General features: G+C 44.4%; 2 protein-coding genes, 4 long non-coding RNA genes and 1 pseudogene across 7 annotated transcripts; 4 read left to right on the top strand and 3 right to left on the bottom strand.

Moving 5' to 3' along the window:
- Positions 1-42,989: 42,989 nt before the first annotated feature.
- LHX4 (LIM homeobox 4) lies at positions 42,990-124,391 on the top strand (the record flags this gene model as incomplete). The annotated part of the gene is made up of 6 exons (XM_083743959.1): positions 42,990-43,065; positions 77,036-77,207; positions 112,450-112,652; positions 115,815-115,969; positions 118,781-118,952; positions 122,748-124,391. The coding sequence occupies 6 exons, from the start codon at positions 42,990-42,992 to the stop codon at positions 123,140-123,142; spliced, it is 1,173 nt and encodes a 390-aa protein (XP_083600085.1). The 3' UTR covers positions 123,143-124,391.
- Positions 58,173-59,946, top strand: LOC310847808 (ubiquitin-related modifier 1 pseudogene; annotated as a pseudogene). The gene has a single exon. The product of its transcript is annotated as a ubiquitin-related modifier 1 pseudogene (transcript).
- On the bottom strand, positions 114,809-122,749 carry LOC310846914. The gene is made up of 2 exons (XR_014565619.1): positions 122,185-122,749; positions 114,809-115,226 (listed from the first exon to the last, which is right to left on the bottom strand). It is a non-coding gene; the product is annotated as an uncharacterized lncRNA (long non-coding RNA).
- Positions 124,392-133,445: 9,054 nt separating the features above from the next.
- ACBD6 (acyl-CoA binding domain containing 6) lies at positions 133,446-235,703 on the bottom strand. The gene is made up of 8 exons (XM_083743992.1): positions 235,393-235,703; positions 227,334-227,398; positions 225,268-225,364; positions 211,779-211,861; positions 193,493-193,598; positions 182,176-182,265; positions 141,900-141,930; positions 133,446-134,501 (listed from the first exon to the last, which is right to left on the bottom strand). Exons 1-8 carry the CDS (start codon positions 235,651-235,653, stop codon positions 134,347-134,349), a joined length of 888 nt encoding a protein of 295 aa, XP_083600118.1. The 5' UTR covers positions 235,654-235,703; the 3' UTR covers positions 133,446-134,346.
- Positions 139,365-140,638, top strand: LOC310846908. Its single transcript, XR_014565611.1, has 2 exons — positions 139,365-139,498; positions 139,600-140,638. It is a non-coding gene; the product is annotated as an uncharacterized lncRNA (long non-coding RNA).
- LOC310846916 lies at positions 144,558-148,104 on the bottom strand. The gene is made up of 3 exons (XR_014565622.1): positions 146,200-148,104; positions 145,031-145,839; positions 144,558-144,744 (listed from the first exon to the last, which is right to left on the bottom strand). It is a non-coding gene; the product is annotated as an uncharacterized lncRNA (long non-coding RNA).
- LOC310846919 lies at positions 200,505-206,707 on the top strand. Its single transcript, XR_014565625.1, has 3 exons — positions 200,505-202,372; positions 202,616-203,732; positions 205,238-206,707. It is a non-coding gene; the product is annotated as an uncharacterized lncRNA (long non-coding RNA).
- Positions 235,704-259,189: the final 23,486 nt, after the last annotated feature.

Here is a 259,189-nt window from a genome sequence, read left to right as displayed (position 1 = left end):
AATGTACAAAATCTGATGATATAAAGTGTGGGACTTGCTTCCATCTCCCACTGAACTGCTTGAAGGTGGTGGGCTGCTTCTTGTCCTTACGAGTGAAACCGGAGGCATTTTCCCTCCAGATGAGTTTGAAATCTGGTTTAATGCCACTAGAGGCCTGATAAATACTATTTCTTTTTCTATAATATTTCTTACTAATTTTAACATATAAATTATAAAATGTACCACAAAACTTATCACTTATACAATCTTTTTAGACTTCCATCAGCACCTCTGATGATCCACCGTTTTAACCACTGCTTATGCATTTCTTAACTTTATATTGCCTTTACATCTCTTAAAAAATCATCCTCCCCTTCTCCATTTTTACAATACTTCTAATAATACTCCTCACAAAACTTCTTGCAACCCTACAAACGTCATCTGTTCTTCACAATTACTTTTCAAATAATCCGTAAATTTACTCCAGTCTTCCGTGAATTTCTGGTCTCGCCGCTTTTGAATCCTTCCTGTTAGTTTATCTAATTCTGCATAGTCCATTAACTTCATCCTCCATTCTTCAATCATTGGTAACTCTTCTTGCTTCCATTTTTGGGCCAATAATATTCTTGCTGCTGTTATTGCATATAAAAAGAGCTTACATTCCTTTCTATTTATGTCACCCCCCCCCCCACAATGCCCAATAAAAATGCTTCTGGTTTCTTTATAAATGTATATTTCAACATTTCAACAATACTCTGGTTTCTCTTCAGATCGTTTAAATCTTTCGCCTGGTAAATACTGTTTCAGTGGACCTTCCAGTTGGCCATCCTTGAGGGAGGAGATTCGTGCCTTTTCGACCCCATCGCGAAGAAAAATAATTTAGTTAAGAGTAGGAACGTAGGTCCATCTCCATGCTCAATCTTCTTTTGCCATATCTGCCCAAACGACTGGCTAGTAACTCCACAATTCATTTGGGGCAAGTCTGACCCACTTCGTTACCATAATACTACATGAGAGAAACAGGCCTGTTGGTGATCTCCTTTGGACATACTGTTCATGTGCAGACTTCTAACAAAAAGTGGGGGGGGGGGGAGAAGGAGAAAACCCAGACCTATATATTTGGGCCACACTCTGAACTGGGGAAAGGGAGGGTATGAACTGGTGACTTGTAGCTAGAGCAGGTCACTGGTAAGTATGTGTTTTGTGTTTCTCAAAACCCTGTTTTTACAGCAGTTTACCTGGAAGCGATTTTGGAAAGAGACCACCCCTCCTTGTTTTACACCAGACTAATAAATGCATATGCTATTTATTCTGTACCCCCCTTCTCTCTGCACTCCCAGACCCCTGAAGCATTTTATAACGGAACAGTGAAGAACCAGCTTCTTTAAATAAATGAAAGGAAAGTTTGCTGTCACTTCTTTAGATCCAAATGAGTTTGGCACACTGCCTTTCCTCCATCTTTCTCCATTTCTGCTGCTGCACAGGAATGATCCAAGGAGCACCTGATCCCTCCTGCTGTCATTGTGTCTAACTACATTAGTGGAATAAATTTATTTTTGCTAATAAATATTGGTGTGCGTCTGACCAAAGTTTTTGTTTCTAAGTATGCATTGCAGAGGTGGCGGGGGCAGGGGGGGCAGCTCACAAAACTGTTCAAATAAATTTGGAATAGCCTTGGAATTTCTCCTAAAATGAATTTGCTCCTATGAAACCTTTGTAGGAATTTTGGGGAACACAAAGAGGATTCCAGCAAGATTGGTAAAATATATTGGTAGCGTTCTTGCGGGGGGGGGGGGCATGTCACATCCTGTTTCGAATATTTTTGCCTTTCTCATAGCAGGCTTCAACTGCCAAGTGTTGGTTTGCTTTCTGGACCCTTTTTGGGGAAATTCCTCACCACTAAAGCCATTTTTCACCTAGGGACGCAGGTGGCGCTGTGGGTTAAAGCCTCAGCGCCTAGGACTTGCCGATCGAAAGGTCGGCGGTTCAAATTCCTGTGGCGGGGTGCGCTGCCGCTGCTCGGTCCCAGCGCCTGCCAACCTAGCAGTTCGAAAGCACCTCCGGGTGCAAGTAGATAAATAGGGACCGCTTACCAGCGGGAAGGTAAACGGCGTTTCCGTGTGCGGCTCTGGCTCGCCAGAGCAGCGATGTCATGCTGGCCACGTGACCGGAAGTGTCTCCGGACAGCGCTGGCCCCTGGCCTCTTAAGTGAGATGGGCGCACAACCCCAGAGTCTGTCAAGACTGGCCCGTACGGGCAGGGGTACCTTTACCTTTACCTTTAAAGCCATTTTTCAGCCAATACTCTAGGCACTCCTGAAATATCTTTGCCATATTTCCAGCAGCAGGAGAACACTTTGCCCCCTTTTCTTGACATGTTAAGAATTGGGGTTGTTTGTTTGTTTTTGTGGTAAAACAAGTGGTGGGGGGCGGATCATTTCAGTTTGTGCCACGTGGTGCTTCTGACCACAGGATCAGTCACTGGGGATGAAGGAGGTGAGGACAGGTGACCCCACCTAGGCCCGAAGTCACCCCCCCAACCAGGCCTCAAAACTGTCCAAAATTCCTTTTGTCTTCTAAAAATCCAAAACAGCTTTTCTCTGCTCTTCTCTGCTTTTCTCACAAGATGCTGTGGCAAGGGCATACCATTACTTTTTATCAGTACAAGAAGGCTTCGAAAAGCTAATGAATAGACTCTGTCAGAGCAGGCCTGAGAACTGAATCTTATCTCATTTGGTTGCAACATTTTTTTTATTATAAATATTTATTAAACTTTTTCAAAAGAAATACATTGTAAAACAAAAAGAAAAAAACAACAAAAATACATAATACATAAAGAAAAAATAAAAACACATAAAATTTCCATTTACTTATTTTCTTTTAACTTATTTTCCAGACCTCCTCGTACCTCCCTTCCTTATATTCCAGTTCAAATTATTAACTCAGCAAATTATTAGTTCTCGCCATTAATTTTGCTTATTTCAAAATCTTATTTTTCATATCTCTTAAAACATTACAGCTGGAAACCACTTAATTTCTATCCAACATCATTCTAGCATTCCTTAATTTTGCAATATTTCTGAAGATAATCTTTAAATTTCTTCCAATCTTCTTCCGCCGACTCTCTTCCCTGGTCTCGGATTCTGCCGGTCATTTCTGCCAGTCCCATATAGTCTATCACCTTCATCTGCCATTCTTCCAAGGCGGGTAGATCTTGTGTCTTCCAATGCTTTGTGATGAGTATTCTTGCTGCTGTTGTAGCATACATAAAGAAAGTTCTATCCTTCTTTAGCACCAATTGGCCAACCATGCCCAGGAGAAAGGCCTCTGGTTTCTTCAAGAAGGTATATTTAAATACCTTTTTCAGTTCATTATAGATCATCTCCCAGAAAGCCTTAATCCTTGGGCACATCCACCAAAGGTGAAAGAATATACCCTCAGTTTCTTTACATTTCCATGGTTGCAACATCTTGGACATGCTGAACCACCAGGGATCCTTGACCCCTTGGCTCTAACCCCCCCTTCCTGGGAAGGGCGCCAAGAGTCCAAAAGAGTCCCAAGACAGGGGAGCTTTCTGTTCATGCTCAGGGGAACTCAAGGCAGGACTCCTGAGGGAGGAGAAAGGGGGAGGGAACTGGAAGGGGAATATATACTCTGCGCACATGACTGTGAACCCGTGCATGCTTTTTGTGAGTTATCACACTTGCTCCTTCTACCAGTTCATGGATGGGAGAAAAAAAAGCCTTTTCTCCGAAACTATTCCTTGAGTGTCTGTTGACTCCCACTTCCCTTTCCCGGGCGCAATATTTTTCCCACCCGAGGGCAAAGCCTCATAAGGCTACAAGGACGTTACTCCCTTGTATTTAAAAAGCTTGCCTCACCTGTTTTAAGACCAAATTTACGGTATATTCCCCCCCACACCACCACCATTAGGAAAAAACAAATTCCTAATAAGGTGAAAAATAACAGCAAGCAGTTGACATGCCTTGGAACATTTCTCCCTAATAGGATGGTTCTTTTGCTTGCCCTGCGCATTTCACTCAGAGGATTATATTCACAAATGCTGACTTCCACTACTGGTTCAGGATTGTGCCAGCTCTGTTTGCTATATTTTGTGCGCCAAACTCAAGGCACAAATGCAGGTTCTTCCACGGGCATTCAGATTCTTGGCGACAAGCAACCTTTTCTCCACCTTTCTTGTGTTCGGCCAGGCCCTTCTCCCTTCAGGCTATTGCAAAGCCAAGCATGAACCCTGTCCATTGCCCTCAAACTTCTGACAGGAATATGGCCGACTTCCAGGGGGTGCACCCATGTCCAGGTCTTTGCACCCCCTGGAAGTCGGCCATATTCCTATCAAATGGAAGGCCCAAAATAATTTTATCCATAGAGAGAACTAGAATATTAAGGAAGATCAGGGCCTGCCCAAGACATTTTGGCACCTGAGGCAGACCCCAAAATGGCACGCACACACACCCCACACTCCACCAGGAAAGAAGGGGTTAGGGACGATCTACATCAGGAACAGGGGAGAATAGTGATCTAAATCAAGATCTGCTGCCCCTGTGGATCCTGCCACCTGAGGCATTTGCCTCACTTTGCCTTTCGTGAATGGGTGGGCCGGCTGTGGGGAAGACGTAGAACTGAGCTCTTCTCCCTAACCAGTTTTGTGTGAGTGGACTTTCTCCCCAGCCCCAGCAAAGGCACTTTGGATCATAAGAACCCCACACTCTTACAAGGGGGCAGGAGTGGCATAGGTTTGATGCCAGAGTGAGAAGTAGACCAAAATCCCATTTTACAAGAACAATGCAAAGGTTAGCGCCTATGAAGCTTCCATTCTGAGTGTCAAGAGTTGCTTTTTATTTTATTTTTTTCCTTTTATTTTTTTTGAGGATATGGCAAAAGCTTGCCTCCTTTCATTCAATCCCCCACGCCCACCCCACCCCCTTAAAACAAAACCCAGAACCGCTGCTCCCATTTCTCTTGTCCTTTTATCCTTGTTACAAATCATTAAAGAAAATGGTTGTTTTCCATAGCTGGGACTTTGGCCATCTGTTCCCCTGGCACTAGCTAAATCCTCCTGTAACCAATTCATTGGGATTACATTGACCTCCCCTAATCCCAGCCCTTCCCCCGCGGCAGGGGATTTAAAGGGATTACAGACCGCTGATAATAAACTTTATTAAGGGGGGTAGTGGGTGTCAATCCGATTTGGACTCTTCCCCCCCACCCCCACCTTACATCTTCACTTTACAGGATGGAGTTGGGGAGGGGGCCATCGGGAGACCCAGATGTACCAAGACAACAAGGGAGATCTCACTGCCCCTGTTTAGAGGGATCTATTTTGATGCATTTCAGCCATCACATGCTAGAAAGAAAGAAAGAAAGAAAGAAAGAAAGAAAGAAAGAAAGAAAGAAAACAGGTGTCAATGAAAGGTTTAGACGTTTTCCCCATTCCCTTCCTTCTAAAAGCTGCCACCAAATTTCTCCTAAGGCAAATTAAATTGGTTTCAGTAAAGTTTTGGCGCATCTCAGAGGGGTGCTATTATGTAATTATGCAACTGGGTTTTTATTTCTCTTTTCCTTGTTATATTTTCCTGCATCCTCCTCATCTCCTTTATGTTCTGTCTCTGACTCGCCTTTTTTTTTTTTTTTTTTTGCCTTTCTAACTAACATCACCCATACTTAAAAATCCCACATAGCACTCTGCCACAGACTTGTTTGTTTGGAGCGGGGAGGCATGACAAATTTCAGAATATGGCCTGACATAGGATAGGATACAAAGAGGATCTTCCCATATATTTTGACCACACCCATGTACTACATCAAATCAAACGTGTGTGTGTATCAGGATTTAGTCAATTCCAGTTTATGCTATTCATAATCCTAAAAACAATTGCTTAACAGTGCTGTGGTTCAGACTCCTATCGGTAAAACCTTTCTAGGTATTAATGTAATTTCGATGTCTTCCTTTTCTCCATTTCACAGTGGAAATAGCAGCACTATGAAGTAGTTTACACTAAGGAGTAACAGGAAAAAAACCCACATTTGTGGGTGAGTAGGCATTTGACCATAGGTCTCTCAAACCATGACAGACCCCAAAGCAGCACGGAAGAGAGACATTTCATCAAGCATTATAATGGCCAACTCATCTGTTTGACAGGTGCAGTATTTTCTCCCTCTTGGTGACACTGAAAAACCATGCTGCTGTTGTGGCTTCCATTTTTATCAGCAGGATGGCAACAAGGGCACACAAGAGATAATATTGGGATGGGGGAGCAGTTATTGAAAGCCAACATGTCTAAATCCAAGCCAGATGTGTGAGGAGGAAGGGGACAGCCCTGGGCCATAGAGAAGTTCATATCAAACATCTTAACTCCCACCTACCCATAGTGGTGACGCAGGTTGCGCTGTGGGTTAAACCACAGAGCCTAGGACTTGCCGATCAGAAGGTCGGCAGTTCGAATCCCTGCGGCGGGGTGAGCTCCCGTTGCTCGGTCCCAGCTCCTGCCAACCTAGCAGTTCGAAAGCACGTCAAAGTGCAAGTAGATAAATAGGTAGCGCTCTGGTAGGAAGGTAAACGGCGTTTCCGTGCGTTGCTCTGGTTCGCCAGAAGCGACTTAGTCCTGCTGGCCACATGACCCGGAAGCTGTACGCCGGCTCCCTCGGCCAATAAAGCGAGATGAGCACCGCAACCCCAGAGTCGGCCACGACTGGACCTAATGGTCAGGGGACCCTTTACCCTTTTTACCCATAGTGGTAAGTAATAACTTAGGACTTTTGTGCATTTTGTAAGAGTTCTGTGTTCTGTAAGGTGATCTTTTATTTTTTTACAGCAATGTAAAGATTTGCACCATGGCTTTCCCCCCTAAGTCTCTGCAAAAGTAATTGCATTCTGTATCTCATTGATCACCCCTGAAACACTATGAGGTAGGTGACATATTATTCACATTTTACAGGCTCACAGAATGAGAGGTTGAGGGAGACAGCGTCAAGCCGCTCCCTGAGTCTGTGGCCAATTTGGGATTTGAGTTTGCCCAACTCCAAAATATCAAGAGGTGATGAAATCAAATCGTTAAGGGCCTTATGGCAGCCTAAAACTATAAAAATTCATTAAAGCATAGCTAAGCAGAAACCTTGAACTCTCTGTGGAGATGTGTGATTTCCTCCCCTTACAACTTTGTCCCTTGCCTTAGATCTTGAAAGAGCTTTAAGAGAGAGACGAATTCTTGTGTAGGTGGCAGAAGGAGAAGCTTTGGCCGGGCTTTTGACCTGAGTTTATCTGTGCCAAGAAGGGACTGTGTAATGATGGAAGCTTGTTGGAAGCCAACAGCTGAAATTCTGCACCAGTAGGAAGAAGCTGAGATGTACATTTTCCTTGCCCAGAACTGTTGCCACTGCCTCTTTCTCTGGAATAGATCCCTTCCATAATTTTGCCTCTTACAACCTGAAAATGTGCCTCCACCACAAACATACACCCTTTCTCATCCCCTGCTTCCTCTGTAGTGTTATGACTTGGGTTACTCATATGGGATCATTTGATCTGATATCACCCTCTGCAATACCGAGGCCTGGCTTTTATAAACTGGACAGTTAAGTCCAGTCAAAAGCAACTACAGTGGTACCTCGGGTTAAGTACTTAATTCGTTCCGGAGGTCCGTTCTTAACCTGAAACTGTTCTTAACGTGAAGCACCACTTTAGCTAATGGGGCCTCCTGCTGCTGCCGTGCCGCCGGAGCACGATTTCTGTTCTTATCCTGAAGCAGAGTTCTTAACCTGAAGCACTATTTCTGGGTTAGCAGAGTCTGTAACCTGAAGCGTATGTAACCTGAAGCGTATGTAACCCGAGGTACCACTGTACGGGGTGGTGCTGCTCTCGCTTTTCAGACCAAGGAAGCTAGTGTTTGTCCACAGACAGCTTTCCGGGTCATGTGGCCAGAATGACTAAACTGCTTCTTGCGCAACGGTACACCGTGACAGAAACCAGAGTGCACGGAAACGCCATTTACTTTCCCACCACAGCAGTACCTATTTATCTACTCACGCTGGTGTGCTTTCAAACTGCTAGGTTGGCAGAAGCTGGGACAGAGCAACAGGAGCTCACCAACCATCAAGCAGATCCGAACCGCTGACCTTCCAATCAGCAAGCCCAAGAGGCTCGGTGGTTTAAACCACAGTGCCACCTGCATCCCCCAAAAATAAACTGAAGAAGGTATAAATTGATGCTGTATGGGTCTGGGCATTTTGACAGTTGGGTTGGAAGGTTCCTCTTTGTACTTTCCACCCCTATGATTCTACAAATTATTTCTAGCATCCCTGTTATGTACTGAGTTGAATAGGATCCAAACTGCAGCAGTCTGATTGGTCCTAGAACAATAGGATCCAAAAGGCAGCAGTCTGATTGGTCCTAGAACAATAGGATTCAGAATGCAGCAGTCTGATTGGTCCTAGAACAATGCAGCAGTATGATTCGTTGGCAGGAACCACCCAATCATGCTCCAGATTGAAGTGAATCCACAACCTGATTGGCTTACAGTAGAATTCCAGAATTAGCCAATCATGTGCAGCCCATTGTGTAAATAATGTATATAAAGCAGATACTTTGAGGGGACTTTCATTCATTCCTCCTCACACTGAGCTGAATAAAGAGCATGAAATCACTTTGCGACTCTGAGTATATTTCAATCCCTTTTGTTGTTTTTTATAAAATGGGATGCATTGTGCAGACTTACCAGGAAGCCTCATCTGCTGGTTTCCAGCAAGGGGGCAATTTGCCAAGTCTGGTATTAAATGCCACAGCAGCTTTTGTTGTAGCTTGAGAATCATTGAATCATAGAGATGGAAGGGACCCCCAAAGGTCATCCAGTCTAACTCCCTGCAGTGCAGGAATCCTGCCCATGGCCTGAGCGGCCTCAAACCACCAACCTTCCAGTTAACAGCCAGAGGCACTGACCCGTTGCGCCACAGTCTAGCCAGCTCTGCATATTTTTTCTCCAAGGTTGCTTATACACACAGAGACTCTGGCTCACAAAAAATTAGCAGATGAAGGTGTCTGCTTTTTTCCCTGGCACAAAGGGTAAGTAGTGGGGAAAGCTTCACTTGCTTAATGTCTTGTGTTGACCTGACTAGTGGAAAGAAGGTACAGTGGCACCTCTAGTTACGAACTTAATTCGTTCTGGAGGTCAGTTCTTAACCTGAAACTATTCTTAACTTGTTGTTGTTGTTTAGTCATTTAGTCATGTCTGACTCTTTGTGACCCCATGGACCAGAGCATGCCAGGCACTCTTGTCTTCCACTGCCTCCCGCAGTTTGGTCAAACTCATGCTGGTAGCTTCGAGAACACTGTCCCACCATCTCGTCCTCTGTCGTCCCCTTCTCCTTGTGCCCTCCATCTTTCCCAACATCAGAGTCTTTTCCAGGGAGTCTTCTCTTCTCATGATGTGGCCAAAGTATTGGAGCCTCAGCTTCAGGATCTGTCCTTCCAGGGAGCACTCAGGGCTGATTTCCTTCAGAATGGATGTGTTTGATCTTCTTGCAGTCCATGGGAGTCTCAAGAGTCTCCTCCAGCACCATAATTCAAAAGCATCAATTCTTCGGCGATCAGCCTTCTTTATGGTCCAGCTCTCACTTCCATACATCACTACTGGGAAAACCATAGCTTTAACTATACGGACCTTTGTTGGCAAGGTTCTTAACTAGAGAGGTGCTTTCGCTAATGGGGCCTCTTGCTGCTGCTGCGCCGCCAGCACATGATTTCCGTTCTCATCCTGGGGCAAAGTTCTCAACTTGAGGTAACTCTTCCAGGTCAGTGGAGTTTGTAACCTGAAGCGTTTGTAACTTGAGGTGTTTGTAACTCGAGGTACCACTCTATTCCTTTTTAAAAAGAAAGCTGCATTTGTGGCTGGCAGGTCCTAGTGATTTTGGCACTCAGAACTGCCCTCCCTTTAGACAAGTCCCTCCCCTGCCTGAGGGTATGTGATGGGCGCCCAATATCTTAGTGACAATTCCCATTGTACAACCAGTTGTTCTGCGGACTCTGAAGTGCCCTGTCCCCTCCTCAACCCTTAGATTGATAAATGGTGTGTGTTTGTTCCTCCTTCTCATTAGCAAAGCTCCTCTGTTGCCTTTCACCTTAATTTCCCTTGGGCTCATGATAGAAATTGTAATAATGAGCCTAAGGTTTTACATGCCCACCCAACTGTCCTCCTTTCAGCAAACTGGTCTCCTCCCCTACCCGACCCAGCTCTTCATAAAAAAAATAATGGGGGGGGGGAAGAATTCTCTCAATTATAATACCCCCACTTTAGCTGTATGTGGTTTTAGTTTCCTTATGTCCTACAAACTTACATTGTCTGCCACCAGCAGTGAAGTTTACAACAACAACAACAACAACAAACCCCACCAACCCCTGGCAATGCAAAGGTGGAGAATATTTGCTAGAAAGTCTTTTTTTGCACAATCCACATCATAAAAGGGATTACACTGGCCTTTTTGACAACTGAGAGGCGTATGTATTGTTTCTAATGCTGCATTTTAAATTGTTGTGATTTGCTCTGGGACTGAAGAGTGGGTAATAAAACATTTTTTTAAAAAAACACTAAATATAATAAATAATAATCAATTTTTATTTATACCTTGCCCTTCCCGGTTTAAAAACCTGGCTCAGGGCGGCTAACATTTTAATATTTTAATGTTTCAATATTTTAATGTTGTATTTTAATTTTGTTTTTAAGTTGTAATCATTTAAATTGTTTTTATTATTGCTTGTGAGCCGCTCTGAGCCCGGCCTTGGCTGGGGAGGGCAGAGTATAAATAATAATTATTATTATTATTATTAACAGCAAATATAAAACATTGATTAAAATGCGACTTGAAAACAGCATAAAATACAACATAAAATGCAGCATCAATATCAATAAAGTTCAAAAATTCAGGGGTCATTTTTTTTTGGGGGGGGGAGAAAGAAAGGAAAAGGAAAAAAGGAAAAGGAAAAGGAAAAACCCAGTCAGTAGACATCAAATGATCACCACGGCTAACTGGCCAAGTTGGTCCTACTAGGGCCAGCAAGGAGACCAGGGAAGAATTTAAATAAAGAACGCTTGACTGCTATGGATTGAGATCCCAGAATTCCCTGGGAAGAGGAATTGGCTGTTAAACCACTCTGAGCATTGCAGCCCTGTGAAGGGAACAGGGAGTCTCCTAAAAACTCCCAGCACACTTAGGTCATGAGTTGGCAGGACATCAGAGAAGGGGAAGAGTATCGCAGCAAGGGGGTAGCCATGATTGGTACACTGGGGCAAGTTCAAGACGTGGGACTTGGGAGTTACTCAGAGGATGTTGCGGGGGCAGGGGGCAGTTCATCGGAGCCAGGGGAAGGAAACATAGCACCAGAACTAGAGGTGCCCCTGTCTCCATGGACACGGCGGGCTCTGGGGCACCAGGAAGTGCACTCCAGGATACTGAGGCAGCCCAGCTCAGTAGTGCACCAGATGAAGGCAATGAGGCTCATTAGGTCTTGGTGGAGGTCATGAGGCTCAGGGCAGGTGAGGATCCCAGGCTTCATCAAGTAGAGAGGCACAGCTGGAGCAAACTCAGGTGCATCATTCCTGGGAAGGGTAAAAGGGAAGCAAAACAGAGAGACACTCTCTCTGCTCCACTTCCTGCTTCAGGAGCTGCTCTGGACGGTGACTTTAGGACTGGCCCCCAGGTGTTCCAACCCTGGATCTTCTGACCTTACAGATTGACTTTGGAACTTGCTCTTTGGATTAGACCTGAATTTGACCATTTGGACCGCCTGACTACAGGTAAAAACCGCTTTCCGTGGGGGTTGCTTTCCTGAGCCCCACACCTGTTATCAGAGGCCATGTAAGCCTGCCCCACTTCCTTTTCCAGCCACTTATAGGGTTGGCCCAATGCACACATGTATGGTCACATGTCAACAGGACGCACCTAAAACAGTCGTTGCCTGTACCCTCTAGCGGTGCTCTTGGGACTGTGTATACCAGGCATCCCCAAACTCAGCCCTCCAGATGTTTTTTCCAGAACGCGGCAGCTAGACTGGTGGCTGAGAGTGGCCCCCGGGACCACATAACACCGGTCCTGAGAGATCTGCATTGGCTCCCACTACATTTTCGAGCATAATTCAAAGTGTTGGTGCTGACCTTTAAAGCCCTAAACAGCCTCGGTCCTGTATACCTGAAGGAGCGTCTCCACCCCCATCATCCAGCCCAGACACTGAGGTCCAGCGCCGAGGGCCTTCTGGCGGTCCCCTCATTGCGAGAAGTGAGGTTACAGGGAACCAGACAGAGGACCTTTTCGGTAGTGGTACCCACCCTGTGGAACACCCTCCCTTCAGATGTGAAGGAAATAAGCAGCTATCCTATCTTTAAAAGAAATCTGAAGGCAGCCCTGTTTAAGGAAGTTTTTAATATTTAATGCTGTATTGTTTTTAACACTCGATTGGGAGCCGCCCAGAATGGCTGGGGAAACTCAGCCAGATGGGCGGGGTATAAATAAATTATTATTATTATTATTATTATTATTATTATTATTATTATTATTAGGCTTACAACTCTCATCATCCCTAGCTAACAGGACCAGTGGTCAGGGATGATGGGAATTATAGTCCCAAAACATTTGGAGGGCTGAGTTCGGGGATGCCTGGTGTATACTAACAGGACTTACCTCTGGGTATGCTGGGATTCAGGACCCCTTCGCAGATTCCAGTTCTCAGCATTCTGTGGGGAAGCAGGATATTGCTTTAAATGTGCAGTATAAATGGGGCCTTAAGAGTATTGGTGGAGAACTTTTGGCCCTCCAGATATTGCTAGTCTGCAATTGCCATCAGCCCTGACAATTGGCTATACTGGGTGGGTCTGATGCAAGTTGGAACTCCAGCCACATCTAGAGGGCCACAGGTCAGCCACCCTTGGATTAGAGATTAAACGAGGAGAATATACCGTATTTTTCGCTCTATAGGATGTACCAGACCATAGGACGCACCTTGTTTTAGAGGGGGAGAACAAGAAAAAAGAAATCTCCCCCTCTCTGCTCAGCGCCCCTTCAGTGAAGTGGCAGGAGAAACGGAGCCCTTTCCAATAGGGAGCACTCTTCCATGTTGCCCTGAGACAGACAGACAGCAATCTACATGCAGCCAACCAGCAGCAGTGCCTTACCTGCCAAGCGAGCATTGACTCTGTTGTGTCTTGACCAAAGCCAGAGAATACTGCCATCTTTGTTCCTCACTTTGTTCATGGACTCTGCTGCCATGGCCTCGAAGTGGTCTGCGCACTGCCGACAGCCAAAGAAGTAGTGGATGTACCCTCTCATTGTAGGGAGGACTTCTGGTGGTGCTGGGGGGGAGAGAAGGGAGGGGAAGGGCAGACCCGTTAAAATGCGAGTGGGCAAAACACCCAGACCAACCGCATGCACTCTGAGCCCTCTCAAGATGAATTCAGGTGCTGTTTGCTGAAAGTATTACTGTGTGGAGTAAAGTACCGTATTTTTCGCTCTATAGGACGCACCCGACCATAGGACGCAACTGTTTTAGAGGGGGAGAACAAGGGGGGGGGAAATTCTCCCCCTCTCTGCTCAGTGCCCCTTCAGCGAAGCGGCAGGAGAAACGGAGCCCCTTCCATTTCTCCTCCCGCTTTGCTGAAGGGGTGTTGCGCAGCTCCCCCTCTCTGCTGAAGCCAGGAGAGTCTTGCTCTTCCGGCTTTAGCAAAAGGAACCCGAAGCCTGCGGAGCACAGCGGGAACTCGCGCTGCACTCTGAAGGCTTCAGGTGGCTATACCTGAAGCCTGGAGAGCGAGAGGGCCTGGAGAGCCCTCCAGGCTTCAGCGAAAGCAACGCGAAGCCTCCGGAGCGCAGAGGGAGCGCTCCCTCTGCGCTCCGGAGGCTTCACATTGCTATCGCTGAAGCCAAGGAGCCTGCATTCGCTCCATAGGACGCACACACATTTCCCCTTAATTTTTGGAGGGGGAAAAGTGCGTCCTATAGAGCGAAAAATACGGTAGATGTCAGGTGCTTTCTGTTTATAAGCATCTGGGGGGGAAAGGTGTGTGTATGTATGTGTTTCAGCTGGTGGCATCGTGTAGCAATTTTAGTTTTAGATCGGAAAAGAGTATCTATCAAGAAAGCAGAGACCATACAAGCAACTTTGCAAGTAAGAGGACTTAGTCCCTGAGGCTTGTCATAAGCCCACAATAAATAAAAAAAAGATGTCTGACAATGGTCAGAATTAATGCAAAAAGGCTTTAGCCAAAGGAAGTAATGAGCAACTGTTTTTAGTGCGGATATCTGGAGACCTTTGTAAAATAATTATAAAATATTCCTGCACACCTCCCCCCCCCCCAATTATTGTTTAAGGCATGCTTCATTCTTATATCCCAAAAGGATTATCTACCCGCAATGGGTAATAAATCTGGGTGCATCATGTGAGCAGATGGAGACAAGCCTAGAGCAGAGATTCACAAAGAGGTGCAGTGACAGCCCCTTTTGAGGGTGAGTAATTCTGCTGCAACTCTGCATTGAGAGTGATTGAATGATCTGATCATTCCCAATGGCTGATGCAGAGACTCAGCACAATTTCCCCCTTGTGCAGAATCTGATTGGAAAGAGTCAAGGCCAGACTAATAAATCTTACAGAGACACAGTGGGCAATCTCCTCCGTGGGTGGGGAATTGGGCTGACAGAAGCCTTTAATTATTTCATTCATGGACACCTTACAGCATGCAGTTCTTCTACAGCACACTAATGTTACCCTGCAGCATGTGATAATTCCGGAAATGTATTGCATATTACATATATATCTTGCCGTTCCGCCAAGGAACTCCAAACAGTGTTCATACCTCGCTCCTCCTTTCCATTTTAGCCTTGTAACAACCCTATATTGCTTTCATCGAGATACAGCAACTGGCCTAGAGTCAGCTTGTGAGCTTCATGGCTGAGTTATCTCCAGCAGTGGCCCAGTACGCCACACCAGCCCAAAATCGCTTCGCTGCCCTCTTTCCTCCAAGGCCCTGCCCATCTTAACAGTGCTGCTTCATTCTCTCTGCTCAGTTATGCACTTTTTCACTTCGGAAAACATGCTGTTTTTCCTCACCCTTGCAGAGCCCAACTTCACACCGGTTCATGCAAAAAAGAAAGAAAGAAATTGAAAACCAGCTGCTACTTTTTTCTAGAAATGGAATAGTAAAGTACAGTGGTACCTCGGGTTACAGATGCTTCAGGTTACATACGCTTCATGTTACAGAATCCGCTAACCCAGAAATAGTACCTCGGGTTAAGAACTTTGCTTCAGGATGAGAACAGAAATCGTGCTCCAGCGGCGCGGCAGCAGCAGGAGGCCCCATTAGCTAAAGTGGTGCTTCTGGTTAAGAACAGTGCCAGGTTAAGAACGGACCTCTGGAATGAATTAAGTTCTTAACCCGAGGTACCACTGTACCTCGGGTCATCATTTACATCATTGTAGGTTCACAGAATGTGGGTTTTTCTTCAACCACCTCCTTCCTCTCTCTCTCTCTCTCTCGCTCTCTCTCTCTCTCTCTCTCTCTCTCTCTCTCTCACACACACACACACACACACACACACCTTTCTGCTGCTGCCATAACTTTCTGAAGCCACAGTCCATGCCTGTCCCTGAAAAGTCTTACTGCCCTTTCGATGATGTTCTTAATTGCCTTTTATTATTCTCTCCTTGTCACATTCACAGCACAGGCCCATACACAGTACAGTGGTACCTCGGGTTACATACGCTTCAGATTACAGACTCTGCTAACCCATAAATAGTGCTTCAGGTTAAGAACTTTGCTTCAGGATGAGAACAGAAATCGTGCTCTGGCGGCGTGGCAGCAGCGGGAAGCCCCATTAGCTAAAGTGGTGCTTCAGGTTAAGAACAGTTTCAGGTTAAGTACGGACCTCCGGAACGAATTAAGTACTTAACCCAAGGTACCACTGTACCCTATCACTCCTGTCTTGATCTCTTTACCCTAACATCCAGGTCCTCCTCAAAACCTGACTACCCCCCCCTCTCTCTCACACACACACACCCTTTTGTGGGCCAAGTGCAGCACATTCCCCCTGACTGAGTCCTGTGTTTTCCCCACAGCTGTCCTGCCATTTAACCCCCATCAATCTTTGTCCAACTCTGCAACCCACCCTACCGACTGCCGCTCTTACTTTGGCCTGTCCCTCTTGGACCCTTTCACAATCGCCTGCCCTGCTCTATATTTGCATCCTGCCCCTTGCCCTGCCCTGCCCCACCCCCACCCCCCCACTGAACGGCTCTCACTTGCAGAAACCCAGAGAGGCATCTGCCCTTTTTGACCAAATATTAAAATGGATGTGCAAAGCAGAGAGGCAGGACCAGGAGGATCGCAGAAGGAAATGATGAGAGCGACTGAGTTAGCAATACGCCGATGTCTCCTGTACCTTTAACAATTATTTAGAAGAGAGCATTTTGGCAGCTACAGCTTGTCACGCAGGGATGAGAACAGCCATAGTTTCAGGAATTGCCTTTTTTGCCAAACTACTGAAAGTACAGGGTCCCTGCTCTCTTTTGCATCCTATTTCTGGTTTTTGAGGATTGAGGGAGGGAGGGAGAGAGAGAGAACACACAGCACTGAGAATCCCGGGACTCTCACATTTTGTCGATGGTGATCACCTCGTTGGATAAAACATGCAATGTATTTTCAGGTAGTAAGTAGAATTGTTGATTGGCAGGGTGTTGGCGGCTGACCTGACCTGCTCATATGCCTTCAACAGCATCTTGAAGGCAAAAAGCAGCAGATGAAGATGGTTTTGGCAAGGAGATAAAAACCACTGTCTGTTAAATGAGAGAGTGGCCTATTCAAACGTTGGCAACCCTGTTGATGGAAGTAGTAGATGAGGATCTTGTCCCTTTCATAGCTGGGTAGGAAATTTGGCAACTGCTGCTTAGGGAGAGAGAGGTTGGAAAAAACAAAACCTACACCTGCCAATATTATCTCTTCTGCACAACCATGAATTATCGATTGGGGGGTGCTATTGGTCCAAGTCAGTAAGTGTTATGTACTGAGTTGAACAGAATCCAAAATGCAGCAGTCTGATTGGCCCTAGAACAATAGGATTCAGAATGCAGCAGTCTGATTGGTCCTAGAACAATAGGATCCAGAATGTAGCAGTCTGATTGGTCCTAGAACAATAGGATCCAGAATGCAGCAGTCTGATTGGTCCACAGGAGCCACCCAATCCAACTCCAGGTGGAAGTGAATCCGCAACCTGATTGGCCTACAGGAGAATCCCAGAATTAGCCAATCACGTGGGGCCCATTGTGTAACTAATGTATATAAAGCAGACATTCTGGGGGAACTTCCATTCCTCCTCAATACTATGAGCTGAATAAAGAGCATGAAACCCACACTTGACTCCAAGTATATTTCAGTAAGATAATCCAACTCCTCACCCCCTCTATCCCCAGATTCTTAAGCCTTTGCCAAGAGTTTGGCACACAAACATTTCTTCAGGAGACGGTTAAAAGCATGGAAACATGTAACCTGCTAAATTATTGTATGTTGGGTGGTTGGAAGCACATAGGGGAGCTGGTTTTTTTAAAAAAGTTTCATAACAGTGACATCATTGTCAAAGTATTGTTTCTAAATTTTTGTGCTGGTGTGTAGGGTGGCTTGCGGGGGGGGGGAGGGAGGAGTGGGCAAGAGAGAAATAATGAATGGGCAAGTACCCCTTTTGCCCTACCCCCACCCGGCTACTTTTCTTAGGAGGTGCTGTGTGTGTGATGTGAAAAAAATGGGGTTGGGGAATGTGTATGTGTGTGGATATAATTAAGAGCTACAAAATGGTACGTAGAGTCATTTGATCCCTGGGGCCCTCTCCACCAGTTCTCTCCCCTAGAGATAGAGAGGCTTATGGTACACAATTAGCACAGTGTAACCTGACCCAAGGGACGCGGGTGGCGCTGTGGGTTAAACCACAGAGCCTAGGACTTGCCGATCAGAAGGTCGGAGGTTCGAATCCCCGCGACGGGGTGAGCTCCTGTTGCTCGGTCCCAGCTCCTGCCAACCTAGCAGTGCAAGTAGATAAAAGGTACTGCTCCGGCGGGAAGGTAAACGGCATTTCCGTGCGCTGCTCTGGTTCGGGGGAAGTGGCTTAGTCATGCTGGCCACATGACCCGGAAGCTGTACGCCGGCTCCCTTGGCCAATAAAGCGAGATGAACGCTGCAATCCCAGAGTCGGCCACAACTGGACCTAATGGTCAGGGGTCCCTTTACCTTTTTAACCTGACCCAAGTCCTCAGGATGGGACAGGCTATGTAAAAAAAAAAATGAATAAGTTAATTCTATTGTTGAAATCTGCAAGTTTTGACTTGCATTTACTTCCAGGAAGTTTAAATGTGTACTTTCTGTTCTAACTTGTGGTGAGCAATTTCCCCTCCTCTTGCATTTTAAAAACTATTTTAATTATGTCAACATATCTTCCCCATGACCTTCCTTCCTCTAGCAAAGCATATTTCTTTCAGTTCTTTTCTTTGTGCCACATCTTTTAAAAACCCCTTCTTCTTACAGCTCACATCTGAGCCTTTTTCCCAGTGTTCCTGCATCCCCCTCGAAGTATGTGGTGCCCAGAACCGGACGTCGTATCTTCAGAATGAGGGTTTTCCAATTACTGTTCTGTTACAACTAGTCTGTGCTTCTAATCACACGTATCGGGGAGTAAGCCCCGTTAAATTAAATTGCCTTACTTCTGAGTAGATATGTATAGATCTGTGCTGCGTTAGGAATGATGATAGGAGGCTGCTGCCTATTTGGGGGGTGGGGCACATCCTGTGGAGATCTGGACACTTGTCAACTAGGAAATGAGCAAATAACAAAAGACAACCTTCTTTTTTTATTATTTTCCCCATCTCCCTACCCCCAGACCATCAGACACCTGCCAAACGACAGTTTGCATTCAGTAATAACCCAGCTTGGCTCTCAGCCAGCAACCTAAAAGGTCCAGGAACTAGATCTCATTACCAAACCTCTCTGATCTATCCAGTCTATCCCCCTTTAACTCTGCCCCCCCCTCTCCAAATATTGAGCTGCTTCCCCCTTCTTTTCTTGTCACCAAAGGCGGAGGACTGCAGATCCACACATTCTAGTCAGTGCAGGAAACCACTGGTGTTTCCTGCAGCAGCAGCAGCAGCAGCAGCAGCAGCAGCAGCAGCAGTAGTAATAATAATAATAATAATAATATATTTATACCCCGCCCATCTGGCTGAGTCTCCCCAGCCACTCTGGGCAGCTCCCAATCAAGTGTTAAAAACAGTACAGCATTAAATATTAAAAACTTCTCTCAACAGGGCTGCCTTCAGATGTCTTTTAAAGATAGGATAGCTGCTTATTTCCTTCACATCTGAAGAGAGGGCGTTCCACAGGGCGGGTGCCACTACCAAGAAGGCCCTCTGTCTGGTTCCCTGTAACCTCACTTCTCGCAATGAGGGAACTGCCAGAAGGCCCTCGGTGCTGGATCTCAGTGTCCGGGATGAACGATGGGGGTGGAGACACTCCTTCAGGTATACTGGGCCAAGGCAGTAAACTTGCAAAGTTTGTTCCCCAGATGTGTGTGGATATTTATCTATATAAATTTTAAATCAAGCAAAAATTATTGGATTTAGCTGAGATGGCAAAGTTGAGGTGTACATTCAGAGAAAAACCATTGGTAATATAGTGGTACCTCAGGTTAAGAATTTAATTCGTTCCGGAGGTCCGTTCTTAACCTGAAACTGTTCTTAACCTGAGGTACCACTTTAGCTAATGGGGCCTCCCGCCGCCGCTGCCACACAATATCTGTTCTCATCCTGAAGCAAAGTTCTTAACCCGCGGTACTATTTCTGGGTTAGCGGAGTCTGCAACCTGAAGCATCTGTAACCCGAGGTACCACTGTATTTACTAAAGATTGGAAACGCCTTATAGACTTTTTGCTTAAAAAAGAAAATGAACTTAGAATGTCTGGGTTTGAGAATTGAAGCAAATACTGGTTTTATAGAAAGTGGAATTGTTGAGTGTTATTTTGGAATGGATGTTTTGAATAATTTTGTATATATAACTGACAAATGAAGAATCAGAAGTTCTGGGGAGGGTTGCTTTTTTTTCTTCCTTTTGGTTTGTGTTTTTATTTATATTAGTTTATCTTTGATTATATTTGATATTAACCTTTCCTTTCAAACTTTAATTACTTTTCCCCAATAAATTTTAAGCGCAATCGCAAGACGATTTACACGCAGGATAACTAAGAACAATTAAAAACGCAAAACCAGTACATTTAAAACATGACTTAAAACCCTAACAACAAGCTTGTAGAAAAAAACCATTTATCCAACTGGGAAAGCCTGTCGGAAAACAAAAACGTCTTCAGCTGTTTCCGGAAAGTACAGATAGTGGACGCCTGTTGTTTTTCAACAGGAATTCTATTCCACCGAACAGAGGCAGCCACACCAAAAGCCCTGCTCTGAATTCCTTTGGAGCACCCGTCCGAGATCTTTGAAACTTGAAGAACATACTGTCCTTTCAGTCCACAGTGAATTTGGGTGTATTTGTGATGAGGTGTCTCTCAAGTAACCTAGTCCTGAGCTGTATCAGGACTTATATTCTTTGGCGATCGCTCGTAGCCAAGTAAGATTGTCTTCCATGAACACGGTCTTAAAAGTGAGTCCGTAAGTGACTGTGGAGGCCAATTCTGGATCCACACGTCCTTCCATAGTGGGGACATAGGTTTCCGGGCAGGAGTTGATCATGCCATTCAGAAGGTCAGCAGTTCGAATTCTCATGATGGGGTGAGATCCTATTGTTCGGTCCCAGCTCCTGCCCACCTAGCAGTTCAAAAGCACATCAAGTGCAAGTAGATAAATAGGTACCACTCTGGCGGGAAGGTAAACGGTGTTTCCGTGTGCTGCTCTGGTTTGCCAGAAGTGGTTTAGTCATGCTGGACACATGACCTGGAAGCTGTCTGCGGACAAACGCCGGCTCCCTTGGCCTATAGAGCGAGATGAGCATGCAACTCCAGAGTCGTCCGTGACTGGACCTAATGGTCAGGGGTACCTTTATCTTTACCTTTATTCTCCAATTGGAGTGCTCGCAGGCCATTGTTTTCCAATTATCTGGGCTTATACTGCATAGATTGGCCTTGAGGGTGTCTTTAAACTGGCACTTTGCTTTCCATTCTAAAGTTGGGAGTAGAGTAGTTTCTTAGTACTAGCACCTTGAACTAGGTCCAGTAGCAATTTGGCAGCCAGCGCCAATGCTGCAAGCAAGGTGTTAAATGCTGGTGGTAGTTCTCCCCCCAACCCACCCCCAAGCAACCTAGTTTCCACGTTCTGCACCAGCTGCAGCCTCTGGATCAACCCTAAGGGCAGCGCCACATAAGATGCATTGCAGTTATCCAACCGTGCAGTTCCCACTGCATGAACCATTGCGGCCAAGCTATCCCAATCCAGATTAATAGAGGGGTGGCCCTGCTTAGCGAAAGGGGGGATGAGCCAAGCGGTGAGCAGCAGCAGGGCAAAGCAGCTAAGTTGAATCATCTGGCAAGGTGGCTTGGATTAGTATTTTACTATCAGGCAGAGTACAGAGATTTAACAGAGTGCGGGAGATGCAGCTGGCGGGAAAGGCAGGAGAAGGAGTGTCCCGTAAGTGGCCTTTCTGTAATCCTGTTTGGTACGTTCATTCCCAATCCTCTGGAACACCTGGTCTGCGTGGTAGGGGCTGGTCCAAGTGCGCTTTCAGATCCAGCCACATGCATATCTCTTCTCTTCAATGCAGATGGTGGCAGCAGGACTGCTCTCTGTGACCTGTTGCTGCCATAGCTCTATCGGTAAGGGCTGTTCCTCCCTTCCCTCCAGTTGTGAGCATTTCCTATGCCAGGCAGTATTAACAGTGCCACGTTTCAAGCTCAAGAGCTGACCAGGATGTTGTTTTCCCATTTATTTTCATTTCAAACGACTGTTGTGTCTTTTATTTCCAGCCCTCTAGGGTGGTGCTGTGGTCTAAACCACAGAACCTAGGACTTACCAATCAGAAGGTCAGCGGTTCAAATCCCCGTGACGGGGTGAGCTCCCGTTGCTCGATCCCAGCTGCTGCCAACCTAGCAGTTCGAAAGCACGTCAAGTGCAAGTAGATAAATAGGTACCACTCCGGCGGGAAGGTAAACGGCATTTCCGTGTGCTGCTCTGGTTCGCCAGAAGCTGCTTTGTCATGCTGGCCCCATGACCTGGAAAAACTGTCTGTGGACAAACGCTGGCTCCCTCAGCCTGTAAAGCGAGATGAGCACCGCAACCCCAGAGTCGTCCGCAACTGGACTTAATTGTCAGGAGTCCCTTTACCTTTTTTTATGGGCTGTTCATCTATGTCATGACAATCACTGCAGCCCGAGCTGGAATCCAGGATGTATCCCTTCGCCCCCACCCCAAAATCTGCAAAGATGCTTCTGTGCACCTCCTCAAATTGTCTCTTTCCCCAGTACATCGGCCTAGGATTTTGCAGTTCCAGGTGATGGTGCCCTTTTTTTACCTTTATATGGCTGGGTTGGCTGTTGAAAAAATATGCTTTGATGTGATGTTTTAATTTTTTTAAGAAAGTGTCAAATGTGTGCCCTGCCAACTAACACCCACCCACCATGAAGCGTATTTTCCCATGTAACATTTTGAGAAATCCTAATAATGGTGAGAATAAAAAATATCCAGTGCTGGGCAGGGGGAGCTCGTAAAAGCAGGAAGGATGCTTGCTGCTGCTTACTACAGCAGGAAAAATCAATACTATATTTAAAATAAAACAGGATGGAGTTCAAAGAAGTGGCCCCTCCCACCCAACACTCTCAGAGCTGTCATTCATTTTAATACTTCTTACATTAAAGAACAGCAAGCTCTCAGGCTCAGCATCACTGCCATGCCCATTTTGCAACTTGGGGGCATTGTATTATTATTATTATTTCTGTCAGGGTCTCTGCTCCCAGCATATTAGTGCACAAGCACTGACAGCCCCTTCTTTATTTTGCATGTTAGTATTTCAATTATTATCCATGCTGCAGGCTTGCATTGAATCAGGCTCGGATGACCACAAACCACAGCTGTTCCGACTTAATTCCACCCACTAGTGGTGCTCTTCAGCGTGTAAAGCAGTGGTTTTCTAACATTCCGCCTTCAGGGAATATTTTTCTTTGTTGAACAGTCTGCCAAGGAACCCTGGGACCTTTCGGGATTCAATTTCTCCTCTTCTGGATTCAGTCTTCACCTGTGATGGAGGATTGTAGCAGATCAGGAAGCTGTAGACAAACTTACTTCTGGAAAGCTTAACCAGAATTACTGATCTTCTCATTAAGACAAAATCTATAAGGGTAGTCGAATTCAGCAAGGACAACAAAATCTTACGGTACCTTAAAAGGTAAAGGTACCCCTGACCATTAGGTCCAGTCGCAGACGACTCTGGGGTTGCGGCGCTCATCTTGCTTTATTGGCCGAGGGAGCCGGCGTATAGCTGGTCATGTGGCCAGTATGACTAAGCCGCTTCTGGCAAAACCAGAGCAGCGCACGGAAATGCCGTTTACCTTCCTGCTGGAGTGGTACCTATTTATCTACTTGCACTTTGACATGCTTTCGAACAGGTGGGCAGGAGCTGGGATTGAACAATGGGAGCTCACCCTGTCGCGGGGATTCGAACCACCAACCTTCCAATTGGCAAGCCCTAGGCTCTGTGGTTTAGACTACAGCGCCACCCTGCGTCCCTTAAACACACACAAACACGCACACTGGGGAATATATATATACAGTGGTACCTCGGGTTACATACGCTTCAGGTTACATACGCTTCAGGTTACAGACTCTGCTAACCCAGAAATATTACCTCGGGTTAAGAACTTTGTTGGAAATGTAAAGGAAATGAAGGTACGTTCTTTCATCTTTGGTGGACGTGCCCAAAGATTAAGGCGTTCTGGGAAATGATTTATAATGAACTGAAAAAGGTATTTAAATATACCTTCTTGAAGAAACCAGAGGCCTTTCTCTTGGGTATGGTTGGCCAATTGGTGTTAAAGAAGGATAGAACATTCTTTATGTACGCCACAACAGCAGCAAGAATACTCATCGCAAAGTATTGGAAGACACAAGAACTACCCACCTTGGAAGAATGGCAGATGAAGGTGATAGACTATATGGGATTGGCAGAAATGACCGGCAGAATCCGAGACCAGGGGAGAGAGACAGCGGAAGAAGATTGGAAGAAATTTAAGGACTATCTTAAGAAACATTGCAAAATAAATGAATGTTAGAATGATGTTGGTTTAGAAATTAAGTGGTTTCTAGCTGTAATTATTATATAAATAAGAAAAGTTGAAAATCAATAGAAATTATGGGAGGGATTTGCTGAGATTAATTAATTAGAAATTGGAATACAGAAAGGGGAGGTATGAGGAGGTCGGGAAAGTAAGGTATAAGAAAATAAGGGATTGAAATTATACTTGTGGTGGTATGTGTTTTGTTTGTATTTTTGTTATTTTTTATTTTATTTTTATATAACTTTTTGGAAACTTCAATAAATATCTTTTTTTTTTAAAAAGAACTTTGCTTCAGGATGAGAACAGAAATCGTGCTCCAGTGGCGCGGTGGCAGCAGGAGGCCCCATTAGCTAAAGTGGTGCTTCAGGTTAAGAACAGTTTCAGGTTAAGAACGGACCTCCGGAACGAATTAAGTACTTAACCTGAGGTACCACTGTGTGCATACCTGTATAGCTGTAACTCAATATAATTCTTAAAGCATCTGTTGAAGGGGACTGTATTCCATAAAGCCTCATGCCGTAATAAAAGCGTTAGTCTTCGAGGTACCACAATATCCCATTGTTTTTGTTTCATACTGAAGCGTTGCTGAGACTCTTCTGAGGAACCTCAGGCCCCCATGACAGTTTGAAAGCCACTACTAGGTCAACACTGAGACATACAGAGAGAACAGTGGTCTGTTTATTATGGAGTAATAAGCAGTAGTTTATGCAATAATGAATTTGGCAATCTTCAAGGTGCTGCAAGACTCTTTGCTGTTTTCAAATATGAAATGGCAGATACCTCCGCTTTCTCAGATTGTCAGGATGCAGCTCTCCAAAGATATGTTTGCAGGATTTTTCTATTTGCAGTCAATAGCGCTTTTGGGGGCAAATAGCAGCTGGCGGGGAGAATTTTTGGCCAGGGACTGGCATAGGGACCTGATCTGGGTCAGGAGAACAGGGCCAGATCACACTCCATCGACGACAGGAAGTGGTACAGTCAGTGGCATAGCGTGGGGGGGCGGGGGGGTCCGCACCGGGCGCAACATCTGGGGGTTAGGGTTAGGGGGTGCAAATCCACGGGTTAGGGGGCGCAAATTACTTGCCTTGCCCCGGGTGCTGACAACCCACTGGGTACAGTCCAGAAATGGCAACACTTTGGTATGAACAAGGTCCTGCACTTTTGAATAGTGACACAGCAGAGGAAATATCAACCAGGATAGCTCACATGACAGGAGCCCCTTTCCCTTCTCAATAGTTCATGGGGAACTGCAGTTCAGCTTAGGGAGTAGGAAGGAAACTAAGAAAAGGACACAGTGGTTGGCAAAGCCATGGAGTCGCCAGGGCAGGCTACAGTCAAGCTTCATTTAGCACTGGAGCACCTGCTGTTTTATTACCCTGTGAGGGCTCCTGGGTCCTTAAAAACTTTGTGACTGGTAGGAATGTTACAGGTGCTGCTGCTCCCAGTACGTTTCTGAGCACAATTCAAAGTTTTGGTGCTGACCTTTCAAGCCCTAAACGGCCTCGGTCCTGTATACCTGAAGGAGCATCTCCACCCTCATCGTTCTGCCCAGACACTGAGGTCCAGCTCTGAGGGCCTTCTGGTGGTTCCCTCACTGCGAGAAGTGAGGTTACAGGGGACCAGGCAGAGGGCCTTCTCAGTGGTGGCACCCGAACCTGTGGAACGCCCTCCCACCAGATGTCAAAAAAACCAACAACTACCAGACTTTTAGAAGACATCTGAAGGCAGCCCTGTTTAGGGAAGCTTTTAATGTTTGATGTATTACAGTATTTTAATATTTTTTTTGGAAGCCACCCAGAGTGGCTGGGGAAGCCCAGCCAGATGGGAGGGGTACAAATAATAAATCATTATTATTATTATTATTATTATTATTATTATTATTTCACCATTACTGCTTCTCTGTACTGGTAGCAGAGAGAGCTGTTACTTACAGTCATAGAGTTGAAGGGGACCCCAGGCGTCATCCAGTCCAGCCCCCTGAAATGCCGGAATCTTGGCTAAAGCATCCATGACAGATGGCCATCCAACCTCTGCTTAAAAACCTCCAAGTAGGAGAGTCCACCACCTCTCATGGGATCTTGTTCCACTGCCGAACAGCTCTTACTGTCAGAAGCCTTTTCCTGACCTTTAGTCGGAATCTCCTTCCTTGTAACTTGAAGCCGTGGGTTCAAGTCCTACTCTCCAGAACAGGAAAAAAAACCAGCTTGTTCCCACTTCCATAGGACAGCCTTGAAGATATTTGAAGATGCCTGTCTTTCTTACACACCCACCAGGAGTGTCGCATTCCCCGATAATCCCTGTGGCTCAATGGGTCAGTGCGTCTGGTTGTTAACCGGAAGGTTGGTGGTTCATGCCCATCCAGGGACAGCCATAGGCAGGATTCCTGCATCGCAGGAGGTTGGACTAGATCATAGCTGTCAACCGTCCCTTATTTGGAGGGACAGTCCCTTATCCCAACGCCATGTCCCACTGCTGCCCCTTATTGATGGATGTCCCTTAAATTTCCCGGGTTTCAAAGGAAGCAGCTCCTCTCCCTCCCTCCCTGCCGGCCAGGGAGGAGGGAGGCTCCAACTGTGTTGCTTGGCTGCCCGGCCCACCCCCCTCCGGCCTCCTCTCACCAGCCTCAGCCCCTGGGAGCCCCTCCCCACCGGGACTGGCAGGAGCCTTGGGCACTTCTGCTGCCATCCTCCTCGCGGCCGCCAAACTAAGCGTCTCTGCCTGGGACCTCCCCTCTGCCCCTCACTGCCGCTTCTGCTCCTGCTAGGCCGTACTGCGGCTGTGCCGCCGAAGGACCTGGATGAGATGGGCAGCCTGACATGGCCTATGAATTGCTGAGGAGCCTTGAGAGGAGAGCGAGGGTAACCATAGAGAAAGCAGTTCAGAGAGAGGAGGAAGAGGAGGAGGAGGAGGCATGGGCAGGTGTTCCAAGGGCTACAAGGGAAGAACTGCAAGCACTTCTCTTATAGATTTGTAGTGGTAGACTAGCATAGATGGTCTGATCTGCGGGTTTACTTCGGGCGCTATTCCCCCCCCCCCTTCCTCTCGCCCCACCTGATGGAATTGAGAGCTGTAGATGGAACACGAGAGAAAAGATACAGAACTGCAGCAGCATCTTCGTAGCTTGGACTTCGTTTTGCGCAAAAAGTGGTTGCTGCTTGTAGTTATTTAATTGCAGTGTTTCATCGGCTGGTGTCTTGAGCAGCAACCTCTGGAAACGAAGGGCTAAAAACCGGCGTTGCTCTCCCAAATTATCTGGTCCCTTTTAACTTCGCATTTCAGCTGGTTGACTAAAATCCCTTATTTTGGCTGCTGGTCCCTTATTTTCAAGGCTGCTGGTCCCTTATTTTCAAATCTGTAAGTTGACAGCTATGGACTAGATCAGTGTTCCCCAACCTTGGGTCTCCAGCTGTTTTCGGACTACAATTCCCATCATCCTTGACCACTGGTCTTGCTAGCGAGGGATGGTGGGAGTTGTAGTCCAAAAACAGCTGGAGACCCAAGGTTGGGGAACACTGGACTAGATGATCCTTGGCATCCCTTCCAGCTTGACAATTCTGTGCATCTAAGCCTTTCCCATTTAATGCTGACATTGCCGCACCTGATTCCCCGAGCCAACTTTTACCTGGTGCCCTCCAGATGTTTTGGACTTCAGCTCTCAGCAGCAGCACACAAGATCTGGAGGGCAACCTGCGGGTGAAGACCGCCATAAACCAGAGCCACCTGTACCCTCCCTATGTGAGGAACCTCTGGAGGAAGCCTAGTTCTGCCGTCTGCAGTAGGAAAGGGGTTGGGTCAAAGCAGACCTGCAGGAAGTCCTGCTCCAGCATGGCAATTCCTATCCTGCAGCTTAATTACCTAAATGGACGCAGGCTGTTGAGAGACAGTTGCTATTCCCTAATAGAATTTGCCCTCAAGTGCAATTTAATTTTCTCTGAGGTTGTTTTCCACCATCACCCCCTCCTCCCCTGACCCACAGACGGAGTCACTTTCTCGGCTCCACATTGTGGAGATCGCAGTACCTTCTCTGCTCAGAGATCTGGCACCCTTAGCCTCTTCCCCTTTCACTTCTGCTCTTTTCAGTTCCTCTTCCCTTTTCCATTTGGGAATCTCCTTTATGCATTTATTTTACTTTCCATTCTTTCTCCCGTCGGACGCAGGCCCTGCCCAGGGGATGAAGGGGAATTAGATGCCAGACAAGTGGGGGCAGCTGGTTACAAATGGCTTTCATTGTTTTCAGGTCAGGTTAACTTCCACTCCATGTCTTGAAATGAGAGACCCACCTTGCTTTTGCCTCTGGTAAGTACAGCCATTCTTATTTATGTGTCAATATTTATGGACAAAATCTGCCAAGAGGTCCCTGCGTGCACAAGCCCCCTTTAAAATGAATTGAAGTTGCTATTGAGTTCAGCACAATCACGCAATCGCACTCTTACACAGCTCCTGTGCATTTTGAGGGGACTTGTGCTGCTGAACTTTCTGGTGGATTGTGTCCCGTGTTTCCATCAGCTTATAACTGCACATCTGGTATAATTCCCCCTTATGAAGAAAGACAGAGGCTGCATTAAGTTAGTGATATATAATTCCTCAATGCATTGCGAGTGTGCAACTACTGTATTGCTTCCTGTTTTGCGAAATAAAATCCCCTAATATATTATCACAAGAGCAGAATGAAAAAGGGCAAGGCTACAGATTGGGGTTCCTTGATTTTGTTGATAACTGGGCATGGAATGCACAGTCTTGGGCGGTTTTGATTTTTCCTAACAGCCGGGATTTATCATTTTCTGTTTCTCTGCACCAGAACTGCACAACTTGCATACTGTATACTCTACTTGGTTTATTTGTTTCCCCTGTTTAAGAGCAAAAAAAAAGAGAGGTCATCTCTTCAACTGAAGTGCTGGAATGATCCTACTGGCTACAAGGCCTTTGTACCAAGTCCTTCTAAATTCTCTCTTGGTGTTGGTAATCAGTGTTCTTTTGGCAGATGTCATAAAGTCAGAGGAGATTTCAAGGGGTGTAGCTTGCATGAGAAGCCACACCTGTGGGGATTCTCCCTGACTTCAGTTCAACTGTCAAAGATTGCCCAGACCCTTCCTCCACTGGGCCATCCTTGTGCCCCCAGATAAGGCAGAAGGGGCTTTCTCATTAGAACTGAAAAGGCCCTTTCTATGTCCAGTGTGGATTTGGCAAGTGAGACACAGTGCTTTTGATAATGACACAAAGTGAAAAATATTGTCAGATGTTGCTGCTTCTCCTGCCACAGGACTGCAGGAGTGGGAAAAGCATTGCCTGCCTACCTTTCCTCTTCTGTGAAGCTGTTAAAAGACCAGGAACTCCTGTCCTATAGCCAGTTCAGGACTTGCTCCCTCTGTTAGGTGTGGGAGATTCTCCCTCAACCCCAGTAGAATCTAGGTATGTGTTGGTTTGATTTCTCAGTGTGTACACATTGTTAGTTCCCATGCTTTGATTACAAGTTTTTAATTGTAATCCCAGATCCTTAGCACCCCAAGTTCTAAAAAGGCGACAGCTTCACTTTTTAACTCCTTTTTTAAATTAAAAAAAAAAATACTTTCTAGTTACGAGAGAGGGGAAAATCAAGATTGGCACCCTTAAATAAATGAACTATGGGATTTATAGTTGGCCCCAACAGGGTTTATATATGCTTTTTGAAATTTACTGATTATTTTGAACATGGGTGTATATAAATGATACAAGACTGTGGCCAGATATTGGGGGGGGGGGGATGAGCAATGATGAATAAATTAGACATTTGAACTTTAATTCCTGCTGGATCTCTAGGTAAAATAGACAAGAGTCTATCATGTCCCTGGCTCAGAATTTAGATTCTTCGGGAAGTAGTGCGTGCAAATTGTGATTGGGGAGATTCCTTTTACATCATCTAAGCAGGGCTTTTTTTAAGCTGGAACTCGCCAAAACTCAGTACTGGCCCCTCAGGTGGGGGCCATTGCAATTATAACAAGAGAGGCGTTCACAGTGAGTTCCAGCACCTCTTTTGCTAAAAAAACAGCGCTGTATTTAACCGATGCTTGCAAAAGATTCTAGTGGTTTTTAGAGTTCATGTGTGCATTCCATTCTGGCCCTCGGTCATGTGCCCCTACTCAAACTTCTGCAATTCCCATTACCTTCCTGAACAGTTAATATTTGTTTTTAGAAAGAAGCACAAATAATACAAAACAACATTGCTTACAAATACGTCATTGTCTGCATGATTTCTCCTTAGCCATGAGCTCTGATTCCTTTTAGGAACTAGAGAACAGCTTTGCTTAATCAGACACAGGGCCTGTTTACGCCAGCATTCAGTTTCCAGACAGTTGTGCAGAAGAGGAAATCCCAGCAGGTGTAACGTATTGTGTTTCCTTTTTCACCTGGCCAAATACCTCAGCTCACAAAAACAGGGCAACTGTTTTATTTTATTTTATTTTATTTTAAGCATCTGGTAAACTACCTCTGGTTATGGAGGTTTCCCTTTTCACTAACATGGCAAATAGCCAGTGACTGACTTACTATCATGGATTCCTGTTGTCTTACGTAGCTGCCATTAACATACATTGTGGAAGTGAGCTCTCCCAGTGTAACAATGGCATAGAACCTGATTTTTTCCGGGGGCAGCATCTGAGTGATTCTGTTTTGTCGTACACTCCTTATTATGTCTGTGGTTTTCCCTTTCATCCTGATTCCTGTAGCCAAATTAGAGCTTGCTTTGCCTTGGTTTATGGTGAAAGCGTTGGCAGAAAATGAGAGACATTGTTGAAAGACCAACATATTAGTATTCTTCTCTTTACCTCTGTGGGGGCAAAACCCTCCTCCAGTAAAAGTGAGAGAAGTTCTAGATTCTCCCCCAAAGTACATTTCTTACTTCTCAGCCTAAGAGTGAGAACAGAAATGCAACATGAAGACAGGATGTTGGGACGGCCTTAATAAATGCGCATTTATTGCACACACATGCAAAGTAGACTGGGAGTCCCTTATTCTCTGGGATCAGCAGAGAAACAAAGCGATCAACGTGTATGGAGAATGCCTTTCTTTTCGGTCTTTTCCCTCCATAATATAACGGGGGGCGGGGGCAGAGTGTGTGCCATGGTACGCCTTACCTGTTTATTTGGGGAATCGCTTCCTGTGGGTCTAATAAGTGCTAATAACAGGGTTTCTGGAATCTCCTGGGTAAATATTCTTTGCTCTTCTGTGGCACACGGATAAGCTGTCCTCCCAATCTCTCCACTTTCCTGCACCCTTTGCCTTTGCAACCTGTTCCCCTAATTATTCCATTCTGACGGAGAGCTGGTTCATCACTCTTCTTCCTCCCCAGCATCCTTTGATTTATCTTTCTGTCTGGAGCACAGCTCTCCCTCCCTCCCTCCCCCCCTCCTAAGGGAATTCAATTTTCATTCATTTTTCTGCCTTGCTAGATTGAGATAGACCCTCTGCCCTGGTCCATATTACTCAGTGCTGCGATGCAGCAGCAAGGAGAGCAACACAGAAGCCATCTCCGAAGGGAGCTTTATTCCATACACAAAACGAAACAGCAGGAACATTCCCTGCAGAAAGAACAGGGAAACTGCTGTGAAACCCCCCTTCCCTTCCCATTTCTGCTCTGCTTACCCAACCTGTCACCTCCTTCACAAGGTAATTTCTTGGGTCCTGTTCATAGGATTGTTTTGTTTAAAAAATGTTAAGTTTTTAAAAAGGAGACTTTGGTCTGGTAAAATAAAAAAATTAAGAATTCCAAGAACTACATTTCCCCAATTTCACTTTTAGGCCTAGGACAACACACACACACACACACACACACACACACACACGGTCCTAGCACCAAGATCTCACCTCAAGTTATGTGGGGTAAATAGGCAGAGAAGCTCAAAATGTAAACTGCATTACCTCTACATGGACTCCTTTGGATTACTGTAGTTTAAACAAAAAACTGAGGCAGGTCAAGAGTGATTATATATATTTACAAACCGCTGTGCTGCTGTGAGATTTCGTTTGTCACTCATAAAGGCTACTCTGTCTAATGGTCAGGCTAAAAACACCTAATTATTCAACAGTCGAAAGTACATTTTCCATGTTAAGAGATTGCACAGACACTAGCTAAAAAGTTTAAACACAGGTTGCTGTGACTGGCCTGTTACCTTGTCGTTCATTTGCTTCTTTTGAAGACTATATTATTATTTCAAACTGGAAATGAAAATTCTACATAATTGGATCTTCTTATAGGAATTGTAAATATACCATATTGCTTTGTTCTCTTCTGACCTGGGGTACTTGTATGTAAAGTTAGATATGCCTCTCCAAACTTCCTCTGGGGAATGCATGGAAGTTTGGAAGCTCAGTTGCCGTCCTTCACAAAGTGTTCATGGTTGTGAGCTCAGTTTGGAGGGAAACCTAGGAGCCTCGGACATATGGGGGAACCCTTTTTAAAAACAAAACAAAACCTAGAAGCCTGGAAAAAGAGGTAGCTTCCTCTTCAGTTCATTGCTCCTCCTTGCAGCTAGCAGAATAAAATAAGCTGCATAAGCACATATATGCAAATGTTCTTAATTCATATGATTTGTTTTAGTCATGGCCTTGGCTGCAGAATTTTGGTTTAACTTCTTATTTTTAAGCAATTGTATATAGTGGCTTGGCATATCCTCATATGCCAACAATGGCTCTGGAGTGGCTGTCTGATTCTCACAGCTGTTGCTTGCATTGCTTTTCGGTGATTGATTTGCAGATCTGCTGCCAAGATGCAGCTGCATTAGAAAGACCTCGTTGCAGGTAGCATGTGCATGCGAGCGAGCGAGAAAGATAAATTAAAATTATATAATATGTCTTAATGCACTTAAGGGAGGGCTGGATGCTGCTTCTTGCCAAACAGGAGAGACACTGTGGTTTTGCTTTTCCCTGGAGAGGCGACTTCTAGATCTCTCCATGCTTGGAAAGGCTGCAGGTCGATTCCCAGTGGATCAGTGTTTCAATCTCTGGGCGTTCTGCTGCCATGCTTTAACCCTCAGGCTGACTGGAGCAAAGAGTTGTGAGCTTTGACGCTCTTGTGAGCTTTGATGTTGATTGTCCTACCCACTGATGCCCAATGAGTACAGTGGTACCTTGGGTTGCAGACGCTTCAGGTTACAGACGCTTCAGGTTACAGACTCCGCTAACCCAGAAATAGTACCTCGGGTTAAGAACTTTGCTTCAGGATGAGAACAGAAATTGTGCAGCGGCGGTGTAGCAGCAGCAGTGGGAAAGCCCAATTAGCTAAAGTGGTAACTCAGTTTCAGGTTAAGAACAGACCGCCAGAACGAATGAAGTTCTTAACCCGAGGTACCACTGTTCAGTACTTTCTTTTTCATTAGGAAGCCCTTGAATGAAAGACTTGGAGAGTGAATCTTCCTAATGTTTGACTGCTGCGTTAAGTCTCCGTTCCACACAAAGCTGTTCCACGCAGTGAGCTGAGGGGGTCATCTTTTGGAAAATAATAATAATAATAATAATAATAATAATAATAATAATAATAATAATAAAAAATAAATAAATAATAAATAATTTATTATTTGTACCCCGCCCATCTGGCTGGGTTTCCCCAGCCACTCTGGGCGGCTTCCAACAAATATTAAAAATACATTAAAATGTCACACATTAAAAACTTCTCTGAACAGGGCTGCCTTCAGATGTCTTCACAATGTCAGGTAGTTGTTTATCTCTTTGACATCTGGTGAAGGGCGTTCCACAGGGCAGGTGCCACTACCGAGAAGGCCCTCTGCCTGGTTCCCTGTAGCTTTGCTTCTCACAGCAAGGAAACTGCCAGAAGGCCCTCGGCTGGACCTCAGTGTCTGGGTAGAACAATGGGGGTGGAGATGCTCCTTCAGGTATACTGGGCCGAGGCCATTTAGGTCAACACCAACACTTTGAATTGGGCTCAGAAAGAGGGAAGGTCCCCACCCCAGTAAGAAGGAGGCCCACAGCATAAAGGTGAATAAAGCACCTTCCCATGGAAATCGAAATCAATTTCAGAATAATTTGAACAGAGAGAGATAATGGCAAAGAAGCTATACAAACTTGTGCGACTCCACACCTAAACAATTTTGCATGCAATTTGACATCTGATAGGAAATATTGATTCCCGCACATCTCAGTTTTTAATGGTAATGTTTCAAGTACTGCTGCATTGTGCAGATGTATTCAAAACAATGCCTTTCTTGTGGCCTTCAGTTACGTTTCCCTGCCCATAAGCCCAGCTGCAAAAGACAGGGAAAGAGAGCTTTTATTCTTAATCCAAACAATGCATTGCCATCTAGAAACATGCATGGATGTAAATGTACAGGATACAAATAAGCACACCGTTTATCATAATAGCTGGCAGATGCTAATGCCCATAATCATCCGGACCATTAACCTTTGTAGCCCTAACAGAGGGCAAATTACTAACCAGGAAATGCACTGAGATGGTCAGGGACATGTTGTAATCAGATTAGATAATTTCAGGGTCTGCAGCCACACTGGGATTTACTAGGAGCAGATCTGAAGCCTTGTTCTTTCCCTGAAAACCATGGATCTCTGAATCTTCAGGAAACTCTACTGCACGGGGTCTAATCCTACTGTGATTTGACATTTATTTTCAACTATACTGAACACAGCCATTTGAGTGGTTACCCGTGCCAGGCAAGTAAGGTTTGCTCTATGGATGTGCAGGCGTAGAAAACGAATTTAAAAGGCTTTTACAAGGATTAGACAAATTCAGGAAGGTTCAATCTATCAGGAATTGCTAGCTGTGATACCTAAGTGGAACACCAAACAAGGTGGACATCACAATTGTGCCTTCCTTTCTAGATTCATAGGACAACTGGATTTTCCCAGTAGTGATGCATGGAAGTGAGAGCTGGACCATAAAGAAGGCTGATTGTCAACGAATTGATGCTTTTGAATTATGGTGCTGGAGGAGACTCTTGAGAGTACCATGGACTGCAAGAAGATCAAACCTCTCCATTCTGAAGGAAATCAGCCCTGAGTGCTCACTGGAAGGACAGATCCTGAAGCTGAGACTCCAATACTTTGGCCACCTCATGAGAAGAGAAGACTCCCTGGAAAAGACCCTGATGTTGGGAAAGACTGAGGGCACAAGGAGAAGGGGACGACAGAGGATGAGATGGTTGGACAGTGTTCTCGAAGCTACCAGCATGAGTTTGACCAAACTGCAGGAGGCAGTGGAGGACAGAAGTGCCTGGCGTGCTCTGGTCCATGGGGTCACGAAGAGTCAGACACGACTAAACGACTAAACAACAACAACAACAACAATGCCATCTGGAATATTCTGTTGGAGATGGAATGCTGGGTTAGATGGACTTTGGTCTTATGCTGAAAGACCAATTCTCATGCTCTGTGCAGAATATAAGAACTGTAGAATACAAAGAATATTCAGGTTGTTATATTAATAATAATACTGATAATGATGATGATGCCCCACTTCTTTCCCTGATGGGACTCAATACTCGATTGGAAGCCACCCAGAGTGGCTGGGGAAACTCAGCCAGATAGTAACCCACCTGCAATGGGCCATAGCTTGCAGCGGCTTTTTAATGTTGTTGGGACCTTAAAGCTCCTCCTGCAACACCACTTACTGTAGTTATAAAAAGGTAAAGGTAAAGGGACCCCTGACCGTTAGGTCCTGTCACGGATGTCTCTGGGATTGCAGCGCTCAACTCGCTTTACTGGCCGAGGGAGATGGCGTTTGCAGACAGCTTCTGGGTCATGTGGCCAACATGACTAAGCCACTTTCTGGAGAACCAGAGCAGCGCACGGAAACGCCGTTTACCTTCCCGCCGGAGCAGTACCTATTTATCTACTTGCACTGCATGCTTTTGAACTGCTAGGTTGGCAGGAGCTGGGACCGAGCAACGGGAGCTCACCCCATCACAGAGATTTGAACCACCTTGTAATTGGCAAGCCCTAGGCTCTGTGGTATAACCCACAGCGCCACCCGCGTCCCTTTACTGTAATTATAATCAGGCTTAATTTCTCAAGTGCAAGGGTTCTGAATAGAAGTGAAGCTTTCTGCTCTGGAAGTTCTTAATACAGTGGTACGTCGGGTTACATATGCTTCAGGTTACAGACTCTGCTAACCCAGAAATAGTACCTCAGGTTAAGAACTTTGCTTCAGGATGAGAACAGAAATTGTGCTCCAGCAGCACAGTGGCAGCGGGAGGCCCCATTAGCTAAAGTGGTGCTTCAGGTTAAGAACAGTTTCAGGTTAAGAACGGATCTCCAGAATGAATTAAGTATTTAACCCGAGGTACCACTGTACTTATTATATGCTGCCTTTACTTTGCACAGACGTGTGTGTGTGTGTGTGTGTGTGTGTGGGAGAGAACACTGTGTGACTATGCCTGGCAAGTGTGTTTTTGTGCTGTATTTGTGGTGTATGTGCACATGTGGTGAGTGTATGTAGGGTCTCTATGTGCAGGGTATATATGCATTAGCCATGCACGCTGCTGGCTTGGAGCCCTCAGAGAGGTGGCTGAGCAGCAATGCAGCCCTCAGGCTGAAAAGGCTTAGCCACTCCTAATCTGTCCCTTCATTCTCCCACATTGTTGATACAAATCTCCTACTGTGTCAAGCTTTACTGAAGGCAAGATTTATGGGCATTCCCCTTATCCACTAACTGCTTTCCCCTGACCAACCAAACCAGCTACTGCATCAAGGAAAGAAATGGAATAAGTAAGCTTGATTGCTTTTGCTTGGAAGGGGGGGCGGGTACCTGTGTTTGGTACCAGTAATATTTCCCCATTCCCCCCTCCCATGTTTACAGATGAGTTGTTTTATTACACTGATCTATCTAGCAGCATCCCAGGAATAGAAATCAGACTAGCTGGCCTATAGTTTTTAAGGTCCCCCAAATGGCAGTAAGCCATTGACTTGCCCACAGGTCGCCAGTATCCTGAAGCAGCTGGATAATTAGAAAGTTGGGTGATTGCGTAAGAGTGTGTGCAGATGGCATAAAGTTAAAGGGACTTCTGACCATTAGGTCCAGTCGTGGCCGACTCTGGGGTTGCGGCGCTCATCTCACTTTATTGGCCAAGGGAGCCGGCACACAGCTTCCGGGTCATGTGGCCAGCAGGACTAAGCCGCTTCTGGTGAACCAGAGCAGCGCACGGAAACGCCATTTACCTTCCCACCGGAGCGGTACCTATTTATTTACTTGCACTTTGACGTGCTTTTGAACTGCTAGGTTGGCAGGAGCAGGGACTGAGCAATGGAAGCTCACCTCGTCACGGAGATTTGAACCTCCGACCTTCTGATCGGCAAGTCCTAGGCTCTGTGGTTTAACCCACAGCGCCACCCGCGTCCCTTCTGCACATGGCATAGAGTTTTATTAATAGAGGAACTACATTCAAATAGCTGAATTGGGTAATGATTTTCCAAAGGAATACATAATTATTAGGAAGCTGCCTTATCCTGAGTCGGGCCATTGGTCCACCCAGCTTAGGGCCAGCTACTAACAGCTGGCACCCTTCTGTCTCAAGAGACAATGGAGTGTGCCTCTGGGAGTGAAGTCAAACTGCTGGAGAATCACAGCGCCTGCTGTGGCTGCAGTGACCAGTAACTCATAACTGCTGCCTCCAGCATTGTTGTTGTTTAGTTGTTTAGTCGTGTCCGACTCTTTGTGACCCCATGGACCAGAGCATGCCAGGCACTCCTGTCTTCCACTGCCTCCCGCTGTTTGGTCAAACTTATGCTGGTAGCTTCGAGAACACTGTCCAACCATCTCGTCCTCTGTCGTCCCCTTAGAAAAAACTTAGAAATGTAAATACTGTACTGGGTTGGGTTTTTTTAAAAAAAATATGTTTCAGAGAGCTGCAAAGCAGAGTGCTGTCCATGGTGAAATGGTGCTGAAAGCCTATGAAGTTGCAGGGTACCCGCACAATAAGTTAATGTGCATGTTAACTTATTGCCCAGCAATGAAATTTCCCCTTGTGTTCTTGTGAGCAATTTATCACCTTACTCTAACATTACTGGGTCCATTCCAGCCACAGTAAAGTATTTTAGGACAATGGTTTAAATGGAGAGATTTCATCATTTGCTTATCTCCGTACTTCTCGAACTTTGTGAATTAAAATAGGAGGTGTGCTTCACTCATGTTTTTAAGGGTTACTTTTATGGTATGTGAGAGTAGGAGTTACCACCCACTGAGGAGTTCACCCCCTCTGATTCTGCTTTAGTCATTGATCTGATTGGAAGGTCAGCGCAGAGCAGTGACTCACGCAGAGACACCACAGATATCCTCCTCTAAGAGCAGAATTCTGTTTTGCTCCATTAGGGATGTGTGAATAATTAGATCACACCTAATGCAACAATCCACTCTCTGTGATGCTGATTAGAAGAAGACCCAGAGTATTGAATCATGCAAAGCACACAGGCAGCCTGCTCTGTGACTGGTTACTTTGAGCTCACAAGATCCTTTAATAATTTAATTTCTTTCACACTTTCTAAATAGGGTTTCCCTGCACATGGTTTAGAAATAACGGGGGTAGCTCTCTCACTGAAGTTACCATATTTGCTCAAAACTAATGCACACCATTTTTTGCCAAATTACTTTGTGAAAATTAAGGTGTGCACTAGATTTGATGACACATTTACATTTGCCACCAAATAGTTTTTTGGTTTCAAGGTTCTGCAAATTGAGATTTGAATTAGACTCGGGTAAATACGGTAATAAGACTTTGATTTTTTTCCCAATACAGCAATGCAGATCATTGATGACAACAGGCCCTAAGGGGTAAAGTGGATCGGGAGTCCATCAAAATATTACAGGTTAAATACGGATTGTTATCAAAGGGGAAATAAAATTTAAATAAATAAAAGCATTACAAATAATATCATTTCATACATAAGGGGGAGCCATAAGGGGCAGAACTAGGCTTCTGCCAGACTAATCATGTAGGTTAAATAGAACATTTTGAAGAAAATGTTGTATCATTGTAAATAAATAAGATATAGCATAAATAAGACCACTTTATGTAATAAAAGAAGGTGGGGGTGGGATTATGTAAAACAGTCTGTGACACATCTGCATAAAGAAGGCATTCCAGTCTTTGCCAGAAATATATCTAGTGAAAGCAAAACAATTTTGTATACAATGAACTGTATTTTTTGTTGGATTTCTCCTTTATGCTAAGTGTCAATGAGAACATCATTGTTCATCTAAATTTCCATTAATCTGATTCATTAATCTGTGGGCAATTACAATGTGTGTCGCTATAAAGGAGGAGATTAATAAACCCTTGAAGAATATAGGTTTGTCTGCACCATCAAAAAATGGATAACAAAGCCATAGGAGGTTTAAGTGTCAGATTTTGCCTCTTAATTCTATTTCATAAAATGTTTTGTTCCAGAAGTACTGAATTATTAGGCAAACCCCCCAAATGTGGGTGAATGTCCTTAGCAATCCACACCCCTCCAGCAAGTTGTATTGTTACTTTGAGTAATTCTGCTCAGCGTGTGACTCAGTTACACACCATCTATGAGCAATCTTAAAGCAGTTATATCACTAGCTGTACTTTGACTCCACTATTTCCTTTCTTGGGGTGTGGGGCAAACATGTGAGTTATTTTTGTTGCTGTCCAGCTCTTGATCTCATAGCAAACTCCAGCCATTGCAATAAGCTTGTTCCCTGGATAACTTAGAGTCATGCCCTGTTTACAAAGGGAATAAATGGCACACATCTTTTAAAAAGAATATTTTTCATTAAATCACAGCACAGCATTTTGAATGGCCTTCTTTCAATAAAACTTAGCAAGACATTTGGTAGGCTCTTTACAATTAAATAACTTATTCCCCCCCCCCACTCCTCCACCTTCCCATTCCCTATGCTTATGTTACTGGAGCCTTTGATGGGGGTGGGGCGGAATGTACCACTATCAGGGGAGGGGAGGGGAGAGATTGAGAATCTAAAATGCACATTAAAATTTGTTTGTTTGTTTGTTATTTGGGTGCCTCTGAAACTCTCATCTCTCTTTTTTTTTTGCCTCTGGAAAAAATTGCGGCAGAAAGTTTAACTTTCTCCTCTTTAGAATTAAAAAAACTAAGTTTTTTTTCTCTTTTTAAGAAAATGTTTTTAAATCACAGCTGTAGATCCTTCAGTCCCTGTGGTGGTTTGGCTTTTCACAACCACAAATAAGATTTGCTAGACTTTCAATTCTGTTTGGTAAATTATTTTACATATTCCCTGCCTGCCCAAGGCTCTGCAAATGCCTTCAGGGTTTAACTCTTCACTATCATGGCAGATCTTAGCACTGTCCCACTTGTCTACAGCACCTAAACTTTGGAACTGCCTGCCTCTTGACATCAGACAAGTTCCCTCACTGTATTCTTCTCAGAAGCTGCTTAGAATACTTTTTCTTAGGCAAGCCTACCCAGGCAAGGAGAAGTTACTTGTCTGGAATCTCTGTTAAGCTACTGTTGCTTTTAGTTATCTTTTGAGTGCTTTTATATACCTGTTTTTCTCAAGAATTTTAATGGGGGTGTGATTACATATATATATATGCATATATATATGTGTATATATATATGTATGTGTGTATATATATATATATATATATGTATGTATATGTATATATGTATTTGTAAGCCACTTAAAATGTTGTCTTACAACGAAGCAGTATATAATTTTGTTTAATAAAGAAATCTAATGTCTGAAAAGAACAGAACAAAAGCTGAAATTGTCATTTGAGATCATAAATGCAGTCAACTCACACATGCACCAAAACTGTGTTTCCCAGTTCTGTGTTTGAGCTTCTGATTTTTATTTTATTTTTAAAGAAAAAATGTAAGCACTGGGACTCTTGAAATTCACAGCATACTGTTCTTTTCACCAGAACTCTTCTTTCAAATTGTTCACTGATCCTAATCTGAAAATTTAATGTGTTTGATCAGCTTCTGGTGCTGTTTTAATTACAGCTCTGTTTATAGTTTTTGTTTATATTCTCCCTGGCGGCTGTCAAGGAGGTTTTCATAATGGGACATTCAGGGTGCCCTCTTCTGCCCATAGGAGTCAGTCTACTGAAAAACATCAAGACATGCTTTTGAAAAACCCATGCATAGAAGGGGGCTGTAAATAAAGAATCAGAATAGTCATCAAAACCATTGCAAAGTAAGGAAATGATAAAATCCTTAAAACAGTAGCAAAGCCTCGGGCTTCTTTATTCCATCAACTTGAAAGTAAGCCCCATCCAACTATTTGGAAATTACTTCTGAGAAAACGGCCATTTAAGTTTGGGAGGGGCTGCCATTCTCCTGTAGGGAGAAATACAATTTTTAGCTGCTCATCCACGCATCACGTCATACAGGGAAGAAAAACAGTTACGTGCTCACCTGAATTTATTCAAATTCCCTGCCCGGTTCTTTTTCAACGCCTTCCCTCTTTGTTCCGATCTTGTGCAGTAAGCCCTTCTCAACAGATTTGGCATCTAAATTCCGGCTGCTACCGCTTGATCCGCGCTCCTCTCAACGTTTGACTTCGCGCATTGCCGTGGATTCACACGTGACAGGAGCGCGCAGCGCCGGGTGACTTTTCACGTGTGAAAGGGAGGTCGCGGAACAAAACCGCAGGCGGCGCTTTCTCAGTCCCCTGACTCATTCTTTACTCTGCGTGTGGAACCAGGCCTTGGGCTGATTAACATCCTATATGCTTTAAAATATGTTGCGGGGCGGGATATGGTTTGTTTTGTTCCTCCTTGTAGTTTTTATTATGTATCTTGTGTTTTTTATCTTGTATTTTTATGCCGTGAAGCACCTTGAGATCTTTGGATGAAGGTCGGTAAACAAATTTAATAAAGAAGAAGAAAGAATAGTAACAATAGTAATTTTATGTTGTGAGCCGCCTTGAGATCTTCGGGTGAAAGGCGGTATATCATTTTTTATATATATAATTTAAAAAATGATGATGATGCCGCAGCAGCTGAGATCTTTGGATGAAGGTCGGTAAACAAATTTAATAAAGCAGAAGAAGAAAGAGTAGCAACAACAGTAATTTTGTGTTGTGAACCGCCTTGAGATCTTAGGATGAAAGGCGGTATATCATTATTTTTTTATAATTTAAAAAATGATGATGCAGCAGCAGCAGCTGGGCTCTAAGGTGCAGTAGCAGCAACCTGCAAACCTAAGAAGCCGCTTAGATGGGAACTTGGCCCTCAGGGGCGGAGATGTCTCCCAGGCGCGCCTTGCCATGGGCGATGATGGAGAGGTGCGTCCGAGACGCGTCCGCCCAGCCGCGCTCCGCTCCCTGAACTTGCTGCTCCATCGCCTTCTTCCCCCGCCCCGGGCCTTTTTGAAAGGAGGCGCGCAGGGATTGGCTGGAGGGGGCGTGGCTTCCCTGGGAAAGTGACGTCACGCCCTCTCCCTGCAGTGTGAATGAATCAAAGCTGCCTCTCCTCGACCAGCGCTCCTACGACGAGGAGCACCACTGCAGCAGCACTTTTAACCCAGGATACAGTCAAACTGGGATAGCAGGAGAAGCCAAGGGGATTTGAAGCGTACCAGGGCCAGCCTCAGCCCTCCTAGAGCGCCTAGAAGGATCGGCCCCGATCATACTCCGTGGTTTTTTTGTTTTTGTTACTGATCAAGATTTTTTAAATTTTTATTTTATTAAATCTATAGACATATATTCTCCTGGGGGTTTTTTCCGTCCCCATTTTTTTTTCCTCTGCTCGATACGTTTGAAATAAAATGATGCAAACCTCAGCACTCACTACAGAAGGTTCTGTCAAGGGGCTTCCAGAAATCCTTGGTGTGCCAATGCAACGTAAGGAATTTTCTCTCTCTCTCTCCCTCTCTCGCTCCCTCTCCCACATTGATTTAATAATAAAGAAAACTGGCAGTCTTAGGAGCTCGAATGGTGCAGGGAGGATTATTATAATAACTGCGCTGCCCAGATATGAAGAAGACGACTAGCAGAGTGCGCGTGTGTGTTTATGTAGCGCTGCGCTAGCGATATTTCAAGGTTGTAAACAGGTGGGCTGGTGACTTTTCCTGTTTAAATAGCTGCATGGGGGTGCATAGGAGTCTCTTTGCTTCACGGATAATCTTAGCGTTCAAAGCACCTCGGAAGCTTAAAGAGGTTAGTGGTCAGAGAATTGGGAAGGCAGAAAGAAGAATGGCAGGTATAGGAATCGGGGAGGACATATCAGCGGCTCGCAAGAAGTTTGCCTGAAGCCTGATCCCTCCAATCCTTCCTTTTCCTGTTCCAAGGGGCAAATAATGGGGGCCACCCCTCCCTCGTGGGGCCTCCATCCGAAGGGTATGCATGAGAGGGGGGGTGCATTTGTTGCTTTTAAATAAAGTGATTGTCGCCCAGTTCCCCATGCCGAGGCACTTCCTTCTCAGGCAGTTTTGTTTTCGCTAGGCTGCGTAGAAGGGCAATTGACCCCCCCTCTCCCCCCCCCGCTGCTTACTCCAACGCTGTGGCTTTCTTGAGAGTAAGAGTAGCGGACACACGAACCGCTGCGAACTCATTGCACTGGTGATTTGTGCGTTGCTTTCCCAAATGACATCCTTTTTTTGTGTGCGCGCGTGTATATTTGTAGCCCCGGGAAGATGCGTGTACCGAGGGGAGTGTGGGGATTATCTGGTGTCTATTCTTAGACGTGCAGCATGTCTTTCGCGGTGTGCCTCTGCAGATAGATCAGGAGTGTTTACGGAAAGAGGTAGGTAGACCCAAGTATGTGCATATAAACGAGTACGAATAGGTGAGGGAGGTCTGGAGAAGTCAATCATGTATTTATTTCCCTGTGCAAAACGTATTTTCCCCAACTTTATCTTTTAATACGTATGCTGGTGAACGGTATTGTGTATATAGCGCAGCACCTGTCTGGTCGTATCCTTCCTTGTGAACCTGCCTCGATCTACCTGGCAACCCAGCCTCAAACTATATTCAGAGCGAGGTGAGAGCCACTGATTTAAAATGAGACCAGCGTCTAGATAAGCAGCAGACATGGGTCAGCTTGCCAGTTCTTCCCCTGAGTTCAGTGGGGCAGACTCCTAAGTGCATATTTCTTTCTAAGTCATGATTAGGGTTTCAGCCTCCAGTGCAATCCTAAAAGCCCCTCGCTCACTTATAAGCGAATAACTTATAAGTTAGCTTAAGTATGTTACTCACTTATAAATAACTAAATGCCTCGGGGCCGATTTCTGGGATGACAGGCATGGAATCAGTCTGTTTATAACACATGTGGCTACTCCGTTCATCTATGAAGCAGCAAAATGCACAGTTTGCGGGTTTGTAATGTGTGCGTATATATTACATATGTGTGTATTAAGTTGCCAAGCGGGAAGCCTGCCGATGAGCACACGTTTTGTGTGTGCAAATGGCAAGGGTGGTGTGTACCTTTTAAATGGGGCCACCTCTAGAGAAGTCTCCGGACACAATTCAAGGCTACGAACCTCATTACGCTTCCTTAAATTCCTCTGGCCTCCGTGGGCTCTGCAAATAAATAAATGCGTTTCAGAACGGGGTATGTGCGTGTGAGAGAAATTGGGGCACTGTCCACCCAAGAGTTAACAGCTGTTAAGCCCAGTTCATTTCAGTGGAGCTTATAATAAAACATGTGTTTTACTCTCTTTTTGAAAACTGCGGGACTTAAGAGCGTTCGACTTGGCTGGATCGTGTCCGCGCTCCTGTGTTGCCCATAAGGATGCTGAAAAGGTCCTCTCCCCCCCCCCCCCGTCAATATGACATTGCTGGCCAAGGAAACATTCAGCTTGGTTCCGGTCATATGAGCCGTTGTAGCCGCAGAGCGGCGGCTGTTTTGCCAGTATGGGCGTCCTGGCCTCCTGTGTCGCCTTCGCAGGATGCACAGACGCGTTATGGATAGATGCATGCACGCGTGCGTATGAACTGGTCACCCTCCTGTCTCTCTATCTACGTTTGTGTGCACGTGTGAAGTCCCGAGAGAGAGGGTGCTGAAACAGATGTGCTCACGCGCCCTTTCCCCCTGAACGCACAAACTTTAAATAACCCTGCGTGTGGCGGAGGGCTGCGCGTCTCTCTGTGTGCAGCGAGCAGGTGGTTGCGCATCTCCCGCTTGCTGTGCGCCCTCGCCTGCCCTTCCCGGCTGCTGCGCGCGTGGCACAAGTGCGCTACGCCGTGTTCTTCGCTGTTCCTTTCTCTTGCCCGCCGCCGGGCTCCCCACTGCCTCTTGCTGCTATCCTTTGGCTGCTTTGGCCCGGTAAATCTACCTGGCTGCCTCGGAGGCTTTCAAAAGGGAGATCTTTAGTTTCAGAATTGAGCGCGGGGCAAGCAGCCCTCGGCTTGGAGAAGGCTGCTCCCATTCGGCTGACGCCGTAGGTTTGGCATCGCCCCGAAGCTAGTCTGGACTATGGAGAACCGATGCCTGTGCATGCATAGTCGGAAGTAAGGAAGCGTCCCATGGGCCTTAGTGTTCCCCCGCTGCACGAAAATAATAATAACCCAGGGACTTAAATGCCGCCATCTCTAAATCCTGTGAAGCTGAAGGGCTGCGCTCTGCATCCGGCACAATCCTATTCAAATCGACACTCTTAAGTGTAGCCTTAAGCTGGGGGCACTTACCTGTCTGCGCAATGGACCCATCCTGAGAAAGTACACTCATTTACTTGAGGCCAAGAGAGTCTTTTTTTAAAGCCGAATGTTAATTTCCTAACAATTTCTGTCGGTAGGAACATTCCGTGGCTTCGATCCAGAAAACCTATTAACTAAGACGCGGGCATCGTGCTCTAAGCAGCGGGGATCCACGTGAGGCCCTGATCCGCGTGCCAGCCCAGCTAAGGAGGAGCAGGCTCCAGCCCACACACTTACTTGGGATCAAACCCCGTTGAAGGCGGAGGGCCTTGCTTCCGCCCAGTGGCGTAGCGTGGGTTGTCAGCACTCGGGGCAAGGCAAGTAATTTGCGCCCCTTAACCCGTGGATTTGCGCCCCCTAACCCTAACCCCAGATGTTGCGCCCGGTGCGGCCGGCCCCCCTGCACCCCCCACGCTACGCCACTGCTTCGCCTAAACTCACACGCAGAGATTAGGCTGCTTTTGATTTCCCTCTAGGATGGTTTGATCTGCAATCATTCACGGCTCAACTTGCCTGCGGATAGTAGCCACGCACGCAAACAATATAAGGCATCCCTCTTACAAAGCGGGTTCTTGCTAGGCCCAGCTTAAGGATCTGCCTTCCTAAAGGAACCAGAAAGATGCGCATTTCCTTTAAGGCGGGCTTTGAGAGGAGTACAGCCGATACGCCCAAACCACGAGCCTTTCCAGTACAGACCCGACTGGAAAAAGCGGCTAGGATCCCTCTACCGCTCCAGGACCACAATCCTCAACTCCGCTACTTGAGAGTAAAACCCATTGAACACAATAACTTGCGAGTAAACGTGCATGCGCAGCCCAGTACCCATGCCTGATTGAATACTCGGTTCCGCTGAGTGAAATGCGTAGAAAAATCCTAATGCGCATTTGGATACGCATCTTTGCTGAACTTGGCCTGCAACCCAGTTTGGAAAACTGGGGAGCTGGATGAACCCCCGACCTGTCGTGTCAACTTAACACCCCTCGGAATGGAGCTTGCCCTTCCTCCAATATTGGGGGGCGGGGCGCGACGGCGCAGCTACACGGGAATCCAACTTTAGATTTCCACCTAGAGAAGCCTACACCTTAAAAAAATGCGAATTGGGGATGCGACAGCGCGTGGATGCACACACTTGAATCCTATACTTTGCTATGTGGCTCTTCACCTTTGGCAAACTGGACTGTACCTCTTGCGGGAAAGAGCCTTAAATTTGCTCTTTCGTCTGCGCCCCATTTATCCTCTTCGAGGACTTTCTCGCCCGCCGGTGGGCCATCGAGAATTATCTTTCGGTTAGGCTCCCGTCCCGTTTTTATTTCTTTCCGGAGCTGCTCCTCCTATTTTTCTGAAAACCAAATTAAGGAAGGAAGGAAGGGCGGAAGGAAGGAAGGAAAGACGGGCTGACTGCATGCGGAAACATAGATCAGGAACTTGCTGCAAACCGTGTGCCCCAAATTTATAGCCTGGGTCACTGCTAGAGTATTTCTAATGGAGAGTCAATTGGTTTAATTCAATTAGGCCTAGAATATAACTCAGAAAGTCCGTTAAATTCCAATTATCTAACCGCTGGAGTGTGCGCGCGCGTGCGTCTGCATTCCCCCATTTCCCCCTGCCTTTCTTTCCATGTGTAGACAAACGTCAAAGTATTCATTTACATATTTATATCTCTCTGTTTTATCTCTCTCTGTCAGCAGTGGAATACGCAGAGGATTGCCCGCTCCTGGGCGGAGCTGGATGCTGTGTGCATTCAGTATTTTGGGTCGGCCCGCAAAAAAAAACAAAAAAAAACCTATCCCGCCTCTAAATGCATTAAAAATAAAAGCACCATCTCTGCATCTCTGCGCGCGAGGACTCAAAGGCCACAACCCCGCGCAGAGCAAGCCCCTGGAAATCGGTGTAGATGATGCTATCTCTTTTCCGACTAGCCTTCTCAGGTTCCCAGTTTGTTTGTTTATTCCTATAAATGTTTGGGCTGAAATCTCTATTCCATCTCGAAGTGCCCATGTTCTTCTTAATCCTTCCGATTTTTCTCTCGGGACTCTTTCCCCCACGGGTTTTCTTCCTTTCCTCGATCCCATACATCAGATCGTGTGAATGCGTTCGTTCTTCCCTCGCCTCCTTTGCAAAGTCCCACCTGCCCAAATGCCCACCGTGGAACTCTGGCCCCGGGACCCGAATACACTTTCTCCCCTCTCTCTTTCCCTGATCCTGACCCTGTCTGACAGTGGCGCGCTTTTTTTAATGGAGGGTTTTTTTTAAAGCATCTTTTAATTTTTGTTGGAGCAGTTGGGGGATTCCACCTAGGCGTTTCTGGAAAGAAGCAAAGGAAGCTATTTTCCTAATAGAGATGCGCAGGCGTTTAACCTGTTAAGGACGCCTGACTGCCGTCACCCGCCGCCACGTCTGCTTTTTCTGACTGCTCCCGTTTTGCGAGGCTCTGAGCACCCAGATGCCACTCAAAAAAAGCACACTCCATTCTTTCCACAGTATTGGGTGTGTCCCTCCACCGTCTCCTGTTTTTAAGAACAATTCTTCGCTCGGAGAATCTGTGGCAAGATGGCACTGCATCTCTTACTTTACCTTCACTAATGGTTTGCGTCGTCCTCTTTCCCTGCGCACCCCGATTTTGGCTCATTTACCGTAATTCCATAAAATGCAGGGGTTTCAACTCCATCCCTAGCAAACAGGCTAACCCGAAGGAAGGGAACGGATTTCCCTGTTAACCCAAGTTCCCAGTTACAGATAGGTAGCCGTGTTGGTCTGCCATAGTCAAAACAAACAAACAAAAAATTCCTTCCAGTAGCACCTTAAAGACCAACTAAGTTAGTTCTTGGTATGAGCTTTCGTGTGCATGCACGAAGCTCATACCAAGAACTAACTTAGTTGGTCTTTAAGGTGCTACTGGAACCAAGTTCCCAGGATAGAGGGTGGTTCGAAGTCGAAGTGTGTTGCCAATTTCAAGTCAGTTGAGGAGAGAGAGGTGTTTTCTTTTTGTTTTGTTTTAAGGCAACTCTTTTCTCTGAACGGTTGACTAACCCATCACCTTTGCCGCAGTGATCCAGTCTGGAAATCACAGCCTCGTTAAAGTGGTTGGGTTGTACCCGGATTAATAGGACGCAAATCGAATTAAATCCACGTTAGTTCGGATAACGTGGTTGTTTCGGATTCAGGCTATAAAATACACCTTCTTTTCCTGTTAGATGTCTTCCTTCCTTCCCTCCCACCCCGACTCCCAAATCAGATTTCCCCACCCAGAAAACCGAATCTGGATTTGAGTGAAATTTGAGATAAGCTGAGAGGGTTCGGTTGCCCGTGCTTTGGTTCTTCCTCTCCAATGGTTCTGCGCATTTTGGTTGTTCTTACTAGTGGAAAACGAGGGAGGATGGTAGAGGCCAGGAGCGGGAAAGATCCAAGGTGGAATAGGTACGAAGAAGGTGCGGGTCTTGCTCCGATTCTCGGCTGCGACTTGATCCGATTTCTTTGTCGAGTGAATTCATTCTCTCTCCTGGGGACGGTAAGGAGAGAGACGAAGTCACCTCTTATCGTGGTGATATACCCCTGGCCTCCTCTCTGATGTCTTTTCTCGGCCTTCTCCAATTCACTTAAGGCTGGGAAGCGTCGTTCTGTGTCAGTGTCCCTCCCTCGCTTGCACCACGACGTCCGGAGACTTCGGTTTCCTGACCGGACTGGAACCGCCTTTCCTTTGGGAGGGGCGGGCGGAGAGGACGAACTGGGCAGCCCGATTCCCCCCCCCCCCCCATCCCTCGAGACTGACTGGGCTATGATGAGGAATATCTATGTTGTTGCGTCCAGCAGAAAATCCTCTCTTTCCCACCGTGTCGAAATGTAACTTGATTATTGAACCTCGGCGCGGAGGGGAGCCCAGATCTGGACCCAAAGGGGGTTGGTTGCAAGGTGTGTGTGTTCCTTCCCCTTCCTTGTATTTGAGGAGAGGGGAACTCGCCCTCACCGCCGGTTGCCGAGCGAAAGGCGACGCTTTGGGCTAAGAACGAAAAGACAGGTTTTCTAAATTCGGAGTGGCAAGCCCCGATTTCTCTCGCCTCCTTTGTCCGCACCGCTGATGTTTTCCAAATCAAGGAGTTTTCTCTTCCCGAAATGGGGTTAGATTTTTACGCAGCCTGCCTAGGTACATAGGCACGAGAATTGCGCGACAGTGGTTATATATTATAATGCATTTTATGAATGTGGTTTTGTATAAAACCGTTTTTAGCGTGCCCTGCGCGTCACCATTCGTATACCACGTAGTGCAAACACCTAAAAGTAATTGAATGGAGCAAGTAAATAACCAAAAGTGGGGGGGGGGACAGATAAACAGGAAGGGAGAGGAGAGGGGTAAAAGTGCGGAGGGAGAAGCGGAGGATAGAAAATTAAAAGAGGATTTTGCGTGGGCCATAGAATACAAGCTTCTGGATAATATGTAAATAATTTGAATCTTAAGCTCGGATGGTAATGCGCATTTTCTGCGGCGCTCATATTATTTTCAGTGAAGCTTGCGCAGGAGAAAGGGCAGGTGCGCTGCGTCTTTCGCAGGTGTGGGAAGCGTGCTTAACCGCAGATTTAGGCAGATGAAATGGTTAAATGGCCAGTGTGGGGAAGTGTCCTGAGGTTCCTTGTTTTCAACTGTCTGTACCCAGAGGTGCACGGAGACTGTAGTCGAGAGGTGGGGGGCTGAATGTTTGCGCCCCATCGATTTGCTGTCGTGATGGGGCCAAGTACTGGCAAGCAGCGGCCTCTGGAGATGCGGGTTTTCTCGCGGTCTTGTTTGCGCGCCAGAGCGCGGGCGCCTTTTGCGACGCTCGGCTTTAATCGCTTTGCGCGCTTTCCAGAGATCTGTCGCGGATTCCCACTTTCCGCGCGCGCGTAGCTGGGGACAGACTAATAGCCCTTTCTTCCCCTTTACCCCGACTTTCGCTGCCTTCTGCATGAACATCAGCCACTCCTGTTGGAGTCTGTCAGGAAATAAGCCAAACAGGACTTCAGACCTTAAACAAAATACAAACACTCGATTTTGCATTTAAGGGCATTTTGTTATTTTGCATCTAGGGGCATTTTTAATTTCGTTTAGCTCCATCTCTTCTCCTACACTGATGAGCGAAGAAAAAACAAATTACTGACACCGACTTTAAAGGGTCTGGGTGTCTCTGTTCTGCTGTGATTTTTGATGGCCCCTTCACTCCATGTCCGGCGGGGGGCGGGGGCGGGGGAGAGAACAAAGCATTTCTGCATTTTTAAGATCTCCAGAAAATCAACAGCCTCTTGCATTTTCGAACCACTAATTTAAAGACACAAAAATGACGGTTTCCTCACTTTTCTTTACTCGTTTTTTTTAACAGTTGCTGTTTTGTGCGTGCGCGTGTGCGTGTTTTCTACAGCTCCAACAAAAATACAGCCATCATTCTTCCGCCCACTCCCTCCAGTTGAGACAAATAGAAAACCATCTATAAAGAGGAAAACAACAACTTTCATTGCATTCTGCTGCTAAAGCAAATCTCTGCTTGGCTGCTTGCCTTGTTGGAGTGGGGGAGGGGTGGGTTCTAGCAGGATCCTAGGAAAGTAAAAGGCACCGGGGAGACTCGGGTCTTTTGGGGTTTCTTTGGGGGTACCTACCTCCTTCGTTATTTTGGAAGCTCAGTGGAGAGAGAGGACGGAGAGACCCTCCAGTTTTAATCTCTCCTTCGGAATCTGCGTGGCTCCCACCCCCGTTTTCTTTCCTCTGGTGGGATCCCCTAGGGAGGGAGTGGGCTCTCCTAATTCCATTATATCAACTGGAGGAAAACTCGTTCTCCAGCGCCCTCCCTCTCTCCCCCTTCCCGTGCAATGTAATGCGCCTCAGGCAGCAGCCTCGCGTCTCCCTTCGCGGGTCTGTCTTCCCTTTCTAAATGCTGCGTCTTGTATAAATGGATCTTGCCACCGGTGGGCGAGCAAATCGCCCCAGGCGCAGACCGGATTTCAAGCCGTTTGTTCCCAACCTTTCCCTGGAAAAACTGCGAGGTAAATAACGGCAGCCTCCTCCTCCGGTTGTTCCTGGGCGATGATGAGTCCCAGCATTGGGCCAGGTGGCTGCTGCGACAACGTGGTCGCAGGAAAAGGATCCACAGTGGATCCCCAGAACCTAACCTGAGGCGTTGGATGCAAAATAACTAGGACGCTTTTGTTGGCCACAACTCCGAGAAACTTAGTGTTTGCGGAACTCCACAGCCGGCGTGGAACTGCATTAAACGGAATTAATTCGCATCACCTCCGCTCACTTAGCGTTCCATCTGGCTGTTGGGGGACTGAGTCCCTGGCCCAGCCGTCCCTAGGGTTGTTATGTATATCCAGAGCATTTTCGCTTTATTTTGTGATATTTCCCCATTAAATTTATTCTTGTTTCGGCAAAGAGAATGAGTGGGGAAAGTTGCACAGCGCCAGCTTTTGAGAAAATTAAGAAAGATCGCGCTCCCCCTCCGCGCATTTGTAGATGTGAAAAGAATAACCTATGATTTGTGGTTTAGGAGAGAGATTGCTGATGGTGGTCTTAATGTAGACACCCAGGGCAGGGTCGTCACACCAGGTGCTCAGGTTTTGAAGGCTGTATTGTGTGGTTGGTGTTCTTAAAAAGAAAAGAAAAAACGGTGTGTGTCCATAGGCCATGGAAAACAAAGACTCTCGCGAACCACTTTCAGCCCTCGTAGAAATTATCGTTTGGTGGTTTCCTTTCAAATGCGCCTCTCACCTCGAAAGGTTCTGCAACCTGAATCCGTGTAAAAAGCGGTATTTTGTGATGTTTTGGCAGAGCACAGAGCAGCTCTGTTCGTGCCTGCTCAGAAGCAAGTCTCACTGCGTTGAATGGGGCTTACTCCCAGGCAAACAGGCATAGTATTGCAGCCTTTAACTCCCCACTGCGAAGGGTAAAATCTTCGGGAAACTCCTGATCCGTTTTCCCCATGCGCTGAATTTCTATGGCAATATCGCATAGCAGAAGTTAAAACAATGCAACGTTGCTATTGCTGTTTTCCGTTGTTTTAAAAGGGCAGAAATTTAGAGCATGTCTTTTTCAGATCACTGAAGAGATCCTTTTCTATACATCTCTTGAGCCCTATTCTGGGCTTCTCTGAATTTGTGTGCTCTAGCGTCATATTCAGTGCGCGATTCAGCCAAAGTTAATGGGAATCCCACCGATTTTAACGGGAGAGAAACCACCACGTTCTTAACTTCTGGATTGAAATAAACGAAATTCACGGTTTTGTGGCTTGATCATGTATACTAATAGTTGCTATTTATTATTATTTTTGTCACATCACCACTTTACTACAATTTGCTTCAAAACAATGAAAAACAGCGTTGACACACGTTATTTAAAGCCCTTGCAAAATTTGCTGAAACGAGCGCTTTGTATGTAGGTTTGTACTGCACTTATTGCTTTCCTCCTTTTCCTTTACCCCCTTGCTTTTAAAACATCTGGTGTGTGTGTATTTGCTTTTTAAAAGCTCTCCTCTCTTGAAACACGCAGGATTCAAATCCATTATCAGACGCCCATCTCTTCTCTATTCCAGAAAAGCCTGCCCTGGTTCAAATAACCAAAATATGCAGGAGTAAAATGAAAATAAATAAATAGATACTGATGAAAGGCACATTATCAAGCTGCTGGTATGGGGATTTGTCCCTTTGTTCCCAGTACAGACAGTAGGAGAGACACTAGGCGAGAAAAGATAATTTAAATTTTTCTATGCTTTAAAGTTTAAGTGAATCATACCTTCCAGTGACACAGCCATTTAATGTACAACGATAAAAAAAATGGTGTATCTGGAAAGACTTACACATTTGCCTTAGAAGAAACCAGTCCAGTACAAGGGAACAGCTTAGCAATTTTATATACTCTCGTGTGTGTGTGTGTGTGTGTGTGTGTGTGTGAATCAAAATTCTGAGTATATATAGTATTCACTTTTGAATTCTGGAGAATGAATTTGCTTCATTACCTCTAAATGTGAATATGAAGGACAGCATTTATATGTGCCTTCTAGAGGTAATAAATAACAATATACATTTTGCTAAGTTACTGAGCTTTCAGTATTGCAGCAATTTTACAGAAGGGAACTAAGGTTAAGAGGCAGTGAATTAATCACCCAGTGGGTCTATGATGGAGATTAAATTTGGACCGGGATCCCTCTTAGCTTAGAACTCCAGGTACTGAATCACATTCTTTAACACTGCAGTTTTGAAAAATAGCGCACTTCTATCTTAGTGGACCACAACCACAGTTATATAGGAAAATCAGCTTGAAATTGTTTGACTGTTGTGACATTTCTCTCTAAGCAATATTGGGATTACTATACCTGAGCATAGGGTGGGAGGGACGTGGGTTGCCTCCCCAACACAGGACTCCCATCTCTTTTGCAAAAGTACGATTACTCAGCTCTCTTGAAGAGCAGCAATATGCAGTGAAAATATGGAGAATGTTGGACAAATGCCTCTGTTTGGGACCCTAGGGCCAAGGAACAGGGCAGCCATTCTGTTTATTGTGGATGTGGGGACATGCATGCCAAGGACAAACTTTTAGGATTAAGCCATGGAAGTGTTTACTTTATTTACCTGGTTTTGGCAAAGCGTTGCCTGTTGTGTTTAATATCTTAAAGGCTTTTCATGCTTGGCTCTGTTCTTGGACTATGTTCTGAAACATAGCTTTTATGCACACGTGTGCCTTCTTCAGAGGTGCATTGTTGTGACTTTTGAAGGGTTACCTGTTTCTCTACTGAGACTTCCATAATTTGGAGCTGATTTGTTGCGGCTGCAGGTCATGTTTGTGGTGGGACAGGGTTGCGGGAGCACAGCTTTCCACAGGGCTATTCCAGGTTTCTTCCCTAAATGTTCAGCTTCAATTAAACAAAGCTGTGGACTTAGCATTCTAGCCCAGGGCTAACCAATGCAGTGCTCTCCAGGTGGTGCTAGAATCCAGCTCCCCTCTGTCTCATCCAACATGGTCAATGGTTGGGGATGATGCGTGTTGGCATTCAGCAATCTCTGGAGGTTACCAGTTTGGCTCTCCCTATTCTAGGTCCTTCCCCCCCCCCCCCATAGATTTTTATTGAGATTTTAAAGGTTACAAAAAGAAAAAATAAAGAACAATACAAGAACAAAGAAAAAAAACACGAAAAAAGATGCAGATAATTTTTAAAAAATCAATCCTTTACATAACTTTCTTTCCTTTGCTTATTTCCTTGACCTCCTCACACCTCCCTTTTTTGTATTCTAATTCAATTAGATATGTCAGCAAATCCTTTCCATCTTTATTTTTATCCTAATGATTTATCTTAATATACTATAATTTTACATTCTGTTCTTTCACCAATTAACAATCCATTTTTACTTAATCCTTTATATCATTTCTGCTAAAACCACATTACTTCATTCCAACATCCTTCTAACATTCCTTAATTTTACAATGTTTCTGTAGATAAACTTTAAATTTCTTCCAATCTTCTTCCACCAACTCTTCTCCTTGGTCTTGGATTCTGCCAGTCATTTCCGCCAGTTCCATATAGTCCATCCCTATTCTAGGTCCTACTGCCGTTTTAAGACAATAAAAAGGGGGTGTTCTCATGTTCTGACAAATGAGCACAAAGCACTAATGAAGCAGAAACACTGTGCATTAAAAATGATTAAATTAAATGTACATTTTGTAAAAATTTAAAATTATGGGATAACTTTTAAAATGCAATGCATATCACCTTACATTTTAAAATATTTTAAATATAAGAAATAATTAAGAAACCCTGGTAGCTAACAATAAAAAAGCAATCCATATTCACCTATGTTGCACTGAAATGGGAACTAGATCTTTGGATGAATGACAGGATAAAATAAAATCCACACATAACAAATTGCCATGGGCAGTCAGAATACATGGGTCTCAAAATGAATACTGCTCAGGGATACAGACTGCTATTTTGCAAAGGAAGGAAATGAAAAAACCCCACCTCCCTAAAATACTTGATTTTCATTGTCTTGAAGTGGCGCCAGCTGATTTTTTTATTCAAAGTACTTTAAATCACACCATGTTCTAGTAACTTTACACCAAATTAAACTGCTCAATGGGACATTTAATCACTTTTGTTGCTGTAAAAAAATAATACTTAGATTTAGTTTCAGGGCTAGCCCATTTTGGTGTGGTGAAAAATCCCAACGGCATCTTTCCTGCTTCCACTAATTAGCGTGAGGCACAATCCATAGGGGATGGTCTCCTGTGCTGGCCAGATTGAAATGAACAGCAGCTGGGAAAACTGTTGCCTTACAGCATGATCCTAAATGCTTTCACCAACATGATCTTGGCCAGCCTTGGCCAACCTGGTGCCCTCCAGATGTTTTGGACTACAACTTCCTTTAGCCCCATGGATGGCAGCTGTAGTACATGACCTGTAGAGCCTACCAGGTTGGTGATGACTGATCCTAGCAAACACCGAACACTTCATGGAGGCTTGTGGAACTTTCCAGGGAATTGTGTATCAGAGGCTGATTGCCCTCTTTGCTACTCTTGATGGCCAGGGGGTAGTGTTTTGGGTTCCCATGAGGGCAGGGAAGCGGTTTCATTATGTGCAATGGGTTGTGGTGGTGGTGATGGTGGGGTGTGTGTGTGTGTGTGTGTGTGTGTGTGTGTGTGTGTGTGTGGAAAGAGTTATTGCAAGGTTTGGAAGCCTGTTAGAACTCCATTTTATACAAACACCTCCCAAAAATACTAAAGAGCGAAGTATATTATTTCTCACATTGGTAGTTCAGGCTATCTGTTGTTACTTTCTTCTAACATAAATAACTAATATAAAGATATATTTAACTGCTGCAATGTGACCTGAAGTATTGGGAAAGGAAGGGAACGATGACCCCATTGCTCCTCCCTAAGACACCCGTGTTAATGGCGCCCCAAATCTACTGTCTGATGTAGGCTCACCTCCGTTCAGTTCTATTTAGTCATGCAAGGATCTTCTGCACATGTAACACCTTCTGTGCATAGTGTTTTCAAGGAAATAAAACATGCACCAGAGAACACTTTTTGTGTATAGCTACATAACTAAAGCCGGTCCTTTATTAGCATAGCGTAAGGGCCCTTTTTCAGACTTCTAGAGTTAGGAGGGTCAGTCTTGCTTGGTACTGGGGAAAGGTAATGATGAAATTTGAAGCATGGAACAATGACTCTTGAGGTCCCTTTCGACCCTAGAATTCTATGTTTCTGTGATTAGGGACAGTTCACAAAAGGATGCGGAGAAACCTGTGGGTTTCCTGCATTTTGCCACTATTGGGATATATTAGTTGCCACTAATATTGCATTTAGCACTTTAAATCCAGGAGCAAGGGAGGCAATCTAAAAAATGAAGCACCGCTGACTGACCACTTACAAATGGCAAGCATTTCACCAATGTTCCCATGATTATTCCCTTTGACTATGGTGAGGCAGCTAAACCATCTTATTAGTGGCTTGTGAATCGGGAGTCCTGGAAATTCTGATAGAACCCCAAATGCCTCCTATGATTTGCTGGCATAATTCAGAATCGTGCTCTCTTGCTCTACCAGTACAATCAGCAAAATAAAGAGTGCTAGAACCAGCTTTCTTGTATGCCTGTCTGTCTTTAGGACCAATTCAATTTATTCCTGAGGTTTAGACATGTTAATCTGTGGCAGTGAAATCAACAAAGAGTATTGTGGCGCCATAAAGATTAGCAGAAATTGTGGCATACAATTTCATGTCCTGGAGCCTGTTTCAAAAGATTTATCAATTTGCAGGATATACATGGTCACAAAAGAGGAAACCACCCCCCAGCACACGTGTGAACACTGAGATGAAGAGACCATGAAATACAAAAGATACAGCAGGCCTGATATTTATAAGTGGATTTATGTGTGTGTGTTTGTGTGTATTTATACATAGTAAGATCAGTGAGCATCTATAACAATAGTCACTGGGAAGAACTCATTCTTTCTATATAACCTGTAGTGGAAGAAAAAAGCCCTGCTCTTGAGTAAAACCCAAATGTAGTGCTTTTTTATGGGGGTACGCAGGGGTACGCATACCTAAATATTGTGTGAATCTTTGTACTTTTCCATTTACTGTATTTATTTCCCCCTATTTGAACTATAAAATGGTGATTTTCTTGAGTCAAAATGAGAGTACCCCATAACATTTTTAAAGGAGAAAAAAAAGGCACTTCCTAGAAGATGAATAGAACCAAATTTGCTGATATTGTTGTTTCTGCCCCAGAACGTCAAAAATCCATTCTTTGTGGTTGCTGGGCAACCTCCCCCGCCCCCGGAAGCAGACGCGGCGTCGCGCTTCCGGTGCGGGCAGCGCCGTGCCCTCACCAAAGATGGCGGCGCCCTTGTCCCTGCAGCTGGAGTGCGGAGGTGGAGCAGAGCTCTTGTTTGGCGGGATCAGGAAGCACCGGGTGACTCTGCCCCGCCAGGAAAGACCTTGGGATGTCCGAAAGTTGCTGGTGTGGATGAAAGAGAACCTGCTGAAAGAGAGGCCGGAACTGTTCGTGCAGGGAGAATCTGTGCGGCCGGGAATCTTGGTGCTGATCAATGGGGCAGATTGGGAGTTGATGGGCGAGCTGGACTATCTGCTCCAAGACCAGGATAACGTCGTTTTCATCTCCACCTTGCATGGTGGATAGACTGCTGGGAGTATGAAAAAGAACATTTGTGCTGGTGGGCAGAGGGCATAAACATGCCTTGCGCTCCTGGCTGTCACCCCTGATCAGAGTCGGTTTCTCATTAACTGCTTCTCTTTAATTAAGTCTGCCCTTTCGACGCTTGGCTCCTCCCACCCAGTGGTTCAGCTCTCGCCTCTTCTGCCCCAGAAGGAGATCGAAATCTTTTCTGCACCTGGTCACCCTCTTCCCTGCTCCAAGAGGTTCATGCCATGGGACAAGTGGCTGGAAAGGAGCCGCTTTGCAGGTGGAACGGCAGAGCTCACCGTGGCTGCCGCCCTTGTTTGCTTTCTTCTCCTTGGCGGCAGCAGGGAAAGGTCTGGGATCAAAGAGGGGATCTCCCTTTCCTTCAGATCCAAGCCTTGGATCAGGTTGCAGCCATTAACAGTCATTAAGGGATATGGGGGGCATGCAAGGAAGATGGCAGATGCAATACTCCCTCAGCCTATCTGCTTTTGATTTACCACGCATGGATTTCAGTTCTGTGACTCAGCTTTAAAAAGTACCCATCTAGAGCCGGCTCACAAATGGTTACTTTGAATTTTGATGACTGAAGTACACTTTTGCCTGCCTCTTTTTTAAAGAAAAACAAAGTTGATGACCCTCAGAGTCCCTTCCAGTGCTTCAATTTTTCTGGAGGCACTGCCTGATCCTGTTCTGCCACAGCTGCTGTGCATGCATGCGATTGATTTCCCTTTTCAAATTGTCTGCTCTGTGCAATGTGTTGCAGAAGACGGAGTGCTTCATTTGAAGCTGGGTGTTCCGGACTCAGGTTCTGCCTCAGTCATGTACTTACTTCACTGGGTGGCCTTGAGCAAATTGCTCTCTCTGTTAACTTCAGTTCCACATGTGTAAAGTGAGATTTGAAATGATGTACTCTGCAGGATGGCTGTGACAATAAACAATAAAAGTTGTGAAAACAAAAACAAAACACAAAATTCATTCTTTGTCACTGGTCAATTGTAATTAATTTAATGCATGTTTTGAACATGCAATTTTGGTTATTTAACTATTTGCAAAAATCAAATAGGCTATGTTGTTTGTACCTTTTTGAATCTGTGAAGGACATACATAATAGCAAATAGGTTATGGCTTTCAGAATGAAAGCTGAGTGGGTGGTTGCTAATTTCCAAATTGTGCAAAAGTGGAAGAATGACACAACTTTAATTGAAGGCGTGGAAGATGCTAATAATGGATAAAGTATTGCACCAATGGAAGGTAGCATTTTAACCCCAGATTTAATTATTATTGGAAAAAGGATTCCTGTTTCTAACTGAGCAGCTTGGAACAATAATAGACCACCCAGACTCTCATCCATGAGGATTTACTGAATGGAATATTGCCATTGTCACTTGACCTTTTGTTCATGTACCTGAATAAATCACTAATTTTACTTCAAGTATTAGTTTACTTTATAGATCTGCAAGGGATGCTATTTAGGTGAAAAATGTAATTAAATCCCTTCAAATCAAAGAGCTAAAAAGGACAACAAATTCTAAAAAGCTAAGGCAAGGTGTTATCTTTTATATGTAACCTGAAACAGATTCACCCTGCTCAATGAAAAACGAATGCAGTTTGAACAGTCTAGAAAAACCTCCTATAAGAGTCTCAGAACTTGCTGTTTCTAGAGAAGAAACAAGTTATGAGAATGTCTTTCCAGCTGTCCTTGTTGCATGAACTTGACCACATGTCATAAAGAGAATGTTTCTCACAAAACATAATATGTAAAGGAAAGTAGGGGAGAGATGTAACCCCTAGAACAGGGCATCTGGGGTGAAAGTCACTTAGGGAATGGTAAGGAATCCCTCAACCTTTGGATCACTAACCTATAATAAAATTCATCTAAATTTGGCACCAAGAAAGCCACAATTCTGCACTTCAGACAAAAGAATGGCACCAACAAGCAGCATGCAGACACCTGATTTGTAGCTTTGTCACTGAGTTGTTGCAAGAAGGAATTGTATTGGAGGGGAGCAGGGGGAAAGGTAGAAAAATAAGGAATGGGAGGTAAAAATGATGGATGATGGATGGTATGGATGTGCTTATAGCTGAGAGCCTAGAGGAAGTTTCACATTTCAAAGCAGGGGCCAGAATCTCTGGTCCTAAGAACTGGGGCCATTTCTAGAGGCAGCTTGTATGTTTTCAAGCATAATCTCTAGTCCTCATTAGCAACGGAAACCAATCCAGAGTCCCGGGCGTTCACATTTACCACCTGTCTTCATCCTCTAAATTTAAATTTGAGGGCAGACAGCTGTGTTTTGCTTTTGTTATCCTTTAGAACACCATTTTACATGAATGGTGTTCCATAAATACATAGTGTACTGTAGGTAATAATTAATAATAATAATATAATTCCATAAACATTTGGGAAGTTTGAAAGTGAGATTAGATCCTGCAGAATCCATGGCCAATGTCAGATTCTGTCCCAGACCTCAGAAGATCTGTACATGGAAAAATCATGTGTCGTGGGCAGTGGCGTAGCGTGGGCGGCCGCACCGGACGCAACATCTGGGGGTTAGGGTTAGGGGGCGCAAATCCACGGGTTAGGGAGCGCAAATTACTTGCCTTGCCCCGGGTGCTGACAACCCACGCTATGCCACTGGTCGTGAGGGTGGGGGTGAGTGGGTTAAGCCCAGCTCCTGAAATCATAGCCCTGCAGAAAGCTCCAGATTAGGACACCACAGCAGATTGTGTTGGCATAGGATGCTCTTGACAACTGGTCCTGTTTAGCTGGCGTGTTCCACAGTGCAATGCTGGAAAGTCTCTCCTGAAAATCCACGGGTACCTGATATGATCCACGCTAAGCCTTCTTTGTGGAACCAGAGCAGTTAAGATGCGATTGATCAGCAGTTGTATTACCATCACAGCTTCTCGGCATGCCACTTCAAAGGCAAAGGCAATGTCACGAGGCGGAGGGAAGGAGGCTGCCTTGTGAATTATGGCATCATTATTATGCAAATAAACAGCACTTCTTTGGGAATTGATAGGATTTTGCACAGGATCATTATAAAATGAAGGTGACTGTGCATGGGAAACACAATGCGGAAGGTGGCAGATCTTCTATCAATTTTGAGGTGATTTGGTTTGGTTTTAGGAAGAGTTTTTGCTCATTGTGGTCCAGGCCCAAAGTCACCAGGGGGCAAGCCATGGGCCTTTCCTCCTCTCCTGTGAATTTTCAGCATAGAATAGAATCATAGAATCATAGAGTTGGAAGAGACCACAAGGGCCATCGAGTCCAACCCCCTGCCAAGCAGGAAACACCATCAGAGCACTCCTGACATATGGTTGTCAAGCCTCTGCTTAAAGACCTCCAAAGAAGGAGACTCCACCACACTCCTTGGCAGCAAATTCCACTGTCGAACAGCATAATTTAAAGTATTTTGCCCTTTTTCTTGTAGAAATAGAAGGGGAAATGTGCAGATAATATTGCTCACTTAGAAAAAACCCAGCTCCCATATGCCACTTTTTTTGTTCACCTGAACAAAATTACTGGACTGACAGGTTCTGGGACACTGGGCCCTTAACAGTTATTACCATCTTATATAAATAAAATGAATTAAAAACAAACATAGACAAATGTTCAGATCTGGGTTTCCGTTGTTGTGCATCAACTTGATGTACACATTACCTTGGCCATTGGCCCTTGTCTCCATCTCCCCCTGGCTATGGACTTTGTACCCCTTTAGAAGAAGTGGCAAATAACTGCTGCAGTATCCAGCCCATTGTGTCATAATAAGGATTTCAATCAAGCCGTTAAACTCATGACAACTGGGTTGGAGGAGTCACTTTTCCTACAATAAATCTCCTTCCCAAAAGCCAAGCATTCTGTTTCCAAGAGTAGTCAGCTGAATGACTCTGGGAGTGTTTGCAAGCCCTCACTTGTTTCTGTCCAGCATGTGGTTTTCTGTGTTTAGAGGTTGTGTAGAGCTCTCCTTGCTCATAGCTGATGATAGAGCTGCTCTGCTGTTTTTTAGGATCAGTTGCGTGACGCTAAACTAACTCTCTCTCTCTCTCTCTCTCTCTCTCTCTCTCTCTCTCTCCTCTTGCTATGTCTCCTATCAGTTTTCCCAGGTTAGTAGAGTTGTTCTTAATTCCTTCTGCTTAATGCTTCCTTCCCAGAACATCAAGAAATGATGTTTAAGGATGCAAAGTTAAGTAAATAAAAAGCAAATAGATTTTTGAGGATTATCTGAACTTGAAAAAGGGTGAGAAAAATCATAATCAATCTGATTTAAACCCAACAATCCTTTAATTGCTTCCACCCTTTGATCTCCTAGCCAGGGGTGACATTTTTAGGGTTGAATTATGAACCTCTCCATTATGGAAACACTGACAGAATCTTAACTAGAGTGACATGGGTGGAACTGTGATGATCAATGGAGGATAGAATTGTACCATGCAACTCTAGTTGAGATTCAGTTGAAGTCAGTTTGGGCATTGCATCTATGATGACTGGGAGTTGTTTAATAATCATGATGATAATCACAATGACAATCTTTTCTATATTCAGATATACTCACAGCATTGTTGCAATATGCTGACGCTTTATCTATACAAGTTTGGCAGTGGTGATGGCGGTGATGTTCAGCCTTAGGCTGGCGAGTTGCCAGTTTTGCATGCGATGGATGGCATTCTCCCCCCCCCCTCAAAAAAAGGACAACTTGCATGGCTTGTGTGTTCTCCTGGACCCTGAATTGCTGCTGGATTTTCAGGTGCTGGCAGTGCCCAGGGCTGCTTCTCTTTGATGAAGATTTGGCTGTAAGTCACCTATGCATTCGTAATATCTCATGTTGACTATTGCACGGTGAGCTGTTGCCAGATGGAGGTACTGCCTTTCAAGATGGCTCAGGAACTTCAGTTATTGCAGAATTCCATATCTCTCCTCTTGCAAGAGGAGAGCATTTCACCCACAATCTTGCTCAGCTCTGTTGACTTCCTATTAGCTTCCAGGCCCGGCTCAAAGTGCTGGTGGTGATCTTTAAAATTGGCTTGGTCTGTGGCGTCTCTATGTTTCAGAGGTGCCAATTCCTGGGGAATCCCTCAGATCTGCTGGGGAAGCTCTTTTTTTTAGAGAGAAGTGAAGCCTCTAAAGGTATAGGAAGCGATACTTTTACCCACACTCTGCCAGTGTGGTGTAGTGCTTCAGAGCGGTGGACTCGTAATCTGGTGAACCGGGTTCGCTTCCCTGCTCCTCCGCATGCAGCTGCTGGGTGACCTTGGGCTAGTCACACTTCTCTGAAGTCTCTCAGCCTCACTCACCTCACAGAGTGTTTGTTGTGGGGGAGGAAGGGAAAGGAGATTGTTGGCCGCTTTGAGACTCCTTCGGGTAGTGATAAAGCGGGATATCAAATCCAAACCCTTCTTCTTCTCTTCTTCTTCTTCTTCTTCTTCTTCTTCTTCTTCTTCTTCTTCTTCTTCTTCTTCTTCTTCTTCTTCTTCTGCAATACCTTGCCAGCAGAGGCATTTTCGCTGTCATTCCAGTGATTAAATAAAAAATGGCTTTGTGAGAAAGGCTTCTGTGGCTTTCAGTGTGAGCTGGCTTCTCCCTATACCACTGGGATTCTGTTGACCTTTCTATGGATGTTTTAGTACAAATTGTTTGACTTGCTGATTTGTGTTCTAAATTGCGTTTTAAAAATTGTTTCATTACTGTGATTTATTGTTGTTTTACTCGTATCGTACATTGCCTCAAGTGCCAAACTGTAGGCAGAGAATACACACTATCTATCTATGGCCCACTATACAATACCGTTGTACAGATTTCTCTGGTAATGTATAGAAAGGACTCTGAATTCTCAAAGCATCATATAAATGTTTAGTTGCTATTAAAATAGGCCTCTACAATAAATCAAGTTATTTTAAAAATTCTGGTGATTAAATTCTGCAGCTCTAATTTTTTTTATTTGTACATCTTTAATTTCAAGCACAAGAAGTCTGATTATGCCATTAGTATGCTTCATTGTGTGTTCTGCACACGGCAACTTCCTGCAACTGATTAGGATCAAATTCTGCAACTGTGTTACAGGAGAAGCTTCCCCTTGCTTAAGTCAGCACTTTAGGGCATCATTGAAGTTCTGCCCACTTGATTGACATCACTGTTTCCATGGCAACTAATGCACTTCAAGGAGAAAACAGAGCATGGTTTTATTTTCTTTTTTTAAAAGGGGGACTAAAATCAGTAGCATAAACAAAATCTGCAGTGTTGGGGATGCTATAAAGTTTTCATTGCCACTTATTGGGGAAAGCTGCATAACTCACTGACATTTCGGGAGCCTACGCAGTCTCAACTAGCTCAGGGCAATAAAAAATTTATAGGGCCCAAGTCTGCATTAATTATGGCTTGCACACAACACTTCTCATTGAAATGCATGGGCGGGCTGAGTAAATAAGGAAGTTTCGCATCAGGACCAGTGCAATCCATCTCTCTAGGGAAAGGAGAAGAGTTTAAATGTATGCTGGGCGGTTAAAGAGGTGGACATCTAGTGGGGAGTGCATATATATAATGTTTATAGAAGCTTCTGGAAATCAGTCAGACAGAAGTCAGTCTGCCTATGCCCAGCTCTACTTCTCTTTGACAGTCTTCTTCTTTGGCGATCACTCGTAGCTGAGTAAGATTGTTTTCCATGAACACAGCCTTAACAGTGAGTCCGTAAGTGACTGTGGAGGCCAATTCTGGATCCACACATCCTTCCACAGTGGGGACATAGGTTTCTAGGCGGGAGTTGATCATGGTGAGGGTTTGCCAAGCGTGCCTTCCTCTTAGCACGTTTCTCCCTTTCGTCCCGAGTTCAAATGCCTTCAAAGTCCACAACACCTTTGGTAAAGGCTGTTCTCCAACTGGAGCGCTCGCAGGCCAGTGTTTCCCAGTTGTCAGTGTTTATACTACTTTTTTTTTTAGGTTTGCCTTGAGAGAGCCTTTGAACCTCTTTTGTTGACCACCAGCATTACGCTTTCCATTTTTAAGTTCAGAATACAGTGGTACCTCGGGTTACATATGCTTCAAGTTACCGTTAATTCAGGTTACAGACTCTGCTAACCAAGAAATAGTACCTCAGGTTAAGAACTTTGCTTCAGGATGAGAACAGAAATCGTGTGGCGGCAGCGGAAGGCCCCATTAGCTAAAGTGGTACCTCAGGTTAAGAACAGTTTCAGGTTAAGAATGGACCTCTGGAACGAATTAAGTACTTAACCTGAGGTACCACTGTAGTTGCTTTGGACGATGATAATCAGGCATCTGAACAACATGACCAGTCCAATGAAGTTGAGTTGCTGCCTAGGGACAGGTGGAGTTTCTCAGCTTGCCTTAATGTCCTGAGGACACATGATTGCAGTTGGCCTGGTGTATAGATTCTGAAGAAGAAAGGTCCATATACGGAAACAGTTGAATCTGACTTCAGTGCTGGCAATGAGTCAACAGCCTCCATTGCTCTTGAGAGCAGTGCCTTAGTTTAGGGGCCGGTGTGCACACAGGTCTGTAGTCCAACAGAGTGGAACAGCTGAAGAGTTAATGCTGTTCCCCTCAGTCCTCCTGGGATCTGTCTCCTGAGGCAGCCGCTTCACTCTGCCAAATGGTAGAGCTGCCCCTATTTCCAAGGCAAGGGGTACAAGCATGAGTGTTGCCTCAGTAATAGTCTCCCATGAATATGTCCCCTGATGTGTGGGGTATGAGAGGAAGAGGGGCTTGGTAGGCAATGCCACCAACTGAAGAGGCTTGTTTTAAAAGGGTTGCTTCTGGTGATGTTACAAGATCGCTATTGTTACCAGGTGCACCAACTCTATGGGGCTGAGGCCTCTCCCGGTGTGACAGTTGTCACGCATGTGTGATGTGTGTGACGTCACACGCAATGCGTGCAGGACTTCAGCCCCCCACCCATCAATGTTGGGTACAACTCAGCTCCTGTGATTATCACTTTCTCAGAGTCCAGAAAAGCCTAGAGCTTACCTTCAGAAGAAGAAGAAGAATAATAATAATAATAATAATAATAATAATTTATTATTTGTACCCCGCCCATCTGGCTGGGTTTCCTCAGCCACTCTGGGCGGCTTCCAACAAAGATGAAAGATACACTAAAATGTCACATATTAAAAACTTCCCTGAACAGGGCCGCCTTCAGATGTCTTCTGAATGTCAGGTAGATGTTTATCGCTTTGACATCTGATGGGAGGACGTTCCACAGGGCGGGCGCCACTACCGAGAAGGCCCTCTGCCTGGTTCCCTGTAACTTGGCCTCTCGCAGTGAGGGAACCGCCAGAAGGCCCTCAGAGCTGGACCTCAGTTCCGGGCAGAACAATGGGGGAGGAGACGCTCCTTCAGATATACTGGACCGAGGCTGTTTAGGGCTTTAAAGGTCAGCACCAATACTTTGAATTGTGCTCGGAAACGTACTGGGAGCCAATGTAGGTCTTTCAAGACCAGTGTTATATGGTCTCGGCGGCCGCTCCCAGTCACCAGTCTAGCTGCCGCATTTTGGATTAGTTGTAGTTTCCGGGTCACCTTCAAAGGTAGCCCCATGTAGAGCGCATTGCAGTAATCCAAGCGGGAGATAACCAGAGCATGTACCACTCTGGTGAGTCTGCAGGCAGATAGGGTCTCAGCCCTCAGTCTGCAGGCAGATAGGGTTTCAGAAAAGCCTAGAGCAGCCTTTCTCAACCTGTGGGTCCCCAGATGTTGAACTACAACTCCCATCACCCCTAGCTAGCAAGGCCAGAGCTCAGGGATGATTGGAGTTGTAGTCCAACAACATCTGGGGAGCCACAAGTTGAGAACCACTGGCCTAGAGCCTAGAGCCTAGCTTTTAGATGCCGTGCTGAACTGACTGGGAATTCTGGCACCTTTCCCCACCCTCCTTTCACTCAAACAGTTGTGGGGCTCAATGAAAACGTTGTTTGAACAGGTTGTTAAAAGAGAGGACATTGTCTTGTGTCGTCTTCTGAATCATGCAAGGACCCTCCTTCCAGCACTTAGCTTCTCTGAAAGACACTGACTTAGGGTTAAAGGAGTAGGTCCATTAGCTGGTAACCTAATCAGATCTGTGGCTGCTGAAAGCAAGCTCAGCTCATGAGAGAGAGATTGAGAGGATGGAAGAGACTACCTAAGTGCTCATAAGTTGGACAAAGGAGGGAGATAACAAGGTTCATATTAGTTAAGCGAGGAAAAATGTTCCCTTGATGTAAATAAATGGCAACAGACTCCCAAATCTCAGCTTGATGTACAGCTGTTGCTGCTTCTAGGCCAGATTATCAGGTGCAATTTGTTACAGTTTGAAAAGGCGATTAATATTTGCTAGTGCAAGGTTACGCAGCTTTTGAGTTTTCTCTGAATGTGTTGTTACACTGCCTTTGGGATGCTGATGAAGAATTCTGAGAACAAGGCACATACTAAAGTTGATTCAGTAAGCCTTACTTATTTTGCATTTCATAATTTTATTCTGTGGGGCTTGTTTTGTACGTATGCAGTTCAGTGAAATTGTACTCCTACAGTGAGAGAGGTGGTTCAGGGAATTAAGGAGAGCATGACCGCTTTGAGTTAGATTGATGCAGAAGTCTTTGGTGCCTTTGGTGGTACCCATGTTTCATGAGTGGTTGATGGCAGGTTTCTGACATGTGTTTCGATGCAGAGTTAAGCACCTATTTGTGAGCAATTGAGAAGGTGGGCAGGAATGGGGGGGGGGAGTTATCTATCCAGATTCATAACTGAGCTTAACACTGTTTCACACATGCATGCTTCTCAGGCGATGACTATAACAAGTGATGAACTGCATGTGAAATAGCCACTACAGGCAGAACTTTCATATCACCTTGGAATCAGAAAAAACAGTTGGCTGGATTAAACTAACCTGGCAGGCTAGTAGGAGCCAGCACAAGGGCTCGTTTTTATGCATTTAGCACCGTCATATTTTTGGTCAGGACATCTTCTAGGAGCCATAGGGGAGAGCTAAGTAATGGATACCAACTACATATTTTTGGTCATAAAGGTCAAAGTCAAGATACCCCTGACAGTTAGGTCCACTCGCGGACGACTCTGGGGTTGCACACTCATCTCGCTCTATAGGCTGAGGGAGCCGGCGTTTATCCACAGACAGCTTCCGGGTCATGTGGCCAGCATGACTAAGCTGCTTCTGGCTAACCAGAGCAGCACACGGAAATGCCGTTTACCTTCCTGCCGGAACCGTACCTATTTATCTACTTGCACTTGACGTGCTTTTGAACTGCTAGGTGGGCAGGAGCTGGGACCAAACAACGGGAGCTCACCCCATCACGGGGATTCAAACTGCCGACCTTCTGATCTGCAAGCCCTAGGCTCTGTGGTTTAGACCACAGCACCACCCGCGTCATGTTAATTTGGGTAAATGAGTAGGGCCTCCCGCAAAGGGCTGAACACATGGCCCCGCATACAGTGGTACCTCAGGTTACAGACGTTTCAGGTTACAGACTCTTCAGGTTACAGACTCTGCTAATGCAGAAATAGTACCTTTGGTTAAGAACTTTGCTTCAGGATGAAACAGAAATCGTCCAGCGGTGGCAACGGGAGGTCCCATTAGCTAAAGTGGTGCTTCAGGTTAAGAACACTTTCAGGTTAATAACGGACCTCTGGAATTAATTAGGTTCTTAATCCGAGGTAACACTGTACCATAAACCATCCACTCGCCACCAACATGCAACAGAAACAGGCTGGCGGTTCCTGCCATAAGGTCCACGCCATTGCAATTTAAGCAATACTGAAATGGTAAATGGGGATCCCATTTTTCCAGTGCCAAATTATTGCAATTTGTGTTGCTGATGTGTGTGTGTGTGTGTGGTGATATTCTTCCAAAATAAGTGTTTCCACAAGGAAAGCATTCAGGTCTCCCTACTCTCCGTTGCTTATCAAATGCTTATTTAATGTGCTGAACCTGAAAGTTTCCAACAGTCTTAAGAAACAGTTCTAAAATGTGTTTGGAGCACCAAGCAAGTTCTCTACCCAGGCAGTTTCAGTTACTCTGAAGGACAATGAAACACTTTGAAGTTTCAGGAGCAAAGTACTCAGGATGTTCTGATATTAATGATGTGTTGAGTGCCCGATTAAGACATTTTCCAAATCCCTAGTCAGTTCCGAGAATCCTGGAGAGTCATTAATCTCTGTCATATTTAGCACTCTAACATTTTAAGGTATTGCTTCCTATTTTTTTCACAATACTGGTCAAGAGTCAGATTGAAAAGAGCCAAACACATAAAAGCTTCTAAGGCCATTCCTGGGGCCTTAAAAAAGCCCCACTTAAAAAAAAAAAATTGTGATACAGGAGGCTTATGAAATAATTATAGGCCTGTAAGGTGTGCCAAAGCCATATGAAAAAAAATCAGTAATTTTATTGAAATTCCTTCACCTCCTCCTTCCTAAATATGTTTCATCTAAGCCAGGAATGGCCAAACTTGGCACTCCGCTCCCAATGTTTTGGGACTACAACCCCCATCATCCCTAGCTAACATGACCAATGATCAGGGATGATGGGAAATGTAGTCCCAAAACATCTGGAGGGCCAAGTTTGGCCATGCCTGATCTAAGCAGAGCCTTCCAAATTCTCCTTATATTGTATTTTACCATTTTTAAAAAGCCCTTCTCAAATTACCTACAGATGTTTCATGCAATAGTTTCACATACCCTCCAACATTTCTCTGATGAAACGAGGTGTCAGAGACTAGGCTGAGGAGTACAACTCTGTTGAGGAATGGCCTGCTCATGGCTGAAACTCCACAGGAGCAGTGTTGATTTGGAACAATGGTTTGCTGAGGGGCACAGTTTGGAGCACAATAGTTGGGTATAACTGGGAGGTGAACAACAAAAAGAACGGGAAGACAGTGAGCTAGCCGACTCTCTCTCACTGGAAGATGTGCAGCCTCTCAGTCCCAAGGCTAGGAGATTAGATAAGGTAACTTCACAAAAGGTTCAATGGTTGAGAATTTTTACTATTTATACCCCTTTTATACATCTGAGTTGCCCCAGCCACTAAGGAAAAGTGGGACGGCTACTCTAAATCAAGGACGTCCCTGCAAATCAGGGATACTTGGAGGGTCTGGTTTCAGGGCCAGGGGCTCAAGGCACTATAGCACTAAATGTGCTTTATGTGGGGTTGCCCTTGAACTTGGTCTGGAAGCTTCAGCTAGTACAGAATACTGCTGCACAGTTACTTTTGGGGGGCGTCCCATCACCACTGTTAAAAGCACTGCGCTAGTTGCCAATCTGCTACTGAACTACATTCAAGGTACGGAAAGCCCTCTATTGTTCTGCAGGAGGGCATCTGAAGAGCCACCTCTTCTCCACATCCCAACTTGGTTACTTTGACCTGTGAATGAAAATCTGTTGATTGTGCCACATGCCACTTTAGATAAAGCATGCTGTGATTTGAGCATATGCTTTTAGTATTGTGGTACCAATTCATTAGGGATGCAGGTGGCGCTGTGGGTTAAACCACAGAGCCTAGGACTTGCCAATCAGAAGGTCGGAGGTTCAAATCCCCGCGACGGGGTGAGTTCCCGTTGCTCGGTCCCTGCTCCTGCCAACCTAGCGGTTCGAAAGCACGTCAAAGTGCAAGTAGATAAATAGATACCGCTCCGGCGGGAAGGCAAACGGCGTTTCCGTGCGCTGCTCTGGTTCACCAGAAGCGGCTTAGTCATGCTGGCCACATGACCCGGAAGCTGTACGCCAGCTCCCTCGGCCTATAGAGCGAGATGAGCGCCGCAACCCCAGAGTCAGTCACGACTGGACCTAATGGTCAGGGGTCGCTTTACCTTTACCAGTTCATTTGCTGAAAACTTATTTTCTCCCAAACCTTCTCAAATTAGGCCGTAAACCTAACCCCCACAGCAAGCCCCAACAAATTTAATAGGATTTACTCCTGAGTAGACACAATTAGGATCGCACTGCCAGTCTATTCTATTTCTGCAGTTTTACATTCCAGTTCGATTTTTATATTTCAGTACTGTTTTATATTCCACTTCTGTACACTGTTCATTTTCTGAATGTAGAACAGTTTTCAAACCCTTAAGGTACACAAATAATAAACAAAAAAGAAGGGAGGGTTAATTCCTGTTGCCTTTTTGTACAAGACTAGTTCAAAAGCTTATTACATCTCTACTGTGGATCCACCAACATATTCAATTGCGGGGCCCCACGTGATGAGATTCCCATATTGGAGGGGGTTGGGATCCCTCTTCAATTCTGTGATTCTATGATTCTTAGTTTCCTCCTTTTCCTGTACATTCTGTGATCTTGGCAAGTCCTGGAGGTGTGTATGGGGTGGGCGAGTGGGAAGGTGCATGAGGACGAACGAGGGAAATGAATTTGTAGCTAGTCAATTAAACAGCAACGTTAATCCAATTACGTATTGTGCTGAATGTCTACTGAGAGGCAAATGCAGAGGAAACATATTTATTTTAATAAGATGGGTGTTAGCTCAGAGGTGAATTGGAGACATTTGTTGCTTTAAAGCGCTAGACTCTAATCTGGTCACTATGCAGAATTCCATTAACATGATTCCTGTTATGTTAAATAATTTAGTTAAAATAAATTAGATAAATGAAAGCTGTTTGCCAGGCCTATGACAGCAGTGGAAGAGTTGGCTTGGCAGCCATTCACACAAAAGACAATTCTATTTAAGAAGACAAAGCGGGCGTATAGATTTTTTTATTGACTCCTGCTTATTTTAGTCTTTCACCGTTCAAGCTAGGGAGGCGTTTTGCCACATTTTGGTGGGCTTCCATTTTGTGCCATGTGGGACAACCAGGTGGGATGGATTAGGAAAGCAACAATTAATAACTCTTGGGCAGGGCCATTCCATCTAATGTGATTGATTGTTTTAATTTTAAATTTTGTTATTGTGAGCTATTGTAAGGGTAAAACAGAATCTCAGCATTGCGATAAACATACAAATAGTGGTGGAGAGGGGCTCAAGTTATTGTTTTGGAGGTCAGTGGGGAGGACACTGAAGACTTGGCTACATTAGTAAAGGAAAAGCGTTTTATAACACAGTGACACCAGATGGCGCTGTGGAGCCCTGTCTTTCGCCAACGTGATTTCCCATTATGAAGTTTACAACGCGTTTTCCTGAAACGCATTTTTGATGGGTCTAGATCCAGCCTGAGATCTAACGCAAAGCCGCAGTCTTGCCAAACAGCAGAGGCAAAGCTTTTCCTGAGCTCACCGCTCCAGTCTGCTGCTGCCCGAAATATTCCATGCTATTAACACTCTTTTGTCAAGTCAAATACTTTGATTAAAGTCGTGGCCGACTCTGGGGTTGCGCCACTCATCTTGCTTTATTGGCCAAGGGAGCCGGCGTACAGCTTCCAGGTCATGTGACCAGCTTCTGGCGAACCAGAGCAGTGCATGGAAACGCCATTTACCTTCCAGCCAGAGTGGTACCTATTTATCTACTTGCACTTTGACATGCTTTCGAACTGCTAGGTGGGCAGGAGCAGGGACCGAGCAACAGGAGCTCACCCCGTCGTGGGGATTTGAACCGCCAACCTTGTGATTGGCAAGTCCTAGGCTCTGTGGTTTAACCCACAGCGCCAATTCCCATGGTGCCTGACCATTGGCCATGCTGGCTGGAACTGACGGGAACTGGAGTGCCACAGGCTCTGGAGGCTACCACGTTGACTACCCCTGACTTAAGGAACCTCACAGAGATAGTCCTGTTTTTAGAAATCTGATAGTAAAGCCCTCCTTCAGCCCCCCATAGGTGGTGTTGGGACTGCCTTCCTAGTTGACTTTGAATAGGCTTGCATCAGCAGTCTTTATCGGTAGTCAAACAACTAAGAAGGACAGTGTACGACTTATGTACTACATCCCATTTAAAAATGCAACAATCTAATTAAAATGTTCTTGTGCAACTTGGTGGCTGACTCATTCAACGAACACTCCCTTTTCGCATTAGTTATCCCTGGACAAGGGCACGGCACTAACCCCAGCCCTCTCCACAACCATGTTTTTCTGCATATTGGATTTACTTAGCACAGCTTCCCAGCCCTATTGCTGGGACGTGTGGCTGGGGTTGCTATATTGTAGTAGCTTGGTTAAGAACAGCATGATCCCCACTGGGTCATCTGAAACCCACTGGTTTCGCTCCTTCCTAAAAAAATAAAAATAAATTGGCCTTGCTGGAGTCATCAGACAGCTTCAGAGCCGTTCAGCTGGTGGCTTGCTGAAAAGGACCATTCTGTTTGATCAAAGATTTGCAGTGTGAGCCCAGTTGAACTTGGGCAGGACATGGACAGAAGCACTCTTCTTATTTTTCACTTACCGTATTTTTTGCTCCATAAGACGTACCTGACCATAAGACGCACCTGTTTTTTAGAGGGGGAATACAAGGGGAAAAATATTCTTTAAAGGGAGCGCTGAGCAGAGCCTGTATGCATCACAGGCTCTGCTCAGCGCTCCCTTTCACAAGCCGCCTGTAGCGCGTGTGTGGCGCTTGCAGGCTTTTCCCTGAGGAGGGAGAAGGGCAGCCTGTCACTGACTGGCTGCCCTTCTCCCTCCTCGGGGAAAAGCTCCCAAGAGCCGCACACACGCTCCGCACGGTTCTTTAAAGGGAGCGTGGCTCTTGGGGGCTTTTCCGGGAGGTGAGGGAAGGGACTGAGGGGCTAAGTCAGAAGCTAGAACAGCGAGAGGGAGCACTGTTCTGGCTTCTGTGATAGCTGCGCAGCCTGCATTCGCTCCATAAGACGCACACACATTTCCCCTTATTTTTTAGGAGGGAAAAAGTGTGTCTTATAGAGCGAAAAATACAGTAAGTGCTGAGCAAATGGTATTGTGCATGCCTTTGCATGCGGGAAGGTCTCTTGGCATCTCCTGATAGGACAACTGAGGTGCTGCCAGTCAGACAATGCTGAGCTAAATGCACCACTTGTCCAACTTGGTCTAGGCAGCTTCCCATTGCTTTTCTAATGTTTTGAACCTGGAAGCAGAACAAAGCGTTTGGTGGAGGAGACAGGAGGAACAGCAGGGCAATCTAGAAGAGAATTGCATTCATCTGTGGATTCTGGAACTGAATGTGCTCTGTTAATCATGATGAGTTTAAATAGCATTTTTCACAGGTCTTTTAAAAAAGGCTCAGTTCTTGATGGTTGGTGCCTTTGTGTTTAGAGTAGGAGACAGTTGCTCTGAAAAGCTGAAGGTGGTTTGATACAAGTATACGATGGGGGAAATATATAATTTACCTTATAAAGCATTGTAAACTATTAAAACTATTGGAATAGCACTTGTAGTTCAATGCTGAATTTTGGTTATAATGGAGATTTAATAGATGTGAGTTAATAGACAAGATTAGACGTGGGTGGTGCTGTGGGTTAAACCACAGTGCCTAGGACTTGCTGATCAGAAGGTCGGCGGTTTGAATCCCCGCGACGGGGTGAGCTCCCGTTGCTCGGTCCCTGCTCCTGCCAACCTAGCAGTTCGAAAGCACGTCAATGTGCAAGTAGATAAATAGCTACCGCTCCAGTGGGAAGGTAAACGGCATTTCCGTGCGCTGCTCTGGTTCACCAGAAGCTGCGTAGTCATGCTGGCCACATGACCTGGAAGCTCCCTCAGCCAATAAAGTGAGATGAGTGCCGCAACCCCAGAGTCGGTCACGACTGGACCTAATGGTTGGGGGTCCCTTTACCTTTAATAGACAAGATGCAGGAGGAAAATGTTAATATGAGGACCCACAAAGGAGAGGAGGGAAGTCCAGGAGATTCTTCGGCATTCTCTTTTTATGTTGGTTGTTTGATAATTGTTTGTAAATTTCAAAATACGGAAAAACTAAGTATTTTTTTTTGAAAAATAGATACAGGTATACAATATAGTGTACCCATTGTTTCCTTTGTCCCATGGTCATCTCTGGAGAAAGATGTCTTGTGACTTTTTGATGGACTACAGAACCTTGCATGCTCTCTGACTCCAGAGACAGTGGTTGGTTATGTCTGTACAGCAGGGGCAGCCATGGGTCTATCATTCCACCTTCAGTTCTCTTCAAAACCAACGCCTGTCTCCAGCAATAGAAGGCTCCTCAATAAATAAGCCAATCAGCTTGGCTGTTTCATTTGGATTCCAATACAAAAGCTTCCAGCGCTCTTGCTCCTGAGAAGTCTTTCCCGGCCATCCAGAGGATTTGTAGCAGCATCAAAAGGCAACAAATCCTTGATATTTACTGTGAGCCAGTCTCCTGCCACTCCATCGCTACCCAAGAGGATAGCAGAACAGGAAGGCTCTGATGCATAAACATCTCTTGCAATATTACACTAAACCTGCTCTGCCGTTTGACTCCTCAGAAATCAATCTTCTTTCAGGCATGTATATCAGAATTTATGCGCATTGCTTTTACTGGGTAATCTCCCTTGGCAGATTTTTACAACACATTCCATTATTTCGAACTATAGGCGGATAGAAATAGAGACGAACATACAGGTATGCACATCAGTATTACCTGTTCTGCCTGCAGACAGACACTTTATATATAGGCAGAAGCCCTCTTCAGTTGTTGGGCTTAAACTGGGGAGGGGAATGGCAATCCTATCTAGATCTACTCATAACAACTGTTAATTTATACAGGGTCTTTCCACCCGGTGCCAGCCAGCCCGTGAGGCTCAGTGAGGCAGTCAACCTTGAGCAGCAGCTGGGGACATCTGGGGGGCAGGCAGCAAATCTGGGCCCCCAAAGGATTTTGCCACTCGCCACCTCCAGGGCTTGTCACCCACTGCCTTGGCCTCCCCCCTCACCTCCTGCTCTTCTTTGCTATTTGATTCAATCAGTTTATATACGGAACAAAGCTGTTAAATGGGTGCAATATTTGGACGCCCCGATTCAGACGATGACGATTTCATTGTTTACAAGTATAACAACCAATAATTTCATTGTTTACAAGTATAATAACCAATGATATGAAACTCAAAAAGCAAACATATTTTAAATGAAAATATATACACAATAAAGCAATCCTATTATATAAGCACCCGTAATTAAAATATGCCAAATATGCCATAAAACAACAAGAGCAGGAGATTTGGGCCATGAGATCCAGGGCGTGCCTGTTTTAATATTCACCACAATTCCTGCAAGTCACAGGGATGGGTTTTCACAGTAAATTCTGTGTCACAGTTCTGCACAAGAGCTCCACTATTAGCTCCTACAAGCTGGGTGGCAGCTGGCCTGAGCTCTTGTGCCGGTTTGAGGCTAGTTCATGTAGCGAACCGAGAGAAATGGCCAAATTGGTATGGATGGTAAGTCCAGACAGAAATGATGTGCGAACAGCAGTGGAATATGAGATATCCTTTTGTTAGGAGCACTGTTTGTTATACACGTTGAACCAGCAGTTCCAATACACCTTTCCCCAATTCAGTTGTTCAAGCAACAGATTAGGTTGTTGCCATTATCCCTCTAGGTCAGAAATGGTCGTGTCTTGAAGTCTTTTCTTGCTCTGCAGTGTTTTTGGGTAGGTTTTTTTTTTTTTGGCTGATGTTCTTTCTTCCTCCGCCAGAGATCCCCCAGTGTGCCGGCTGCAACCAGCACATCCTGGATAAATTCATCTTGAAAGTCCTCGACCGCCACTGGCACGGTTCTTGCCTCAAGTGCGCAGATTGCCAAATGCAGCTGGCAGACCGCTGCTTCTCCAGAGCCGGGAACGTCTATTGCAAAGAAGACTTCTTCAAGTAGGTGCAGAGAACTTTCCAGTTTCACCTCGGGGAGTTTGCTAGCCCTCTAAGTAGCTGCAGGATATGCAGTCTCATTTCCTTTCAAAAGGGGATGTTTGCTGATACTTGAACATACAATTTTCGCTTGGAATAATTGAGAGATCACATTGTGACTGAAAGGGCAAGGAGGCAAACCATTATGATAATGCAGACCTACCATACAGGATTGCTGTAAATATTACTGTTATGAAATTCTTGATAAAAGTGCTATATAAAATCTGGGGACAGTATTTTTAATTAATATCATATTCTGATTCTGTGGCAACGGTATTTATTTTATACAGATACATAGATATATATCCTGCTTGCTTCACAGAAAGGTCCAGTTTTGCTCCCTTGACATAATTATTGCCAATGTAATTGTTTTTCCGTCCAGCACATCTACTTCCTTATAGTCAGATGGGGGCAACAAGAGCAGTATGCATTTTCCGGCCAACATTTTCTTCTTGGGAGGATTGAAATAGCTATTGAGAACTTACTTCTGAGGAGACATGTTTAGCCCTATGCAAATAACTTATGCTGGGACACTTCTCCCTTTACTCCCAGTTCTAATGTTCTTTACCCTAGGTAAAGATAAAGGGACCCCTGACCATTAGGTCCAGTCGTGGCCGACTCTGGGGTTGCGGCGCTCATCTCGCTTTATTGGCCGAGGGAGCCGGCGTACGGCTTCCGGGTCATGTGGCCAGCATGACTAAGCCACTTCTGGAGAACCAGAGCAGCGCATGGAAATGCTGTTTACCTTCCTACTGGAGCGGTAGCTATTTATCTACTTGCACTTTGATGTACTTTCGAACTGCTAGGTTGGCAGGAGCTGGGACCGAGCAACGGGAGTTCACCCCGTGGCGAGGATTCGAACTGCCGACCTTCTGACTGGCAAGTCCTAGGCTCTGTGGTTTAACCCACAGCGCCACCCGGGTCCCCTAACTCAGTGCAAATCAACAGAAGCCTCAATAAATGTAGTTTAATATCTTTGCACCATTTAATCTATGAAATAAGTGTGATAAAATAAATTTTAATAGCATATGAAGGAGTACTTGTAGAACATCTTAGTGCCCTTTGTATTCAGTGCCGGATTTACGTAAAAGCTAAACAAGCTATAGCTTAGCCCGTCCCCCCAAAAAAAAATTCAAAGGGAAAAAAACCTGAGTGTACATTTCCAAAATATAAGATAAAAAACAAATAAAATAAAACCTACATACAGCAACAGTGTTTTGTGTTGTGTTGGCTCCTATGATGTAAGTAATGGGCCCCGCCTGCTAGCCTGCTCCCTAAAATATCACTGGTTTGTTCATTTCTATATATAGGGTGCCTACATTCTGCATGTGCAAATGGCTTTGAATACCTATTAGGTCCATAAATTACCATATAGCATATATTCAACACAAAAAAACCAGCAACAATTTGTTGTTGTCAAAGGACAGCTGGACATTTAAAGGCCTCATCAAACCTAAACCCAGTCCTGTTTGTATTCATTGATCAGAGCACTGGAAACCAGCAACAGAGATATGTTCTTATGGAGCAATTGGGCAGAATCCTGTTTCCATACATAAAAAGAGCTTGACTTACTTGCTGGTTTTCCAAGCTGTTTTCTGCCCTAGGCAACTACATGCGCCCCCCCCCCCAACTGCTCACTTCGTTTTTCAAAAATAGGTGTCTACATACGAATTACTCTAAAAATGATAAAATTCTTCAAAATAGAAAAGGAAAGGAAAATATTATCAGAAAATGCTAAGATACAACAAAAACCGGTCTGTATCAAAGTGTGCCCCTCTGATATCTGTGTCTGAAGCGACTGCCTCGTTGGCCTAATGATAGCGCTGGCCCTGGTTCTGGGGCATTCCTGACAGGGAAGATGCCTCCTAAACAGTGCTGGATTTACATATAATCTATACAAGCTATAGCTTAGGGCCCTGCTCTCTTGGGGCCCCCAAAAAAATTAAAGGAAAAAAACCTGGAGGTACATTTCCAAAAATAAGATAAAGAACAAATAAAATAAAACCTACATACAGTTAGAGCTTAATAATTAGTTCCCTATTAATAAAATTCTTCTTAATTCTATTTCACTATTAATATACTTCTTAATTGTATTTCAGTTCAACAATTACTTTGATAAAAGACATATTTTGTTATGTGCAAATGGCTTTAGATGCCTATTAGGTCCATAAATTACCATACAGTGGTGCCCCGCAAGACGAACGCCTCGCAAGACGGAAAACCCGCTAGACGAAAGGGTTTTCCGTTTTGGAGGCGCTTCGCAAAACAAATTTCCCTATGCGCTTGCTTCGCAAGACGAAAATGTCTTGCGAGTTCCTGCGGGTTCCCCCCCCTTTTCCTAAGCCGCTAAGCCGCTTATCAGCTGATCCGCTAAGCTGATAAGCCGCTAAAAGCCGCTAAACCCCTAATAGCGCTAATCCGCTAAGATGTCAATGGGCTTGCTTCACAAGACGAAAAAACCGCTATACGAAGAGACTCGCGGAACGGATTAATTTCGTCTTGCGAGGCACCGCTGTACAGCATATATTCAGCACAAAAAAACAGTGACAATTTGTTGTTGTCAAAGGACAGCTGGACATATAAAGGGCCCCATTGCCTTCAGTAGTTTAGGGCCTCGTCAAACCTAAATCTGACCCTGCTCCTAAAGAATTGGGCAGGGTCCTCTGAAGCCTTTTGCCTCCTCTCCAAGGAGAGGAGTCATGCCTCTCTCCAGACGAAGCCTGCTGCTGTTGGTGATCTTGGGTCTTCTTTCTCTGGAAAACAATTCTTCTCATCTATAGCCTTTCTAGTGCTTGCTGAATGCACTAGAAAGTCAGGATCAAACTGTTTTATTTAACTATTTTTTATTTACATATTGAATTTGTATACTGCCCTTCATCCTGTCTTCATCCAAAGATCTACCTGAAGGAGCGTCTCCACCCCCATCGTTCTGCCCAGACACTGAGGTCCAGCTCCGAGGGCCTTCTGGTGGTTCCCTCACTGCGAGAAGTGAGGTTACAGGGAACCAGGCAGAGGGCCTTCTCGGTGGTGGCACTCGCCCTGTGGAACGCCCTCCCATCAGATGTCGGGGAAATAAATAACTACCAAACTTTTAGAAGACATCTGAAGGCAGCCCTGTTTAGGGAAGCTTTTAATGTTTGATGCATTACTGTATTTTAATATTTTGTTGGAAGCCACTCAGAGTGGCTGGGGAAGCCCAGCCAGATGGACGGGGTATAAATAAATAAATATTATTATTTCCAAGAGCAACAACAGGGAGCATATTACTACAGTCAAATAAATGAATAAATACAAATTCCCTCTGGGCTTTCGTCATGAGCATTTTTTTCCCTTTGTTTCCTATGGGAAGGCCCTGTAATACGCATTTGTGGAAACTCTTACCAAAGCACTTGGCATCTGCAGAAGCTGCAGTTCGAAATTAAATTAATAATAGAATTACCTCACGAGTCCACAAGGCCTAGAGCTGTGGCTCCCTAAATCTACACTCCCTTCAACCACTTGAAAATTGCAAAGTGTCTCTATAGACCACTTACTGGTTGTTTAGCTGTAGTGCGCTGTGCTAGATGCTGTGTATGAAATGCAAATTTCAATGCAATTAAAGCCAATATAGATGTTTAATGTGATGGGTGTTCTTCACAAACATGCCACAGACCACCTGAAGCAAGCTCATAAACCTCTGGTGGTCTATAGATCACAGTTTGGTCTGGCGGATGTGTTTTGTGTAACCCTGGTAGACAAAGCTGAATGGTGGATTTGTCTTCTTTCATGTTTACGAGGCTTCAGCCTAATCCATTGAAAGGGCATAGTTGTCTCACTTTTGTTCGGATTCCAGTGCATTGGGTTAAGCAACTCCTGGTAGACACACCTTGAGTAGAAGATTTGTGAGTAGTTAAAGCTCAGACGCTGTTTTGTTTTTTCTCCCTACCTTTTGACAGTTTACTATTGAATGAAGCATGGCCTTTAAACATAAGATACATTTTCTTTATACTTTATCTGACAGTCTTTTTGAAGGTTCTGAAGAGGTGTGTAGTAGAATCAAGGACAAAAAAGGTGCCTTTTTCTTTACTGCCTAATTAAGATGGAAAAGAAATCCTCAGGCCTTCAAGTAGTTTATTATGTCCCAATTAAACTGCAGTTTTAAGGTGGCAATGACAAGCTCTGCACAGAGGTGTGAGAAGCTTCATCTAGATGCTTTTTTAAAAAACAGATAATTGGCTTGCAGAATTTGAGCTGGTGTTTCAGGTGACACCATCAGCTTTGTGCATCTCATATTCTGGGCCCCAGATACAGAAAATGATGGTGCATTGCCATGGCTTCCTCAAGTTGTTGTGTTTTCTCCCTCAATCCCTTCAGCAGCTTCTGTTTCCATCCCAATAACTCATCCTAGGGCTGATGAGAAGGCAGGTATAACTATTCTGGGCCCATCCAAGAGGGAGCTACAGTGCCAATAGATTCCTCCCTGGTTATAGCGAAGAATGATTCTGGAGGAGCTACAGAATTGACCTTGTCTTCTGCTGCTAGTTGGTTGGGCTGGCAAGTTCATCTCTATTCTTCTTTAGCGACCACACATGGTCGAGTATGATTGTCTTCCAGGAACACGGTCTTAACAGTGAGTCTGTAAGTGACTGTGGAGGCCAATTCTGCATCCACACATCCTTCCACAGTGGGGACATAGGTTTCTGGGCGGGAGTTGATCACGGTGTGGATTTGCCAAGCATGTCTTCCTCTTAGCACATTTCTCCCTTTCGTCCTGAGTTCGAGCGTCTTCAAAGTCCACGACACTTTTGGTAAAGGCTGTTCTCAAATTGGGGCGCTCGCAGGCCGGTGTTTCCCAGTTGTCAGTGTTTATACTACATTTTTTGAGATTTGCCTTGAGAGAGCCTTTGAACCTCTTTTGTTGACCACCAGCATTACGCTTTCCAATTTTAAGTTCAGAATACAGTGGACCCACCAGATACGAACTTAATTCATTCTGGGGGTCCGTACGTATCCCGAAAGGTCTGCATCTAGAGGCACCACTTCTGCGCACATGTGCGGTGAAACCCAGAAGTATACACTTCTGGGTTTGCTGTGTTCGCAACCCGAAAGTTACGTTACCCGAAGGTAACATAACCCGAGGGTCCACTGTAGAGTAGTTGCTTTGGAAGACGATAATCAGGCATCTGCACAACATGACCAGTCCAACGAAGTTGATGTTGAAGAATCATCGTTTCAACACTGGTAATCTTTGCTTCTTCCAGTACACTGGCATTAGTTTGCCTATCTTTGCAAGTGATGTATAATTTTTTTTGGAGACACCGTTGATGGAATCTTTCGAGGAGTTGGAGATGGCGTTTATAAGCGGTCCACGTTTCGCAAGCATACAGCAAGAAAATTATACACTTCTAGGCCACCTACCTGGGTGTGAAGTCTTTGTTTTTGGGTTCAGGACAGGTGTTTGTGAAGGCCTGCTTGAGCATCATGCTGCTCATCACTTTGGCTGGCCAGTGATAGACCTCTTTGCAAATTCAGTCACTGCACAGTAGCATCAGGAAGGGAACTTTGAAGTAATAATAATAATAATAATAATAATAATAATAATAATAATAATAATTTTTATTTATACCCCGCCCTCCCCAGCCAAGGTCGGGCTCAGGGCGGCTAACAAGCAATAATCAAAACAAGTTGAATGAATACAACTTAAAAACAAGATTAAAATACAACATTAAAATATTGAAACATTAAAATAGTAAAATGCAGCCTCACCACAGGAGGAGAAAGGAAAAAGAAAAAAGAAAGAGGGGGAGGGAATCAAATTGGCTCCAAGCCAAAGGCCAGGCGGAACAACTCTGTCTTACAGGCCCTTTGGAAAGAGATCAGATCCTGCAGGGCCCTGGTCTCATGAGGCAGAGCGTTCCACCAGGCCGAAGCCACAGTTGAAAAGGCCCTGGCTCTGGTTGAAGCTAATCTAACTTCCTTAGGGCCCGGGACCTCTAGGGCGTTGCTGTTTATGGACCTTGAGGCTCTCCGTGGGGCATAGCGGGAGAGGCGGTCCCGTAGGTACGAGGATCCTAGGCACTAGGTAGCAGTGCTTCAGTAGTTCAAGGAGTGGCAAAGGGGTTACACAAACACAGTGGCTTAACCCAAGACACCCTCCAGAATATAACAATCCCTCCAAGCTGTTTTGCATTAGAAATAAATCCCTTTTAACTTTAATATTTCTCCTAATCAAAACCTGATCTGCTCCTTGCAGCTGCTTTGCTTCAGTTGCAGGAGTGGGGAACCTAGGCATGGCATGGATTGGACGGATGGAACGAGGGCATGGCGCCTCTGGGATCAGTTCCAGGTACAGCATCTCAGGCTGCAGCCCTTTGCAAAGCTACCTGAGAGTAAGCCTCATTTAAAACAGATGGACTTTATTCTGAGTAAGCATGCACAGGATTGTAGCCTCAGTGACCCAGTTAGTTTGGTAGACAGCTGGTGCCCTGTCTGCCTGCTGTGGGGACTGACGGCAGGGGGCAGGGTGTGGGGAGGACACAGAATAGTCATGGCAATGCACATTGCACTGGACCCATTTCTGTGGGCAAAAGAGCATGCGGACTTGAATTACATTGGGAAAAGGAGGGAAACAGGTACCGTATTTTTCACCCTATAAGATGCACCAGACCATAAGACGCACCTAGTTTTTGGAGGAGGAAAACAAGAAAAAAATATTCTGAATCCAAGAGCCAGAACAGCAATAGGCATCACTGCACAGCAAAAGCAGCGATCCCTCTTGCTGTTCTGGCTTCTGGGATAGCTGTGCAGCTTGCATTCGCTCCGTAAAACGCACACACATTTCCCCTTACTTTTTAGGAGGGAAAAAGTGAGTCTTATAGAGCAAAAAATACGGTAATTCTCAGTTATGTGTAAGGAGATGCATGCATATTCTGTTGTTTAAGAAACAGATAATTGCTTAATCATGGAATGTTTAATTCTTCAAACACATCTAACATGGCTTCCAGGAAGGGGTGAAGTAAAAACTGGCAGATTTTAAGAGCTATTCTATCTGGTTCTTCACACACAGTGTGAACTCAGCACCATAGCTTGCGCTATACACTGACAAATGCTGGATGAGCTTTGTCCCTTCTGTTATGTATTGAGTGACGGTCCATATGGAAATGTTTTGCACTTATTTAGGCAGGTGATCTATCTACCCCCATATTGGCTGACAATTGGGCAGTGGGGTCCTTTCGAGTCTTGCTGTCCGAGGTCTTTTATTTGGAGATCTGAGAGACTGAACCATGGAACCTCTTCTGTTTTTTTTATATAAGCAGCTCGTATTCATTGATTTACCTAAAAGAAAACAAAATTGAAGGTTTGCTTTTCTTTTTAATGCAATCATTTAAAAGAGAACTATACCATACCTCCTCTGGGAATTGTGTTGTCGATGGCATTGGTGCTAGCCAGTAGGTGCCCTCCACAGCTGGGATTGCCCTATTAAACTAAAAGACACCGAAAAAATTGCAGAACTGGGTTTTTTCCCCTAGCACCTACTCCAGAGAAAAAGATATATTGAATTACTGTGGTGCATTGTGAAGCTGCCTCCGTTACTCTTCAAAATGTTACATCTGACTTCACACTTAATGTCAGTACAGTAGTTCTTAAATTTTGTTGTGCTAAGGATACATATTCTAGTTTTCTTCTTGCTTGAGGCCCACCAGAGATTTATTCTTACTGATATGGCTAACCTATGTGGGTCTTGAAAGGCTTCCAGACTAAAACTCAGCTTCTATATTTGTCCCCTTGTGTTTCACCAAAGATACATGCACAAACAGTCAGGAGGTTCTTTGATGTTTACAGCTATTTACATGCGGAAGAGGCAAGTTGTTTTTAATTTTACATCTTAACTAAAAAGTGGTTTGCTCTTCAGCATGTGGTGGAAAACCTTAGAGAAAGATAAATTTTTCCAACTGTTTTCTATATTAGTTTCACTGTAATCTCATGAAGCCCAAGGGGACACCAGAACCTTTGGGGCTGAGCATTAAAACAGCTCAGTTTGGGGTTTGGATAATTACTACCAGTCATCATTAATAAATAACCTTGCTATAGCTTAGAATTAATTATCGCCAGTTCAAGTGAGGGGAGAGAGTCTTTGTCCTGCCCAACAGGCAATGGCTTTTTCCACCCTTTCCTCAATTTGATCCTTTTACATGGTTTTGTATGTTCTGCAATATTTTATGCATGTCACTTGCCATTCTTTTTATTTATTAGAGCTTAGTAATTATTTATTGCAATTGTTAAGTGTAAACTGTTTATATATTATTTGCTGATTTTTAATTTTACTCTTTACCCAGCCAGATGGGTGAGGTATAAGTAATATATTATTACTATTACTATTACTATTACTATTACTATTATTATATTCTAACAGATTTTTGTATGGCTTTGTTTGATGCAAGTCGTTTATTTTAAAGTTATGCTTTTATTATGACTTTTGTGTGTATTGGATCAGATTGTTATTAGGTATGTGATCTTTGCTGCCCATTTTGTTGTTTCTTCAGCTTGTAAATCGCCTTGTTTTTAATAACATAGAAAATCGGTGTACAAATGACAAATGAAATGTGTGTAGGTAGATCTAAAGTCTGGACCCCTTCACCAACTGAAGATACTCTAATTAAAAAATGTATCACTTTCCCTCTCTCTCTCTCTGTCTCCCTCTTTTAAACCCCAGCTCATGTACTGCCAACTCTGCATGCCCTTTGGCTTCTAATATTGCATCTCTAATTTGTCTTTTATTCACTTGTGGGAGCAACTAATCTGTAAATGACTGAGCTATGTGAGTGAGGCCTAATCATGCAGGCCGGGACTATAGAATCAGCACCCCAATTCCATAGTCTCCAATTGCCACAAAAATGCTGGGACCTTCACAAAACCCCTTAACCCTTGTGTATTTGGGTGACGGGAAATCCCAGGACAGCTGGGGGAGGGGATGCCTGGTGGTGTGTGTGTGTCTGTATAGCTGATCCATCCAGAATTCACCCAAGCACCAGGATGCTGCAGTTGTTTTGTTGTTGTTGTTTAGTCGTGTCCTACTCTTTGTGACCCCACGGACCAGAGCACACCAGGCACTCCTGTCTTCCACTGCCTCCTGCAGTTTGGTCAGACTCATGCTGGTAGCTTCGCAAACACCATCCAACCATCTCATCCTCTGCCGTCCCCTTCTCCTTGTGCCCTCCATCTTTCCCAACATCAGGGTCTTTTCCAGGGAGTCTTCTCTTCTCATGAGGTGGCCAAAGTCTTGGAGCCTCAGCTTCAGGATCTGTCCTTCCAGTGAGCACTCAGGGCTGATTTCCTTCAGAATGGATAGGTTTGATCTTCTTGCAGTCCATGGGATTCTCAAGAGTCTCCACCAGCACCAGAATTCAAAAGCATCAATTCTTCGGCAATCTGCCTTCTTTATGGTCCAGCTCTCACTTCCATACATCACTACTGGGAAAACCATAGCTTTTACTATACGGACCTTTGTTGGCAAGGTGATGTCTCTGCTTTTTAAGATGCTGTCTAGGTTTGTCATTGCTTTTTAGTACAAAAATAAAAAATGGCGTCTGAGCTGCAGAGCACAGATATGCACATGAGGTCATCTTAGAAGTGAAATGAAAAAGGAGGAGGCTGTCAGGGCAGGAAGGAAGGATGTCATGTTACAATTTCCTGCTGAGGCAGGCAGAGGAAGTGATCTCACAGAGTTCTCTCTAGCAAATTTTACAGGAAAGCTCAGTGAGCCTCAGCCCCTTCATGTGTCTGTCTGGCAAAGCATGAATTGTTGGTTTGACTGTGATAATGTGCCACAGATATGTCCTTATGCTATGTGGTAGTAAAAAGGTAAAGGTACCCCTGCCCGTACGGGCCAGTCGTGACCGACTCTGGGGTTGTGCGCCCATCTCACTCAAGAGGCCGGGGGCCAGCGCTGTCCGGAGACACTTCCGGGTCACGTGGCCAGCGTGACATCGCTGCTCTGGCGAGCCAGAGCCGCACACGGAAACGCCATTTACCTTCCCGCTGGTAGTTAGATGATAGATGATAGATAGATAGATAGATAGATAGATAGATAGATAGATGATAGATAGATAGATAGATAGATAGATAGATAGATAATAGATAGATGATATAGATGATAGATAGAGATAGATAGATGATAAAGGTAAAGGTAAAGGTACCCCTGCCCGTAAGGGCCAGTCTTGCCAGACTCTGGGGTTGTGCGCCCATCTCACTCAAGAGGCCGGGGGCCAGCGCTGTCCGGAGACACTTCCGGGTCACGTGGACAGTGTGACGAAGCTGCTCTGGCGAGCCAGAGCCGCACACGGAAACGCCGTTTACCTTCCCGCTGGTAAGCGGTCCCTATTTATCTACTTGCACCCGGAGGTGCTTTCGAACTGCTAGGTTGGCAGGCGCTGGGACCGAGCAGCGGGAGCGCACCCCGCCGCAGGGATTCGAACCGCCGACCTTTCGATCGGCAAGTCCTAGGCGCTGAGGCTTTAACCCACAGCGCCACCTGCGTCCCCTCATGTGGTAGTAGAGGGGAGGACATTCAGATTTGGGGAAAATGGAATGGGGTGGGGGGAAAGGTAGATGCCATGGGAAAGAGACTCTCTTATAAGACAAGGAGGTGATGTGTGGGAAAATACTGGATCATTTTTTAAATGGAGTAAAATCTCCAAGCATGTAATAAAGGGAATTTTGTCCTGCTCTAGAGCTCTCACAGGGTGAATGCTATTTGTGGGAATTTAACCTTCTTAGAGACCCAAATCCCTCTAATACACCCTTCCCCCCCCCCACCACTGCGTTTTTAAGCCCAAATTGGACTATTGCTTTGTCTGATTTTAATCTCTCTTGCCCACATCAAGCACATCTGTTCTGTGCCAGAGGGCAGGAAGCCCCCCACAAAAATGCCCATTCCTGATTGCCCTCCTGTTTCCGCCTGATCTTTCCCAAACACATTTGTTGTACAGCACACCGAAGCAGTGAGATGTGCCTGGGAACCAGCAGAAAGTTTTAGCATGCCAACATTAAATACAGCATAGCTAGTGTTGGGTAAGCTTGTTTAAAAAACCTTGCGGGGGCATTAAACACACTGCATTATTTAAGATGTGCTCCTAAATTGTTTAAGTGCACGCTTAACAATTTAAGCATGTTTCCTGGCATGCATATCATGCTAGGTTTGTCAGGGACCAGTGGCAGGCTACAACTCCTTCTTTGTGTGTACCGTATTTTTCAGTGTATAAGACTAGGTTTTTTAACCAAAAAATTAGGTTTAAAATTGGGGCTTGTCTTATACACGGGTAGTGCTGAGGGGTGTTTTCTTAATTTAAAAGGTAAAGGTAAAGGTACCCCTGCCCGTACGGGCCAGTCTTGACAGACTCTGGGGTTGTGCGCCCATCTCACTTAAGAGGCCAGGGGCCAGCGCTGTCCGGAGACACTTCCGGGTCACGTGGCCAGCGTGACATCGCTGCTCTGGCGAGCCAGAGCCGCACACGGAAACGCCGTTTACCTTCCCGCTGGTAAGCGGTCCCTATTTATCTACTTGCACCCGGAGGTGCTTTCGAACTGCTAGGTTGGCAGGCGCTGGGACCGAGCAACGGGAGCGCACCCCGCCGCAGGGATTCGAACCGCCGACCTTTCGATCGGCAAGTCCTAGGCGCTGAGGCTTTAACCCACAGCGCCACCTGCGTCCCTTTTTCTTAATTTGGAGTCCCCCAAAATAGGAGGTGTCTTATACATGGGGGTGTCTTATACATGGAAAAATATGGTATATCTGGTGCCAAGCCCAGGCTTGTCCTGTGAAATAGTCTTTAGACCAGGGGTCAGCAACCTTTTTCAGCTATGGGCTGGTCCACCGTCCCTCAGACAATGCGGTGGGCTGGACTATATGTTTTTTTGGGGGCGGGGGAGAGAATGAATTCCTATGCCCCACCAATAAGCCAGAGATGCATTTTAAATAAAAGGACACATTCTAATCATGTAAAAACACGCTGATTCCTGGACCGTCCATGGGCCAGATTGAGAAGGCAACTGGGCCGCATCCAGCCTCCGGGCCTTAGGTTGCCTACCCCTGCTTTAGACTGATGCTGACATATGGCAGACTAATGGCACAGATCCTTCTGCAGAAAGTTGTTAGGAAAGCCTTGCTCTGCTCACAGAACTACAATTCTCAGAGTTGCTTTAACAATTAATCTCTTCACAGGCAAACTCGAGGGACGGTAGTTCTTTGGGGGGGAATAGGGTTTCCTAGCAAACTCTCTGCACCCTTAACAAACTACAGTTCCCAGAATTCTTTGGCGGAAACCATGGCCAAGTGGTATCATAAAAGGTAAAGGGACCCCTGACCATTAGGTCCAGTTGTGGCTGACTTTGGGGTTGCGACGCTTATCTCGCTTTATTGGCCGAGGGAGCCGGCATACAGCTTCCAGGACATGTGACCAGCATGACTAAGCCGCTTCTGGCGAACCAGAGCAGTGCACGGATACGCCGTTTACCTTCCCGCCAGAGTGGTACCTATTTATCTACTTGCCCTTTGACGTGCTTTCGAACTGCTAGGTTGGCAGGAGCAGGGACCAAGCAACGGAAGCTCACCCCGTCGCGGGGATTCGAACCGCCGACCTTCTGATCGGCAAGCCCTGGGCTCCATGGTTTAACCCACAGCACCACCCACGTTCCTAGTGGTATCATAAGGAGCTTCAAATGTGAGGTGTGACTGTTGTTGTCGTCTCTATCCCCACCCCCAACAAACTTCCCATTTTGATTGAGGGTTTGTTTGTGGCTCTTGGGATGAAACCTGATGCTTCTGCCTGCCCTATCTTTTTTTGCCATTAGCAGCTGAGGAACATGTAATAGGCCAGATGCTCAATTAACATGGATCATTTGAAGCCATAATGTAGAGAGTGGGGGGTTTTGTTTATGCAAGGGATTACAGCAACAGGAAGAGGACAGCTAATGGTTCCCTGGTGATGGTGTTTGCTGCATCTATTTTTTTATTTTGTAAACGGTCTTTAGAGATTATGGGTAGTGTTCAGCTAAATTTTACTCGTAGTAAACCCATTTAAATTAATGAACATGATTCAAATAGGTCTTACTAATTTTAGTGGGCCTACTCTGAGTAGAGCCTATGCTGTGTACACAATATATACCTTTGAAGGGTGCGCACACAGCCCGTCAAATAATTCAAGGAGCTGAAACAAGTGATTGCTTAGAAAGAGCCATTTCACCAAATAACTTGAAAAGTGGCCCTTTTCATGCATGATTTAGGGTGATTCACAATGATGGCAAACATGAAGAATCCCCTATTAGCATAGGAGCCAACTCCTAGGGGCCAAGGTTGTTTCGGCACCCCCAATAAATATTTGAGGGCCTCCCCCCAAGTTGATGGTGTGCATGCACTACATCTTGTGATTATGCAGGGCAGGGCTTAAAAGGTAAAGGAACCCCTGACTGTTAGGTCAAGTCGTGGCCGACTCTGGGGTTGTGGCGCTCATCTCACTTTAGTGGCCGAGGGAGCCGGCGTACAGCTTCCGGGTCATGTGGCCAGCATGACTAAGCCGCTTCTGGCGAACCAGAGCAGCGCACGGAAACGCTGTTTACCTTCCCACCAGAGCGGTACCTATTTATCTACTTGCACTTTGACATGCTTTCAAACTGCTAGGTTGGAAGGAGCAGGGACCAAACAACGGGAGCTCACCCTGTTGCGGGGATTCGAACCGCCGACCTTCTGATCGGCAAGCCCTAGGCTCTGTGCTTTAACCACAGAGGGCTTACTCCCCCCCTATTTTATTCACGTTGGCACACCTGCTTGTTTGCATTCATATCTCATTCTCTGGACACCCAAAAACCACATAATGCTTGGCTGGCTGGCTGTCCAAGACCTGTGCAGCTTTCAAAGCTCCCAGTGGCATGTCGTAAGATAATATTTTGCTCTGCGGACCTCCCTCCGGTGCTCCTTTGTTGGCATTAATGAGCTTTTTAATCCAACAGTTAATATCCCCCCTCATTTCGCCAGTTGTTTGGATCTCTCTGGAGTGGGGAAATGGCTGCTTGATGTGCCCTGCAGAAATGAGTGTTTTTGCTTTTAGTTAAAACCTCTTTAATGGCATTACATAAGCAGGTTTTAAAGGAAGTAACGGCTCTCGTGTGCGCATCACTCAGCAGTAGGATAAACCTTGGAGCCAATTCTACTGTAATATTCTGCCCCCCCCCCCAATGGAAGAACACCCTTGAAGGCATAGACATGAAATGCAGAGTCCGTGCAGAATTTACAGGGAAGATAGAAGGCAGCCGAGTCTCTAGTCTGAGGATCTTCCTTGCAAACGAGTTTGTATCCTCTTGACATTCTTGTGTCTTGGACTCCAGGGAGCCACCATAGAAAAGGCCCCTTCTCATGTTGATACCCTCCGGATCTCTGAATTGGAGATTCAGCGGTAAAGAGGGAGTTTTCCCAGGGAAACAGAAAACTGCTTGGACCTGTAGTTTCTCGGCACAGCACAAGTGGAAGTGTAGATGAGCCCTTAAGAGCAAACTCAATTGGTCAGGTGCCTTTCAGTATAGAAGTGAATCAGGAGCACATAATAGGAAGAGAGGAAGAAGAGGAAGAAGAAGAAGAAGAAGAAGAAGAAGAAGAAGAAGAATCTTGTCTTTCCCTCAGACTAGAGACTAGAGTGGGACAAAAATAGAAAAAGCTAAAAATGTAGAAAAGATAGTCATTAGAAGGTCATTAAAAACACTAATGAAGGGAGGCGGGTGGTGCTGTGGGTTAAACCACAGAGCCTAGGGCTTGCCGATCAGAAGGTCGGCGGTTCGAATCCCCGCGACGGGGTGAGCTCCCGTTGCTTGGTCCCTGCTCCTGCCAACCTAGCAGTTCCAAAGCACGTCAAAGTGCAAGTAGATAAATAGGTACTTTCTCTGGCAGGAAGGTAAACGGCATTTCCGTGTGCTGCTCTGGTTTCCCAGAAGTGGCTTAGTCATGCCCGGAAGCTGCACGCCGGCTTCCTTGGCCAATAAAGCGAGATGAGCGCTGCAGCCCCAGAGTTGGTCACGACTGGACCTAATGGTCAGGGGTCCCTTTACCTTTAAAAACACTAATAGAATTAAAACAATATTTTAAAAATCTATTAAAAATACAGATAATAACAATTTTTAAAAGTTAGTGCTTTCTATATAGGGAGACTCATTAGATGTTTCAAGTTGGCAACATATTTAAGAGGTTTTTAGAAGTCTCCAGAACGGCCCTGTGAGCTTCTGCATCCTCTGGAATGTTCAGGACACCTTGGTAAGAAAATACAAGAGTAACTGACATCATTGTCTGGGCAGGGAACTTCTGCTCTCCCCTAACATAGAAATTCCTGTCTGTGCTGCTACCGTACTTTGTGGGGTGGGGAGGTGAACTGCCACCCAATCACAGTTACCTGGTTTCATTCAACTTCTTTTCTATGAGCAGCTGCAACTGGTTTTAATTTTTAATCCCCATAAATGGCTTGGGATCAGGGTACCTGACCTCTTGTGTAAACCATAATATCCTTTTTTTGGGGGGGGGCTTCTCCTTGTGCACCCTCCAAGTGCAGTGAGACTATCAAGGAGAGGGCCTTTTTCACTGTGGCATCTTGGCAAAGGAAAACCCTCTTGAGAGAGGCTCACCTAGTGATTTCTTTGCTTCCTCGTCCCCCACAAAGTTGACTGAAGATTATTTTTAAAAATTCATTCCGGCTTTCTAAACCACTTTTTTTGGAATGGACAGATCCTTTCACCCCTGCTGTAACAGCTGAGAGGAAAGGAAAGCTGAAAGCCTGTGTCACAGAGCCCATTTACAAGCTTCTTGCTCATTCAGCTGCTGAACCCTTCTTACTCATTCCTGCAAGAAGCCTGGAACTCAAAACCAAAGACCTCTTAGGGCCAAACTACACCTGATATTAGGGACACAGGTGGCACTGTGGGTTAAACCACAGAGCCTAGGGCTTGCCAATCAGAAGGTCGGCGGTTCAAATCCCCGCGACGGGGTGAGCTCCCGTTGCTTGGTCCCTGCTCCTGCCAACCTATCAGTTCGAAAGCACGTCAAAGTGCAAGTAGATAAATAGGTAACACTCCGGCGGGAAGGTAAATGGCATTTCCATGTGCTCCTCTGGTTCACCAGAAGTGGCTTAGTCATGATGGCCACATGACCCAGAAGCTGTACGCCGGTTCCCTCGGCCAATAAAGCGAGATGAGCGCCGCAACCCCAGAGTCGGTCACAACTGGACCTAATGGTCAGCGGTTCCTTTACCTTACACCTGATATTAATCATGCACTTTGTCCTTGAGTGCATTTGTCCGTTCAGATATCACCGGCCTAGATGGGAGATTCATATCAGGATCTTGGAACTGTTCAAAGTGTTATAGGAATTCTAAGATAACCTCACAAGGTAAACACACATCCATAGGTATATAACCCACATGTCTAAAATAGTACAGGAGAGTAACCCAAAAGCCATCTTGGTTCTTCTAAAGACACTCAATATTTCCTCTGCCTCCTTAATCCTCCTTGCCTGAGAAAATGCACGCAGATAGCAGTCAGGGGGAGTTCCTGAAGGGATTATTCTCCTATATATCTATGAACCTCCTTTGTTTTTATAATGTTGCACTGTTTTAGTATTGTTAGCCGCCCTGAGCCCGCCTTCTGCTGGGGAGGGCGGGATATAAATAAAATTTTTTATTATTATTATTATTATTATTATTATTATTATTATTAATTGTCATTGTTTGCCCAGATGCTCTGCATCGAGGGATGTCTGACAGGAATCCTGATTGTCCTATCAAATGCTAATGTTTTGTGTAAACTGTGTCTGGAACTCTGTAAAACTTGCTAAATCCTCAGGAATATCACACCTCAGCCTGCCTGAGTCACAGTAACCCCACCTTATGTGTGATGTAATTTCTGACTCTTTGTAGAGGGGATGTCCTCCTTTTCCACGACAAAATGAAAACCCTTAAAAGAGAGGTTTTCATCTTGGTTCTGGGTCTCTTTTGCCTCCTTGCTAGGAGGGGAGGGAACCCCATTGCAACAGAAAAACAAAGATCTGCCTTGCTTTCACTGCATCCTGATTCCATCCATTCATCTCTGACCGATCATGGACTTAGGGGACTCAGTCCCTTGGGGAGCTGGGCAGCAAAAGCCAAACACCCCTATTTTTCTGTATCAAGAGAAAGGTGAGGAATTAACTTCACTAAGCTTCGGAGGGGGGGGAGGCACTCTCTGGAAAGATGTTGCTTCCGGCCAGCCCAAGACATTTTGCTGCCTGAGGCAAACCAGAAAATGGTGTGTGTCCCGGGCACCAAAGCTTGTTAAAGGTGCCTAGTTAGGGCATGCATAGGGAATATCAGGAGCAGGTGTTAGAATTCCTGCTCCATGATTGCAGTCATGGGATTGTTGTCTTTCACATGACGGTATATGTTTTGACTCCACAGAGTGGGAAGTGACAGAGATAGGATGTTTGTGTTCCTGTGTTCCGTGAGGTGGGACTATCGTCCTTTGTTCTTTCTCTTTGCTTTCTGATGCTAGAGAGAGAGAGGGAGCCATGTTGCAGTGCTCCGTGTGTGTTTATATGTAAATAAAGTAGATTAGCCAAAATGCTGAGTTGCTGAGGTCTGTTACGCATGATGCGCAAACTCTGCGGATCCCTAAGTGTGCTGTTGTCTGTTGGCATCGGTCGCTGTGATGTTTGGGCAGAAGAAAGCTTATGAAGCTCCCAAACGATTGACCTGGAGGGAGGGAACATGCCAGTCGGGCATGTGTCTCTGCCAGGGTCCTACTCGAGTGTCGGACAAGCTCCTGACAGCAGGGACCGAATGCAGCCTTCCAGGCCTCTCTGCTGGGGCTCAGGCTGCCCCCTCTCCTGTCCTGCTTTTTGCCTTTCTTGAGTGTTTTTTATTGGCTGAAAGGTGTCTTTGTCTTTGGATAGAGAGGAGGTACAGTGGAGGTTGTGGGGAGTGCTCACCTCTCCCTCACACCGTTTCCTCACCCGCCCAACACACCTCCTCTGGTCATTCTGACAATGGACCTCTCTCGCCTTTGCACCATGGCTTACAGAAGGTGCTTTCTTGCAGAACTAGGAGCCTACTTGTCAGGATGCACACAACGTGATACTTGAGCAGGTCTCCGAAAGGGGTACAGAAAAGAAAGAAAAGCAAGGTACCATACAATGGGGAGGAGAAGTGCAGTGGTGAAGCAAGGGGGGGAGGCAAACTGGAGAAGGACAATGGAAGGGGGGTGAGGAGAGGGAATGTGCCACTCTCTTCTCAGGTACAGTTGCTGGGAACACGACCCATTGTATAGCATCCTACCCAAGAGCTCAGATTACCCTGTTGTTGTTGTTGTTATAATATACCACCCTTCATCTGAAGATCCCAGGTCCATTCACAACAGAAAGATGCAAAATATATAGTAAAACAAAAACAAGCCAACCCCACCCCAACACATTTAAAAAGCCATAATTGAAGAGAAATGTTTTCTGAGTCTTGTTTCTCAACCATCCTTAGATCCTTTTGCTGTTTTACTATCTGTGAGTTTCAACTTCCTGGGTTCTTTTAATGTTGTTTTTAGCATGGTAACATACCTGTTATTTACATAGATATTTTAAATAATTGGACTGCTGTTATATTTACTTTGATTTTTTTGCTTATTCTATCTGGTTGACATCTCCATTGGAAGGGGAAAGCAGGAGTGATATCTTAGAAACAACAACAACAACAACAGACCCATGTGATAAAGGATGCCCTTGATCTTTTGTAAGATCCTGGAATCAAATGAAATCATATGAAGGCATACACAAGGAAATAGTGAATCTTGCCTAGTCCTGTTAAATTCCTAATTGTTTAGGACACACATAATTGCCTATTATACTTTATTTTGCTGTTTGTTTTGTGAAGACAATAAGCAACAATTTAAAAAGGATAGTCTTGAAGTAGCACCCAACCTGGTGCTCGCCAGATGTTTTAGACTACAACTCCCATCAGCCCAGCCATCACAGGAGTTGTCGTCTAGAACATCTGGAGGGTACGAGGTTGGGGAAGGCTAAGGGCACTTCCTGGCTCCCTCTTCTTCCAGTCAGGCCGCTGTCACCTTCAGCCATGAGTCATATGGATGGGATGAATCACAGAAGACGCCTGAGATATTTAGATGCAAGAGCCACAGTCCTAAAGCATGGATTTCAGCTAGGGCAGCAGGAGGGAGGCAAACACCTGGGTTGTGTCCTTCCTCCTTGCTGTTGAACAGAGATGATGCTTTTGATATCAAGAAAAACCACATTGCATTTGGTGTCATGCGTGATAAGGCCAATATCTTAAATATTAGGGTGTGGTGGGTGAACGGTAGTTGTATTGATATTTATTGTCAGCATTTACAAATTTATATTTACAAATATAAAGCTGCCATTGCACAGAGGTAGATAATTGGGCCATTATATAGCCTAACATGGGACGCCACATGTTAAACCACAGAGCCTAGGACTTGCTAATCAGAAGGTTGGCGGTTCGACGGGATGAGCTCCCGTTGCTCGGTCCCAGCTGCTGCCAACCTAGCAGTTCAAAAGCACGTCAAAGTGCAAGTAGATAAATAGGTACCACTCTGGCGGGAAGGTAAATGGAGTTTCCGTGCGCTGCTCTGGTTTGCCAGAAGCGGCTTAGTCATGCTGGCCACATGACCCGGAAGTTGTACGCCGGCTTCCTCGGCCAATAAAGCAAGATGAGCACCGCAACCCCAGAGTTGGCCACGACTGGACCTAATGGTCAGGGGTCCCTTTACCTTTACAGCCTAACATGACTATATAATCTCAGGTAGGGGTTCTCCCCCCCCCCAAAAAAAAGGTTTTGCCTCCATTGAGAATAAAATGCTGGAGAGTTACAGTCATAGAAAGTGATATTTAATATTCCATAAAATAAAATAAATTCTACAAACACGTTTATAAAGCATTCCTGCACCCTATTTATAAGATACAGTCTAATTAAATTTAGAATGGTCAGATGCATTTCAACTTTTAGTCTTCATCAGTGGCCTCCCTTTTGAGCATTTTATTCTTAACTCCATGGTCATTTTCTCTTCAGGAGAACATATCTCTCCCCCCCCCCCCCCCTCATGCTTGTCAGCCTAGCTTACCTCACAGGGTGGTTGTGAGGGTAAAATGGGGAGAGGAAGAACCTTTTGTACCACCTTGGAGGAAAGGCGAGATATAAATGTAAAAACAGCGTGAGCAACACCACAATGCCAGAGGAAAACAAACAAAACAAAGGCACTCCAAACCATGTTCAAAAGCTTTTGCTATCAAAATGAAACAGTGGTTGTGTTAGGGCTGCCTTTAGCCATTTCAGAAACTCTGAAAAGCATTTAAATTTGTGCCTCCCCGTTCTTTCCACAACACCAATAGACTTTTCACACTGGTCCAAAAAGCCCTGTGGCTTCTCCGTCCCCCGTGGGGCAACTGAAGGGGATGCCATGGAATGAATTCCTTCCGGTGCTTCAGTCTGTTAAGTTGCACGCAGCTTTTGGAAGTTGCTTGTCTGACACCCCTGGCCTCTGGAACAGAATGTACTTTCAGTGCACTAACTGGAGCTCTTACCAGCACTGCCAAGACTCTTCCTGAAGTTCTTTACAGAGCAGGCTGGTGAGCGCCAAGTCTTCACGTCAAGATTGTTGCTTTCAGTTTTATTTAGTCATCTTTTGGATTTTGGGTAGGCTGAGACTCCAAAGATCACTACTGCAAGCCAGATATGTTTCAAGCATCAACAATGCTTCTCCGGATAATAAAGGTAAAGGGACCCCTGACCCTTAGGTCCAGTTGTGGCCGACTCTGGGGTTGCGGTGCTCATCTCGCTTTATTGGCCGAGGAAGCTGGCGTACAGCTTCTGGGTCATGTGGCCAACATGACTAAGCCGCTTCTGGCGAACCAGAGCAGTGCACGGAAACGCCATTTACCTTCCCACTGGAGTGGTACCTATTTATCTACTTGCACTTTGACGTGCTTTCGAACTGCTAGGTTGGCAGGAGCTGGGACTTAGCAACGGGAGCTCACCCCGTTGCGGGGATTTGAACTGACCTTCTGATCGGCAAGCCCTAGGCTCTGTGGTTTAACCCACAGCGCCAACCGCGTCCCTTATTCTCCAGATAATACATAAATGCTAATAATGTCATGGGGTGGAGGACATTTCATAGAATTGGAAGGGAGCCTGAGGATCATCTGGTTTGTTCCACTATCGAACAGCTCTTACTGTCCGAAGCTTCTTCCTGATGTTTAGTCAGAATTAGGGGTGCCAATATGAATAAAATATTGGGGGGGGGGTAATCCCTGCCCCACATAATTGTTCACATGACACATCACTTGCACACCATTTGAATGACAGTACCGTGAGGGACATGGGCAGCGCTGTGGGTTAAACCACAGAGCCTAGGGCTTGCTGATCAGAAGGTCAGCGGTTCGAATCCCCGCGACGGGGTGAGCTCCCGTTGCTCGGTCCCTACTTCTGCCATGCCAACCTAGCAGTTCGGAAGCACAAAGTTCAAGTAGTTAAATAGGTACCGCTCGGGGGGGAAGGTAAACGGCATTTCCGTGCGCTGCTCTGGTTTGCCACATGACCCGGAAGCTGTACGCCGGCTCCTCGGACAATAAAGCGAGATGAGCGCCGCAACCCCAGAGTCGTCCGCGACTAGACCTAATGGTCAGGGGCCCCTTTACCTTTACCCATCAACTGGGGCTGGGGGGTTAGTGTAAAGTCAGTGCAGGGATTTGAGGAGGAATGCTGGACTGCAATTCTTGAAAATGTATGCTGTCTTAAAACTGGTTAGCCTCGAAAGGTGGGTTACTTGACTCAGATTTTAAGTAACCCCAGGGCTTGTTTTTGCATCCACAACGCACTTGTTTAAACACTCACTTGAAACATTTTAGGATGCACACCATACATTTAATGTGTGAAGAGGCCCTTTGACTGACATCACAGTTCTGCCATATCCCTGCAAACCCAATGGCTGCCAAATGCAGCAATATTAGCGCTGAAGCTAGCAGTTCTCTTTAGGTAGAACCTGGCTGCTCTTCTATTACTCACAGAGACATCCAACTGGGGGAGGAATTGAATGAATTCCCCATGTTAATGTGTTTATGCCGCCACGTATCCTTTTATTAATTTGCCTTTTAAAAACTGATTGATCTGATGTCCAGCAATTGCTGTTGCTGCCCTCGGTAACAAATTGCGTGTTTACTTAGCCGCATTTCCAGACTGCTGATAGTCTCTGACAGGTGCCATTAAAGAACATGTTTTTTACGAGAGCGGAACATTTTTCATGCAACGTGAATAGAGGCAAAAAGATGTATTAAAGTGTAATCATGGTGCTTGGAAGGTTCTGGCAGGAGACTGGCCACCATCTAGGGAGGACTGCATTTAATCCTATATGACTCTGAGAGGAGCAGGGGCAAAATTTTTGAGGGGTTCCCCATTCACTATACCATGTGCCAGAGGTTTTCAACCTTTTTGAGTCCAAGGCTCCCTTGACCAACTATATTCTTTCTGTGGCACCCCTGTGGGGCTCAGGAGCCCAGTTATGTCACCCCTTGCCTGCAGAGCTGGCAGCCTCTCGCCCTTTCTTGAACACCCTCCTTTGTAGAGAGCCAGTGTGGTGTAGTGGTTAAGAGTGGTGGACTCGTAATCTGGTGAACCGGGTTTGCTTCCCCGCTCCTCCACATGCAGCTGCTGGGTGACCTTGGGCCACTCACACTTCTCTGAAGTCTCTCAGCCCCACTCACCTCACAGGGTGTTTGTTGTGGGGGAGGAAGGGAAAGGAGAATATTAGCTGCTTTGAGACTCCTTCGGGTAGTGATAAAGCGGGATATCAAATCCAAACTTCTTCTTCTTCTTCTTCTTCTTCTTCTTCTTCTTCTTCTTCTTCGGTGTTCCCTCAGCCTCCTCTCCTCTCCCTTCTCCTTGGGAGTCCTCCGGGCAGCTGTTGCTTGCCCCCCCCCCGTCTCTGAGCTGCCCCTCCATCCCCCAAAGAGGTTCCTCCTCATATTGCCTGGGGAGCTTGTGGCCAGGGCTGCTGCAACGAACAGCTGTGCAAGCCTCTGGGAGGCAGAGACACATGAGGGCATCAGAGGAGGGAGGGAAGGAAAGAAGGACAGAGGCCAGTGTTGCCCATGGCACCTCTGATCATCACTGAAGGCACCCCAGGGTGCCATGGCACTCTGGTTGAAAACCTCTGCCATGTGCTAACGCCATTCTCCTCCCCACCTCCAGCTGCGAAAATCCCCCAAAGAGAGCAAATGTGCATGCAATCCATTAAAAAGAATATTGATTTGATGTCAGAAAGAGTGTGTTAAGATATGCCTCTAGAATTTGAAGACAATTTTATAAAGTTCGCTTGCAAACATGCCTTGAGTCCTTCTGCATCTGGGATCCATAAACAAATCTAAGGAATATATTTATACACAATGACAAACCACATTCAGATTACTGTAGATGTTACATTATTGTAGGAAATTTGGGTGGCGCTCAACATCGGGCACTATTAGAATTGCCCATCAGTGTAAACATTTTTGTTTGCCAGGCAGAACAATCTCCCATCTCCTCCATCCCCTTGCTGTTTTGGGGGATCTCTTGACTCTTCCAAGCAGATTTTGGGGGAGGTATTGGGCACAGAGGGAGAGGAGAGGCTCACTGTGTTACTGGGAGTCCTTGCACTGGCTTCTGCCAGCACGCAAGGTTAGCTGAATCCGGCCTTGGATAACTTATTCTTTTGAGCAGCAAAATCAGCAATGAGATTATCAGGAGACATTTCTCTCCAAGATCTTATTCTGTAGGGAGAACAGATAACGATCACAGCCTTGACTGCTGCATTGCTTACCATAATTTACTTTTCGCAAGATATGATTTAGAGAATACTCTTTCTCCTTCACCGTTTGAAATAGGCAGAGTTAGTTAAAGATTATCATCAGCTATGATACATTTTGGAAACACCTCTACCAGGTTCTTACTCTAAGTGATCTTCAAACTACTTTATGCAATAATCTCAGGTCCATTACATCCTTCTGCAGTATCCAAGAAGAAAATGAAATATTTCAGATCAGGGAACAGAGATTTGAAGATCTTTTAGGTAAGCTCTCACTAAAGCTACTGCATTCCTTTTCGAGTGTAGCATTATTTTGGGAAGAGTGATAAAGTCTTGTCATGAATTGAATTAAACCCACAATTTCTGGGGAAACCCAGGAGCTCTTGTTCAGTTCCACTTGAGAGATTGTAGTATGTTTGAACCATTCATTTGTCTCTGCCAGTTAGCTTGCCATCACCTGGGAAAACTGATTTGTGTTTCCATGCTGTTCCTCTTTCATCTGTTAGGATTTTGTTGACACAGTCAAATCTTTGAAGGACTTGATGCCCAGATTGCTGCCATGAAATGTATTTCAAATATTTTCAGGCTTGTTTGTTTTTACCAAAGAGTTTGCCTCTGATTTAAACTGCCACCTTCTCTTTCAACTCATTGACATGTTAAAATCTTCAAAATTCCCTGTCACAGAACAAAAAGAACCTGTGCGGCTGGTTCTCCAAAGGACCATCTTGTTTGCAACAGATTTTTCAAAGTGAACTTTTGGATGATTATTTTGAATCAATGATCAATGTTGCCTTCCCTCTTCTGGCAGTGTCAAGTTAGAAATGATCCTCCTCTCCTTTCCTGGCAGCAGGGGAAGTAGAGGGCCAGAAGAGTATCCTGGCACCATCTTGGATGGAAAGGGGTTGTTCATAGTTCAAGAAAACAAGGGCTTCTTGGCCCCTGAGAATTGGCCCTTGTGACCCAACCGACCTGGAAGTGGCTTCCATGGAACTGAAAGCTGCTGAATATACAGGGTGGAGCTTTGGCCTTCATGAGCCAAGCTGTCACTTCTGTTGTGGCAGATAGGCCCTATTGATACCAGCAAGATGGCACTACTGCCCCTTATGCTCACAAGGTAGGCAATACTCAAGTGAAAAGATTGGAAAATTTTCAGATGAGTTTGAGTTTGGATTTGATATCCCGCTTTATCACTACCCGAAGGAGTCTCAAAGCGGCTAACATTCTCCTCTCCCTTCCTCCCCCACAACAAACACTCTGTGAGGTGAGTGGGGCTGAGAGACTTCAGAGAAGTGTGAGTGGCCCAAGGTCACCCAGCAGCTGCATGTGGAGGAGCGGGGAAGCAAACCCGGTTCACCAGATTATGAGCCCACCACTCTTATACCACACTGGCTCTCTATGTGATTGATGGAAGTCAAAAAAATTGTATAATATATAAAAGTATGTTTAATAATTATTGAAAATGATATGTTTAAAAACTAATTACACACACACACACACACAGTAGGCAATACTCAGGAGCAGTGGGCTTATGGATGATCCACCCTAGGATGGCTTTGTACATTATGTTAGTTGTGAAGCACTCCGTTAATATTGTTATGAGTTTGTGGGTACCAGACTCTTGATCCCTGGACCCAGCAGATGTTAAAAGTTAAATAAGGCAGGCAGTTTCCTCTTGAGGTGAGCCATTTAGAGAACAAAACGAAGCTGATCAGCCATGAAGAAAGCCAAAGAGAGAGGACTCAGAGTTAGAAGGCAAAGGCAGAGTTTGTAGTAGATATTTTTAGAGCAAGCAGGAGGGGCAGAGCACGATGCCTGATGTTTGTTTGGATCCAGAGCTGTGCCTATGGGAAAAGCAAAACCCTCTCAGAGTGTTAACGCTGTGAACCCCTCCCTCATGGGCTTAGGTTGTACAGTGGTACCTCTAATTACGAACATAATTTGTTCCAGAGGTCCATTCTTAAGCTGAAACCATTCTTATCCTGAGGGGCCTTATCCCAGTGCGCACACACCCTCGGTGCACAATTTCTGTTCGCATCCTGGGGCAAAGTTTGCAGCCAGGAGCAGCTACTTCTGGGTTAGCGAAGCTCGTAACCTGAAGCATTCATAACCAGAAGTGCTCGTAACCAGAGGTACCACTGTTGTTGTTGTTTAGTCGTTTAGTCGTGTCCGACTCTTCGTGACCCCCTGGACCAGAGCACGCCAGGCACTCCTGTCTTCCACTGCCTCCCGCAGTTTGGTCAGACTCATGCTGGCAGCTTCGAGAACACTGTCCAACCATCTTGTCCTCTGTCGTCTTCTTCTCCTTGTGCCCTCTATCTTTCCCAACATCAGGGTCTTTTCCAGGGAGTCTTCTCTTCTCATGAGGTGGCCAAAGTATTGGAGCCTCAGCTTCACGATCTGTCCTTCTAGTGAGCACTCAATATATGCGTACCACTGTATATATGTGTAAATGAACCATATATCATAAAGACACCGCAGTCACACCCTGGGTGAGCATGTCTGAAACCCCTGGAATCTCGCATTGCTCCGAGATTGGGGTAGCATGCAACAACAGTTCTCTTCCACCGCCATTCCATGCTGTATACCTGCTTCTGCATTCCTGATTTGTTAGAACCAAAAAAGATTAAAATAAGAAATACAATGGGTGGGATTCAAATGGGTTGCGCTCTTCCAGTCATTCCAACTGCACAAGCATTTCAGCTGATCAACCAGAATGATCCCACGTCTCCTTTATTCTCCCTCCATACTGTTCCTTCTTTATTTTGGGGGATGCATTTTCCTTTTTGGGAGAACGCATAAGTGTCCAGGCTCCCGCTATATGCAGCTTACAAAATTTGACAAAATGCAGCAGTGCCAATGCTGATGATGCTCTCTCGTATAGGAGGCCCCTCCATGCAGAAAACGCTGTGGCAATTGCCCCCAGTACCCCTCCCTTGCAAAGCCCCCAGTTCTAAGGATTGGGTGTACAACTGGGGTGGAAGGAACCAATGTCCTGTTTCCAGTTATAAAATCAAGACCAGCATGCTGACTATAAGGCCGGTGGTGGAAGCTGTTTAAAGAAAAGGCAAAGATGGGAATAGAGGGCAGCAGGGTCAGAAGGAGAAGTAGTATGAATACAAAGAGAGCCCAAATGTCAATGAATGAGGGCTGATCTAAACACCCCAGGTCAATTGTTTTTCATTGTATTGCGAGGACATCCATTCATGCTGCAAAACAATACAATATTATTTTCTGCCAAAAAGGTGGTCATCATGGAGAAGGCCTAGATTTATTTACCTCTACTCTCCCATTTTTATGTTGTTATTGTTGTAGGACAGTAGACTGTAGGTGTGCATAAATTGCCAAAGATAGCGAGTAAATGTTTTTTGCTTTTGCTACTAACCAGAACTCACGTGTCGACGCTTAGAAAAACCGAGAGGTGAATTTCTGCAAGTAGCTTTTATGCTCTTTCCTGCATTTGCAGATTGATTAGCTGCAGTTTAGGTTTGGGAAGGTAGGCCATAAAATCAAGTGGCTGCATGGCTGAACTGTGATGCTATGACTCTGCTTTTCCGGCACTTAAAATAAATGTGGCTCCTTAATGTTGCCTTAATGTGACTTTATGGGTATATGCTGTCCCAGAATATAGGAGCACAGTCTCTTTCTCTCTGCGATGCAGAGGACATTGGAAACTGAATGCAAGCTACAAATCAGGCAGACGGGAACACCTGCATTTCTCGGGATGCTCTAACAGAGAAGGGCACTTTAAGGGTTGAACTGCACATTATGTTTTCTGTGAGTGTAGACCTGAGATCTTTTAAGTATACATCTGAAAATAACCCAAAGGAGCAGAAACCCAATAAGCAAAACCCAAAAGGGGCTGTGTGATGGGATAGTGAGCTGCTTGTGCGTAAAAGCTTGATCCCTCTGGGGTTTGGCTGGTCATCCAAACCGAGGCACTAACGGAGCCCCCAAAGCATGACTCCGTCAGTCGCTGGTAGAATCTGACAGTGGGCGTCTACGGAATTTACGCCAACATAAAAGCTGTTTGACGGACATGCGCCTTCGTGACTCTCTGCGTGACAGTTTCCGGCGAAGGGTGGGAGTTCCTAACGGGGGTCTTGTTACCTCTTCGCTATTCTCACTAGAAGTATCCCAGAGCCTCCCCTCCGCTGTGACTCCTGCACTCCCCCTGCTGGTTCCTTCCTCTGCTGCAGATTCTCTCCTATTCTCCTGGAGCCTGTCCACCACCCGTCCCTCCGATGGCAGTTCCCTGACATCCACCTCCCCCCCAGGGCCCCCTTCACCCCCTCCCGCCTCCTCTCCCACTGGCGGTGAGGGCGGAAAGCCCCTGAAGGAACTCTCCTCGTCGTCCGAGGATTCAAACACTTCTAGCCACGGCGTACCGTCTCTCTCCCCGTCTTCCTCTTCTTCGTCGGAGTCGGCTTCCTCACCCACCCCTGACTCTGGGAACCCTTCAAACTCTCCTTCCTCATCGGTGGTCCCAAAGTGTTCCCTTCTAAATCGTGCCACGGGTTGCGGTTTTCTTGGGAAACGCTGATGAAATGTTTCTATTAAGACCTCGTCATTGACTACCTCTGCTGGTACCCAAGTGTTTTCCGACTCTACTTCCCCCTCCCATTCTACCAGATATTCCACCTGATTCCCCTTCCACCTGGAATCAATGATTCCTGCCACGTTCATGTCGTGCTCTCTCTCTTCTATCACGGGCGTTTGGGTGGCCTCTCTCTCACGCTCCCCCCACTCACGTCCCTCTCGGTACGGCGACAGTAATGACCTGTGAAATACTGGGTGTAATTTCATGTGACTGGGCAGCCTGAGTTTGAATGCTACTGGGTTGACCTGCTGTATGACCTCAAAGGGTCCCAATCTTTTGGGTCTCAATTTCTTACTCCCGCCCTTGAACGGTAGTCCTTGGGTGGATAACCACACCCGGTCTCCCACCCTTATAGTTTCACCTTCCCTCCTATTTCTGTCTGCTTGCTTCTTATATTCTTCCTTGGCTTTCTCTAAGTTAAGTTGAAGCTGACGGTGGATCGCTTCCATCTCTTCAAAAAAATATTCCGCCGCCGGCACGCTCCACCTCTCCCCTCCCTCTCCTGGGAATGCCCGGGGGTGACACCCATAATTTGCCAGAAAGGGACTCATCCCTGTGGACACGTTCTCCGCGTTGTTGTAGGCAAATTCTGCTAGAGGTAACTTATCCACCCAATCATTTTCTCTGTCTTTTACATAACACCTCAGGTATTGTTGTAAAATCCCGTTTGCCCTTTCCGCTTGCCCATTTGTTTCTGGGTGCCGGGCAGTTGAGAAATTGAGTTCTACGTGCAGTAAGCTCATAAGTTTCCTCCAGAACCTGGAAGTAAATTGTTTCCCTCTGTCGCTCAAAACCCTCAAGGGGGAGCCATGCAACCTAAAAATATGTTCTACAAACAACTTGGCGGTTTCCTCCGCTGTGACCGCATGTGAACAAGCTATAAAATGACACATCTTGGTTAATAGATCTACCACCACCATGACAGCTGTTTTGCCTTTGGATTTTGGCAGGTCCGTCATAAAATCTATGGATACTGCCTCCCATGGCCTTTCTGGCGTGGGTAAGGGTTGTAATAGCCCCGCTGGCGCCACCCTCTCTCCTTTCGCTCGCTGGCACCTGTCGCAACCCCTGACATATTCCCGTACGTCCTCCCTCACCTTGGGCCACCAAAACTCCCTGGTAACCAACCACATGGTTTTGTGCTGTCCAAAATGTCCCGCTGTGGGGCTGTCATGCAACTGCTTGAGTACTCTGCCCCTCAGTTCCCCATCGGGTATGTACAGTGCCCCTTTGTAATACAACGCCCCGTTCTTTTCTTCAAACCCCCCTGTGTTCTCCTCTGTCCTCCTGAGCTCTCTGAGTTTCTCTTGGGCGTATTCATCGTTCTCAGTACCCTCTATCAGTTCCCTCTGCCCCACCAATGCCGCCCCACACACCCAGCGGTCTTCAGGGATTACATGCCTTGCCTCAGGCGCTCCCTCCCCCTCTAAGTACTCAGGTTTCCTGGAAAGAGCGTCCGCCCTCACGTTCTCGGAGCCGGGCACGTAACGAATCTCAAAGTGGAATTTGGAGAACTCCTGGGCCCATCGCACTTGTCTCTGGTTCAGCACTTGGGCTGTTCTCCAGTATTCCAGATTTTTGTGGTCAGTTCGGACTTGAACCTTGTGCTGCGCCCCAATCAGCAAGTGCCGCCATTTCCGGAATGCTTCATGAATGGCGAGCAGTTCTCGGTCGTATACTGTGTAGTTCCTCTCGGATTTGTTCAACTTCCGCGAGAAGAATGCACACGGTCTCCATTCAGACGTATCTTTTCCCGGCTGGAGAAGAACGGCCCCCACCGCTCGGTCTGACGCGTCAGTCTCCACTCTCATTGGTTGTTGTAGATCCACGTGCAAAAGTTGCTCTTCCGACGCAAACGCCTGCTTTAAACGTTCGAACGCCCGCTGCGCTTCTTCCGTCCAAACAAATTTCTTTTTGCTACTAAGACAATCCGTGATGGGCGCTGTTAAATGGGCAAAGTTTTTGATGAACTTCCTATAGAAGTTTCCGAAGCCCAGGAACCTTTGCACGTCCTTCTTGGTCTTTGGTGTTTTCCATTCCAGTACCGCTTGAACCTTGCTGGGATCCATGGCCAATCCCTTGTCAGACAACCGGTACCCCAGGAATTCCACCTCCCTGGTATGAAACTGACACTGCATTTAGGGCCCTGAAATCACATACAAGCCTGGGCTTGCCCGTGTTTTTTTTGTCCACAAAGAACACTGGGCTGCCCCCCCACCGCTCGTGACTCTCTGATGAAACCTCGCTTGAGGTTCTTGTCAATGAACTCCCTTAACTCCTGCATCTCACTGTCTGACATTGCATACAGCTTGCCCACTGGCAATTGTGCTCCTGGGAGTAAGTTAATTTGACAGTCAAAGGGTCTGTGCGGGGGCAGTTTATCTGCTTCTTTTTCGCTGAATACGTCAATCAAGTCAGCGTATTGTGGTGGCACCCTCCCCTTGTCCATCACTTCCATCCCTGCTAGAGTGGCCCTGGCCCCTGCCTGAGCCTCTCCCTCCTTGCAGTGTTCTAGGCAATGTGCTGATCCAAAGGAAACCACTCTCTGATGCCAGCCTACTAGCGGATCGTGTAGTGCCAGCCAGCTCATTCCCAAGATAATAGGAGCTCCTCCCAAGGTGGCTACGTTAAACGCTATCAGTTCTGTGTGTCTTGCCACCCTCATTATCATTGGTACAGTTTGTTGGTTCACTTCTCCTCCCAACAGCTCCCTCCCGTCAATCGTGGTAACCTGCAAAGGCTTACTTAATGGGATAGTCTGTATCTGGTGTTCAGCTGCAAACTCCTTACTCATGAAATTACATGAGCTACCTGAATCCAATAGCGCTTTTATCTTCAGTGGGTGTCCGTTTGCCAGTTCCAGCAACACCTCTATCACAAGCGCTGGTCTTGGAGGTTCCGGCGTGGGCACATTCACTACTCCCTGGCCTGGCTGCTGTGCCCTGATGTTGGCAACCAGGCGTTGGCTTTTACTTGCTCCGTGATTTCTTCTTCCTCCTTCCCCCCAACAGTTCCCGCCATCCCTTGCCATTCCTTCCTTTGCGGACAGACTCTGGCAAAGTGACCTGGCTGTTGGCAGAGATAGCATCTCTTGCCGCTCTTTCCCTCCTTCTTCCGCCCTTCACTGGTGTTTGAAACTGCGCGCGCGCGCGCTGTTCCAAGTTCCATCGGCTCTGCTGGCGGGAAAGGCTGCTCCGGAATCTCTGGAATGCGGAAGTCCTTCCAACGTTCCCCCTTTCCTTCCCGCTTTTCCATAGCTCTAGCCTCCTGGCGTGCTCCTATGGACAGCGCTGATTTAGTCAGCTGATCCATAGACTCCGCCCTAGGCGCCCGGGAAAGTTCATCTTTCACTGCCGGAGAGAGACCTTCTTCAAACAGCATTTGAATAGGTTCACTAGCAAGGTCCCACCCTAGTCTATGAATCAGCATGGTGAACTCAGTCCAGTACTCACGTACAGATCGGCTCCCCTGTTTACACGCCATTAACTGTCTGCGCACCACCCCCTGCTCGATCTCGCTGGAAAACATCAAGTCCATGGCGCGAAAAAACTTCATAGTGTCCTTTAAGATTTCATTATTGGCTGCCATCAGGGGCCGAACCCAGTCCTTCGCCCCTCCCTCTAGATGGCCAATCACGTACGCCACTCTAGAGTTCTCATCGGGGAAGTCATCAAACAGTAGATTGAGAGCATATTGCATCTCTGTCCTAAAGGCTTGATAGTTCCTGGGATCCCCCCCAAATTTCTGCACCAATCCAGGCACCCGACTGGCAAGTGGGGTGGTTTTCCCTTTATCCGCATCTTGAGCCCTCCTCTCCTCGAGCCTCGCCGTTTGCAGCGCCAGCTGGACCTCCAACGCCCTGTACCTTTCTTCCAGGCTTGGACCTGCTCCAGCTCCAGCTCCTGCTCCTCCGGTTCCGGCTGGTTCGCTCATGATGCCCTCTGTTTGCACAAGCTGCTTTCAAAGTCTGTCAGATTGCTGTGATGGGATAGTGAGCTGCTTGTGCGTAAAAGCTTGATCCCTCTGGGGTTTGGCTGGTCATCCAAACCGAGGCACTAACGGAGCCCCCAAAGCATGACTCCGTCAGTCGCTGGTAGAATCTGACAGTGGGCGTCTACGGAATTTACGCCAACATAAAAGCTGTTTGACGGACATGCGCCTTCGTGACTCTCTGCGTGACAGTTTCCGGCGAAGGGTGGGAGTTCCTAACGGGGGTCTTGTTACCTCTTCGCTATTCTCACTAGAAGTATCCCAGAGCCTCCCCTCCGCTGTGACTCCTGCACTCCCCCTGCTGGTTCCTTCCTCTGCTGCAGATTCTCTCCTATTCTCCTGGAGCCTGTCCACCACCCGTCCCTCCGATGGCAGTTCCCTGACAGGCTGTGGGAGCCTTTTTGCAGTCACCTGCTGGCAGGGCCTTCTTAAACATATTTGGTGCCGTGGTGCAAAGAAGGAAGAAGAAGAGTAGTTTGGATTTGATATCCCACTTTATCACTACCCTAAGGAGTCTCAAAGCGGCCAACATTCTCCTTTCCCTTCCTCCCCCACAACAAACACTCGTGAGGTGAGTGGGGCTGAGAGACTTCAAAGAAGTGTGACTGGCCCAAGGTCACCCAGCAGCTGCAGGTGGAGGAGCGGAGACGCGAACCCGGTTCACCAGATTACGAGTCCACCGCTCTTAACCACTACACCACACTGGCTCTCAAAGCTCCCTCTGGCACCCCCCCCCCAGAGTTTTTTAGGGAGGACAGTGCTGCCGGCGGGGCTGGAGGAGGCGGGCAGTGGCTGGAGGGCAGCTCCTCTGGCGGGGAAGAGGCGGAGGCTGGCCGCGGCACCTCCTGGCTCAGCTGGCCGCTTCGTGCCACGGTGGCCACGGCAGATGGAGGCTCCGGGTGCAGTGCTGCTTTGGCGCAGGCAGCATGGCAGAGGCGGGCAAGTGTGGTGAGCTGATGCTGGGAGACCATCCTCTGCTTCTTCCCTGGCGCCCTCCAGAACTTGGCGCCCCATGCCACTAGCCTCTAGGGGTAAGACGCCCCTGCCTGCCGGTTGGAGTACAAATCGGCTGGTGGCAAACATTGCAATGCACCGAATGTGTTGCTGTTACTTGCTAGAGCAGTTTGTGCACCCTCAACTTTCTTGCAACTTGGTGGAGCGCAGAAGAGACCCCACAATTCACAGATGGCTCCCTTGAATTCCAAGGGCATAAACATCTACTGCGCAGGATTGGGACTCTGCCGATTATGTTCACATTGTCGTGCTGGAATGCTGTGGCCGCACTCCCTCCTGAGACTGTTATCTGTCTTGGGCACTGATTCATAGCACAGCTTTTAACACTGCCTTATAGACCATTAGGGCCCCACTCACATGCAGGGGGACAGTATCTCACCCAGGATGTTTCTCCTTCCTCCCTTTCCCCTACGCAGCAGGTGTGCTGTGCTCAGTATTATTGGCGCATGCAAGACCCCATCATTCTAAATTAATTCTGTATTCATCATCCCAGCTATAATTTATTTATTTAGCCGTAATTAATTTAGACTTAATGTGGATGAAATATGTACTGTCCTAGCGGGGGCAACTGCACGGCCCACATAGGCTTTAGTTAAAAGGACCATTAAGACCAACCCTTCCTGCGATCCATTAGGCCAGTCTCTCTCCAGTGAAGAAGATTAAGCCCTGCTGTGTGAAATGTCATGCATAATTGGGTCGATTGCTGCTTTAAACTCTGCCCCTTCGTCCACATCCCTTTCTCTTCATTCTGAGTACTTCTCTTCTTCAGAAGATCTCTTGGCCTCCCTTGCTCAGAACAGTGACTCACTCCATCCTGGTTTTCTGTGGCAGGCAGAGCTGTGTACATCCCACCCTTAAAATAAAAATTGGTGCTCAGGTAATCCATACTCTGTACGACCAAGAAAGCTGCGTGCGTTGTGCCAATCTGCATTGCCTTTTTTACCTAATTTATTCTAGTTTTGCTGGTCCTTGGAAGGGGCAAATACCTATACAGGGCTCTGAAATCCTGCCTTCCACTTCTCAAAAGTGGATATAGGAATGGCTCTGGCTTCTTAGATTTCAGCAGGCATTACCCATACATTCTAGGCTAGTTCTCAAGAGCATAGCTGTCAACTTACAGATTTGAAAATAAGGGACCAGCAGCCTCGAAAATAAGGGACCAGTAGCCAAAATAAGGGATTTTCAGAGCACAGGTAGGTTCAACTTCTGAGCCCCTCCGAGCCAAAGGTAGAAAGCCCAGCCAGCAGCCAAACGAAGCCTCAAGCGGTGGTTCCCACAGTGCAGCAACCCGGCAAAGGGGATGCAGCAAGGAAAACCACAGTCACCTCTCCTCTGGGAAGCGCTGAGCAAAGGCGAGTCCCCAGGCAACGCGGCCAATTTGATCGGCACAAGGCATGCAAGCTCCACCCCCTAGTCGTTCTTAGACTCCTTATTGGGTGAGCAACGCAGCCAAGCAACACAGTTGGAGCCTCCCTCCTCCCTGGCCGGCAGGGAGGGAGGGAGAGGAGCTGCTTCCTTTGAAACCCGGGAAATTTAAGGGACATCATCAATAAGGGACAGCAGCGGGACACGGCGCTGGGATAAGGGACTTTCCCGCCAAATAAGGGACGGTTGACAGCTATGCTCAAGAGTCGTATGAGCAAAAAATTGTGTTCAGCTGAAATCTGTGCCTAATGCTACTTTCTGTGCTTTTTCCCCTGCACCAAGTACAGTATATATATTGCTCTGGTTATAGGTGTAGTCTCTTGTTCTTCTCCTCTGCAGGCGTTTTGGTACAAAATGTACAGCGTGCCAGCAGGGGATTCCACCCACGCAGGTGGTCAGGAAAGCCCAGGACTTCGTCTATCACCTGCACTGCTTTGCCTGCATCATCTGCAATCGCCAACTGGCCACAGGTGATGAGTTCTACCTCATGGAAGACGGACGCCTGGTGTGCAAGGAAGACTATGAGACGGCCAAGCAGAATGGTAGGGATTCAGCAAACAAGCCAGGCATTTCTCTGTGGCAAGATACAGCTGCTTCTGGACAAACAGACAGGACAGCTTGTGTGAATTAGGGGGGGGGGGGGAATGGTTCTTTTTCTTTCAGGTTAACATCAGTGGTGGCCAGGGCAGGGGGCAGGGGCAGGAAGGGCGAAGGATATTTCTAGGTTGGCAAGGTATGAAAGAAAATTATGTTAACGACAGGAGTCCAGCAGAGGGGGGCAAGCTCCATATTTTTTTGGGGGGGCACTTGCCCCTCTTTTCTCCTCTGCCACCACCTAGTGTTATCATTAAGCACCGTATTTTTCGCCCTATAGGACGCACTTTCCCCCCGCCAAAAATGAAGGGGAAATGTGTGTGCATCCTATGGGGCGAATGCAGGCTTTTGCTGAAGCTTGGAGAGCGAGAGGGGTCGGTGCGCACTGACCCCTCTCCTCTCCAGGCTTCAGGAAGCTATCCGCAAGCCTTGGGAGCCCGTGGGAGTTTCCGCCGGTCTCCCAAGGCTTGCGGAGAGCTGCCTGGATCCCAAAGCCCAGGGCGCACTGAGTAGTGCGCCCCAGGCTTCGGGCAGATACCAGCAAACCTGGGGAGACCAGCACAACTTCCCGCCGGGCTCCCTAGGCTTGCGGATAGCAGCCTGTTCTGGGGGCTGGGGTGGAGAGAAGCTCGGGCTTCCCCCGCCCCAGCCCAGCGCCTGGGGGGGGATATTTTTTCCCCTTTATTCCCCCCCAAAAAACTAGGTGCGCCCTATGGGGCGAAAAATACGGTACACGTGAGCAGGAAAGGTAGCAAACCTGTTTATGGGAAATGACAATTGGAATTTGTTTGCAAGGCAGGAACTGAACCCTCTGGGAACGTGGGATCCAATCCTGGCACATGGATACACATACGGGACATCAGTTCTGGCCAGCCTCATTTGCAAGTGTGCCGTGAATGGAACTGAAACCAAATGCAGATCCCTGTACCGTGGGGTGGCTTGCCTGAGCTGGGGAATGGAGAGTCGTGTCATGACCGGTGCCTTGAGGCACTTGATGTTGTTGCCCGAACGCTGCAGGCTGGCTCCTTCTGCTGTGCAAGGTCTGGAGCAAAGCGCTGCTGCGTTCCAGCTCAAAACTCCATACTCCAGACACAAAGCCTGGCCTTGTTTCTTGGGGAGATTTCTATGTCTCAGGAAAGGAGGAATGCCTTGGATGAACAGTGTTAAGACACAGCAAAGGCCAGGTGGCAGCTAAGCCTGGAAGCCGAACTTTGCAGTTTGTAGCTTTCCCATTTGAATGATGTACCTGCTTCCCTTGGATTTCAAGGGCTGTCCTACTGAAACCATGTCGTCTTCCTTTTCTCGAGATTTAATGTACCTCACCACATCTCCTTCTGAAGTTCTGGGCACACAAAACTTCTTTTTCCTTATCGCAAAAAGAGTTGCAATAGATGGGCATATTAATTACCGAGCGAACACACATCCTACTGGAATAGACAGTATTACCTGAAAAAATACAGGTGCAGGGAACTGGGAAAAGGCAGTCAGAACCTGCCCATTTCACTAGGCCTGGTTCTGTCCTGCCACCCTAGGATCTCCACCTCTTTTCCAACACATTGTTTTCTCTCTTGCTGTTAGCCTCCCTGGCCTGAATCTCTTTGCATAACATCATCCTTGGCACATCCTCAGCTTTGGCAAAATGGCTGTGCCAGGGTACATGGAAGCACAGAGCAGGGGCAGGTCTTGAGCATCTAATTGTTCAGTTCCTCCCGCAAGCTCCCGGAACTGGGCCAAATATTTGGTCCCCCCCCCCCCAAATGTATCTCCAGAAAGAATCTTATATCCCCAGGGGATTGATGAGCAACAGAGGGATGCATGCCATCTATTTTCTGTTTAAGATGCTCTGCATGAAGGAACATCAAGAGCAAAAGCAACCCCCCGGGCTCAGCTCTGCTTGAGGCAACAGAGTTGTATCTTACACAGCAGCTTAATCTGGCCCTTAACCCAAAGAGTCTCCCATTTTTCATCCCGAGGTCTAAAATGCCAATATTTACTGTAGGTGAAAAACCCAGAATTGGGGGTGGGTTGAGGCAAGCGAGACAGAAAGAGGCTATAGATCACCAAACACTAATGAATCCACAGAGACTGCCAAACAGTGCCTGACTGAAATTAAAACTGAACTGGTCTTTAATGGATTTCATGTTGACAAGCCCTGACTTCTCATTAATTAAGGACTCTATTTTGACCTAATCAATTTAGCTCGGGTGATGCAATGCCTATTTGTGCTAAGGGGATTGGTTTGGGGGGCAGGGCTGAGAGATCAGAGATTGAATATTGCTCAATTTCTATTATTGACTCAGCGTTATCGATGGCTACAGTGTCATAAAGTTTTGCAGCCCAAGGGGCTGCAAAGTAAGAGAGGAGGAATTCCAAGGCGTGGACCAAACAGGATGGCTAAACTATCTATATATGAAGGAAGGGGAGACTTGTGTTTCTATAGCAATACGTTTTGTTATCAGAGTACTTCTGTGGAGCATTTTTGGCTTTGGCAGTTATGCTTCTTCCAGAATATGCACTCTGTCCTTTAAGAAAAGAAAAAAGCTACTGTTAGAATGGCTGCTATATTGCGAGAGTTCAGAAATAAAAACAGGCACTTTTTACCCATTTCAGCCTGGCAACCTCAACCTGAGAGTATACTCACACTAGCATTTTTATTGCTGATCTGATGATAGGGGCTGTTGCTGCTCTCCTTGAAATTCATAGGCAATTATCTGAGACTAAATCAGATTTGGGAGTCTGTTTATACATTTGTTTTAACTGCAGAAAATTGCACGTGCTACTGCTTGCAGATCCAACTGACAGTGAGATCCATGATTTCCAGTTGAAGTGTTACTTATAGAATCAAAAGCACAAGACAGTTAGATGATAACAAACAAGTCTGGGTTCTCTTATTTGTGAGCTTTTGCAAGCTGTGCAATCAAATGGCTCTAAATTGCCATTCAATAGCGTCAACCTACTGTTAAAAGGACAGTGCAGGCTGGTTTTACCTTGTTCTCATTCCTGAGACAGCTTCCACTTTCAAAACTCACGGCATACATATACCTATATTCTGCCTAAGCTTCCATTTCATGCTCTGTGCGCCAAAATAAAAGGAAACTGTTCTGTTACAGACGATTCAGAAGCTGGAGCTAAGAGGCCTCGAACCACCATCACAGCCAAACAGTTGGAAACATTAAAAAATGCCTATAAAAACTCCCCCAAACCAGCAAGGCATGTGCGGGAGCAGCTGTCTTCTGAAACTGGATTGGACATGCGGGTTGTACAGGTGAGCCAAATGGCACAATGCAGATGCTGTCCTCAACTAAGTAATTGATTGATCTACAGCATTAATTAAGGTAAAGGTAAAGGTACCCCTGCCCGTACGGGCCAGTCTTGCCAGACTCTGGGGTTGTGCGCCCATCTCACTCTAGAGGCCAGGGGCCAGCGCTGTCCGGAGACACTTCTGGGTCACGTGGCCAGCGTGACATCGCTGCTCTGGCGAGCCAGAGCTGCACACGGAAACGCCGTTTACCTTCCCACTGGTAAGCGGTCCCTATTTATCTACTTGCACCCGGAGGTGCTTTCGAACTGCTAGGTTGGCAGGCGCTGGGACCGAGCAGCGGGAGCGCACCCCGCCGCAGGGATTCGAACCGCCGACCTTTCGATCGGCAAGTCCTAGGCGCTGAGGCTTTAACCCACAGCGCCACCTGCGTCCCTACAGCATTAATTACTTGCCATTAATTACTTGCCAGGTGGCATTAGCTGAGCTCATGCAGGAGAGGTTTGTGTGTGCAAGGAGGAGGCAGCGGAGGTCCCTTTACCTGGGGGTTAAAATTCCATGATCCTGCACTTCATGGGGTTGATAAAGCATATCTGGAGGCTGCTATGGACCTCAGATCCAGAAACAGAATGAAAGAAATGTATAGAATTTGAGGGCTTTTATAAAGATCTGTTGAGGAAGAAGGAGTATCAGCTGTCCGGTACCTTTTACCAACTCTCTCTTCTTTTTCACCTGGTCACGCTCAGAGAAGGCGCAGAAAGCAGCACCAGTTCAAACATTTGCAGAGGTAGCTTTGGGTGTGACATTCATTGCAAGGCCAGTGAATCCTCCGATGGTTTGACACAACAATAAACCCTCTTAGATCTTTATGGATGTCAAAAGCAGCTCCAAGGCTTTCCTCCTAGCATGTGCTCCCCTGTTAACTCTCACTCATCCTCCAAGGGAAAGATTTTCATAGTAACCGTATCAACTGAGCGTGTGTAAGGCTTGTATTGTCATGGAGCTCCTCTTCAGGTAAACTAGGAGCTGCCTCTGTTTGTGCCACACGGCACTGTGGATCGTCTGGTTTGGCAGGAATGTTATTTATCTATGAAATTTCTTTTATGCGGTTCAAGGATCACAACACAAAAGCACAAAAGTACAGAGTAATACACAGAAACAATAACCCCAGATATGAATCTGCCTTGGGATTTTTTTGGGGGGGGGAGTTGCTACAATGTCATTAATAATGGCAATAATTTACATTGGGAAACTATTTTACCTTTTTACTCTTTTTTTGCAAACCACCCAGAGGTATTATTACAAAAGAAAAACAACTGTATATAAACTTGTGAAATACCGTATTTTTTGCACCATAACACTCACTTTTTTCCTCCTAAAAAGTAAGGGGAAATGTCTGTGCGTGTTATGGAGGGAATGCCTACAGGTGGCATGCCTACGGATTTCCCTCCGCTAAAAACTACGTGCGTGTTATGGTCGGGTGCGTGTTATAGAGCGAAAAATACGGTAAATATTATCCCAATCCAGATATTATTTTTGGAATGCAGAAATTGAAGCTGAGAAAGTCACATAATCGAGGCTGTAACAGAGGGAAGAAAATAGATGCATGGCCACTTCCAGCTCTGCTGCAAGAAGCTAGGCTTCTCTCCCTCCAGCAGCCATTGCACCTGACTGCAGCATAATGGAGAGATCAGCTAACTCTTCTGAACTTTCCCACCTATTGGTCACCACACCAGACGGCCATGGAACTAAGAACTTGTGCCTGAGTTTGCTTGCTTCTTCCTCCCTTTTACACTATTTTCATTTTGTTCGTCCTGTCCGTCTTTCTGTAGTTATCTGTATGCAACTCTGGGAGCCTTTTCTTTGGCTTTAGGGTAGAAGTGCTAAAAATAACAAAAGAAATCAACATATCTGTCAGAGCCACCCGAGGTCCCAGCTCACAAGAGACCAAAATCCAGTCCAAGTTATATACAAAAGGTTTTATTGAAGAACATTGTTGTCGTTACATCCAAGCTCCGTGGCTCCGCATCTGTTACCCTTAGATGTTAGAAGTCCCCTCTGAGTCAGTCCCGCCCCTGCACCAGCTTAAGAGGCTTGTACTGCTCCACCTTTTCCTCTCCTTCCTTTTCCGCAGGGTCTTCCTGCCCCCCTGTGCTCCCTCCCTCCGGGACTCCCCCGAGGCTGAGTCTTCTGACGCCTGCTCCCCCCTCCTTCGTGCTTTGGGACCAGGCTCCTCCTCAGGGCTCTCCTCATTTCCGCGCGCCTCCACATTTGAACTTGGCGCGCGTACGTTGCCTCTGACCTTCCTTTCGACCGTTACGCTACTCTCGGTACTACACTCCTCCCCTTCCGGCAGGACGTTCTGCTCCGAACTCCTTCCCCTCTCTGCTTCCTGTTCTGCTCTTTCTGACACACTGGCAACTCCACCCCCTTCACTCCGTTCCGACGGAGAGGCCGGTCCCGATCTCCAACCCCCACTGGGGATTCCCTCTTCGTTCCCCTGCTTCTGACTGCTTCCCTCTCTACTGCCCCTTGGCCTGACCAGGGGGGCTCCCTTTTGGGAATCCTCGGATTCACTTGATGGACTCACTGACAACCTCGGGTCATCGTCGTCCTCTTCCTCGTCGCCCTGGGACCCCTCCCCCTCGCTCTCTGTCCCTGAAACCCTGACAATATCTAAGGCAGAATTAGGGCTTGAATTCAGATGCAGGAGATCAAATTGCTGCTCTCTGTCCACTGAACCACACTAGAGTTCTCTGCTTGGATGGACTTTCACCAATGCTTGTCTTTTTCCTCCTTTATCTCCTACGGCTCCAGGTCTGGTTTCAAAACAGAAGAGCCAAAGAGAAACGTCTGAAGAAAGATGCTGGGCGTCACCGCTGGGGCCAGTTCTACAAGAGCGTTAAGAGGAATCGGGGAGGCAGCAAACATGAAAAGGAGAGCTCTGCAGAGGACTGTGGGGTTAGTGATAGTGAGCTGAGCTTCAGAGGTAAGCATCGGGGAGAGCAGAGACTGGGGGAAGGCTTAGGGCTATCGTCCACAGGACAACGCAAACTTGCTCTACAAGGCAGATTGAGCCACAGGCTCATATGCTTGTGCCTGAAGTTGCCCTTGCTCAGGGATGGAGAACTTTTTTCAGACTGAGGGCAACCTTCTGCGTGCTGGTGGTGGGCAGGGCAAGAGAAAAAAGCAAGCCATAGGGCAGCGGTTCTCAACTTGTGGGTCCCCAGATGTTGTTGGACTACAACTCCCATCATCCCCGAGCTCTGGCCTTGCTAGCTAGGGGTGATGGGAGTTGTAGTTCAACAACATCTGTAGACCCACAGGTTGAGAAAGGCTGCCATACGGTTTCTCTACATATAAACACTTCCATCCATTTATGTAGGAGGCATTATCGATTTCAAGGACAGAATATACCCAGACAAAATTGCCTGGAGGGAAGCACAGAGCAGAGCCAATGCGAGGACTGGAGGACGGCAATCAGACACCAGTCCTGAGGTTCCCCACACATGTTTTAGTCTATGTTGGCTACAAAAGCAGTGGCATGAAGGAGGCTTGGGATTTCCCCTCTTCGATGTAGAATCTCCCATACAGAAGCATTGTACACTGGTCACCCAAAGGAATGGGTTGCGTGGGGGTTATGCCTATCTAGGCATATGCCCCAGTCCAAATGCAACATTCTACATGCAGCGGAGAGGGCAGCAAATCCAACCTTTGCTTTCATGCCCTCACTATGTGCAGGCTGCCCAATTCAAACGACAAATTGAACCTCTGAATAATGAAGCTCTCCGATGGAAGATGAATTTGCTGTTTGTTTTTGTGACAATTCCCCCCCCCCCCCCCAACCAAAACAACCAGTTTGCTATATGCATAGTCTTTGATTGGAGAATGGCTGGGTAAATCGTCCCATAGGTGACCACATTTCCAATTTTGGTGAGTAAACTTGGAGCCTCTGGTATCACCATTGGATTTTTAGTATCAAACAAATATAAAGTCCAGTACCCAGAGGGAATTATTAGTGGGAGTTGCAAGGCAGAGAAGGCCCTACATGTGGCAGTGGGACCTGCAAAATGGCGCTGTGTGGAGTGCTCCTGTTCAGGAATGAATGGGCGTCATGTGACCATCTCACTGCAAACATTTCTGTACTGATAATCCCATGAGATAACACTTCTCATTGGCTTTCCACGGGGATTCTTCTCGCATTAAAAGCACCTGTGCTCTTAACAGGATTCAAAATCATTAGCCAAAACAGGTTGGAAACAAAACATGCTTCCCTCTCTTAAGAATGCACAAACATTTGCTCAGAAGGCAACTGTTTGGAAAGCTAATTTACAGCCTCCTCATAAGCTAAATTCCATAGGCATTTCGATTGTACAGATTGTAAATTTATTATACATTTGAGTTTTCTTGTATGCTACTTAAGTGTCCTCCCCCTAAAATTAAGCTGTTTAGAAATGGACTTAAACAATAAAATAAGTTATTGAGTTGCTCCAGTCCACAGTTTAAAATCCTGCCAAGCAGCAGTTGGGTGGTATAGTGGAGGACTGAATCAGTGCTTCACTGCAAAACTGCAGTCTTGAAATGGCTCTGCCCATTCAAACCCAAACTATTGGATCAGTGAGGAAACTGCCGGCACAGTCCATTTAGAAACCTACTTTTGCACCTGTAGGGCCCTGAGCTAGGCCAAGGGTATGTTGAGAATTGCAGCCTGAATTACCTGCTTCAAACGTCTCATCCCCATTGTTTAAGGTATTTAAGGCTAAATATGATTTTTTTAAATATAAAAAATAACCATCAACAACAAGAAATGTAACCAATAATAAAAAGTGGAAAAAGGAAGAGCCAGACCAACGCACCAAGTAACACATATTTTTACCCTCTTATTATAAAAGCGTTTCCATACTGCCATTATCATAAAATCCGAGGGTGGTATAAACAATAATTCATAAAAGCACCATTCAAACCATACAGTTAGTAATTAAAGAGGCAGGCTAATCCTAATGATAAATAAGTAGCAGCTGCAAAGGCCTGTTGGCATTAAAAGGGCTTGAAAGTCAACAAGGAGGCTTGCTGTTTCATCTCTACTGGAAAAGTGTTCCACAGCATGAGACTGACTAAATGCCTCAGGTCTCTTAAATGTAACAAACAGTGCTTTTCCAGATGATCTCAGTGATTGAGCCAGGATATGAGAGTCCTGAAGATATCAGGGACCCAAGTTGCTTTGTGCATTGCCACGAGAATCTGGAACCTTGCCCGGTAACATTTGAAGACTGGAATCTTATACTGTTACCTGGGAGTAAACCCCAATGAATTGAATGGGACTTATTTCTTGGTACACACAAATTGAACTTTGCTGTATAAAATCTGGCAGAGTAAAGAGATATTGACAGATGTGCAACTCCATATAAACTTGATTGCCTTTACTAAAGCCAGATCCAATTTAATTAAACCTTCTCCCTGTTTTAAGGTTTGGAATTTTCCCTTCCTTTTAAATGTGTAGAAAGGTGTCTCTGTGTGTGCACGGAATGGCCTTCAGCTGGCATTAATGGGACTTCACCTTCCTCTTCCTCCCCGCAAATCTCCTCCAGAGGGTTGGGGACCCTTTGGAACAGATCTGGAAGTGTGCATTTCCCACAAGTCTGCTTGTGAAACGATAGATACCACTGAAAGTTTTGTGTGGTGTTCTGTGTGCATTTTTTATTAAAACAGTGATGCCACAAGATGGGTCTGTTCAGTTGTGGCTGATGAAAAGGTAGAATCTTAAAAACAAGCACCAGCTGAAAATCTAAGCCCCTGTAAGTCCCACTGATGACAATGGTGGGGTTTGTGTGTTTAGCCTAGGCTTAACTCTGCCACTGAAATAAACTGGACTTAAGCACTTTATGTTTGGCTGACTAATGCCCTTAAATACACAAAGATATGAGCTGAATCAGCAAGTGACCAGAAATAAGTTGATGAGAGATTAACCAAGTAGTCAAATAATAACAAGATGTGAGAAAGAAATGGTGGTTTAAAAATAAGTCAAAATAGTAAATGTATTTTTTTTAAAAAACAACAACCATTTCCCACACAGGTACAATAGGGCTTTTTTGTTACAGTTTGGCTTTTGATGCCAGTATAGACCTTTCAATGACACTGATGAATTTTGCAATGTAAATATCTCTGAGAATTTCAGAACTACTGTTTGTCAGAGCATTTAAAACATGCCAGTCTTTCATCACCTGCACTGCTTTGGTTAGTCTTTTCCAGAAGTGGGCACTGGAGCATGTATTAGGCTTCTCAGTCTTTGGATAACTGCCGCAAGAAGAAGAAAGGGAAATCAGTTAATGTAGGTCTGCAGTCAGTTGGAATGGGGTTGATCCTGTTTCAGAGATGGAAAAGATACTTAAGCCATGATGCGGCAGAAGTGTGCTTGAATAAGCCCTAAAAATAAGGTCACAAAAGTTACTAGCCTGTGGCAACATTTACTAGTCTGCTAGGTGCTGAAGAGGAGACAGTTCTGCCCTGCCAGTGGGTTTCTATGCTGTCCCAGGGAAGATCCCTCCCCTGCTAGGCTAGTAACTTTTTTACAATTCTGTCGCCTACCACCAGACAGGTGGTTAGATACAAGGCTAGCTTAAATCCATGGGCATCAATGGACTTAAGAACGGTTGGCTGTCTTGGATGGGACTGGAATTGGATAGATTACCAGTGTTCTCCTTTCTTCCTTTCATGGCAAATGTATGCAGTGACTCTTATTATTACTGCTGCACTTAAAATGCTGTTCTCCTTGCTTTGTTTACAGAAGACCAAATCCTCTCGGAGCTTGGCCACAACAACAGAATTTATAACAATGCTGGTGAGGTGGCTAGTGGACAGCTAATGAACGGTACTTTCTCAATGGATGGGACTGGACAATCGTATCAGGACTTGAGGGATGGAAGCCCCTACGGAATCCCACAGTCTCCCGCTTCTATATCATCCCTTCCATCACACACTCCATTGCTAAATGGCCTGGATTACACAATGGACAATAATTTAGGAATAATGGCACATGGAGGGCAGGGGGTGAGTCAGACACTCAGAGCGATGGCTGGAGGCCCAACCTCTGATATTTCTACTGGAAGCAGCGTTGGTTATCCAGACTTTCCAACAAGCCCTGCCTCTTGGCTTGATGAAATGGATCATCCTCCTTTTTAAAATTTTGCGATCCCTTCAATTTTGCCATACCCCCACTTGCTCTCTGGGGCCTGAAAGCATACTTAAAAATAACAAACACCCACTGAGGGACGGCAATCAGACTTCAAGGATCACAGGCGTGCCATTCCGAGAACATTTCCATTATTTTAGAATGGGAATCCACTATTTGTTTCCTGTAGAGCTGAAAGAAAACATGGTATTAAGATATATATTTGCTTTCTGTCTGAAAGAGTGGGACATAGGAGGCACTGCTCCTGAACAGAGCACATTGGTGTGTATAGTATTTGTATGACTTTAGGGGTGCCAGCTGTAGTAAATAAGAGTTTATTGACTCTTACCATAGAGCTCTGCTGTTGAGTGCAACACTAACACATGTTGAAATGACTAAACATTTTGGCCTTTGGCAGCTCCACATCAGCTCTCATGTGGCATGGCCACTGTCCTCATTTGCTCACCTCTAGTCAACTAATGGAAATGCAATATTGCTAAATCCAGACTTGACTGCTGAAGAGATGGAAAGTTATTGGGAGATTGCAATTCCCCCCTTCCCCGCCCCTTCTGTATTTTCTTCCTCCCCCAGTCCTGCAGCTTCACATTTACTTGGCTGTTTCGGTATATCTTTGCCTTATGCAGGATAAATGGTGGGGCAGCCACAGGTGGTTTTACTTCCTACCTACATTGCAGCCTTTAAGCATTTGCAGTTTGCAGCAGCACAGGGGCTGTTGCTGCCCTTTCCTCTCTTTTCCCAGCCTCTGTACCAACTGGCAAGGCAGAGTACCCAAAACAAGGCAGATACAATTTAATCTCCTACATTTCCAACCCTTCCCAGTCACCAAGCCAGGCCTGTCCTGTTTTCGGCTAGGGGAGAGGAGGTACCATTGTGATCAATTGGACAACGTGCTACAGAGGAGCTGAGAGGAAAACTGATTTTGCATAGGCTAGAAAAACCTACACCACAGGTGGGTCACGGGGCGATTACAGCAGTTATTTTCTTGACTTGCTGGGATCACTGGTTATAACCACTGCAAGAGCAGTATTTTTTACCTTGGGACACTTCCCCTCTCATGAAAAGAACAACAACAAAATATCTCTCCACAATGCACAATTTTACTGGGCTTGTAGTCCCCATCAACTATGTGAGCATGCAAGGGTCCAGCATGGGCAAAAAGTCCGCAGTAGGCCTTTAACACCGTCTCCACTACTCCAAGGCTGCAATCTGCATACAAGTCAAGCACAAGGCATATTTCGTCTGATCAGAAATGAAAAAAGGAGTCTTAGTTTATAGGAAATTGGATTACAAAGAATTTGACAATGCCTATAATCTAGTGCAAAGTCCTATGCTGTCTCATTATTTCAGTACATGGTATAATATGGCACCATGCTAAATGACACATTTTTATTGCCATTGCTATGCTGCTACCGGTTTTCGAGGAGACAAACCTTTAGAAGATTTAAAGCTGTTCAGAATTCACCCGCCAAAGAAAGCTTCATAGCAGGGGTAGGAAACCTGTGGCCCTCCACTTATGGTGTTTATCAGCCCCAGCCAGAAGAGCCAGTGGCTAGGAATGGGAGCTGTCCAACAACCATCTCTGGGGTGCATGGGATCCCCCCGTTTTCTAGGGTGGGAAGACTATGAAAAGACTGAGAAAGAAAAATAACATGACAATCATATGGTGGAAGACATTAGCCAGAAACCAGATGTGTCAAGAGGGTTTCATAGACTATCTGAGATCAGAGTTGTTTAACTTTTCAATGAAGCAGTTCTGTGAACAATTTGAACTTTCTTAGAGACTCATACACATTCCAAGCCTGCCTCACATACCTCAGTACTGCATTGCCCTTAGAACTACTATAGTCTTATAGGTAAAGGTAAAGGTACCCCTGCCCGTACGGGCCAGTCTTGACAGACTCTGGGGTTGTGCGCCCATCTCACTCAAGAGGCCAGGGGCCAGCGCTGTCCGGAGACACTTCCGGGTCACGTGGCCAGCGTGACATCGCTGCTCTGGCAAGCCAGAGCCGCACACGGAAACACCATTTACCTTCCCGCTGGTAAGCGGTCCCTATTTATCTACTTGCACCCGGAGGTGCTTTCGAACTGCTAGGTTGGCAGGCGCTGGGACCGAGCAGCGGGAGCGCACCCTGCCGCAGGGATTCGAACCGCCGACCTTTTGATCGGCAAGTCCTAGGCGCTGAGGCTTTAACCCACAGCGCCACCTGTGTCCCTACTATAGTCTTATAGCCCTTCTTAATTACAGTGGTGCCTCGCAAGACGAAATTAATCCGTTCCGCGAGTCTCTTCATCTAGCGGTTTTTTCGTCTTGCGAAGCACGGCTATTAGTGGCTTAGCGGCTCTTAGCGGCTATTAACGGCTTTAAGAAAAAGGAAAAAAACTCGCAAGACGAAGCGTCTTGCGAAGCAAGCCCATAGGGAAATTCGTCTTGTGGAATGACTCAAAAGACGGAAAACTCTTTCGTCTAGCGAGTGTTTCGTTTTGCGAGGCATTCGTCTTGCGGGGCACCACTGTATTTGAGAATCACAGAAAGCTTCTCTTAACGGTGTCTTCTATAAATTGGTTACTGTTTGCAGACATAGCTCAGGGAAGAACTATGTCTTTCCTTGCATTTCCAGACTATATTCACTGAGTAAAAGGAGCAAGGTCACATGAGTGTAACGAGAAGCTGAGAACTGGCCCATGCATAGGTGTTCAATATGTGATTACTTTTTTGTGAATGAGCAGTCACAGAGCACACAGGTAGATCAGTTTTAGCACCTCAAGCACAACGATTGCCAATGAGGTTACACACACAAGTGTACCAGTCTTACACGTGCAAACTCTCAATATTCTGTCCCTGAACCAACAGGGCGGTAGCCAACTATGTCATACCCTGAGTAGACCCACTGAAATATTAGCAATGACTACAACCCATAGAATTGTAGAGTTGGAAGAGACCACAAGTGTCATCTAGTCCGACCCACTGTAATGCAGGATTCTTTTTGGCCAACGTGGGACTCAAACCCACAACTCTGGAGATTATGAGTCTCATGCTCTACCGACTGAGCTATCACACAGTCAAAGCCTAAAAAGAAGCTTTCACTTGCTCTTGTGGGGTTTGGGGGCCTATTTTGAAATCACTGAAGAATGGGACAAGACACAGTAAAATGCTAAAGGAACATAACAGCTTCTCGACCCAAATACATGCTGCCTTTCACTGTGTGAAAGTATGTATGTTTCTCCCTTGGAGAGATTATAGCTGTTAAGGGGAAAAGTGCATATGTAAAGTTTTTAATTCCATGGCAAAAGCTTTCAACATGTTATTGCGAAAAATATAAACAGAACTGAATTAGGTAAGGGATTTCTGCTGACTTCCATAGCTGCCATTCCATAATCAAAACAATCTAATGAAAAAAGACCCTGTAATGTATCTTTTGAAGGTCTCCAGATTAATATTCACTGCTCCTTTTTTTTCCTTTAAGCATTTAATTGGAATTCTGCCTCCACTGTGAAAAATGTTGCCCCTACAAGATTTTGTGGGGGAAAGTGAAGACTGCTTTCTGTTTTATGGAGCTGGTAATAATTTGGAATTGTGTGTCTTGCTTTTTTAAAAAAACTTGTTCAGTTTTGCCAAGCAATGTACACCATGTGAAAGATCACTACTGATCTCATGTAGAATGAGCTCCACATCTCTCCTGACCAGCACTCTGTCTCATTTTCAAACAAAATTTAGAAACATTTCCCTTGAGTCGGTATTTGATTTACCCCCACTACATTTATTAGTGGTAAAAGCGGACAATAAGACCACACAACCCAATGAGGATCAGACTGAAGGTACAAATGACCAAGCCTAAGTCCACTGTGCCACAGCTAAACAATCTCAGTCACACTTCTGACAATATATGCACATTTTCAATATCTTCCTTTAAGACACTGTAACTCTGTAAACTATTTCTATGTCATTTGTTACCATGACCCTTTATAATATCAAGACTAATTCATCTTCATTACTGAATAGCTTTTCTATTTCAATTCAAGTGAGAAAGCAATTATTCCAGTATCAGCCCCACACTCTGCTGAAATCAAGCTGTTTTATCCATATTGGAGCCACAGACTGCAGAACTTAAAATAGGTACAAAAAGGGTTTTTTGCAGGGGGTTTTCATTTTAACTTTCACCCCCCCCCCACAATAATTCATCCTATTCAAGCCTCTCAATATGCAGGTATATGCTTGCACATGTTCATGTATGTGGAGCCAATTACTCTGAACACAAGAGAAATCTCTAGAAGGCATGGGATTCATGCATCAGGCTTTGTTAGAACCATGACAAAAGGAAATGTGGCAATGTTTAGATCACGTATGTGTGAATGTTGTAGGCGTTGGGGCATTCTCTCTCTCTTTTTATAAATAATGAGTAATACATGGCATGCTGATGCCAAAACATAAGTACCTTCAAGCCCTTGTGGTTTCAGTGGGAGAGATACACATGTGCTCAAGTGCCATAGTTCCCTTTAAGTGAAAAGCAAGCCTCTGACTGAAATCAATAATGTCATTTCCCCCCATCATTCTCATTGCCTATATGGCATTATTTCATGCTTTACGCCAGGCTTCCTCAACCTCGGCTCTCCAGATGTTTTGAGACTACAGTTCCCATCATCCCTGGCCACTGGTCCTGCTAGCTAGGGATCATGGGAGTTGTAGGCTAAAAACATCTGGAGGGCCGAGGTTGAGGAAGTCTGCTTTATACTGTCAAGGATTGCACCTGCCCTTCGACCATTTCACCCTCTTCAGTCTTCACAATTCCTTTAGCCCAAAAACAAAAAATAAATCCGCAATGATGGGTTGCCTTTACCCATTTGGGAACAAAAACAAACAACGAAACATACATTGAGGCAAAAATAAGCTTGGGAAGAACAGCAGAAAAACCTATATGTTGTACGAGACAAGAATTTAACTTAGGAGTTTGTTGTGGAGGATACCTTTAAATACATCATGAACTATTCACAAGTGAAAATTACAAGTGTGAGGACAGTGCTAGAAATAATTTGACAAATGTTTTGTTCAAGATGCAATGATACAGAAACAGTAGCAACTGAGAGACCACAAAGAAAACCCGGAACAAACTTTGCATCCTACTGCTGCCCAGCCAAGATCCCTTTAAAATTCTTAGCTTCCACATGGCACAGGTATACTATATTTTGGTTTACAATGTGTTACCAAATCTTTAATGCGGAATTTGGTGCAGCAAAGAATAGGCAGGCTATCAAGTTTGTGAGAATGATGAACATTAATACTGATTTGCTTCTGTGTACTTCATTTTCAATTCCTGGTTACCAACTCCAGCAAAGTCAGTAAGGAATTGTGTGCATCAAGGCTGAATTAACAAAAATCTGCATGCATGCAGATGGTGCTCTGCTCTTTGGCTGGATTCTTTATCTCCATTACATCTTTCCTTCAAGGTTCAAAAGAAATTATATATACGCCCCCACTCAATCAAAGCTCAAGTGTAATAGTCAGAGGGGTAGAATGGACTTATAAACTCTACTGGATGCAAAAGGGCATCTGTGTACATTGATGCCACACCCAGAACACCACTGCTAAGGTATCAACATAGCTACTTTTCTGCAACAATCGCATGTGTATGACAATTTATCGATCTGACAACATCAAATGGGTGAAATGTTTGCCCTTGAAACTTTTATTTAGACGATCAGTTTGCATCCCAGTTTTATTAACCTGATTAAGCATAAGTTATAAACGCTTTGCCATGAAGTGTCTAATAAAGTTTGACATTTTCTGGATGATTTAAGAACATCTGCCTGAAATTGTTCAGATGCAGAGAGAATCATGCATTACTGCATGTTCTTTGCCATCCATGTCTCCTTAATTCCTGAAGAGCTTAGCATAACATTTTACCCGCCTTTGCATAAGGTCTCAGTGTTTTTGACCAGAACTCCTCTTCTATGACTTTAGCTTTCACCTGCACTCTAACGCAGCTAAGGCTGGTATATTTGTGGGAAGGAAATCCATCTTCCTGTTTGGAGCACTGCATTTCAGGACTTGGAAACAGTGCTCAGAGGACTAATTCACAGTTTAGTGTGAACATGTTGTATGTTATGACCTGTTGCTGCAGGGCTTTGGCCATGGCTGAAGCTAAAAAAGAAAAAGCACACCACTGGCATGTTGTCTATTTCACTTGGGTTTGGTTGTTGTCTTTAAAAAGAGAAAGAAAAAAAATGAACAGGATTTGTTCCTAACCGCAACAAGGAAGCAAATAAGGCAAAAGCAGAGGTCAGGATTAGCATATTCACATTGCTTGGTAAACACAATGCTTTCCTAAAGCACATGGGTGACTTCTAGCTAGTGCTGTGGAATAAGAAGGCATTTTTTGTACCTGAAGAGCAGAACACACAGACTGTGTGCATGGTGGTGTCACGAGCTCATCAGGCATTCCATCCAATAGCTTCTCTGTGTAGACATGCAAGCACAGAACTCCTTAGAGGAGGGAAAAGACCAAGAACAAACTCAGCAACTTGGACTCGGTAAAAATGAAGCTGTCCACTTTTTGTTTCTGAATACAGTTTCAAGCAAGAAAAATGACAAGAGCAAGGCTGATGCATTCCTTACACCTCCCTCCCAGTTTGCTCTACCCCACCACGGACAGCTCCCTGCAGTTATACATTTTGTACAGTTCTAAAGCGAAGTCTAAAGAAACCTATTTATTGCCATGTGTCTCTGGAAAAAAACACAAAACAAAACCTGGCAAGTTTCTTCGTATATGCCTCATGTGTGCTGGCATGAGATGTATGTAAAAAAAGAAAGTTCTATGTAAAAATAAATATGAAAAGTTCTTTAGGATTCAAGTGCCTTTTTCTGTGTTGTATCAATAGTTTAAATTAGAGCAACTTTGCTTACAGCACCAACATACTTTCTCCAAGGATCTTTTAAATATATCACATTCACTACACAACTGAAAAGGTTTTAGACAGAGACCAGCACTTAGCACTTGGCTTAAATTGACCCACTAGCAGCTAATCTGTATCTTAGTAGAAATCTAGGACACAGTGAAGCTCTTATTTCTTTTTACAGGATGATATAGACAAATAACCAGCTTACCAACTGGTTACAAGAACTTGCGAAGTGTTTGTGTTCACCCATCCCATCATGCCCATATACAACTCAGACAGCTATGCAATGAGGGATGGATCTGCAGCCTTACATGGATGAAGGAAAAGAGTGTGAAGTTAAGCAGCCCAAGGTATTTGCATTATGACTACAAATTCCATCCTCCAAAGGACGCAGAAGTAAGAGCTGTTAGACAGTGGAATGCTTTCCCTCGAGAGGCTGTGGACTCTCCTTCCTTGGAGGTTTTTATGCAGAGGTTGGATAGCCATCTGTCATGGATGCTTTAGATGATTCCTGCATTGCACTAGATGACACTTCCAACTTTACAATTCTATGATTCTTTGAACATTTAGAGGGCCACAGATTCATCATCCCTGTTCTACAGATTATTTATTCCCCCAAACACCCACTTTCACATCCTCTACAAGGACATATATTTGGTTCCAATCTCAGAAAACACAATCTGGAGCTAGCTAGCTTAATGGGGCCGGCTGACTTTCAACAGACTAATCAACTGACTAATTAGCTTCTGTGTTTAATTTCAATCAAGACTTCCTCGTGTTGAAACACAGATAAGTGATAAAATCTATTACATTATGAGGGTTGGCAGAGATCAGATACTTATTTTCAGATGCCCAAGGTACATAGGTTTATCACCAGAGATACAGTTATCACCATGCAGCAACTGGCTGAATCATACCAGTCCATACAACCATTTTTTAAAAAGAGAAGCATGATGCTTTTCTATTCTCAGAGGCGGGCGGTTTTGTTTTGTTGTTGTTGGTGATGATCCTCATATACTGATGCACATTTTACCACAGCTGTCACTATTACTAAATTTTATTTGGGCTCTAATGTGGAATTTCTTTCCACATTTTTTGTTAATCACTTGTGCTCTTGGCAGTATGTGATCTGGCCATGGAATCTTTAGAGAATCAGAGTACAGGTTTTCTCCCACCCTGAACTCATACAAGGTGATAACCCCCCCCCCTCTCTCTCTCTCTCCTCTCTCTCTCTCTCTCTCTCTCTCTCTCTCTCACACACACACACACACACACACACGACAAAGACACATAATCCTACAGAAGCAGAAACAGAATTAAGCATCAAGTCATCAAACCTTCCCCAGTGACTCTCAAAGTGTTTGCTTCCATTCTGGTCAGAGAGCTACTTGCTAGACATCCAGTTCTGTGAGTCAAGAAAACGGACCAATTTTCTTTTCAGGGAATTCTAAACTTTATCAGCCTTTGAAGCTCAGACTTCAGAGATACTGGGCCAAGGAACACTCTGAAGCTGCGTATCTGGGCTCTTCATATACACCATGTTGGCTTTATGCATTTTAATCATTTTAACATTTAATGCTTCTCAATTAAAGTGATTTCCTGGAGTAGATGCCAGGCTTAGTTTGAATATGCATTAACCATTTTCAGTATCGGTAGTTAAAGGCACCAGAGGATTTAAACAGCAATCCAGGGGGCTGTTTGGGAAAAGGTTTGGCTGAATAAAGCAGATTATAAACAATAATATATGCCTTCTCGGTTTTTTTCTTCTTTTTTGGAAGGGCTCCAACTTCACAAACAGTCCTAAAGTGCTATAAACATATTCAGGCCTAAGCTCTGAGCTCTGCAAATGTACTTTGTGAAAGGTGTGGGCGCTGCAGCTTGCCACTTTGCATCTGGGCACGCAGCAAGCATGTGTTATTTTGGGAGAGCTTTTTAGTACACAAGATGTCCATCAGAGAGAACTTCCCTTCAAAATATTAAAATGCCAGAAAGGATAACCTTCAGTACGAAAGAATAAATAAATCCTAGCTACTGGGCAAAGTGGCTGCTACTGTGGTGCCAAGGGACCACAGAAAGGTGACTGTTATGCTCTTCAGTGTTTGCCAACTTCTCCACAGCACAATTCCAAAACTGATGACTGATTTTACGAATTTGCCAACCGTGCAGCAGTGACCATACTTTTCATGCCCTTCTCAATGCACCAAAATGTAGCTGTCACAATACCTTAGCTGAACAATGCTTCCAGCAAACATATCTTTGGATCTAGTCTCCATGAGAAGAAGAAGAACTCAAACATTTTTTTGGTGTGGGAGAAGAGATTTAACATGGGACTGCTAATTCAACTAAGAGTCTTGTCTGCCATAAAGATGGCTGTATGCAAATATAGGTGATAAACATGCCCAGTTCTGAGAAAAGGCTAGTCTGTTCTGACAGATTGTTATGTGTCCATCACTCTTATTTGTGTATGTTTTTCAGGCAACTGTACAACCTTGCAAAGAAATAATAAAAATGTGGTTTAAAATGCACATCACAGGGGTGGGTGCTGAGTGGGGAGGAAACCCCTTAGCAAACAAGATGGAAAATGAGCTTGCCCAGTCATCTTTGGACAGGCAGCAACAGGCAAAGGTAACCTGAGCAATGGCAAGAGGTAGGCACAAAGACAGAGCCACTACCATTCCATTATGAAAGATGAAACTGGGAGTAATATAGGTGTCCACCACTGCCTACATTTCATCTTCTCCGATTTATGTTCTTTAAAGCTTTGCAACCTCGTCTACACCAACCATTTCCAGTAGCATCTACACAAATACTAAAATATTTTCAGTGTAGACACAGCAGCAGTGAAGAAGTACAATGGACCTGTAACTTACTTGTACAGTGACAGAGAATGAGGGCGTAGCTGAACACTCCTATCAGTCCTAAAGGATGAAATTCTTGCAATGTTATTTATTTCTTGTGCATGTTCAGTCAGCCAGTGGACACTGGTGGATACTACAAAGTTACCAGCATACTTACTCACTTTGCATGCCAGAGAAAAGCTTTCCTCTCTTCTGATTTTCTTTCCGCAGAGAAGTTTCTACCATACCAACTCCTCAAACTGTTCTAGCAATCCAAGTACTATAAACTGTAAGCTGCAAATCAGTAATACTTTTCTTCCTCTCTTTCTGGATTCGCAGTCATTTAATATTTGATTTCATACTGCCTTTCAAAGATGCTTTAGTCTTCACAGTTTTTTAAATAGCTCCGTCGGTTCTCTTTCAGTAACTCTAGAACATGAGGTGATCATGACAGAACAATTAAAAACACCCAAAGTAACACTCCAGAATGTTCAACACAAAATCATGCTGCCGTTTGTGCAACTGATTTCACATGAAAGGAAGAAAAAGAGCAATTCAGAAACAATTATTTGTCATCTTTTATCGTGCAAGACAGTATTTTACAGAGACAGAGGGACACACACACAAAGGACACTCCCATCAGTTCTCAGTCTCAAAGCAGTAGCTCAGTCTCCATGTTTTGCCTTTTTGATCTTCAGGCGCCAGTAGGAAAACCCTCAATTCTCACATCTTAGATAACTCCATTGCTTCCATTACCCAATTCAAGGAAGTAGCAGTAGGGATACAGGACTAAAAAGTGAAATCTGTCATGGGAAGATCAGCTTTGTAAAGATGCTCATTTCTCCCCACCCCTTGCCCATCAGCTAGACTTTCCCTTCTTACTAGTAACTTGCATTTTGGAAAAGAGCAGATAAGTCTTGCAATTCAATCCTGTCCATATTTACTCGAGAAAACAAATCCCACAGAGGAGGCTTGCTCCTGAGTAGGCACATACAGGATTGCATTCATAATATAGTTGCTCCCTTAGTTAGCCTCTAGATTCATGATGAAACTCTGCTTTATGCAAACTGAGCCTCAGGCTGCACAAGGAGTGCAATGCTTGTGACCTATCAAAGAGGAAAGATCCCATCAGCCATGCTTGGCGCCCACCAGAAGCAGAGTAGAGCTGTTCCTTTTTAATTTGGGGCTACAAAAACAGGGGTCTGTCAAGCAAATGACAAGTCACAACCTATGGTTGGGGCTCTGTTGTGCCAGGCAGGCAACACAGATACGCAGGCCTGCGTTGTTCAGTGCAATATTGCAGTGCTCTGTTTTCTGCTCCCAGAAATAAGCTTCTTTGCTCTGCAGATTCCAGTCTCCATACATCATGCATATTGATTATGTGGACATAGGATGATTTTATTGCAGTTTTTCGTCCGTTTTGAGAGCCCTGGGCTGGGGCTACCTGCACTTCCTTGGCCTTTCGATCAAGCTTTGCTAGCCGTGTGCTCCTGCAGCATGGAGGTGATCACTTTACAGTCCGTTACCTCCTCAGGCAAGTAGCCCTCTGTGTCCCGAAGAGTAGGGTCAGCTCCAGACTCCAGGAGCAGTTTCACAATGTCAGAAAACTCACAGGTGGAAGCTAGAGGGGAAAGGGCAGAAAAAAACCAAAGGTTACTTTTAAGTGGCTTGCAGAACATTTGGTGAGTGGTGTGTTTCAGAATTGCAGAAGCAAAGAGTTTTAAAGCCAAATGGAAAAAGAAGTTGGCAAAGCAGAGAAAACTCTGCTGAAGATTGATATTCCACATTCTATCGACATGCCTAAGAACCACTATTTCAGTTTCTTAAAATGTATGTCAGGTCACAGTTTTGACAGTAGTTAGTAAGGAATGATTACTTGGATCTCGATTTATTACTAGAAAGGATTGGGATAAAAGTCTGAATCTTGGAACATGAAAAAAAACCAACTAACAGAGCTCAATCTTGGAGAACACTATGGCACCTCTGCTATTAACTATAGATATTACAGCAGAATTACTTCACAGGTAGCCAGGAAAACATAGCTTGCTGAAACGAAAGAGGAGGAGGATGGAAGAGATGCAGGATATTAAATTTAAATCGTAACCTTTCAGAGGAAACACGAGACCAACCTTGACTCTGACATTTCCTGACTTTTGAGCAATCTAAAAAATGGAATTATTTTACCAGACCATTAACACATTTTTTTTAAGGCTCACCCTTATAAAAAGACAAATTGCAGGTAAGACATTTCAGGGCGTGAAAAATTTTCTAGGCAAAGGGGGGACATCTTCTGCAGGCACAGTGGCAATTGTGGCGCATAATGTCTCAATGCTGCCATCACCCACAACTCATGACCTGCAGCCTTAGGAAGAAGTGGCTAAGACATCAAGGCCTTCCAAAAGAGGTAGTAAAGCAGTGTGTCCCCCCCCCCCCCAGCAGATGCCTTTTGACTCTGAATGGTTTCTGAGTTGTTTGCAAATATGCCACATAATACTTCCGGCTATAGACAAAACTGCTACTTTTTCTGGATTCATAAAGGTTCATGGAACCACCTAGCATTCATAACTCTGATGGCAAAGGCCGTGTCCCATGAGTATCCCTCCATTAGTGGCTTCATAGCTTGTGGAACAGAAGGCTGACTGTAGCAGCTGATATGATGCATCTGATAGTCTTCTTCTGCCCATTTTTTGGACATGTCTGCCTGATTTACAGGGGACACGAGGTGAATGAAGCAGGAAGGGAGACCACTTGGCCGAAACCTACCGATTGCAGCATAGATAATTTTACTCTCATGGCAACCTCCTGTTTTTCAGCATCTGCCTTTGGCTGGGGATTGAATGTGGGTGAGCAGCTTTAAAAACTAAACTGGGCAACTGAAATAATGAATGATATCGGGCAAACCGGCATGAAAAATATCTTAGAATCCAAGTCATTGTGGCTGTCAACTTAAGGAAGTTCAGATGCCCCTTCCATCCTTCCCCAAGCAGCACATTGTGCCCCCACAAAGTCTCTCTGTAGGGTTAAGGGGCGCCTTAGGAACCATGTAGAATGGCCCTGTATTGGGTTTGGATCCTAAGATCTAATTTAAGGGAGCCCACTGAAGGAAAGTTTCTGTCTCTTCTTGACAGTAGCCCCTGCACCCCACCCTAGATTGTTTGAGGCCTCTTGTCTCCTCCCTGAAAGGCTTTCGGCAGAGGATTGCAAGTGCACTCTGTATGTTAACTTATCTTGTGATCCAAGGCACTGTAAGTATCTCCCATGCAAATTTCCCTGTGCTAGCATTATTTGGAAGGACATGGGATGGGAGAGTAAAACTCCATCCAGGCTACTGCTATGTAAAAACTGGCTCTGCATTGATCTTTATTTGAATTTGAGCAGTAGATGAGCACTGATTTCTTCACAAAGAAACTGGAATGAAATTTCAACAGCACTTTTCCTGTAGAGGTGATTAATATGATTCTATTCTCTCCTTCCTTAAAATAGAGAAGTAGGAAGTAGAACACTAAAGAGGCTTCCAATTGCCAAAGAGATGAGATGCAAAAATATTACAAATCAGAATTTGCCTGTAGTCCTGGAGAAAAGACGGGAAGACTGTGATGCATTAGAGCCAGGAATATTAAGTGAAATGTTGTACAATAGGTTTGTGTATTGTAGCTCACACTGGATAGAATTATGAATTGCACACTAGACTAATGTAACACCATAGGCCCACTCTCCCTCACACTGGAGAGGAAGCCTTTGCTTAACCTGAAAGCATGATGGCTTTGGCTGGAAGATTTACCCGAAAGCAACTTTGTAACTGAAATTTCCAGTGGGAGCTAAACCTTCAAGAAGCCTCTCTGTTGAACACTAATTACTGTTTTTAATTATATTTCAAATCAGCACATTAGTGGTGTACTTCTTTTTGCAATTAGGTGTAGTAATTAGAAATGTTTGAATGTTTTGTTGCCTTCCTCAGCTGACACAGGGGGGGAGAGGAAGCAAAGGTTTAATTAAAATAGGACAGCGGCACATTTGGAGGTTATTTAAAGAACAATTTTAGCATTTTAGGAGCTTATGCTAGGCAAAAAATCATTTATCTGTCTGGGCTGGAGCTGCTAAGCACATCTGGCAAAAAGCTCTCAAACCAAATACTCCAGGATCTTGCAAGCCAAGGCTTGTGTTAGTCTCGTGCGTAGGATTGTGCCCCATTCCCCATGTGAAGACAACCCAGACGGCTTCCCGAACTACCTACCCGCCACCTTCCACCTACCCGCCACCTACCTTCCACCTACCCGCCACCTTGGGCAGCAAAACAAAATTGCCCCTGTGAGACAGGAATACACAGATGACCAACAAGAAGCTGTGCCTTTCCTCAGAGTCAGCGAGGGAGTGACAGGATGAACTGTGTAGTCCTACTGCCCTGGCAACAGGGAAGCAACCCATCTACAGGACATCTTCCGAGAAGCTAGGAAACTTCCTCATTACTTGGTGGTACAATATAAGGCAGAAAAGGGTGGGAGATCTTTGTTCCACTTCTGAAAGAAAAAGCTAACCAGGTGTAGAACTAGGCTGGTTAAGCCCCTCCCTGCCAGAGGCTGTTTTTAAGCCCACATGTTGGGCGTAGGGTTGCTTAAATGTGCTTTACCTAGTATAGATTTATCAGCTGCTTAACAGCTCAAAACCAGGGAAGGGACCAATATTATACCCCTGCCCGCAAACAGACCGTTCTGGGTCTCTCTTTTTTAGGAGATGCCGTATTACTCATCTCCAGTAGAAGCAGCTGAACGGTTAAAACAGATCAGGGCTTACTGATCCCACCACACTAAAAGAAGCCACAATGCTATTCTTCAAATTAAGGGCCAAACGCTTGGGTAGAGCCAAAGGTTTTCTGCCTGGTGCCAAAAAATAAGGCATGCTTGCCTGGGGAGAGCATTCCACAAGTGGGTTGTCAGCACCAAAAAGGCAAGGTCTTATGTTACTACCCCCCAAACCTCCCATGGAAGGGTAGCAGATGAAGAAGGGCCTCAGATGATGATCACAGGGTCCAGGTTGGTTCATGTGGGGAGAAGTAGTTCTTGGGTCTTGAGCCACATAAGGCTCTTTGAACCAACACATTGAATTGAGCCAGCAAGCAATTTGGTAGCTAGTGCAGTTGTGCCAGAATCAATGGTACATGCTAAGAATGTCCTGCGCTGGGCAACAAATTGGTGAAGTTGCTTGGAAACCAATCTCCTGGAAAGGCTGTAATGGAAGGAACCCTGAACAAGAAGAATGGTCCAGGCCCAATAGAGAGATCTGTGCAATCTGAAGTCTGACCCATGCTTTTGTGAACACCATGCTATGCTTAGCGGAATACTGACAAATTTCCATGTGCTGGGAGTTCTAGGAAGAGATGAGAACACAAGGGTCTTATTAAATGCTTGGAGGAATTCTCAGGTGGGTTCAAGAACGATCCAAGATGTCATTTCTCATAGTGAGGGGCCCTTGGAAATCTGTGCGCTTTCAAAAATGGGTTGAAAAACACGAGAACCTACTTCACATGAAAAGGCAGAGCACGCAAGGTGGCCCAATTGATAGCGCATTTTGATTTGGATTTGGATTCAATCCTCCATTCTTCCACAGGCATAACTGGCGACCTTGTGCAAATCATTCTCTAAACACTGCAGTTTTAGATTTATGAAAATGTAAGTAAAAGTGACCTACTTCATAGGATTGTGGCAAGGAGGGAAGAGATTGGAGAGACTGCACGGCGTATTAGAATTACTATATTGGCGATAAATAGATCTTGGTGGTAGTAGGAACCTTTACAGCTGACAAAATTAATTATGGTTGGGATCAGCCCATAAAAAGAGGCAGGTACAACCTTAAAGATGCACAACTCAATCCTTGACATGTTTACTTGGAATCCCCTCCCACTGTGTTCAAGGGGCCTTACTCCAAGTACAATGGCAGAAGACTGCAGCCTTCATTGATTAATCAGCAAGGGAAATTTTTAAATCAGTATGGCTACAAGTTAATAGCTCTTTTTTCAGCTCTTTTGGTTCCAGGGTTACCATAAAAGGGAAAATATTAAAAGATTGCATTTTGTTCTAACAATGAGTGGCATTTTATATAGTTTCTTTCAGCATTGTATAAAATAACCTATATTAAAATTGTGCTAACATTTCGTTTATTTTAATCAATGCCATTTTAACCAGTTGACAGCCCAAAACGAGCAAGCATTAAGTAGTGGCAGGGTAGTTATCTCAATTATATTTCCAAACAAACCAAAACAAAGAAAGCCAGACATTAATCCAGCCTCCAAATGTCACCATCTTTCAACAGGAGCCTCCATAGTAAGTAAAGTGGGGGCAGCTGCAGCACTACTTGAAAATAGCCCCCTTGCTTCTACAACAATGGCACCAGGGATCCTTTACAAACGGAGGTGCAGTGTGGACAGATATTTGGCATTTCTGAGGAGGGGCCCAAAGTGAGACAATGTGTTGCCACTGCACCGGGAAACCCAAGAGGGCCTCAAGCCCACCTCTAAAGAGTGCAAAACTTCCCCTGGAGATTAGAACAGCTGTTGGATTTACAGCACATCCTGGGAACGTCTATTTATCAAGCACCAGGGAGGCAGCCCTGACACAGGCACAGGTGAAGATGAATTTTCATTCAGCACAGTTTGCCTTCCAAGTCCATTAATCCTCAGGGTTTTCATGATGGATTTCTCCTTTTATTATTTATTTTCACTCCAGCATCCCCTCCCACTGCCCTGCACCAGCGCAAAAAGAGCAGAGCAGATGGTGTTTCAACGAGGAAGAAAGAACCCGGGAGGATACAGAGAGCCAGCCCACGCTACAGTCAGGTGACTTCAAGTCCAAGGAGAAACCTTGATTTCCTCTGGGAGACACAGAGCCAATCGTTTGAACATTCCCTGAGGGAAACAAGTGTGTGCATGGGGGGGAAGCGGCAGGGAGGGGGGGAGAGAAGGTCTTAAAGAGGGAATTTAAGGCTAGCAAGCCATTCATGGGGGAGACCACACACATCCTAGCCTTTTCAAAGACACAGTGCTAGTGCTGACTATTCAGTGACAGGGGCACCAATAACCAGAAGATATTGGACGGAAGGGGGTGGGTCCCTTTAGGCAGACCATTTGAGGGTAACATACTGGGGAGCTGTCCTTCATTTAACCTCCGAATGGCTCTGACCCGTGTTTAATCAGAACAAACCAGGATTTATAACCCATCTAAGGATGCGGCTTGACACTTTCTGTAATCACAAGAGCTGCTGAGGCAAGGACAGCTGTCAGGCCAAACATCCTCATCAAAAGATAGATAAACTCAGATTCTATTTCACCATCCTTACTGTAAAGGGATTTTGCTAACTACTTGGTTTGTTGTACAGCTGCAGCAAAGGGGGGGGGGGGATGCCCATAGACAAGAGGTTTGTGTCTACAATCAAGTCTTGGTTACAACGAATGACTTTATTATGCAGTCCAAGGAATGAATAAATAAATAAATAAGGATTTTTCAGGAGGGCGCTGGCCTGAGCAAGTCACAATGATTAATTGAACAAACAAGATATTGTCAGGCTTCAAGTAATGTTTGATTAGTGCTATTGGAGGTGGTAACAAAGAAAACAGGATACAAGGATACAGGCAGTGAACTCAAACAGTAAGAACCCAACATTGTTCCTTGCTGATAAACAACAGACACCCCTTGGGTGTTATTAGCCACATCAGATTTTATTATACCAAATGGACAATAAAAGGAAATACAAGCAATCTGTCTCAAACAACAGAAGACTCCTCTGAATTCTTGGAATACACTTTTTTTCACTATAAAATGTTTCTGAATAATAAAACTGCATAATGGAATTCAGTGAAAACAGGCCCGGTCAATCTAATGACATCCCGCTCCCTGTTACTACCTTATTTGGAGGGGAGAATATGGTTTTGTTTCCTGGCGTGGAACGTTATTACACATATATTTGCACATACCCTCATAAGTCTTCAGCTGTCTAGATTCTATTACAAAATTAAAAGCAAACTAATGAGAAGCATTAGATGAATATTCAAGTCAATAGAATGCTGTAGCTTATTTTGACCTATCTTTTCTGACAATACCTTTACTCAACTTTGTATTTAAGCACTCACAAAGGAAGCCTCCTCCTCTGGACCCAACAGAGAAACACAGTGAACTGCTGTGGAGGGATGAAGCAGTCTGCTACTCCTTTGCCAGTTCACAGCAGGCTAGTAAAACATTTTGTAGGCTAGTAATTTTGCAGACTTATTCACGAGGCTGACTTATCTGGAAAGACCAGAGGAGGGTGACCAGAATGGCAAAGGGTCTAGAAACCAAGTCCTATGACAAATCATTGGAAGAGCGATATGCTTTGCCTGGAGAAGCTTCAGGGGAGACATGGAAGCAGTCTTCATATATCTGAAAGGCTGTCATGCAGAAGATGAGGCAGGCTTTCCCTCTGTTGTCTTAGTGGGAAAGTCTAGAACAATGGGTGGAAACTGAAGGGAAGTGGATTTTGGCTAAAGATTCAGGAAAAACCTCTTAATGGTAAGAGCTGTTCAACAGGAGAACAGATTGGCTTGGGAGGTGGGCAGGCTCTCCTTAGCTGGAGGTGTTTAAACAGGCAGGACAGCCATATGACAGGGGTGCTATTGTTGCATCCTGCACTACAAATCCTGCACTGAGCAGCGGGTTAGAATAGTTGTCCTCAAAGATTCCTTCTAACTCTATGATTCTATTTTAGAGGCTGACTGAGTTTAAGTTACCAAAAGATCCATTAAAAAAACAAAACACCTATGGTATTTGAAGCCATTTCCCTCATTCATGCAATATTATTATTCACTTTGTAGCAGGCTTAAAGGAGATAAAGTTAAGAGTCTTAGCTTGGAAAGCAATGTTTCCTGGTTTGAACAACTTATTACAAGTTGTTAAGCAGGCCTTTACTTCTGTTACGTGTAGCTGTCTTGGGTATCATTTATTCACTCTACCAGATAATGTAGGTTAATAGGCAAATATGCTCACTCACTGCTTACCGTAATGCAATGCTGTTTGGCCTTCATCATCCTGGGGGGAAAAGAGAGAACTAGATTTAGTTTTATCCACACATATGCATTTTTAAAGAAAGCCATGATTTTCTCTATTTCTTGGGTAAAATCGTACAGGGAACATCGCCATGCCACATTGAGAACAGCTTCACTGGCTCCCTGTCTGTTTCTATGAGCAATTGAGAGTGCTGGTTTTAACCTTTGAAGCCCTAAACCTTTTGGGACCCAAGTCCCTTATGGATCACCTTTTCCCACAAGGGCCTCTCTGCATATTAAAGGCAATCCCCTAAGACTCAAGAGATTAGACCAGGCTTCCTCAACCTCGGCCCTCCAGATGTTTTGAGACTACAATTCCCAGCATCCCTGACCACTGGTCCTGCTAGCTAGGGATCATGGGAGTTGTAGGCTGAAAACATCTGGAGAGCCGAGGTTGAGGAAGCCAGGATTAGACTTTTTCCAATGGAGGCATCCCATCTTTGGAACTCTTCCCCCAGAGAGACTCACCTGGCACAAAGTTTGTTCTCTTTTTGACACCAACATCTTTTTATTATTGCAGGCACTTAAAATAATTTATTCATGCTGGCATGCTTTATTGTTACGGTTTATCATTTTATAGACTTTATCGCTTATAGGTTTTGACTGTCTCTGTAAACTGTCCTGTGAATTCTTTTCCTGATTGAACAACAGGGTGTAAAATATAAAAAACAAAATAAAATGCCACTTGACTTACATTCCTGTGCATAATTTGTTTAATGAGATACAAAATCTGCAGCTAAAATTTACAGTAGAGATGATTTTAGCTGAATCCTTATCTTTTCAACATGGGTGATAGTGACAAACAGATCTGCTTAAACCCAAGTGACACAAGCAACACAGGTGATGCAGTACTGTAGCTGGAGCAGCCCCAGCTTTTGTGGGGACTAGGATAACTTTTTGCTCCCCCATGTTCTTACACATTGGCTGTTAAAGAGCCCCTGCCTCCTCCTTGGCTAAAGAGTAATTGAAGCCTGTGTGGTAGAGCTGAACCCAAGGCCTCACACCAGGTTCTTGCTTCACCACCCCCCAAACAGACAGCAGGGTTCCCTGCAACTTGGCACTTGATACCCACTGACCCACCGGTGCTAAAACTCTTAACAGATCTTTGAACCACAGCCTCAAGCTCAACATTCATAGAATAGGTTGCAAGGTGCTGGGCTGTGCGACCTTACATTGACATGGGTCTTGAAACAACCTCCTCACCATCAGAACCTGGTTCACTTACAGGCCTGAATGAAGCAAAACAAGAGGCAAAGCCTCAAAGAGGAGTTGGAAGACACATTTATGAACAATAATCGTCTTAGGCTTCAATCCAATACAGGCAGTGGGCATTTTAGGTGCGTCCAATTGACAAGAGATCAATGACACACAGGTCCTTTTGGACCCAGAAGAGGGTGGAACAGGGGCACGGCAGAGCATGGTTATGCACACTCCATGGACATGCGTGGGGGCCAGGAACGAAATGGTCACCACCTGTACATACTTATCTGGAAGCAAGTCCTTTTGAACTCAAAGCACTCTGAAAGGAGATAGAACCTTAATCTTGAGCCCCAGTGGATGATTATCAATCACCAAAATATGTTGGGTATTTTGGTTTTCCTAAGCCTTTACATGTCTATAAAGACTGAACTTTCAGTATTGTTTTTATTTTTGGTTTTTCCCCTCAGTGCTGCTCTGTTTCGACCATCTTCTTAGCCAGACAAGCTTTTGACATCAAGGGTGCCATTTAGATCAACTTGGGGCCCTCTAGGTGCTGTTAATTCCCAGCCAGTTTAGTCCAATGGTCAGAGATGATGGCACTCTAGTCCAACAACATCTGGGGACCCAAGGATGAACGACACTGGTCCAGACTACAGTACCAGCTTGCCTGAACACTGTCCGCACAGGCCTATCCCTCCTCATTAGGCTCTATAAACCCTTGGTATCAAAAGCCCATCCCTCTGTCTGCACATTTCATCTTGAGGGCGAAGACTCTGATACTTTGGCCCTCCTTTCTTCTCTCAGATTATCACATCTGCCTAATTTCATAGAACCACAGAACTGTAGGTTTGGAAGGGTCATTTGGTCCAATCCCCTGTAATTCAGGAGTCAGAGCTAAAGAATCCCTGACAGATGGCCAGCCAACCTCTGCTTGAAAACCTCCAAGGAGGGAGAGTCCATCACCTCCCAAGGGAGTCCGTTCCACTGTCAAACAGCTCTTGTTCTTGCACTTGCTCTGACCTCTGACCCCTACTGTGCCCCACTTCAGCAGTCCTCAAATCTCAGCCTTCACTATGCTCTTGTCTTAGGCCAGGGGTCTGCAACCTTTAAGACAAAAAGAGCCACTTGGACCCGTTTCCGAAGAAAAAACAACTTGGAGCCGCAAAACCATTGCAACATTTAAAACAAATATAACACTGCCTATATTGTTTCTTACCTTAATGCTATATATACAGGATCGTAACGCACGCACCGCCCCATGCGACATCACAGCCAGTACAGCGCCCGCCACAGGGGGGAGTGTTGGGGTGCACAATGCGCCTCCTCCCCTCGCTAGTATCCGCCCCGGAGCCGTGGCAAAGGTGTAAAAGAGCCACATGCGGCTCCGGAGCCGCGGGTTGCAGACCCCTGTCTTAGGCTCTTGAACGTACCTTCTTCACACAGTGTACAGTCAAACTATGGAACTCACTCCTACAGGAGGCACTAACCTAAATTGCTTTAAAAGAGGATTAGACAAATTCAAGGAGGAGAGAGCTATTGATGCCTTCTAGCTGTGATGGCTATGTTCAGCTTCCACAGTTGGGAGGTAGTAATGATTCTGAATACAGTGGTGCCTCGCTAGACGAAAAGAATCCGTTCCGCGATTCTCTTCGTCTAGCGGTTTTTTCGTCTTGCGAAGCAAGCCCATTGACAGCTTAGCGGATTAGCTTGGCTTAAGAAAAGGGCGAAAAAAGCGAAAAAAACCCACGGGGGGGGATGAAAGATTTTTTTCGTCTTGCGAAGCAACCCCATAGGGAAATTCGTTTTGCGAAGCGCCTCCAAAACGGAAAACCCTTTCGTCTAGCGGGTTTTTCGTCTTGCGAGGCGTTTGTCTTGCGGGGCACCACTGTACTAGCTGGAAACCACAAGAGGGGAGAGTGCTCTTGTGCTCGAATCCTGCTTGCAGGTTTCCAAGGGCACCTGGCTGGTCGCTATGATAAGTTGCTAAAATAGATGGGACACTGGCCTGATCCAGCAGACTTTTCTTATGTTCTTATGAATCCTAGTCTACCTTTTCTGGAAGCTGACTTGTCCAGTTTTGGCTATTCCCTCACCTCTTGACCTTTGGACTCTGTTCTGCCTTTGCTGGAACTTGACTTTGCATCATATGGATCACACCAGACTGGCAGCTGGGCACCCTGCAACTTGCCAGTCAGCACAAAAAAGCTGGTTACTATATTTTATATTGGATAAAAGCGTTACAGATCATGGAAGGAACTATGGTCAATTTCCCATTGTACGAAAAGTACATACAATAAAACAAATGCAATTCTATTAACCTGAAGTGAACAGCTTAAAAGTTTTGATGATTAACGGGTATATAAATCCTGCTAAATAATAAATAGTAAGTGCCGATGGCAAAAACGCAAGGGAATAAAACTCCAAAATTATTCCACCTGTGGCCATATGCTCACTGGAAAGGTTAGCTTTGTACATCGAAGAAGGTAAGTTCCCTTTGGCTTTTGTAACAAATATGCAAAGCCTCCACTGCCAGGCAAGGACCAAGGCCTTTGAACCAGAAGAGTCTTTAGCATCAACCCCTGATCAGCTGCTGCTGCAGAGCAGCAGACACAATAAGCAGCGGTAAAGAACGAGCCCCTTCAGGTGAATGCCTCCCCCCGCCCCATTCTTTTGTGCTATACCTATGTGCTGCCTGGGACACGGGGGGCGCTGTGGGTTAAACCACAGAACCTAGGACTTGCCGATCAGAAGGTCGGTGGTTCGAATCCCCGGGTCGGGGTGAGCTCCTGTTGCTCGGTCCCTGCTCCTGCCAACCTAGCAGTTCGAAAGCACGTCAAAGTGCAAGTAGATAAATAGGTACCGCTCCAGCGGGAAGGTAAACGGCATTTCTGTGCGCTGTTCTAGTTTGCCAGAAGCGGCTTCGTCATGCTAGCCACATGACCCGGAAGCTGTACGCCAGCTCCCTCAGCCAATAAAGCGAAATGAGCGCTGCAACCCCATAGTCGGTCACGACTGGACCTCATGGTCAGGGGTCCCTTTTACTATGTGCTACCTATGGCAGTGACCCCTTCATGCTTCTCCATTTAGCATTGTTGCTACTTGTGACTGCTGGGTCAGACACCCTTTTCCTGCATCGAAGCAACTTTCTAAGAGAACACTGAATCCGGAACAGTAATAAAAGATTACTATCAAGGGTTCGCATGAAGCTGAATGCTAGCTAAAGAGTTTGCGCTGTGTTAGCGATCATATATATTCTCCACATAACAAAATTATAATCTAGCAAAGCTGAAGAGGCTGCTACAGAAATGCCCATTAAGGATTTCCATCTGCCTACAGAGAGCTACGTCCTTGGATTTTATTGTCCGAAATTCCGTGTCTAATGGGCACCCATCCACTGCGTGCTGGACAGAGACTATGCTCAACTCCAGAGTGAGAAAATCTAATTCTTAATCCTTAGAAATTTCAGCATGAAAACTCATTAGGAGAAGAGTGCCCTAAGTAAGTGTCACCAATTCAGCTGAAAGGAAATAACATGATTGTCACCTACATAATTCTACTGGCCTTCCTGAAAGGCTCATTGGCTCACAAGAAAGCAAGTCACACAAAAACTAAGTTCTTCAGATGCATGCATGCTAGCACTGTACCACTACACAAAATGGATTATATAAATATCCCTAAATTGCCCTAAACTTTTGGAATGCAAGCGGTTGTTCACATTAGGGTTTTTTATGTTTAAAAAAGTGTGGAATAGTGCAGCAACACAGTTTTCCATGTGTAGCCCTGATAAATTGTCTCTGGGCAACTACTGCGGGAAATTTCCAGTCCTACTGTAAAAATGCACCTATAAATAAGCAAATGGAACAGAGTGACAACATTTGATCTTTTTTTCTTGGAAATTGAGCAAGATAATTAAGTTTCATTTTGAGTTACTAAGCAAGAAGAGGGAATATTTGCCACAGTTATTTATACTCTGCTCTGTTCCAGCATGAATTACTGCCTAAATGTAGCTCATTTGGGGCTGTACCTATCAACAAGAACTAAGGACAACTGAAATATGGGGGAAATGGTTAATTGATCATGATTTTATATTTCACATTTCTTCACACTAGGAGTCATTATGTCCATACCGAGGCCGAGTTCTTGCATTACACCGATCTTGGAAGCTCATCCAATAAGTTGTTCGCATCAGCTCTCAAACTGTCATCCATTTTAAAGATGGCTGGCAATATGAAGCTTCTGTTGCCTTACATCACATTAAATTAACAGCAACTCACAAGCAAACAAACAAACATGGCTTCTAGGGATAGATGAATCTGTCAAGTTTAGTTTCTCATTGTTCCAGTCTTTAGTCTAACACATTTCTGTATCAGTTTGTGATTTTTCTTTGTAAAAAAAAAGCTGCCATGAAAATTCATCCAAATTTAAGGGAGGATTTCTCATAAAATGCACAATTTTGCAAACAATTATCACCAATGCATGCATTTTTATACATACTTTCCCCTCCGCTTGCTTGGTACCATGCTTTTTGTTTGGAGAACAGCATTGCAAATTTTAGATAAGTGAAAACTTTTAAAGATTTATCCACACATTTTGTGGGGAAGAATGAATTAGGCACGTTTGGATTTAAAATGGGAATCAAACCAAATTTCTCCTCCATTCCTAATAGTTTCCTTATTAGGTTCCGTATAATCTGGTGTTGCCCACAAGTGTGGACCTAAGGACAACTAAAAGACGAAGGTTTCATTAATTACTCCTGATGGAAGAAATAATGAATATTCATGTGCGCTACAACCAGTGTGGAAACATACAACATGGGAATATTTGATCTCATTTATCCGACAATGGTTAATGCCAAAATATAAAATACTGCAAGGAGTAAGAGGGAGGCCAGCACAATGCACCAACAAAATAATTTTTAGGAATTTTGGCGGAATCTTGCTCTCCACTCTCAGCACCAGATAATGAAAGCACTGCTACACTGACATACAGTCATACCTTGGGTTGAATGTGCTTCGGGTTGAGCGCGTTTGAGTTGCGCTCCGCGGCAACCCGCAAGTAAGGAGCGCATTCGCAGACGCTCAAAATGACATCACGTGCATGCGCAGAAGCGGCGAAAAGCGGCGTGCGCAGACGCGCCGTCGCTAGTTACGTTTGCTTCTGGATGTGAACGCGGCTCCGGAACAGATCCCGTTCACATCCCAAGGTACCACTGTATTTCTTTCTTTTTTAAACTTTTATTTTTATTGAAGCAAGTCAAACGAAGGTACCCCTGATCGTTAAGTCCAGTTGCGAGCGACTCTGGGGTTGCAGCGCTCATCTCGCTTTACTGGCCGAGGGAGCCAGCGTTTGTCCGCAGACAGCTTCCGGGTCATGTGGCCAGCATGACTAAGCTGCTTCTGGTGAACCAGAGCAGTGCACAGAAACACCGTTTACCTTCCCACCGGAGCAGTATCTATTTATCTACTTGCACTTTGACATGCTTTTGAACTGCTAGGTTGGAAGGAGCAGGGACCGAGCAATTGGAGCTCTCCCCAATGAGGGGATTCGGATCACCGACCTTCTGATCAGCAAGCCCTAGGCTCTGTGGTTGAGTACTTAAGACCATTAGCTGATTGTCCCATAGAACAAATCTGCAGTGAAGTTGGAATAGGATATCTGAGTATTTTGCTCATTTGTTGGCAGTCCCATCATAGGTGGAAAAAGAAGATAAGAACAAGGTCCTACTAGAGAAGAAACCTTCTTACTAGTTCAGGAAGAAAGGATGCATCTGCAGCAACAAGTTGCCCTGAGGAGTTATTACAGTGGAAGGGCAGTGCTGGATCCAGGAATCCCTCAGGCACTTTATGTGATCAGATAAAGTCTTAGAGACTTCATTAATCACAGGCAGGCAAATCACTGTCCCGTCCCCCCCCCCCCCCAGATTACAGCTGTTCCCTACCAGCATCACTAGAATTTTCTCTGGTTTTTAACCACAGCCTCCAAATACTTTTGCAGATCGCCACTTCTGAATACTTTGTTTAAAATACAGAGAGCTCGGTGTCATGACACCCAAATATAAAGCAATGGATGGTCTCCTATGGGAGCCAGACATCAGTGATAGCACCAAACAGTGAAGAAACTTGCATGTCAACTGCAAGAAGCTGACATAGCCTCTTCGACAATCACCCTTTGAGTCCTATTAGACAAAATGAGAAAGCACACTCCCTCCACAAAAACTACATTAATTTAGGATCGGAAGCAAACTTGATCATCTCACTACTTCACCCAACTCCAATCATTTGTGAAGAAACCAAACACCTAATACAGATCCTTGGAAGATCCTAGTTCTTACTCTCCTGGTTTGTGAGAAATGTCAATTTAATCTTATGCTCTGTTTGGAGTTATTTAAACTACTACTAACACCTACGAGGAGCTACCTTCTTATCCCATGACTCCCAAGTTTACTTTAATAAGGGACATGTCAAAGGCTTATTTAAAGTCCATGTATATAATATCTAACCAGATCAGTCTTATCCATATTTGTTGTTCCATCTGTCCTTGAGGAAAAGAAGAAGCAACAGCCAGTGTGGGACTCCCATCTTCATTCACTGCTACTCTTACCAGCTGGGCTCCTCCTCCCCACTGACAGAGGTCACCAGTTCCTCCTGCCTTGTGACAAAGAGCAGCAAGACCATCTGTTGCAGGGGTTACTGCATCAGCTGAGCACCTGTGAACCTATATGATGCAATGGGATTGACAAGAAGCCAACAGATGATGATGATGATGATGATGAACAGATTTCAGCTAGACCCCACCGTTATATCAGCAATTTCCAGCTACATTACAGTCACTTTCAGGAAGGCTAGTATCATAGAACTGTAGAGTTGAAAGGGACCCAGAGGGTCATCTCATCCAACCCTCTGCAATGCAGGGATCCTGCCCACAGCCCACCCTGGCTGGGCTCAAACCACCAACCTTCGGGTTACCAGACACAGCAACCCATTGTACCACAAGGATCAATGAGCAGCAGTTTTCAGGGGCCACCAATGCTTGTTTTTTGAACTGAACAGCCCACCTCTGTCAAAGGCATTAATATAAGCACCTTATACCATTAAGAATTTAGTGTCGTGAGTTTGCTTGTTCTCCTTTCCCCATTCTTTTTTCCTTATGTGTCATGTCTTTTTAGAAGGTAAGCCTGAGGGCGAGGGCTCTGCTATTTTTATAGAAAGTCACTCTGGGTGAAAAGTGGAGCATAATGCTTTGAATGAATGAATGAATGAATGAATGAATGAATAAATAAATAGACACAGAACTTTAAAAGATCGGTGATTAATGACTTCTATCTAGGAAAATACTGCAGGCTAATTCGTTTGTAGCTTCCCAAATCCTTTTTTAAATGTTAGTGTTTCATTGCTGGCTTTCTGAGCCTCTGCTATAAAGGCTGGTGCTGGAGGAAAGTTGATTTGTTTTGTTAACACAGCAGAGAAAGAAGGCAGTCATAAGGGAAGCAGAGAATTGGTCAGGGAGATGGTGGGCAGCTCCCTTATACTGGACACCTAGGAGGTGGGGAGCAAGATACAGCAGCCTGAAGCTATTTCCTTGGCACTAAGCAGAGCCTTATTCGCAAAGAAATCAAGGGAACTAGGCAACAGACGCAGCTGGTGGGGCACATATAAAAAGGAAGGAGATCCATGACTCTCCACGTTCAGAGGGGGAGCCAGGAATCTCAGAGGAAACAAAATCAAAAGGTAGTTGGAGATTAGGAGATTCTTCAACTTGATCCAAGTGCATATAATAATAATAATAATAATAAATTTTATTTATATCCCGCCCTCCCCAGCCGAAGCCGGGCTCAGGGCGGCTAACAACAATCAACAATCAAACAATCAGATTCTAAAAAACACATTCTAAAAATATTTCATTATAAAAATCAATTAAAATCAAATTAATGGCAACTAATTAAGCAAGATTCTAAGCAGGTTGCCAGAGGAGGGAGTCAGGCTGTGCCCTGGCCAAAGGCCTGGTGGAACAACTCTGTCTTGCAGGCCCTGCGGAAGGATGTCAGGTCCCGCAGGGCCCTAGTCTCTTGTGACAGAGCGTTCCACCAGATTGGAGCCGCAGCCGAAAAGGCCCTGGCTCTAGTTGAGGCCAGCCTAACCTCTCTGAGGCCTGGGACCTTGAGGATGTTATACACCCTTGTTGGACTTTGCCACCTGGCAACCAGCAAGAACAGCTGTCTGACTTTATGCAGATTCAGTCTTCTTCATTTACATAGCCTTGCCTCCTCAGCTGCCTACTTATTCAGAGGACTCATTTGGGAATGCACAAATGTGACTAAGGGAAAAGAGAAGTGGGCTGCCCAGATGGCAGGGGTTCCTATATTGTACTTCATTTATTACACTTAAACTCTGCTGTTCTTCTGAAGAACACAGAAGTGGATTCCAGGTAGTCTGAAACAGAGATAGCTGGCAGGGCTTCAGCAGTTGAAAAACATAATGTGCCTTCAATGGAGTTCTCTGTGTGTCCTAATTAAACCTGTTTCTGTGCAGGAAGGTTAAATTCACATACTCGGACCTATCAGCGTATCGAAATTACATCCAACGGATGAGGAACTAGCTAGCCCCTTCTTAAGCAACATTTCAAATGCAAACATTTTATCAACAGGCACCTGATGTGGTGCAATCTAAGCTGATAATTCACCCCCTCCCCCCAAAAAGCACCAAGTTCTCTAAAACATAAAGGATCCAAGCTGTATGACAATTGTGCTATACCAAATGTTTATTTCCTGCGAGATTTATATCTCACCTTTCCAATTCCAAAAGGAAATTCTCATGGCAACCAAAGCGTGTAACGCTGCCAGCCCCTCCCCTCCTACCCCCAAGATCTGGTCAGGACATCAAGGTGATCCCTTTCTTTAACATGCTTAATGAACAGGGAGCCTTAAATCTGAAGCCCCTCTTCCATTTCCTGCAGCCCCTTTTGCAGCATTTTAGTCACTGGCTTCCTTCTGCCTTCCCCAATTGCTTATCGCTTTAGTATGGATGAGGCAGGTACCTGGTTATTTAAAGAGCAGGATAAATGGTCTGAGACAGTTTCCCCCAGCTCCAATTCACCAGGGAACGCTCAAGAATTCCACCTGACACTGGGACAGCGTTGTGCTCTTAAACAATCTGCCGTCTGATCCGATTGTTCCCCAGTGGGGAGGCAGGCCGCAGCTCACTCAAGAGTCATTGATTGGATTAACAGCCTAATTCCCAACAGATGAATAGAATACTGATGTCTTGTCAGCCCAGATCATAGAAGGAAAACACAATCTGCTGCTACAGCTTGGAAATTTAACCCTTTCAATGCAGTATGGGTCTGGAGACCTGTATTTTCAAACATAACATCATATTCATTTCAACAATGGTTCAGCTAACTATATGTACTAGAGCTTTTGCTTCCCCCAGCTGACGTAATATTTAAGCTTTTCTTAAATAGAAATAGGCACTGGAAGTCCTTAAAAAGAACTGTAGCATCTGCACAGCCCCTTGAATGAGTTTAAGTAGCTCTCAGAATCCCAGCTGTTGTTATTCTTGTTTATCCTCACAACCACCCTCTGTGGTAGTTTAAGCTATGCCCTCCCAGTGAGCTTCATGGGCCAAGGGGATCTGAGCCCAGATCTCCTCAGTCCAAGCATCCCAAATACACTTTGTCACATCAGCTCTACCATTTGATGCAAGACTGAAATAATAATAATAATAATAATAATAATAATAATAATAATAATAATAATAAAATTAGTATTTGTACCCTGCCCATCTGGCTGGGTTTCCCCAGCCACTCTGGGTGGCTTCCAACAAAGACCAAAAATACACTAAAATGTCACACGTTGAAAACTTCCCTGAACAGGGTTGCCTTCAGATATCTTCTGAATGTCAGGTAGTCGTTTATCTCTTTGACATCTGATGGGAGGGCGTTCCACAGGGCGGGTGCCACTACCAAGAAGGCCCTCTGCCTGGTTCCCTGTAGCTTTGCTTCTTGCAATGAGGGAACCACCAGAAGGCCCTCGGCGCTGGACCTCAGTGTGGCTGAACGATGGGGGTGGAGACGCTCCTTCAGGTATACTGGGCCGAGGCCGTTTAGGGCTTTAAAGGTCAGCACCAACACTTTGAATTGTGCTTGGAAACGTATTGGGAGTCAATGTAGGTCTTTCAAGACTTTCAAGTTATGTGAAATTTCAAAAAAAGAGAGAAAGGTGTGTGTGTGTGTGTGTGTGTGTGTGTCAAGAGTAACATTAGAAACATGGAAAGCATTGATTACTCTGTGTCTGTCTAAAATAAATAGTTTACGGAATTTGATATAGGATAATCAAGGAGACAATCAGGAGGACAGTGAATCAAGAGAAAAGCTGAAAGCTGTAGGAGTGTGCAGTGCAATCCTCTATGTGCCTTTTCCTATATAAGTCCATTGAGCTCAATGGGTAACACTCTCAGGCGAGTATAGACTAGCCACCCTAGCTAGCTCATCTCTCTATATGATAAAAATATAATAATGCCATCACATAGCTTTCATTGGAGGATTTACAGCGCCTCAATACAACCCTGGAATTGCATGAATTCAGAGTAGGGTAGGGAAGCAAAAGTGAAGGAAGGCTGCACAACAGGCATGGGAGTGGGAAGAGAGAACAGTGACAGGGGAAAAGCAGTGGTTGAAAATAACAGACGTTTGGGCTGAGTTAGCAGGGGATGACACTGAAGGGGGAGCAACAGTTTAAAGCAATGTTTGAGTACTGTACATTAAGAGTCTGGAAAGGCTCTGTTGTGTAAGCTTTTAGGTGTTAGCTTCTCTATTGTAGCCATCTCTATTATTTCACCTTGTTAAAATTTTTTCGTTAAAACTTCAGTGTTTCCACATCCCTGCTTTATTCAAACCTCTGCTATTGTTTAGAACAGTCACTTGTTTTCCTTTTAGCATCTCCCCCTTTTTGCTTTACTCAAACCCTTTTGTGCTTCATGTAAAAGAAGTGAATGGTACAGAGCCCTCAGCAACTAGGGATACATTGCAATCTTTCAGTTTCCTGGCAGTCCTTTGTTGTTGTTGTTTAGTCGTTTAGTCGTGTCTGACTCTTCGTGACCCCCTGGACCAGAGCACACCAGGCACTTCTGTCCTCCACTGCCTCCCGCAGTTTGGTCAAACTCATGCTGGTAGCTTTGAGAAAACCATCCAACCATCTCGTCCTCTGTCATCCCCTTCTCCTTGTGCCCTCCATCTTTCCCAACATCAGGGTCTTTTCCAGGGAGTCTTCTCTTCTCATGAGGTGGCCAAAGTACTAGAGCCTCAGCTTCAGGATCTGTCCTTCCAGGGAGCACTCAGGGCTGATTTCCTTCAGAATGGAGAGGTTTGATCTTCTTGCAGTCCATGGGACTCTCAAGAGTCTCCTCCAGCACCCTAATTCAAAAGCATCAATTCTTCGGCGATCAGCCTTATTTATGGTCCAGCTCTCACTTCCATACATCACTACTGGGAAAACCATAGCTTTTACTATACGGACCTTTGTTGGCAAGGTTGGCAGTCCTTAATTGTCCTTAATACTGAATTTGAGTAGTCTCATACTTATTAATTTGGAAGTGAAACAAAGCCACCAAAAATAAGGGAATGGTTTCTGCATACTAGAGGGTTTCCTGATGAGTAAAAGCATGAAAGTTGTAAATTAAAAGGAAATGCATTTTTAAAAATCCAAAATGGTCCAAAGTGAACTGATGCTCATTGACTTCCAGGACCTATGTGATTAAACCAGGGAGGATGAAGTGCGGAGAAAATTGGCCTCATTTAAGCCCTGGCATTTTGCTAGGGGAATGTGTTTACAGTGGTACCTCGGGTTACATACGCTTCAGGTTACAGACTCTGCTAACCCAGAAATAATGCTTCAGGTTGAGAACAGAAATCGTGCTCCGGCGGCGCAGCAGCAGCAGCAAGAGGCCCCATTAGCTAAAGTGGTGCTTCAGGTTAAGAACAGTTTCAGGTTAAGTACAGACCTCCGGAACGAATTAAGTACTTAACCCGAGGTACCACTGTACTTTAAAAATAAAACAAACAGTACAGCATCTGCTCTTAACTATGTAATTTCCAAACTCTGCACAGTAGGGTACTGTGAGATATAAATTGAAGAAAGGCTCCTGTTAGACTAAAGGACCCAGTCTCATCATGAGTCAGTGCTCTGACCTTGCCTCTTTCCAATCAGTCTGCTCTGTAGCTGGGTAATTATGCTCTGCCACAACAGAATTATCCACCTATAGGAACGGATGGGTACCTCATCAATTATCCTTGGCTGTGATCTCTCACAGCAAAACCAAACCTGGGAAGTGGTGAGTTTGAGGGAAAGGTTGCTGGGTTAGGGAGGGAGCTTAATGAGTCAAGAGGAGAGGGGTGCAAAAGGCTTGGACAGGTCGTAATCTGCAGTTCAACTGAGTTGGTGGAACTGTACCTGTAAATTTCTTACACAAGCAAGTAAACCCTACAGGGAAAGGCAACCACAGTGTGGCTTGCTAGCCAGTCTGGCAGGGGTGCTGGAGACATTCCCGACTGTCCTTTTGGCAATTGCTAAGCCCTTGGCTGTGAGCAATGTCTAGCCACTGAGTCCTCACACAGGGTATCTATTTGCCTAATTTTAATTAAAAGCTTTTTTGTAAGTTGCATATTTTAGACATGCCCTCCTAAAGCAATGTACAGCAAAACAAATGATACAGAAACATTGGCTATGTGGGCACATCAGAAGAGTACATACCGTAGCATCTCGGCTTATGTTACCCTCGGGTAACATAAACTTCGGGTTGCGAAAGCGGCAAAGCCAGAAGTGTTTTGCTGCATGCACAGAAGCAGTCTACCACTACGCGCACATGCACAGAAGCGGTCTACCGCTGTGCGCGCATGCACAGAAGTGGTCCTCAGGTTGTGGAAACCTTGGGATCTGACCAGAAATGATCCTGTCCGCAAAAGGAGGTATCACTGTACTACTAAACAAAGTTGCTCTGGTTAAGTCATTCAAAACGTTAACTGAAGGTAGCAGTGAAGAAAAAGGTCTTTGGGGCTTCCTCTTAAATGCCTGAATAAGGTGTAAATCATTTGGAAGGAGTTCCACAGCGGTGGACCACCACCGAAAAGACCTTTTCTCTTGTGCTCGCCAATGTCACTGATCTTCCCAGTAGGTGCATGAGCAACACCTCTCAAGTCAATCAAAATATTTTCTAGTTTTTGACCTGTTTAACTAGTTTGTTTTTATCACTCTGGATCAGAAGGTCGGCGGTTCGAATCCCCGCGATGGGGTGAGCTCCCGTTGCTTGTTCCCAGCTCCTGCCAACCTAGCAGTTTGAAAGCACGTCAAAGTGCAAGTAGATAAATAGGTACCGCTCCAGCAGGAAGGTAAACGGTGTTTCTGTGCGCTCCTCTGATTAGCTAGAAGCGGCTTAGTCATGCTGGCCACATGACCCAGAAGCTGTACGCCGGCTCCCTCGGCCAATAAAGCGAGATGAGCGCCACAACCCCAGAGTCGGTCATGACTGGACCTAATGATCAGGGGTCCCTTTACCTTATTTTATCATTGATTTTTTTTAAGTTGTAAGCCGCCTTGCATCTCAACTAGAGGGAAAGACAGGTTATAAATATATTAATTTAATAAACTAAGTATGGGCAAGATAATCTGAGATACAGTATTGGCTACCTAATATCCTGCCTCTATGCTGACAAAGGACATCCCCAATGGATGGCGGAAGCATAGGAATAACATGAAGGATATGATTTTTAAGACAAGAGTTTGCAATTTTTGTATGTATTGTTTATGTTTTATGCCGCCTTGAGCATGGTTTGAACTATGGAAAGGTATCATACAAATTAAATTATGTATGTAAATTATGTACGTCTACTTGCTGCCTTTGTGCATGAGTTGCTACTCTGGTAGGCTTGCCCACATTCCAATAGGAACAAAGGAAATGGTACCGTAACTGACACATTCTGAAGTACACTTTGGAGTGAATTTTACTTCCAGTTTTAGTTCAGAATATACAGGTGCTTGAGCTATAATGAGTATGAGAAGTGCTGATGTAACTACTAAGCCAAGAATAAAAATAGTAATTCACTAAAGATCTTCCTAAAGAGCCAAACTTAAATAGCCTTTTTGGAGTCTGCAAAAGCAGCAGGTTGGCAAAACAGAAAGCACCATCTTTTAAGGAATCACGCAGAACAATCTGATAAATCACAGGTACAATGAATCTGATTTCTTCCAAAGCCATCTCTGGCAGACATCCATCAGATAAATGTAGTGAATGATGGCTGTTTTATTCAGTAGTAGAATGAGATATTTAATAACATGCCACCCATTTTAATAGTATTTTCTAATTTGAATTTGTTTCAATTAGGCTAGCTGGGGCATGGTTCGAGAAGCTATATTAAAATATGTTTAAAATTTGCTATATTTGTTTTCACAATTGGAGAGGTCTGATTTCATACAGCAGGAGCCTACCTGAATTCATTCCAGGATTCCTTACTGCCTTTCAGTGCATGGTTTTCTCTCTTTTTTCCCATCCCTTTCTCTCTCTCCCCCCCCCCCCCATCCCTTTCTACCAGCTGAACGTTGATCTGCTCTTTGGTGCAAGAATGGTGTCCTAGATGGGGTTTCACCTTAGCCAGTGAAGATCATATTCTAGAGCCTCGTATCTGCCTGATGGGCCAGCGGGGCAGTGATTTCACTTAATCTCTCTGGACTCCGAGCTGCACGTGCTATCCTGATATCCAACAGCCGGTCCGATTTGGGCTCTCTGCCAGCAGTGACTTTACAGGCTTTGTGGCAGAGATTATTGAAAGGAGATTACCTCTTCTAAACCCCTTAGATTTTAATTATTTCTGTATGTATTTATAAAACCTACAGTCTGCTAGTAGCAGGGCACAACTGTGCAAGTACCCATCCTTAACCTGGTTTCACAAAAGGCCCAGTGCTGCTGAGTTATAGCACAAGGTCTGGATTGTTCTGGTTTTGTTTGTGCATTCCAGATATGCTGCGTGCTGAAATTTATTTATTTTCTAAAATTTCTCTCCCAGCCTTCCTCACAAAAGGGACCCAGAGTGGCAATAGAGATTAATAATATGGTGCTTCAAATAGTAAAGTATTATAATCTAAGTGTTTTTATGTCTTGTTCATTTTTTTATTTTTTATGGGCTTTAATAACGAAGTGGCCTGGGCTTCTCTGGATTTTTGAGAGGGCCTGGTGGTGGACACACTGGTGTCCAATTCCAGCGACATTAAAAGTCTTAAGATTTGTGCACTGATTTCTATAGGCAGCCCTCATTTCCATCTCTGGGGACACTGAAAAAAGAGCTTCTCAGTGTGAACCAGGAAGTGACCTATCCAGAAAACAAGATAGTTCCCATCTGTATTCTCTTCCTCTGCCCTTTTTTTGCTCTCAGAGGAATAGAGAGAAAGAGAAGAGTGCAAGAAAGAATGGTTACATCTGAATGTGGCCACTATGTATTTTTATTAATAAAGCGCCCAAGAACTCATGGCACGGTGTAAGTTTCAAAAATCTAGCAAAATCTTAATAATCTAAAATCCAAATTCTGTTTCAGGAACCTTGTGAAAAAATGTTTTTACCAATGTGTTTCCTGCGCCCTAAGTTTATTCCCCCCCCCCCATATCTTTGAACCTCTGCTGTGTATTTTACTGTTTTGTGTTTTTATGTTTAGTGCTTTTATATCATGATTTTTTGTTATGTTTTATTGAAAATTATATACCACTTAGCTATTTTTAAATGCCCAGAAATTTCCAAAATAAGTAATAGGTATGTAACAAGAGGGGAAAGGCAGTGAGTAAAGTTCCCCAGGTCTTTCACCAGAAAGTTCTGTAGTGACTATGTATGTCTGGGTAGCATCAAAGGAAGGAGCTCAGTTCAAGTCAGGCAACAGGTCCTTTTAGCTCAGTACTGTGTACAAAGAATGGTAGCTGCTCTGCAGAGTTTCAGACTGGGAACCTTCCCAGCCCTACTTAAGAGTTGTAGGGATTGAACCTGAGCCCTAGTGCATGCAAAGCATGTTTTCTATTGCTGAGCTACAACCCTCTGTGGGCTCTAGATGGTGAAGCATCCTCTAATCCTCTCCCAATGGGTAATCAGCACCTCCTGGCTCTTCCTGGTGACAGGAATAACTGATGAAGGCTTGTGGGGGCTCTGGCGTAAAGTTTCTCCTCCCTAAGCCTTAGATATCACTGCTGTGGCACAGGGTACATTGAAGCCATTGTTGTTAAGGCTGTAATGGGCAAGAAGGAAACTTGGTGGATATGGCTGAAGCAAAAATGGGCTACCAGCCTCCACAGACAACAGTTACAGGCCACAGCACTTTGGTGTCCTTTAAGAGAAAATTTAAATGTCCCTCAATAACGGGAAAAGATTAACGACCATTACCATTTGCTGCCCTTTAATGACATTGCCAAATCTGCCACCTTAAAGCAGGCTGCCCCACACTGGCTGACACAGGACTGGACCTATGAGAGATTCTCCATGTTGGGAGGCTAAATGCATATAAACGTAAAGGGATTCCCTGACCATTAGGTCCAGTCATGGCCGACTCTGGGGTTGCGGCACTCATCTCGCTTTACAGGCCGAGGGAGCCGACGTTTGTTCACAGACGGCTTCCAGGTCATGTGGTCAGCATGACTAACCTGCTGCTGGTAAAACCAGAGCAGTGCATGGAAACGCCGTCTACCTTCCCGCCGCAGCAGTAGCTATTTATGTACTTGCACTTTGACGTGCTTTCGAACTGCTAGGTTGGAAGGAGCTGGGACCGAGCAACGGGAGCTCACCCCGTTGCGGGGATTCGAACCGCCGATCTTCTGATTGGCAAGCCCTAGGCTATGTGGTTTAACCCACAGTGCCACCCGTGTTCTGAAATGCATATACAAGCCAGTAAATCATATTCAAAAAGACAGCTAACATTTATGTCTTGGTCACAACTGACCTTTAAGCACATGCATTTATTGAAATTACACACTAAAACTTCAGATGTGGCCCAGAGACCCAGCAGCTTCCTCGAACCAACCTGGTGCCCTCCATAAGTTTGGGGCTACAACTCAAATCAGCCCCAACCACATGGTCATACAGCTGGAGGGCTCCAGGTTGGTGAAGGCTGCTCTAATAGCTTCCTGGGCTGGCTTTCACCCCCATCCAACTCTCTGCTAATCCAAGCCTGCCTTTTTCCTGGAAAAGGGGAGCCTGGAAAGACAAGGACTACCCACCTTGATCAAAAGCTTCCCCAATCTCTTTCATATAATCAGCATGATACTGTAAATGGAAACACTCTACTAAGCTTCATTTTCACTTCCGAATGCACTTGAGTGCCATAGGTATATATAGCAGTGAATAAATACCTACACATCAAGCCACTTTTCTGAGCTATCAGGTGCAAAGGGTCAAGCAAGTATGTGGGCTTTTGTTTTTGTTTTAACTGCACAAGCTAATGCTTTGAGAGTGTCTTGATGGAATCAGGGGAAATTGGATTGTCGTCCCATTTGCTGGCCTAAAACAAGCCTTTTTATATATATCCCATTAAAAAAGAAGCACAAGAGAAACCTTTTAAATGTCACTAAAAATTTCCCTGCAATGCGGAAGCCAGTCAGAAAGGCTTCAATTCTCCCTGAGAACTCTTAAGTAATGCAGTATGTCAGGATTTAATAAATTGGTTAGGGGATTGTGTTTACACTACACTGTTTGTGCTACTTCAACTAGAGGTAGTTTTGCAAGCTTAGCTGTCCTCAACACTTAAGAGACAAATTCCTGCAGCAACATACTACAGACTCAGTAATAGCAGCTTAGATTAAATTCAAATGGTAAAGTAAAGGGATTCCACAGTATGGATGTCATTAGGACGGCTTCTCTATTTCTGCACCTTTTGACATTCTTTTTAATAAGATTGCAATCCTATACATATCTCTTCAGAAGTCAGATTTCCAAAATAAACAAAATTTTGGGTATCCGGAAAAGTATAGCTTAAGGATTTGTTGATAGGCATGAAGTTTTTTTAAATAATAAAAAGAAAAACTCTCAGCATGAAGAATACGTTTGGCAACAACCAAGGGGGAAATGTGAACACGTTCAGTCTCAAATGCTGTCATGAACATGACAACATTACAAAAACAAGCAGTCAGTGAGGAAGTCATGACAGGAGTAGTCAAAGATTTGTTAAGAGGAGCCCACACATTGCACAGCTTTATCAGAAGAAGCGTAAAGCACATAGTGGCCACGACCAAAATCTAATCTTTTGCAAAGGTCTTAATCACAAAAAGATATATTTTAAAATGGGAGATCAGGATACATCTCTCCGTTCGCCATACACCCTAAAATCTGCGTGCTGACAGTGGCACCAGAAAACTGCTAGGGAAATGAGGGAAAGCGAATCACACTTTTAGCCAGTTTCAGAAAACAATGCACCCAGGAGACATATATTAGTGCCTAAATCCTTCCTCTAGAGCTTCTTAATCTATTTTATAAAATGTCAAAATTCAGCATGAAAATAGGATAGGGGGTGGTGAGGGACAGAGTGAATGGTTATTGGACCAATGTTAAAAGGATCAGGAGGTAGTGGTTAGGGGAGGGGGAGTGAAGGGGAATAAAGTAGTGGTTCTAATCAAATCAGTTTAAAAAGCTGCAGCCTCTCAGCGCCTCTCAGAGTTAACCTTGCCAATCAGAGCGCAAGCAGGAGCATGCCTGTGCACATTAAACTGGGAGCGTGTCCTTGAACCCACATGGCATGCTTCACAGCAACCTGCAAAAACCAAGCTGTGAGTACCCTTAGGAGGAAGGGGGGGGGGGGTAAGCAGCCTTGAATTCCATTATGAATGTTCCTCAGGAATGAGTTACCCCTCAAGTGGCAATGAGCATGGCAAAGAGAGCGCATACACTTTCCTGTTATTAAAAGGTGAGCTCATGGGATTAAGGCTTCTGTAACGTGAAAAAATAATTTTTAAAAAGGCTGCTGGGGGGGAGGGGGAGGGAGTCCCAACACTCACAAGTGCTACAACTCTGGCCGACAGGCAGCTACATTGCAAACCCATTGTAATGGTTAGAGGCAAGGCAGCCACCTCAAAATAAGCATCCACTAAGCACTGCCACAGAGTAATCTAAAGGGATTATCCCGAGGCTGTAACAGTGCCATATATTAGGCAAGTGGAGACTACACAAAGGCTTTCACTTTTCTGACCTGAAGTGACTCCCCACCTTTTCCTCATGGTCACAATCAGATTCCACTGATGTAAATGTACTGCTTTAATTTAAGGTATTGCATTTCCTTAAACACCAAGCCGCTGATGAAAAAGGATGCATTTATTTATAGCAACAAGTCTCAAAATGACAAATCCCATGGCAGAATCTTTGTTCTGAAACTAAAATCACAAAAACTGAAAAACAGGTTTCCTAATTGGGCATGTGGGAGACTCAGAAGGCATGGCCAATAATTCCTTCTTAGTTTAGGTGAGGTCATAAGGAAGAAGTATAGTTGCAAAACACTCTGTTACCAAAAAAGCATATTAAAAAAGTGTAGCGCAGGGCACGCTACCTTACATTATGCAAGTGAAATGTCTGGTCATTAGCAGAGAGTTTTAGAGATACTCAACTACAGAGGAAGCTGTTGCTTTCAACATATGGCCAAAATGTTATTAATATCAGAACAATGCAGTATGTACTTCTTTTTTCTAAAGAGTGTATCATTTTATCTAAATTCCACAAAGTGTATGTAACTAACGGATCAAGAGGTTTTTCCCCTGCTGCACAAGTCCATTATTATATTCTAGCTTCAAGCATTAACAGAAACAAATATTTTATGAAGTGATCCCTGTAATATAGTGCAGTCAGTTTTTAAAAGACCAGTGAAGTCAAACTGCATGGATTTTTTTTTTTTTAATTGTGTTAAAATGAAAAGCTACCAGTTGCAATATTTCAGGATTAGTTGGAGGAATCCTGGGGCAGGCATAATCAGCTTAATGGCAACAAAGATTACAGCATAGTTAGTGCAGCTGAAATGCTCAAAATCATTTTACAGAAGGGTAAAGCTCATACATTGAGCAAACTTTGCCCTTTTTATTTTCAGTCCTTCCCGCCACAGTGTGTAGCAGATCAACAAGCACATAAGCCCTTTTCAGGGCTTCTGATTAGGGGTTAACTTGTGATGAGTGCGGGACGCAGGTGGCGCTGTGGGTTAAAGCCTCAGCGCCTAGGACTTGCCGATCGAAAGGTCGGCGGTTCGAATCCCTGCGGCGGGGTGCGCTCCCGCTGCTCGGTCCCAGCGCCTGCCAACCTAGCAGTTCGAAAGCACCTCCGGGTGCAAGTAGATAAATAGGGACCGCTTACCAGCGGGAAGGTAAACGGCGTTTCCGTGTGCAGCTCTGGCTCGCCAGAGCAGCGATGTCACGCTGGCCATGTGACCCGGAAGTGTCTCCGGACAGCGCTGGCCCCTGGCCTCTTAAGTGAGATGGGCGCACAACCCCAGAGTCTGTCAAGACTGGCCCGTATGGGCAGGGGTACCTTTACCTTTACCTTTGTGATGAGTGCAGACACTTGCACTAGCTCTACATCCCTGCCCCACAATTGCCCTGTATGAGTTGCGAGGATGAAGATCTGCAGTGGGGAGCTTCCTGTATTCGTGAAGGCTCCCTGCATATTTAAAAACCCTGATATCCCAGAGCCTCCACAAGTAGAGGAAGCTCCCTTGCTTCAGACCTTCATCCTCTAACTGGCAAAAGGCGTCAGGAATGGCAAAGGGGAAGCAGAGCTTGTGTATTCATCCTCATGACACTCCCACAGTTAATGTGAATGTCTAAAAAGAGCTGCCGTCTAAATTAGCATGTAGGTATTTAGACAAGAAGGGACGCGGGTGGCACTGTGGGTTAAACCACAGAGCCTAGGGCTTGCCGATCAGAAGGTCAGCAGTTTGAATCCCTGCGACGGGGTGAGCTCCCGTTGCTCGGTCAGAAGGTTTCTTCTCTAGTAGGACCTTGTTCTTATCTTCTTTTTCCACCTATGATGGGACTGCCAACAAATGAGCAAAATACTCAGATATCCTATTCCAACTTCACTGCAGATTTGTTCTATGGGACAATCAGCTAATGGTCTTAAGTACTCAACCACAGAGCCTAGGGCTTGCTGATCAGAAGGTCGGTGATCCGAATCCCCTCATTGGGGAGAGCTCCAATTGCTCGGTCCCTGCTCCTGCCAACCTAGCAGTTCGAAAGCACGTCAAAGTGCAAGTAGATAAATAGGTACCGCTCCGGCGGGAAGGTAAATGGTGTTTCCGTGCGCTGCCAGAAGCAGCTTAGTCATGCTGGCCACATGACCCGGAAGCTGTATGCCGGCTCCCTTGGCCAATAAAGCGAGATGAGCGCCGCAACCCCAGAGTCAGTCACGACGGGACCTAATGGTCAGCCCTTTACCTTTTATTTAGACACGAGAAATTTAGGAAGGAGCAGTTAACTATAACTGTGTTACACCACTTGTTGGTAGTCACAATTCAATTAAGACACAGAAATACCAGTTGTTTCCTGAAAAGTCTAAGTTATACTTACTTCACATTTAAAATGCACATTTGGGATAAAGCTAGGCTATTAGAGCAAGACTTTGTAAGAAACAAGCAGATTCCACTTATGAGTGACTAAGAATCATTTTGCACATTTATCTTATAGTGGAAAATGGTTCAATATGCTACATGCAATCTAGACGTGAAATGTGGTTGCTTGAGGTTCAGAGGCTACGACTGTTTAGCGAGCAGGACACAGGATGTAGTTTGCAACAACTCCTCTCTTCACACACTCCAAAAGTTGCAACTCCCTTTTAGTCTTTTTAAATATATCTTTGCTGTATACCACCAGTTTGAGGGTGAACCTCACATTCTTAGGACAAAATTTGGAGAAATAAAAAAAGTGGAAATGTATCATATCTTATGCTTCAGAATCATTACGGGTGGTGATATTGGGCCCCAAGAGTAGGACTGGAAAGTGGCCAAAGTAACACTCATTTTTAAAAGAAATCTTGCGGGGGGGGGGGCGTTCCTGGAAATTATACTCCCGTTACCTAATTATCCACCCCCTGAAAACTGGTGGAAAGTATTGTTAAAGATAAAATAACCAAGCATCTGATACTGCTGTGGCTGGAAGTTAAATGGCATTTCCATGCACTCTGGTACTCATCACAGTGTCCCATTGTGCCAGAAGCAATTTAAGTCATGCTGACCACATGACCCGGAAAGCTGACTATGGACAAACACTGGCTCCCTTGGCCTGAAAGCGAGATGAGCGCAGCACCCCACAGTCACATTGGACTGGACTCAACCGTCCAGGGGTCATTTACCTTTACCTACTAAAGCAGAGGCTTCTGTGAGGGCAAGTCCTGACTCATGAATCTATTGAAGTTCTTTGAGTATGTCATCAAGCATATAGTTAGGGGAGATTCCTGGAGGCATAGTGTCAGCCTGACACATAGTGTACCTGAACTTTCAAAGAGCTTCAAAGTACCTCATCAAAGACTTCTGAGTAAGTTCAGTAGTAAAGGAATAATAGGAAAGGTCCTCTTGTGGATCAGGTATTGGTTAAGTTGCAAGAAGCAAAAGTAGGAATAAATAGAAGGTTCTCCAAATGGAGAGATTTAGAAAATGGATTTTCCAAGGATCTGTATTGGGATCTGTGCTTTTTTAACTTGTTCATAAACAGTTCAGAGTCAGGGATGAGCAGTGAGATGGTCAAGTTTGGTGATGATACTAAAATAACGAAAAAGCTGAATAGCTCCAAAAGTACGTCTCCAAACTGAATGAATGGCAAACGCAATTCAATGTAAGCAAGTATAAAGTTATGCATGTCCGTCCAAAACAAATCTTAATTTCACATATATGCTCATTAGTATTGATTGACCAGGAACAAATCTTTGGTGCTGTAGTAGATAGCTTGATGAAGATGCTGCCCCAGTGTGTGGAAGCTGTAAAAAAAAAAAAAGGCAAATTCCATACTAGGGATCGTTAGGAAAAGAATTGAAAATAAAAAGCTGCCAATATCATAATGCCACTATACAAATCTATTAAGAGTAGTGTGTGCAGTTCTGGTCGCCCCACCTCAAAAAGGATATTGTACAGTTGGAAAGGTTCAGAAAAGGGCCAGCAAAATTATCAAGGGGATGGTACAACTCCCCTATGAGGAAAGGTTTTAGCATTTGGGATTTTTTAGTTTAGAGAAAAGGCGAGTAAGAGGATAGCTTATAAAATTATGCATGGTGTGGAGAAAGTGGATAGAGAAGAGTTTTTCTCCCCATCTCATAATATAGGAACTTGTGGACATCCCATGAAGCTGACTCTTGGAAGATTAAGGACAGGTTGAAGAAAAAGCACTTCTTCCTACAGCACATAGTTATAACTAGGAAACTGGCTCCCACAGGAGGCAGCGATGGCCACCGAACTAGGTAGCTTTAAAAGATGATTAGACAAGTTCATGGAGGAGAGGGCTATCAAGGGCTACTAGTCATAAGGGCTATGCTCTGCCTCCACAGTTGAAGGCTGTAATGCTTCCGAGTATCAGTTGCTGCTCTTGTGCATGGATCCTACATGGGTTTCCCACAGGCATCTGGTGAAAACAGGATGATGGACTAGATAGGCCACTGCCCTGATGCAGCAGGCTCTTGTTATGTTCTTATGACATAGGTAAGAAGGAAGAAGCTGGCCTACATTTCACCTCTAGATCTATGTATGCTGAATCCTATTCAGACAAAGGAATTAGCCTACTTTCAGTTCCATTTAGCATGTGATTTCAGATTGCTTTTAGAGTTGGCAGAGACTAGAAATATACCGTATTTTTCACACAAGACGCAGCTGACCATAACACGCACCTAGTTTTTAGAGGAGGAAAACACGGGAAAAAATATTCTGAATCAAATGTACTAAACTAAGGTATTTAAAGCAGCAAAGCGGGCGGCTCCTGTCCGCTCTGCTGCTTTAAAGCGAGCCGTGGAGGAGGGATGGACGGGAGCCATGGCTCCCTTCCTTCCCTCCTCTGTGGCTCGCTTAAAAGCAGCAAAGCGGACAGGAGACGCTTACACGCCCCTCCTCCGCGCAGCATTCGCTTCATAAGACGCACAGACATTTTCCCTTACTTTTTAGGAGGGGGAAAGTGTGTCTTATGGAGCGAAAAATACGGTAACTTGTTTTTCAAACCCAAAGCGTATTTTGGACTCCTGAGTTCTGAAAATAATGATTATTGCCCAAGTGTATTAAAATATAAAAAGCAAATGATTTTTTTTACATTTACTTTTTCACACCCAGATGCTGTTTCCCAAAACACTGAAGCATAACTATTACAAATAAGTGCTTGCAGAGAGTTGCAAAACTGAATTATTATAATTGACACTGCAACATTTGACAAGACTGAAAACCCCCAATATTGTCCAATAATACAAAACTACAGTGGTACCTCGGGTTACATACGCTTCAGGTTCCATATGCTTCAGGTTACAGACTCCGCTAACCCAGAAATAGTACCTCGGGTTAAGAACTTTGCTTCAGGATGAGAACAGAAATCGTGCTCCGGTGGCGCAGCAGCAGCGGGAGGCCCCATTAGCTAAAGTGGTGCTTCAGGTTAAGAACAGTTTTAGGTTAAGAACAGACCTCCAGCGCAAATTAAGTACTTAACCCGAGATACCACTGTACTAATGATCAAAACCTTACCCAGTTCTGCACTTTGTCCAAAGAGCCTTTCTTATATTTCTACTATAACATCATTGCAATTTTGATGCAGAAGTCCGTCTGTTCTTATGCACCATTCCTCATGAACAACAGGTTGGACCCTATACTTTTTTTTTAAAGTACCACTTCCACTATGCTTCTTTTCCAAAGACAGAAAGTACTTCCTTGCCTCCACTATCTACTATGCAAAGTTGATAACATTATGTATTCTCTTGTGGCCGCACCACAATTATGCACACCCCCCCCCAAAAAAAAAATGCTGAATGTTTTATGGAAACAAAATGTTTGGTCTATACTGTATTTTGAAAGCCACGTTGCAGAAAATATTCTACTTTGTTTCAACCAGTATGTTACTAACCCACTGCCTGTGATATGGAGCAGGATTGTAATCAGCACAGATGTCTCCTACCTCCTAGTGGTCCTTCTGTGGACAAGCCTGAGGGTTAAGCTGCTTATTTCTGCAAGCCGTAAGCAAGTTCTTTTGACCTCAGCCACTGCTAATGTGACTAAAGTCCTTGAACTACTGAAGATACATCAATAAACTGTAGCTAGCTCTTCACCATTTCTATGGGAGTTCTCTAAATTGCATCCTTCCATGCCTCTCAACAGCCTATAATATATCACACGATTCCCCTTCTGGGCTCCTATGGTCTTGGAAAGACTACAAACATAACTTGTGGAATACTGTACAGGACACTGCCCTTAACAAGACCAAGCCCTCTGGCCAGTGTCAAATAATCTGTCACTATAAAGTACTTGTATCCAAGCCAGATATTTATTGCTATTGATCCACCTGATCCTAGCAAAAGACTTTTGTTCTCCCAGCCCAGGACTTTGACCTCAATTAAGTTATGAATTTCAATCCGATAGACTGTTCCACTTACCCTGCTGCTCTCTCTGACTGGATTAATTAGAATTAGCTAGGCCACCCTCAAATGCCTCATGGATCATATTATTATAATAATAAATATAGAGATGGCAGCAGTATACAAGAAAGAATTTTGAAAGATTGCTCAAGCAAGTACATCATTCTGAATCTGCCAATACTAATTTATCTGAATTTGATTACCACATTTGCTGCTTTTTATTTCTATTAGAACAGAGTCTTCCTTGACATTATCTCAGCTTCAAAGTTCTCCCCTCTACATTAAGACACTCACATTGGCACTTGCTTTCACATAACACTCCCTAGTTGCAGGTTCAAAATGGTATTACAGCAGTCCGTCAGAACTACAGAGAGCAACAACAGAATAGTTATTAAGCACTTAGTAATCTGAAAGGGATGCTGAGACAATACCATCTTCCATTACTACAGAGAGGGGTAATGAAAAAAGGATAGAGCAACCTTGCACATAGCCCTGAATGGCTATTATAATGCATTTGATAAAGGCTTTTTATATAGTTAGTTAATTGGCTGGTGGGCAAAAAAACGACCACCTTCATGGAGGTAAAGTGTATATATATATATATATATATATATATATATATATATATATATATCATTACATGCATTTCTGACATCTACACTAATGCTTGTGGAATGGTTATAAAATGGGCTTAATACAAGGCATGTTTGATTGGCTAGTGGAAATGTCTGAATTCCCTGAGGTCAGACCACTATAAGATATAGTATTTTGATACATGACTGATACACTGACTTAAGGATTTAGACAGTTCAGGTTGTCATACAGAAGCAGAAATACTTTAAGCAGCCAGATCACTTAATCATTCAGGTCAACCATCTATAAGAGATTGCAATTATGTAACTCAGACTGGTAGAATGGGAGCCTTGTTTGTATAATGACGGGTCATAGCTCAGTGGTAGGGCATTAGTTCTGCATGCTGAAACTCCCAGCTTTACTCTCTGCCACCTCTGGGAAGGGCTAGGAATGCCCCAAGTCTGAAACCATTCAGTGTAGTCTACAATATTGGAGACAAGGCTCAGCTAGGTGGACAAGCTATCAAAACTCACATCTCTGCAGGGAGGTAAACCCAACTAACTGATCTTCTTAAAACTGATCAGATTCTTAAGAACGGCAGATTCTTTCTGTTAATTTTAAAGTGAGGAGAAAAAAGTAGTTTAGAGATTCAGACACCTTTTAATGAGGCTGATGGGAGAATATTGTGCAAATTTCTAGCAAATGTAGAGTGGGATACTATGCCTGAATATTTGTTTAATTTTTAATTCTAATGCCTGCTATAATAAAGTTCCATGTGAAAACACTGTGAAAGTAGAAGAAGCCATGTGCTACTACAATGTGCAAAGGGACTTGTTTTCTACTTTTGGGGACCGATGCAGGTCTTCTTTTTGGTGATTCTGCAAAAACCAACCTATTTAGTTGGTTATACGTTATGATACAACCATTTGCATACCGTTTAATCACAGTAGTTTCTAAGCAGTGCACAAGAGACCAATACAGGAAGACTAAAAAGGAGCTCAATAATCCACCAACAGCATACAAATCAATATGGCTAACTTGATCCAAAACACCCACCCACCTCACTCACACACGAAAACAAAGATCACCACAGCCAATCACAAACAAACAATCACATCCTAGGCCAACCCCAACCTCTCTCACCACCAAAGGAACACAAGTGAATAACACAAGCACGATGACACCAAACTACATACATTAAGCATAATAGAAACACCGCTACCCTACCCCCATCCATCTCCCCTCCCTCCACCCTCCTTTCTTTTTTTTTTTTCTTTTCTTTTTTCTTCTCCCCCTAATGCCTCAACAAATGAAATGGATTTGTAAAAATGTTACACGGGGGGAAAAAAAATACGAGGCATTATACTTACACTGTAAAACAAGAAAACCCTTAATAAAATATATTTTTAAAAAAACAAAAAACCATGAAGTCAGGAGTCTGCCTGACTACAACATGCAGCGAGTTCCACAAACCTGGACCCGCAATAACAAACCCACAGCTCCTGGTGGATATTGAGGCAGCCATGCATCTGAGCCATGGGGGGAAACTAACATAAACTCCCCCAAGACACCAGTGCAGGGATATAAGGAATCATGCAGTCCCTGAGGTATCCTGGACTCAAGTTGTTAAGGGCCTTGCAAATTAATTCAGTAACTTTGAACCTGGCCCAGCACCATATGGGCAGCCAGCGCAAGCTTTTGAGCACTGGAGTTATGTGCTGGCGATAGCCCAGGGACCCCCCTTGCCAGAAGTCTCAGTTCTGCCAAGCTTATTCTAACTCAAGCGGATGAGCTCCCTCAAGTACCTCTGTCTCCCAGCCTTGTAGAAATCAAAGACTGCAAAATAAGGCAAGGTTCCTTTAACCAGTCAGTCAGCAACTCCAGGGATTTTGTCAGCCAACGTAAGGCTCTGTGCAGGGACAACACAAGATCTTCAGCTAGCTGCCTGCCCCCCCCCCCCAAATATCCGCTAATAACATGCAAAAAGACTGGTTTGCTTAAAGTGTTGGGCAACTGTCATCTTCCTATTAAATACAGCCAGCAGCAGAAGTCTATAAGCAGCAGCAGGAATGAAGGATTTCCTTTTAACTCCAACTAAATTCTTTCATCAGAGAGAGTTCTGTGGATTGACAGGGTGCGAATATGATTGATGCCATCTTGAAAAATAGGGATTTGTCACTGCTAAGTAGAGACAGAAGATGTGCATGTTGTTTCATGCTTCAAGATGAAACCCAGGATTAAAGGAAACAATTTGAGGCTAGAGCCCTTCTGTTATGATGCACTCACCTGGAAAACTGACTCAGCTGCCAGAGGAATCTTGTTTTGTTCTTGAACAACAGGTTACATTTTCACACCTGACTTTTTTTTTTTTAAAGAGCAAATAGCTCAAAGAGGGTTTAAACCTTCTAAACGATTTCCAAAATTATACAGGTGATTTAGCACATTAGGCACATGTTTGTCAGATGACTAAACCACCAAATCTAAGTACACAGTAACAAGATAAGGATAATTAAAAAGGAAATAGGACCATCCGAGAATGTCATATGCCATATTAAAATACAATTTTTAAAATGTATGCTTAGAGGCACATTCCACAAAACATTTCTTGGAGGGGATTAATATATAACAGCTATGTGGATTGGATAAAACTTTTTGTAGAACAGACTTTGGGTGATAGGTGTTAGCCAAACACATATATTCTAGACTATATAGTACATTTATTTCAATGGTAAATATATTTAGCTCCCACCTACTGCTGTTTCAACCCAGACATATCTATATATCTGAATTTGGATGCTTGGCAACCACAAATAACTTGTTTTGCAACATTAAGAGGATGTATCAGTATATACACCACTGTCAAAATATTTCCAAGAGAAGCATGTTTTAGGACTGGATTATATGATGCTGAGCTTTGAAAACAAAGTTCTCTACACTCTTCACTGGTAATAATGCACCTAAATATAAAGCTTTGTACATTCTTTCAAGGGCAGCTTCAAATACTAACTATAGAACAGGAGGTGTGTGGGAAGGAATGACTTTTTTTCATTTCAAAACCCTCATCTTCTTTCCTGATAGCAAGTTCCATATTTAGGGAACGCTGTGAACCACAAATGAGCTAATCAACAATAACTGCAGTTTCCCAATAATTCTCGTGACTAACCACCATCACAAGGGGGGGGGGGGGAATATACACACCAAAGTCCAGCAAGTTTTCAAAAGTTCTCCAGTCCACATCCAATAGGTGGAGTAGAAACCAAAATAAATCACTGTCGTATCCAAAAAAATACTTCAAAGTTCCAGCAGAAACTTGTGAATGCTTTGAATGATGTTTTTGCTGAAAAGGTTTTTTTCCCCCCTCAGAAGACATAAACAGCATCTGCTGAGCACTGACCACTTAGCATTCAACCTGCTGCCAACCTGCATTCTTCAGAGAGACCTGTGAGAGAAATGTGGAGCTGTGCCACTTCTAATAACTGTGACTGGCACCAAGTCAATGCTTTAATGCAGAAAGCTACCCTCTGTCACTAAGCAGATCTTTCCTTTCTTTTGGTTAATGGATTTCACAACCATTGGCAGGAGTATAAACAGGGTGGGCATATATGCTTGCAGCCTACAGAGAGCTTCCTGGAACGGCCAAATTGAGAAACAGCAGGAAAGAACTGGTGTTGGGCAAGCTACCCTTTTTACACTTACGATATGCTGCTGCTTTCTCTGCCCTCCTCTCTTGGCATTTTCAGCAGGCAGGCCTGCAGCACGAAATCTGGTAGCAGAAATGCTCAAGGAGCCGCAGGAGAGAGGAGGCAATCGGAAGAGTACAATATTCAGAAAAAAACAGAGGCCATACTTTCTTTTCTAGGGTAAAAATACATAAATTACTTATTCCAGAATGTATGTACTTGTTTCCTCACATTACCTGGTCGAAATGTAAACACTCAGTCTGAGAGTGCTGTACTTGCTGATCACAGGGTTTTGTTTTTTGTTTTGAAAAGATTCAAATAAGGACTGAAGCTGTGAAAGAAGATGGGAGATTAAATAATATGTTTTCAGATGATAATGACCTACTAATGTAAAATAGGTCAGAATTACTGGGTTGTGTTTTTTTAAGTAAATGCAACACAGGATGTTGGAGAACAACCATTTGGGAAAGAAGCAAAACATACCCAAGCGGCCTCTTTAAAAGCATAGCTAAACATTTGAAGGCACCAAGAAATAAATATTTGAAGAAGGTAAGAAATTTAGAAGATTTAACATGACTACTCGTTCTTCTTCATGGCTGCAAATAAATTTATGAAGATTAAGTATTCTGAAGAAATCTATACATTTGCCCAATCTGATAGGGATCAATACTAGCTTTCCCCATCCTGGTACCTACAATTGTTTTGGAGCGCAAAGTGCCATCTGCCCCAGCCAGCACGATTAACTGTCAGGGAACATTGGCAGGTCATTGGCAGAGGCTGATCTATACTAGAGAACAATCCTATAATAAATTCTTGCCTAAGTTGAACTTCCTTAAGCTGGATAAAGTTGGGGAAAAAATTACACAGTCCAGCAGCATATAAAGATTTTGGGTGCTCATTGTGTACTGACAGAAGGATTCATCAGTGAAATGGGGGAGGTGCATTTTTGGCGATTCCCCTTCCCACTGCAGTGCCTGTCATCATGGCAAATGCACTTGTAGGTTACTTAGATAAAGCTGGGTTTATTCCAACATGTGATTTAACATGTTGATTTTTAAATAACATTTATAATCCTTCCTTGCAACAAAAAAATCTCACAGTAGTCTTACATGACGTTATATAAGGTATGTACGACACTGGACATAATTTAGTACATTAAGAATCGTAAAAGGTCAGCAGTATTATTTTTCAGTAAAAGCCTTGGATACCTAAGAAATGTCTTTCAGCATTTAACAGCTTTTAATTTGGATGGTAATTTTACAAAGTGAATTAGAGCTGTTAGATTCAAGTCTGAGAGAGAAGGGTGCTGGCTGCACATCAGAGTTATCTAACAGTCAAAGTAGTACAACAGAAGATTGTCCTTTAGCAGCTATACTACTTGAAAATTTGCATACAGCCATTTGTTTCTGTAGTAAAATGTGAAAAAGATCCATACCTTTTTTATTGCCATTTGCCATATACATGCAAACAGAATTTGTTTGGGAGCATTCTGGTACAATTACAGAAGTGAAGGCAAGGCAAACAAGTGAGAAAAGCCGTAAGTATACTGCCCTTTAATCCTCTTGTGGACTTCTCATGGGATGGTCACGGTGGGAGGAAAGTTGCTTCCCTACACCCCTTCTTCAAGGTGGACCACTAAGTTATTGGTGTGTCTTGTCCTATATTCATAATACTGATGCTCACTCATAACTGTACCTTTGCAAAAAGAATGTCAATTGGAGCCAGAGGAGGCCAGAAATGAATGGTTTGAGCAAGGGGGGGGGGGAGAGACAGTGAGTGAGTGAGAGTGTGTTATAGAGCTTTTGGGGAACACAAAACAACACTAAATGCAGGTTCTGAGCTACATAGACTATATAACTGCATCAAATTGGAAGATGACAGAATTAAAGGAGACATAAAAGCATTTTAGAGGCACAGAATAAAAAGGAGCAAGAAAATGGAAAGAAATACGAAGCCATCTTTGATTTATCCATAATTTCTACTTCATTTCTGGCTAATGGTGGAAATTAGTCTTCAGATAGTTGATAAAATCAGCCTGTCTGTGCTGGGTTAGTACCATGATCTGTGGCCAAGCAAGTACTTCTAAAAATTGATTTTTCTTTTTGGCAACCAATGGTCCAGTCAATAATAATGTCGTTTGAGAAGGATTGAGTCATGAGGGAGATGAACCTTCTCTTCCATTTATTATGTTTGTATTGTCTCTATTTGAAAAGCATGCCCCCCCTTCCCAAAAACGTGCATGAGTGTACTATAAAAGAATTGATACTCTGCATCTTTGTCTCCAGAAGCCCTCTGACTCACAAGAACCTTCCCATCTAAACTGATGGAATGCTTTCAGTCTGCAACAGGAAAGGTTACATATTGAGGCAGAAAGAAGTCCCCTCCTCTGAAATCAAAACTGACACTGGCAGGTTGGCCATCTTTCAAAAACACCTGTCCCAAAATGGATCAGGTGAACACTCAGGAGGGTGGCAACAACACTGCCCTTGCTGAGGCAGAACTACATCTTCCAAGAAACATGACACTGGCTGACATCAGTAGCTGCCACTGGTTGGGGCACAGAAACACACAAAATTGTGTGAGGACACAGAGGGTCAACTTGGTATCATTTTTGGTGACAGACTGAAGGGTATAGTTCAGGTTCAGACATTTGGTGGATGTGCTTGGCTGAGGAGCCAAAAGGGCAAAGCTACCATCTGTGGGATTATGACTGAATGCTTCTAAGTCAAAATCCCCCCCCCCCAAATGTAACAATATTTGTAAGGCACAGTTCCACCTTGAGTAAACAGCCCACTTTTTTTTTTTAAAAAAAAGTACATTAGGTTATTAGTCAATAACAAGCAAACAACAACAAAAACTGCATAGGTCTTGATGGTTTACAGCCTCTGTAAATGCTGTGGAAGCAATAACCAAATTACTCCTTGATGGTGCTCTACAATGCCACAAATGGAGATTTCACTTGATGGTACAGGAGGTAAGAACACAGAACAATGCTGAAGCAGCACATTCTGATCTTTCCTGGGAAAGGAACAAAATGTACACTTGTGTCTTTTGAACAGCTGGCTTTCTGGCAATACAATAGCAAAGAAATGCTAAAGGTATAAATTTTACACAAAGCTCTTAAAAGAAAAGCTCCTGCTGTTGTTCTTTTCAATTTCTAGCCCCCCCCCGGGGGGGCAGAAAAGATCATTTACCATCCTGATGAATAACCATAGTTAAGAATTCCCCCACTCACACCCTTGAAGTGTCCTTGCCCTTTTCTGAAGATAGCTATATTGTTTTCAATTAAAATGGCAACTCAGTGTTGAAACACGAGTAAGAATCTTGGGACTAACAAAGCCCCTCAGACCTCTTTGTCTTTTCTGTTGTGTTGGTTGCTCAGTGTGCAAACAGGTATTATCAAGACGGGGGCTTCTTATAACAGCTGCTGAGGTCACGGCATCATTTCCCCCAAACAAGCCCAAGGAGGAAAGATGGGGAACCTCCAGCCCTTGGGTCAAACCTAGCCCACCAGACCATTTTCAGGAAGTCACGTCCACCTGTGTCATACATGTCATACATGGGCAACTCCCCTATGAAGAAAGGTTGCAGCATTTGGGGCTTTTCAGTTTAGCCAAAGGGGAAGTGAGAGGTGGCATAACAGAAATTATGCATGACATGGGAGAAAGAAGATAGAGAAAAGGTTTCCCCTCTACCCCAGAGCACTGGAGCTCGCAAGCACCCAAAGAAGCTGAATGTTCGAAGATTCTGGATTAACAGAAGAAAGTACTACTTCATGCGCCACATAGGTAAACGGCCTCGGTCCAGTATACCTGAAGGAGCGTCTCCACCCCCATCATTCTGCCCGGACGCTGAGGTCCAGCGCCGAGGGCCTTCTGGCGGTTCCCTCATTGCGAGAAGCAAAGCTACAGGGAACCAGGCAGAGGGCCTTCTCAGTAGTGGCGCCCGCCCTGTGGAACGCCCTTCCAGCAGATGTCAAAGCGATAAACAACTACCTGACATTCAGAAGACATCTTAAGGCAGCCCTGTTCAGGGAAGTTTTTAATGTGTGATATTTTACTGTATTTTTTGTTTCCATGGAAGTCGCCCAGAGTGGCCGGGGAGGCCCAGCCAGATGGGCGGGGTATAAATAATAATAAATTATTATTATTATTATTATTATTATTATTATTGGTAAACTATTGAATTCGCTCCCACAGGAGACAGTGATGGGACCACCAACTTGTCTAACCTTCTTTTAAAGTCATCAAAATTCATGCAGGACAAGGCTACCAATGGCAACTAGCCACGATGACTATGCTTTACCTCGACTGACAGGGGCAGTATACCTCTGAATACCAGCTGCTAGGAATCACATGTAGGGAGGGGTGATATTGTGCTCATGCCTTGCTTGAAGCTTCTCACAGGCATCTGGTTCCGCTGTGGAAACAGGACGTTGGACTGGATGAACCACTGGCCTGATTCAGCAAGTTCTTCTTACATTCTTATGACGTAAGGTGTGGGGCCGGACAAGCAGAAGTTTAAGGTGGGCTCCCTACGTTCCTTCGCTGCAACAAGGCGAACACCCAGCCCTTCATCAGTTGATGGGTGGTCAGAGCATGCCTTGCTCAAGGAGGGGGAAGTCGATAGCATTCAGCTAAAACCACTTCTCCCTCCCAGCCCTGTCCCCTGAAGCTCAGGAATTTAAAGTGCAGCACAGAGCTTTCAAAAAGGCCTGCAATGTACCTTTAAAGGAGCATCACAGGGGCTGTTTGAAAGTCCTGTGTACAATCCACACCGGAGCGGTGCAGCAATGTAAACAAAGGACTTTCAAACAGCCCTTACAATGCTCCTGCGAATATCTGCAAATCTATGCTGAAACAGCACAAGGGCTCTTTCAACGTCCCATGCTACCAATTCAGTCCAACCTTCAAAGGGCAGCCTCACCTGACATCAGGTTACTGACAAGTGGGCAGCTATGAGGGATGGGGAGGTGTTAAGACCAGCAAGAAAATGTTCTCCATCCCTCCCATAGAGAAAGATTATAGCTGAGTAGAACCAAAAGGAGGAGGGGAATGAGGCAGCAAAGGTAAGAGTGTTAGGCGAATGGTATTCTTCAGAGCAGTTGCTAGAGAGAAGGTGCATTTGTGTATGTGACTGAGGGATCTCCAAATCAGTTCATTTCCCTTTTCTTCTTAGTTATCAGGCAGTATTTGCCCCACCTGGGGGAGTGAATGAGTGTTGCAGAGAAGTGGGAGAGATAGGCGCCCGGCAAAAATATTCATCCTTCATTGTTAGATGAAGAGAAGTATAGAAAACAAATAAACACTCACAGAGATGGGAGGTATAGGGCATACATTTTTGATATTGTTCCCACACTAAGGGGTTTTGTTTTTGTTTTTAAAAAACTGCTTCTGCCATCTTATTTTGGAAATTATCTTTTATGATAATGTGTTATTTTATTTATCATTTTATTCAGGCTATGAGCTGCCTTTAGAGTTCTATAGGGGAACCAAAGGCAGGATTTAAATCTTTTAGTTAAACAAAACAAACAGTGTATCAACTGATAATAGTGCCTGTTTTAGTTTTCCTTTTTGTGTATGGAACATATACAGGTCCAAACTACAAAGAGTTAAGTATTTCTGTGTTTATTCCTCTACACCGGTAAACTGAATAGTTTGCAAACATCTGTGAAAACAATTATCTCCTCTCACAAAGTCATTCTAATTCTTCACTAATATGTCAGATTTATCTAAATTAAACATAGTTAAGAATGTTTGGCTGGTGTTAATACCAGGCAATTTACCTTGTTAAGCTCACCCAATTTGCCTTTTTTTTAATAAATAAAAAGCTGGCATTGTTAACAAATCTGTAAAGGATCTTATGCAATCCGGTCTTGATGACTTATTTAAACTATCAGGAAGGTATTGACAAGGCTTTCAGAGCAGAAAGGGTTAGCTACCTCTGCTCCAAATCATAAGACAAACCACCACTCCAAGTTCACACATGAGAACAAACTGCAGCTAACTGAAAAACAGAAATTGTGAATGGAAGAGGGGAAGGGGAGAGGAGAAGGCAGAGCACAATCAGCCAAAGACTTGTGCACATAACACAAAGCATAAAAAGGTAAAGGGACCCCTGACCATTAGGCCCAGTCGTGACCGACTCTGGGGTTGCGGCGCTCATCTCGCTTTATTGGCCGAGGGAGCCGGTGTACAGCTTCCGGGTCATGTGGCCAGCATGACTAAGCCGCTTCTGGCGAACCAGAGCAGCGCACGGAAACGCCGTTTACCTTCCCGACGGAGTGTTACCTATTTATCTACTTGCACTTTGAAGTGCTTTCGAACTGCTAGGTTGGCAGGAGCAGGGACCGAGCAACGGGAGCTCACCCCGTCGCGGGGATTCGAACCACCGACCTTCTGATCGGCAAGTCCTAGGCTCTGTGGTTTAACCCACAGCGCCACCCGTGTCCCACAGAAAGCATAGACCAGTGTTATATCTGAACTATGCCTATTTATTCACAGTAGGCATACCTATTTTTTAAATCTGTGTTAAAATTAGAAAACGAAACAGGAGATGCAGATTTTGGATCTGGGGCAGCCACTCACTTACAAGATGCCCAAACCATCTAAGTTCTAAGTATAGCTCTCAAGGCAGAGCCACCCACTAGGAAAAGGCCTGTGGCTAAGGATTTAGGTAATTAGATTACACAAATGACCCTTTTCAACACAAAGCAAAGCCTACCTCCCACTCCACAAATTAGTTCTTTCTGCACTCCCCCATCCCAAGCAATCACCATCTCTTTTCAAATGTATTATTAAAGGTAATTATCAACACTGAAAAGAGCTGAACTCAGCCTGCCCTATAATCTGGAAGGAAAAAAGCTCTGCCACTCTGTTGCTGCAGTTCAAATATTTCCCCCCTAAACACCTGCCATTTTAAGGCCAGAGTAAAGGCCATCTCAAGCTGACTCAAAACTCCACAAAGCTGGGAAATTGGAAGTTAAGTCTGATGTCTTAACAGATGTGCCCCATGGTCAGCAATGTTGCTGTTCATACAGCAAAATAAGCTTTCTTACAACATACCCTCCATGCACTCTCATTCGGGTCTTTAAGGCCAAAATACAGACTGGGAGAATAAACTGAGACCAACAAAGATGTCCTGCCATATGAAACATCTGAGCCCTCCAGTGAATGAATCCATGTCTGCTTGTTGCTTACATCATATATATAAGTTGTATATATATAAGGTGTATATATAAGACTGTGTTGTAACCTACAACAGTTTTTCAGGTTCCCACAATCATCTGAAGATTGACTCTGGAACTAACCACTGCCCAACACTCATTCTAGCTATTGCACATTAGTATTCACTACGTGGTACCGTCTGCAAGCACTGCAGTACTGGCCGAACTTTTGCTTCAGAAATCAAAGTGTGCTTGCCTAGACCAGTACTATTTACTCTGACTGGCAAAAGGTTTCCAACTGTAGTTTGGAGTATGTCCTCCTATAGCACAAAGGTCTCTGCTTTCCTCTTCATAAAGATAACATCGCATGCACCTACACACAAAATATTACTAGAATTTAACCCATGTTGGAGTCATGGATGCATGTGTGTCTATGTGCACATTGCCTGGCTTTCTATTCCATTCAAGACCTTTTAGAAAGCCTCCTCTGTTATTATTTGGCTAGAAAATGGCAATATATAAAAAGTAGGAAAGAGAAAAGGAGAGCAAGGTTTCTGTGTTTTAAAAAATGTAATTTCCCAAGTCAATTCCATGTTTAAAATTTGCAACCAATATATTTTTGTTGCTTTCCAAAACTGAAACGAACATCTTAAACTTTGAGTTTTCATGGATTGTTATCATGGTACACCAAGTTGAAAAGATATCTAAGGATCAAAGAATAATATGCACTTTAACTGCACCTACTTAAGTATCAAGCACTAAACACTTCATCAACTAAGCTTGTGTTGCTCATTAAGAAACCTGTTCTTCTTCCAAACTTTTATAACAACAGTTTACTAATGAAGCAACTATTAAACTATTTATTGCATTGTTTGTAAAAAAAGCTGTTTGTTGAAAAAGCTGACTGCTTTTAATGTAAGTATTTTTAAGCAAGGGCACAGGAAGCAAGTTGCTGCACATCATACCAAAGAAACTGACTGTAGAAATCAATCGTGTTCCAGCCCTAGTAGGGTTTCTCTCTCATGAAACCAGTGTGTATAACCCAACAGTAGTCAATTAACTCTGTACATCAGGAAGGAAATTCGTAGCTAGATAAAACTCTAATCTGTGCTCTACTCATCCCTTGGCTAAGTAAGCCCCACTTTTGCTGGTATGTCATCTTTTTTTTTAAAAAAACTCATTTCCCTTCAACAGCCATGATTTCATCACCTCTAAGCTGATGCATTAGTTCTCTTTCTGCATGATCTTTAGGCTCCTAGCACTTATAAGCGAAAACAGAACGCTTTAAACAAATTCCCCTCCTCTCTATTATTTAATTGTCCTCACTTTCTCAGATTCAACTTATCTGATTTTCATCCCTTAGCTGACATCTCCATAATGCAGACAATCTATCATTGCTTCAATCAAACCTCTCCCTCCAAAATTCTTCCAACAGAATTCTTCTGCTGATCCGTGTGAGGAGGAACAGCAGGAGGGCGAAAGAAACACTTCAGTCTTTTTCTTCTCATTGTCTGTTCACTCAAAATTGCCCACCTGAAGCTGCTTTTCTCTTCACGGGGGAAAAGAAACAGAGACCCATGCATCTCCACTACCAGCCAGGAAAGCAGCCAGGGAGGGGCACAATTTGAAGTCAATAAATGGTCAGAGGGGAAATGGGTAAACCCACTCCTCAAGCTAGCAGAACCCTGGTGATGCTTTTCAGTTAATATGTATGGATGCTAACTCCCACATATCACCCAAGTTGGTCCTCCATTCATCTCTTCCTCGCTTCACTTGTGTTTGTGCTAAACCCTTGTAAGAAGGGACTGTGCTGCTCCTATGTTCTGTAGAAAGTGTGACATGGTGCTGTTGAGACATTAAACAGTACAACACTGAAATTATGATGAGCAGAGGCACCAAAAGTACTCAAACAGAGCAGAATCCTTAAAGAACCCTACATATCCCTTCAGTTGTGCAGCTGAGAACATTTTTGCTGTATTTGCTTCCCTTTTGAAATGCACTAGATATACCAGAGTGGTAACTGCTCCAATCTGTACCTGGCTGTTAACATCCGCCGTGTGTTGCAGCAGTACTGAGGCGAGTTCCTTGTGTCCTCTGTCACATGCCCAGTGCAGCAGAGCTCTGCCCTAAAATATCAAGCAAACAACAACATTGAGTGAAACTGTTGTAATAGCTTAATATAACCAATGCGAGCCTCAAAGCACTTCATTTGATACATTAATATCAACAGTGCTTGCACTGTAACAAAATAATTGCTTTTCTGAATTATAATTATTTATTAAATTTATATGCCACCATTCATCCGAAGATCACGGGGCAGTTCACAGCACAAAAATACAAAACAAGAACACGAAATATGTAAAAACAAAACAGACCAATAAGGATGCAATGGAGGCAGCCAAAGTATGCCTTCTTTGCTGTCTTCACAGCCACCAGGTAGGCTTGATGATCAGCCCTCACCATTGTTCGATTGCATTTGACCAAAGTTTTTCTTCACTCGCATTCAAGGCATTTCCCAGCTTGTTTCCTCTTCCTAAGCTCTGGAGTATACCAGGGAGCCAAGCGGGCTCCAAGAATTGAGAGATGGTGCTCATGTCAAAAGCCCAAGCCATCCAGATGTTCCACAAGTCACCCAGGGCTTATAAGCTGGGAAATTCCCCCAGGGCCATCTGAAAAGCAATTGGGTCCATCAGCCTCTGAGGGAGGACCATTTTCATAGACCCCTTGCTTCTGCAGTGGGAGAAAGTTGTTGAGATCCTCAACTGTAACAGGAAGTGATCCAACCAAGATAAGGGACTGATGTCAATACTCCCCACTTTCAGATCACTTTCTTCCTGCCCAGCCAAGGTAACAAGGTCCAGAGTGTAACCTGCCACATGCCTTGGGCCGATGACATGTTGGGACAGTCTCATGAGCCAACCCAGAGTTTTGGCTTGGATACTGCATCAGATCAAGAACCATTTATAAGCCTATTAAAAGTATTCATAAAAACAAAAAGATAAAAGAATTCCCCATATTTAAAAGCGTAATATTTAGTCGGTTTATTTGCTAGTGAGAGCCAGTGTGGTGTAGTGGTTAAGAGCGGTAGTCTCGTAATCTGGGGAACCGGGTTCGCGTCCCCGCTCCTCCACATGCAGCTGCTGGGTGACCTTGGGCCAGTCACACTTCTTTGAAGTCTCTCAGCCCCACTCACCTCACAGAGTGTTTGTTGTGGGGAAGGAAGGGAAAGGAGAATGTTAGCCGCTTTGAGACTCCTGAAGGGGAGTGAAAGGCGGGATATCAAATCCAAACTCTTCTTCTTCTTCTACCATTACTGTACTGCAATAGCCTTGTTTTATTGGAATTTTATAGGATTATGTTGCAATTTAGGAGGACTTTAAATGACTGTGCTTCCTAGGACATGGCTTACATGGGAGAATCTGTTCAACTCCAACTTCAAGCATTCTCAGGCAGCATGGCCAAAGGTTGGAGGTGATGGGAGTTGTAGTCAAGCAACAACTGGAGGCCCACAGGTTCCCCACCTTTACCACAAGGAAATTTCCTCTGAGGTCAGAAACTGATGGACAATCCACACAACGTAGCTGAACCAGTGGACTAGTATAGGGAGAAAACATGGTGGTGTGTATGGAGAGAATTGTGCTATGAACCTTGAATATTTGAGGCAGCAGCTCAGGACCAATCAGCAACACCAGAGGTCACGGTTGCTCAGACCTACTCATTGAACCTATAAAGAGATCCCCAATTACCAATGGAGTACAAGACTCAAAGAGCAAGCATGGGTCTTTTAATGAAGCACTCCTCAACCTGGAAAGGTGGGGCAAGCTAGGACTTCACGTTCTGTGTAAGCTCAGTCACTCTCTCCCTGGCTATCATTGACACAAATTCTCTGCCTCATATCTGTATGAGGTCCTGTGGGACACCTTTGGCCATTTTCAGAACTGGTTCCTGGCCTTTACTGTTCTTTGGCATGATATACCCAGGTCTGTGACCCAGAACGTCACCTCATCCTACAGACTCCAACCCATGGCCAGAACAACACTGCTCTTGAAAGTTTATGGACTTTGAACATTTTTAGAAAGTTTTACAAAAGTTTAAACAAAAAACTTCCTGAAATTTTTCAGTCCATAAACTTTTAAGTAAAAAGCAACTCACATTTTTAGAAACAACCTCAATCTCATGCCTTCGGACTGTACACATTGCAGTTCTTAATTAAAACTACCTACTAAAATATTGAATCCAGATGTAACATGTGATGCACTTGCAGAAATGATCTTCCTAACCACCCGTACTAAAGTGAAGCTGGAAATCATAACGCAGCTTATGAAATTTTGTAACAGAGTGCATTTCTTTCTGGACTATTCAAACTTCTTTGCAGTGCTTCATGAAGCCACCAGCTAGGTAGGTAAGGCTCTTCCTCATCATGAATCTTCAGCAAGCGAGCAAGCAAGGTATTTAAGCACACAGCAAAGCTTTACATTTGAAGTTGAGAAGGATGGATGACACCTGCACCTAACCCAATTCATGTTTCCTTCTACATGTTATTCTGAAAGGCAGCAGATGTAGATCATTATTTTAAGTAGGAAAATGCTGTCTCAGGCTTCCACGCATTAAGCTTTTCAGCTCACTTTTAACCCAACAAGTAATTAATTTTGTAACACATTATTTTGATAGTACACTAATTAACCATGAATTAGAATGGGTTTTGGCAATTATTCTTTTTAGAAACATAGATGGCACCCAGATTAGTTCTATGAATTATTAAACCTTGCTGCACTCAATTATACAGCACGGAATTGAAAAGGAGTGTGTGGATCTTAACATATCTGGCAAAAGCAAAAATGATTTTAAATTAATTCACTGATAAAAGTCTGGTTTATTCATCTGTCATTTATAGTCCATTCTCCATGTCAGGAGTGACTAGGTCTAGAACGGAGAGACGGCCTGCTCTGCCAAGATTGCAGAAGGTTGCATTATTCTCCAAGGTCTATCACAACTCTACCTATTGAAAAGTCTGTTGGTTCCCCCTACCCTGGCTTATCCACAAATGGTTCCAGGTCAGGCATTAGCTTTCCCCATGCAATAGCTAGGTTCTGTTTTGTGTCCACACAGTTCTCTAGGTGGTTTCCTCATACATGCACTTTCCTGCTTTCCACTGTGGCTGCCACTCCAGCCTAGGCTTCCTGCAGTTTCTTCTCTGGCAGTCTAAAACAACAGGTGCAAAATTACTTGGGGTTGCAACACAGCTTAATTTTTTTGCAAGTTCTCTTTCTCTACCAACAACCTAAGAGCAAAAACTTGGAACACCAAAATTAAAAAGCTGCATGTAAGAATGCATCTCAAGGAAATACGAGCTTTTCCTTAAAAAGAAAAGAAAAAGATGCCAAGGTGTGTGTGGAGGATCTCCAAGTGGGAAGAGTGCAAAACAGGGTTAACATTTGCCCAATATTGTATGTCTACTGCCAACATAGCATTAACATGTAGACCATATGCAAACTGCATAGAAGTTTCTACAATCAAGCAGCACATAAAGGTAAAGGTAAAGGTACCCCTGCCCATATGGGCCAGTCTTGACAGACTCTGGGGTTGTGCGCCCATCTCACTCAAGAGGCCAGGGGCCAGCGCTGTCTGGAGACACTTCCGGGTCACGTGGCCAGCGTGACAAAGCTGCATCTGGCGAGCCAGAGCCGCACACGGAAACGCCGTTTACCTTCCCGCTGGTAAGCGGTCCCTATTTATCTACTTGCACCCAGAGGTGCTTTCGAACTGCTAGGTTGGCAGGCGCTGGGACCGAGCAGCGGGAGCGCACCCCGCCGCAGGGATTCGAACCACCGACCTTTCGATCGGCAAGTCCTAGGTGCTGAGGCTTTAACCCACAGCGCCACCTGCATCCCCTCAAGCAGCACATAGTAAAGGTAAAGGTAAAGGTACCCCTGCCCGTACGGGCCAGTCTTGACAGACTCTGGGGTTGTGCGCCCATCTCACTCAAGAGGCCAGGGGCCAGCGCTGTCTGGAGACACTTCCGGGTCACGTGGCCAGCGTGACAAAGCTGCATCTGGCAAGCCAGAGCCGCACACGGAAACGCCATTTACCTTCCCGCTGGTAAGTGGTCCCTATTTATCTACTTGCACCCGGAGGTGCTTTCGAACTGCTAGGTTGGCAGGCGCTGGGACCGAGCAGCGGGAGCGCACCCCGCCGCAGGGATTCAAGCAGCACATACATTATGTTAAATATAAAAAAATAAATATCTGTAGTGTCCTGTACACAAAGCTATGCAAAAATGCCTAAAGGCATCTGTTACCTGTGTTTGCAGGCCAGGTAGAACTGCTATGTACAGATGCCTTTAGGTACTTTTGCATAGCTTTGGTTTGGTACCTTTTTAAAGTTTCTGGCCTTGTGCCTTTAAAAGCAATATGACACAAATCCAGCAGGATAAGTTTTTCTTGGAAAGCAGGTGAGGCAGGTGGCGGACAAACCTACATTTCTTAAATGTCTATATATCAGGCTGCAGTTAAAGGTACAGGATCAGCAACAAAAAAGAGGGGAAAAGTGGCAACCAACATAGCGTAGAATCTAATTGAAAAAAATTCATTTCGCGAGAGTAATATTGCAAGTGCTAGCCTTCCTATTTAAATGAGAAAAGCTTCCACATTACAGCATGTTGTTTTCTAGGGTCTCAAACAAAGGCAAATAAAAAATATCCATACTTGTGCTTCCAAATTGCATTACCTATATCTCCTTATCTTTCCAAAGGTTATAAATTTGAAGAATTGGCAATACTAAGGCCTTTGATTAACCAGCTGGGTGGTTGGAGGCAAATATATCACATGTGCTAATACACATGACACTGTTTATTGAAAGCAACCTCTCTAATACTATGCATTGTGCTAAATAATCACATTTTTAAATTTTAAGTGTAAACCATTCGGTGATACAACATTTTAGTAAGACTCTTATTCATTATCTTAATGCCAACAATTTCACAAATGGTATTTGGTGTTGAGAGGGCGGGGGAGAAACCTGGTAGGGACAGTGTTAGTCTGGCCTTCCCATGCTGCAAACTATACTGATTAATCATAAGCAATTTATGCAAATCAGCAATACTCCAGCGCCAAAAGCCAAATTGGAAGTGTTTCATGAGCTGAACAGCCTGTCCATCTTTGGCCCAAAATCTATGGTGTTTAACAGTTGTACAGCATTCCCAGGAGGACCGTATGCCACTAGATTATTCATTTTATTCCCAAACCGTAATTTGAAAATTGCTAGGAGCTGTGCCCTCAAATGAGTCCCACTCAAAGTAACTTTATTCATTTACATTTCTAACATGCCCCATCTCTTGCATAAAATGTATTCAACCTTAGATTAGTCTAATATATGTACAGAATTAGTTTATGCTCCAAATCAAGGCTGTGTACACTGCATTGAAAGAATGAAAATTCTGTGCCCAGGTAATCCAAATTCTGTGAAAAGGAAAGCTAAATTCTGGGACTAGTAATAATTATGAAGGTTAAGCACATTTTTCAGGATTGGTCTAATCTTTCTAGTCAATAGAAGGGGTGAGGTCAAAGGCAGGTCACTGAAATACCTAGGTCTTTGACTACTCAAAGTTTGTTCACAACCTTCAGCTATTACCCACACACTTTCAAGCATATTTTCACAGGTATCGAGGCAAAAAAACGCAAATGCTAAGATTCACAGGAAGCCGACTTCTGTTCCCAATATCACATTCTGCTGGTTTCCCTCATTCTCAAGGAATTACATCATATACCCAGCCCAGCCCAAAATATATTCCGGATGTCCATTACTATTTTGTTCTTTTCTCATGGAGAACACGTTTTAGCTGCAAAAGAATGAGGATACTTCTTACGCTCTAAATGATCTGGAATAAAAATGCATAAATCTAATCCCAAGTACAGTGACCCTGCCTATTAAATCTTCCATGCCTCACTTGGCCAGCCTGTATAGCAGTTTCTCAAGTGAACAGCACATAAATTTTGCTTTGCTGCATGTCACAGGTCTAGTCACAAACAAAGCAAGTGGGGAGGCTAAGAAAAGAATTGCCTGCTTTCAAACATGCATGTGCCTGAAGACAACATGTATAGGAAATGTTCTTAATTCAGACAGAAAGAGAAAGCGTAGCAAAGATAATTAAAAGGCTCATTCAGTAGAAATATTGTATTCACTGCTGCAGTATTACGTCCAGTTACCTTGATGCACCCATGGGGGGGGGATAGAAAAATAGATCTTTTTTGTTCCTCCTCCGGCTCTGAAAAGCATTGGAAAACTCGGGAAGAAATGCAAACATTTCTTATTAAATATTTTCTTTCAGCACAGTAAGTGAAATGCTTTTTTAAAGCAGTGTATTAAAATATTGTTACAGGCAATCCACACTGCCGCAAATAACTTGGGAGGCAAGATTCAAAGGTAGTGATGCTGATAGCATTGCTACTGCATCTGACTGGATTACTAAATAAGCAACATTCTTAGGACTTGATGTCAGAAAAGTACTTTCAAAAATATAAAACATGGAAAAGGCTTGCAGTATGGTAGCATACCAAGCATATAATGCCTATGACATGGGAAACTGCTTTTGTTTTTAACTACAGCACCAACTCCTCTTGCTTCTGGATCTAAGTTACCTTACATCTTCTGCATCAAGGGAAATTGATGACTGTTCATAAATTCAATACTGAACATGAATTAAACATTATTAAGTTTAACAAAAAATAGTCAAACTTACTGCTGCTCAGTTACATTATAGGGATGGTATTTTCTGAACTTTTTGGGGAAAACTATATATATTTTTTAGGGACGCAGGTGGCGCTGTGGGTTAAAGCCTCAGCGCCTAGGACTTGCCGATCGAAAGGTCGGCGGTTCGAATCCCTGCGGCGGGGTGCGCTCCTGCTGCTCGGTCCCAGCGCCTGCCAACCTAGCAGTTCGAAAGCACCTCCGGGTGCAAGTAGATAAATAGGGACCGCTTACCAGCGGGAAGGTAAACGGCGTTTCCGTGTGCGGCTCTGGCTCGCCAGAGCAGCGATGTCACGCTGGCCACGTGACCCGGAAGTGTCTCCGGACAGCGCTGGCCCCTGGCCTCTTGAGTGAGATGGGCGCACAACCCCAGAGTCTGGCAAGACTGGCCCGTACGGGCAGGGGTACCTTTACCTTTACCTTTATATATATTTTTATCTGCATGAAAATGCTGAGATCTACATACTGTTTCAAAGCTTACATACAACAAATATTTAAATTTACTATAATGTTTATAGTTTCATTTTGTATCATTTTTTTGTTTGTTTTTGTTATATTAATTTATTACCCACCCCAAGTTATGCTGTAAGGCAGTTTACAATAATAATTTTATTATTTGTACCCTGCCCAACTGACTCGGTTACAATTTAAAATACAATACTGAAAACAGTTTAAAACAGCTTACAATCACAAAAAGGTGTGACCTAAAAATATACATCTCAGGTGTCAAAGTTATACCAGTTTCACCTCCAACACTGGGCATATTTGTAGTTATTGCTTAAATAAAATTACTGTATTTACTCAAGTCTAGTGCACAATCAAATCTAAGGTGAACCTCATCTAAGGTGAACCTCAATTTTCAGAACCTTGAAACCAAAAAAAGTGTTTGCTGGTGAATGTAATGAGCATGGCAAAAAGTGCACTCTTTACAATGAGTTTTTACTAAGAGTTTCTTCATGGCTTCCTCTTGGCTAGTCAGTGCCCGTTGCAAGATCAGAGATGCTGCATTTTATTTCCTGCTCTGAACAGCTTCCCCCGCAAGCGAAAAAATTAAAATAAGAGGCTTTTCCTGGCACAAAAGAGGAAGGGGTGGGGTGGCGAAGAGAAACACAAAGCAAACACCTGACCTGCCACCTTCAAAGCTGAGGAATGTACGGAGAGGTGCGGACGAAGGCAGCTGATTCTACCTGGGGCTGCAAGAGAGAGCATGTGTGCGTGTGTGAATGTGATTGCTCACAGCGGCAGAGCATGCCCAACCGGCACCAGGGGCGGGCACATACCTGCAAGAGTTGTTGAGCTTTCTTTGGGGGAGATTGCCCAAATAGTTGTGTGTATGCTCTCATACAGCAGCCTCTATCTGCAGCCTGGGTGGGGCACAGGGCACATTTCCTTCAAAAGGAAGGGGATTTCGCCTAATTTGGGACTGGGAGGGTGGGACACCTGCAATTTCAAAACCTTTTCCCATGACTGCAGAGAGGGTATAATCCTCAAGAGCTGACTGGCACCCTTTTTGAACAGGATGAACCCCCCCCCACATCCGTATGAATTCCTCCCAGCCCTGCTTAAGAGCTATTTTGGCATTGTTTTAACAGTGCTGTTTTTCTATCAGCTTGTGCCCAAGGGCCCTGGCACCACCATCCCAAAGCCTTCAGGAGGTCAGATGCTCTTGAGGGGATTTGAGCACCTTCCCCACCACCTTTCCAAAGGGTTTGAAAAGGAGTACTTAACCCAAGGTACCACTGTACTACTAAAAGTGCATTTCACAGCTATACAGTGGTACCTCGGGTTAAGTACTTAATTCGTTCCAGAGATCCGTTCTTAACCTGAAACTGTTCTTAATCTGAAGCACCACTTTAACTAATGGGGCCTCCCGCTGCCACCGCACCGCCGGAGCACGATTTCTGTTCTCATCCTGAAGCAAAGTTCTTAACCCGAGGTCTGGGTTAGCAGAGTCTGTAACCTGAAGCGTATGTAACCCGAAGCGTATGTAACCCGAGGTACAACTGTACATAAAACTTTTCTACAGCCAAGTCATGTAAGAAGCCTCCACGTACAGTCACTGACTTGGGAAAAGTAATGAGAAGAGTTGCAACGATGCTGATGGTTTGATAATAAAAGTGTGAAAGAACCTGTTGTTTTCATCTTTGATAAGAATGGGGCATATAATGAATTCATTAACTGAAGAATACCCTATCTTTCTAGAAGCAGATATTCCAGAAAGTCGTATGTCTCTAACAGTAGCTTAGAAGTGGCTTGGATTACTAGTTTATTGCTACAGATATCAGAAAGTTCACTTCTAGTTTATTACTACTGATCACCAGAAAATCACAAACCATTCCTGGACTTGCAATTTATACAAATTTATCTTATATGGCTAAACAACCTGTGACCTCTGGCAATACAGATAGAGCTGAACAATGGACTGTAGAAACACACAGATGTTTCAGTTCACTTCATCGAGGATGAGTTTCTAGTCTTGAATTTTAAACTCCCTCCCCTGCTTTCATCAAATTAATTCATACGAGTTCCTGATTAATAATAAAAAGCCATGCCATCAGCATTCAGAACCCCAGCCGGGAATGTCATGGCTCAAAGGGCAGAAATCTGCTTAGAGCTACAAGAGAACCCAACTGAATTTGTGGCGTCTCAGTCTATGAATGCGTAAGCACTTCATCTGTTCACTGCAACACAATATGCTGAGAGACTACATGTTACAGGCCAAAAGCAGGACAAATAGTCAGTGGGCAAAGATAGTAACCAGCAAGTCAAACAGGTTTTATTTTGTCTGACCATTTACGCGCCAGATATTTACTATCTGGGAAACTCTCAAGCCTTTAAAAAGGAGCTTTGCGAGTGTTGGTGCTGTGCTTTAAAGCCTTAAATGGCCTTGGCCCAGTATGCGTGAAGGAGCTTCTCCATGCCCATCACTCCATGGCCATCATGGACACCGAGGTCCAGCTCTGGTAATAATAATAATAATTCTCGTAACACTACTACTGAGTTATTAGTGCAGACCAAAATACCATACCTCCCCTTCTCCAACCAGTGCAGAGCAAGAGATAACTTACAGCCATCCTATCTGGTTTTATCTTTGGGTTGGATCAAGACTTTGCTTCTAACAATGGGAAGTACATTTCAGAAGGTTGAGGGACCCCGAGAAACAGTGTGGGAAGTGGCATTAGGTGCTGTAGAGGAAAGGGGAAGTTGGCAATGGTCACCTTCTCCACTTCCACCAGTAGGATCCCTCCACTGAATGAAAAGCCTTCTATGGATGGAAGGTAAAGCCTGGACCTAACTCACTAAACAAAATTTATTTCCCTATATGAAGCTGAACCTCAGTACAGAGAAAGCAGAGGGAAAATCCCAGTATGCATAAATTGCACGGTTGAATTTTTACTTCTCATTGTGAAGGCATGGCAAGGAGGAGAATTTCTGGCACTACAAAAAATGCTAGAAACATAATCTGCTGGTTCCTTCTGACAAAGTTACATTGGGTAGAGGGTGGGTGGGTACACATACAAAGGCATGGCTCGCAGAAGCCTGAAGCACTTCAGCATGCCAGACCATAATATAGTACTTTATTGTAAAAATAAGTTTTCAGGGAACATAGCTGACATATATTTTACCCTAAAACTCCTTTAGATGACAAGTGAAAGAGCTGCCCCTCTTTTGGCAAAGGTATAAAGACACTTCACTGGCAATGAATTAGCTGCTGTTCCATCATTTCTAAGGCCCATTTCATATGTCACAATGGCAACACAATTGATGTTGAAGTCAAGAACAATATGGGTACCCATCCATAAAGCAAGTCATTTGTATGAAGTACATCCCACATAATCCAGAGTTATTTTAGCCACACCAGCAAAATCATGTTCACAAATAGCCTATGGTCAAGTGATGTGAATGTCTGCTGCACAGATACAGAAGGGCAGCAAAGGGTGTCCAAATACAGTTTAGTTAATAAGAGTGAGTGTTCCATATGTGGAGCTATTGCCAATGAAAAACATTACAGGGTACTCCTATTTACACCACTGCTTTATCAGGTATTTCTTGAACCAGAGTACGATTATTCAATTAAGCTCCCACTATCTTTGCCATCAGTCCAGAGAGGGCTCATCTATAGGGTATGTGGCCTCTTTGGAAAGTTTTTGGGTGCCATTAAGAGGTGGAGTGGGAAGCAGACAGATCAAATCCATAGGGACAATCCACCAAATTTCTTTCCTGTGCCAGCCACATTAAAATTAACTATTCATTTCAATTAGGATTGCACTAGAGAATTTCCCCAGGGCATGTGCCCCATGTTAATTAAGAGGAAGAGGGGTGCCATTTGGGGTTTTGTGTTGTTGTTGTTGTTGTTTTTGCTTTAAACACCAGCCTATCTCTGACCTGCTGTAACTGTTATCACATTCAAAAGTCAAAGTCCAACCATGTGTCAGGTAATTGTTGCTTAGGAGTGGCAGAGTTGGACAATTCTTCCACTAACAGATGTCTGGTCAGACACACTGCAGCAGAGATATAGCAGCTGCAAGGAAGGATTAGAGAAATGAGGAGACATTAATTTGACATACCAGCCTTTAAGACAGATTAATCCCTCCCCTGGCCCAATACCTTCTCATCTTTCGTATTCACATCCACTTTTTTTGATCGGATGGCTTTGGTTACATGGTCAATGTTGTTTTCTCTGCAGTAGTCAAATATGTTCTTATCTTCTTCCCTAAGAAGACATAAGGGAGGGTGAGCAAATGCGTACTGTTACTGAGCAACGCACAGAAACTACACAAACATAAGATGCCCAGCTTTTCCACCAATTCAATCATTTCAGCATTACTGAGTACTACAGATTTCCAGTGCTTTGAATGCAAACAGCATAATTCAGGTTGGGATACACTCTGCATCACACATAACTAAAACAATATACTGAAAGCTAACCTCCCGCAAGGAATGAAGAAAACCAACACAAACCAATTTCAGCCATGAGGAAAAATGTGCACGAATTCATAATAAATTAGTATCTAAAGTTGTCCCTTAATATATCTCTATAAAGCCCCATTTGACATGTATAATATATATTAGTGCACTGGGGCTGACAGTATTTCTTAGCAAAATAAATATGGAATATTCCTTCTGCCATCCATTATTTACACACCAGGGTCTGTTCTCCCTATTTCTGAAGACCCCCCCCCCCTTAAAGTAGCAAGTCTGATACAGATAACTTATATAAAGTGGGCTAGTTGGAAAAGGTCACCAACAAAGACTCCAATGGATGTAGTCTCAGTATCACCATCCAGTGATGAGCAGCAAACCAGATTTTCTCAAAAGGATGCTTGAAAGGAAGGCAGAAGGGTTTGGTGTTGCGTGGTTTGGTGTTGCGTCTCAACTAACAAACCATAGTTTGCAATTAGCAAATGAACTAGAATCAGAAACCAAAGTTTGGCAGGTACAATAGGCTGTCTCCAACTCCACAAGCTGTTGCACTAGGGTGGTTAAAGTGTTTCTGAAGCCAAGTGCTGAGAGGGTAGAAAACAAATGCAGACAAATCTTTGTCTGAACCACAGTTTCCATGTTGTGCATTTGTAAGCTCAAATGCTGGTTTGGTTTCTAAACTACTGTTAGCATAAACCAAACTGGCAATGAAACTGAACCAACATTGTTGTGAAACCTATGGCCACATTCAGACAATTATACAGTGGTTCCTCGCAAGACGAAATTAATCCGTTCCGCGAGTCTCTTCGTCTTGCGGTTTTTTCGTCTTGCGAAGCATGGCTATTAGCGGCTTAGTGGCTTTAAGAAAAAGGAAACAAACTCGCAAGACGTTTTGTCTTGCAAAGCAAGCCCATAGGGAAAATCGTCTAGCGAAGTGACGCAAAAACCGAAAAACCCTTTCATCTTGCGCGTTTTTCATTTTGCGAGGCATTCGTCTTGCGGGGCACCACTGTACCTTGGCTTATTAAACTGAGATATGAATAAGGCTTTTGCTATGCGCACATCCCTTTTCTGGTGTGCCTCAATAAGCCAGGGAGTCTCTAATTAATCTAAGCTACCTTGCCTTTTTAAAATAAGGTGATGATAAACAAGAGGAATATATGAATGAAATAATGAGAGAGGTACAATACAAACTGGAAATGTTGAGTGTGCCCTGTCAAAGTCTTTCATTGCTGTATGATCAGGTTTATCTTGTGGATAAACTTTAGCATCTTAATCTGAACTTCTCCAAGTTGTGAAACACAAAAGTACCATATTTTTCGCACCATAGGACGCACTTTTTCCCCTCCAAAAATGAAGGGGAAATTTGTGTGCGTCCTATGGTGTGAATGCAGGCTTTCGCTGAAGCCTGGAGAGTGAGAGGGGTCGGTGCGCACTGACCCCTCACGCTCTCCAGGCTTCGCACACCTCTCCGCAAGCAGCGGGAGCCCAACGCTGGGCTCCCGCTGCTTGCGGAGAGTTGCCTGCATGTTGAAGCCTGCGTGCGCTGAGCTCAGCGCGCCCAGGCTTCGCGGACCTCTCCGCAAGCAGCGGGAGCGCTCCCCCTGCTTGCGGAGACTTGCCTGCATGTTGAAGCCTGCGCGCGCTGAGCTCAGCGCGCCCAGGCTTCGCGGACCTCTCCGCAAGCAGCGGGAGCGCTCCCACGGCTTGCAGAGAGCTGCCTGTTTGGGGGCTGGGGTCGGGGGAAGCTCGAGCTTCCCCCGCCCCAGCCCCGCGCCTGTGGGGGAAATAATTTTTCCCCCTTTATTTCCCCCCCAAAAAACTGGGTGCGCTCTATGGTCTGGTGCGCCCTATGGTGCGAAAAATACGGTAACTCAAAACACGGAACTAAGACACTGACATGCCAGAATGTATGCCAGAATGTATAACTACCCTTCATGTTTACACAATGAAACATGTTTGAAAACAGTCTAGTCTGGTTCAGAGCAATACACACTTTAGAAAACACATTAAACTAAAAAAATATATACCTCACTTAGAACTGAACATTTCCTGAGTGACTTACAAAGGGGAAAGAAATTCAGTTCTACCAGAAAGATAGCCACAAAACACCCTTAATCATCAGTGTTAGTTTTCAAAGGATAGGAGCAATGCTACAATTAACATGTTTTCACTCCCCACCCCCATTTTATTGCCTCATTTTCAAATACTCTGGTGCAATTTGATGGTATTTAGCTTTTTTGTCCACAGGAACATAAGCAGAAACTAAGAGCTGAAGTCTCAGCAAACAATAAGCTTGCTACAATGGGAGCACAGCCAACTTCAAATTCATCGTGCTGCTAAAAAAGCTTCCAGGTTATAATGGAACTAATCTCACAGTTCACAAATTGAAGTATAGCTTACATGCATGCAGGATACTGACAATAACAAACTAATCAAGAGGTCAAATAAAATATAACCACTTTTGTAGTTCAAACACAAAACAATACAATAATTGATGGCTTTTATATCTTGCAAGCAACAATCCCTCCAAGAAACCACGTATGTGCTGAAACAGGTGAGAAAAACCCCCAGAACAAATGGCACATCACTTATGCTGTTTCTTAACTCCTTTAGCTTTATGTGCTTTGTGAATTATGATTCATTCTTCAGAACTCAGGGATTTCTTCTCCTTCCCTTCTGCTAGTGTAGCACTTTTGAAAAGAAAGTGCTGATACTGGGCTCCTGCTGCAGAAAAAATGCCAGAACAGACTTCCTTTGACCTACTCCTCACTATGGATGTGGTCTCTAAAGAATCTTTCTCCTAAGCATATGCACTTTCCTTTTACCTACATTGGGTGCTATATACTACTGCAGGTTGTAAGTGGGGAAATCATATATCTGAAGGCTTTCTTGCTAAAAAAGAGAGAAAGCAAGGGCTTCTGAAGGAGTCCATTGCACTGCTGAACAGCTCCCACTGTCAGAAAGTTCTTCCTCATGTTTAGTCGGAATCTGCTATCCTGTAACTTGAAGCCATTGGTCCTACCCTCCAGAGCAGGAGAAAACAAGATTGCTGCATCTTTCATGTGACAGCCCTTAAGATATTTCAAGATGGCTATCAGATCTCCTCTTAGTCTCCTCTTTTCCAGGCTAAACATACCCAGCTCCTTCAACAGCCCCTCATAAAGTTGGTTTATGATCAAATCTTGGTTGCCCTCCTCTGAACACATTCCAGCTTGTCAATATCCTTCTTAAATTGCGGCGCCCAGAACAGTATTCCAGGTGTGCTCTGACCAAGGCAGAATAGAGTGCTACAATTGCTTCCCTTGATCTGAACGCTATGTGTCTATTGATGCAGCCTAGAATAGCATTAACTTTTTTTGCTGCTGTATCACACTACTGATTTATGCTAAGCTTGTGGTCCACTAAGGCCCTTAGATGCTTTACACATGTACTACTAGTAAGCCAGGTGTCCCCCATCTTATATTTGTGCAGCTGGCTCTTTCTGCCTAAGTGCAAAACCTTACATTTGTCCCTAATGAAATTAATTTTGTTGGTTTGGGCCCAGTTCTCCAATTTGCACACATATAATTGGAACTTAATAAACACTGAATGGTACTAGCACTAAAAAAACTGACAGAAGCAGAAGGATCATTAGTGAAAAGAGGAATACAGCACTCCTGGCCGTCTCTTGTTTCTTTGATGATAATTCACTAAACAATTGAAACTCTGCTTATTTAGAAAAGTTATTTAAGCTTTTTAAAATAGTCTATGCAGTTTGAACTTCTTTGTGAAGGAGATAAGATGCTTGTGCTCAGTTTATCTGGACGAAGCCCTGAAATGTCTTCCCTTTTTTATCTTGCCCCACAAGCAGCTCATATTACCCAGTGAGTCTTTCAAATTTCTACTCTTTTAAAAGAAAAGGCTCTGGGATTATTCTGCATCCTTGGAAACACTGCACAGAATCTTCCCTGTCTGCCTACCTTTGTGTTGGGTCATCTTTGCAGCTAAACAGACAGCTGAGAGGGTGGTTAAGCTCCATCACTGTACCCTCTATGTTTTTCTGGACCTGTCTAATTGTTGTGGTAGAAGGAGATTTGGTTGAAGGATCCTACCTTGCCCAGCAAGGCCATGTGCCACAAACAGGTGGCCTTGCCTTTCTGCTTGGCACCGTGCCACTGAGTGTACTGAAGCTCAATGAAGCAGAGAGAGAGAGAGAGAGAGAGAGAGAGAGAGAGAGAGAGAGAGATGGAAGCCAAGGCACAGTTGCAACAGTTACTGTTTATGTCAAGGCCTTCTTACCCCCAAGGGACCCATCTTCACATAATCTATAATTATCTCTTCGTTTAATCGCCCCGTCACTTCTGAAGCTCTCCTGGGCACAGGAAGAGGAAAAGCTCATTAAGTGAACCTTTTCTCCTCTCTCCAGCCACCCATAGCTTTTAATTGCTTGGTGTTGTTATTATCTATCAGTGCAACTGGGATCATTTTCATAAGAAAGGGAGGTGGGAGGGAGAGAAGCAGGCACGTGTCCCTGAGGTATGCACTGCAGACAAACCTTTGCTTTCTCAATTATTTATGCCAGCTGAGGTTTTACAAGCTGAATAAATCCATAACTCAAGTTTATTCTGAACAGTCTGGTTCCCTAGGGTGGAAGTGTTGCCCACTTGCCTGCACACTTCTGTGCTGTCCTCAGAGAATAACTAGGACATAACAAGACATGTGTCAGGCAATTGCCCATGCATGAAAGAAGTATGCACAAAATTCAAGATTACCAAGCATTTGAAAAGTCATAGCATAACCCCCCCCCCCTCAATGCAACATGTTTTTTTGACTCTTACAACACAAGGGAATGTAGCCTTTGCTAATACTCTAGCGCCTATCCAGTTAAAATGAAAAGTAAAAATCCACTGTGCTTCTCAGAAAGTTAGAATGCAAGTAAACCCCCTGAAGGCTTCTACAAATGGCAAATTCCTTGACAAATTCCTTTGCCACTCCTGTCCCACCCAACCCTACGGCCATGGGGATACAGATCTCTCTCCTTCGGGCTACATCTCTGCTGCTGGGGAAGCAACAATTACCAACACTTAAATCACAAATTGTAATTGACAGCAAAATCAAATTTTCTCCCCACTACTACCAAAAAGTCCTACAATTGATAGTGTGTGCAATATGACTATTCAATTGTCAGGTATATTTACCAGATGTCTGTGACATCACCATAGCTGTCAACGTTTCCCTTTAAGGGAAATTCCCTTATTTCGAATAGGATTCCTCACAAGAAAAGGGAAAAGTTGACAGCTATGGAAATCACTCACGCCAACCTTTTTTCCTTTAAAAAGGAGAGCATTTCCCTGCTCTTCCACATAAGTGCATTCTATATACAAAGGCTTAGTTCAAACATAATGCTAACTGAATGTGCAAACATGCGCAGGAGATTGTAGTCTCTTTGCTGCGTACTGTTGTGAGTTAAGCCATGTTTTCTTTTCTTTTTTTATAATAATTTTTATTGGTTTTTTAACAAAAAGACAAACAAAACACAAAACAAAAACATATAAAAACATTTAAAACATGACTTCCCCATACCTCCCTTTCACTGCATCCTTGTTTTACAACTCTTTAGCAACCCTTCAGTCAATTTCTCTAGTAGTTTTCTTTAAATTTCCTTAATGTTAATGTTTACAGCTGTAATTCTCTATTTCTTACCCCTAGACCAGTGTTTCCCAACCTTGTGCCTCCAGATGTTTTTGGCCTACAACTCCCATCATCCCTGACCACTGGTCTTGCTAGCTAGGGATGATGGGAGTTGTAGGCCAAAAACATCTGGAGGCACAAGGTTGGGAAACACTGCCCTAGACATCCTGTCAGTCCTCAATTTTACAACAATTTTTAAGATATATTTTAAATTTCTTCCAGTCCTCTTCCACTGTCTCTTTCCCCTGGTTGCGGATTCTGCCGGTCATCTCTGCCAGTCCCATAAAGTCAATCACCTTTGTCTGCCATTCTTCCAGAGTAGGTAGTTCTTGCATCTTCCAATACTTTGCCAACAGGATCCTTGCTGCTGTGGTCACATACATAAAAAAAGTCCTATCCTTCCTTGGCACCAACTGGCCGACCATGCCCAAGAGAAAAGCCTCCGGTTTCTTTATAAATGTCCACTTAAGGACTTTTTTAATTTCATTATAGATCATTTCCCAAAAGGCTTTGATCTTTGGGCAGGTCCACCAAAGATGATAGAAGGTACCTTCAGACTCATTACATTTCCAACATTTATTATTGGGCAAATGGTAGATTTTTGCAAGCTTGACTGGGGTCATGTACCACCTATAGATCATTTTCATTATGTTCTCTTTTAAGGCACTACATGCCGTAAACTTAATGCCGGTGGTCCATAACTGTTCCCAGTCAGCAAACATAATGTCATGACCGATATCCTGTGCCCATTTAATCATAGCTGATTTAACCGTTTCCTCCTGTGTATTCCATTTCAACAGCAAGTTATACATTCTAGATAGATTCTTAGTATTGGGTTCTAGCAGTTCTGTTTCTAACTTTGACCTCTCCTTCTGAAATCCTAATTTCCTGTCCTGCTTAAATGTCTCATTTATCTGATAGTAATGTAACCAATCTCGAACTTTAAACTTTAGCTTCTCATGACTCTGGAGTTTAAACTTTTCACCATCTAGTTCTAGGATTCCACAATATTTTGGCCAGTTAGGTTCCATGTTTTCCCTCCACCAGACAAACCATGAGCTGCAATCTATCCCTTGATGCCTAAGTAGATTCCTACTGGAGGAAGTGGTCCCAAAATTATTTAGAGCTATACCCAGCAACTTGAATTGTGCTCAGAAACAGGATCAGAATGTAGTAAAACTGTTTTAGCAAATGAGTTGCAATAACCAGTTCTGCTCAAGAGTATGCCTGCAGCATTCTAGAATAACTGTATTTTCTGAACAGGTTTGAGAGGCAACCTCACACAATATGTGTTGCAGTAATCCCACCAAGACCAAACTAAGGCAGGGGTGGGCAGAAGGCAGACTGGGATCTACTGGGTAGATCTCTCAGAAATTTCCAGTTGACTGGCAAGAATTTCTGACTCTCAGTTGTTTATTAACAAAATTATTCCTCCTTAAATTGCATTACTGAAATGAAGAAACCTGATGGGGGTGTTAACCACAAGTGGATTTTTGCATGGAAGGACAGAGAGTTCAGTTCTGATGCTAAAAAACAAATCCCTCAATTCAAAATTTTTCAATGTTATGCCCTTGGCTCCAGCGGTTCTACTGAAAAACACAGGTTGATCCTGCAAGCATGAAAGTTACCCACCCCATAACTGAGGCATGTGTAACTATGGTCAGAATTGGTGCTTACATATCTGAGCCAAGCCACTGCCAAGAAAAAGCTGTATATTCTTGACAAAATCATGGAGTATGTCTTCGTTCCGCACACTTAACAATCAGTTGAAGTTTTATAGCACAATCCTAAACAGGTACACTCAGAAGTCTCACTGAGTTCAGTGGAACTTACTCCCAAGTAACCATGTATAGAATTGCAAGCTTCAATCATTAGGTTGTTTCTGGAATCTGCTAGTTTTAGGGGAAGTTTACAACTGTATGGAAAAAGCTGCTCTTTAAAATTCTGCAGGCCTTTGCGCCTGACCACACGCAGTGACCTCTGGTATTTTCTGCCAAAACAGTTCATTTGTCTCTCAGATCAACTAATCAATTCCAGAGCCATCAATCATTCCAGTTCAGTACTAGTCTAGCTCAGAGTTGGCCAGATGGCTGCCTCTGTTAATGGGATTAATAAAATTCTGATAGATTACATGGCATCAGACTACAAAATATGATAGGGACTATCAAAAATGCTGGAGAAGATTGTGAGGAGAGGGAAGAGACAATAGCCCATCATTTCTTGGCAGTTTAGATCCCTGTAGTGTTCCCAAAACAAGGAAGGAGATCACTACAGTTCCCTCTTCATGCTGCTGCAAAAAACTATCCTTTACTTTTTAATCTGTTCCTTTAGTACTTCTACCTAAAAGGACCACTTTAAAAAAAATCATTTTTGATCAGTTTTGTTCAAGTTTTCACATTCTACAGTACTAAACATTTCTCAAATTTGCAATATCCAACTTAACAAAAACAGCATTTAAAGACACTGCTTAAAAACAGTTGCCACCTAGCTAAAGCACATTAGTATATTTCTGCACAGTTTACAAGGGTGTTTAGTCATTAAATGAATACATACAAAGTGAGTGAGAGGGTGTATGTGTGTTTCGTATCTGTATGCAGCTCCTGGTGAGCAGACACTGTTGTTACTTGCATTGTTTAGACATAGGTTGCTGTTTTTCAGAAACAGAGAAAAGGTACATTATATTAAAAAATATCTTATTTTATTTAAAGTTGAGTGGGGAAAACACACACACACCCAAAAATCAGAAGCAGGCAACATATTTAGTATCAATGGTCTGATTAAAGTTCATTATGAGCCAGTAGTCTGCAGGTATCGGCACATTCCTACAAATGGATACTTGGAAGTAAGTCCTGTTGAGTTCAATGAGACTTACCTCCAAGTGAAAGTACAGTGGTACCTCGGGTTAAGTATTTAATTCGTTCCGGAGGTCCGTTCTTAACCTGAAACTGTTCTTAACCTGAAGACCACTTTAGCTAATGGGGCGTCCCGCTGCCACTGTGCAGCCGGAACACGATTTCTGTTCTCATCCTGAAGCAAAGTTCTTAACCTGAAGCACTATTTCTGGGTTAGCGGAGTCTGTAACCTGAAGCGTCTGTAATCTGAAGCATATGTAACCTGAGATACCACTGTACATAGAACTATAGCCTAATTTCTATAGCTGTTTAGAAGTATACACACACACACACACACACACACACACACACCTGCTTACAGATTATTGGACATGTGACTTTTCTACAATATCACATAATTCATTCCTTCAGGGCACCAAATCCAGACGCCATCACAGAGAGGCATTTTCAGCAGTTTGTTTGTTTAAGGTTTCATTAAGGTTCAGCAAAATTTGAAATAGGAGGGTAAAATCCAACAGCATCCATTTGCCAGTGGAAACAACACTGCTGGTGGAATGATTTCTCCTTCCCTCCAAAGCTCCTGGCATGCCCAGAAGATCTACTCTGGAGCAGATGGGTGGGGGACTGCCTTCACGCAATGGTGGATGTTGCTCAGAACTTAGCATGCAGGGCAATGGTAGACAGAAGAACTAAGAGTCAGGTGGGACTGAAAAATATTGGGGTGAGGCATTAATATCTTTATTAGGCACAGTGCTTTAGTGTTTTCAAAGTGTATGACATACATAAAAACATTCAGTAGTCCTCATCCCACCTTTAGGAAATTAGATTAGCCTTGCTAGTTCATTGGGGATTTTGCTGGTGTGAGATCTGAATGCTGCACATACGCTTTTCCATTACACTATGAATTTCTGAACTATTTTAATTGGTTGTTTAATAGTTAACATTTGATTTGATATAAATATCAAAGTGAGAATTGAACAACCAAACAAGTGCCGAATACATGCATACTGCAAAAAACTCAAATGTTTTTAAAGAGGTTGGCCTTTGAAAAAACATTATGTCACTAGTTCAAAATCTTACAACTAACACAACAAATTTTGGCTTCTCTTTATTCCCAGTATTAATCATTTAACAGTTTTCTCTCACATATCTCATCTCTCATGCCAGACCTATCAAGGAAAATAAAAACGGGTAATTTGAAAAAGAACACTGAGTTCTGATTTAAATCAGAGACATATTTTTTAAACTATAGTGAATTTGTTTTAAAATAACTAAGTTTGAAATGAAGTGTTAATTTAATATAAACACATTAAAACCTACACTTAACCTCTATCAACTTTTAATCTTCAAGCTATCAAAACAAATTAGAAAAATAGTGGGGGAAATATCTACTTTTTGAGGTCATTATATATATATATTTTAATAATTTTTTATTGATTTTCCAATTTTATCGACACAACAACACTAAATAATACATACAACAACAGACACACACACAAAAATAAATCTTATTTTCTTAACCTCCTTTTCGTAAGCCTCTTTTCTCGGACTTCCCCATACCTTCCCCTTTTTGCATCCTAGTTTCATAAATTTTTCAGCAACTCTTTTAGCCAATTAAAATTTAAACTTATTCTCCTGTTCAATATCACATTAAATCAAAAAGAATAAATATAGCTGTAATTATACATCTTCCTTTCCCTTCACACTTTAACACTCCTCAATTTTATAGCGATTTTTAAGATATACTTTGAACTTCTTCCAATCTTCCTCCACAGTTTCTTTCTCCTGGTCACGGATTCTGCCGGTCATTTCTGCCAGTCTTTTAAGTAATGCCTGTGTCACTGAATCCATGAATGCTGTTATTTCTTTTTCCTGTCCTGCTGCACCTGTTGGCGGTAGTCCTGATAGCGAGCCCCTTTTCTTTTGTGCAGCTTTAGCTTTAGACCTTGTTGCTATTTCGTCTACAGGGCCGCTCATGTCCCAAGGTCGTTCTCACAAGAACAGGTTTACAATGGAAAAATCCAGTGACTTTCTTTTTAAAGCCTATGTTGCAACTGTTACCTTCAGCCCTCTAGAGGGAGCATCAATGTATCCAGCAAACAAAGGAAACAAAGAATCCAACAGCCCTCAGAGGAAAAAAGTTTCTAAGAAAGTCTATCAGTCTTTTAGTTGCAACAATGTTATTTCACAAAGTCTCAAAAGTTATATCCAATAAAGTCCACTTTAAAACAAAGGTGATCTGACAGTTCCTATCAAAGTGCTTCACCTAGGCAGTCCGTTCCCAGAGTCAGAGACTGCGGGAAATTGTCCTTTTAAGCTCCCTTATGCAGGTTACCTTTTCTTCTACTTCTTCCCCCCCTGATTCTGCTTACAAGGGGAAATTAGCTTCAGTGTTAGGGTTAGCCCAATCCAAAAAGTTCACAATAAATTTTCAATTGCAGCTTCCTAGTTCCGTTGCTTTAGCGATCATGCAGTCCGGGGGAGGCAGACTTCCTTTATTTACCGTCCCCGTTTTCAGCCAAATTTTTAAAGGTTTTTGTTTGTAATCCCAGTAAGGTATCCAATCTTACTTACGGGTGCTCTTTTTCAGTCCAAATTTCAGGAAGGAATCGACGCTCTCCGCCTATGGCGATGCAGCTTCACTCCACGGGCTGGGTAGTGACTCTCAGCACCACGCGATCCCCCGATGCTCCTCCGGAGCCTTTAAAAAGGCTCTTTTGCAGTAAAGGGGGGCGCAAATGGTGCCCACCGAGTCTCCTTGTTCACAGGCTTCCGCGCCTGTGATTTTAGGGGTCCCCGCTTCGCCGTAGCGGTCAGACCCGAACTCGTGGAGCAGCCCTCTCCCCGGAGCACAGAGAGAGAGCCGCCATTAAGCGCTGGCGCCGACCGGAAGTCCCTTTTTGAGGTCATTATAAATGGGGCAAAGGGAGCATTACTGATATTGAGGCTTGGTGCTGAGACCAGAAATTAGCAAGCAACCACCGATGTTTTTGTGGGCGGGAAACTAGTATTTTAGTTTAGTGATTTTGGTTTAAAAATCAGTTTATCTGGGTAGTATGAATCCAAAAGCTAAAAATGAAAGGGCATTTGGTTTCGAACAGCACCCAGAGGCCTACACAAAAATATCGGGGTAGGAGATGGCATATGATGAAAATACAATACATACAAATAATATATACTTTAACTGGTTTAGAACTAATCCAAATCCTGTCTTTTATTTTGTTTATAGGATTATGGAGCTAAAACTACTTGAAGCTTAGCATCCAGTAGTGAAAAGGTGGCAAAAGAATAACATGTAAATATGATATGGTTCACATAATTTTTACCTTTGGTTCATGAGTTCAACATCTCAAGGGCTTCATGTGACACTTAACCAGAAAGAAATGAGATAGGATCAAAGGAGCTTGAGGGGTGGTATTTTTCAGGTAGCTTACTAAAGTTAAAGTTAAAGAGCTTGGGTTATATTATATCCTATAGTGGTTTTGTGGTAACTAAAAGCACTTTGACTTCTACAAGATAGGGCACTTGATTTTCCCCTACTCTCCCTACAATACTTTGCACTGCCCAAAATACTCCTGAAGGCTGCATGACTCTCTGGAACAGTGTGATGATGTCATCATCATCATCATCATCATCATCCTGCCTTTCACCCAAAGATCCCAAGGTGGTTCACAATAGAAAATGGGTGCATATAGGTAGGGGAGATTAGTGAAAACCAGATGGTCTGTCTTGCGTGCACAAAAGTGCTTTCTGCTAGTACAAAACCACCATCAGAAACAGCCCCAAAGATTCCACTCCCACTAAAAGGTATTAGTATAGCAAAGCTAGGAAGATGGCATTTTGTCCCATTTTTACTGCTGTGAATAGTCATTCATCTGTTCTTGCATACAGTTTAGCACTGCATAAAACTGGGAGGCCCACATGGGAGGCAACTGGTTCATCATTCTTGTAACAGACAAAAATGTTTTTGTTTTCCTGGGCATTTTGGAACCACCAATGATTGGATGTTTTTCTGATTATGTTTATAAATATTTTTATGTCTTTTTACTGTATTACAGCATTTTGTTTCTGTAAATTATTCCTGTAAATTGCTGTGGGACATTCTGTTGTGGGAAGTGAAGTATAAATTCAAAAAACTAACTACCGTATATACTCGAGTATAAGCCGACCTGAATATAAGCCGAGGCACCTAATTTTAGCACAAAAAACTGGGGAAACTTACTGACTCGAGTATAAGTCAGTTCACCACACCACAAACCTGGTGGTGGTGGTGGCAGCGGCCGAGGAAGAACAAGCAGCCTGAAAGGGCTGCTTTCGGGCTGCTCGTTCCTCCTCCGCCACCGCTGACAGTGGCAAAGGTGGTGGAGGAGGAAGCAGCAGCAGCCCGAAAGGGCTCCTTTCGGGCTACTCGTCCTGCCGCCACCACCTCTGCCACTCACAAGAGCAGGGCCTCTCCCAACCGCGGCTCCTGTGCCTGCCCTTGCAAGAGGTGGGTGGCAGTGGCGGAACCAGCGGTGAGAAAGGGCTCCTTTGGGCCGTTTGTCCCTCCGCCACCACTGCCCACCTTACTCAACTATACGTTGAGGGGGGGTTTTCAATGTGCTGAAAAAGACGGTTTATACTCAAGTATATACGGTAACTACGGTAACTAACTTTTACCTTTGGCTTTTCATTGCCTTTTGGACCCACTGTTAACAATTCCACTGTGGGGCTGTGTAAAGACAACTAAAAATAACACTTATGTTTGAGGCAGTGGGCTCTAATCCATGAAAGTTTATGGTACAATAAATCTAATACTTTGTTGTTTTTGTGAGTCAAATATCTTACTCTGGTGGATGCTAAGTTTGCTTCTTGACAAAAGGACAGCCAGATAGATGATCCTGAGTCTTAGCCAATCTTCCCATCTTCTCATTTTGAAGCTACAGTGCCCAAGAATACTGTTGATGGGTCGGCTTACTTAAATGCACAATCATGATCTACAGCTACAGAATAGATAATTGAAAAAAGTCACCTTGTTGTGATCAGAGCACTGGGTGATAGAAGTCCGGATGACTGGGCAGTGGGACAAATTAGGAGTGTTCAGGGGACTGTTTCACATAGTACATGGCTAAGGCCACCTAATTTTAGCCACATCTGCAACCTCTTATGACACATTTGTGAGAAACTTTCCAAAATAATTGCTCTCTGGTCTGCTCTGGGCACTGTAGTTCAAGCTGGAGTTGTTCAATGTGGCCTCTTGCCATATATGCCACTTCAACTTGTTTAATCTTCAGAAGCTGACAGTCAGTTTGAAGTGGATACAATCACATGCAGTTCAGATCATGCTTTCTGTAGCTCACTAAGGCTGCAATCCTAGGAGATGTGGAAAAATCTGAAGGCAGTAAAATTGCTTTGTTCTATACCTGGTCAAGTTCAAGCCTGAATTCCACTATCCACTTCAGAGATGTGAATTCCTCCAGTTCCATTGACTATTCTTCCACGACCCAAAGGATTGCAGTCTAAAAGCATTTGATTAAGACTGGTAGAATGTGTTTGTAATGGTAGGGGGGTATTAAATTTTCTATTATGGAAAGATGGCCTAGATTTTACTATACGTAAGCAGTTGCTTCAAATATACAACACACTCAAGTGAACTTATTTTGCTGTGGATGAACCCTCCTATTACTGCTTAGACTGAAAATCTTCTAGCCTGAAGAAAAATCACCGAGCACATGACTGCAGAAGAACTCCAGTCATCCTTCATCCACCCATTTAAATCTGGCTCTCAGTTTTGACATACAATGGTGTAGGACCATCTTTATAAAATTATCTGCAGTTGTTCTTCCCTTGTTTTTCAACATTTATATTACAACTTCAAGAAAATAAATGTAACGAAGATCTGGAAATAAAGGGGAAACTTTCATAAAGATATTAATGGTTCCATTCATACTATTACCATTAGAATATATCAGAATGTGGATCATACACACTAGATCACCTTCCTTCAATATTCATAGTACCCTCTTCAACAGTTGCCCTTCCTCACAATATCTCCATTTGCTAAAATCATTAAATGCACATTGATCTGTACTTAAAGGGTTAGTAAGCAATCCTTGGACTCCACAGAAGTGGTGTTGAAGTAAATAAGCCTGAGACACCAGCAAGATGAATCAAAACATGAAGCCTGTCTCTAGTACTAAAAGAGTGTTAGAATTAATTTCGGACTTTGGTCGGGTGGCGGGATTTAAGCTGAACAAGCAAAAAACTAAGGTTATAGCAAAAAATTTGACAAGTACAGAAACAGATGAGTTTGTGAAAGAAACAGAATTAAATGTGGTTAAAAAAGTAAAATACCTAGGGGTGTATCTGACCTCCAAAAATTTGAATCTGTTTAAGGACAACTACGAGAAATGTTGGTCAGAAATCAAAAGAGATTTGGAAACATGGTCAAGATTGAAACTTTCCTTGTTGGGCCGAATAGCAGCTATAAAGATGAATGTATTGCCAAAAATGTTATTTTTGTTTCAGACCCTACAGATCGTGGACAAGGTGGAATGCTTTGGAAGGTGGCAGAAGGATATCTCTAAGTTTGTTTGGCAGGGCAAAAAGCCCCGAATAAAGTTTAAGATATTAACTGATGCGAAAGAAAGAGGGGGATTTGCCCTGCCAGACTTGAGGTTATATTACGAATCCGCAGCCTTCTGCTGGTTGAAAGATTGGATCTTACTGGAAAACACTGATGTCCTAGATCTGGAAAGGTTTGACAACGCCTTTGGGTGGCATGCATATTTGTGGTATGACAAGGTCAAAGCGCACAAACTGTTTAAAAACCACATTGTCAGGAGAGCAATTTTAATGGTCTGGACAAAATATAAAGACTTATTGGAGAGTAAGACTCCGAGGTGGCTCTCACTGGTGGAGGCCAAGGCACGTAAGAGACCTAATATGGAAGCCAATTGGCCTAAATATGAGGAAATTATTGAAAAGATTGGAGACAATTGGAGGTTGCAGAGCTTGGAAAAACTAAAAAACAAGGTGCGAGATTGGTTGCATTATGCACAAATTCAAGAGGTCTTTAAAGTAGACAAGAAGGTTGGATTCCAGGTGGAAAAATCGAAACTAGAGACAGAACTGTTAGAACCAAAAAGTAAACTACTTTCGAGAATGTATAACCTGCTGCTTAAATGGAATACTCAGGATGAGACAGTCAAATCCGCCATGATAAAGTGGGCGCAGGATTTGGGACATAACATTATGTTTGAAGACTGGGAAAGGTTATGGAACACCGGAATGAAATTTACGGCATGTAGTGCCTTGAAGGAAAACATTATGAAAATGATATACCGGTGGTACATGACCCCAGTCAAGCTTGCTAAGATATATCACCTGTCTGATAATAAACGCTGGAAATGTAAAGAGGCGGAAGGGACATTTTTTCACCTCTGGTGGACCTGCCCGAAAGTGAAGGCCTTTTGGGAAATGATTCATAATGAACTAAAAAAGGTACTTAGATTTACCTTACCTAAGAAACCAGAGGCCTTCCTCCTGGGCATGGTGGACCAGAGAGTGCTTAAGAAGGACAGAACCTTTTTTATGTATGCTACTACAGCAGCAAGGATCCTGATTGCAAAACATTGGAAGACACAAGATTTACCCACACTGGAGGAATGGCACACGCAGTTGATGGACTACATGGAACTGGCCGAAATGACTGGCAGAATCCGAGACTTGGGAGAAGAAACATTCGAGGAGGATTGGAGAAAATTTAAAGACTATTTGGAAAAACATTATAAGTTGTATGAATGTTAAAAAACGCACCTTTTAGGAAATTCTAGCTTCAGTAATGTTAAATTAAAGAAATGGAAATTAAGGTACAAGGAGTCAGAGATAGAATAATGAAACAACTTTATTGTGTTAAAATGAAAACGTACATGATTTGGGCCATAATATATTTGAAATTGGGTAACATGATAAAATGGAAGATACAATAAGTATTGAAACAAGTTAACAAATTGCAGACGTTATGCATCACAGAGAATGCAGGGTTGGGAGGACGTGGGGAAGTCCAATAGATTTGGAAAAAAGAGTAAGAAAAATTTGTAACTTTCTTTTTCTACTTTTATAATATGCTCTTTATTCTTTTTTCTGTATTTCATAAAACTAATAAAAAATATTATAAAAAAAACAAAACATGAAGCTAATGAGTAAGTTTTTTAATTGTAATAATGTTGCAATGGTGTTTCAAGGTTTTTCCATTATTGTGCTATTTTTACCACTAACTGTGAAAGGTGTTGCACATAATGTTTCAACGGTGAATTTTGGAGGTAATTCACATTTAGGAGGATAGAAAAAGGAGCGATTAACCAGCTAAAAAAAATAAGTCCGTTGACTGTCCCACTATTTTGCATTTGTTAGTTCAAAACAACATGTGTGTTTTGTGTGCTAGCAACACTGATACTTCTACAAGAACTCCACTATGTTTTCACATTGGATGGGGCACCACATTCTGAGATTCCTGCATTGCAGGGGGTTGAAGTAGATTACCCTTGGGGTCCCTCTTTCAACTCTATAATTTGATTATTCTAGATCTTCCATTTCCTGTCATCACTTACTTCACCACAACTTTCAAATAGCACAGGCATGTCCAAAGTCTGTTTTGGGGGCAGAATTTGGCCCACTGGTCGGTTTAATCCGACCCCTGTGGCAGTTTATTTCCTGAGGTAAAATCCTAAAAAAAAACCTCAACAACATCAAACCTAAAAAAAGCTTACTGGCCCTTCAGTTGGCCCTCATGGCCCTTCACTTCATCAAATCTGGCCCTCTTTGAAAAAAGTTTAGACACCACTGATATAGCATCAACACAGATTTCTCAGTTTTACATTTTTATTTCTAATGCTGACCTCAATTAGTAACCTTAATTTTTAATTGTAAGTTTTAAAATATGTTACCTTTATTCACTTTGGCCAGCAATATTGATTGTGCATCTTCAACCATAAACTTTAAAACAACAGTTCTGCTAAATGAGATTGCAACACAAACCTCCATGTGTTCAATCAGAAGTAAATCCAACAATATTAGTGGGAATTACTCTCAGCTGGAGCATTAGCTATTAACATTCAGGTGCAAAAAGGCTTTTGAATACAGCTTATAAATGAAAATGGAGTCCCAATGTTAACTTCCTTACAGTACCTATCCAATATTTTCCAGGGAAATAACGTAAAAGGTTTTTGGTAAGTATTAAAAAATTGAACAGTAATTGAAACACAGAAACACACACTCACCCTCCCCAAACATTTCACACCAGGGAAAAAATAGTACCTGGCAGCAATACTGACAGCTACTGATTTAAATTATTAGGGGGCCTAGAAAGTTCTTTCATGCCATTTATTATCTGACTGGAGAGGGACTATCATTTTTGTTGATATTCTAAACAAACACGGAATGAAAATGAAGCCATGAAAATATACCTGATGGTTTCTTCTTGATACAGTGAGCTGACAACTGGGCCTCCAAACCCAGCTTTTCCCTCCTTTCCTTTCTTTTCTGCTATCTGAAACAACAAACATTAAAATATAAGTTCTCCAACCATCACATGAAGAACACAGGAAGAAAGCACAGTCACCGTTTCATGAAGAAGGTGGAGGAAGATTGGTAGAAACAGTGATATTCTGTGCATATTCAAATAGAAATTGTTTGAACACAAGTGGGAATATTGTTCCCAAACAGAAAACAGTTACTTTGCTATACTCACTTCATCACTTAAGCCAGCAGTGAGGTGGGCATCCTCATTGCAATTTTCAGATGTCTCTTGAATACCGTTTTGTGCGGACAGGCTAGTTGTTTAAACTTTTTCAAGCTGAGCCAGACATGTTTATAACTATTTTGTATTGTTTTTATGACATTTTATGTTTTATTGCTTATTTTGTTGAACACTGCTTTAATATTTTACATTGAGGGGGCAGTGGACTTCCGGTGAGGCAAAATGGCGGGCGCCACGGTGGTACATAGCTCCTGATGGCAGCCAGCATCAACTGTGCTGCCTGGTTGGCTCCCAGGCCGCCAGAACTGCCGCCGCCAACACCGCCACTGGAGGCAAACTGGGGGTGCCTGGTGTGTCAGCCGGGTTAGCCGCCAGAACCCGCCCCCCGGCAACGACCTTGGCTGAGCTGGGACCGAGAATACCTGGCCAACGGCCCAGCAGAGCCAACCCGAAGAAAAAAGGAGCCCCGACCTCCCCAGCTTACCATTGTTGCCACTGTTGCCGCTGACACCAAAGGGAAAAAGGAGAGGTAGGAGAGTACCAGGAGGGCCAGGGAGGCTGTGACAAATCACGCGGCCATGCGATGGAGGACACCCCAGAAGAGAAGAGAGTACAGCGTGCGCGCACACGCACACACACACACCCTTGCTGGAAAATATATTTTAATAATATTCAAAACCTCCCCCCCCCTTTTTTTTGAGAGGCCCACTGCCGCTACAGCCATCTTTTATTTTTTAAATCTTAATTCCCTTTCCTTAATTTTTTAAAATATTTCTTAAAAATGCGTCCCCCCCCCCAATTTTTTACCTCAAATTTCTCTCTTAAGAATTAAAATGGCGGCAACCAGAAGAGAGCCCTGAATCAGCACAGGCCACTTCCTGGGATCGCCGCTTCACCACCCATGAGGGGGCAGTGTACACATTCAAACAAACAAACAAAGGTGCTTGCTGAAAGCAAAAGAAATGAGTATTTTAGCCACATTCCCAAATCAGCTACTTCCAGGAAATCAAGTCACTGTGTTCCTGCAATCAGTTCTAATGCTGACCTATGCACCCATCTCTGCAAACCTGCAATGTTGTATGATTACTTATTCAGAAGTGAAATAGAGCAAGAAGTTCTAGATGCACTTTCCCCCTCTTGATCAGCTTGAATAAACCCCAATTGTATAAAGAAACCGAAGAATGAACAAGTTACAAGTTTGGTACTGAAGAATAATTCATCATACGAACAAGCCCTCAGAGATATAAATTATTACACAGCTGTATAGGGGACTGCCTATTGTACCTATTGTACGAAGGAGCATCTCCACCTCCATCGTTCTGCCCGGACACCGAGATCCAGCACCGAGGGACTTTTGGCGGTTCCCTCATTGCGAGAAGTAAGGTTACAGGGAACCAGACAGAGGGCCTTCTTGGTAGTGGCACCCACCCTGTGGAACACCCTCCCACCAGATGTGAAGGAAATAAGTTGCTATCCTATCTTTAAAAGACATCTGAAGGCAGCCCTGTTCAGGGAAGTTTTTAATATTTAACGCTGTATTGTTTTTAATACTTGATTGGGAGCCGCCCAGAGTGGCTGGGGAAACTTAGCCAGATGGGCGGGGTATAAATAAATTAATAAATAAATAATACCAGGCCAGGCCAGGCCAGGCCAGGCCAGGCATGTCTGCTCTGAATGGAAGCCGCTCTCCAACAGTGCTTCTGACTGATCCTTATAATTGAACTTTTCAAGGACTGAACCTGGGACCTTCTGCATGCAAGCCATGTGCTTCAGCATTGTACTATGGCCCACTGTATAGTATATTCCTTCTCAAATGTATAGCACACAAGATATCCCAGAAGAAACTGTGTACTCATGGCATCGGTTCCCAGGTGTAATGGCTACTTAGAGGACATGTCTACACTGGACTCCCTCTTTTTGACTTGACCATCATTGTGCCTTACACGATGTCAGACTGAATCTCCATCGAGAACAGAACTGTCAGCTCCAATTTGCAGCCTCTCTGCTCTCAAAGATCTCAGGCAAAGATCTTTCCCAGCTCTGAGAGCTAAGATCTCTAACTAGAGATGCCAAAGATTAAGCCTGGTAGAGGAAACGACCGATTTAGACACATCCAATTGATGTGTGATCACACCCATGTACACTGGAAGCGTTCGAAAATGGGGGAAGAACAGGGGCGGGGCATAATGGGATTATGCATGCTCCCCTGTTGCACACAATGACCTGGAACACAACCCCCATGCAAACTGGGGGTTGCCTGTACATGCAAAGCCTGAACTCCTCCATCAAACTATCTATGCCCCCTCCCCAAAATGGGTCAATCTCTTCCTACTACACCTCTCAATGTGTCTGAGCTTTTCCCTTGCACTTTCATGTTTTGTTTTATTTACATTTATTTGGTCTGCCAATGTACCCCTGCTCTCCTCAGCACATGGCATGCTATAGTCTGGACAACCTCTAACTCAATGCCCTCTTCAATAAGAGCACATCTGTGACTTTACTATGAATGGCATGACTCATCTAGACTCCACAGTCCTGCGAAACCCTCTTCCATTCCTGTATTCCTGGAAGAGATTAAGCTAATAAAATTGATCTGGAACTGGGCAGAACATATAGATTCACTCAAAACAAGTACAGCAAAGTGTTCCCATTACTGGCTTAATACAGTGTATTTTTCAATAAAAGGAGCAGCTTTATTCAGGATACAATCAGATCCTGACTAGCTGTCATTGGCAATGGTGCTCCAGAGGGCTACATGTTTGAAAGCTGTATTCCAAATGGAATGAAAATGCAGGGAGTGGTATTTTCTAACATCATTAATTCACTTCTGCCTCTCTTTCCCCCCCTCTTCTTATTCCTTTATACACAATGTCAAGAAATATACTTCCAAATTGTTGTCAAGCATAAAAGAGGTGCCACGTATCCCAGATCAGAGGTTAACATATAATGACAGACACATTAAATACACTGTCCAATGCCTCCACAACCATTTTAGCTCAATCTTCTCTTTTTAAAAGACAGCAACTCAAACACAATTATAGGCTCTAACAGAATTAAAATCAAATCATGATTGAACAATCAAATATTTGAAAAGGATGGCTATAATGCAAAGCATTATATAAAGGAAGAAAACCTCAGTAACTTAAGCATTTCCTTAAAGGTTCTCTGTACTCTTAACATGATGTCTGTATCCACTGATGAATTAAATACAGAGTTTTTCAAAATGCATCTTCAGGAATCCTGAGGTTCCTCAGAACCACTCAGTGGCAAAATAAATGCATACATATGCCTCTTTCAGCAAAGTAGTTCTGAGATATATTATGTGAATTATATAAGAACCAGTCTGTCTTCTGAACAATACACTCAAGTGAAACCAGTTAAAATGATAAAATTTTATTCTCTTCCTTGATTAGAAGATTTAAGAATGTCACAGCACTCAACAATGAACACACGTAAGAAGATATGCAAGGTCTTCTGAGAATGAGTCTTTACCTTCCTTCTTGATTAACTGTTCTTCTATAGTAATCCTACTAAAACATGATTCCAGAATGAAGCAAAGTAGTTTGTTTCAAGCAGACTGAATAAAAACATCTTGTATTCATACAAATAATACCCATTAGATGTGGACATTAGGGTAAAATGAAACAGAACAGAACAATGTTAGGGGTGGTGAACCACTGACCCCCAAGCATTTTTCTGGTCTCCAAGACTTTGCTGGCAATGACATGTGCAGCACTGGCAGAAAATAAAAATAAAACATGAACTGAATGTCCCAACTGCAGCTCTTTTAATGGGCGGCTTCTTTATCCACCACAGTGGGGATGCAAATCACCCAAGCCCTACTCATCAGTTGATTGAGCAGGGATTGGTGGTTATCATTCCTAGTGCTGGGTGATTTAAACCTGTCCACCCAGTCCAGTTGATTGATGAACTGATAAATGGAGAAGAAATGTAGTAACATCAATAAAAAAAATTCTACTATGGCAATATCAGAAGACTGTTAGCATTCATTCATTAGTGGTCATTATTTTACTGCAAATAACAGAAACGAAGAAAACCATGTCTGTCAGTTAAATAGGGAAGAGCTAGTTTCTTGTTGATATTAAACAGTAGAACTTAGATTCTTTGCATAATTTTACTGAACAGGAAGAGGAAGATGAAAACCTTCCTAGTTTCAGGTACCCTTTCCCCTTCCTTTCTATCCCGGTGTCATGACCCGGCTCTCCTTTAGGAACCAAATTTGATCAGACACTAATTGTGTTTGACAGTCACAATTACATGCCAGGGTGGAGATCTGAAGTTGGTTAATTGTGTGTGCTGTAATTGCTTCTACCTCTCCTTTGCTAGTTAAAGCCAATACAGAGAGAGAGAGAGAGAGAGAGAGAGAGAGAGAGAGAGAGAGAGAGAATGAGAATGCACCAACTTGGAAATCAGGTGGCCCAAGATTGCAGTCTCTAAAATAAGGGGATACACACCTGTCTTTATTAGGAGAACATGGACACAACAATACAGAGTGTTTCTTTGACAGGATAGTTAATGAGGCATGAAATGAGTGTCATTCCAAAGGGCTTTATCTGTAGGTAACACTGCTGCACTTCACACTACCACATCCTGAATGCCTAAAACAGTGTCGATTTCCCCATAAAAGCATCCTCCTTTATTAAAATGTGGGTACATCTTAGAGTACTTGACACTTTTTATAGAATAAGACATCAGTTTACATGTAAACATGATAAAAATAAGCATGCTCAAAGAGAGGCTTCCATTTTAGACTCCTTCTGTGAATCTACCTCTTACAAAAGGATATTGTACCTTGGTCACAGACCTCTATTAGCCTCTATCAAAAACATCCCATTTTAATATTCTGTTCTCAGCAGCACTCCTTGGCTCCAGTGAAAAGCCACACCAAGTGACTGGGCAAGAATTAATACTTGGAATGATTTCAAAAGACCAATGAAGAACCGTACATTTTCAGCAAACTGTCTTTTCAACTATTTAAGCCATTCAATGAGCTACAGCTCCAATTCATTACAGTTAAAATTCTCACAATACTTTCCATTTTAAAATTTGATAAAGCAAATCGGATGTGTGTGTACTCTCACACCTGCCTCCCAAACATTATTAAAATAGGAATGACTTCCTGAAAGAGTTTTTGAAAGCTTGCTTTCATTCCTTGTGTCTTAAGCCCCAGTAAAATATATTTTCCCTTTTACTTAAGGGCCCAACAAGGTATTTTTGGAACTTACATTTCTGCAATTATGTTATTTCATTGTTACCCTGCCCTTTCTCTATGGTTCATGCACATGCACACCTACTTTATCCTCGCAGCAACCCTGCGGGCCCAAGGTTCCCCAGTGAGCTCTACTGCCGAGTGGAAATTTGAACCCAGGTATCAGCAGATCAGAAGGCTGATCGCCGAAGAATTGATGCTTTTGAATTATGGTGCTGGAGGAGACTCTTGAGAGTCCCATGGACTGCAAGAAGATCAAACCTATCCATTCTGAAGGAAATCAGCCCTGAGTGCTCACTGGAAGGACAGATCCTGAAGCTGAGGCTCCAATACTTTGGCCACCTCATGAGAAGAAAAGACTCCCTGGAAAAGACCCTGATGTTGGGACAAATGGAGGGCCCAAGGAGAAGGGGACGACAGAGGAAGAGATGGTTGTCAGTGTTTTCGTAGCTACAAACATGAGTCTCACCAAACTGCAGGAAGCAGTGGAAGACAGGAGTGCCTGGCGTGCTCTGGTCCATGGGGTCACAAAGAGTCGGACACGACTAACAACATCAGCAGTCTTAGAGAGAAGCTATTCACTATGCTGCAAACACCATGTTCAACACTGCCAGCATTTGGGGGCAATAAACTAAAATCCTTAGAATCTAAAATCTGGGTGCAAGCTATAGTACTTCAGGTGATTATATAGAAAACTTTTTTTTAAAGCATGCTGCTTATTGTATATTGTAAAAAAAACCCATTCTGCTTGAACTATCCTCAAAAATCAGCAAGCACTAGGCCAACTGCACATCATTCTACTAAACCACCCCAGAAAACCTCAGGGGAAAGGGGGAGGGTTATACCTGGTACATCCAGGATCACCCCCTCCCCCCAATGCGTTGTTTTCATGCTCACCAACCATGGAAAGGCAACAGTGCCAGATCTTTCCACCACTGCACCACCCACAGAGGGAGGACTGAAGCATCCAACAGCTGCGTAGCTGTTCTGCCCAGGACTGCTCTCTAAATGTAAGAGAAATTTAAGATAAAAACCATGCAAGCTGGTATCTAACAGAAAGAAAGAACTTCCAGGAGAGGTCCCATCCTGTGCAAATCTGTTTATTAATTATTAATTATTATTATTTTAAGTTTTATTATTACATCATGTCAGTTTAAACTCCAGTAGCTGGTCTGGCAGTAATTTATTTCAATCAACTGCTAGAATGAAGATGACTGCCCTGTCATAAATAAAAGTTAAGAGTCCATAAATTTAAAGAGACATAAAATCAAAGAACTAACAAATAGCCTATAAACCCAGGCCAATTTTTTTAAAAAAAAAATATTAAAGAGATCAACCTCCATGTGCAGTTTTACTTACATTAATTGCAAAAAGACATTTCATTCTTTTCTTGCTAAATGGAACCTATGGTTTGAGATGGCCCTCAGAAGAAACTAGGAAACAGTTGAGCAGTGCTACTGGTGTTTATGGGTACTTCAGTGCAAATTGTGACTGCAGTAGAGGGGGAAATGTCAGTCATTTGTCAAATTAGTTAACCTATTCGAGTTGTGGGAAAGAAAGAAATGGCCCTGCTAATGTTGTGACACACAGTGCATCTGACAATTTTGCTTGACAGAATGAGATCTGTAAGGCAGCTGATAACTCCAGCATAGAACACCAGGTAAAAAGAATAGTTGCTACAACATGCTTATTGATACAGGGCCAAAACAGAAACCATTCCGGTAACATTTTAAATTTAAAATTCCATTCAACCTTAATTCAATGACAGATCATTCGCATGAAAGGATCATATCCAACCCAGATCATGGAGAGATCTTGTCAGAGGAAGAGGCTTGGGGGGCTCCTGCAGGGAACGCTACACCAACTGAAGACACTGAGTAGTGTTTCTCAAACTTGGGTCTCCATTTGTTGTTGGACTACAACTCCCATCATCCCTGACTACTGGTCCTGCTAGCTAGAGATGATGGGGGTTGTAGTCCAACAGTACCTGGAGACCAAGGTTGAGAAACACTGATATAGAGGAATCCACAGTAATTCAAAGGTGGGATGAAGAGCCCTATCTCAGGGATGCTTCACCTGGCACCCAATAATTCCTCCCACTCCACCTTGAGCCCTGCCCACCCCATCACCGATGCCTTATGAGCAAAGGCAGCAGCATAATGCAACCAGAAGCCCAGAGTCTCTGGAGAAGCACCCGTTTGACTGCCAGACAGCTCCAACGCTACTCAGGAGGAAGAGATTCAGCAGCAGGCAATGACTCCACAGAGGACCAGGAAGAGAAGCTGGTTGTGAGATATAGTCACAAGCCTCTTGAACACCTTCCTCTCAAGTATTATGAGCAATAGAGACTCTAACAGAATTTTCCTAAGTACCACAGCTGCTGTGGCATCCGGCCTAGTCAGAACACAGGCAAGTGCTGTCAGTTGCGTAGCACATAATGACACATGCGCTTCATATAGTCCAATGAAATGGACCAGCTCACGAAACAGTGGGAAAATGCACCTATTGGGTGTGTCCTGAAATCTGCATGATCGTCAAATGTATCTCACAATCCAGAAGTAAGCAAAGGCTGAACTGTATTTTTAACTACAGTATTATTTAGAGAATCATATTTAGGACATTTTGTCAGTTACTATATGAGAATATATGCTGTTTCTGAAGGGTCTTTCTCATGCTCACTTAACAGCAATTAATACAATAAAGGCAACGACAGTTTTGTGCATGAATTACGTTCCTGACCCCCTCATGTGTTGGCAAAGCACGCATAAGCCTGCTCCATCCCCGCTCCCTTTTCTAGCCACTTCTAGGGTGTGGCAATGCACACGTGCACAGTTGCACACATGCTGAACATGTGCAAAACTGTCATTGCTTGTACAGAAGCAAACCTTCCATATATTTCGCAAGGTGGACAAAAAGGTGATTTGGAGGGACATTCCACTAGGAAGTTTTTAAGTCTCTGGCATTTTATTGTTATGCATATTTATACATATTTCATATTGAAAAGCTTTAAAAGGAATAAAAACAACTAGGAAGCATTTATTTGGATCGTGCAGTATTAGACAGTGTAGAAACATTATGGGTGGGTTTTGAAACAATGTTAAACACAGCAGGTTTTAAGTAGAAGCCTCACCTTAGAACAACTGATATAATTAGGCATGAGACTGACCACTTACAACAGAAAACAACCGAAAATTGAAACATACATGAAGCTTATCAAATTAATTTTTTAAAAACATATCTGAGCCAGACACCAAAATTAACAAAAAAATAGATACTATTTTACACAAATATTGTCTTGCTTTAAATAACATGATAAACTTTATATATATATAACATGCACGCAATGGGAGTACTGACAATAGTAGCATGTGGAAGAGCTGGCTTGCTTTGCAAATCATGCATCATTAATGGAGTCATTCTTGTGTTAGCAAAATAAAGATACAAGGCAGGATATAAAAGAAGCCATAGATTAAATTGGGCCATGACCCAACATATTTTCCTTTGTTCTCCTCCTAACCTCTGGTAATCCTGACCAAACCTCTATTTCTCCTCCTCACTGCAGATGATGGCTCACTGGACAGATTAACAACGTGGCATCTGTTTGCGTGACCAAACTAGAGAGACATGTGGAGTCTGGTTTGCTTGCAAGCTACAGCCTTGTTAAAACTCTGTATTTACCTCATCTCTTCCAGCAACAAAATGTTCTCTATCTTATGTTAATTTTCATCACTGAGAAATTCTTTTTCTTTTGAGTGCTCTCATTTTACAATGAAAAGTCAGAAATGGGCCTGCAACAAAAACCTGCAACTCTACAATAATTTTAAAGACAGAGTGGAATTGAACACCACGCTCTTCCAATCATTAGGCCTGCTTGCCAGGAGGAATGATACCTCCTTCTCTTGCACCCACACATTGTTCTGAAGGTTCTCCCAACGCCCCAGAGCCAATTTTGGGGAGTGCGGAGGGGGAAGAGAGGGTGGAAAGCCCGGTTGTGCAATAGAAGTCATTGCACAGGGCTTCTACTGACAGGGCAGGTTAGGTGAGTCCCACCCACAGGGTTATTACTGAATATCCAACTAAGTTTTATTGACAGTAGGCCTACTGAAAGTAATGGACCCAAGTTAGCCATGCTCAATAGGCCTACTGTGAGTAGCACTAGCATTGAATAGAACCCAAAAGTTTGTATTTTGGGGAACCCAAGATCCAGAACACAACCCACAGTTTTCATTTTGTTTAAATCACAGTGTGGTTATAGATATAGATTATGCCTTTTTAAAATTTATTTTGTTAAGGATAGGGCCAAGTAAAAATGCTTTCCCTATGCAGGAAAAATTCTTTACATGATGGCAACAGAGCTGGTGAGACTGCTCTTGCATTTAAGGCTTTCTAAAGCGGCAGAGAAGTGGCAACCTAAAATGATTAAGATACCTTTGATCTGTGGATTTGGTTGGGAGGCACTGTGAGCCACTAACTAAATCAACACAATCCATTCTATTTGCTATCTAAGCATTTCTTGCTGCAACATTGCTATAAATGCAGCACTATCTACAAGTGTTATCAGCACAGAAAGAAACCGCTTTTCTCCAGTATTATTTATTCAGTATCACGGCTGAAGTTCTAGTGAATTATGAAATTATTTGTCCGTGAAACTTCAAACGTTTCAACTGTAGCAGACATTTTATTTTAGTTGTCTGCAGTGGCTGGTTGTGGCTACTTGATGATACACTGCCCTCTAGAGGCTGTTATACAGAAAGGAAAACAGGGGGGAAACCACCTCAACATAGGATTTATAGGCTAAGTCTGTGTTGTGCCCTAAGCAGGTGAGCTTTTACCACTGCTTTATTTACTTTCAAGCCTGTCAAGTTTCTAACAGCACACTGGCTATTCTCCATGTTTCCCCCTCGACACCACCAGCTGAAAATGCAAGGTCACATCCTGCTTCCCTAATATTACACACACTTTTTTCTAATTTCTCAATAAATCAGTAAACTATTGACAGATCAAGTGCAGAGCAGAAATTATCTAAATACGTATTATCTCTCTAAAAGGTTCAAACTTGGTAAATAGGTGTAATCACAAGAAACTATGAAGGTAAAACCACCCAAAGAAATCAGTTGTATGGGTGATATACAAATGCAATAAATAATATAAAACCAAACCATCAACAGAGACAAGAAGGGAAAAGAAGGCGACCACTTTCATGCACTGCTTTGAGTTCCCAGAGTCTGGTGAGCTGCTTTGGAAATGAGATGCTGGACTAGATCAAGCAAGGCACTTAGGCTCTTAACAGAAAGATGAACAAGAGAAAGCAATAAGCATTTTTCATTCCACCTTTTGTTTGGCCAAATACATCTATAACTCCTGAATCAGTAGAAGTTCTAAACGTAAAAGGAAGAGGTAACAGGGAACCCACTTACACTATGTCCCCACAAAATTCTAAATTAAAATCTGAAGCAAACAATTGCTGTGAAAGAATCACAACACTATGACAAATGAACTTTCATTCACTATTAGAATCAGAGCTCCCTCTTGTGGCCTAAATGTTAGCTAACTACAAAACAATTTTAAAGGGCAATGATTTCCGAATAAGAAATCACTGAACAGAGTAGGTCTGGTTTACCAACTTTCCAGTAACTCCAGTAATTTGGCAGCACAGTAGTACAATATACCTTCAGGATATAACATACAGTTTTCAAATAAAATAATTTGTAGTTACAGTAATTGTTAGAAGAAAATAACTGGCTGCGCCAACAGCAGGGACCTGCTCAAGCCTTAGGCTATTTAATACTTCTTAACTTCTGAGGGCTGCAAATTAAGTTTATAATTATTTCATATTATTGCTTAGTCAAGCTCTTCCTGCTTCAAATCCAGTGCTATACAAAGTGCTTTATGCTAAAATACAAGCACCACAGCTCAAACTACAAGAAGAATTAAATCAATTAATTACAATCAATAGTCCAAAGGTAAAACAAACACACAAAGCACAGCAAAATCTCAGAGCAAAACAGATTCAAAAGTAACAAAAACAAAAGATTATACAGAGCTACAGTAAGCCTGAGTTAGCCCCTGAAGATGGCCCTTCCTGTTTCAAATGGTGAGTTTTTCTCCTTTTCTCAGTTACTGATAGAAATCTAGCCACTATCAGTGACACCTTTTATTTTACTTATGTTCCATTGTTGTAATAAATTGATTGACTGACTTACCAAAGAGAACTGAGGCACAGCTCACCTTGGGCAGGCCCTGTGATGCCCGCTAGCTCAGAGGAAGACTTTGGGGGGATCAGGAATCATCAGGGAAGTCTCAAGTATTAAAAAGAAATGCTCAGAAAAATCTCTCTGTGGGTTTCTGAATACAGTATTCAGTTTTAATGCTTGAAGTGCACAAATTATTTGAAGCAAAGTACTTCCGAATATCGCAAACCCGGAAGTGACTGTTCCGGTTTGCAAACTATTTTTGGAAGCCAAACGTCCAACGGGGCTTCTGATTGGCTGCAGGAACTTCCTGCAGCCAATCAGAAGCCGCACTTTGGTTTCCAAATGTATTGGAAGTCGAACGGACTTCCGGAAAAGATTCCGTTCGACTTCCAAGGTACGACTGTATAGTAACACAGGATCACACACAGCACGTAAAACCAGTTGCTCACAAATTCACAAAAGTATATTTAAGCAGCAATTTTGTAGCAAGAGTCGGTAGGTTCCAAGCTCAGCTAGGCCTACGTTGGCTCAAGTCCTCAACTAGCCAATGGAGCCAAGGTTGGCAAAACTTAAGCTGCCCCTGAAAAAGGGGTGGGGGAGGACCAGGGTGGGGGAGTTTAGACAGATCCTAAGCCCGTTCAGCTCAGTCACGTGACCTGGCAACCCAGCATAAGTGAAGCCAGCAAAAAAAGGGGGGGTTCGACGGCTCAGTTGGTTAGTTAGAACTCAAACACTACTTTAAAGGCTCCCCCACACTTCGTCAGCCTTAGGCCAATTCAGCCAGTGCTAGCCCCATGTCTGAACAGAGTTTGGATCTGGTGGATTTGACATTGGCTTAACTTCTGCTGAGCTTGCTTTGCACCAGCTTCTTGTGTACAGTCAAATGCCTCCGTTTTGGAATGTTTCCGCTCCCCAACGCCGAAAACTAGGGAGTAAATGCTCCGGTTTTTGAACATTTTTTGGAAGCTAAACGTCTGAAGCAGCTTCCACTTGAGCTTCTGGAACAGATTGTGTTTGACAACCAAGGTTTGACTTTATAGGATTGACCTCAACATCTGGGAAACTGGAGAAAGAAAACCATTTGCACTTATTGCTAAACAAGTCTGAGGTAACCATTTACTCCTCCAAGTTAGTTAACATTATACTTCCTAGCTACTTAGCTTCCAAGGCTACACATGCTGTGATCCACCAAGAGGCAACCAGTAGTGAACACCAACCTCCAAGCTGCAGGAAACTTTTTTTGTTCAGTCCCAGCAAAAACAAAAAGTACCGTATTTTTCGCTCCAGAAGACACACTTTTTTCCTCCTAAAAAGTAAAGGGACATGTGTGTGCGTCTTATGGAGCAAATGCAGGCTGCGCAGCTATCGCTGAAGCCAGCGCAGCAAGAGCGAAAGCTGTGCAGCGCCTCTTGGTCTGCTGACTTCCCAGCGAAGCAGGATGTGGGACGGAAAGGAGCCCTTACAGAGCCCCTTCTGAAAAATACAGTACATTATGTTACTGATAAGCCACAGTGTGTGGCTACTAGGCTTGGCAAGTAATGCAGGCCAGTGGTACTAAAAAACTTCACTGTGGATTAGACATGAGAGACAGAAATTGCCCACAAGGAACCCATTTACTTTGAAAGTGTTCAGTTGCCCCAGCTGCAAAGCCCCATATTTGCTTGCATCCTGATTAAAATGTACAAAATTCACAGACCTGAGGGCAGGACATTGCCTTTTATGGCCTATTCAGCTACACAATGAATTTTTGAAAGATGATTATATATGCCTACCTGTGGATTCCAAGTGGGGTCCAGTTTCTTCACAGTAGCGACGTACTCTCGAATGGCCTGCTCTGGACTGGTATCACCCAATGCTTTCCAAGCTTCCCTGGGACACAGACGTAAGGAAAGAAGATCCACTACTCAGTAGAGGTTAATGTGTTTATCTCTGGATTTCCCACCTTCAATTCAATACCCTGATCAGGCTTATATACCGTATTTTTCGCCCTATAGGACGCACTTTTTCCCCTCCAAAAATGAAGGGGAAATGTGTGTGCGTCCTATGGGGCGAATGCAGGCTTTCGCTGAAGCCTGGAGAGCGAGAGGGGTTGGTGCGCACCGGCCCCTCTCGCTCTCCAGGCTTCAGGAAGCTATCCGCAAGCCTTGCAAGCCTGGTGGGAGGCTCCACGGGCTCGCAAGGCTTGCGGGCAGCAGCCTGCAGCCCACAAGCTCGAGGGACAGCGGGGAGGTGCAGCGCCGCCACCCCACTATTCCCCAACCTGATCTGGAGGCTGGCGGGGGGGAGAAGCAAGCTTGCTTCTCCCCATCACCAGCCCCACAAGCTCGGGGGATAGCGGGGCAAGCCGCTGCCCCACGGAGGCTAGAGAGGCTGTCCCTGAAGGCAGAAGAGGGAGACGGAGCACTCCGTCTCCCTCTTCTAGCTTGGGGATGGCTGCACAAAGCCTCTGCGGGGCAGCGGAGTGCGCTGCCCCACAGAGGCTAGGGAGGCTGTCCCTGAAGGCAGAAGAGGGAGACGGAGCGCTCTTCTAGCTTGGGGATGGCTGCGCAAAAAAACAAGGTGCGTCCTATGGGCCGGTGCGTCCTATAGGGCGAAAAATACGGTACCTAATTTCACATCCATAATTAATCCATTATAGTATCCATCACTGCTTTAATTAGATTGGGGCAACCTCCTAAGTCACTCTTTGAACGCAGGGATTCATAGAAAGAGGTTTGGTGGTTCCACAAAGGAGAGCTGCTGAAATCATTATTTGAGAGACTTTTTTAAAAAGATCCATAGTGAGCTTTTCTTCTCTCTCACAATGGTGGTGAAGTAGTCACCTATGCAGCCGGTACCTGATTCAGATGCTAGTCATTTGACACTGACATGCAAAAATAGTTTCATCCACTGACTGGTCAAATATTGGTCACATTAATATAAATTTAAAGCAAATTTATAACAAAATTGTTTAGCTTCACAGTGAAATACTCAGGAAACGTTTTTCCATCCATAGAGAGAATATAAGCTCACTATGGATCTTAGTTTTTTTAACATCTTAAAATTAGATCTTAATATACTGCTACTGCAACCAACAGAGACATGCTAATTAAAAACAACCATTTATATATAAAGCAAAATTGTTCTGAATGACTGTAACTATTGTAACTACTATAACTATGTATATTTGTCTTTGCACAACAATTATTTATAGTGCAAAAATAGTAACTGAACAGTGTTAAAGAAAAATAACATTTTATTGGCTTTTACTCATTTTAAAATGAGTTTTAAAAATTAATACACGTAGCAGCTATAAATGCAGTTTTGTTTATAGCCAGTGGTGATACCAACATTTCTAATTATCACTTTGGAATATTAATTTATCCTGTCTGTAAGTGTTCAGATGTATGATAAAAAGAGCACAATTTCCCCAAGAAGTACTTCTCCAGCTCAGAAAGAATGCAAAACAGGCTTCTGCACATGCACTGCTAGTGCCCCTCTAAATTTAATCTATTTCATTTAAGTCCTGGGCATTAATCACAGTTCATACAGGGCTCTTTAAAATCCCCCAAAAGCTGTTTTTCAAGGCTCCAGGTAGTGCAGATTTTTATAAGGCTCCATGGGGAAGTGACCTGCATGGCATAACTCAGGGAAATCCTGAGCCTTTTGAGAATGTGAGCTGCACAATCCTTGAGTTTGTTACCGTACACATTTTTTAAATTGGAAAATGAGGAGGGGAGCAAAAAATAAAAATGCATTCCCAAGAGTCATTCAGTAATTAACACAAAAATGGTAGCACCCTCTAAATAAAATTATCTAATGGACTGGGAAATAGAAATTATGAGGTATTTCCACTTACCATTTCTGCTTTCCTTCAAAGTCAAAAAACCCAGGTTTGGGAGTGTTGCAGCTACCACATTTGACCTAAAGATAGAATGGGGAACAGTGCTGGGATAAGTGCTAAAGAAATGATGGTGTATTTTTGTCTTTATGGACTTGCTAACAAAATACAGTGGTACCTCAGGTTACATACGCTTCAGATTACATACGCTTCAGGTTACAGACTCCGCTAACCCAGAAATATTACCTCGGGTTAAGAACTTTGCTTCAAGATGAGAACAGAAATCGTGCAGCGGTGGCAAATGTGGTACTAGCCACAATTCTGCTTTGTTCTTTCTTTTTAATAAAATTTCTAGCTCTTGAAACTAGGTGAACAATGCATGTTATCTCAAAAGCAGCTCACTAACATTTTCAGTGGTTGGTGGTTTAGGGGCAAAGTTTCCGGCCCCTCCCCATCACTAGAAGACTTTAATACAAAAAATAAAAATAAAGGCTAGGTTTTACACCAGTATGATAATTCAAACTCTGCAAATCACCAGTGTCTTGGGTTGAGGGAAGTATGGTTTGAGAAGAGGCCACAGACATCCTGAGAACTGTGACCTCTTCTAGACCATCTCTCAACCTTTGAAACTTTAGTGGCTGTGCCAATTTGCACTATCACCTGTTAGTAAAATAAATATTAAATAAAGTACACACAGGCCTTCCTATAGAGTAGATGTATCAACAATAAAAAATTACCTACTAGAACAAGCGCCTATCGTTCCAGGAAAGGAATTCCTTGCTAGATAACAGCCAACAAAGTGTTCATTCAAGCAACCATGTCTACCAGCATCACATCCGTCTCAAACACTTACAGGTAAGCTGGGGATTGCAAAACCCCAACAAGCCACATCTTCATTATCTTAACTCTTAGGGAAAAAACATTTTAGAAATCAGCTGAGCAACTCTTGTCAGGTCTGTTCACACAGTCAGACTCTGAAATGACCTCCAGTAAGTGGAAAAGTTAAGTAGGTGTTTATGCTATTTATCTAGAACTGCTTAAGTAAGCAGTGTCTTAACAAAGTGCTCAGCTGTTACTGTCATCTTTTTTATAGGGGCTGTTCTCTCCTAAATCACAGTTTGTAGAGAAAAGAAACAGACGTGAGGAAAAACACAAATGCTGCACTAGGGACAGTGGACTAACCTGAGTCAGCACCTTTTATTCAATGGAGGTACTAGTCTCTGCTAAAGCAATATTTTATCAGTCTTTTATGCAGATTATATGATTAAATTGAGAGAAAGAATGTTGAAGAGTAAAGTCTTGCCTTAAATCAGTAACGATAGAAATCTAAAGCTATCAAGGCTTCTTCTTGTATTAATTGATTATGCAAACACTGATTCCTGGAGTCCCCAAGCGGTGCCCACAAACACACTCCTTGCACCTGTTGTAGCCCCCTGCCCCTCCTCGATTTTATAATTTTAAGAACATTTTTCAGGGTTTATTTTAACCTTTAGCTGCCTTGAAAGTGAAGTGCAGGCATTCAGTCATTCACACTTTCCCCAGAATGCAGAGTCTCACTGAGCCCAGAGGTAGTCTTCAGAGGAAAGAAGAGGGTGCAGCTGGAACTCTAAAGGTAAAGGGACCCCTAACCATTAGGTCCAGTCGTGACTGACTCTGGGGTTGCGGCGCTCATCTCGCTTTATTGGCCGAGGGAGCCGGCGTACAGCTTCCGGGTCATGTGGCCAGCATGACTAAGCCGCTTCTGGTGAACCAGAGCAGCGCACGGAAACGCCATTTACCTTCCCGCCAGAGCGGTCCCTATTTATCTACTTGCACTTTGACGTGCTTTTGAACTGCTAGGTTGGCAGGAGCTGGGACCGAGCAACGGGAGCTCACCCCGTCGTGGGGATTCAAACCGCCGACCTTCTGATCGGCAAGTCCTAGGCTCTGTGGTTTAATCCACAGCGCCACCCGTGTCCAACTGGAACTCTACCTTCTCTTTAAAAACAAAACAAAAGCAAAGCAGGCCCTGCTGCTGCCTAAGTTAGGAGGCATGGGGAGAGACAGGGGGGTGTTTTGCCTTGGGGGGGGGTGCAGGTGCATTTTGCCTCTTTTGTATTTCTAAAATGAAGATGCTTTGTTTGGGGCTGGGGTCCCCGCCTTTTGGGGTTGCTTGGGGGGATTTTGCTCATTTCATTGAATGCACTCATATACACATGTTGAATGTGGTTGTGCAGATTTCCTCAAATCAAAACAGATTCTATAAGCCCAGGATACAAACTCTAGAAGCCCATTCATTATTAATATAGTACCACCATGTACGTACTTGAATGATAGGTGTTTTTTTTAACAGCGCAACAGCAGTTTGCATTGCCATGCCAAATATGAGAAAAGCTCTTCCGAAATGCAGCCAGTGGGCAGTCGCCATCATACTGTAATAGGCAGGGTGGCGCTGTGGGTAAAACTTCAGCGCCTAGGACTTGCCAATCGCATGGTCGGTTGTTCAAATCCCCGCGGTGGGGTGCGCTCCCGTTGCTCGGTCCCAGCGCCTGCCAACCTAGCAGTTCGAAAGCACCCCCGGGTGCAAGTAGATAAATAGGGACCGCTTACTAGCGGGAAGTTAAACGGCGTTTCCGTGTGCTGCGCTGCCTCGCCAGAGCAGCTTTGTCACACTTGCTACGAGACCCGGAAGTGTTTGCGGACATTGCTGGCTCCCGGCCTCTAGAGTGAGATGAGCGCACAACCCTAGAGTCTGTCAAGACTGGCCCATACGGGCAGGGGTACCTTTACCTTTACCTTAATGGCATATAATTCAGGTGTCTGCACTGAGGCTGATGTACTTTACATTTTTGGAGCATATATGCCCATACTTCACCAGACAATGATTGTTGTATCCCATAAAGTCAATGAGGCAGTCAAACACTGCTTGCAGACTACTGACCAGAATTAGCCTTTCAGAACCTCTCACCAGCCCATTTCCAAACAAAACTCAAATTGCAAGTTTTAAAGCCCTTGATATTTTGAAATAGTATCTGCAGCCCAACCTGCGTGAACCTGCTCAAATGCTGAGGTCATCCTCAAGATTGCCCCAATTCTGGAGGCTTGATGGGTGGTGATCAACAGCTTTTTCATTTGTGGTACTTGTCTTATGGAATGCTGTTCCCAGAAAGGCTCACCTGACACCTACTCTTATGTCTTTCTGGTGTCAGGTAAAAAATCTATTCAAGTCTATTTAATCAGCTAACTCTGGTTTTTAGTCACTACAGGCATTAGTTCCAATTTACTGAAATGCTGTCTGTTTTAATTTAACTCTTTTATTCGTCTTCCTGTGTGTCTAGTTTATAAGCTGCCCTGAAAATGGAAATATTGAAGAGCACCGTATAATTTTTTTTACTTTTTGCCCAGGTTTGATTCTTTGCTAAATACTGAGTTATTTACTTTTCTCCCGTCAAACCAGCATTGTCAACCTTCCGTACGATATAGACACAATCATTCTGACAAAGAACAAATGTTAAGTGTATCCTACAAATCTGAGGCTGGACAACACAATTTAATGGGAAGGGAGTGACTACTTGATTAACAAGTTATTCATGCCACTTACCAAGGCTAGAAAAGTCCCGTGGACCTCAGATGTGCAGTGCTATCCTAAGATTTGCTCAGCAATAAGCCTCACTGGGGCTTACTTCCTATTAAGTTTGATGGGGCTCATTTCCTATTAAGTGTGCTTAGACCTGCAACCTCAGAGGCAGGAAATGAGGAATTCAAATTTTTTCATACTTACACAAGAGGGTCATATCACTGCAGGATTGTTTTACACAATAAAATGAATAAGGGCTCTGAGACGTATTTTGTTTTTATCAAATAATCAATAAAACTTAATTTTTAAAATATATCAGATGACATTGTAACATAAGAGGGTACAATTTTAACTATTCTCATTAATGTGTGAGTTATTTCAGGCTCAAAGAGACCTTAGACCTGTACAAAAATAAATAAATAAAAATTGTAAAAAAATTACTTCAAAATCAATTTATTTTATAACTGCAAAAAACACCCTCCTTATTTTTAAAAACATAACTACATGGTTAGGCCATTCTACAACAAAAGTATGAAACATGTTAGTTGTGGTTTGCGTGCTATGGCTTATCGAACCTACTGGGAATAAAATGACAAAAATTCACTTTGAATGGTCAGTGACCCTTTTCTGTGGCACTTAAGACCATTTTTATACCTTATTTTGAAAGAGACCACAATTAGCTTTATTTTGATACCAAAATAAGACCAATCGGTTGAAAAATAAGCAAAACAGAAGGTTTTTTTCTGCACTGACACAGAAATTCCATTACCCTAATTGCACGAAAATCAAAATTTTCAAAAAATTCTCCTGTGCCCAATTTTGGACCAAAAAAATCTTAAAATATTATAGGTATTAAAATATTATAGGTAAAATCTCATAGGTATCGACACATAAATTTTTTTTGACGAAAATCTGAGTCGTGCGTGAGAGCACATGGCACCAGGAGATTTGGTGTGGAATGACCCAAGGTTCACACCTAAGGACTTAAAATTCTGCCTATAGCCACAAGGATGAATGTATAAAATAGTAAAAGGCAGTCTAACAAAGCTGACAAGTGCTCGAGGGCACTTCATTCATTTCTAGGTTTCACTGCTTCCCATCACAGTTGGGCTGGCTTCAGACATTTGTTTTCAATGTTTTTCCCCCCTCCCCACATCTCCACACTATGCAAAGAGGCAAAAATCTAAAACAGGGTATCACACCATTTACCAACAGGCTTTGGGTTTATTGTGCCTGGAAAACAAAGTCCATTGCTGCATATGAACAGATTTCTTCATTCAGAGCCACAATGTGTTGTAGAAATACTGCATTTTCAGGCAAAACTGCTAACTTTCGTACCAGATAAAATGCAATACTTTCTTCAAAGAGAGCACTTTTTTGCTGCATAGATTGTAATCACACAAATGCTGTGGAACCAGTGTATTCTCACAGTCAGCGAAGTATAATAATCATAATGATGCTGATGATTTATTTATATGCCACCCATCTGACTGGTTTGCTCTAGCCACTCTGGGCAGCTTCCAACAAATTACAAAACCACAGCAAAGTATCAAACATTAAAAACTTCCCTACACAGGAATGCCTTCAGGTATTTTCTAAAATTCAGATAGTTGTTTATTTCTTGACATCTGACAGCAGGCCGTTCCACAGGGCAAGCACGACTCCTGAGAAGGCCCTTTGCCTGGTTCCCTGTAGCCTCACTTCTCACAGTGAGGGGACTGCCAGAAGTATCTCCCCCTGATACTCTCACCATGGAGAAGGGGAAGCACAGCTGAGGAACAAGCTCTGGCTGAATACTCAGATAGATGGTCTTACCTCCTCACAAACACTTAATATGCACACAGCAGTTCAAGAACAGTGCACTCCAGTTCCTGCCTATCACTTGCTACTCTGTCTGTCACTTTGTTCTCCAGAGGCCTCTCTTCCACAGGTACAGGTTTTATCCCATAGCTTATTCATTGCAGGCTAAGTGGAAAAGACCCTGATGTTGGGAAAGATGGAGGGCACAAGAAGGGGACGACAGAGGACGAGATGGTTGGATAGTGTCTTCGAAGCTACAAACATGAGTCTGACCAAACTGCGGGAGGCAGTGGAAGACAGGAGTGCCTGGCGTGCTCTGGTCCATGGGGTCACGAAGAGTCGGACACGACTAAACGACTAAACAACAACAACAACATGGCTCCCTGCAGCACTCATTCTGATCGTCTCATGTGCACGTTAAGGGGTTATATCTTGGATTTGAACTTGGAAATTTATGCAAGTAAAATGTTCCTCCAAGTTACGGCTCCTCTGCTCTCTGATGGGGGACAGAGGAGAGGGACAGATTTCCCATAGGTGTGGATGATTCCTGTCTGGTGCTGTGGCTGTGTGTAAGCAGAAGTGTCTTGTGGGTTTGAATCCCAGGAGCGACTTTTCTTTTGTTACTGACATTTTAAAGTTACTTTGGCATGAATGCAAGAAATGGATGGAGCTATATTCATGAGGCATGAATTACCACTTGTGTTTTCCGGCCCTCTGCACTATGGAGTGAGCCACTGGAGGCTGCTCTTGTTGGATGTTCTGGCCTGTTTAGGAAGAGTATTTTCTTCCTGAATGGCTCTTGAACCTTTATCCCAGGGAGTCTGTGCACTCTCTACAGACATCTTGTCCAAGCAGCTACATGAATGATCTGCTAAGTTTCTTCTTTTTCTTCCCACTTGTGTGGGTTGTGCTTAGAAGAACAGTGATTGTGACAACATAATTTAAATGGGGATTTAAACTCATACCTAGAGAGATGTCTGTGGACTGGCTCTGATAGAGTGGGTGTGATTAGGCGTTGTCCTGCATATTGCATTTGATGCAATATACTGTGTGTGGTGTAAGTTCACTGACTACCTCATCCCCTGCTGAAAATAACAGAGCAATGCTAACCAGGCAGATATACTGGTCTTTTTCCTGGATAAACTAAGCTACACTGAACTGCTTGTGGCTGGGGCAGGAGCAGCGTAAACCTCCACTTTCTGCCTTCCACAGGGTGAATTTTAGTTACAATTGCATTTTTTGTTGGTGTAAGTTACACCAAACTCTGCAGACAAGACCAGTGAATGGAGGGAGATGGGATGCAGCATAACTTTCTGTATCCTACCACCCTCTTCTTGGGCCATTTTACACCAGTGTAACTTCCACCAGCAGGGCTTTTCTTCTGCCAGTAGATACAATGGGGTAAGCAACTTACATCAGCTGAAGGCCAACTCAGCCAGGAAGTGGGAAGATACACCACATGCACACCTGGGGGCGAGGACTGCACCATAAGCCTTAAAACATGTATCTGAACTGAATGCACATCCTTCCTATATTTAACTCTCTCTCCCTCTTCTTCCCCTGCAACCTTCATTGGTGGGTACTTGTGTTTCTACTCCCGAGAAGCTTGCAATCTTTCCTTCCTTTCTCCAGAAAGTGCTATGCACTTTAAAGTGGCTAAATAGGCTACAGTGAGAAAAATAATAATGGGGTGGGTAGCGCAAGAAAAGGCTAAGATAGTTAGTCGTAGGTTTATAGTTCTAGCTACGACAAACCACAGGCTAAGGTCAATGCTGCACACACCCACACACTCGCCCTATGAAACTCTCAAGACAGACTGCAGCCTAACAGCTTTCCCATGCTGGCTTCGCAAGGCCGTCCTATCTAACAGGCCAACCCACGGAGATGATGGTGACGACGACGACGACCCTATCTTCACTTCTATACCACGTTCTGTTTTTAAGCAAAAAATTAATAAAATCTCTAAGCAGTTTACACCCTTCATTAAAACATCAAACAATCCAGAATAAAACACTATTCGCAGAACATAAAGCAGCACATTCGAAGCAGCACCATTAACAAGAGAATAAGGTATTTTCAAAGACGTCTATTACGCTGTTTCGCCGGTGGCAGAAGCCACCGTGGAACCTCCATCTACGGAGGTGAGATGAATGAATGGGCGAATTCAGTTCATTTGGATATGCAGAAAATATTAAAAAAATAAATTTAAGGAAGCGCAGAAAGAGGAGGAGGGAAAGTCAAGTTTTGAAATGTTAAAACGATTATAGAATGATTGAAATATATAAAACTGAAAATCATCATACATACAGTGGTACCTTGGGTTAAGTACTTAATGTGTTCCAGAGGTCCGTTCTTAACCTGAAGCACCACTTTAGATAATGGGGCCTCCCACTGCTGCACGATTTCTGTTCTTAACCTGAAGTACTATTTCTGGGTTAGCGGAGTGTGTTACCTGAAGGTACCACTGTAAATAAAATTAATAATAAGCGGAACCTCCACGCTCAGGGGCAGCGTACCTCTCCTCTGAACACACGGGAAGGGCAGGAGCGTGAGGGGCTCTTCCTCTCCGGGTGGTGGGTTCGAGAGCCCCACACTGGGCAAAAAGGGAAGAGGAAGGGCGGGGTTGGACTAGATGACCCCCGGGGGTCCCTGGGCGGTTTTATGAGAGGCTGTGTGTGGGGAAGGAGGGCGAAGGAAGGCCGGGCCCGAGCGGCACCTCACCTGCTTGTACCTGGCGTACAGGTAGAGCAGCTGCTCCCGGCTGGCCGACCCCGCCAGCGCCGGCACCCGCTGCGCCGCCCGCTCGAACTGCTCCATCGGCGGAGGCGACGACGAGCGGCTCCCGGAGTCGGAGACCGGGGACTCCCTCAGCCCCGCCGCCGCCGCCGCCCGGCCGCCCTCACCCTCGTCAGCCGAGCTGGGGTCGTCGCCGCCGCCTCCCCACTCGCCCGCCGCCCCGTTGGCCGGGAACAAGGAGGCCATGACCCGCCCGGCCGCCGCCTCCTCAGCGCCTCAGCCGCCTCAGTCAGTCCATCCTCCTCCCGCCTCAGAGCCAGGCCCCGCCCACTCCCGCTCGCGCCCAACGGCCGAAGCCACGCCCAGCCACCCCCGCGCGTGCGTCTCACGCGGACGCCCAGGTGAGGCGCCCAGCCACTGCGCACGCGCGGGCCAGGAGCACGTAGAGATACGGCGCGGCGACGGAAATAGCTTTTGAATAAGTCCGAATGAACCCCCGGAACGTTCCTTTCCAGCCTCAACATTTCCTTTCCCCGGGTCACTTTATGCCGCTGCGCCGGCTCCACGCCGGGGAAGTATTATCCTCTTACTAGGAAGAGAGTGGGGAAAAACTCTACCATGCTATGAGTCTATGGTTCCGCGAACTCAGTGGCGAGCTTTGAGGCCTAAAGTTCCGGTGGTGACCCTTCGCTCTTTCCTGTCCCCCGCGCGGAGCTGGTGCATTGGTGTAAAGTGACCCCGGAAAGGAATGTTGGTGCTGGAAAGGAACGTTCCGGGGTTAATTCATGCTTAGGCCTTGGGGGTTTGTAGGAGAAGGTTGCTGCTGTTATTGCTGGGGGCGGGTCTTATTATGATTTATGTAGAAATATTTCTGTTTGTTTTTATAATATCTGGTGTTTTTATTTGTTATTTATAACTACTTTACTTTGTCTTTGTCTATGGAGTCCATAGAAGAAATGGAGGCAGTGAGAGATTTTACTTTCTTGGGCTCCATGATCACTGCAGATGGTGACAGCAGTCACGAAATTAAAAGACCCCTGCTTCTTGGGAGAAAAGCAATGACAAACCTAGACAGCATCTTAAAAAGCAGAGACATCACCTTGCCAACAAAGGTCCGTATAGTAAAAGCTATGGTTTTCCCAGTAGTGATGTATAGAAGTGAGAGCTGGTCCATAAAGAAGGCTGATCGCCAAAGAATTGATGCTTTTGAATTATGGTGCTGGAAGAGACTTTTGAGAGTCCCATGGACTGCAAGAAGATCAACCCTCTCCATTCTTAAGGAAATCAGCCCTGAGTGCTCACTGGAAGGACAGATCCTGAAGCTGAGGCTCCAATACTTTGGCCATCTCATGAGAAGAAAAGACTCCCTGGAAAAGACCCTGATGTTAGGAAAGATGGAGGGCACAAGGAGAAGGGGACGACAGAGGATGAGATGGTTGGACAGTGTTCTCAAAGCTACCAGCATGAGTTTGACCAAACTGCGGGAGGCAGTGGAAGACAGGAGTGCCTGGTCTGCTCTGGTCCATGGGGTCACAAAGAGTTGGACATGACTAAATGACTAAACAACAACAACAGCTACTACTAATTTTCCTATATTTGTAATTGTGTACTTTTTTCGTGTTGTAAACCACCTTGATCATGGTTTGAACTATGGAAGACGGCATACAAATAAAATTATGTGTAAGGTAATGGTACCCCTGCCCGTACGGGCCAGTCGTGTCCGACTCTAGGGTTGTGCGCTCATCTCACTCTAGAGGCCGGGAGCCAGCGATGTCCGCAAACACTTCCAGGTCACGTGGCTAGCGTGACAAAGCTGCTCTGGCGAGCCAGCGCAGCACACGAAAACGCCGTTTACCTTCCCGCTATAAAGCGGTACCTATTTATCTACTTGCACTTAAGTGTGCTTTCGAACTGCTAGGTGGGCAGGAGCTGGGACCGAACGACGAGAGTTCACCCCGCTGCGGGGATTTGAACTGCCGACCATACGATCTCCAAGTCCTAGGCACTGAGGTTTTACCCACAGCGCCACCCACGTCCCCTAAAATTATGTCTGTGTGTATATATATATATATATATATATATTCATTTCCATCCATGACGGAGGAATGGCAGGATATTAACAATATAAGCATATAAACAAATATATAAATGAATGTGTTTATAAATATATAAACAAACAAATGGACTCAGAGCATTGTTGTACTTAAAGCCCGTGGCCACAATTTAGAAATGGCCTACCACTGCAACAAAACAAAACAACACAGTATAAAACACATTTTTTACAAATGTTCATTTGGCACAACAGAATACATTTCCAACCAGAAAGAATGTTATACTAAATACATATCCTTGATAGTTATTTTTAGTTTTCTTTGGATCCAACAGCTGCCCTCTTTACCATTTAAAACACTACTTTTTGTGGTGGCTTGCCTTATAAAATGTTCTTTAAATATTTCTAAAAATCAAAGTCTGATTTGTAGGTACTGAAAGACTGAATGACCAAAACCTATTTTATTGAACTTGATGATATATATTTTAAAGCTTTCAGTTAAATCTCTGTTGTGTCTGATTATTGATCTAAAATCCAAAATTAAAGCTATTCCTTGAAATATTAAAGTAAAAGGAAAGGACTATAGAACAGGGTGATATATCTGGGACAAGCTGCAACAATCATTATCCATATGCCATTAATGAATAATACTTCTTTTTCGTCTTTGTTGCTAAAAGAATGTTTGTGGTATTTTTATTATTATTTTTAAAAACACTCTTGCACAGATATGCTCTTGCAGAAAATAGCTGTACTAAGAATCAAAATACTCCCTTCAGGTATAGGAAAAGGGAGGTAAGGAAGTGGCAGGCTTTCATGAGAGTAACTCCAAATCTTTGGCTTGGAGCAACACACACATTTTTCTGTTTTTATTTTTTGTCTGCTCTTTTGTACAGCTCTGGTAGATTAAAAAAACAAAAGTGCAAGTACACAAATTCCCACTTCTCTCCCTTCAACAGACCGTGGGCACACATAAATGCACACATTTATTATCATTATTATTATTGACTGCTCTTTTGTGCAAAACTGGTAGATAAAAAAACCTTTGCTTTTATAATGACAGGACATTTTCCAGGCAGCAGGAAACTGAGAAGGGTAAGCAATTTATATATGTCAGCTCAGGTACGCGGGAGGACAAATCATATGAACAAGGCAAGAGCGAAAGATAACGGGGAGAAATACAGCCTGATTGCTGGTATAAAAATGCAATACACGACCCAAACATTTGCTGGAACATTAAACACAAAACAATGGCTAGAGCAATAAGCATATTTGAAGTGCACTGCCTATCTGGAAGCAATTATTTTGAGAGAACCGCTCATCATTCTTGTTTCGGCCCTGAGAACACAGACATTTGAGTGAACGGGTTTCAGGACTGGCCTCTTCACCAGCTGTGCTCCGAAATGCTTCTGTTTTACAACAAAGCTAATATTCACTTGAGAGTCTGAGGAGACTGAAGTACTTCCCCGCTGGCCTCTGAACAATCCCATGACTCTGTCCATTATATTCAACAAGAACTGCCCTGCCTGGCCATAGTAGCTACTAGAGGACATTGGTGGTCAACAGCCATAGGCAGGGCAGGCAAGGTGTACCCGCTCCTTTTGGTCACTTTTTGGAGGGAAGGACAGCAAACGGACATCAGGGCTGGCCCTATTATTAGGCAGAGTGAGGCAGTTGCCTCGGGGTGCCATGAAAAAGCAGCAAATGGTCATTTATTTCTTACTAATTGTACTGAGCTGAATCCTAGAAGAATAGGACTCCAAGTATATTTCACTGATAAACAGTGGGATTTTTTTTATTTTTGCCTCAGGTGCCAAAATAACTTGGTCAGCTTTGAGTAAGGTGCACCTTGGTGAGAGGAAAGGACAGCCACTTGCTGTTCTCTCTCAGGTAGCAAAATCCCTTTGGGTGGCCCTGATGGTTGCAAGTGGGACACTTGCCCAATAGCCAGGAATCAAATATAACCAACCTCGAAGGTCTATCCAGTGACCATTACTGAAATATACTTGGAGTCGAGAGTGGATTTCATGCCCTTTATTCAGCTCATAGTAGCGAGGAATGGAAGTTCCCCCAAACTGTCTGCCTTATATACATTATTTACACAATGAGCCCCACGTGATTGGCTAATTCCGGATTCTCCTGTAGGCCAATCAGGTTGCAGATTCACTTCCACCTGGAGCTGGATTGGGTGGCTCCTGCAGACCAATCAGACTGCTGCATTCTGGATCCTATTGTTCTAGGACCAATCAGACTGCTGCATTCTGAATCCTATTGTTCTAGGACCAATCAGACTGCTGTATTTTGGATCCTATTCAACTCAGTACATAACAATTACCATTACAAAGTTCCCAAATCTGCTCTACTCTGTTGCTGAGTACGTTCACTTCATACAGTATGGTGGCACATGAACTGCAGATTCATAAGTCCCCCATTATTTCCTGTTTCTATGTTGTTTCAGAATGATTGGAAGAAGCAGCATTTTATTTGGGGAATTTTTTTTTAAAAAAACCTTACTTTGTTATATAAATTTATTTTATTACATTTATATACCATGTTTATCTTCCAAGGAGCTCCTTGATGTGTACATAGTTCTGCTCCTGCCCATTTCATCCTCTCAACAGCCCTCTGAGGCAGGTTAAGCTAAGAGACACCGACCGGCCTTAGGTCAACCAGTGAGCTTCATTGCTGAGTGTGGATTTGAACCCTGCTCTCCCAGGTCATAGGTCCAGTAACAGTCCAACACTCTAACCCAGGGGTCTGCAACCTTTAAGACAAAAAGAGCCACTTGGAACCGTTTCCGAAGAAAAAAAACTGGGAGCCGCAAAACCATTGCGACATTTAAAGCAAATATATCTCTGGAGCCGCGATCTGACAGCGGGCGGGCGGGAAGGTGACGTCGGGACGGTGCATAACTAACGCACGCACCGCCCCCATGCAACGTCACAGCCAGTACAGCGCCCGCCACAGTGGGGAGTGTCGGGGCGCACAATGTGCCTCCTCCCCTCGCTAGTATCCGCCCCGGAGCCGCGGCAAAGGTGTAAAAGAGCCACATGCGGCTCCGGAGCCGCGGGTTGCAGACCCCTGCTCTAACCATTATACCACACTGGTTTCTTTCTGGAGTGTTTGACTAAGGAAACCAGTCTCGTTCCCACCCACCCAGTTTTCTGGCAACCTACTTGTAGGTTTCTGCTATCCTCAGAAGTAAGTTCTGCTGGGTTCAGTGGGGTTTACTCCCACGTAAGTGTGCATAGAATTGCACTAAGCCGGAAAGGAATTACTTTCAGATCAAAGGCTGTGTGGCTTTCTTCTGAGCAGACTTGTTTAGGACTGTGAATTCTGATTTGAAGTAGCCATGGTGAAACCTGAAGCAGGTATCCTTATTTTCCAGGGACATCCCTGATTTAGAGAAGCCGTCCTGATTTCTGATTTGATGCCAGAAATTTCCCTGGAGAAATATTGTAGGGTATGGAGTTATCTGACCCCTGAGCCAGCTGAAGGCAATCCTGTAAAGCAGGCATGGCCAAACTTGGCCCTACAGATGTTTTGGGACTACAACTCCCATCACCCCTAGCTAACAGGACCAGTGGTCTCAGGGATGATGGGAATTGTAGTCCCTAAACATCTGGAGGGCCAAGTTTGGCCATGCCTTCGGTAAGGGGAAGAGGTTTTTTATTATGTTTTTTTATATATGTTGTAAGCCGCCCAGAGTGACTGGGGCAACCCAGTAAGATGTGTGGGGTATAAAGAGTAAAATTTTCATTATGGAATGGGACGTTCCTTATTTTCATCAGAGAAATGTTGGAGGGTATGCCTTTAGTCTGGATTAGTTCCGCCAGAATGTTTATGTCTCTGGCTCCACCCTTCATCAGCTGTGACTCTGCTCACTGCTTTATGTGGCCCCGAACAGATTACCCCCTTTAAAGGAAAAGGTTAGTCGTCCCTACCCTAGTAGTAGTAGTAGTAATAATAACAATAATAATAAATTTTATTTATACCCCGCCCTCGCCAGCCAGAGCCAGGCTCAGGACGGCTAACACCAATGAAATAAAATCACAGTGAAAATATAATAGGGGAAAAAGAGAGGGAGAAAACAAACAAACAAACAAACAAAAAACCCGACCAATTTAAAATACAGGTTAAAATGCAATTTAAAATGCAGCCTCATTTTAAAACAGCTGATAAATCAAGACCATAAGGGGAGGGAAACATAAGGGTCAGACCGAGTCCAAATCAAAGGCCAGGTGGAACAGCTCTGTCTTGCAGGCCCTGTGAAAAGATGTCAAGTCCCGCAGGGCCCTAGTCTCTTGTGACAGAGCGTTCCACCACGTCGGGGCCAGTGCTGAAAAGGCCCTGGCCCTAGTTGAAACCAATCTAACCTCCTTGAGGCTCAGGACCACCAAAGTGTTGTTATTTGTGGACCTTAAGGTCCTCCGTGGGGCAGTATGGCTGATGGACAAGGAACAAGAACTAGCTTCAAACACAGCTTCCTTCTGCTTCCTTCTTTAGTTTCCACCCATCCCTGGTTTGGCGGGGAAAGACACAGCTGCCATCTCAGAGGGAAATAAAGTCACAAATGGGACTACATGGGTGGAGCATGTGCAGAGTGCAATTCCTCCACTACTATAAGTCCCTGTGCTTCTGGCTCGAACCCCATCTAAAAAATAGTCAGCGGCAACAACACTTTCCGTTGCTTCATTTTATGTATTATTAAATTGATATCCCCCTTCCAAAGGATCCCAGGGTGGCAGACACAGTTGCTGAGGGAATAGTAAATAGAAATGTATTTCTCCCTCCGTCCCCACAGTGCGAAAGCTGACCCTCCCAACGGTTTGTGTACCTGTTTTGGTGATGCCACTTCCACAGCAGACTGCCATATTGAATGCGACCACAAGAGGGCACACAATGCTTTCCTTGCATCTTATGGACTAGCCATTTTCTTTGACCACAAAGCGACCTCGCCTGCTTTTGGTTAGGGCCAAACTCTGTGGGGTATGGATGATATCTGCTTGCACAGATCTCCTGATGTTTTTTATTTTTACTTGAAAGTACCCAGGAGGGTGGCGGGGGGGATATCCAAACTGAATCAGAATGGGACCAGAAGACCATAATGAGGGGCAGGAGTAATTTTCTATGATAAAAATAGGGATGCATATTATTATTAATATTATTTATTATTATTATTATTATTATTATTGCTTCGCCCATCTGACTGGGTTGCCCCAGCCACTCTGGGCAGCTTCCAACAGATATAAAAACATAATAAAACATTAAACATTAAGAAAACCTTCCCTATACAGGGCTGCCTTCAGATGTCTTCTAAAGGTTGAATAGTGACTTATTTTCCATGGCTGAGGGGGGTCACATAACTCCATGCCCTCCCACATTTCTCCGATGAAAATAGGGACGTCCAAAGGAAAAGCGGGACGTTCCGGGATCAAATCAGAAACCGGGATGGCTTCTGTAAATCTGGGGCTGTCCCTGGAAAATACTTGCAGGGTCTGCTAATGCTTTACTTGCCATACTGCTTCCTCAAAGAGAATCGTAAAGAAGGCGAGGAAGAGAAGCTGCAAATAACCCCAGAGGAGGAAGATAAATAAATAAAGTAGGGTTACCAGACGTCCCTGGTTCCCGGGGACAGTCCCTGGATTTGCAAATCTGTCCCCAGACAAATTCCGTCCCCAGAATATCCCCAGATTTGCAAATCTGTCCCCGGGAAACGTGGCAGCGGCAGCCTCAGCAGCCCAGAGCCAGCCTGGTAGCGCAGTGGGCTCTGGCTGGCATCAGGAGCTGCTCGCTGCCGTGGCGCCCGCCATTTTTCCTCGCTGGAAGTCCCCATATGATGTGTCTTGTGATGGTGAGGAACTTCTGGCAAGGAACCGGGGACGTCCGGCGGTACAGATCTCCTGCCCCCTTCCCCCTTTGTTTTGACTGATGGGGGAGGCTCGGGAGTTGCGGACGGCTGGCCGTCGCCCAGTTTTTTAAAAACCCTGCGCATTTATGTTTCACAGGGTGCGAAAGAAGGGCTTTGCGCCTTTATACAATATGCATGGGTGCTTGGGCCCAGGGTCTTTTGCCTCAGCATCCCCACTACTACTCCCTGTTGCTTTTGTTGTTGTTTAGTCGTTTAGTCGTGTCCAACTCTTGGTGACCCCCTGGACCAGAGCACGCCAGGCACTCCTGTCTTCCACTGCCTCCCGCAGTTTGGTCAAACTCATGCCGGTAGCTTTGAGAGCACTGTCCAACCATCTCGTCCTCTGTCGTCCCCTTCTCCTTGTGCCCTCCATCTTTCCCAACATCAGGGTCTTTTCCAGGGAGTCTTCTCTACCTGTGAGGTGGCCAAAGTATTAGAGCCTCAGCTTCACGATCTGTCCTTCCAGTGAGCACTCAGGGCTGATTTCCGTCAGAATGGATAGGCTTGATCTTCTTGCAGTCCACGGGACTCTCAAGAGTCTCCTCCAGCACCATAATTCAAAAGCATCAATTCTTCGGCGATCGGCCTTCTTTATGGTCCCGCTCTCACTTCCATACATCACTACTGGGAAAACCAGAGCTTTTACTATACGGACCTTTGTTGGCAAGGTGATGTCTCTGCTTTTTAAGATGCTGTCTAGGTTTGTCATTGCTTTTCTCCCAAGAAACAGGCATCTTTTATTTTTGTGACTGCTGTCACCATCTGCAGTGATCATGGAGCCCAAAAAAGTAAAATCTCTCATTGCCTCCATTTCTTCCCCTTCTATTTGCCAGGAGGTGATGGGACCAGTGGCCATGATCTTAGTTTTACTCAGCTTAATTTTTTAAAAAAAAAGTGTCCCCGGATTCATTGAAAAAAATCTGGTAACCATACAATAAAGGCCCTTGTACTTTCTTCACTCACAGGGCAAAATAGCTGTTTGTGTGATTTTGATTTGGAAACCAACATGACAGAGGTTTAAAAATGAAAATACGGTTTTCTCCCAGCATACTTGTTCTGTTTGTGAGAACAGGATGAGTGACTAGGTGCAATCTAGCAGGGCTGTGCTGTTCTCGCGGAGCATGGACCCAAGGCGGTGCCCTGACCCCAAAGTCCAAGAGTGACACAGAGTCCTGCCCCCTTAAGTGTTTTCCAGTTATCAAGGAGGGTGTGTAACCCAGAGTGGGCTGGGCTGTCTGGATGTCAAGGCGCAAACGGCTTTTGTCTGATGCCAGACATTTTTGGAGCGAGTTCTGCACCAGGAATTTCTCTTGCCTTGTGGTCTCCTCCGCGAGATGAGAAGAAGAGCCTTACATGTAAGCTCCTCACGGACACACTCAGTAAACACCCCGTGTAGAAAATGGGTATATTAAAGAGAATCCAAGCCTTCGAAGGTTTTGCACATAGAAAGAGCACTCCACAATTATCAGCCCCTGCCTGTAGCTTTAAGAGGTGTAAGTCAGGCACAGGTTCACTGTTGCATCAGGAGCCATGGACCATAGTTTCAAGGTACACCTGGGGGTATTTTTTGTCATCAGTTTTTGTACATAATGTCTCCACGCTCAAGAAACTCCACCATCCACATCCCACAAAGCAGAAACAAAATCGCTGCAACCGCTAAATGACACATACATACCTAAATAAAAAAAATATTCCAGTAGCACCTTAGCACTAAGTTTGTTATTGGGAGACACGGGTGGCGCTGTGTGTTAAACCACAGAGCCTAGGACTTGCTGATCAGAAGGTGAGTGGTTCGAATCCCCGTGACGGGGTGAGCTCCCGTTGCTCAGTCCCAGCTCCTGCCAACCTAGTAGTTCGAAAGCACATCAAGGTTCAAGTAGATAAATAGGTACCACTCCAGCGGGAAGATAAATGGTGTTTCCGTGCTCTGCTCTGGTTCGCCAGAAGCGGTTTAATCATGCTGGCCACATGACCCAGAAGCTGTACGCCAGCTCCCTTGGCCAATAAAGTAAGATGAGCGCCACAACCCCAGAGTCGGTCACGACTGGACCTAATGGTCAGGGGTCCCTTTACCTTTACTTTAAGTGTGTTATTGGTATGAGCTTTTGTGTGCATGCACACTTTTTCAGATACCACTGTGCATGCACATGAAAGCATGCATACCAATACATAACAAACTTAGTTGGTCTCTAAGGTGCTACTGGAAGGAATTTTTTTTATTTTGTTTCGACTACAGCAGACCAACCCGGCTACCTACCTATAACAGACATATCTGAGAGGTTTGGTGCACTTTTCTGGATTCCTTGTTCAAAATATTGCAGCAGCAAAACTGGGGGGGGGGGTTGGGGGGTTATCTGATACATGTATTCTCAGGCAAAACTGGCAATGTGAGTTGATGCGCACACAGCTGCTTGGAAAAAGGAGGACTAGCCGTCCCCAAGGTTCCCTTTGGCTCCTCCACGTGCCTCTTCCTCAGAGAAATAAGGTCATTTGCTGCGCACACCCAAAGGCTGATTATAACTCTTAAATGAAGGGAACCTGCTGCAACATAAACATGTATTTCCTTTGTTTCTGCTGTAAACACAGAAGGAGCTGAAGGCACCATGGAGACAGACAACCACTCTGTTTTCCATATTATCGTTTAAAAGCGGCACGGAAAACAAACAGTTTTCCCGTAGGGGATGTTTGGTGTGTCACCCAAACTGGAAATGGTCCGTACATCTTTGCTGAACGTCTGAGGCTTGCAAAGACCTGGTGCTCAGGGAGGCAGGCAGAGGAGAATGGGCTTCTTCTGACTTTTCTAGACACATTAAGGAACAGATTTGGTGCCAGCACTGCTACCTAACAGGGTGAAACAACTGATTTTGGGCAGCACTTTGCGGCAGCAGGGAGGAGAATAGTTGAAGGCGAGGATGGGGGGGTTGAATGGTGCATGCAGTGCTCCCCCCCCCCCAAAAAAAGGTCCCAGTACAGTCATACCTTGGGTTACAACTGCTTCAGGTTGTGTTTTTTTCGGGTTGCAGACCGCCGAAACCCGGAAGTACTGGAACAGGTTACTTCCGGGTTTCGGCAGTCTCGCATGTGCAGAAGCACTGAATCGAACCCTGTGCATGCGCAGACACAGGTTGCGAGTGCTGTGGGTTGCAAACATGCATCCTGCATGGATCATGTTCGCAACCTGAATGCCCACTGTACTCATAAAAAGAGGTGTTCATCATGAAGTTGTTACAGTATGTGCCTAACAGCAACAAAAAGAGGGGCTGGTACTGAGTATTCTTGAGTTCCCATTAAAAAGAGAGCACTGGTTGCATGGAATGCATGTAAAAACCCAAGCCAGTTGCATAAAATGTCCCCATTGTCTCTTCTACACAGCGATGAGAGTGGAATAACCCTGTCTGTCCTTGTCAGAGACTGGGCAGAAGAGGAATGGTGGAAACCGCCTCCTGAGCTTGACCCTTCCAGGGAGGAGGAAGAGAGTATAGATTTACAACAGGGAGGTCACAGCTCAGAGGCAGATGAGGGGGAAAGTTGGGAGAGGAGTAGGAATAGGAGGCAGAACCAGAGCAGCAGCTGGCTGACACGTCGTCATTCGAAAGCATCCCAGACCCTCCATCTCCCAGAACCCGGCGAGCCTTGAAAGTAGGAGAGCAAAGAGCTGAAAGACAGAGGGCACGTAGCAGCACCCATAGAGGAGGTGATGATGATGACGAATGAGGAAGTGGGAGAGACGATGGGTGGAGATTCACTTGGGACAACGCCATTACCCAAGAGGCTGGGTTCTATAGCCTCTCTCTGTAAATAGTGAATAAAAAGCAGATGGTAAGAAATATTCCCTTGTCTTTGTACATTCCTGGGCGACCATCTGTGAAAGTCACTGGCAGCAACCTAACAGTCCTCTTGCGCTTACTGTGTGTATTCTCACAAGGGCCAATTCTCACAGAGATCCTATATCTGGGCAAGTGCCTCTTTCAGAATCCGGGTGGAAGCTGATAAGACCGAATGCTTTTTCTGGACAGAACGACCCCAAGCAGAAAATGGATGCCCTAAGAAAAAGCCTGCCTTTCTCACTGACAGGTGTGCAGGTTGGGGTTTGTTTGTTTGTTGTGCGTGCAAAGGAACACACACACACCTGGCAATCTGAAGAGAGGTGGGGGGGGGGAGAACTAACAGGATTTCTCCTCGGTTCCCCTTTCTCATTATTCTAAGAAACGAGTCTTCTGATTCAGCCTAGGAAAATCCAGTTTGCCTCTATCAGTTGCAAATCTAATCCAATCACTTATTCATGTGAGTGATGAATAAACACCCAAAGCCCAAAATAGACATCAGTATTTATAAGGGGAGCTTGCTGAGCCAGGAGCCTGGAGGAAATGAATTGTCACCACCCAGTTTGCAACAAACCTTGCTGTCCTGCAGTTTCTGGTAAAGTTTATGGCTTCTGTGTGCCATACCTCACCACCACAGATGCCCTCAAAGACTGGCATGGAGGGCTTTCTGAAGCATTTAGCACTGGCTTGCGGTGCACAGGGTACAGAACGATTCCTCTGCAGAGAAGACTTGGGAGGGTGGAAGGTGACTCTCTACCAGTGGCGTAGCATGGGGGGCCGGCCGCACCTGGCGCAACATCTGGGGGGGCGCGCTCGCACTCGCAGCTCTCTGCCCCTACCTGGCTCACTCACTCTGTCTCACTGCAGTGCTGGCTGTGCGAATCCGATCCGAGCCGCCGGGTCGCCGCCCACTGTGGAGGGGGTGGGTGCCAGGCGTGCGGTGCGGAGAGAGAGCGAGGGGCTATCTGGGGGAGGGACAGTGCAGCGGCCGCCCAGCGCAGTGCTGAGCACGGGAGAGAACTACACCAGACCAGACCAGGCAGCAGCAAGAAGAAGCTGGCAGCGGCGGCAGGTTAGGGGTTAGGGGGCGCAAATTACTTGCCTTGCCCCGGGTGCTGACAACCCACGCTACGCCACTGTCCTCTACTGGCGGGACAGAGGCAGATAGTCAATGATGCAAAAGCAACTCTGTGGAGCCTCAAACTACCTGCCTAATCTAGACATCTTAACTCCTTTGCTGGTTCCGTGCCAGTTCCAAACTACAGTATTTCTCTTTCTATGCACATGCTATTACTATCCTTAGGGACAAGCAGACAAGCAACGCACACATAGCGTCATTAGACTATCTGTTTACACTTTATGATTGCAGCAGCATGCATGCACAGTGTCTTTTCCTAGTTGAAGGTCTATACTAATAATTTCTCAGCTGCTTTCCCACCTGCAGGTGGAAGCAACCCAGATCTTTGTGGGTCTTTCTCTTAAGGTATCCAATCTTTCTAAAACAGCTTTTTGCTCAGTCTGATAGTATGAACTTATTAAGTGCTCTTCTTCAGAGACTCTAGAATTGTTAAGAGGGTCTTGAAAATAATGCTTCTCGGTGGAATTTTTGGGAGGAAGGTGTAATTTGATGCACAGATGTTCACCTTTGTGGGTAGAAATACCACAGGTATGAAGTTTACGGCATGTAATGCCTTAAGAGAGAATATTATGAAAATGATTTACAGGTGGTACATGACCCCAGTCAAGCTTGCAAAAATTTATCATTTGCCCGATAATAAATGTTAGAAATGCAAAGAAAATGAAGGTACATTCTTTCACCTTTGGTGGACGTGCCCAAAGATTAAGGCTTTCTGGGAAATGATTTATAATGAAATGAAAAAGGTATTTAAATATACCTTCCTGAAGAAACCAGAGGCCTTTCTCCTGGGCATGGTCAGCCAATTGGTGCCAAAGAAGGATAGAACTTTCTTTATGTATGCTACAACAGCAGCAAGAATACTCATGGCCAGGGGTCTGCAACCCGCGGCTCCGGAGCCGCATGTGGCTCTTTTACACCTTTGCCACGGCTCCGGGGCAGATACTAGTGAGGGGAGGAGGCGCATTGTGTGCCCCAACACTCCCCCCTGTGGCGGGCGCTGTACTAGCTGTGACGTCGCATGGGGCGGTGTGTGCGTTACGATCCTGTATATATAGCATTAAGGTAAGAAACAATATAGGCAGTGTTATATTTGTTTTAAATGTTGCAATGGTTTTGCGGCTCCAAGTTGTTTTTTCTTCGGAAACGGGTCCAAGTGGCTCTTTTTGTCTTAAAGGTTGCAGACCCCTGCTCATGGCAAAGCATTGGAAAACACAGGATTTACCCACTCTGGAAGAATGGCAGATGAAGGTGGTGGACTATATGGGATTGGCAGAAATGACTGGCAGAATCCGAGACCAGGGAGAAGAGTCGGCAGAAGAAGATTGGAAGAAATTTAAAGACTATTTACAGAAATATTGTAAAATTAATGAATGTTAGAATGATGTCGGATAGAAATTAAGTGGTTTCCAGCTGTAATGCTTTAAGAGAATATGGAAAAAAAGGTTTAGAAATAGGTTAAAATTTATTGATAAGGATTTGCTGAACTAACAATTTGAATTGGAATACAAAAAAGGGAGGTACGAGGAGGTCTGGGAAATAAGTTAATGGAAAATAAGTAATGGAAACTTTATGTGTTTTTAATTATTTTCATTTTTGTATTTTTGTTATTTTTTCTTTTTCTTTTTGATTTTTATTGTATTACTATTGAAAACTTTAATAAATATTCTTTAAAAAAAAAAAGAAATAAAGTTTGGGAGGATTTCTAAAGAGACGGTCATTATCCATTGTGGATAATGAGCATACATTGCTTCCCTAAGCCAGCATTGGGAGCGCATTGGATGCAGAGGAAACGGAAGTCTGTATCATAAGCAACCATAGAGAGACATATTCCATGTGTCCGCCATATTGCATCCTGTTTCTCTGCTAGCTAGACAAAAGACTGAAGAAGAATCACCTCGGCACTTGATAGCCAGTAGACTATGCAAAGCACGATTCACTAGCGGGCAATGCTACCAGTATAATTGGAAAGAGCCTTTGAGCCACAGCTCCACCTGCTTGCCGTATCCTTGACCTTCCTGCTCCCTGGACTTGTCCGGGGCAGATTCTTGTGTCCCTGCTCTGCCCTCCATCTCTGGGAGAGTGCCTTCGGCCCTGGCCCCCACCTGGGCATGGGGACATGGCCACTCCCCCCAGATCCCTGTAGTAGTAGTACAGTGGTACCTCAGGTTAAGTACTTAATTCGTTCCAGAGGTCCGTTCTTAACCTGAAACTGTTTTTAACCTGAAGCACCACTTTAGCTAATGGGGCCTCCTGCTGCTGCCGTGCTGCCGGAGCATGATTTCTGTTCTCATCCTGAAGCAAAGTTCTTAACCTGAGGTAATATTTCTGGATTAGCGGAGTCTGTAACCTGAAGCATATGTAACCTGAAGCGTATGTAACCCGAGGTACCACTGTAGTTGTAGTAGTAGTAGTAATAATAATAATAATAATAATAATAATAATAATAATAATAATAATTTATTTATACCCCGCCCATCTGGCTAGGCTTCCCCAGCCACTCTGGGCGGCTTCCAACAGAACACTAGAATACAATAACCTATTAAACATTAAAAACTTCCCTAAAGAGGGCTGTCTTCAGATGTCTTCTAAAAGTCTGGTAGTTGTTTTTCTCTTTGACATCTGGTGGGAGGGCGTTCCACAGGGCAGGTGCCACCACCAAGAAGGCCCTCTGCCTGGTTCCCTGTAACTTGGCTTCTCGCAGTGAGGGAACTGTCAGAAGGCCCTTGGAGCTGGACCTCAGCATCATCCGGGCAGAACGATGGAGGTGGAGACACTCCTTCAGGTATACTAGACCAAGGCCGTTTAGGGCTTTAAAGGTCAGCACCAACACTTTGAATTGTGCTCGGAAACGTATTGGGAGCCAGTGTAGGTCTTTCAGGAGTGGTGTTATATGGTCTTGGCGGCCGCTCCCAGTCATCAGTCTAGCTGCCGCACTAACTGCTGTAATGGGATACCTCAGCGTTTGGAGGGGCAGGCAGAGACTACAACCTCTTCTCCATCCAAAACAAAAGATTGCCCCAATGCCCAACCAGTTGTGACGATTGCTATGAGGTAGGCAAAACCACCAGGTCAGGGCCGGTTAGCCCGGTGGGCTACCCAGCCCCCTTAAAGACCACCGTAGCCACAGCAAAGTCATTGACTAGCAGTGTAAACCGTGGGTGGGTGAGCGGGGAAACCCGGAGCAGAGACCAACAGGCTGTGCCCCAGGTGTGGGCTGCTTAAATGGGCAAGGGGCAGATCTGAGGGAATCCTACGTGCTCCATCGGCTCCGCCCCCGGCACAGCCCACGCCCCAGCCTGCAGCCCCATTCGCCAGAGAAGGGTGCAGGCGAGGATTCGGTTCCTGATAGACGGCCCCCTCCACCTATCAGGAAGGGCACTGCAGTCTAAATTCGCTTGGGTGTTGCCTCAGTTCCAACCAGTTGATGTGTTTTGTGTCTCCATTTATCGAGGCTATTGAATTCTACGTCGGAGTCTTAGGATTCATTGCATTATTTTATTATACCCAAATAATATGGCATCAAAAACCCGAAGATCATGGCCACTGGTCCCATCACCTCCTGGCAAAAAGAAGGGGAAGAAATGGAGGCAGTGAAAGATTTTACTTTCTTGGGCTCCATGATCAATGCAGATGGTGACAGCAGCCACGAAATTAAAAGACGCCTGCTTCTTGGGAGAAAAGCAATGACAAACCTAGACAGCATCTTAAAAAGCAAAGACATCACCTTGCCAACAAAGGTCCATATAGTTAAAGCCATGGTTTTCCCAGTAGTGATGTATGGCAGTGAGAGCTGGACCATAAAGAAGGCTGATCGCCGAAGAATTGATGCTTTTGAATTATGGTGCTGAAGGAGACTCTTGAGACTCCCATGGACCGCAAGAAGATCAAACGTATCCATTCTGAAGGAAATCAGCCCCGAGTGCTCACTGGAAGGACAGATCCTGAAGCTGAGGCTCCAATACTTTGGCCACCTCATGAGAAGAGAAGACTCCCTGGAAAAGACCCTGATGTTGGGACAGATGGAGGGCACAGGGAGAAGGGGACGACAGAGGACGAGATGGTTGGACAGTGTTCTCGAAGCTACCAGCATGAGTTTGACCAAACTGCGGGAGGCAGTGGAAGACAGGAGTGCCTGGCGTGCTCTGGTCCATGGGGTCACAAAGAGTCGGACATGACTAAACAACAACAATATGGCATTTCATCAATTTGATTTTGACCAATAATTTGGGGCGGGGGCAGGTTATTGTAGTCTTCTAGAGGCCCGTGCTATTTGTCTAGAAAAAGAGATGCCGGAACTCACCACGAATCCTTGTTCTCTTATCACGGCAACGGTGCCCACCTGAAAGGTGCTGGAACTGGGGTGGGGGAGGGGAGCCCTTCCTAGAGCATTTGGAGAAGCGACTTGGTGGCCGCAGCTGAGACTGTGTTCTACAAAGGTGGCTGAAGCAGGAATACTGCATGCGGTGAGATCAAAACCAACGAGTGACAAATTAGCTATAATCACAGAGTGCGATTTTTTCGCGGTCTCCATGGTGAATTGTTGCCTAGCTTCATACCTGTGCAAAAACACTTTCAGTCAGCAGGGTCACACCTTTTGTTTCTCCCCCCCCCCTACTTTGCTCTTAGCAAATGCACATTTCCACTTAAATAATAGGGGTCCTTATATGCAAGAAAAAGGATGTGGTTGTGGCTGAGGACTATTTGAATAGGGAGTGGGTTGCATTGCATATTCTAGACACACACACACCCTCCTTTTCCCATGCCAGGATTCCTGCACTTACAAAGAGTACCCGTAAACTAGGACTAATTTAGCCAGCTAGCCCTGGTGATCACCTAATGTTTATTGGATGGATTTCCCCCCCCCCCAAATTGATTTTTGAATTCTGAATTTATTGTTATTCACATTTTATACTATATTTTATGCCATTTTTTGTTGCATCAATTAAATATTATAAATTTGTTATTAGCTGCCCTGAGCCTGATTTTCTGAACCGGGAAGGGCGGGGTATAAATAAAAAAATATTTATTATTATTAAACTAACTCTGCAGGCAAGTGTACTAAAGAAATGTGAATCGTAGGGCGGGTTTTAATTGATAATACTCCAGCCAGGTTATTCCCTTCTGTTTCAATTCGCTTAGGTCCTTTATTTTCGGATCACTACTTGTTTCCTGTACTAAATCCTTATATGTTAGCCAATCACTGTTCATATTTATCCTGTGAACCGACATAGATTCCATTGGTGACAGCCACCATGGTGTTTTGGTTACTACTGATTTTTTACTCCTCTCCCATACTTCATATAATGCCCTTCTCACAATATGATTTAAAAATCCTTTGTGGGATTTAACCTTGTCATAGCCTATGTAGCCATGCCACCCGTAAACAATACCCCATCCCTCCAGATCTAGGACTTCCGTGTTTTTAATTAATATCCAGTCCTTAATCCATGTCCAACATGCTGCCTCAAAGTACAGTTTAAGGTCAGGGACCGTGAAGCCTCCTTTTTCCTTCTAGGATTCTGTGAGGGTGATAGCTGTACACCCAGCCAGCTATTCTAACACCATCCATTTCAATTAGCAGGCGATGGGGCTGTCAGTGGGTCTGTTTCCTCTCAGCCCCAGAAGTCAGGGATGGTATTTGCCTGTGCAGAAGAGGAAGAAGAAGAGCTCATAGACAGCCAGGATTCTAGCTGTAACAGTTGGACTGTGAGAATGTGGACCCACTACATGAGAGTGACTTTTCTGGCTCCATATCAAGGAGAGAGACATTTGAATCACTGCATGATTCATCGCTTGGGCCGTCCTCTCCCCTGCCTGACTTTCAGTTTAGGTTTGAGCTGAAGATGAGTTGAGAGGGCCGCAAACAAGACACTGCCATTCCCTTTAATTGTATTTTTGCCTTCTCCCGTTTTGATCCATGATGTCATATGATTATTATGGGATCTCCATGCCCCCCCCCCCATGGTAGCTCCACATCTGTGAGAATGCCAATGTCACGCTGAAACAGTATTCCCTGCGAAAGGAAGGGGAAGAACAAGCTTACAATTATAGCCATTTATCGGGGCGTGGACCGCTCAGCAGCCAAGCACGCTGCCAGCCTGCAGCAGGTAAAACCGCAACGGCAAGAACTGTTTACATAGCCTCACACAATGACAGCTCTTGCTCAGCAGCCGCCTAAATACGGAGGAAGCCCCAAGCGTTCTCTCCTAGCGTTACTCGTCTTGTTCCAAGAGAGCGGCCAAGACACTGCATGCGACCTAATAAATGGAAACAGAAACATGGGCCCCTGAAGATAATGTCACTATGAATGGTTCCTGCGAGGAGCCTTTAGGAACACAGCTGCTCCACCGTGCTGAAAAGGAGGAAAAGATTAGGGAGGGTGGGGGCATCCTTTTACATCTTCTTCACGCTTTAGCCCCCAACTACAATTCAAACCAGGGTGGCGCTGTGGTCTAAACCACTGAGCCTCTTGGGCTTGCCGATCAGAAGGTCGGCGGTTCGAATCCCCGCAAAGGGGTGAGCTCCTGTTGCTCGGTCTCAGCTCCTGCCAACCTAGCAGTTCGAAAGCACGTCAAAATGCAAGTAGATAAATAGGTACCACTCCAGTGGGAAGGTAAACGGTGTTTCCGTGTGCTGCTCTAGTTCGCCAGAAGTGGCTTAGTCATGCTGGCCACATGACCCACAAAAACTGTCTGCGGACAAGCGTTGGCTCCCTCGGCCTGTAAAGCGAGATGAGTGTCGCAACCCCAGAGTCGTCCACGACTGGACTTACCTGTCAGGGGTCCTTTACCTTTTATTACATTTCAGACCAGTTTGCTGGTTCTGTACACACTCTTCCATCACTGTTAGGTAAAGGTAAAGGGACCCCTGACCATTAGGTCCAGTCGTGACCGACTCTGGGGTTGTGGCGCTCATCTCGCTTTATTGGCCGAAGGAGCCGGCGTACAGCTTCCGGGTCATGTGGCCAGCATGACTAAGCCACTTCTGGCGAACCAGAGCAGCGCACGGAAACACTGTTTACCTTCCCACCAGAGCGGTACCTATTTATCTAGTTGCACTTTGACGTGCTTTTGAACTGCTATAGGAAATAGATCTGAGTACTGGGAATGCAGACTCCAAAGTAGATGTGCAACCAATGCAGATACTTTAACAATGATGTCACATGCGGTCAGCAATCTGACTGCCACATTCTGCACCAGATGGAGCTCCTGGATTAGGCCCAAGGGCAGCCCAGCACAGAGCTTGAAGCAGTAATCCAGCCTCAAGATACTTGGTAACAGATACCAAGTTATGTTAGCTTTCCATATTCCTGTGGGAGCTCAAGGAGCGCTCTCCTCACGTTACGCTAGGGGCAGCAAGGCGAATGATAGCCCAGCGCTGGAGGAAAGCCGGAGACTTAAGCGCTGCTAAAAGGATGTGCCAAAGTTATACTAGCGATGGGGAAAAACTCGGGCACCATTTACAGGTATTAAGAGGAAGCTGAAACGGACTCTTTCTGTCTGGTTTGATATGAAGTCATCTCTTTGGTTAGCAATAAAAACGGTGGACAAACGCTTCTTAAAAAACCATCTTTAGATGCGGCCACGATGGCCAACTATCGCCCAGTCTCAAACCTTCCATTCTTGGGCAAGGTGATTGAGCGAGTGGTTGCTGAACAACTCCAGGCACGCCTGGAAGAAGCGGACCATTTGGATCCCTTCCAGTCGGGATTCAGGCCTCATCATGGGACTGAAACTGCCTTGGTCGCACTGGTTGATGATCTCCGGCGGGCTAGGGACAAAGGTGAGAGCTGTTTCCTAGTTCTGCTGGATCTCTCAGCGGCGTTTGATACCATCGACCATGACATCCTTCTGGACCGTCTTGAGGGGCTGGGAGCTGGGGGCACTGTCCTACAGTGGTTCCGCTCCTTCCTCCTGGGCCGTGTTCAGAAAGTGGTGGTGGGGGATGAGTGTTCAGACCCCTGGGCTCTCACTTGTGGCATGCCTCAGGGTTCTGTCCTCTCCCCCATGCTTTTCAACATCTACATGCAGCCGCTGGGAGGGATCATCAGGAGGTTTGGGCTGGGTGTTCATCAGTATGCAGATGATACCCAGCTCTACCTCTCTTTTAAATCAGAACCAGTGAAGGCGGTAAAGGTCCTGTGTGAGTGTCTGGAAGCGGTTGGGGCATGGATGGCGGCTAACAGATTGAGGTTGAATCCTGACAAGACAGAAGTACTGTTTTTGGGGGACAGGAGGCGGGCAGGTGTGGAGGATTCCCTGGTCCTGAATGGGGTAACTGTGCCCCTGAAGGACCAGGTGCGCAGCCTGGGAGTCATTTTGGACTCACAGCTGTCCATGGAGGCACAGGTCAAATCTGTGTCCAGGGCAGCTGTTTACCAGCTCCATCTGGTACGTAGGCTGAGACCCTATCTGCCTGCGGACTGTCTCGCCAGAGTGGTACATGCTCTGGTTATCTCCCGCTTGGACTACTGCAATGCGCTCTACGTGGGGCTACCTTTGAAGGTGACCCGGAAACTACAACTAATCCAGAATGCGGCAGCTAGACTGGTGACTGGGAGCGGCCGCCGAGACCATATAACACCGGTCTTGAAAGACCTACATTGGCTCCCAGTACGTTTCCGAGCACAATTCAAAGTGTTGGTGCTGACCTTTAAAGCCCTAAATGGCCTCGGTCCAGTATATCTGAAGGAGCGTCTCCTCCCCCATCGTTCTGCCCGGACACTGAGGTCCAGCTCCGAGGGCCTTCTGGCGGTTCCCTCACTGCGAGAGGCCAAGTTGCAGGGAACCAGGCAGAGGGCCTTCTCGGTGGTGGCGCCCGCCCTGTGGAATGCCCTCCCATCGGATGTCAAGGCGATGGACAACTACCTGACATTCAGAAGACATCTGAAGGCAGCCCTGTTCAGGGAAGTGACATTTTAGTGTATTTTTTATCTCTGTTGGAAGCCGCCCAGAGTGGCTGGGGAAACCCAGCCAGATGGGCGGGGTACAAATAATAAATTATTATTATTATTATTATTATTATTATTATTATTATTAACAGCACGATACGCCCGCCTTTATCTGAGACTTGTGAAAATGGAAATAATTGAAAATCTCAGACTCCGGAACTCCCATAAGATGTCAAGGATGCTCTGTTGGGAAAGTGAACTTTCTCCCGCTGTATAGCCTTGTGAACAAAACAGAAAGATTACCCATCTGGCTGAAGTGTCTGTTATTTGCTGCCTCCTAATTATTTACTTTGCATTTGATTGCTTGCATATTCACACCCTAGTGGTCCCGGGCCCTAAGGAAGTTAGATTAGCCTCAACCAGAGCCAGGGCCTTTTCAACACTGGCTCTGGCCTGGTGGAACGCTCTGCCTCATGAGACCAGGGCCCTGCGGGATCTGATTTCTTTCCGCAGGGCCTGTAAGACAGAGTTGTTCCACCTGGCCTTTGGCTTGGAGCCAATTTGATTCCCTCCCAATCTTTCTTTTTTCTTTTCCTTCTCCTCCTGCGATGAGGCTACATTTTGATATTTTAATGTATTTTAATTTTGTTTTTAAGTTGTAATCATTCAACTTGTTTTTATTATTGCTTGTAAGCCGCTCTGGCTTGGCTGGTGAGGGCGGGGTATAAATAAAAGTATCATTATTTTTATTTTTATTTTTATTATTATTATTATTATTATTATTATTATTATTATTATTATTATTTTCAAAACTCTTAAAGGCATCCTTAGAGTCATATTCAATTTAATTTATATTGATTGATTGACTTCTTCCTTTTGCATGTTGAGAAATGTGATATGAGAATATATATATGAGAGAGAATTCAAAAGCAAGAATTAATTATTGAGCTCAAAGGAATGCAAAGCTGCTCCCTTCTCCCCCGCCCTCCAAAAACAAAAAAATGACAGAGAGAGAGAGAGAAAGAGAGAGAGAGCGAGAAGCTTTCCATCCCAAATACTGCATGGCAGCACTGCTTTTCCAGCTGGGAAGAGATTCAAAAGCAATCTGTGATATGACATGGAGGTGGGGACTCAGCTGTTCAAAAGAAAAAGAGTATTTTTTTAAAAAATGATGAATAGCTTCAGTGTACCCTAGCATTAGCTCTTTCGTGAAATGCCAGAGCTGCTACATAAATGGTGTGTAATATGCATAGAATATCTTTGTACGCCCTGTACGCTGTGTTTGTGAACCAAGGGGGCAACAGATTGCCGGTCTGCATGTTTTGCACACACAAATTGCTTCATGCATTGGTTGGGCTTCCTGGACCCCTGTAGGGGCTGCAGCTTCTTACACCGCCCACATCTTACTGAAACCATCCCAAAGGGGCATTCAGCTCATGGCTAAACAGTCCCCTTTCTTTCATTAGAACCAAAGCGCCTTTCTCTCTCTCTCTCTCTCTCTCTCTCTCTCTCTCTCTCTCTCTCTCTCTCACACACACACACACACACACACACACACAAACACACACACACAAATTTGATCTGGATCCATTTGCTTTTTATAGAATCATTGAGATGTAGAATTGGAAAGGGTCAACCCCCTGCAATGCAGGAATCTTTTGGTTTCTCAAACTTTCTGTACTCTGCTGTCGGGCGGCTGCCAGCAACTCCCACGGCTGGTCGCCCAGGAACGTACAAAGACAAGGAATGTTTCTTACTGTCTGCTTTTTATTCAGTATTTATAGAGACAGCCTCTTGGATATTGGCGTTGTCCCGAGTGAATCTCCACCCCACCCCCTGTCTCTCCCACTTCCTCATTCGCCATTCGCATCGTCTCTCCTACAGGTGCTGCTTTGTGCCCTCTGTCTTTGAGCTCTTTGCTCTTCTACTTTTAAGGCTCGCCGGGTTCTGGGAAATGGAAGGTCTGGAATGC

Source organism: Podarcis gaigeae, assembly GCF_964106915.1.
Source record: "Podarcis gaigeae genome assembly, chromosome: 6".
Taxonomy (NCBI): domain Eukaryota; kingdom Metazoa; phylum Chordata; class Lepidosauria; order Squamata; family Lacertidae; genus Podarcis; species Podarcis gaigeae.
This window is presented reverse-complemented; position numbering and strand designations above follow the sequence as displayed.

Bases quoted from the DNA above. Each gene is read 5' to 3' on its own strand.
- ACBD6 (XM_083743992.1), bottom strand. From the start codon at position 235,653: ATGGCCTCCTTGTTCCCGGCCAACGGGGCGGCGGGCGAGTGGGGAGGC. The intron at 225,365-227,333 runs GTAAGTGGAAAT...TCTGTGTCCCAG, and splicing joins TTTGAAGGAAAGCAGAAATG to GGAAGCTTGGAAAGCATTGG. The intron at 211,862-225,267 runs GTAGGCATATAT...TTGTTGTTTCAG, and splicing joins ACCCCACTTGGAATCCACAG to ATAGCAGAAAAGAAAGGAAA.